General features: G+C 42.6%; 1 protein-coding gene and 2 pseudogenes across 6 annotated transcripts; 1 reads left to right on the forward strand and 2 right to left on the reverse strand.

Moving 5' to 3' along the window:
- Window positions 1-1,135: 1,135 nt before the first annotated feature.
- PIK3CB (phosphatidylinositol-4,5-bisphosphate 3-kinase catalytic subunit beta) lies at window positions 1,136-183,255 on the reverse strand. Of its 6 annotated transcripts, none has more exons than XM_003950204.5 (24): window positions 183,022-183,226; window positions 144,743-144,847; window positions 108,607-108,793; window positions 105,193-105,418; window positions 94,252-94,475; window positions 89,427-89,606; window positions 86,378-86,548; window positions 85,105-85,182; window positions 66,200-66,451; window positions 63,942-64,038; window positions 58,867-58,997; window positions 56,095-56,145; window positions 46,207-46,395; window positions 41,853-41,974; window positions 38,108-38,251; window positions 35,984-36,083; window positions 31,732-31,910; window positions 30,785-30,894; window positions 29,075-29,153; window positions 12,138-12,305; window positions 11,008-11,131; window positions 4,806-4,951; window positions 3,258-3,390; window positions 1,136-2,642 (listed from the first exon to the last, which is right to left on the reverse strand). In XM_003950204.5, exons 3-24 carry the CDS (start codon window positions 108,775-108,777, stop codon window positions 2,505-2,507), a joined length of 3,213 nt encoding a protein of 1,070 aa, XP_003950253.2. In that variant the 5' UTR covers window positions 108,778-108,793; window positions 144,743-144,847; window positions 183,022-183,226; the 3' UTR covers window positions 1,136-2,504. The 6 variants fall into 6 exon arrangements, with proteins under 6 accessions (XP_003950253.2, XP_054537066.1, XP_016797536.1 ...); XM_054681091.2 differs by having other exon boundaries at window positions 182,822-183,215; XM_016942047.3 differs by lacking the exon at window positions 144,743-144,847 and having other exon boundaries at window positions 183,022-183,255.
- LOC104005763 (elongation factor 1-alpha 1-like) lies at window positions 173,762-174,912 on the forward strand (annotated as a pseudogene).
- Window positions 183,256-234,905: 51,650 nt separating the features above from the next.
- Window positions 234,906-235,641, reverse strand: LOC745767 (ATP synthase F(0) complex subunit C1, mitochondrial-like; annotated as a pseudogene).
- Window positions 235,642-279,733: the final 44,092 nt, after the last annotated feature.

Here is a 279,733-nt window from a genome sequence, read left to right on the forward strand (position 1 = left end):
CAAAAATTAAAAATTAAGAATTTGCATTTTTAACCAGTTCTCTCTGGTGATGCTGATGCTCCTCATCAGGGGACCACACTTGGAGAATGATTGCTATAGATTAACAACAATGAAACTTACAATAAAATCACTTACCCAGGAATCTAACAAATGATGTATAATATGTAAACACAGAATACTATAAATCATTGGGGATATAAATGAAAGAGAATCTAAATAAATGGGTACTCCACTTACATATTTTGGAAAACTCAATATTCTGGAGATGTCAATTTGTCTCAACCTTGTCTATAACTTAATGCAATTTGATTCAAAATTTCCATAGGTTTCTATTTGTGGAACCCAATAAATCTGAAATGTATACTGAGGCATTGTGAGTAAAGAGCACAGATAATTAAAATAGGCTTCTTACTTTCTGGGTTTGAATACTGGCTCCATCAACTACTCTGTGACTATGGGCACGTTACTTAACCCTTCAAAGAAAACAGGAAAGATACAATTTGGTGCCCATATGGGAAAAACAATTGACTTGAACTTCACTGATTTGGCATGTATTTATCAAGGCCCTCCTTTCGGCTGAGGAGACCCCTCTGGAAAGAATGGTATCCATTTCTTCCTGGCAGTGTTCACCATTCTCCAAACCACTGACCTGAGGCCTGGTTCATGAAATGGTGGGTGGCTACTAGACAAAGATCTCTGAACAAACCTGTCCTTCCATAGTTCTATTCCTGGAAGTCTCAGTGAGTCTACACCAGCCCTGGAAATGAGGAATTCAGGGGCCAACTCCCATCCTCAGCTGAGTTATTTCCAAGGAACTGGACTGCTCCAGCATCTGCCCCATGAACAAGAGCTCCAAAGCAGCAGAGTCTGGCCTTGGCTCAGTGCCAAGTAACTACCCAGACCTCAGGACACCTCCCATATGCATGGCTCCTTACCTCAGGCTCCCACCAAAGTCCAGGGGGCCTCCTATACCATGCCTGATGAGGCTGGGAAACAAGGGGAGAAGTCAGGGAAGAGGCCATAATAAGCCTTAGCCTATTCCTGAGGTTGGTTTGTCTACTGACTTGGCCATTTCTTGGAGTTCCAGTGCCAAGTTCCAAAGGCCCAGTCTACCCATAAAGAAGAGGCTCACCCATTCCAAGAACAGCCGAAACCAGCTCACTCATTTATTTGACTGAGAACATTAAGGAGGACAACAAAATTAAACATTCTTTAATAAAATTCCTATAGAAAGCTCAGTCATAGGGCAAATACTCAGTTCTCTTTCCCATATCACCGAGGATTGAGAGCTCCCAATATTCTTTGGAGAATAAGCAGTAGTTTTGCTGGATGTTGCCAGGACTCAGAGAGATCACCCATTTACACATTCAAACCAGTAGTTCCTATTGCACATATTAACATTACTTGCCCCTAGCACCCTAAATATATGGTACCTCAACAAATAACTTAAAGATTTCCGTGTGGCATGAAACCATTTCAATTTGAACTAATATCCTTGAAAAAAATCACATTATTACAAGTTTTAATAAATACAGTAAGAAGAGTTGGCATTTTTCTAAAATACTGAATTTCAGATCTGGAGTTTATTCCATAAATAGGTTTCTTTTCATTTGCTTGCTTTCTTGGATACATTTGCTCAAGTATTATTCTCTATGAAGTGAACTCTTTCATAGATACCATATAAAAACTGTATTAATATGTGCCTCATTACAGAAGCAGCTGGAAGAACTGGATCACACAGTTACCTAACTGAAAAGTAACTTAGGAAAAAGCTCTGCTTTTTGTAAAACTTTAAATCACAGGCTGAAGAATACCAAAGAAACATTTATATAGAACTCCCACTAGAAATTTTATAAATATATATGTAGCATATTTATATATATTATATTTGCCTCACCAGTAGATTTTCAGCAAGTCTGGCTGGAATGATGCTATCATGGAAATAAATATTAACAAAAGAATTAATGAGTATCCACAGGTTTACAAGATTTCTTCTGGAAAATAATCATAAATTCAAATTATATTATAATTTGCAGTTTACACAATTTTAAAAGGGAAGAAAGATGCCTTTCTTTTTAGCTTCATTTGGACAGTAAGAACAGCCACCAACCCCCAGGTGTGGAAAAGTTATTGGCTGAGTGACAATACTTGGTCACAACATTGAAAAGAAGTATTTACACCATTCTGGGAAGTACCAAATATTAGAAAAAACAAACAAAAACGGAAACAATCCCTAGTAGCATTCCTTGGCGTGCAAAGTCAGCAGGAAATGATTATCCATTGACAGTTTTCATGATAAGTCTTGGAAGCATTCAAAAAGCAGAGGGAATCATTGGGGATTGTTCAGATTAGGTTCTGTGGGATGCCTTGTTCTTAATTTAACTCTGAGTTCCAGGATTTCATTCCCTTTATAACATCTCTAACAGGGTCATGTTCAATTTAGTGCAAGTGCAAAATGAAAATGAAATGAAACCAACAAATACATTAGGAGCGAAGGCTGATCGTTAAGATCTGTAGTCTTTCCGAACTGTGTGGGCCATCCAGTTCACTTTAGTAGTCCAGCTTTCCCTGAGCGCCTCATCAAATTTTTGCTTAAACTGTTTGAGTGCTTCTTCTTCACTCTTTCCTAATGCAAGAGAGTCCTAAAATGGAAGGGGGAAAATATGATTTTATATAACTTTAGTAGAGATGTGCAAATATCAAAGTCTGCAGGAGGCTGGATTGGTTGTGCCTCCCCAGCCACCATCAGGCAGCATGCTTCATGTTCTTATTTAAATATCATCTGCAGGAGGCAGAACCCCAAGATAGGGAGATAATATGACTTCTTCCAAAAGGTTTTTGAAGATGAAAATAATTTATAATTACTGCAGGACGCACAGCTGCTTGCCACTACCACCCAAATCCAGTAAGATGACTCAAGACCTACTAAGATCCTGGCAAGAAAAAGGCAGACTGTGGAAAATCAAGGTGCCAACCCGCTCCTGATCTGCGGTCTTTCAGTAATGTGAGTAAGAAGGCTACAGCCCAATACCAGTCTTCTTTACGCCCCTTCTACTGATGGGAAAATCTTCTGGGTTACAAGCTACTCTACAAAATTCCTCCTTTATGTACTTCCCAGATTCTTTCCCTCCTGGCTAAGAACCATCTTAGAGGAAATGACTTTGTTCTACTTCCTTCAGCCACTTGAATAAAACAGGCAGCTAAAACTGAGCTCAATGCCCACAAAGTCCAAGAGAGAAGGAAAAGTGGTTTTATACCTTAAGATACTGTATATCTTTGACTGATGTGAGTTCAGGAAGCCCTGCAGTCAACATCAGCGCAAAGAGAGTGATGAAGAGATTCCCATGCCGTCGTAAAATCAGATATGCATCCTCACAACACTGGCGGAACCTTTGGGTGATGCAGCAAACCACATGAGCACAGTGTTAGAGGGGAGAGAGCACATTTCATACAGGAAATTAAGAAAACACAGCTAGACTTTCTATTAGAATAAGAAAATTCCTACTGAACTAAAGGTTCATTTCTGATTTTTACTTCTGCGAAAATTGTCCCAGGACTAAAATCTACATAAAACAATCAATCTCTCTAACATCACAGATATATTTTTCAAAAACAAAACTAAATAGAAATTCTATGACGAAAGGCTATTACATTTTTAATAATAATCTAGACTTTTTAATTCTATGAGACACAAGAACTGATTATTAAATCAGTTATAATTATAATCCACAAGGATTTCTGAACATACTTCTGGGTTCTATATTTGTGGTCTGATTCCAGAAACTAATTTTTTAAAAGTCCCCTCAATCAGTGTCAGTGCTTTTGCTCCTTCCTGTCATCCTGCCTTCCCTCTCTCTCCTCTTCAAGATGGTCCCTCAAGAAGATCATCCAATGTTTTTTTTTTGAGATGGAACCTTGCTCTGTCTCCCAGGCTGGAGTGCAGTGGCGTGATCTTGGCTCACTGCAACTTCTGCCTCCCAGGTTCAAGCAATTCTGCCTCAGCCTCCTGAGTAGCTGAGATTACAGGCGTGCGCCACCACACCTGGCTACTTTTTGTATTTTTAGTAGAGACGGGGTTTCACCATGTTGGTCAGGCTGGTCTCAAACTCCGACCTCCAGTGATCTGTGTGCCTTGGCCTCCCAAAGTGCTGAGATTACAGGCGTGACCTACCGCGCCAGGCTGAGGACCATCCAATCGTATCCCCTTATTTTGCCAAAGAGAAAACTAGACCCACTGAGGTATATTCTGCAGAAACCCAAACAGAACTATAAAGGATAGTGACAATCATTTGTTAAGTATGTGTTGGTTACATGATATGTCTCTAACCATCATAGTAGCCCTTAATTTCATATTTTTGTCCCCATTTTAAGATGATACAAAGGCAAAAAGACAAGTATTATGCTTGGGAACATGTAGGTAGTCAGTAATAGATCAGAGATTAAAAAATTTGCCCTGAATTCTAGTTCCCTTACTGTACTCCATACACAATGACAGCAGATGTCTTTTCAGCATCTTCCTATCAACTGTCTTAATAGTTTCAGAGAATGTTCTGAAACAGGTAAAAGGTAGTATATTATTGGAAGAAAATATAATAACTATTTTAAATTTCTAGCATTCTGTTTCTCCTATCTGGGAATTTCTGAACCAGCACAATAATCTGACAGGCAAATTCCCCCAAAAGCTTCCTATAATCAGACTGAATATCTCCCAGATCCAAATATATCTCAGCTAAGAAATGCTGGTCCACCTGGTCAGATAAGAAAATGTTAGAAGTGTTCAGCCTTGGCACAAGGGCAGTACTCACCGGCCAAACTTTTCTGTATTTCCTGTTTTTCCTTGTTGAATGACATGGATGAAATCATAGGTAAGAATAAAAGGCACTCGCTCCCTTTTAATGCCAAACTTGGATTTGAAATTTCCAAGAATATGTCCAAAGTCAATGTGGAAGAGCTGGAAAACAAATGGGATTTAATTTCCTTCATTTTTCTGGTGGGTTCCAAATATAAAGGCAAAACCTCCATAGTCCTAGACCCCCAGGAACTATACCCATCCGCATCTGAGCCCTTCTCCCTCTGTTTATAGCCCACTGAGCCAGGTGAGAAGAGACCATATCTAACACTCTTAAGACTTTTACAATCAATAATAACCCTGATATTAAACTGTAGATATCTAGTGGAAAAGGAGACGCTTTAGAAAGAAAAATACATCCAAAGAATTAAAATGTCTGATTTTTAAAAAGTCAAATAGTTCTATAAAACATAACGAGAAAAGAGTACAGGTTGGTTGTGGTGACTCATGTCTGCAATCCCAGCACTTTGGGAAGCTGAGGCAGGAGGATCACTTGAGACCAGGAGTTCAAGGCCAGCCTAGGCAACATAGCGAGACCCCATCTCTACAAATGAAGGAAAAAATTAGTCAGGCATAGTGGCACACACCTGTGGTCCCAGCTACTCAGGAGGGTGAGGTGGGGGAATTGCTTGAGCCTAGGAGGTCGAGGCTGCAATGGGCCATGATGATGCCACTACACTCTTGCCTGGGTGACAGAGTAAGACCCTGTCTCAACAACAACAACAACAACAACAACAAAAAAGTACATCCTTGCCCTACTAGCTCCCCACATTGAGTGCTACTCTTTAGAGGTAACTTCTTACTCTTCTCACTAGGTGTTTTTCCTGGTGTCTGCCTCCATTTTTCTAAATAATATGTTTATATTTATTTTTGCTCCCTAATTGTATATTACTATTCTTATTATGGAAGATAAAGATTTAGTACTTTTATGCTAACATAATGCTACACACTGTGGCACATTATGTCATAATTTCTGGTTACATCAATATTCAGTGTTTTTATTTTTCACATGTTCACCTTTTTTCCTTTAGAAAACTGTATGCATGTATTCATTCATTCATTTAGCTTAGTGTTCTATGACCTTAGCATTAATTCTTCCCAAACTCTCCTTAAAAATCTACAAATCAAACAACAACAACAAATCTACAAATCATTTTCAAAACTGTTTTCCAGACAGTCAGATAATCTACTGGTTTCTAGCTGGGCTGGTTGTTCTCCGGTGTTGCTGCAGAGCCATCATCCTGGGCCTTCCCTTTCCTCTTCTCCCATTTGGAGCCCGTTTTGTGTCCCACATCACATTCTCTTTTGGTTGAGACCAGGGTTTCTCAATACTGGCACACACTGACATAGGCCATATAATTCTTTGATATGGGGTTCTGTCCTGTATGGGTGTTTAGCAGCATCCCTGGCCTCTATCCACTAGACTACCCCACCCCCCAGTTATGACAACTAAAACTGTTTTCATTTATTAACAAATGTCCCCTGAGGGAAAAATCACCCCACTTGATAATTATTGGTTTAGGCACTTGTTTTGGTAGATGTCCTTATTCTGGCAGCCTCTGAGAAAAGATGCAGAGGAGTGACAAGTTTTGTGACCCTGCAAGTTGGAAAAATGTCTTCATTCTACCCTTTATACTTGACTGGGCATGGTGGCGCATGCCTGTGGTCCCCCAGCTGCCTGGAGAGGCTGAGGCAGGAGAATCACTTGAACCCAGGAGGCGGAGGCTGCAGTGAGCCGGGATCACGCCACTGCACTCCAGCCTGGGCGACAGAGCAAGTCTCCGTCTCAGAAAAAAAAAAAAAGTTTGGTTATCGAATTTTAGGTTAGAAATCATTTTCCCTCAAAATTATGAAGGCTAATGTGCACTGTCTTATAATTGCCAATGTAGCTATTGAGGAGCCAAGTCATTTTGACTTCTAAACTCTGGTATGTGGCCTGCTGTGTCTCTGGGAAAGTTTTAAGACTTTCTCTTTACGTATGATGCACTGAAATTTCATAGTGCAGGTACTTAGTAAGGGTGTTTTTCTTCCGTTCTCAGAAAATTTTTGTGCTATTTTGACTGGATATTCATGAACATTGGCTCTGGGAAATGTCTTAGTATATTATTTGCTTAGTAAGTGCCCTTCTTTCCTCGTCTTTTTTTTTTTTTTTTTTTTGAGACGGAGTCTCGCTCTGTCGCCCAGGCTAGAGTGCAGTGGCGTGATTTCAGCTTACTGCAAGCTCCACCTCCCAGGTTCATGCCATTCTCCTTCTTTCTGGAATATCCATTAGGCTGAGAGTATACCTCCCTGGACTAAGTCTCTATTGTTTCTGGATCTTTTCTCTATTTATCATATTTTTTGGAGATATTAAGGCATGGTGGATTAAAAAAAAAGAATATGAGCCAAACTGCCAGGGTTAAAATCCTGATATGTCTACTCTCTGTTGCCTTAATATCCTCACTTGTAAAATGGGGCTATTGCCGCCACTCTATAAGGTTGTCATCAGGCCTGAAGGCATTAGATTATATATAAAGCACTTACAACTATGCCTGCCACAAAATATTTACACTATTTCTATTTTAACTTTTTGTTTGCTCCTATTTCTAATTTTCAAGACCTCTATGTGCTGATTGTAAAAAACAGAATCCTATTATTACTTTAAAGATACAATGTATTTTTTTGCTTTGATTTTTAAAATCACCCTCTGTTTACTGCAGTTACCCTGTTTTCCCAGAGTTCTTTTCTTTTCTTCCCTATTTTGCTTGTTTGGTTTCTATCTTTCATGGTAGAGGTAAATGTCTGCTAATCCAGTAGAGAGTAGAATGGTGGCTGCAGGTGCTGGGGAGATACTGGTCAAATAATACAAAATTTCACTTAGGAGGAATAAGTTCAACAGATCTGTCTTACAACATGGCAACTATAGTTAACAACAATATATTGTATTCCTGAAAACTGCTGAAAGACTAGGTTTTAAATGTTATCATCACAAAAAAAGATAAGTATGTGAGGTAACACACAGGTCAGCTCAATTTATCAAGTCCACAATGAAGACATACTTCAAAACAATATGTCGTACATGATAAACATATTCAATTTTTGTCATTTTTTAAAAGTATATTAATCCTTAGCTGACCATTCATATTTAACAATTAATCACTAAAAAGCTGAATGAAAATTCTATGTACATGGTAGGCTTGCTTGTTGATTGGTGGACTTCCTTGTGTAGAAACTAGGGAGAAATCTCAACTGTCAGATCTGCAGGACTTTTCAATGCAACCAATCAGATTTCTAGAATAGAATCACCTAGTCTTTTGATGAGGGTCAACTATACATCTGGCTGCCACTGTTCTTAGAATAAAGCAAGTGGAAGTGGCTGCAGATTGTACCATTTACTACGCCAACTTTCACTCCATCTCCATTTTTAATATGGGACCCTTTCTTGTAGTCTCTGTAGAAATAAGTGTGCTTGAGTCAGAACCAGTTTCTTCAGAGAATAAATCTGTCTCCTTCTTGGCATAGGGAAGGGGACTTAAGTGCCTAACTGTTCCATATATAAGCTGCCAACTAGTTCTGTTTCAGCCTCTTTCTGTATCCCTCCTTGAACAGTATACATGGTGCCTCTGATTCCAGAGCTTTTATGGGACTTGCCTACCACTTTACAAGTAATGACTTTCTATTTTCTCAGTTCTGCTAAGTCACTGCCACTTCTCTATCTCACTTTCTATCACCCCGAAGTCTGGTAATAGGTTTCACCCACTGTGGCCTATTTTCCTATCATCTTTGACTTCTTGAGTTTATATATTTCTTAATTCCTTATTATTGTTTTAGAGGTGTATAAGAAGAAAATGGAGATAAATCTAAGTGTTTAATGTGATTGGCCGGAAGTCCAAGGGACTCCTTTTAAGTATGGACACGAGATTCCTCAATCGTACATGGTGCATTCATGTATTATAGTGCATTACAAATTCATTCCACATCAACTCTCAAAGCCCAAGCCAGAACTAATCCAGATTTCCAAGGAGATACAAAACTGTGGGTCCCTCATAGAACCAAAGTTCACACAGTGACCCAGAGAGATTTTCATTCTAGTATGCCTCTAATGTGGGAATTCCTAGGGGGGCTAAACTGAAAAATTATCTAAGATATCTCATCTGTTTTTGCTTAACATAAAAAGTGTTTACAAATATGTCACTCTGAAAAATGAAATTTTCATTTGAAAACTTAAGTACTTTATAAACAACACGGTCTAGATTCCCTAGGTACCCCAGAATGCTATTACTCACACGACTGTTCTCCCTTCTCCCATATATAATTAGGTATGATGTTCTAAAAGAGAAAATAACTCAAGTGGGGTTCATCCCAACTTTTTTTTTTTTAGCATTGGTAATTTTTTTTTTTTTTTTTTAAGTTTTAGGGTACATGTGCACAATGTGCAGGTTAGTTACATATGTATACATGTGCCATGCTGGTGTGCTGCACCCATTAACTCGTCATTTAACATTAGGTATATCTCCTAATGCTATCCCTCCCCCCTCCCCCCACCCCACAACAGTCCCCAGAGTGTGATGTTCCCCTTCCTGTGTCCATGTGTTCTCATTGTTCAATTCCCATCTATGAGTGAGAACATGCAGTGTTTGGTTTTTTGTCCTTGTGATAGTTTACTGAGAATGATGATTTCCAATTTCATCCATGTCCCTACAAAGGACATGAACTCATCCTTTTTTATGGCTGCATAGTATTCCATGGTATATATGTGCCACATTTTCTTAATCCAGTCTATCATTGTTGGACATTTGGGTTGGTTCCAAGTCTTTGCTATTGTGAATAGTGCTGCAATAAACATACGTGTGCATGTGTCTTTATAGCAGCATGATTTATAGTCCTTTGGGTATATACCCAGTAATGGGATGGCTGGGTCAAATGGTATTTCTAGTTCTAGATCCCTGAGGAATCGCCACACTGACTTCCACAATGGTTGAACTAGTTTACAGTCCCACCAACAATGTAAAAGTGTTCCTATTTCTCCACATCCTCTCCAGCACCTGTTGTTTCCTGACTTTTTAATGATTGGCATTCTAACTGGTGTGAGATGGTATCCCACTGTGGTTTTGATTTGCATTTCTCTGACGGCCAGTGATGATGAGCATTTTTTCATGTGTCTGTTGGCTGCATAAATGTCTTCTTTTGGATTAAAGACTTAAACGTTAGACCTAAAACCATAAAAACCCTAGAAGAAAACTTAGGCATTACCATTCAGGACATAGGCATGGGCAAGGACTTCATGTCTAAAACACCAAAAGCAATGGCAACAAAAGCCAAAATTGACAAATGGGATCTAATTAAACTAAAGAGCTTCTGCACAGCAAAAGAAACTACCATCAGAGTGAACAGGCAACCTACAAAATGGGAGAAAATTTTCGCAACCTACTCATCTGACAAATGGCTAATGTCCAGAATCTACAATGAACTCAAACAAATTTACAAGAAAAAAACAAACAACCCCATCAAAAAGTGGGCAAAGGATATGAATAGCATTGGTAATCTTTAAATTTAATACATCCAGTACATCATCCGCTCCTTCTGTTAGGTACAAATGTATCCCAAATACTATTTCTTATGTTGAAGAACAGGCCACTTTAACTACAAAAATTTTTCAATAATTTTTTTTTGAGATGGAGTTTCACTCTTGTTGCCCAGGCTGGAGCACAGTGAGGCGATCTCGGCTCACTGCAACCTCCGTCTCCCAGGTTCAAGTGATTCTCCTGCCTCAGTCTCCCTAGTAGCTGGGATTACAGGCGCCTGCCACCATGCCTGGCTAATTTTTATATTTTTAGTAGAGACGGGGTTTCGCCATGTTGACCAGGCTGGTCTCAAACTCCTGACCTCAGGTAATCCGGCCGGCTCGGGATCCCAAAGTGCTGGGATTACAGGCGTGAGCCACCACGCCCAGCCTTTAGTAATTTTTTAAACAAATAAATGCTTACCATCAAGCAAGCAAACAAATGAATACATGTAGTAGACTATATATGAAACGAGAGGTAGTGAGAAATTGAAGTAAAGACAAAGATATGACACTAAGAATCACAAAAGAATCTGGCTGAGTTGCACAAGAGATTATGCTATACATAAGAAATAGCATTACTAAGGCCCTTGGCAGATCCTGAGGAGCAACTCACCTGGCCAGTTTTTTTGACCATGATGTTGTCACTATGTCTGTCACCAATCCCAAGGACATAAGAAGCTACACAGTAGCCAGCACAGGACAGTGTAAATTCCTCAATGGCTCGGTCCAGGTCATCCCTGAACAAGAGAAAAGAACAGAAGCAAAAAAGGTTTTCAGCCTTCAAGCGTGTAGAGTGAGACCCAAACCATACCTCTGTTTCCTTTTTAATTGTGAGGAGAACACAGAGCTGCCAAAACCGTATGAGAGAACATGTGGATCAGCCAAGGGGAGTGTGGGTGGTCTTCACAGGGGCTGGGCTGAGAGAGATGCCTTCAAAGACATTAAATAACTGGGCCTTAGACATTCAAACGTCCTGGGAGCTGTGTTTCGGTGGGGCTGTGAGTAGACTCATGTTCACAGTGCTTAGAAGAGACCATGGCTTTGCTAGATCATGCTAGGGGTTGGGAACATTTTAGTTAGTTTTGACCAAAGACTGACTACAATTTCATGTTTAAGAGTTAAGCACTGCAGTTTCAAACATTTAAGTCACTGATTTCAATTAGAAGTAAGTAATAGAGATTCCCTGGAGACAAGGCCTTAAGATCAAAATTTGGAAACTGATTTGCATATTACAAGTTCTCGATAAAATGTGTCTGACTCTGAAGTCTTTAGCCAAAAATACTTGCAGACCATTTCCCCCTCACACTGTGAAGTTCTTTTATTTCCTATATATTAGTGCTTTTCTAACACCATAGCCATAATTCCAAGCATTGCATTTTTTAGTTTGGAGAAATCACAATCTACCAACTCATTAAAAACTCACTTAAGTTCATATATTCACATAATTAGAGAAGCTGATGCACTTGAACAAAGGCTTCAATATGTTATCTTTAAATACGTAAATTCATAGATTGTAACTTTACTGCAGGGCTCCAAAATTTGATTTAGATAAAGTAGAATTCAACATTCACCATTTACAAGACTTTACGAAGGGCTATGTGTCATTTTGTTCTAACAAGAAATGAAGCAATAGATAAAAAACACTAATATTTCCTCTAACACACTGCTGACTTCTATTGGGAGCATATAGTATTTGTTTGGCTGTTTGTACAGAAAAATGATAATTAAACAGAATAAACTAACCCAGAATTGTATTCTTTAAGCCAGTTCAGAAGGGCATCTTTGTTGAAGGCTGCTGCAGCAGCCACATTGCTACTGTTCAGCTGAATGTCAGCAATTGTTTCAGAGGTGCTCACAACTTCAATGAGGCCAGAGCGATCTCCTGTTGCTAAACAGCCATAAGGCAACATCCTGGAAGGAAAAAAATGGGCATAGAGTCATATTTTCCTTAAAATGAAACATTGATTTGGTAAGATTTTCTCTTTACTTTTTAAAAAAAGTTTTATTATTATTGATATACTTGCCATTACTATATTATTGTCATATGGAAAAACACAAGTTCCACCAAAGGAGTAAATCTCTTGGCCAACAGAAGGAGTAATTTACAAGTATTCCAATGTGACAATTACATATAAAATTTTTTGTCTAATTATTCTGGTGAAACATTCTATTTGCTTGTGTAGGTGGACAGAAGTACATTGGATCAAAGTCTTTCACTCTTACTCTACATTTTGGGGAAATAAACTACTCTTTATGGAATACCCAGTAAGTGCCATGTGCCACACTAGCCACTATACATATTATCTTGGTTAAGGGAAACTCCGTCCTTCTGGTGGCACCATCTCAGTTCATTACAGCCTCTACTTGCCAGCCTCCAGCCATCCTCTCACCTCAGCCTCCTGAGTAGCTGGGACTACAGGCATGTGCCACCATGCCGGGCTAATTTTTAAAAACTTTTTTTGACACAGGGTTTGGCCATGTTACCCAGGCTGCTCTTGAACTCCTGGGTTCAAGTGATCCTCTCACCCCAGCCTCCCAAAGTGCTGGGATTACAGGCGTGAGCCACCACATCAGAGCAGCAAAAGCAATACGACATCAGTGGGTTTTCATGCTGACTTCTCATTTCTTGAGTTGAGATTTTACCTCCCCAATTAGATTGCAAACTCCTTGGAGACAGCAACTTTAACTGAAAAGAGGTGACTGGGTATTTACAAAGGACTAGTCATCTGTCAGAAAGATAAGAATTGATATTCTAACTAGACCAATACATTCTGAAAAATAGATTATCAATTAAATGTTTTGCTCAATTAATAGGTGGCAGTTTGCTTTGATTTGCACTTATTTGATGCCTAGTAAAGATAATTATTCTCAGATCTCTTTTGGCCATTTTTTTTTAAGAGTCAGTGTGTCTCTTTATTGCCCAGGCTGAGTGCAGTGACACGATCATAGCTCACCATAGCGTCAAATCCCTGGGCTCAAGGCAATCCTCCCTCCTTTGGCTCCAGAATAGCTGGGACTACAGGTGAGTGCCACTACGCCTGGCTAGTTTTTTTATTTTTTTGTTTTTTGTAGAGATGAGGTCTTGCTTTGTTGCTAAAGCTTGTAACTCCTGGCTTCAAGTGATCCTACTGCCTTGGCCTCCTAAAGTGTTGGGATTACAGGCATGAACCATTGCACCTGGATCTTTTAAGCATTCTAAGATTTCTTTTGTGACTTAGCTATTTACATTCTTTGCCTATTTATTAGGGCTTTAGACATTTTCTTCAGTAACTTATATGAGCTCTTTGTATATTAATATTACCTTTTTCTCATTTTGGTTGCAAATATTTTCTCTAATTTCTATTATAATAAGAACACCAAAATGGAATGAGATATCTTGAAAGGTTCAAATAAAGATCAGGTAGCTACAGAAAATACAATGGATGGAATTCATGCACTCAGTAAATACTCGGGTACAGCTAACCAAGCATTGTGTTAGATCCTGGTGATACAGAAATAAGCAACAAACAAACAAACAAACAAGAAAACCAGAGCAGCAGTCCCTACACTCACTAAGCAAATGTACAATGTGCATGTGTGATCTCTGTATAAGGAAGAAGTGCCAGGAGAACATGGCAGGAGTCAAAAAAGACTTCCTGGCCGGGTGCGGTGGCTCACACCTGTAATCCCAGCACTTTGGGAGACCAACGTGGGCGGATCACAAGGTCAGGAGATCACGACCAGGTCAGCAGATCTGGCCAACATGGTGAAACCCTGTCTCTACTAAAAATACAAAAATTAGCTGGACGTGGTGGTGTGCTCCTATAGTCCCAGCTACTTGGGGGGCTGAGGCAGGAGAATCGCTTGAACCCAGGAGGCGGAGGTTGCAGTAAGCCGAGATTGCGCCACTGCACTCCAGCCTGGCGACAGAGCGAGACTCTGTCTCAAAAAAAAAAAAAAAAAAAAAAGACTTCCGTGTGGAGGAATGACAGCAGGGCTGGAGGAGAGCACAAGGGGGAGCACAACAGAAAGATGAGGAAGACACAGTAAGTGGTGAAAAGACCATGCAGGTTCCTGTTGGCCATGTAAGGACTTCTGTCATACTCCTAAAAGCACTGAGAAAGCTTCCGAAGGACTTTATGAGTGACAAAGAGAGGCTGTGTGTGTGTTGTGGGGAGGAGGGAGTATATGAGTGTGTTAGCATGTATCACAATCAGATAGTTTCTAAAATTAAACAGTTTCTAAAACTCCTTCAAAAAATTGAATTATTTTATGCTTTTTTATTTATTTTTATTTATTTATTTATTTATTTATTTATTTATTTTTTGAGACAGAGTCTCGCTCTGTCGCCCAGGCTGGAGTGCAGTGGCGCAATCTCGGCTCACTGCGAGCTCCACCTCCCGGGTTCACGTCATTATCCTGCCTCAGCCTCCCGAGTAGCTGGGACTACAGGCGCCTGCCACCATGTCTGGCTAATTTTTTTTTTTGTATTTTTAGTAGAGACGGGGTATGCTTTTTTAAAAGCACTTTTCATCCGGGCACGGTGGCTCATGCCTGTAATCCCAGCACTTTGGGTGGCCGAGGCAGGTGGATCACCTGAGATCAGGGGTTCGAGACCAGCCTGGCCAACAAGCTGAAACCCTGTGTCTACTAAAAATACAAAAAATTAGCCAGGCATGGTGGCAGGCACCTGTAATCCCAGCTACTCAGGAGGCTGAGGCAGGAGAATTGCTTGAACCCAGGAGGCAGAGGTTACAGCGAGCTGAGATTGCACCATTGCACTCCAGCCTGGGCAACAAGAGCAAAACTCCATCTCAGAAAAAAATAATAATAAAAGCACTTTTCTAGTTCTAGCAAAATGAGGTTGGGGGCAGAACTGTCAAAATACAAAATAAGAGAATGAAGCATTCTCCTAATGCAGCATTAATGTTTTTAATGAGACCCCTTATTCTTATCATGACATAACACATGTAAAGCAAACACTGCCAGGTTAAAGTGCACTTTCTCACTTTCCTGCATCTCCTCTCACTCCAGTTGCAGCCAAGGTAGGCAGAAGTCCAATAACTTCCTTTTCAAAAGCAGGCAACGATGAAAGCTTTCAGTGCCTTGAGGGTAGAATGTTCACAATGAGAAGGAAAAAACATCCTTCTCAGAGAGTTTGACAGAAGTCAAGCTGGGGACAAACTCTTGGAGCCCTAATCATCTCACCTAGGTACCCTCTGCACTCAACTTCTACACTTCTTACAAAGGCCAAGACTACAATTTCAGTAATGTTTACCCTCCTTTCTCAGACTCTCTGACTGAAGTAGCAATCTGTTACCTTTCACACTAAATCAAACATTTAAAAATGAAATAAATTCTACAACACGGGGATGGCAGCTCCATATCCTTACTCTAAACAGGTATATAGCAAGTTATCTGGCTTTAAAAATTTGTTTTACAACTTGTATATATTCATGGGGTAGAAGTGCAATTTTGCTACATTGATATATTGCACTGTGGTGAAGTCAGGGCCTTCAGTGCATCCATCACTGTAGCAACACACATTGTACTCACCAAGCAACCTGCCATCAACCACCCATGCCATCCCTCTAAGTCCCCACTACCCATCAACCCACACCCCGCTTCTATGTGTATATATTATTTAGCTTCTACTTATGAGTGATATTATGTGGTATTTATCTTTCTTATCTCTGATTCTGACTCTGACACAATGACCAAAGTCTGAGTAGTACCTTAGCCATGGCTTCCAAAGGAGAAAAGTTTAAATCTTTTACCTAATGCTTGCATTATTTCCACCTTCTTCCTCCAACCCTCTGAGATGCTGACACCACTATCATTAAATAACTTTTGTATAGGTCTCTTAAAAGGGAAGTAGGCCAGGTGCGGTGGCTCACGCCTGTAATCCTAGCACTTTGGGAGGCCAAGGTGGGCGGACTGCTTGAGTCAAGGAGTTTAAGACCAGCCTGGGCAACATGGTGAAACTTTGTCTCTACAAAAAGTAAAAAAAATTAGCCAGGTGTGATGACAGGTGCCTGTGGCAGCTACTCAGGAGGCTGAGATGGAAGATCACCTGAGCCCAAGGAGTTGAGGTTGCCGTGAACCATGATTGTGCTACTGCACTCCAGCTGGGGTGATACAGTGAGACCCTGTCTCAAAAAAAAAAAAAAAAGGGGGGGGGATGTAAAATGTAAACTCCATTAGTGTAATTCAGATATGAAGTCTTAATGGAGGCAACTGTCAAAAAATTGATTTCACATGTATTTGTTGGGGTAGAGTGGGGGTGTGCAGAGGACTGGCAAATCTACCCACGGCCAGATAGGTTTACATGTAGCCAGCCTATAAGGTTTGCTTATTACTTCTTCACCAAAGGAGGTCAGGGAGTCCTAACACATCAATGTCTTACAAATGATCTAAGCTGACATGAAAGGTATCAAAAGAGTATTTTGGAACATCATAGAAAAATGAAAATGAGCAATATGTATTTTCATTCATGCAAACATGGCACTGTTACAAGTACTAAAACAGTAATGTACAGAAGGTACCTCAAGATTTGGGATTGACCTTAAAAGAGTGTGTGCTACGTGACCCACTTTAACCTAAACAGCTGGCCGAAAGAAAAAACAAACAAAATAGAAACATTGGAGCACATATATTTATAGAAACAGTAAAAAAGTTTTGGTGAGAAAAAGGTATCAGTTTGGAAATGAACTTAAAAAAAAATTAAAGTCCTTCATTTTTTAAAAACATGGGGTCAAAGTACAAAAAGTCAGCAAAGATCTCACTGGACAGACAAGTTCCTTTTTCTTCACACAATGCTTCCCATCAGCTAGACACTAGGTTTATTTCCAGCACTCCCACATGTGGGTGCCTCCCATTGTCTGAGGTCACAATGAACTTCATTTGATGCTAAATGTGCTTTACATTTAGATAAATAAAATCAAAACTAAGAGAGAATAACTTGGTTGGGGTTTTCAATTAGGCTGATGGAACTAAGAATGCCAGGAAACAGTCTTTAGCTTAGCTTTTCATAACTAAATGAAGCTCATGATATGGCCTGAATCTACTAATTAGCAAAGGAGACCACTGTGTAGCTTCTGTGCTAACCTTGGAAAGAACAAATGAGTTACTAAACTTCAGCTTAAAGTTTCCCTCCTTTTTTGTGGGATCAGTCAAGTAAAAACATATTCCTGGGGGCTTACTTTATATAGGAGGAGCTGGTAAACTCTTCCCAGAATGAGCCAGATAATAAATATTTTAGGCACTACAGACTAAACACTCAACTCTGCAGTTGCAGCACAAAAGCAGCCATACATAATATGTAACCAAGTGGCTGTGTGCCAATAAAATTTCATTTACAAAAACAGGTAGCCCAGGTCCAACTGGGTTTATGGTCCTCAAGCAGACAGTTTATTCTAATGATCTATTCCTCTTATCTATGCAGTATACCTTATGAGTGTTTGAAAAACTAGCTACCTATTCAAAGCTACTAATTCTATTTTTACACAGCTGCATCAGAAATTCCTCCTAATTTAAAAGAAAAAAATCTGTCACCTGTAGTAGCCACAGTGTCCTTTTTAGATGAATTATGATCTCTTTTCTTTATTCTAATCACAGCTACAATCCCAAATTGCTCTTTCTACCTTTACACTACTGGAAAGTGTAACTTGGAAAAACCTAAAAATAAAAAATTATTTCTTTTTTTAAAAAAAAGGAAATTTAGGTATTTTAGGCACCATTATACTCTGATAAACAAAGAGTAGTACTAGACATGTCTTACCTCATTATTTTCTCACTTAGCCAGACTGGTAAAATAATAAACAGACATTAATTTAGAGTCTGACAGTCCTGGATTTGAATTTAGCTCTGCCATTTAATATTTCTGTAACCTTTGTTTAAAATCTCTAGCATTTTAATTTTTAATGTGTTAAAAAGAAATAACATAGCCCCATAGAGTTGTAAGCCTATACGATATTACTTACGAGAAGAACTTAATACAATGCCTGGTTCAGTCAATAAACAGCAAGGGTTGCAAGTTTTAAAGATATATATACACATATGTTTCATAATCAACAGACTATAACTGAAACTTAAGAAATTCATCAGGAGATATTATAATCTTGCAGGAACAAAGTCGATCACAAGTCTAACCGTTTCCAGCAACCTTGTAGACTAAGGTTGTTGCAGATACTAAATCACATTAAAAAAATGATGAAGTCCAAAGGTTTTATAAATAGGTGTGGTTAAAAAAGAAAGAAAAAAAGACCTCTAGGTTCCAAAAATAGAGATTTCTCACAGCAGTGGCTCAGGAAGTTAGACTTGGCTGACATTTCAATGCCCACCAAAAACAGTCACAGACTTAGGCCCATGAGGTAGGATCTGGACCCGACAAAGAACTGTTAGGAATAACACTCAAAATCCTAAGGAAACTGAACACTTGAACAAAGGATTCTTAGCAAAGCAATTTTACTTCTGCGTAGAGGGGTGCCTCTTTGGCCAGTTGCCATGAGAGCACACCTGAACAAAGGGGCACGACAGCCTTTATTCCTGACGCAAGTCCTGCCTCTGCATTCTTTCCCCATTGGCTGGGGTTGGGTTGTACAATCTAAACTAATCCTGGTTGGCTAAACATCTGAATTTTTTTAGATAGGGTGGGCACATGAAGAAAAAGTGGAGAGAAAGGGGAAGGGGTGTCTGTAATGAGCTAGAAAGTTAGTCCTCTTTCTAAATAAGGAAAGGAATGTGAGCTGGTACTGATAACGCTTGGTACTGTGGTGTGCCTGGGGATCTAACAAAGGCAAAAAGGAAAAAAAAGGAGAAAAAGGAGAAAAAAAGTGGGGGGGTTCTATAAATTAACGAATAAAAGATTGATCAGATTATTTGAAGAGGAACCTCATCATATCCCACACTACACAAAGCTGAGGTCTGGGAGGACTGGAACTCGAAATATCTTTTCATTGATCAGATGATGTGGCATGAAAGTTTCCCATCTACCCCAGAAACTGGGTAGGCAAGAAAAAAAAAAGTTTCATGTAAGTGCAAAACTTCAAGCCTTCCCACACTCTCTTATGAGATCTAAATATAAACTATCTATGAGGTGTGATGGTCTGAAGGCAGGGAGTTAACATAAAAACTGGCTGATTGTGTGTACAGGCCTTTGGCAACAGCTCAAACAAAATACAAACTCATTTTTAGAGATCCACTCACAACCCAGGGACCAAAGGACCTTTACAGAAAACATAATTATCCATCAATAATGAATTCAAAACTGAGTATTATTAACTATATAAGGAAATGAATAAAGTCACGCCGATAAATGAAAAAGTAATATCCCAAGAACTAAAAAAGAACAATCTGAAAGAGACTTTAGGCTGGGCGTGGTGGCTCACGCCTGTAATCCCAGCACTTTGACCTGGGAGATGGAGCCAGGCGGATCACCTGAGGTCAACAGTTCAAGACCAGCCTGGCCAACATGGTGAAACCCTGCCTCTACTAAAAATACAAAAATTAGCCGGGCGTGGTGGCGGGTTCCTGTAATCCCAGCTACTGGGGAGGCTGAGGCAGGAGAATCGCTTGAACCTGGGAGGTGGAGATTGCAGTTAGCCAAGATCGTACCACTGCACTCCAGCCTGGGTGACAGAGTGAGACTCCGTTGGAAAAAAAAAAAAAAAAGAGAGAGAGAAAGAGATGAAAAAGAATAGAAAGTCTAAGCAGAAAAAAAATACAATACAGGAGAGTAAACATTGTTGCAGAGATAATTAATGAACTGGAAAAGAATAGGAAATTACTAAGAAAGTCACATAAAGATATGAAAAGACTCAGCCTGGTCTCAACGCCAGAGCACACAGAGACTTGAGTAAAACTGTTATAATGATAAGATATGAAAAGACAGAAAATATGGAAGGTTAAGAGACATAAAGGAGAGAACAGGAAAGTTTAATATAAATCTACTAGAGCTGCAGAAAAAGACAATGAGAGTGGGAGAACTGCAATACTGAAGGAAATGTTCAAAGTTTTTAGAAACTAAAAGATGTGACTTCTTTGAAAAGGCACAATGAAAATGGTGATAAAAAAAGAAATAAAAGAAATACACACGCAGATTGTACTGCAGACAAAGGCAAAGAGAAACTTTTTGATGCACTAAGGTGTAAAAAAGACATTACTTACAAAGAACCAATAACTAGACTGAGAACAGACTTTTTAAAAACCGAGACTAGAAGACAAATGAATAATATCCTCAAGGCTTCTGAGGAAAGCAGTCAATTTGGATTTCAAACTTCTATAGCCAAATGATATCAAACTCTGAATATCTACTTCTCCATAAAAGCAACAAGAATACTGACAAAAATTGTTGAAATCAACTATTTTAGAGTTCTGAAAATAAAACAAAGGCTTGCAGCAATCCAATAAGTATTTAAAACACACACACACACGTACACACACATGTACACACACACACCCCCCAACTTGAATCTGTTTTGTTTTACCATGGCCTAGTCCCAACCCCCTTCCCAGTTATGTGGTAGCCTTGACAACAAATAGCCCACAATCATGGTGAATGCATGTCTGACAGCCACTAGAGGAAAGAAAAATGAAGTTGGAGCTCCTTCAAAGCCTGATTCCCACAGAACTGTCATTCTTTGGCCTCTCTGGTAGTTTCCAGGAAGATCCCACTTACAATACTATGTTTATTTGACCTGACTCAGACCTCACCTAGCATGAACTGCCTTTTTCCTGGGGAGTTTCTCAAAAATACTCAGAGGCATCTGTTTAACATTGTAGCTGTCTTGGGGGTAAATAACAGTTGGGGGAACCAACAAGCTAACTGAAAGCTTAAAAGGAAAAGGTAGGTAATTACATGTCCATATGGTGCATTGAAAAGCTCCAAAATTACTGGTAGGAATCTAGAAGGCCGTGTGCATGGATACTATTGTGGATTCCCAGGTCTGTGTACATGCAAAGGAAAGAGCTTACAAAGCCCTGGCTCTCAACTATGGCTAACTTTGAGGCTTTGTGAAAGCAGAAAGTTAGGGCTAAGGCACAGTTCTGAACCACCAGGCTGACTGTTGAAGGCATGACCCAACATGTGCATAAAGTGCCTCAGCAGACTGGAAGAGGGGTGGATTCCAGGCATTTAAGAAAATCAGGTCAACCATTAGCTGACCAATAAACTAAGTAAAGACATCAGTGACCACACATGACAAAAAATATAAACTTTACATAATTAGTTCAAAAAAGTCACTAAAATAAACAAACAGCCACAACGACAAATCCTGAAGGGAGAAGGAATCTGAGTTTCAGAGTTGTAAAATTATTTAAAGTGAACAGTTTTTGGCAAAAAGTATGTGACATACAAAGAAACAAAAAAGCATGGCACACATACAGGAAAAATGCATTCAATGAAACAGTCCTTCAGGAAAATCAAATTTTCAACTTATTACACAAAGATTTAAAAATCCCTATTTTAAACATGTTCAAAGAACTAAAGGAAACCATGTTTAAAGAACTATAAGGTTGGGGGTGGTGGCTCACACCTGTAATCCCAGCACTTTGGGAGGCCGAGGCAGGTGGATCACCTGAGGTCAGGAGTTCAAGACCAGCCTGGCCAACGTGATGAAACCCTGTCTCTACTAAAAGTACAAAAATTAGCCGGGAGTTGTAGTGGCCGCTTGTCATTGTCCCAGCTACTTGGGAGGCTGAGGTGGAGAATCGTTTGAACCTGGGAGGTGGAGGTGTCAGTGAGCCGAGACCGCGCCACTGCACTCCAGCCTGGGTGACAGCGCAAGACCCTATCTCAAAACAAAACAAAACAAAACAACTGTGAGAATGATGTATCAACAAAGGAAGACTATCAATAGATAGATATTATTTAAATGAATCAAACAGAAATTCCAGAGTTGAAAAGGGTAATAACTGAAATTTTAAAATTCGCCAGGTAGACACAACAGCAGATATGAGCATAATAAAAAATTGGCAAACTTGAGGATAGGTCAATTATCCAATCAGAGAAACAAAAGAAAAAATAATGAAGAAAAAAGAACAGAGCCTTAGAGACCTGTAGAACACCACCAAGCAAAGCAATAAATGCATAATGGCGTTTAAGAAGGAGATGAGAGAGAGAGGCAGAAAAAATATATGAAAAAATTATGGCTGGAAACTCCCCAAATTTTATGAAAAACAATAATATATATGTCCAGGATGCTCAATTAATTCAAAGTAGAATAAACTCTAATAGAAGTAGGCATATTATAATCGAACTGTCAAGAGCCAAAAATAAAGAGAATCTTGAAAGGAACAAGAGAGATGTGACCCATCACTTACAAGGATCTTAAATAAGATTAACAGCCGATTTCTCATGAGAAACCAGGGAAGCCAGAAGAAAGTGGGATGACATATTAGACATGCTGAAAGAAAACCTATCAAGTAGCAAAATTCTTATTCAGAAACAAAGGAAAAATTAACACAATCCCAGATAAATGAAAAGAGAGAAAGAACAAAGGTTGGAGGATTCATTCTTCCTGGTTTCAAAACTTATTATTAATTTACAGTAATCAAAACTATACATAGGGACAGACATAGAGAATTGAACTTAGAGTTCAGGAAAAAACCTTCACATGTACAATCAACTGATTTTTGACATAGATGCCAAGATAATTCAATGAAGAAAGAATAATCTTTTCAACAAATGGTGCTGAGACAACTATACATCTAAATGGAAAAGAATAAAGTTGGATTCCTACCACACACACTATTTAAAAATTAAAGTGAACAAACAACCAGAAAAACATATTTGCAAATAATTTATCTAAGAAGGGTCTAGTATATAAAATATATAAAGAATTCTTATAACTTAACAATAAAAAGACAAATAACCCAATTTACAAATGAGCAGAGGATCTAAATGGACATTTCACCAAAAAAGGTATAGAAATAACCAACAAGCACATGAAAAGCTGCTCAACAACATTAGTCATTGGGAAAATGCAAATTAAATCCACAATGAGATAACACCTCAAACCTACTAGGGTGGCTATAATAAAAAAAGATGGACAATAACAAGTGTTGGTGAGAATGAAGAGAAATTGGAACCTTTGTACATTGCTGGTTGGAATGTAAAATGATGCAGCTGTGTGGGAAACAGTTTGATAGTTTCTCAAAAAGTTGAACATAAAGTTAACATCAGTTCCAGTAATTTTAATCCTAGGTATTTACCAAAAGAATTTAAAACACAGATTGACTCAAAAGTTGTACACAAATGTTTATAGCATTAACTGTGTACATTTATCTATGTATAGTTTTATAGCAGTTATTGTAATAGCAAAATAGTGAAACCAACCAAAATATTCATTAACTGATGTATGGATAAATAAAATGTGGCACATCCTTGCAAAAGAATATTGTTTGACAATGAAATGAAATACTGGTTACTGTTAAAACATGAATACACTTTGAAGCCATTACGCTTAGAGAAAGAAGCCAGCGACAAAGGCCCCATATTGTGTTTCCATTTATATAAAATGTCCAAAAAAGGTACATCTATAGACCATTAATTAGTGGTTGCCTAGAATTGGAGTGGTTTCAGGGAGGGGGTTGGGGGTAACAGCTAAGGAGTGCAGGGTTTTTGAAGGGTTGATAAAAATGTTGTAAAATTAATTGTGGTGATGGTTGCACAACTCAGAAAATGCATATAACCACTGAAATGTACACTCTAAACCAGTGAATTGTGATATGACAATTATACTGTATCCCAATAATAGTAAACAAAAACTCCATACCCAGCTAAACTATTATGCAAGATTTTTTTTTTTTTTTTTTTGAGATGGAGTTTCGCTCTTGTTGCCCAGGCTGGAGTGTGCAATGGTGCCATCTCTGCTCACTGCAACCTCCCCTTCCTGGGTTCAAGAGATTCTCCTGCCTCAGCCTCCCGAGTAGCTGGGATTACAGGGATGTGCCACCATGCCTCACTAATTTTGTATTTTTAGTAGAGACGGGGTATCACCATGTTTGTCAGGCTGGTCTTGAACTACTGATCTCAGGTGATCCACCCACCTTGGCCTCTCAAAGTGCTGGGTTACAGGCGTGAGCCACCGTGCCCAGCCTTACTCAAGATTGAGGGTAATATAAATTCATTTTCAGACAAAACCCGGAGTGAGGGAGTATGGTACAAAAAGCAATGGTGAATAAAGAAATATTTAAAATTGTATACAAGAAATTCTAGTAAAAATTCACTGTAACGAATAATATAAGGAGTTGTTAAATATTAGTTGAAATATAAGTGGTAGAATTTATCCTAAAGTACCTATAATGATCAAGAAGAGGGCTAAGTTATGGATTAATTTTGGAATTTGTTAAATCTGGCTGGGCGCGGTGACTCATGCCTGTAATCCCAATACTTTGGGAGGCCAAGGTGGGCAGATCACCTGAAGTCGGGAGTTCAAGACCAGCCTGACCAACATGGAGAAACCCCGTCTTACTAAAACTACAAAATTAGCCAGGCATGGTGGCACATTCCTATAATCCCAGCTACTCGGGAGGCTGAGGCAGGAGAATCACTTGAACCCGGGAGGCAGAGGTTGCAGTGAGCCGAGATCGTGCCATTGCACTCTGGCCTGGGCAACAAGAGGGAAACTCCCGTTTCAAAAAAAAAAAATTTGTTAAATCAAATATGCAGTTTAAAAACTTAAGAATATTCCCTAAAATAAATAATATAGTATATAAAGATTCTATATAAGAGCTGGGTATGGTGGCACATGTCTGTAATCCCAGATACTTGGAAGACTGAGGTGGGAGGATCGCTTGAGGCCAGGAGTTTGAGACCAGAGACAGCAACATAGTGAGACTCTGTCTCTCAAAAAAAATTTTGAATCCCAAAGTGCTTGGGATTACACGCATGGTGGCATGTGCCTGTAGTCCTAGCTACTCAAGAAGCTGAGGTGAGAGGATTGCTGGTACCCAGTAGTTTGTGACTGTAGTGAGCTATGATTCTGCTACCCAGGAGTTTGTGGCTGCAGTGAGCTAGGATTGTGTTACCAAGGAGTTTGTGGCAGCAGTGAGCTATGATCATGCCAGTGCACTCAAGCCTGGGTAACAGTGAGACTCCATCTCTAAAAAAAATTTTTTTAATAAGTAAGAATTTAAAAAGTATTTTATAGAAAGGGAAAATGAAAATTTAAAACCCCTATCAATCCAATAAAAGGAAATAAATGAGAAAAAGGACAAAAACAAGGATGTAAATATAAAACATACAATAAGATAGTAGAAATAAATAAGTATATAGTAATCACAATAAACAATTAAAATTTCCTAATAAAATACATTCATATTGGAGTAAATCCATCCTCACAAAAAAATTCAGCTATATGCTATTTACAGGAGACAAATATAATATAAAATGAAATAAAAGTTAAAAATAAAAGATACAAAGGTAAATACTAACCAAAATAAGCTGGTATACAAATGTCAATTTTGGACAAAACAGACTAAAACAAAATTACTAGGGATTAAGAGGCATATTTCTTAATGATAAAGGAGGGCACAGAAGCTAAAAGAAATCAAACCTTGTATAGATTTACAAATATAAGATCAACGCTTGAGGCCAGTAGTTCGAGACCAGCCTGGCCAACATGGTGAAACCTCGTCTCTACTAAAAATACAAAAATTAACCAAGCCTGGTGACCCGTGCCTGTAATCCCAGCTACTCGGGAGGCTGAGGTATGAGAATTGCTTGAACCCAGGAGGCAGAGATTGCAGTGAGCTGAGATCCTGCCACTACACTCCAGCCTGGGTGACAGAGTAAGACTCTGACTCAAAAAACAAACAAACAAAAAAAGAAAAAACAAATATAAGATCAAGATAAATGAAAACTGACAAGATTTCAGGCAGGCAATAACAAATGTCAATTATAATAGGAGGTTGTAACATACCTACGAAGTGACAAATCAAAACTGAAGTTTAATGAGAATACAGATCTGAACATATACTTGATACAATAACAACACAATAAAATTAGAAATCATAAAGAGAACAAAAAAGTATGCCTTTGGAAATTAAATTTTATTTATGTATTTATCTATTTATTTACTGAGATAGGGTCTTGCTCTGTTGCCCAGGATAGTCTTGAACTCCCGGGTTCAAGCGATCCTCTCACCTTGGCCTTCCAAAATATTAGGATTACAAGCAAGAGCCACTGTATCCAGCTGTAATTTTAAATAGTTCAGGAGTCAATAAGATAAAAATAGAAATTATGAAATATTTAGAATTTATATACTGTTTGATATATTATGAAAGTACATAAATATTTCCATTTTAAAAGTTAAGAGTTCTTTTTTTTCTTTTTTGAGATTAGGGTCTCACTTTGTCACACAAGCTGAAGTGCAGTAGCGTGATCTTGGCTCACTGCAGCCTTGACCTCCTGGGCTCAAGAAATCCTCCCTCCTCAGCTCCCAAGTAGCTGGGACTATAGGCACATGCCAACATGCCTGGCTAATTATTATTATTATTATTATTATTATTATTATTATTGTAGAGACAGGGTTTCACCATGTTGCCCAGGCTGGTCTCAAACTCCTGAGCGAAAGTGATCCACCTTGGCTTCCCAAAGTGCTGGGATTACAGGCGTAAGCCACTGCACCCAGCCAAGAGTTCATTTTAAAAAATGAGAACAGAATAAACACAAAAGTAAAAAAAAAAAAAAAAAAAAAAGTAATAACTGATAAAGTAGGAAACAAAAAAATCAACAAAATTAGAAGCCCAGCTGAAACCATACTAATAAGGAAGCAAATCTCTAATAATAACTGACAATAACTGCACATAAAAAGAAGAAAAGACCGGGGGCGGCGACTCACGCCTGTAATTCCAGCACTTTGGGAGCCCAAGGCAGGCAGATCACAAGGTCAGGAGTTTGAGACCAGCCTGACAAACATGGCGAAACCCCATCTCTACTAAAAATACAAAAATTAGCCGGGGGTGGTGGCGGGTGCCTGTAACCCCAGCTACTCGCGAGGCTGAGGCAGGAGAATCGCTTGAACTCAGGAGGCGGAGGCTGCAGTGAGCCGAGATCGCACCACTGCACTCCAGCCTGGGTGACAGAGCGAGACTGTCTCAAAAAAAAAAAAAAGAGGAAGAAGAAAAATATTAGACACAGCATAGCACAGATTTTAAAATTACAAGAGGATGTTATAAAAAAATGTGGTAATAAATTTGAAAACACTGATGAACTGGACTATATCTTTGTGTATAAATCTCTGTCTACAATTCCAATTTTAAGGTAAATTGTGGAAATACTGGATATAAAGAGTATAAATAAACTTCATACATTAAGGTTTATATTAATTTATAATAGTATATAAAAATACCTGTGTTTTTGTTGCTTCAATAGCACCCTAGACTGGATTATCATTTAAGAAAATCTTTGTTAGGATATCCAGTTGTTCTTTTTTTTTTAAATTTTTTGAGACAAAGTTTCGCTCTTGTTGCCCTGACTGGAATGCAGTGGCACGATCTTGCTCACCGCAACCTCCGCCTCTCAGGTTCAAGCAATTCTCCTGCCTCAGCCTCCCGAGTAGCTGGGATTACAGGCTCCTGCCACCACACCCTACTAATTTTTTGTATTTTTAGTAGAGCTGGATTTCACCATGTTGGCCAGGCTGGTCATGAACTCGGGACCTCAGGCAATCCACCTGCCTCAGCCTCCCAAAGGGCTAGGATTACAGGAGTGAGCCACCATGCACGGCCCAATTGTTCTTATAATCTGTACTTCTTAATTGGAACTGACAATTTTCATGTTAGTTTTTTTTTTTTGAGACAGAGTCTCACTTTGTCATCCAGGCTGGAGTGTAGTGGTGCAATCTCTGTTCCCTGCAACCTCCACTTCCCGGGTTTAAGCAATTCTCATGCCTCAGCCACCAGAGTAGCTGGGAGTACGGGCATGTGCTCCACGCCTGGCTAACTTTTGTATTTTTAGAAGAGACAGGGTTTCACCATGTGGGCCAGGCTGGTCTCAAACTCCTGACCTCAAGTGATCTGCCCGCTTTGGTCTCCCAAAGTGCTGGGATTACAGGTGTGTGCCAACATGCCTATTAGTTTGTTTTTGTACTTTTTATAAAATGCCTTTTCACATCTTTTCCTTATGTTCACTTCCATGGGCTCTTTAAATATTTACCCCTTGTTCTGTTCATTGTGAATACGATTCCCAGTCTGAGGCTTGATTTTATGTTTCCTTTTTTCTGTCACGACACCACAAACCTCTTCTGCTCACTATCTACCCCTATTGATGGTGGCAAGCTAAAAACCTGAGAATGCACCTAAACTTTTTCCTCTCTTTTCCCTTGGTAGGTAGAGAAATCAATGTCCCTGGACTAAGTATAAAAAGGCACAGGACTTTCTCTGGCCTTGTCATTGCCATGACCCACAGTACATCTTTCAACACCATAGGTTGGAATGTAATTCTGGCTGTCTGTCCAAGCCTTATTAAAGTTCAAACCTATTCCTTCTTTCTGGAATTTCAGTAACATGTGTAGTTTTAAACTGAAAAAGTTTAGGCAAGACAACATATTTGAAAGTACATTCTCAAGTGCTATATAAATATTATTATGAACGACAACTAAAAATAAGAACAAGAGGGAAGGAATTAACAAGAAATTCTAGATATTTTTGCTATGGGAAGACATTAGACTGAAAAAAAAAAAAAGACTAGATCTCACCGAAGATCCAAACCAGCTTCTTTCCAGAGTAAATCCATCAAGCGCAACATTTGGAGTGTCAACATATCCTGTCGTAAATCTAAGGGAAAACAAACTGCTTCATTACAAGTGCTTTTCCTTTTATGCCCTGTAACTCATTAATTCAAGACTAACTCAGAATTAACTAAAAACATTAACAAACTCTGTGCTAATATTTTCACTAATTTTATAACAAATATTACACTCTTTGGATAGCATGTCCCTGTGACATTATTTCAGACATTAAATTAAAAGATTTTTAAAATTGTTTGCCATGTGTAAGTTACATCCTATTGAATATAAGCATAGCCTCGGAGAACTTTTAAGATTTTCCTTCCTTAATTATATTCTACTTCCCAAGGCTGACAGCTGGCCCTACTACTCCCATAAGGCAGTGACTTTCTGCTTGCTATTCACAGGAGAGTCACTGCGCAAAGCACAGTCACTTACTAGAGGTCCGAGAGGATAACACATGGGTTCAGGGGTACTAATTGTATGCTGTAATACTGTTTGTATTACACTGTATGTGTATTACATTAATTACATGGGTAATTTTTTCCTTCTTGCTTGCTTTTACCACTATACGGAGAGTTCTTAAGAATCACGTAAGTAACTGCATCACAAGGTCACAAAACTGTAATGGTTCAATTTATTATCATGTCTAAGGGTATTTTCAGGGAAGAGAGCACATGAAACTAGTGACATCCACATAATGACATTTGTATGGTCAAGTGACATTAAATGTTTAGCAAAACCCTATGAGTTATTTTTAAGTTGTAAGCACATATTCTGATAAGCACATTTGCTTATGTTATCTCAATTCCTTTTAATAACCCTGACATACAGATGCTATAATTCTCAAGGATATGAAAAACCTGAAGCTCAATCAGTTTTCTGTGCCTTGTTTGTAGTCACATAACTAACAAGTCACCACTGCCTATTGGCTGGTATGATTACTTCAGAGGCATTTCCTTTACACATTTTGGGTCTGTTAGGTACTTCCATCAAAATACAAAACTATGGCAGCAAAATCAATATTGCTATCACTGAAACAAGATGTATGAATATATTACTGAAAATATCCTTGCCTGGGCACGGTGGCTCATGCTTGTAATCCCAGCACTTTGAAAGGCCGGGGTGGGTGAATCACTTGAGCTCAGGAGTTCAATACCAGCCTGGTCAACATGGTGAAACCCCATCTTTACAAAAAATACAAAAAGTGAACCAGGTGTGGTGGTGTGTGCCTGTAGTTCCAGCTACTCTGGGGGCTGAGGTAGGATGATCACTTGGGCCTGGGAGGTGGAGGTTTCAGTGAGCCAAGATCGTGCCATTGTACTCCAGGCTGGGTGACAGTGAGACCCTGTCTCAAAAAAAAAAAAAAAAAGTAAAAATAATATCTTGTATTTCATAAGCTTTTTAATCAAAGGAGTAGGCGCGTTTTGTATTTTGTAGGGGGAAATAAAAGAAGGTTCATTAGGACAGTATATTTAAGTGAATGGTATAAATCATTTTATAAGAGGGGGAAAAAAAAGGCATTTAGGACATGTTCAACTTGACTTTAGGACCATTAATAGCTACCTTCCTGGCTGCAAATTGTTACACACTTACACTACACATCACCTTTCAGATAAAGCAAAATGGCAACAAATGAAAAATTCTAAGAAATTTGATGTTAAAAATCTCAGTACTTACCATCACCATTTTTAAAAATCACTCCAACTGAATCCTCACCAAATACCTTGTTATTGTATACCAGCCACAAAGGCTTCATTTTGGAATCCATGTATTTGCACTTTTCAACACTGAAATCAAGTGGGGAAAATTAGTCAACTTAAGTGTAATGATACAGAAGATTATAATTTTACCACTATATACTAGGCTTGGGAAAACTCCTCACCTATTCCTGTCAGGTCTGCAGAAGAGTCAGACTTAGAAGAGTTCCACTTGGTAGAAAAGCAACCATGAGGACAGCCTTGGGTGGCATATACTAATGCCAGATAGGCTGGACTCAAAACCTAAGATTGGCCCTTCTCACCTTCTCCACTTAACATTCCTTCTCTCGTTTCCTTTTATTTGCTTAACTTTACATTATTACATTTAGTGAATAAAAAATTAGAACAAATCATTGGATTAAAATTAGAACTATTTTGAGACCATTCTTGATTTCTTAACAAGGGATTCATTTGAATACTGATAATATACTGAATATAGACTATTATTTTCCATTATTACTTTTGTAGGGAATGAGAAAGTGAGAAATAAGTTGCCAAATTCACTCAAGACAAGATCTCATTTTAAAATAGGAAAATCAATCAGTAAATAATTTACTACAGTTTGCAACATTTTGCTTATTAGGATTGTCAACTCTTAAAAATCAGTAATATAGAAAATAAATTTAATTACATATAATTGAAATATAAATTCATTTGTAATAACTTTCACTAAATCCACTGGTAAGTTTAGCTGATAAGCATACATCCTATTGAATATAAGCATAGCCTCGGAGAACTTTTAAGATTTTCCTTCCTTAATTATATTCTACCTCCTGAGGCTGACAGCTGGCCCTACTACTCCCATAAGGCAGTGACTTTCTGCTTGCTATTCATAGGAGATTCACTGCGCAAAGCACAGTCACTTACTAGAGTTCTGAGAGGATAACACATGGGTTCAGGGGTGACTGCAGGTCAGAGAGGGCTTCCCGGTAAGCACTCTGTTTTAAACAGGTATGCATGGCCTCCTTCCCTTTGGCTCTGTTTAACTTCACGGCATTCAGTTTGATTAAACTATTTAAAGTTTTTAACTTATTGAGTGCTTCAACCTGAAAAATAAGTTCCCCACACCAAAAATTCATTTGACTAAAAGTAATATATCATGTGATCATATCAATCAATAACACCTGCTCCCAACATATACACATAACCATATACACACATAACCAGCTGAAGTAAAAATAGTGTCTGACTTACGAAAAGCATTTTACATACAATAAACTTATTTTTAACAGTTGTTATAGCATCATTTTCAAACTTTCTTTAAACCTTTTCTTAAACAAAATCTTACAAATTCGAGAAAAGCAGACTTAGATTATGGGTACTTAAGATAAATGTGGGCCAGGTGCGCACTATGGGTACTTAAGAAGATAAATGTGGCCCAGCACTTTGGGAGGCTGAGGCAGCTGGATCACTTGAGGTCAGGAGTTTGAGACTAGCCTGGGCAACATGGCGAAACCCTATCTCTACAAAAAGAAATACAAAAATTTGCTGGGCATGGAGGCACTTGCCTGTAATCCCAGCTACTTGGGAGGCTGAGGCATAAGAATCGCTTTAACCTTGGAGGTGGAGGTTGCAGTGAGCCAAGATTAAGCCACTGCAGCACTCCAGCCTGGGTAAGAGAGTGAGAAACTGTCTCAAAAAAAAAAAAAAAAAAAAGAAAGAAAGAAAGAAAGAAAGAAGATAAATATGAAACTTAAACTACTCAAAATTCTGCAATTCATTGTATAGTAGAATTTGAGACATCACTAACCTAAACCAGTCCATTTGGCCAACTTCATAGTATTAGAGAAAAACCTATGTAGAAGTAACTCTGAGGTTCTTGCTATTCAACCTTAATATCTACTTCTTGTCATCACTCTTGTATGATATCTCAATATATTCTATTTCCATTAACAGCATAGCTAGAATGAATTATTTTATAATAAAGTGTGAATATAGACATGCTATTTGTTATTCAAATCTAAATTACTTGTTTTTATAATAACTATGGCTATCAAAACTTATGCAAGTAAAAAAAAAAAAACTTATGCAAGTAGTACAAGGTGTATCAACAATGGCCAACTAAATCAAAACCATTATGTTTAAAATTCAACTTTAGGCTGGGTGCGATGGCTCACGTCTGTAATCCCAGCACTTTGGGAAGCTGAGGCAAGTGGATGAGTTGAGGCCAGGAGTTCAAGACCAGCCTGGCCAACATGGAGAAACCCCCTATCTACTAAAAATACAAAAATTAGCCAGACACGGTGGTGTACACCTGTAATCCCAGCTACTCAGGAGGCTGAGGCAGGAGAATCACTGGAACCTGGGAGCTGGAGGCTGCAGTGAGCCAAGATCGTACCACTACACTCTCCGGCCTGGGCAACAGAGTGAGACTATGTCTCAAAAAATAAATAAATCAGGGTCAGGTGCAGTGGCTCATGCCTGTAATCCCAGTACTTTGGGAAGCTGAAGTGGGCGGATCACTTGAGGTCAGGAGTTCAAGACCAGCCTGGCCAATATGGTGAAACCTCCTCTCTACTAAAAATACAAAAATTAGCCAAGCGTGGTGGCGCACACCTGTAATCCCAGCTACTAGGGAGGCTGAGGCAGGAGAATCACTTGAATCTGGAAGGCAGAGGTTGTAGTGAGCCAAGATCATGCCACTGTACTCCAGCCTGGGTGACAGAGTGAGACTCCATCACAAAAAATAAAATAAATAAATAAATAATAACAATAAATAAAATTCAACTTTATTATTTAATAACTGAGGGTCTTTTATGTCACAGTACATAAAATTCATAACAACTTCAGCCACGCATAAAGAAGGAGCACCTTATTTTACGAGTATATCATTAAAACTGGAAAAAACAAATGTTAAAAATAGAATTAAAAAGTATACCATAACAAGCATATAAAATATGTCTATCACAAATATAAACAATGTGGCTTGAAATTCCATGAACAAGAGATTTAATTTATAACATGTTTTCATTTTTGAATTCTGCTTCTATGCAAGGAAACCACTAAGACTATGTAGGGAGATGAATTCAAGCATGCAGTTTCCACAGAGGCTGAGACCTTGCTTACAGGAAACTAGGAAGGACCTATGCAGCTTGATGATAAAATTGAGATGGCTGAAACTTACCAAGTTAGCCATCTGTTAAAACCACAGATCACTCTACTTCTCAACAGTTTCAGGAGCTGTACAAACACTGGTGACAAGGCAACCAGATAAAAACTGGGCTAAGCAAACAGGAACTTTTTACAAGTATGTGAAATTTGAAACTTCTTCCATGTCTGTACAGTTGAAAGTTTTCATGCTCCATCTCTAATTGTGTTGATATCCACACTTCCTGGAACAGTGTCCTGAATACCCCATGGACATAAGTCTAATACTTTAAGTGTTTCAACACCTTGTCCTTTTGTAAGTTTATAGTAATAACAAGAACAGCTATGTACAGGGTAAAGTCTTCCTCTCACAATTCATCAATCAAAAAAAAAAAAAAACCAGGAGTTAGAATAATTTGTTCATACATGTATCATCCTTTTATTGTCTTTAACATCAAGCTGAGGCTCCCAGAAAATATGCAGTGTGGAAAATGGTTATATGATGACAATAAGCAAGTTATGACTAAGTATGGCCTAACAGGCTTTGGCAGAAAATTTGAATTTTACTCATAGTGCAATGAAAAATTATTGAAGGGATTTTAAAAGGGAAATGATGTAATACAATCTACTTCTTTTTTTGAGACAGGGTCTTGCTCTGTTGCCCAGGCTAGGGTGTAGTGGTACAATCAAATCATAGCTCACTGCAACCTCAAATTCCTGGGCTCAAGCAATCCTCCCACCTCGGCCTCTCAAGTAGCTGGGACTACAGTTGCAAGCCACCTTCTAATTTTTTCTAGAGATGGGTCTCACTATGTTGTGCAGGTTAGTCTCAAACTTCTGGGCTCAAGTGATCCTCCCACCTTAGCCTTTCAAAGTGCTGGGTTTTCAGGTGTGAGCCACTGCATCTGGCCACAGTCTACATTTTTAAAATGTCACTTTATCTTCTGTGTATAGAATGTTGGGGGAGATGTAGGAAGGGAAACAAGGGGTACAATTTAGATAGTTAATGAAGAAGTCCAGTGAAAAAGAATAGTAGCTTGGACTAGGATGGTAGCCATGAACACAAGGGAAATAGGCAGAGATGTGAGATATATTTCAGGGTTCTATAAAATTCAGAGGATTAATAATATTGATTCCATGTTGTTGTTAAGAATAAATGACCCATAATAAGTGATGAATAAATATTAGCTATTATTACAATCATTAATGGGCTTTTCAAAAGGAAGGGATCAGAAAAAGTTTTTAACATCATGAAAAATCCTAAATATTAAAAACACCTAATGGAAGCCTATGAGAGTTCTTCTGGCAATGCAAATGAATTAGAAAAGAGTAGTTTAACTGGAAATTAGGAATCTGATATAAAAATAGGGTGGGGCAGCCAGGTACGGTGGCTCACACATGTAATCCCAGCACTTTGGGAGGCCGAGGCGGGCGGATCACGAGGTCAGGAGTTCAAGACCAGCTTGGCCAACACAGTGAAACCCTGTCTCTACTAAAAATACAAAATATTAGCTGGGCATGGTGGCGCATGCCTGTAGTCCCAGCTACTCGGGAGGCTGAGGCAGGAGAATCGCTTGAACCCGGGAGGCGGAGGTCGCGGTGAGCCAAGATAGTGCCATTGCACTCCAGCCTGGGCAACAGAGCGAGACTCTGTCACAAAAAAAAAAAAAAAAAAAAAAGGGTGGGGCTGGGTGTGGTGGTTCACATCTGCATTTCTTAGCACTTTGGGATTAATATAGAATATATTAGGAATGCCGAGTAATTATTTTTCAGGTAGCATTCAGTTAATATTTTTGTGCTAAGTTCATTGAAACTTCATTTTTTGACTTAAATTTTGACAAAAGAATGTATTCATCAGGTTGTCTGTTACTGAGACTTCTATGAAATAATGTGGTGGGAGAAATGGCATTTGATAAAACTGATCAAACACCAAGTACCAAATTGAACATGAAGATTAAAACAAGCTGATATTCATGCTTTAAACGTTGTCTGTCAAAAAAAGAAAAAATGAATAAATAAAACAAGCTGATACCTGCTTAGAAAGCACTTTCATGTGCCCCACACTTCCCCGGCAGTATGCTTCAAGGATGACACCAAATTGTACTGAGACAGCAGGAATGTGCACTTCTGACCTGCAGAAAGTTAATGATACCTGAACAGTTTGTTTATCAAACACTTCAGATCACCGAATAAATACTGACTTCTTTATTCTACAAAAAATAAACTTCTGATGGCAAGGTCATTGTGTGCATTATTATTATTATTTCCTTCCTCCCTTCCTTCCTTTTTTGAGAGTCTCACTCTGTTGCCCAGGCTGGTGTGCACTGGTGTGATCTCGGCTCACTGCAATCTCCACCCACCGGGTTCAAGCTTGCCTAAAATAAAAACGTGTAGCTAGATGTCGCTAGGTGACTAGGTTCTAGCCAACAGGATGCAAGATGAAGTGATATGCACAAAAAATGAGTCCTGCACTTACAAGGAAATGCTGGTCCCTCCCCTTCCCTCCCCTCCCCATTTCTGGCTCGAATGTGGATGGGGTGGCCAGCCCCTTCATACTTGCGATTCTCCTGCCTCAGCCTCCCGAGTAGCTGGGATTATAGGCATGCGCCACCATGCCTGGCTAATTTTGCATTTTTAGTAGAGACAGGGTTTTGCCATATGGCCAGGCTGGTCTAAACTCCTGGCCTCAAGTGATCCATCCACCTTGGCCTCCCAAAGTGCTGGGAACAGGCATGAGCCACCACGCCTGGCTACTTTGTGCATAATTATTAGTGACATGGGTCAACTTTCCAATTTGTTAAACTTCAAAGTTCAAAAGCTATGATATTCTATAATTAGTTAATACTTCAAAGTTCAAAAGCTATGATATTCTATAATTAGTTAATACTTCAAAGTTCAAAAGCTATGATATTCTATAGTTAGTTAATACTTCAAAGTTCAAAAGCTATGATATTCTATAATTAGTTAATTCTTTATTCCAAGAAGTCTAAAATGTGTACATCTTACCTGATTTGCTTTTGTAGGGGTAAGGCAATCTTACCAATTTAAAGACAATAGGCTGAAACAGGTATCTATGAAATCTGACTGGTATTAAACAATTGACTAATGCCCTGATTAGCATCTATTCCAATTTTTTTCTTACTTAAAAAGTGACGTACATATTTGAAAAAGGAAGGAATACTTATTTTGTTATTCCCTGAGAGGTTTAAAAACTAAGACTGAATGAATGAGAAAAGACAAGTTAAAAATAAGAAAAGGTTCTAGAACAACACAAGGAAGTAAAAAAAAGAGTGGAAAAAAATATATGAATCAGAAAACCATATTCAGAAATAAAACTAAAATTAAGAGCACAACATTATAGAGCTTATTGTCTTTGAGAAGCTCAGCAAAGAAAAGAAAAAAGAAGAAAAGAATAAAAAGAAAAGGAAGGAAAGAGAAAGAAAGAAAGAAAAAAGGTAGTTTTTTTTTCTGACAAGCATTAGTTTCAGTACTATGAAGTCCAGATTGGAGGGAAAAAAAATGTCTGAGTACAGAGTCAGAAATGAGAAATCTATTAATACAATTTCCTTAGAAAACAAAGGAATTACTTTAGTTCTCATTCCTGATTTTACTCTTATATGAACTTGGTGAAGTAAGGTTCGTGTATTTCTGGAAATTACCTACTTAATAAAGAAATTGAATAAAATTGCTGTCATTATAGTATACCTTTACCTTCACTCAATAACACTAGTAATGACAGTACCACCCACAACTTTCTAGAAGAAATAAATAGGTCTGCATTGAGCCCAAATATATTAAGACAATAAGTACACTTTACTGGAAAATAGCAATACATTATTAATTTCAGTTAAAAATCAAGCAGGTAGAAAACACACACACAAAAAAAAAAAAGAAAGGAAGGAAGAAATAAAGAAGATTTCAAGCAGGCATGGAGGGACACATAAGGGTCTTGGATAACTGAATTACTTTGTCAAATCTCAAATCATAAAAATCAAGAGTGCTGGTATCAAGAAACAGGAGAAGGCACCAAAACCATATAAATGTTATAAACGGTTCAGAAAAAAACTAAAGCAGCTATTTTTCTATTAAATATATTATGCTTGTTTATAGTTACTAAAGCACCTGGTGGGCTCAAAGTAAAATATAAAAGACTTACCTAAGATGCCAAAATAGAAACTGCCCTATCCTCCGATTACCAAGTGCTCTTTCTAATAGGAATCTAGAGAGGGCACAATCAAGAAAAGGCTCATATTTTAACACTTGCACCAGTTGTAAAAGATATTGAGAAAGTTCTTCATCACTGAAAGAAACAAAAGACACAGTGAGTAACCAAACAACCTGTGCCAGAAAAAGATCCCTTCGTATCAAACTATCAAATGTGAACTTGTTGAAACACAATGGTTCTTTTGGGCCAGGCTTGTTACATGCTTTCCTTCACTGTACCACTGTTACAATATCACAAAAAAAGCTGAAGATTTCAGATGGGGAAAGGGGAGTCAAGAGGGTCAAAGAACAGATACTAGAGATATTTTAATCAAATGAATTAGATTGTGATATGGTCTGGCTTTTGTCCCTACTCAAATCTCACCTCGAATTATAATCCCTATAATTCCCACGTCAAAGGAGCATCCTGGTGGGAAGTGACTGAATCTATGTGGCCCTCCATGCTAGTCTCATGACAGTGAGTGAGTTCTCATGAGATCTGATGGCTTCATAAGAGGTGGTTTCCCCTGCTCTTTCCCTTTTCCTGCCACCTTGTGAAGATGGTACTTGCTTCTCCTTCGCCTTCTACCATAATTTTAAGTTTTGTGAGGCCTCCCTAGCCATGTGGAACTGTGAGTCAATTAAACATCTTTCCTTTATAAATTACCCAGTCTCAGGTAATTCTTTATAATGGTGTGAAAATGGACTACTACAGATTGTTAAAATTCATGACTGTATTTTCAGTCAGCTAAGAGTTACCAAAAATATTAGGTACTTTAATACTGATTTCTGATCATGCTAAAAAATTTGTGCTTAGTAAAACAATCATTTTTAAAATAAAAATTCCATCAGTACTTTCACAATTTATTTTCCTTTGCTGTTATTAGGGTTAAGTTGTCCCAGATAACCAATGTACAATTAAAATCTTAACTTCAAATAGTTTGAAGGATGAGAAAGTGAATACATTTATAAGTGGGAATTGATCATTGAAATAATATAACAGATAACATTGTAATTAACTGAGCTCAATTAATTAAGGTTAGTGGTTCTCTATTTTGTGTCAATCTCCAAACCATTCTACCTGTAAACACACTCCTATCAGAGGCAACTCCAGCAGTATAAGGTATGAAGCCCAAGTGCCCCAAGTGCTCCACTTACTCTCCACAGTATTGGGTAATAAATGGTTAAGGAATTAGTAGTCTAAGGCAGATATCTGGGACTGAAACCCAGGGCACTATATACCCAAACCAAAAACTCATAACCAGAAATTTCACAATAGAAAAACCACCAGAATTAGCTACACGGAATACACGGATCACTGCAATCTCCTCAGAGGGATCAATGCGTTTAAGAAAAACACTTGGCTCAGCCCAAGGAGAACCAGGTGGCCCCTCCACAACAGGTCTCCAATGCAAACTTAAGCAGATGGTGAAGCAACTGGGAATTCATTTTTTAAAACTATCTATAACACAATTTTGATTAGGTTTATTGTAAAATTCATGCCCACTATATAACCTATAAATAGTGTAAAAAATAGAAAGTATAGGAATAGGAAGCTGTTTCCTCCTCTCTCACATTTCTAATTTCACCCCCCAGAAGTAAGCACTATTGGTGAGTCTGTGCAATTTCTTTTGGCTATTACACAGCTTAAAACATACACGATTTTAAAAAGAAAAAAGGATCATAGTATCCACACTATTTTGTGGGCTTTTATGTTTCAAAAACCATAAAGTACATAAGCCTCATTTTTGAACCTAGAAAGAAAATGGATAAACTTCATTGTCTGAGACAGTCATTTCTTCAGTGAATCTCATAGATTCTCACAAATGCACCATCCAAGGGAGACTGTACAAACATGTTCACTGAAGCATTATTTATAATAGGGAAATGTGGAGAAACTTAAATATTCCTTAATAGGGAATGAATTAAATAAGATATATCCCTATGACAGAATATTACACAGTAGTGAAAGGAATAAATGACATTTAAACATAATGGGAGAGACTAACCTCAAAAACCTGATGTTGAATTTTTATTTTTATTTAGTATTTGTATTTTATTTTTTGAGACAGGGTCTCACTCTGTCACCCAGGCTGGAGTGTAGTGGCACCATCTCAGCTCCTGCAACCTCCGCCTCCAGGGCTCAAGTGATCCTCCTACCTCAGCCGCCCAAGTAGCTGGGACCACAGGTGCGCACCTCCACGCCCAGCTAATGTCTCTGTATTTTTGGTAGAGACAGGGCTTAACCATGTTGCCAAGGCTGGTCTCAAACTCCTGGGCTCATCGATCTGCCTGCGTTTGTCTCCCAAAGTGATGGGATTATAGGTGTGAGCCACCACAGCTGGCTGAATTATTATTATTTTTTTTTGGAGATGGAGTCTCGCTCTGTCAACCAGGCTGGAGTGCAGTGGTACGATCTCTGCCCACTGCAACCTCTGCCTCCTGGGTTCAAGTGATTCTTCTGCCTCAGCCTCCTGAGTAGCTGAGATTACAGGCACCGGCCACCACGCCTGGCTAATTTTTTGTATTTTTAGTAGAGATGGGGTTTCACCATGTTGGCCAGGCTGGTCTCAAACTCCTGACCTCAAGTGATCTGCCTGCCTCAGCCTCCCAAAGTGCAGGGATTATAGGCATAAGCCACCACACCCAGCCATCTGGCCAAATTTTTAAAAAGCATGATATAAACTAATGCATATGGCAAGACACATTTGTGTAATAATAATTCCATGTCTATATTTTCATAGATATATATGAAACAGAAAAATGTGATATAGAAGCATACACACCAAATTCATGATAATGTTTGCCTCTGGGAAGGAAGAGAAGTAATCAAGACTGGATAAGGAAACTATGAGGACTTCAACTTTAACTGTAATGTATTTGCTTAAAAAATATATATATACATATTTTAAACCCATGACAAAAATTAACATTTCTTAATTCTGGAGGGTGGACAGACTGTGTGAAGAAAAGAGGTAACACAGCAGGCTTGGCTGCTATCCTCTAACAAGCCTGCTTATAGGATTGGCCCATGGCTAGCATCTGGGAATTAAGATTTCAGGATTCCCACCACCCTCCCTAATTGATAAGAGTGGCTCACTGCACCTAAACTATTTGTGCAAATAATGGTTTATGTTGTATATCCACTTTACTGCTGGGAGTATAGAAATCTGGTACATGCTAGGCAGAGGGTGCTTATGTGATAGCTGCCCGTAAAAACCGTGGCCACGAAGTCTCTAACAAGCTTCCCTTGCAGACTTGTATTATCACAACTCACTCCTGATAGAAATAAAAGTGTTTGGGGTGACTTCACTGGAAAAGAACTCTTACAAGCTTATGTATGCCTGTTTTCCTCATGACTTCACCCCATGAACCTTTTTCCCTCTTTAAATTTTGCTCTGTATCCTTTTGCTGCAATAAATTATATCTGTAAGTGACTATGTGCTGAGTTCTGAGTCCTCCCAGTGAATCATCAAACCTGAGGGTGATCTTGAGGACCTTCTCACCTAGCATGCTTTTGGTTTTTTTTTCTAGTATAAACATTGAGTTGGGGAGGCGGCAGGAGTACATGAGCAAATGCTTTGAACTGTGAATAATTCTGAGCCCTTTTCTTTCTTATGAGACATCAAGGAGACACCCTCATCCCAAACCCACCCAAGTAATTCCTTGCCCCAAAGAAAACCACCTGCAGAAGATACCTCATCTGTCGCAGGCAGCCTACAGCATATTCTCGAACGTACTGGTCTGGATAGTTGAAATCCAGAAGCTCTAGGGCCTCCCGGGGGGGCAGTTTAGGCCAAATCTGAAGCAGCGCCTGAAGCTGTTTAAAAAATGAAACTGGTTCAGAAATAATGGGGGACAAAAGTAATCTAATTTTCCTTGACACACAGGAGCACCAAGATAGGTCAAAAGAAGGCAAAGCTCACTTTTAATTATTGATGCCTCAAAAATCCATTCCTGTTAATAGAGACTAATAAAGATTGTCTTTGTTGTTGAAACATTCTATAGATTAAGTCTGAAAAGCTATGAAGTACTTACCCCCAAATAAATTTTATGGGTGAGAGAGAAAAAAATGTTGAATTTGTAGCCTTCCTAAAGCTCAACTCCATCTGATAAAATCTTATTCCTTAGTATTTAATTTCTCTCATTGGATTTTCCTGGGTATCACCTAAGTACCACTGACATCAACGTCATGGAAGGTATATGATATGTATGCAAGATCACTGCTGTAAAACTATGGCAAATAGATGGCAGTGGTTAGAGGATTTTCTTTCAATTGATTGCTCAAAGTCATACTGGGAGAGGTGGCCTGCAAGCTTGTTGGCTATCTTGTGGATGTTAAGTTTTATTCTCAGACCAATTAAGCTTTGAGAATTCAATAAAAACCGTTTATATTTTATTATTTAATTCTACAAGTTATTCAATCTATAATTATGGCAAGCCCTCCCCCAAAAGTCAACAATATCTAAATGAGTATCTACCAGCTAAGTTAAAAGGCATTTTCTCATATCAAGCAAAAGTAAATAAAAGTTAACTAATTTTTTAAAAATTAGCTTAATTTTTTCAGTTGTTTTACATTTGAAAAATATTTTTGGGAAAACAATACTTTTGAATGATTTTTTAAAATTTAATTACTCTATTATTAGCATATATTTATATAAATTGTTAACTTTTTTCTGAGACAGTTTCACTCTTGTTGCCCAGGATGGAGTACAATAGTGCAATCTTGGCTCACTACAACCTCTCCTTCCTGGATTCAAGCCTCCTCCCAGATTCTCCTGCCTCAGCTTCCCGAGTAGCTGGGATTACAGGCGCCTGCCACTACGCCCAGCTAATTTTTTTTTTTTTTTTTTTTTTGAGATGGGGTTTCACCATGTTGGCCAGGCTGGTCTCGAACTCCTGACCTCAGGTGATCCACCCACCTTGGCCCCAAAGTTCTGGGATTACAGGCATGAGCCACTGCACTCAGCATAAATTGTTAACTTATATATGTAATTTGACATATTAGAATTCACCTACGTGAATAAATTACATAGTTACTTAGCAAATACAGTGAAATGCCTAGTAATTTTTAAATTTTAACCTTTTTTTTTTTTTTTGGTAAGAGATAGGGTCTCATTCTGTTGTCCAGCCTGGAGTGCAGTGGCACCATCGTAGCTCACTGCAGCCTTGAACTCCTGGGTACAAGCAATCCTCCCAACTCAGCCTCCTGAGTAGCTAGGACTACAGGAACACGCCACCATGCCCAGCTAATTTTATTTCATTTATTTATTCTTGTAGAGATAGGGTCTCGCTATGTTGCTGGTCTCAAATTCCTAGACTCAAGTGATCCTCCTGCCTCTGCTTCCCAAAGTGCTGGGATTACAGGCTTGAGCCACCATACCCAGCCTAAATTTTAACTTTAAACTTAAGTTTTACTTAGCTATTCTTAACCCTATATTGAATAAAGCTAGCTCTTTTTTTATGTATAAAGCACAGATACACATACGTACATGAAAAGATGTACCATGTATCTACGGAATCAAAATCTCATGGGTTATTGGGGGGAAAAGGGTCTATAAAAGCTCCTAAAGGTATAGTGATGAAAACAGGTTGAGAAATACTGATATAAAGACATAAAGCACCAACCTCATCCCCACTTTTTCTCACTAATAGATCCCCCCTCCCTGCTTTGCCAAAGGCCCTAATGGACCAGCAGTCTTCTTTATGAGCAGAAGAGTTGGGAAGAGACCATTTCCTGGGTTTTGAAATAGCAGTAATAAAAAAAACTCCTCATATCTCCAGTTAATACTTGGAATACACTGCCCATAAATAACACTGAAAAGGAGAGAGGCCGAGGCGGGCGGATCACGAGGTCAGGAGATCGAGACCATCCTGGCTAACACGGTGAAACCCCGTCTCTACTAAAAATACAAAAAATTAGCCGGGCGTGGTAGCGGGCGCCTGTAGTCCCAGCTACTCGGGAGGCTGAGGCAGGAGAATGGCGTGAACCCGGGAGGCGGAGCTTGCAGTGAGCCGAGATCGCGCCACTGCACTCCAGCCTGGGCAACAGAGCGAGACTCCGTCTCAAAAAAAAAAAAAAAAAAAAGATTATGTAATACTAGAGGTTCAGCAATGTTGTGGTTAAAAACAACTCTACCATTGGAAAGTAATGACTTTGGTAAGATTATTTATAATTATTAAAAATTAAATCATGTAAGTGTAAAATTAAATAAATTGCCAAAACTCACCAAACCTCTCTATAAGACAGCTTTTAAGAGTACAGCAAGAAATTCTTTCCATTGTGATTCTAATGAAATAATATGATGCATTTCTTAGATATGCACTCAGCACTAGACACTATCCAAAAGAAACAGGCAAATGTGTCAACTAAAAAAATGCTTAGATCTTGTTTTCCATTACTGAAGGATCATGGAAAACGAATCCTGAATTTAGATAATACATCAGTGGCTAGAAGACAATAACTATTCTACAGCAATTAAAATAAAATAGTTCCTTTTCAGTCTAATTTGGTCTAAGGTGGAAACAAGTTTAATCGAGGTACACACAATAATATAATTATATAACATGTCTCCAAAGATTTATTTATTTATTTATTTGAGACAGGGTCTCCCTCTGTCACCCAGGCTAGAATACAATGGCACAATCTTGGCTCACTGCAACCTCAGCCTCCTGGGCTCGAATGATCCTCCTGTCCCAACCTCCAGAGTAGCTGGAACAGGCGTGCACCACCATGTCTGGTTAATTTTTGTATTTGTTGTACAGACAAGGTTTCGCCATGTTGCCCAGGCTGGTCTTAAATTGCTGAGCTGGTCTCAACCTCCTGATCTGCCCACCTCAGCCTCCCAAAGTGCTGGGATTACAGACATGAGCCACAGACCCCAGCCATTTTATTTTTTTGAGACAAGGTCTCACTCTATTGCCCAGGGTAGAGTGCAATGGCATTTGGTTCACTGCAGCCTCAACCTCCCAGATTCCAACAATTCTCCCATTTCAGCCACTCAAGTAGCTAGGACTACAGGCACATGCCAGCATGTCCAGCTAATGTTTGTATTTTTTGTAGAGATGGGGTTTCACCATGTTGCCCAGGCTGGTCTGGAACTCCTGAGCTCAAGCGATCCACCTGCCTTGGCCTCCCAAAGTGCTGGGATTAGAGGTGTGTGCTACCATGCCTGGCTCCAAAGATCTTTAGACACTAAAAGTAAACACAAAAGAAATCCTTTCTACTCTTAAATTGAGAAGTGAAACAATAAATCCAAAGATTTTTAAAATGCATATAATTAAGATAAATCTGTATTTCTTCACTAAATTTTTAGTCACTATAGATTTACTAAGACTACATACTAGAGAGATTCATTGAACTGAAATAAGTAACATGAAAAAATTTGGTTATTTTAGTAGACCAAATTTATTTGTTCTGATTAAAAAACCCATTTCAAAGGTCTTTCTATTGAGCACTGGTGGGTTGTTTGAATTGAATAAATGCCAGTGCTTTTTGGCAGGGTCTTGAAAATTAAATCAGGGAACTAAAATTTGGTGGTTTTCTGAAGCAAAATGGTCTTTTTTCTATTCTGTCAAAACGCATACATTCAGCAATACTGGACAACTGAAATGAATGTTAAAATTGACCTGAATGATATATTATCTAAAATATTATTCTCTGTAATAGATGTAATTTTCAAACAATGGACATTCATTCTAGAACAGTCATTGCAAAGAGTCTAAAAGATTTAAAACTCTGGAGTTCACTGATGAAGCTGGTAGAAGGTACCCACATCTTAGAAAGTGGTACTTTTGATAGATAATTGTCCCAAGATCAATGTTTCAATTGTATTTGGTGAAAGGTATGGCAATCCTACCCAAAATCTGAGATTTTTAAATTCTGGAAAGGTTCTGGTCCATTACTTGGAGTATAAGAGTTTAAAACCTCAAAATTTCTCCTGCTTAAATTATCCTATCTATGAAAATATACCTATGAGAAAAGGATACTTTATGTGAATCCAACCAAGTACCATACACCCAAAAAAAGTTACAGAAACGATCTTTTGTTACCTGAGCAACATCCTCAAGTTTATTCCACTTGATTGACAGCAGTAATTTTGGCAGTGATTGTGGGAAAATCTCTCGGCAGTCTTGTCGCAAAGTCCAAATAAGATCCATTTCATTTTCACACAGTTGAGACAAGGGATCCCTGTCCAAGATTTCTTTCAATACAGGAAGAAACTTTTTTCCACCTCGACTCTAAAAAAGTAAAATGCTCATTATAGAATTTAATTGTGCAAACACCACAGCAAACATTCAGTAAATTTATATATATTTACATATAACAAATGAACCTAAGTATGTGAGATACAAAAATATAATTCCATAAAAAAAAAAGGCAGATCCTTTAATAATTTCTAAGCTAAGGATGAAGAGATTCTTAAAACAGTTTCTAAAAATCTAAAAATGTAAACTGTGTAAACACTGGGTGGCAGTATTGCTTTTCGGATAAAAATCCAAGTCAGGCCAGGCAAGGTGGCTCACGCCTGTAATCCCAACACTTTGGGAGGCCAATGTGGGTGGACTGCCTGAGGTCAGGAGTTTGAGACTAGCCTGGGCAACGTGGTGAAAACCCGTCTTTACAAAAAATACAAAATACAAAAAAAAAAAAAATTAGCTGGGCATAGTGGTGCATGCCTGTAGTCGCAGGTACTCAGGAGGCTGAGGCAGGAGAATCACTTGAGCCTGGGAGGCAGAGGCTGCAGTGAGCCGGAGAGTGTACCACTGCATTCCAGCCTGGGTGACAGAGCAAGACCCTGTCTCAAAAACAAACAAACAAACGAACAAAAAAACAAAAACCCACAAGCAAGTCATTTACTATTTGAACTGAGTTTCTTTAACTTTCAAATTCTATAAACAAAAAACCAAAGATGATCTAAACATATGAGGTTAAAAAGAAAAGTAAGGTCTTCTTGGCTTGTGCCTTGACTCAAAAGTCTAAAATCTCCTTAGATTATGAATCAAATGTCGGCTAAAACTAAACATGGAAAAAATACAGTTCTCTCATTTTCCTTCCCAATCCCTACAAGAAAATATACTAAAAAAAGAATATAGCCCATGTTGTTTTGGATCCAGACTCTCTGAATTCCACTAACATTAAAAGAAAGAGGTGTGCTTCCCCATGCTTACATTAAAATTATACCACCTTAATCAAAACAGATTTTCCCTAAAAATCTCTTTCCAAAATTATCTGAGAAGATCCTGTAAGGATTTATACTCTAATATTATTTTATACCTGACAGTATTTTAACTGGGATTTCATATGAACTTGAAAATAAATGGAATTATTGTATTACTAGTTTCAAAAGTAATCCAATTCAAAATAGCATACAGCTAGAATAAAAAAGAATGGAAATATTAAGTATAATTTTATTAAGAGAAGTGACTTTTGGACATTGTCCTTGAGGGAGACACATTACTGAGAAGAAAACAGACCAAAGACAGATCATAACCAAAGTTGTTTAACTTTGTTAAATTAAGTTGAAAGTTTAAGCTTTCCTAAGTTGAAAGTTTAAGAGTTAAATATTTTGTTATAATACAAAGAAAGATTAAGTTAATACTTGTATTCTCTTCAGTTTGTCCAGTTGTTAGTGGAGATTTAAATATTTACTTACTTTCTTGTCATTACAATGGCAATAAACACATGCATGAAAATGCGTGAGAAACTGAAAACTCTATGAGTCTTTCTAGCGCATTTATCCCAGTGTGACCAAAGTGTAGGGTAGAATGGCTGGAAATTGTATCTAAGAAGTGGAAAAAGGATCGTTTGCCACTATCTTGTAGACCGGGTAGAGAGAAACTAAGCTGATGAACAAGTACCAATTGGCCAATAAACAGTTCTGATCTTCTGTCTACAGCCTTCCTGACATAACTGTAATGTTTTATATTTAAAACCTTTCCCTGGCTCTGCCATTGTCTATAGAATAAAATTCAAGATAGTCTCAAAGGATGTAAGGACCTCGAAAACATGGCCTCATACTTTTCCCGTTGCTCTAAATCTCACAAATTATACTCTAATATTAATAATTCCACACGATTTACTGTATCCTCTACTGCATACTGCAATGATACTCATTAGCATTTTTAAAAAATATATTGTTCATTCTACTTTTCATGCTCTCAAACGATAAACTCATCTCAAAATGGAAATGATATCTTCTTCCCATGTATATCCCTAGTACAGAGCAGACAATATATAAACTGAATATAAAAAATGAAAACAAGGCCAGGCGCGGTGGCTCACGCCTGTAATCCCAGCACTTTGGGAGGCCGAGGCGGGTGGATCACCTGATGTCAGGAGTTCGAAACCAGCCTGGCCAACGTGGTAAAACCCTGTCTCTACTAAAAATACAAAAATTAGCTGGGCGTGGTGGCAGGCGCCTGTAATCCCAGCTACTTGGGAGGCTGAGGCAGGAGAATCACTTGAACCCGGGAGCAGAGGTTGCAGTGAGCCAAGATCGTGCCATTGCACTCCAGCCTGGGGGACAAGAGCGAGACTTCCTCTCAAAAAAAAAAATAATAATAATTTAAAAATAATTTAAAAAATTAAAACAAATTTCTTATTAACATATTTACATTAAAATTCTGAATCAAGCTATATCCTATTACAATAAATAACTCAAATAGGCTTAAATAACTAAACAAAACAGACTAGAAGATAATTCACAAATTCTCTATAATAGATATCTTTGGGAAGCATGTAAAAGTTACATCTAGAATAAAGGTCCCTGAAAAACACAAATAAGCTAATCGTTAGGAGACCAGTTTTCTGATTAGCATATCACTCAGGTTAAGTAGACAGAAAAAGGCAGGCAGGCAGAGAGAAAGGCAGGCAGGCACATATACACATGTATTCTAGGTGTTTTGCCTAAATCTCTTATTTATTCTAGCTATTGAGGATGATCAATATATGACTTCTGTCCAGTATCTAAAAATATTAGCTACCTGGGAATAGTTGACATAAAAGTTACTAAGATAGGAAAATTACCAGACCCTGGAAAACTAAGTCAAAGGAAGTATGTACATGCCCTCATGGTCATTGAAACGAAATGGAGAGTCAAATACACTCCATTTCATTTTCTTTCAGTAGAAATTAACATGCTGTGTCAAACCCAAGGAATCTCTTGCATAGTATCCACCACTGACAAAGACACAAAGAAATATTATCTTCTCAAACTTTACAGGTTAGGGTTACGAGTCAAACACTCTTGTTTCCCTTAGGATTTCATTATAGATTCATCTTCCATTATGTTAGAAAAGGGTTTTGTTTGCTTGTATTTTGAGACAGGGTCTCTCTCTGTCACCCAGGCTGCAGTGCAGTCGCACAGTCTGGCTCACTGCAGCTTCAACCTCCTGGACTTAAGCGATCCTCCCACCTCAGCCTTTTGTGTAGCTGGGACCACAGACGAGCACCACCACACCCAGCTCATTTTTATATTTTTTGTAGAGATGGGGTTTCTCCATGCTGCCCAGGTTGGTCTCGAACTCCTGAGCTCAAGCAATCCACCGCCTGCCTCAGCCTTCCAAAGTGTTGGGATTACAGGCATGAGCCACTGTGTCCGGCCATAAAAAGTTTTATAAATTTTTTATAACTTTATTCCTATAAGATAATAATTTTTCCAAATGCTCTGTACTCCCTTTCAAATATCAACATTGAAAAAAATATAAAAAACACGAAAGCTTCTGTTCTATCAAGCTGAAGAATTCCAAGTTTTAATAAATTAAAGAGGATGCATTCTACCATATCTTCTTTAAGATAGCCAAAGACGAATCAAATAAGTAAACTCCAAATTCTTGGGATCTTTTAAGTAGGCAGATAAGGTTCACTGTACTAAATAAAATAAACACAAAAAGACTAATAAACACAAAAAGACCTAATTATAGTGGTTTTATATTTACAGATTCAACCTACAAAGGGTGCATAACTGGGTTTCACTAAAAAATGATGTCATTAGCCGGCATGTTGGCTCATGCCCGTAATCCCAGCACTTTGGGAGGATGAGGCAGGCAGATCATGAGGTCAAGAGATTGAGACTATCCTGGCCAACATGGTGAAACCCCATCTCTACCAAAAACACAAAAATTAGCTGGGCACGGTGGTGCACACCTCTAATCCCAACTACTTGGGAGGCTGAGGCAGGAGAATCGCTTGAACCTGGGAGGTGGAGGTTGCAGGGAGCCAAGATTGCGCCACTGTACTCCAGCAACAGAGCGAGACTGTCTCAGAAAAAAAAAAAAAAAAAAGATGTCATCAGAATTTGAAAATGAAACTCCTAGCCAAACCTGTTATTGCAAACAACACAGAATGTAAATTGTTCATGTCAGAGAAAGGCAGACAGCTGTTATGTTCAAAAAGCTAACAAAAAGCTAGCAGGCTGAGTATAATTTGGTGGATCCAAATTAGACCTCTACAGACTACTGTAAGTAAACACCCTGGAGACCTAGGAATAAGCTAAGTAGGGAGAGCAGTGGAGCTGCATAATTGTACTGTTTGTATTGTATTATTGAGGTATGAAAAGCACAACGTTGAATAATGCCAAGGTAAAAACTACCAAAAAGCCTTAAAAAACACAAAATATTAGATTATTTTATAAAACAACAAAAATATCAGTAATGAAAAATTATACCGTACAGTATAACTGAAGAACTTAAATACATGTTCAAATGCTTGTACCAAAATAAAAGTGGTAGAAAGCACTGAAAAATCACAACCCTATTTTCTACTGTTTTTTTAAAAATCACAAACACACATATTATAATAATGATTACTGACCAAAATAAAACAAACACCTTGCTATAAGCACAGGGGAAAACACAAACAAAAACAAAAACCTATGGTTCCTTTCCCTTTCCTATGGAAGGCCACAAACTCATCTGTCATCTTCACAAGGGCTGGAGATTCAGATGGCATGTTAACTAACAGTGTGCTTGCTGGGGACAGACAGTTGAGTTAATGAAGTGTTGCCCAGATATACAGACTTGACCAACAAAAAGCAGTCAAGGATAATGAGGTGGAGACTAAGAAGACAGTTATAAGACTAGAAGACTGATTACAAACAGGGGATTGAGCAAATAAGTAAATACACCAAAGTTAATAGAAATCCAGATTTCTCATCATTAGAAAAGGGAATTACAAATATGAAAAGACAAAGACTAGAAAATATACAGTGGGAATGGATCCATATTAGAGGTATTGATGAGAACTCATGGTCTTTAATAGATGGATAAATAAATATATCTCTGTGTATGTTTATTTTCCCAAACATATGGAGGTAAACAAATATATACTGTCTAGCTCTGTTTCACAAAAGGGCCTGGAAGCAACTGCACCCCTGCATTCTCCAAGGAGCACTTACTTACTTTATACCCAGGGGCAATGAGCATATCCAGGGCCTAGATCTTACACAGGTCAGGTATGGTGGCTCAGGCCTGTAATCCCAACACTTTGTGAGGCTAAGGCAGGAAGACTGCTTGAGCCCAGGAGTTCAAGAACAGCCTGGGCAACAAAGTGAGACCCCTAATTCTACTAAAAAAAATAGAAATTAAAAAAAAATTTTTAAATAGCCAGGTATAGTGGCATGTGCTTGCAGTTCTAGCTACTCAGGAGGCTGAGGTGGGAGGATCACTTGAGCTCAGGAGGTTGAGGCTGCAGTGAGCCATGATCGTGTCACTGCACTCCAGTCTGGGCAACAAAGCAAGACACTGTCAATCCATTCCATCCGTTTGTTTATCCGTCCGTCCATCCATCCATCCATCCATCCCTCCATACTTTTCACAAATAAAAGGAATAAACTGAATATAAAAAATGAAACTCTCCGGAGAAATGCCTGATTCCAAGGCTGGGGTAGGGAAAGTACTAGATGAGTGTGGAATACGCTGTTGTATCGGAAAGAAAGAAATGCTCAAAGAATGATAGGGACAAAGCAAAAAGAGACAAGAGACAGCTTAAATGGGCTCCCATGAGCCAGATCTGGGATAAATTAAACATTAAGATAAATGACAGTAACTAATTACAAATCATCGAATAAATGGAAATCACAAATCCATCTCCTATAAGTTAAAAAAAAGAAGAAAGAAAAAAGAGATGAATGGGGGAGAAGAGGAGTTCAAGGCTGCAGTGAGCTATGACTGTACCATTGCACTCCAGCCCGGGCAACAGAGCAAGAACCTGACTCTAAAAAGATAGATAGATAGATAGATAGATAGATAGATAGATAGATAGATAGATGAAGAAAAGCCTCTATCCTATGTTATAAGCCAACTAATAAATCCAAAAGGAAAAGCAAGATTTAAAATTGGCAACCCACTGCAGTAACACTGATTCAAGCAAGATGTATTAGTGAATGCAAAAAGAAGTGGGTGACAGCTTGATCTGAAATAGAATGTTTACTTAGTGTCAAAATACGCCCCCACAAAACCTTTATTTATTAACTTTATACTAGAAAAACCTAGCAGACACCGTACTAACCAAGGGATAACAGTTAACTTCCAGAGTAGTGGTAAAAGTCGATATTGCCTCCTGATAAAATGCAGTAAGAAAACTACACCTTTACTTCTTTGATATTCACACTAAAAATGCATAACTGGGATCCTAAACATGACAAAACATCAGGCAAATCCAAACTGAGGGATATTCTATAAAATAATTGGCCTATAGTCTTCAGAAATGTCAGTCATTAAAGATTAAAAACAAACAAACAAACAAACAAACAAAAAAACACTGAAGAACTGTTTCGGACTGAAGGAAGCTAAATATACCTGACAATGAAATGCAGCAAGTAACCAGAGATTGGATCCAAGACTTATAAAGCACATGACTGAGAAAACTGGCTAAATTTGAATAAAATCTGTAGATTATATAGAACTGAATCAGTATTATTTTCCTGACTTTCATGAATCTACTCAGGCTATGTATAAAAATGCCATTTTTTAAAGGAAATACTGAAGAATTAAGGGGTAAAAGGACATGATGTGGCCGGGCGTGGTGGCTCATGCCTGTAATCCCAGCACTTTGGGAGGCCGAGACGGGCAGATCACGAGGTCAAGAGATCGAGACCATCCTGGCCAACATGGTGAAACCCCATCTCTACTAAAATACAAAAAATTAGCTGGGCATGGTGGCGCATGCCTGTAGTCCCAGCTACTTGGGAGGCTGAGGCAGGGGAATCGCTTGAACCCGGGGGGCAGAGACTGCAGTGAGCTGAGATCATGCCACTGCACTCCAGCCTGACAACAGAGTGAGACTCTGTCTCAAAAAAAAAAAAAAAAAAAAAAAAGAAAAATCTAATAGATACTAGTAATTAATGCTATGGAATGTTAGAAAGGTATTTTTTAAAAAGTAGACCTATTCATACTCACATGACAATATCCACAAAGTATATTAAATGAAAAAAGTAGAAACTATATATATATAGTTTTATATATGTATATATAGATCTCATTTATTTTAAAGGGGGAGATATTTACATATAAAGTTAGGATTGATAGCTACAAATTAAACTGTTTACAATTAGCTCTGGAGAGGAAGGTAGGTGGGAGTCACAGAGAGAAACTTTCATTTTTGGTTTACAATTTTTTTTTTTTTTTTAAAGATACAGGGTCTTACTCTGTCATAACAGCCCTAACTTCCCAGGCTCAAGCTATCCTCCCACCTCAGCCTCCCAAGTATCTGGGACTACAGGTCCATGCCACCACGACCAGTTAATACTTTTTTTTTTTTTGTAGAGATGGGGTCTCACTGTATGGCCCAGGCTGCTCTCAAATTCCTGGGTTCAAGCAATCCTCCTACCTTGGCCTCTCAAAGTTCTGCGATTATAGGGGTGAGCCATCACACCCATCCTTACCATTTATTAATTGTACTTTGTGCCTAATAAAAAACAAATTGTAAAAGTATATCAGACCTGGGCAAGATTACTGCATGCTCAGTGTGTAGCAAACTCTCTGATTTAGGTCAGGTACAAGTTTATGGTGGAAATAGTAAAAACTAATTCATTTATCTGAGGTTCAAGGAGCAATATTGTCTTATAAAGGGTAATGAGACAGGCACTTGAACCAAGACCTGCCTGTGTAACTATATCTCCTAAGCTTAAACTGTAATTATCTGTTTCAGTAATTGCCTAATAAGCTGATAAATTAACACCTGTAAGAAATTTGTTTTGTATCATTAAAGGTAACTGCTCTTGCAGTTGTCTCTTTTTAAAGTTTTTCTTTTATTTTTTAAATTTATACACAAACACACATTTTTTTACACTAGTCTCTGAGATTGCTTCCACTTTTATTTTACTGTTTTACTTTTTCAATAAACTCTTACTTCTTAGAGATTCCAGGCCATTCTCAAGTCTACATCCTCAGCAAGAAAAAGCAGTCAAACACAATGATCCTATCACACCAGCCTCATCAATTGATCATGCAAATTTTTTTCAGGCCATATATATAATTTAAGCTATTAAAATTTGCACAATGTTTACAAATTAAATTATTATCTGAAACTGTCTCCAGAAACCTGAATAACACAAAACTTTGGGAAAAAAGACAGAGAGAGGAAGAATTTGGCTATTATGATCCCAAACTGGCCCAGAGCCTTTCGTAAACTGTAAAGACTAGGAGTCTGGCACTACTGCTCTCTTTCCTAAGGTCAAGCATTCAAATTCAAAAGACAAAATTTAAGCCAAAAACACTAATAAGAAAGCAGTAGCAGATGACTCACACTGAGAAACTAGGGAAAGATTCTGAGAGCGCTAATGGCAAAGGAGAAGACAGCCTAGGCCAGACATTTCACCAACTGGCCAAAATTAAATAGTGCTTTGATTCTGTGAGAATGGGAAAAACATACACATTGTCTCCAGTTTGCCTCCTAGTCTCTATAACACTGCCATGCTACAGGTAGAATGACTTTGCTAAATAGACTTAAAAGTTGTAAACTGATGACGAGAATATTGGATTACAGCTCAACAAAGTCAAACTAGAAAGAGCCAAAAAATTAAATAAAAAAGCACAGATGGTATACATATTTTTATATATATATGTAGATATAGATATATATATGTAGATATAGATATAGATATATAAATGTAGATATATAGATATATAGATGTAGATATAGATATAAATATAGCAACCCAAGTCAACAAAGTAACCTATTTGTAGTATCTGCATAGAAACAAATGGGAATAGTATATGTGGCAGAGACTACTATTTGACCCTCAGTATCCATTCTCCACTTCTTCCTTTAGTACTAGAATCTCTTACTCTTAGCCAAGCGCATGACTGACGGCGTGGCTAAAGACTGCACCTCTCAGATGCGCGTGTACTTAGGCATGGTCAGTAAGATCTGGCCAATGACATGTAAGCAGAAATGATACATACTAATGATATCCTGAATAAGAATGGGGTGTGACCACTACTATTGTTTTTCCTGTTCCTGCTGGCTGGAATACAGTAAAGTAGGAAGCTGAAGCAGTAATATTAAACCATGAAATAGAAAATACATGTTAAATATGGCAGAGCACTAAGATGGAAGAAATTTGGATCACTTGCATGATGATGTGTGTGCCTATTACTAAATCTGCTTTGTTACCTGAGAGAAATACAGCCTCCTCATTAAACTAAATAATATTCACTATGACAGCATTGTTAATCTATGAGGTGCCACAGAATCCCTTATAGATTACCTGCTAAACCTGTACTTGTATCAGAAAAGGGCTTGCCCACTGAACCCAGATCACCCACAAATTGGGCTGCCATTTAACAAAACACTATCATGTGCATACTTACCCACACTCACAGACTGTTCTTGCATATGAGTTACGGTCTTCTGTGAGTTCATTACTATGAGGCAAAGATACCTAATAATGTGCACAACTCCATAAGAAAGGGCCATTTAAAACTCTTGATACTTACTGACACATTAGCACTATCACTGCTTGCAATCTCAGCTGCCTTTTCAATAATCTGTTTAAAAAAATTAAAGAAAATGAATTTTGGCTCTCATATTTGTAGAATTTTAAGTGTAAATGACTACATTTGTACTTAGACTACATAAGATCTGGCATTGCTATGCTTTGTAACAGAAACATGAATTTTAAAAGCAAAATCATGCTTCTCAAGTGCTTTAAACTCTTGACAACAGGGAAATGATGGTATTGCTATAAGGGATTATGACTCCTAGGAAGCACTAAAATTGTCTGGAGATAAAACAAGTACCAGCTAGCATATATATGTCAAAAATTTTCTTTTAAGTATAAGTAAATGTATTCTAGTTAAGCAGACACAAAAACATGTAAGAGTTACTAAATTGTAGAATAAGCTTTTGTCATTATGTTTTTTCTTCAATTAACAGACACCAAAAGTAGAAGTAACGACAATATCTAACTTGTACAATTGAAGGAGATCAATAAGCATATACTTATTTACATATTTTTTGTTTGTTTTTGAGATGGGGTCTATGTTGCCCAAGCTCGCCTTGAACTCCTGGGCTCAGGCAATTATCCCACCTCAGCCTCAAGCAGATGGGACTAAAGGCTGCTGTCCCTGGCTTATATATATTCAAAGACTAAAATCTCTATCCCAAACTGATCTTCTTCAAGAAAGACTCTCCAAGAGATTAGAAAGGCAAAAAAAAAAAAAAAAGTTTAATGACCATTTGCAGATGACTGGAGCAATGGTGAAATAAAACTTCTCTTGAAATATTCTTTAAAAATACTTATATTTGCAAATATAGGAGGCTATATTTGTAAAAGTACTTCAAAAAGCATTTCATTTGAGCCAAAAGAGCCTATAACTGTTGAACACACATAACTGAACATGATAATAGTCACAGCTAAGACTATTAAATATATCACGAGTAGCTACGGCTTATGGATAAATTTCTATCAAAGGAATAACTAAAGACACTACATAAACGTATTGGATGAGTCAAAATGTAGCTTTTTCTACTCAGTGTATACTAACGTATATGATTCTTGCCATATTTGAAATTTATATTATAAGCACAAAATTTAATTTGGTTGTAAATTATTGTTCAGAAAAACATGTTTAAAAAACTTGAAATAAAAAATTACTCCTTAGATGGATAAAATCCAATTATAATGAAAATGAAGAAAGAGTGAATTACATAAATTTAATTTGCTAATACTTTAAATGTACAGGTAGATTATCTTAAGTATTTATAAAGTATAATATCAATCTTCAAAGGTAGTTTGTACTCAAGCGGATTGAGGAAATTAAATAAACTTTCAGCTTATTTTCTGAACATTTTTTTTTCTCCAGAGACAGGGTCTCTCTCTGTTGCCCAGGCTGGAGCACAGTGGCATGACTATAGGTCACTGCAGTCTCAAATTCCTGGGCTAAAGTAGTCCTCCTACCTCAGTCTCCAGAGTAGCTAGGACTATAGGCACATGCCACCACACCCAGCTAACTTTTAAATTTTTGTACAGACAAGGGTCCCTCTATGTTGTCCAGGCTATCTTGAACTCCTAGCCTCAAGTTATCCTCCTGGTTCAGACTCCCAAGTTGATGGGATCACAGGCTTGAGCCATGGTGCCTGGCTCCTAAATTCTGAGAATTTGTTCAAAGATTTCCTTATAAAAATCAACACTACCAGGTGCAGTGGCTCTCACTTGTAATCCCAGTACCAGGGATGCTGAGGCAGGACAGTTGCTTGAGGCAAGGAATTTGAGGCTCAATAATTGTGCCACTGCACTCCAGCCTGGATGACAGAGAAATACTCCATTTTTTAAAATCAAAAACACCATGCCAAACCTAAAGATAAAATATATGACAGCTCAGCTCTCTTAGCATGTAAATTACCATAGCCCTCTATTTAGCCCCCATTAGATAAACTCTTTATCCCCAAGACATGCAGTGTGTATATTAAAGAAATATATTTAGAAATGAAGTCCTTACTATAGATTCTATAAAATAACTACATTAGGAAGCGCCACTAACAGACATATTCAACAAAAATCAATTGTTCTTTGAGTATCAATTCTAATACAGCAGTGACTATACCTTTAATATTTGAAACAACATTTTATATATTCAGAGTTACATATCAATATATTTATAGCCCTTTAAGGGCGTGAGATATTAAAAAATAGAACAATTATGATTTCTTCATTTTATAAATAAGAAAAGTGAACTCCAGAGATGCCTTTTCTCTCTCTCTCTCTTTTTTTTTTTTTTTTTTTGAGACGGAGTTTCGCTTTTGTTGCCCAGGCTGGAGTGCAATGGCACGATCTTGGCTCACTGCAACCTCCGCCTCCCGGGTTCAAGCAATTCTCCTGCTCAGCCTCCCGAGTAGCTGGGATTACAGGCATGTGCCACCATGCCCAGCTAATTTTGTATTTTTAGTAGAGACAGGGCTTCTCCATGTCTGTCAGGCTGGTCTTGAACTCCCGACCTCAGGTGATCCGCCCACCTCGGCCTCCCAAAGTGCTGGGATTACAGGCGTGAACCACTGCGCCCGGCCTGGAGGTACCTTTTCTTACTTAGTCAGTGATAAAACCAAAACTAACAGAGTTAAGAAGGCTCTCTGATCCATGGTCTTCCCACTCAACAAAGCTGTCACTGTATGGGAAGTTTTGAAAGAGACAGATAGAGCTTAAACTATACATAGAGGAACTGATCATTCAATTATTTCATGCATAGAGGTCCTTTAAATAATTAGCTTACCTTATCGAAGGGAGGGTAATAATAAGGTTGTTTTTTATTCTCTGGAAATTTAACATGCAAAGCTGTTGCATTTTCAGTATATGGATTTGTTTGAACAGTTCCCATTGGATTCAACATTTCTTCGAGTTCATCTAAAACATGCAAATAATTTTGGTTCTTAAAAAATGTCTTTAAAACTAAGCTTTAAAAAAGCTGTAATGGATCTCCTCCCATGAAAATCACCTTAGAAGTATGTCAACTACAGAAGTGTGACAGACAATTCTATCAGTAATCCTCTAATTTTCTGTTAATGCTTGGAACAAAATTTCAGTGTGAGTTCGCATACATGTTTTAAAAATGAGTAAGTTAACAAAACTGAATGACTACTTTACCTCTTAATTCAAATTTAGTTCTCAATCTTGAAAAGACTTTAATTGGAACTGCTCTCCCTTCATCAAAATTAGGTGGCCCATAGAAACTATAATCTCATCACTATATATGGACTTCTTAATCACATGTAATCTGGTTTTCATGGTTGTCACAATAACCAAATTGGTATTTTAAGTCATCAATGACATTCTTCTTATCAAATCTAACGATAATGCTCTTTATTATCCTGCAACTGCTGACAGAAAATACCTTCTCTGGTAGCCTCTGGAATACTCCATTAAGTGGCACTCCTTTTACCTCACCAACTGCTTCTTTCTTCAAGGTACTCCTTCCTTTTCCTTTTCCACCACGCTAAATATGGTCAATTCACAGAACTGTGTGTGTGATTTTAGAATTTCAGTGTAGTTAGAAAACTCTGGAGTTCGCATTATATAATTTTTTTATTTCACAGATAAGAAACTCATGATGAGAAAATAGAGTTAGGTGTACAATCTAAGATCCTCCCTCTCCAAAGTAATTTTTCTTTTCTTATACTGACTGTAGTACAGTTGTTCTCTCTGTATCTCCTAAGGAAAAAAAATATCAGCTCTACTCTACTTAGATCTAATGTCCATAAAGTATGCACACTCAGAATTATTTCCTAAAGCTGGAAAATCTTTACAAGTTTTCGTTCCTTAATTCTTCGTTCATCTTTTTAAATATTTTCTCACCTCACGGACTCAATTTTCTTTTTCCTTTTTTTTTTTTTTTTTTGAGACAGGGTTTCTGTCACCCAGGTTGGGGTGCAGTGGCATGATCTTGGCTCACTGCAACCTCCACCTCCCAGGCTCAAGTGATCCTCCCACCTTAGCCTCCTGAGTAGCTGGGACCACAGGCGCATGCCACCATGCCCAGCTAATTTTTTAATTTTTGGTAGAGACAGGGTTTCACCATGTTACCCAGGCTGGTCTTGAACTCCTGAGCTCAAGAGATCCACCCAACTCAGCCTCCAAAAGTGCTGGAATTACAGGTGTGAGCAATCACACCCAGCCCAAACTCAATTTTCACCTGGATGGAGGCAACTCTTTTTTTTTTTTTTAATCTTCCTGTTTTTTAGAGACAGGGTCTTGCCACATTGCCCAGGCTGGATACAAACTCCTAGCCCCAAACGATCCTCCTGCCTCAAGCACCTGAGTAACTGGGACTACAAGCACACACACACCACTGCACCTGGCTCAATTCTAATAATTTATACAACTCTAGAGCTGATTTCTCAGCAATTTACAGTTTCATACTTCTGCTCTCTAGTACTGTTTCACTTTTGTCCTATCAAATGCAACCTAACTGAAATCAAATTTAGTATTTTAGTACGTATTAGCCCCATACATAGAGGTAATCCTTTAGCCTTGTTCAAAAGTGATCAGAAGAAAAGGCACTCTTTTTCTGTGTATATAGGGAGACAGAGTCTCACTATGTTGTCCAGGCTGGTCTCAATCTCCTGGACTCAAGTGATCCTCCTGCCTCAGTCTCCCAAAGCATTGGGATTATACATGTGAGCCACCATATGTGGCAAAAAAAAAGGCATTCATATATACTACACATGGAGAGCAAAAATTGATACACGCTATTGAGGAACAATTTGTAATTATAAGAATTATAAATTTATCTATTCTTTGAATCAATAAACCCACCTCTAAGGAATTTATCTCAGATATACACTGTACATAAGCATGGTTATTCATTATAGCAGCACTGTTTGAACTATCAGAACACAATTCTGCTTAAAAAAAAAAATCTAACAGTCCAGGCATGGGGGGAAAAACAGTTCTCTACATAGATATGTAGAGAAGATATGGTGATATGTAGATATGTAGATATGGTGAATAAAGCAAGAAGCAGAACATTACACAGAATGTGTCATTTTGTGTAAGTATAGGGGGAAAAACAGGAATTGACATTTGTATTTCCTAGTCCACATAAAAAAATTATGGAAAGTTAGGAAAAAAATAATAAACGTGATTGTATACCTTGTAATGATGACCTAGGGACTCTGGATGGTAGATTATTTGTAGTTTCTTTGCTTCTTGTTTGCCCCTACTGGGTTAAATGTAACAATTCTAGAGCTGACACATGCAGAACTAATGTGTTCATTTATTATTTTTTATCATACATTTTCTCAGAGAGGAAGTCAGGTTCATAGTATTATGCCAAGTTAACACCACCAAAAATTGTAATTTTTACTAAAAATACTAGTCAAGTTGGTTGGTGATTCTGGAGAACATGTGTGAGTCTAAATTAAGATTCTCAAGAAAGTACAGTATTTTGCTGCTATATTTTATTGTATTGTGAAAGTTTAGTTCCTCCTAAGAAATATGTCAAATAGGCTGGGAGCTATATGTGGCTCATGCCTATAATCCTAGCACTTTGGGGGGCTGAGGAGGTGAAAATCACTTGAGCTCAGGAGTTCGAGACCAGCTTGGGCAACATGGCGAAACCCTGTCTCTACAAAAAATACAAAAAAAAAAAAAAAAAAAAAAAGCCGGGTGTGGTGGCGTATGCCTATAGTACCAGCTACTTGGGGGGCTGAGGAGGGAGGCTGAGCCCGGGAGGGCAAGGCTACAGTGAGCTGTGTTCAAGTCACTACACTCCAGCCTGGGTGACAGGGTGAGGCCCTGAGTCAAACAAACAAACAAACAAAAAGAAATATGTCAAATATACACAGTTCTCCTACATTTGGGGAATAACATAATTAGTGAAAACTGTTAGAGGTACATGCTGGAGAGGATAGGAATAGAAGGACACACACACACACACACACACACTATTATATTGCAAAGAGTTTATAGATATGTCAGTAAATGATTATCCAAAAGTAATTTTTCAGGTGACAACTGCTAGTACATGAACATTTTGAAATGTCACTTACAAAGCCATGAATTAAAAAATTCAAATTCAAATTAATTTACAACTTCACTAGATATATCAACAAACTATAAAGACAGGAAAAAAGAAAAAGAAAACCACTATTATAATGCAAGATTTACACTAAAAATTCCAACATTTGGGAAAGCAGTATAGACCAATGGGAAGATTTGAATAGTCTTTCATTCAAATCCTAGGTTTGAAACAGCTATGTAAGACTAACTTATTTTCTCTGAGCTTCACTTATCTGTAAAAATGGAAATAAAACCATCTACCTCACTTGATGAGGGTATTTTGAGTAGTATTTCAGAAATAAAAGCGTGTGGAAGGTGCTCCATTTACCTCAAATTTCAGGCTAAAGCCAACTAAAGAAAAAGTGTTTTAGGCTGGGCGTGGTGGCTCACACCTGTAATCCCAGCACTTTGGGAGGCTGAGGTGGGTGGATCACGAGGTCAGGAGATCGAGACGATCCTGGCTAACACTGTGAAACCCCGTCTCTATTAAAAATACAAAAAATTAGCCAGGTGTGGTGGTGGACACCTGTAGTCCCAGCTACTGGGGAGGCTGAGGCAGGAGAATGGCATGAACCCAGGAGGTGGAGCTTAAAGTGAGTGCATATCGCACCACTGCACTCCAGCCGAGGTGACAGAGCGAGACTCCATCTCAAAAAAAAAAAAAAGTGTTTTTACTATTTCTCCCTAATTAGAGATGTTCCTTCTACTCATGAAGAAAGTTAGCACAATTAGGAGCAACAAAGGTTATTATAAAGAAGACACTGTTCCTTAGGAGAATTTCTCAAAAAAAAAAGAAAAAAGAAAAAAAACCTACAAAAAATGCTGAAAGCAACACACATTCATTAAAATAAGAAATATATTCAGAAATATGGCCAGGCGCGGTGGCTCACGCCTGTAATCTCAGCACTTTGGGATGGCCGAGGTGGGTGGATCACCTGAGGTCGGGAGTTCCAGACCAGCCTGACCAACATGGAGAAACCCCGTCTCTACTAAAAATACAAAATTAGCTGGACCTGGTGGCACATGCCTGTAATCCCAGCTAGTAGGGAGGCTGAGGCAGGAGAATCGCTTGAACCTGGGAGGCAGAGGTTGCGGTGAGCCAAGATCACACCATGGCACTCCAGCCTGGGCAACAAGAGCGAAACTCTGTCGCAAAAAAAAAAAAAAAAAAAAAAAAAAAAAAAAAAAAAAAAGTTTAGTCTATTTCATTCCTAAATATGGTATGGAGATGCATAAGATTTAAAGACAAAGCTACCCATCACAAAACTTAAAAGTTATGTCCCATAGCGAGACTAGACAATCTGTAATGAGCTAAATGAATAATTTGTTAATACTAGAGTTAACTTGTTACTAGCAAAATAATGGTACATTATTTGTTGGAAGTATGTTTAAAATACTAACTTGTTAAAATAACCGTTTAAAATACAGGTCAGTAACAGTGGCTCATGCCTGTAATCCTAGCACTTTGGGAGGATCACTTGAGGCCAGGAGTTTTGAGACCAGCCTTGGCAGTATAGCGAGACCTTGTCTCGACAAAATAAAAAATAATAATAATAAAATAAAATATAGGCCGATTTTAAACCAAAACAAAATTTGTAAAGAAATCTACTCAGAAACAAGTAATTTTATGATAATATTAAAATAATTTGTGTAAATCTATTTTAGAATAAATAATACAAAATGATAATTTTATTTATTAAATTGAAAGAACGGTGATTCATAAATATTACCTAGTCCACATGCCAAAAGTTAGTTATGGTTTAACACTAAGGATAAGAATGTAAATCTTACCAGGAAATGAAGACCAGCTGTGTAATATTATGTCTCCAGTTCTCAATTGTCCTTTAAAGTCAAAAACCATCGTATTTACCCACGCTACAGGATAATGCTGTTGAAAAAGATACCATTGCATAAATATGCTAAGAATAACTTTAAGGTGTAAACATGCACATGTCCTTTGTTTCAATAATGTTAGTTCTAGAAACTTCTGGATGATTTCCAAAATAATCTTCTAAAATGAGAACAAGATATACATAGAAAAATGCTCACTATCTTTATTACGTTTAAGAAGAACCTTAAAACTCAATTAACATTTCATAATAAATAGTATATGAATAAAATAGAATATGGACTAAAAAGCCTTGTGAAAATGATTTTTTTTTTTTTTTTGAGATGGAGTCCCACTCTGTCACCCAGGCTGGAGTGGTGGTGTGATCTCGGCTCACTGCAACCTCCACCTCCCAGGTTCAAGAGACTCTCCTGCCTCAGCCTCCTGAGTAGCTGGAATTACAGGCACCCGCCACCACACCCAGATAATTTTTGTCCTTTTAGTGGAGACGGGGTTTTGCCGTGTAGGACAGGCTGGTCTCAAACTCCTGACCTCAGGTGATCCACCTACCTAAGCCTCTTAAAGTGTTGGAATTACAGGTGTGAGCCATCACGCCCAGCCAAAATGAGAAATCTTTAATAATCCAAGAAAATACGTATAATATCAGAATACGTGTTTTAAGAGCTTTCAACCTACATAAATCTCAATATGGAAGGAGATAATGTCTCTAGGCATATAAATATATCTCTAAAAAGGAGGCATTGAGCTGATAGGACTTTTATACAAACATTTAAATAGATTAATTTTGCCATAGTGTATCAAAAATCTTATAATCAAACACTTTGAGGATAATTCTATATTAAGGAAGAAAAAAATACTAAGGAACTAATGCTTCTGTGACTTTTTAGTCATTAAAAGTTATTTTACTTTTAGGGTTTTTTTTTTTTTTGGAGACAGGATCTCACCATGTTGCCAAGATTGGTCTCCAACTCCTGTCCTCAAGCAATTCTCCCACCTCAGCCTCCCAAAGTGTTGGGATTACAGGCATGGGCCACTGCGCCTAGCCTAAAAATTATTTTTAGAAGACTATATGATGATAACCAGAGGAGATGCTTATATTCCCATGTTAAGAATAAAAGAACACGGCCAGGCACGGTGGCCACGCCTGTAATCCCAGCACTTTGGGAGGCCGAGGCGGGTGAATCACAAGGTCAGGGGTTCAAGACCAGCCTGGCCAACATGGTGAAATCCTGTTTCTACTAAAAATACAAAAAATTAGCTGAGTGTGGTAACGGGTGCCTGTAACCCCATTTACTCAGGAGGCTGAGGCAGGAGAATCGCTTGATCCCGGGAGGCGGAAGTTGCAGTGAGCCGAGATCGTGCCATTGCACTCCATCCCAGGTGACAGTGTGAGACTCTGTCTCAAAAGAAAAAAAGAATAAAATAACACAAATTAATATATAGATAAATATAGTAACTAGATTTTAAAAACATATAAAATTAATGTCCCTATCCCCACCAAAAAGCTTTCAAAAAGCAAGAAGAAAGTGAAACATTTGACTGAAAACATAACACGGAAGATGAAAGTATGACAACAGGTCCATCCTCTTATATTCATAATTTCAAAATCCGAGAAGCTCTAAAAACTGAAGGTTTGTTCATAGCTCATGTGACAGCAAAAAGTGGCCAGAGATAACAAAAAGCTAATGATAGTCACATTTAGTGTGAATACTCATATATTTCACTCCAAATATTAACATGTTTGATGACACATTTATGCCTCAGACCCCACAAGATATGTTGAGTCAGTTACGACCAATGATCTTTCTAAAATGCACAAAATTCTGAATTCTTAAACATATCTGTCACATGAAATTTCAGTTGAAAGACTGCAGAACTGTAAATTTTTCAAACATCATCATTCTTCATATCTTCTTAAAAGTATTACATATATAATAAAACACTTATAAAATAAACCTGCCAAAAGAAAATCCATGGTAGAAGGAGCAAGATTACAAAAAAAAAGCATGAACATAAACATAAATAAATGCATGAACATAAATCTAAAGATATAAACATGGAAATTTCTTATCTTCTTAAAATCAGTTTTTAAGGATCAAAGTTACCTAATATAATTTAACTTATATTACTCAATTATTTCAAACAGTCTTAAAATTATTCCGTTATATAAAACAATCCTCAGAAGTTGGTATATCATTACCACTTTTCCAGCTTTCCTGATGGTCTGATATTTAGAGGGATTAATAGTTTTCGTTGATTTCTTCGTTTTTACTTTATCCAAAACTGCATAAACAGCAAAACATAATCGAGCCATTCTTGGTAAGTCACAAATATTAATATCAAATTCCAGTGGTTCATTCCAAATATGATCATTTTTCCCTGATACCTCTGAGCTTACGATGGTTTTACACAGGAGCTCAGTACCATGAAAAAGACCAGCCCTGACATGAACCTGTAATGAAGCAGACAAAAACAAAAACAAAGTCATGAATACTGTACCACGAAAAACATCTCTTTTTGTTTGTTTGTTTGTTTCTACACTAAAAACATCTTTATTTTGGAGAAGGAAGGAACATACTGGAAGAAGAAACATGCCAAGTTTTAGAAAGCCTACTTGTCTGCAGAACCACTAGACTGTAATTAACCAGTATATCATTCAGTAAACTGTAGTTAGTCTAATCTGTTTTTCACTTGCTAAGTAAACCAGCTATAAAATCACATATTGGTCCAAATGCCAGGGTGCTCAATGGTTTAAACAGGTCTAAAGAAACCATGACAGTAAGTATAAGCATACTATCATATGCTTACTCACTGACTTCATTTACTTGAGGTCTTGTCTTACCCTTCTCTATGTGTAGGAAAGAATGAATGGATGAGATGGCTCCAAAGTTTCTTTCTACTTCTAAATAATTTATGAATTTGTCATACTAAGTCAAGAGCTAACAAAAGATATTCCATCCATATCTTGATTATCCTATATATCACGGTCCTTTGTTTTTCCCTAAAGGCCTGGGGCCAGAGTGATGCAGGGCATGCGTAAGATGTCCCAGACAATTTTACTCATTTGCAGTTTTTTAAAATATATGACCTAATTATCACCAATTTAAAACTCAGGGAGAAAGTAGAGCTAAAAACAGTAGTAAAACACAGAGATTGACCCAGTGATAGACTTTTAAGGTCAAAGTTTTTATACCAGTTTATTCAGATGTGATACTAGCACACAATATTACTCAATAAATATTTACTAAACAAATGAATACATATGTGGAATTGTTTAGGCTTATCTTTCATTTTTCAAAAGCTTATCAACAAAAGCTTTTCTAGCTAGTTAAGAGTTACCACGCCAATATTTGAAAAGGAAGATAAATACCCAAGAATATACGCATACTTCATCTATAGATATTAAAATATATTCAAACAGTAATATAAAATTTTAAATACTGATGTAATCAGCAATTTTAATTATATTTATAATATAATTATGAGTTTAAAACCTATTAAAATAGTTAAAACTATGTTATGCTGGCATAAATAAAACTGTAAGTTAGTAGGCCAGACATATCATAATATAGTAAAAAAGATGACTGACTTAATAAATAATATTCTTTTATCTAATTCCAGCAAAATGAACACAGATGGATTACAGAGTTAAATATTTTTAAATGATTAAAAGCTAAAGAAATATTATTAAAAAGCTATCAGAATAACTTTTGAATCTGGATGATGGGTTCATGGAGGTTCATTATACTATTCTACTTTTGTGTATATTTGAAACTTTTCTTTTGAAAAAAAATTAAGCTAAAAGAAAAAAATGGTTATTCTAAACACAGATGGATTATTATAACATGATAAATATTCAAGTAACAGGGGTTACAAAGGATACTAAAAGTAGTTGCAGTAAATCCTCAGGTCACTAGGAATTTACATCTGAACACATGACCTAATTCCCTTCAACTCCAGAAAAAGGCGTAATCCTTCAAGTCCCCTGGTCCCATATTGCTCCAGCTCCCCAAGTACTGAGATGTTACTCCTTTGCTCCTCTGCATTGGAAAAATCTTCCTCCAGCAGGCTATAAACCTGTGCAAGTCTCTCTCAGATCAAACTCAAACAAAAATCTACCTTAGAAGCTGACTAACCATAATCACACATGTTCTTTCTACCACAGTGACAGTGGTACCAGCAGCTACTCAGTCACCTCTGTCTCCTACTTTCAATTCATCATGAAGTCTATGCTGTATACAAAGAAAAAGTTGATTTATGATGTAACCTTAAATGAAAAACAGTATAACACAACATACCATCAAAATACTATACTATAGCAAAATATTATCAAAAGCACAGCCAGGTGCAGTGTCTCAGGCCTGTAATCCCAGCATTTTGGGAGGCTGAGGCGGGTGGATCACTTGAGGTCAAGAGTTCAAGACCAGCCTGGCCAACATGGTGGAACACCATCTCTACTAAAAATACAAAAATTAGCTGGGTGTGGTGGAGAGCACCTGTAATCCCAGCTACTCAGGAGGCTGAGGCAGGAGAATCACTTGAACCCAGGAGGCGGGTTGCAGTGAGCCAAGACTGAACCACTACACTCCAGCCTGGGCGACAGAGAAAGATTGTGTCTCAAAAAAAAAAAAAAAAAAAAAAAGCATGTTCACCTTGTAAACTGTGTGAAGAATACAAATAAAAGTAGTTTACAGGCTGGGCACGGTGGCTCATGCCTGTAATCCCAGCACTTTAGGAGGCCGAGGCAGGCGGATCATGAGGTCAAGAGATCGAGACCATCCTGGCCAACATGGTAAAACTCGGTCTCTACTAAAAATACAAAAATTAGCTGGGCACGGTGGCACACGCCTGCAGTCCCAGCTACTCAGGAGGCTGAGACAGGAGAATTGCTTGAACCCAGGAGGCAGAGGTTGCAGTGAGCCGAGATTGTGCCACTGCACTCCAGCCTGGGCAACAGAGTGAGACGCTGTCTCAAAAAAAAAAAAAAAAAAAAAAAAAAAAAGAAGTAGTTTATAGTGGATAGCTGGAATATTGGTGATTGTTGTCCCCTCTGATTAAAGGGGGACAAATATTAAAATCAATGATCTTTGATTTTATTTTATATGTTACCTTTAAATATTTTTAAATAGCCCAGAAAGTATTATAAAATGGCTGAATGTCCAAATGTAAGACCCTATATACAGACATAACAGCAAAATGACCACAGTCAATCCAAAACTCATTAAATGAAACCATGAATGAAAATAGAAATTTTTTGTGGTTTTTTTTTAAACTTTCATTTTAGGTTTGGGGGTACATGTGAAGGTTCGTTACATAGGTAAGCTGTTGTCACAGGGGTTTGTTGTATAGATTATTTCATCATCTAGGCATTAAGCCTAGTACCCAACAGTTACCTTTTCTGCTCTTCTCCCTCCTCCCCTCTTCACCCTCAAGTAGGCTCCAGTGTCTGTTGCTTCCTTCTTTGTGTTCATAAGTTCTCATCATTTAGCTTCCTTATAAGTGAGAACATGCGGCATTTGGTTTTTTATTTCTGCATAAGTTTGCTAAGGATAATAGCCTCCAGCTCCACCCATGTTCCCTAAAGACATGATCTCATTCTTTTTTATGGCTGCACAGTACTCCATGGTGATCATGTACCACATTTTCTTTATCCAATCTGTCACTGATGGGCATTTAGGTTAATTCCACATCTTTGCAATTGTGAATAGTGCTGCAATGAACATTCGCATGCATGTGTCTTTATGCTAGAATGATTTCTATTCCTCTGGGTATATACCCAGTAATAGGATTGATGGGTCAAATGGTAGTTCTGCTTTTAGTTTTTTAAGGAATCGCCATACTGCTTTTTACAATGGTTGAACTAATTTACACTCCCACCAGCAGTGTGTAAGTGTTCTCCAAAACCTCATCAGCATCTCTTATTTTTTGACTTTTTAACAATAGCCATTCTGACTGGTGTGAGATGGTATCTCATTGTGGTTTTGATTTGCATTTCTCTAATGATCAGTGACATTAAGCTTTTTTGCATATGCTTGTTGGCCGCATGTATGTCTTCTTTTGAAAAGTGTCTGTTCATGTCATTTGCCCACTTTTAATGTTTTTTTCTTATAAATTTGTTTAAATTCCTTATAGATACTGGCTAATAGATCTTTGTCTGATGCATAGTTTGCAAATATTTTCTCCCATTCTGTAGGCTGTTTACCCTGTTGATAGGTTCTTTGGCTCTGCAGAAGCTCTTACGTTTAGTTAAATCCCACTTGTCAATTTTTGCTTTTGTTGTGATTGCTTTTGGTGGCTTTGTCATAAAATTTTTGCCCATTCCTAAGTGCAGGATGGTATTGCCTAGGTTGTCTTCCAGGGTTTTTATAGTTTGAGGTTTTACATTTAAAGTAAATATAAGTGTACATTTACATTAAGTCTTTAATCCACCTTGAGTTGACTTTTGTTTATGGTGTAAGGAAGGAGTCCAGCTTCAATCATCTACATATGGCTTGCCAGTTATCCCAGCACCATTTATTGAATAGGGAGTCTTTTCCCCACTGCTTGTTTTTGTCAACTTTGTTGAAGATCAGATGGTCGTAGGTGTGCAGCCTTATTTCTGGGCTCTTTATTCTGTTCCATTGGTCTATATGCCTATTTTTGTATTAGATATGATTTTTTAAAACAACCATTTGGGTTTTTCTCCCTCTCTTTAAGCAGGCAGCTTCAGGATTAAGTAGTCACACCCTTAAGCAATCTTTCTTTAAGTCCATGTCTCTGAACTACTTTAAATGGTATTTCCCTGTGTTCCCAGAAATTAGTCAAAAAGCCTGGGCACTTTCATTTTTAGTTTCTAAAGACTATGAACTAAAGAAAATTATGAAGAAAGATTTACACAACAGCACTTTTAGAAAATCTTTATATCTACCTTATATGCTATACACAAAGCATCTAACTTATCAGAAACTTACATTAGCTCAGTATTTTTTTTTTTTTTTTTGAGATGAGGTCTCACTCTGTCACCCAGGCTGCAGTGCAGTGGCATGATCTCAACTAACTGCAACATCCATCTCCCGGGTTCAAGTGATCCTCCCACTTCAGCCTCCCAAGTAGCTGGGATTACAGGTGCGCACCACCATGCCTGGCTAATTTTTGTATTTTTAGTAAAGACAGGGTTTCGCCAAGTTGGCCAGGCTGGTCTCAAACTCCTGAGCTCAAGTGATCTGCCCACCTTGGCTCCCAAAGGTATGAGCCTTTAACACCGGTCTAGCGTGGTATTTTAAACAGCTAAAATAGAACACTAGAAAGAATAGGAATAAGTGAAGGCATATTAAGACACACTTCACTTCTCATATTCCCAATTACTTTGTTTCTCTAAATAAAAGTTTAGTTGCCTGTAAGAACCATACAACAATTATTTTCTCCTGAGCAATTAAGAAACAGCCCCATCATCAATGTCTGTATCAGCTCTGTATCATCTCCAGAGAAGTCTTTCAAGGCTGAAGAAATAATCAATTTCATAGCTTTAAACACATTACCAAAAATTCTGTATGATATTATATACTGAACATTTAACCTAAATTCCAGTCATTTAAACTAAATTCATATAAACTCCCAATCTGCTCTGCAAACACTGACAAAAAAAAGGGGGGTAGGGGAAGAAATGTGTATGTACAGTGTGAAAATAGAAAATGAGACCTGAAGAAATAGCTAGGCTAGAAAAAAAAGCTTGGGAATCAAGCAAAGGTGGTGTACTTTTTCAAGTTTCTGACAAGGAAGATACCAGTAATTGCTTTCCAAGATGTGAAGACGACTAAGTGAGAAGAAAATCACTAAGAGGTGTTGATGCAGGGTCCGCATGCCTGAGGCAAACAACCCATCTGACTTCTGACTTCCTTGACCTAAATATCTCCAACTAGGTACTTCTCTCCTTCCCTTCAGCCACACAATCTCACGATGCCACCCTGAATTTGACTTCACCACACCCTAGCACCTCCAAATCACTAATTATTACATCTCAGTTTCCAACCACTTCCCACCCTGATTCCAACTTACTGTTAATACATTCCCAAAGGAAAACTTTGTAGCCATCACTAAGACCTCTATTTCAATAACCAACACCTCTTTCTCCCCGCTTCTCTAATAGTTTTGTCTGCCTTCACTCTCACCAAAATTATCTGCAAGTGCCTCTCTCCCATCACACTCGTCTGGAAGTCTGTATCTTGGATAAACCTAATCACCTGCCTCCTCTCCATCCCAAATGTTTTCAGGCAGACCAGCACCATGACTGACTGTTTTCAAATGTAAAATTACTATTTCAGGCTGGGTGAGGTGGCTTACACCTGTAATCCCAGCACTTTGGGAAGCCAAGGCAGGCAGATCCCTTGAGCGCAGGAGTTCAAGACCAGCCTGGGCAACATGGCAAAAGCCCATCTCTACAAAAAAATACAAAAATTAGTCAGGTGTGGTGGCGTGCACCTGTAGTCACAGCTACTCAGGAGGCTGACGTGGGAGGATCGCCTGAGCCCTAGAGGCATAGGTTGCAGTGAGCAGAGATTGTGCCACTGCATGCCAGCCTGGGTGACAGAGCAAGACCCTGCCTCATTCAGAAAGAAAAAAGAAAAGAAAGGAAAGAAAGAAAATAAAGAAAAAACTATTTTGTTACTGTAAGATTTCTTACCTTTTACTGCTCAAAATTTCTATTACCATTTACTCTCCAGAGAGATAATAAGCCTGCAAACTACAAAAAAACTTTAAAGCCCTGTTTAAGCTACTTTTTGGGAAAATGAAAGTGATTTCATAGGCAACTAACACTCCACATATCTTCATGAAAAGTGAGTGGGGGAGAGGGCAGTGCCATCTATTCACACATGATTTCTGCTTAGAAACTTCATATCCTTAAGTTTTTTTTTTTTTTGAGACAGAGTTTTGCTCTCATTGCCCACGCTGGAGTGCAATGGCATGATCTCGGCTCACTGCAACATCCGCCTTCTGGGTTCAAGCAATTCTCCTGCCTCAGCCTCCCGAGTAGCTGGGATTATAAGCACCTGCCACCACACCCGGCTAATTTTTTTGTATTTTTAGTAGAGATGAGGTTTCACCATGTTGGTCATGCCGGTCTCTAACTCCTGACCTCAGGTGTTCCACTTGTCTGGGCCTCCCAAAGTGCTGGGATTACAGGCATGAGCCACTGGGCATGGCCAAGATGATTTAATGTTACTCTAGGCTCAGTTGATGATCCATGTGTGCATATATATGTATATACACTTTGATCTTATTTGACTTTAAATGAACACAACAAAGTCTCCACTGCCTAATCTTTCCCAAATCCAGTTTTGAAAATATGCATACAGAATTTCCTGAAAAACACACAACATTTGTTTAGGAAGTCCAAATATTATTCAATTAAAGATAAACCATCAAATGGCTGAATACAGTACTAAGACTGAATTAATTTGGTCTCTTCTAGAATGACTTTTTCCAGATTATACTGTCAATATTACATTTTATGTCTACCTAGTGAAAGACATTATAAGAGAGATGAGAAGCATTATTTTGCCTACTATAATATGATGTTGTCAGAGGTGTTGGTGCTCACTACATTACTCACTGTGTCTCATTCATAAGGATTCCCTAAGCATATCTCTCTCAATTTACAGTATTGAAATATGCTACAAACTCATAAATAACTAGTTTGTTTTACCTTATGAGATTCTGAATATTATAACTGATCATGTTTTCTCTTTGCCTTGTCCACTAGGTGTAGGGCAAGCAGACAGTCAAATATGTAGCCCACATCAAAAAATTAATCACACAGGATCTAATATTATACACATACCTACTAGGAATCTTGCTACTGGGTGTTTTTTTTTTTCTTATTTCCTGTCAATTAACTATCCTCTATTTTTTTTTAAAGTCAAAACTGTCTGTATTGTATGTGCTATGTAAGAGAGAGAGAGAGACACACACAGACACACACACACACACACACACACACACACACACACAGACTGTGTGTGTAGGCTCACCTCAAATAATCTGTAAAATGAGATTTGGTAAATCATAAATAAAACAAAACATACATAAAATATATTGTGCATCTGTTGTATGGGAGGTTATAAGATAGGAATATCAGGATAAAAGTGGTATTCAATTCTTACTCTCGATAATCTTACCTGAATTTGTCACCTTTTTAATATGGCATTTAAATATAGTTTATGCAGAAAATTATGAATTTTACAAATGATTATTTTTCAGTGTTCTGGTGATAAAGACATTGAGAAATAAAGACAAATAAGTCCCCACCATATAATAAAGGCTCAATAAATGTTCGCTAGTATTTAAAAACAAAACAAAACAGAATGCTAGTTATAACTGCATCCAAAAACTTCTGGCAAAACTCAGGTATAGGAAATGAAGTAGAATTAGGGATGAGCTGCTATAAAAGCTCAAAAAAAAAAAAAAAACCCAAAAAACCCTGAATTATAATGGGCTAAAAAAAAGTCCCGTACCACCTGTGTGAACAGCCACAACAAAAAATGTGATCTGGGAAAGAATAACAATAAAGAACTAATCTAACTTGAGCATGGTGACAATTTAAAAAAAAAAAAGACCCTGAACATTCTGAAAAAATTTGTTGAAAATAAGTATCATTATTTAACAGTCAAAGTATGATTTATTTCAGGCCAAGTCATTAAGATTAGTTCTGCTTGAGAAATCTCTGTGTAATTTACCATAATTATTAAAGTTGACAAATCGTTAAAAAGAAACAAGAGTAGGAAAAAAGACCCAACTTTATAATGATGCTAAAAATTTTGTTCTCTGAATTTAAAAATTTTGTTATCTGAATTTAGAATCTCCCATTAAAAAAAAAGAAGCATAAAAAAAGAAGTTTTTGTTTTCAGAAAAAGCAGTAACAAAATCCATCCTCTAAATTTGTATCACATGAAATTTTATAAAAATTGTCCCATTTCCTGAAGTTTGATCTGGGTTATCTTCAATCTTGAGAAGTAAAGCATTTTAAAGTATAATTAATCATGATTTAAAACCTGGCACAGTGGCTCACGCCTGTAATCGCAACACTTTGGGAGGTCGAGGTGGGCAGATCGCTTGAGTTCAGGAGTTCGAGACCAGCCTGGGCAACGTGGCGAACTCTCCTCTCTACTCAAAATACAAAAAATAGCCGGGCGTGGTGGTGTGGGCCTATGATCCCAGCTACTCAGGAGGCTGAGGTGGAAGGATCCCTTGAGCCTTGGGGCCAGAGCCTGTGGTGAGCCAAGACGTGTCACTGCACTCCAGCCTGGGTGACAGAGCGAGACCCCGTCTCAAAAATAAAAATAATAATCATGCTTTATATGGTTACATGTTTTATTATCCAACTTTAATAAATTTTCATGGAAACACTTCTTCACAAGCCCCAGAACATTAGGAGAGCAAAAGAAGTCAGGCTTTGACATGCAAAGGACTTGCCACTGTGCTATAGCAGGGAGGTGCCAAGCCAACACACAGACTGCATTCCTATACTCACCAATTAAAAATGTTCTGTGTTGAATAAGATATGAATTTTTTTCACATCAACATTTTAATTTCCTTCTTGTTCCACAATATGGCCAAAATCCACTACATTTTTGCCCTTAGATATTAGACACAAAAAAAGATCAGTAGCATGAATAGGTGGAAATTCCCATGTTTTGGGAATTTCCCAGCCTTGATCATTTGTAAAAAGTGAAAAACTGTCTCTTCTACCTTCATCACTTCAGACACCAAATGTTAGGGTTTTCCTACACCAACCAATTCTCCAACTCTCTGGACACCAATTGGGTATCCTACAATTCAATTTTGATGCTACCTGGACTTAGGGCAGATGCTACCAGGTTATGGCATTAGTTCCATAAGACTGACTTCCAATTCAGGTGACAATTGCAAATCCCAGGTTATTATTTGTACTTGTGATCAATCGAGGGTTCCCACAAATGCCCTCCTCAGGTTCAATTTGCTCTAATGGCTCACAAAACTCAGGGAAACACATTTATCCATTTATTATAAAGGATATTACAAAGGATAGAAATGAATAGCCAAATGAAAAGGTATATATATGTTCTTCAAGGTCCCGAAGGGTCCCAAGTGCAGAAGCTTGTCCCCATAGAATTTGGCTGCACTATCCTCTCAGCATGTGGATATATTCACTAACCCAGAAGTCCTGCAAATCCCATTATTTAGGGTTTTTATGGAGGAGGCTCCATTAAGTAGGTATGGTTATTAAGTCATTGGCCACTGTTAAGTCGGTCTCTGTCCTCCCTCCCCACTCCAGAAGTCCCGGTGTGGAGCTGAAAGTTCCAATCCTCTATCCACGTGGTTGGTTTCTCTGGCAACCGGCTCCATCCTGGAGCTATCTAGGGACTGTAAGTCTCCATTCATCTTGTCAGCATACAAAAAGACACTTCTATCATTACCCAGATTCCATGGGTCTTGAAAGCTCTTTTGTCAGGACACTGAGACTAGATCAAACCATTAGAATAATAGATGCTCCTATCACTCAGGAAATGACAAGGGACTTAAGGAGCTCTGTGCCAAAAGCCACGGCGGAGACCAAATGTATATTCTTTATTATGTCACAATTTGTAAAAAGGTAGCTTTGTTCTGACTTATGAGAAGAATACTATGTGACCTTCAACTAAGGATAAAATGTTAGAGACAGTTACGTTAAAATGTATTCATTCATTGCACAAATATTTATTCAGTGTTCCAGGCACTGAAAGAAGAAGATAAAAAGAGGAAAATACGGGGAAGGTGTGGGGGTAGGGGGTGTGGGTGTGATGTTTGAAAATTTACCTTTTGGGCAGTGTTCAGTATTTGGGTGATGAATACACTAAAAGCCCAGACTTCACTTCTATGCAATATATGCCCAGACTTCACTTCTATGCAACATATGCATGTAAGAAATATGCATTTATACTCCCTAAATATATATATTTTTAATGTTTAAGATTAAAGATACAAGTTCCTTGGGTTATATACTTTAATAGATAAGGAGTCCTGAGACCTATATAACTAGGCTATGGGGAATTATGATGTATGACTAATACGTGTGATACAGGATATGTCTGCACTTGTATTTCTCTTGGGCTTCTTGAATTTGTGTTTCTGTCTTTTGCTGACTTTGCCAATAATCTAGTTTCCTGTGATTATTTCCTTAAGTAGTCTTCCTGAACTGTACTCTTTCTCTTATTTTTCTCAAAGATTGCACAAATGTTAGACTTTCTAGTATTTTCTCACAGGTTCCTGGGGCTCTATCAAATTTTTCTCCCATTTTTCTCTCTGTTGTTCAAACTGGAAAATTTGTATTGATTAATCTTTAAGTTCACTGATCCTTTAGTTTTTCATCACCATTCTGCTATTGGGTCCATTCAGTGTATTTTTAAATTTCAGTTATTATATTTTTTAGTTCTGAATTTTCCATTTGATTCTTCCTTATATCTTCTATTTAATGGCTGAAACTTTCTCCCTCTCCAGTCCCTCCTGCTGATTTGCCCTTAGTTGTTATAGCATTTTCATAACTGCTTTAATGTCTTTGTGAGATAATTCCAACATCTGTGTCATCCCGTCACTGACGTCTATTGAACTATCATTGTCCACACAACTTCAGATTTTCCTCATTCTTTATGTGTCAACTAATTTTGAATTGTATTCCAGATATTTTGTCTATTATGTTATGAGACATTGGGTCTTGTTTATATCCTATGGAGAATGTTGATATTTTTGTTTTGGGGGACCATAGTTATTTAGGTTCAACAGTTGGAAGTTTCCATGAGCCTTCTGTGAGCTGCAGTTCCGATACCAGTTCAGCTTTCAAGTCTTCTTGCAGGGCTATTTGCATCTGTCCCATGTGTGCACTACACATTAACCAGTTTGAGACTTGGCTAATGGAATATGCCACTGTTCAGTTCTCAAAGTATGTAGACTGTTAAGAGCAGATCCTCATATGCACAGCTCAGGAATAAGCTTATAAACACAGATAACTTTAAGAGGTTGCTTTCCTGAGCTTATCTCACTCTGCAATGTTCCAAGTATTTTTTAGTAGGCTGGGGTTTCCCTTTACTTGTTATCCAACCAGAAAGCTGTGGCTTTATTCACTCACACTTCCTGCAACTATGCTAAACACTAGGGGGGTGAGGGAAGGGGAGACTTACTCCATTCTCTTGTATCTACAACTCCTATAATTGAAACGGACATTCAACTCTGAGTCTTAGGCTCTGCCTGTCCCCGCTTCTCCTGCCACTGCCACTGCTACTACCGTTGCTATTGCCACAATACCGTTCAGAGACCGGGGCAATGCAGAAGAGAAAAAAGAAACAAAAAGAGGAGAAAAAGAGGTACAATTCATACATTCTCTGAGAGTTAGAAGACCCCTTTCCCACTAGAGCTATAAACAGCTATAAATAATGTCTTCTTCTAGATTTTAGGCAACACTGAGTTCAGGCTTCTGCTGAATATTAATTAAGATGTATACATGAAAGAGGAAAACACTACAAGGCTAGCCAGGCTCGGTGGCTCATGCCTGAAATCCCAGCACTTTGGGAGGCTGAGGCAGAAGGATCACTTGAGCGGAGGAGTTCAAGGCCAACCTGGACAACACAGTGAAATCTCGTCTCTATAAAAAGTCAAAAAAAAAAAAAAATTAGCTGGGTGTGGTGATGCATGCCTGTAGTCCCAGATATACAGGAGTCTGAGGCAGGAGGGTATCTTGAACCCAGGAAGTCAAGGCTGCAGTGAGCCGTGTTTATCCACTCCACTCCAACCTGGGTGACGGAGCAAGACTGTCTTTAAAAAAACAAAAAGCCCTACAAGGCCATGGAAAGATTGATCAGGAAGCTATATGCTACAGAATTCCAAGCACTCCCACAGAGATGGAAGATGTTCAAGTGCCAGGGAGGCAGAGTGGTGAGTCAACACTGAACATTTGAGATTTCTGTTATAGACCTCATACAGCGTCATGTGTCCTATATGATCTCTCAGACTGCAAATACGATGGATTAGACGCCTGTGATTAGGTTATACTATATGATACTGTCAGCTTTAAGGAGGGCAGATAATCCTCAGTGAGACTGACTTATTTGTTGAACCCTTAAAAGACACTCAGCTCTTCCTAGCAAAAGAGTCAAAGAATGAGAAAATTTGATGCGTGAGAAATTTTCCAGACTTAAAAGTTAGACAGGGCCACAGGGCAAGGATCTGAGAGCTGTCTCTAGTTACAGAGAGAAGACCCCAGCCAACAGCCAGCAGGGAATTGGAGACTTCAGGCCTACAATCACATGGAACAGAACTGGGCCAACAACTTGAATCAGTTCAGAAGCAGACTCTTTCAGAGCTTTCAAAAAGGAGTGCAGCCAAAGTACACCTAGATTGCTGAGCTAGTAAGTAAATGTTGTTTTAAGTTTATGGTATTTTGTTATCCAGCAACAGAAAACTAACATAAGGGACTACTATGAACTTTGTGCCAATAAACAACAACAAAACAAATTCTCTGAAAGACAAAAATTACCAAAATTGACACAAAAGAAACAGAAAATCTGTCTACCATACCCATTAAATAAATTTTGAATTTCTTTCTTTTTTTGTTTTGTTTTGTTTTGTTTTTTTGAGATGGAGTTTCGCTCTTGCTGCCCAGGCTGGAGTGCAATGGTGTGACCTCAGCTCACTGCAACCTCCGCCTCCCAGGTTTCAGTGTTAGCCAGGATGGTCTCGATCTCCTGGCCTCGAGATCCGCCCGCCTCGGCCTGTTGGTTAGGCTGGTCTCGAACTCCTGACCTCAGGTGATCCACCCGCCTCGGCCTCCCAAAGTTCTGGGAATATAGGCATGAGCCACAACTCCTGGCTATAAATTAAGTTTCTAATTAAAAACCTTCCCATAAAGAAAACTTAAGGCTCAGCTGGCATGGAGTAAGTTCTATTAAATATTTAAGGAATAAATAATACCAGTCCAACTGGTATTTTCTGAACGTAAACTTGTTCAGAAAATAGAGAAGGCTTCTCACCTCATTATATGACCAACGTTATTCTAATACCAAAATCAAAGAAAGACATTACAAGTCAAGAACACACCAATATTCCTCAATTTTCTTTATGAGCATAGACCATAAAATCCATAACAAAATATTAATAAGACAAATTTAATAATGTATAAAAAGGCTAACACATCTTGACCGAGTGAACATTATTTCAGAAAAGTAAGGTTGGTTTCAACTTTTGAAAACCAATGGATGCCAGGCGCAGTGGCTCACGCCTGTAATCACAGCACTTTGGGAGGCCGAGGCGGGTGGATCATGAGGTCAGGAGATCGAGACCATCCTGGCTAACATGGTGAAACCCCGTCTCTACTAAAAAAAATACAAAACATTAGCCAGGCATGGTGGCGGGTGCCTATAGTCCCAGCTACTCAGGAGGCTGAGGCAGGAGAATGGCATGAACCTGGGAGGGGGAGCTTGCAGTGAGCCGAGATTGAGCCACTGCACTCCAGCCTGGGTGGCAGAGTGAGACTCCGTCTCAAAAAAAAAAAAAAAAAAGAAAACCAATGAATTAAAATATACAAATCATCTCAAAAAATGCAGAAAAAGTGATTAACTTTTTCTTAAAGGATAAAAATTTTCAGCAAACTAGGAAGAGAATTTCTTGAATAAGGGGCATCTATGAAAAAAACTACATTATATTTAAAGTTGAAAGACTGAATGAATGCTGTCCTTTAAGATAAAGAACAAAATCAAGATGGCAGGCTGGGCATAGTAGCTCACATCTGTAATCCCAGCATTTTGTAAGGCTGAGGTGGGTGGATCACCTGAGGTCAGGAGTTTGAGACCAGGCTGGCCAACATGGCGAAACCCTGTCTCTACTAAAAATACAAAAATTAGCTGGGTGTGGTGGCAGGCGCCTATAATTCCAGCTACACCGGACACTGAGGCATGAGAATCACTTGAACCCGGGAGGCGGAGGTTGCAGTGAGGTGAGATTGCGCCACTGCACTCCAGCCTGGGTGACAGAGTGAGACTCTGTCAGAGAAAAAAAAAAAAGGTCTACTATAATGGTTAATTTTATGTGTCAACTTGATTAGGTCACAGGGTACCCTGGTATTTGGTCAAACATTTTTCTGGGTGTTACTAATGAGATATTTGGTCAAACATTATTCTGGGTGATTTTGGATGTGATTAACATTGTGATCAATAGACTGGGTAAAGCAGATTGCCCTCCCTGATGTAGGATAGCCTCATCCAACTGGCTGAATACCTGAAGAGAACAAAGACTGACCCTCCCCAAGTAAGACAGAATTCTTCCTGCTTGACTGCCTTGTAACTGGGACATTGGCTTTTTTCCCTGCCTTGGGACTCTAACTGAAACATTGGCTCTTCCTGGGTTTGAGTCAAGTCTACCAGCCTTCAGATAGGAACTACACCCACTGGCATTCCTGGTTCTCAGGCTTTCAGATTCAGACTGGAACTCAACCACTGGCTCTCTTGGGTCTCCAGTTGCCCACCTCCATAATCATTTAAGTCAATTTCTTATAATAAATCTTCTATATTTTTTGCTTATTTATATGTGATAATATACATATAGCTATACATATTGTATCCTATTGGCTCTGTTTCTCTGGAGAACCCTGAGTAATCCATTTACCCTTATCACTTCTATTTAAAATTGTACTGGGATTCTTAGCCAGTGCATACAGGAAAGAAAAAAGTTTGGAAAGAAAGATGTAAAGCTGCCACCTTTTTTCAGATTTTGCTTTAACATTCTCCTGGAGCTCCTCACCTGTGTAGCAAGGTATATCTACAGGAAAATCATGTCATAATTACATTTAATGTACTCAAATTCAACTATATAATCCTGCTGGGGAGAAGAAAGAAAAAGAGAACTACAGTGCTAGGTACGGTGGGGTGAGGTACATACATTAAATACTACCTGTCATTAAGCCCATTAATCCTCTCCATGAACATAACAACGGCAAACAATAGAATCAATCAAGCTTGATACCTGATAGAAGTGGCAAAACATATGGACAAAAAATGTCAATGACTTTATTGGGTTTCTGACCACTGACAAAGGAATAACGCATAATGCTTGAGAAAAAATAAAACACGAATGAAGGCTTCTTGGATATTCTTTAGAAAGAAATTAAGTAAAGGGCTGCAGAGAAATACCAACCATAAACAAATCAAAGAACTGATAAATTATCTACAGAAGACAAATATGATAACCTGCAAATGGGAAGAACAAGCAGAAATTCCCATTTGTTACTACGTAGATTCTATATCTATACCTATAAATTACTAAACAAAACCATATATATATAATATTCCATATGACTTGTGGGTAGATTTGACTCCATGTGATTTTTGCCTTTAAAAATGAAATCTGGTCCGGCATGGTGGCTTGTGCCTGTAATCCCAGTGCTTTGAGAGGCCAAAGCAGGAGGACTGCTTGAGGCTAGGAGTTCAAGACCAGCACTAGCAACATAGCAAGACCCTATCTCTATAAAAATAGAAATAAAAATAAAAATTAGCTGGAAGTGATGGTGTATACCTGTAGTCCTAGCTACTTGGGAGGCTGAGGTAGGAGGATCGCTTGAGACCAGGAGTTCAAGGTTACAGTGAGCTATGATCATGCCACTCAACTAGTGAGGGTGACAAAGTAATACCCTGTCTCTAAATAAATAATTTTTTTAAAAAAAGAATAAAATCCTCAAGGAAGTCTACTATTTACTAATCCAGAGGACTGTCCAGCACATATTATAAAGTGAATAAATCAAGTTATAGAACAATGTACATAGTATCATCCCTTTATTAACAAACCATTTGACAAATCACAGAAATAAACACAACCAAAACCCCTTTAATTCCATATCATATGTTTATATATATTTTTATAAACCTGGAGGACATTCACAAAGCTTGTTAACTTTGAATCCCTTATGATAGTAAGGAGAGACCAGTACCTTTTTTCTTAATCATGTTTGCACTTTTTCTTTTCCTTTCTTTTTTTTGGGGGAGATTGGGACTCACTCTGTCACCGGGGTGGAAGGCAGTGGCACAATCTCAGCTCAGGGGCAGCCTCGACCTCCCAGGCTCCAGCGATCCTCCCACCTCAGCCTCCCTCATAGCTGGGACTACAGACATATGCCACCATACCCAGCTAAGCTTTGTATTTTTTGTAGAGATGGGATTTCACCATGTTGCCCAGGCTGGTCTTGAACTCCTGGACTCAAGTGATCTGCCCGCCTTGGCCTCCCAAAGTGCTAGGATTACAGGTGTGAGCTACCACGCCCAGCCTGTTTGCACTTTTTCATTTGTTGCAACAATTAGTCTTGTTATACTTTTGCAATTAAAAAATTTAAATTAAAAGATAAAAACAGGATTACCACTAAAATAGAAAACAGAGGTTAACCGGCCATAAACACGCTCATTAAAAAGAAAAATCTAGGCTGGGCGCAGTGGCTCACACTTGTAATCCCAGCACTTTGGGAGGCCACAGCGGGCGGATCACGAGGTCAGGAGTTCGAGACCAGCCTGGCCAATATGGTGAAACCCCGTCCCTACTAAAAATACAAAAATTAGCCAGGTGTGGTGGCGTGTGCCTGTAGTCCCAGTTACTGGGGAGGCTAAGGTAGAAGAATTGCTTGAACCCGGGAGGCAGAGGTTGCAGTGAGCCGAGTTCGTGCCACTGCGCTCTAGCCTGGGCAACAGAGTGAGACTCCATCTCAAAAAAAAAAAAGAAAAATCTAGCTGAGGATATAAAAGCAAAGCCTTTATTTTAATGATAGCTACTCAAAGAATCTTCTTCTAAAATTGCATATATTTAAGGTGTACAACATTGATGTTTTAATATAGAATGAAGTGTTTGCTACACAGTCAAGTAAATCAACATATCCATTATCACACACAGTTACTTTTCTTTTCTGAGGAGTGGTAAGAGTACCTAAAATCTACTTTCCTAGCAAATTTCCTGTATACAATATTATTAACTATAGTCTTCATGTTGTATATTAGATCTCCAGAATTATTCAACCAAGATAACTCTTTGTACCTTCAAATTATTTCTCTCAACTTTTTTCACAGCCTCACCCACTTGTCTAACACCAAAGGCGGTAACCACCCTTCTACTCTCCCCCAAAATCTTTAATACCCATGTACAAAAGCAAGACATTGGTAATTTTTGGCAAGGGGCTCCTGAATATATCTTCACGCAACAAACATTTCAAACAAACCAAATCTCTTTCTTGGATCACAAAAATTATTCACTTAATTTCCTACTCAGCAAATTAGGGAAAATAAATGCTTTATACTCTGAGACAAAATGCTTTGTTAAGTCTTTATTTAAATGTATGGGATTGAGCAATAAACCCCCATGTGTTAACAACTTGTGGTCCATAACATAGTAATCTATTTTCTTCCAGGAAATGGTATTACATGTTCTCTGTGCTCAGTTTAAAAGGAAAGAAAAGAAAAGAAAAAAAAAAAGACTGAAAGAGGGGTTCAGTGCAGTTCTAGGCAAGGCTGAGAGCGGAGAGTAAGCTTGCATAAAAACATGAGATCTATAGTTTTGGCTTAACTTTCACTTGCTGAAATTTAACATATTCATCATCACATATAGTTACCTTTGTTTTTTTTGAGTAAGGAGTGGTAAGAGTACCTAAAATCTACTCTCCTAGCAAATTCCTGTATAAAATATCATTAACTATAGTCTTCGGGTTGTACATTAGCTCTCTAGAATTATTCAACCAAGATAACTCTACTTTGCACCTTTGAATTATTTCTCTCAACTTTCTTCACAGTCTTACCCATCTATATTATATATTTCTTCTATATAATATACAGAAGAAATATGTAATATATACTGGAAAAATAATGTCAATCTTTCCAGTAGATCTCTAATGATTCAAAAGTCTTTGAATTTTAAAACGAAATTTTAAAATTTTAAAACAAAAATTCTCAATAGTCTTATAATAAATTACCATACTCTATATCATGTAATTGATCAATATGGGTAAAATTCAATCTCCAATGTGACATTATTGAGCATATCAGTGAGTTATTCAAATACTGGAGCGGATGGCAAATTCAAATCTTAGTGGGTACTCACTTTTACAGTTTCCTCTGTGTTAAGTTTATTTCCCTTAACCAAGACAATTTGGAAAGGGTTGTTATTTTCCCAAACATGCTGTAAAAGAATAAAATAAATACAAATTATTTTAATGAAAGAAATGAATATTCTATGCTAGCAATGCAATTGTCATCAGTTTTAATGTCTATTGGCAAAACTATGAAAATAGAGCTCTAAACTAACAACTGAAAGTCACATATACTAAATTAAGCATTGGCCGGGCGCGGTGGCTCACGCCTGTAATCCCAGCACTTTGGGAGGCTGAGGCAGGTGGATCATGAGGTCAGGAGATCGAGACCATCCTGGCTAACACGGTGAAACCCCGTCTCTACTAAAAATACAAAAAATTAGCTGGGCATGGTGGCGGGCGCCTGTAGTCCCAGTTACTTGGGAGGCTGAGGCAGGAGAATGACATGAACCCGGGAGGCGGAGCTCGCAGTGAGCCAAGATTGCGCCACTGCACTCCAGCCTGGGCGACAGAGCAAGACTCTGTCTCAAAAAAAAAATTAATTAATTAATTAAGCATTATAACCCCTAGCACTTGGCTTTCATGGCAAAACATAGGCAGCATTCCACTAATGCTAAGAGATATCACTAAATTAAAAAGCATTAACAAATAGTAATAAAAGCTTTGTATAAATTAAGAGTTGACCATTTATATTAATATAGAAATAACATCATCAAGGAGTAGTTCAATATACAATTTGTGACGACTGAGTAACTGACTAAAAAGTATTAACTGTTCAAATAAAGACAAAGTTAAAATTTGCTTTATACAAATATATTACATTCCGAAAAACAATAGTGCCCTTCATATATGTTTAGTACTAAAAGAATTCAGTATTAAGAAGGCAGGCAAATTATACCAAAAATACTACCATAGTTAAGCTGATAGAAATGAAATATACTGGTTAATTCAATTATTTCTGCACATCTAACTTTTCTACTAGAATGTCTCCAATTACTCATTGAAGTCCTATATTTAAATCAAAATCTCTAATTTGATGGCATTTTTCTTTGGCAGAAAAAGACATCAAAAATATAAACGGCATATTTACATTTAATTGTGGCTTGAGTAAAAATAATAGTATCTAGAAAGATAATTTTTAAATAAATGGTGATCGATTTTTGGCAAATATGCATTGGTTTTCACAGAAGGAGAAGTGAGCAAAGGAAATACGTGTAAAACTTATGTAAACTAACACAATCACATGGCTTTTGGGGTTACTAAAGGTTCAGAAATAAAACTTACAGAAATAATTCGTGTTTTCTTTGGTGGTAATGGAAGAGGAAGATTAGATGAATTTCGATTTATGGCAGCCTCTATGGCAATCATTTCCTGTTCATACATTTTCTTGATCTTGCAGCATTCCACAAGTATAAAATGGGGCAGGGCCCTGTTCATCACACAGTTCCGGATATACTATAGGGGCAAGAAAGGGGAAGGTATTGATTTTCATGCCAACACCTAAATCAATAGAATAAAATGAAGCTGAACAACACTATATCAAATGCACTGTGAAAGTATGTCTTAAACCACAGCAGAATATCAAGAATATTAAAAAAAAAATTTTTTTTTTTTTTGAGACAGGGTCTATGTTGCCCAGGCTGGAATGCAGTGACACGATCACAGCTCACTGCAGCCTCAATATCCTGGGCTAAAGCAATCCTCCCACCTCAGCCTCTGGAGTACGTGGGACTACAGGCACACACCACCATGCCCAGCTAATTTTTATATTTTTTGTAGAGACAGGGTTTTGCCATGTTACCCAGGCTGGTCTTGAACTCCTGAGCTGAAGTGATCTGCCTATCTTGGCCTCCCAAAGTGCTGGGATTACACGTGTGAGCCACCAAGCCCAGCCTAAGCATATGAGAATTTTAAATCACAATACAAAAAATAGCTATCATTAACTGAACACCTAAGTACCTAAAGAAATGAGTTAAGATGATTATTGGATGTTACAGCTAATCTCATTACACTCATTTAACATATTAAAGAAATGAAACTCAGAAGGGTTAAGTTGCACACCTAGTATCTGTAAAACCTAGATTTAAACCCACTTGTCTAACACTAAAGTCATACTTCAGCCATACTTTCAGTTTGGCTAGAAAAGCTGAATATGTGGTTCGCATGTGGCAGATTCACACTTTCTATGGATCCCTGAGATGGCCCCTTTCCATCACAGAGCTCTAGGCAAGTATTACCAGCCGTCTTCCCATCAAAAACCTACCGATCATCCCAGTTTGATGTTCTATTTCCACAAAACTAGAATGACTCTCTAGAGGCATATAAGAAAAGGGGTGATTATTCATATTACCAAAGATTCCTAACAAAGTGAATAGGAATCCAATGTATTCCTCAGAAGAATGAATTTCCTATACAGATCCAGAGTGTGATTCAATGTACCATAATTCAATTCAGAACCATTAAAAATACATTTTTGTCAGAGAAAAAAAACTTCCAGAATGTCTCTCAGAAGTTATATATGGTATTATGATAAATATATTCATCCAAAAACTTTTCACTATGAAAGATCCATTTCTCTCACATTCCTTTGCCTACACTGTATATTCTCTCTCTCTCTCTTTTGTACAGGGTCTCTCCTGTCTAACCCTGCACAAAAACACATACATGCTTCTGTTTTTCTTTAGAATAATAGAGGATAATGCTGGTAAAATATACATTCTCCTTTACACCTCTTAAGGTAAAAAGAAATGTTAAATTAAAGAAACAGAAATCTACTTGAATGATGGCATAACATGAAGAAAAGTCAGTACTTCTATGTTGCCCACCAAGCATTTTTCATCTTGTTTCTTCTTATGGACTAGAGTTCAACAGCTTACTATCAGAATACCACAACTCCCAAAGCTGTGCACATAAGTTATAACTGCTCCTGGACCTTATATGTACTAAACCACAAAAATTAAGGGCCACACCAGAAACCTGAGAAGAGGTGTAACATCATGTTATCTGCTAATAAATTGCAGCTCCATATTCTCAAACACATATTACTTTATAATTGGCATGCCTATATCCCTCTTGTTTAAACAACAACAACAATAATATCACAAAATAACAAGACTTTCCTAAAATTCTGTAACTACTAACCTCTAACTGGGCACTTATAATAATATTCCTTACATAATGACTATTTTTTAGTCTCCAAGATATTTCAACAAAAACATCTTCAAGTTACTTGAAGGCAAAGCCAAGGACCTAGTCTTTAAACAGTATACCTTATAGGGAGAGGGGTGCTGCACTGCACATAGCATATTTAAACTCCACTTTACTCCAAAAATAATCTGGGGCAATTCAGTGCCGTACAGAAGCATATTCTCAAAGAATTCTTAATTAAATGAAAATAAATAAATACCCGAATGATTAATAAAGGCTTTTGAGAATGGTCAAACCTAATGCCTGCAAAATTCTTGCCATTCATGGAAGTAACAAAAAAGGGGCAAGGGAAATTCCACGCATAAATATTTCAGACTGGAATTGAAAAGTTTTCCTTTAGTTAGCTAATGGATAATCACAAATAAGTTTTTATACAATTCAATGGATGACCATTTAATCGATTTTTAAATACTTTACCTCCCCCAGAATATTTCACGTTTATACTATATGATGAAATAGAAAGCAGCTATAACAGTGTTAAAAAAATTCATAATGATATAAGACAATAATTATAAGGCTAACTAAAACAATCAAAACAGCTGAATGAGCCGGGCACAGTGGCTTATGGCTGTAATCTCAGCACTTGGAAAGGCCAAGCAAGTTGGGCGGATCACTTGAGGCCAGGAATTTGAGACCAGCTTGGTCAAGATGGTGAAACCCCATCTCTACTAAAAATACAAAAAGAAGCTGGGCATGGTGGCGCACACCTGTAATCCCAGCTACTCGGGTGGCTGAGGCACAAGAATTGCTTGAACCTGGGAGATGAAGGTTGCAGTAAGCCAAGACTGCATGCCACTGCGCTCCAGCCTAGGTGACAGAGAAACACTCTGTCTCAAAAAAAAAAAGCAAAGCAGAATACAAACATATACATACACATATTTGTCTGTACAATCATTATGCTAAAATACAAACATAACTGCAAAGAAAAGTGACAAAAACATGCCAAAAGGGTAACAATGATTATCTCAGAGGTAAGTACTATTATGAATATTTACTATTTAATACTGTATAATTTTCTGTATATTCCAAATGTTCCAGTGTGGGAACACATTTTTAAAGTCAGAAATAAAATATATATATATATACTCATAGACTTTTCTGGTAAATTAATAGTTAATATACATACCTGGAACTGAATTAGTGGATGATCACCAAAAACATATTCTACTCTCCCGCTGACTTGCAACACATAATCATAGGGGCTAACTTCATCTTCCTTCCCATGAATAGTCAAACGTTTTTGGATTGCCAATTCATTTACTTTGATAGGATTCATATTAGGAGACACTTGAAAGCTAAACACGTCCTAAAGGGGGAGGGGGATGGGGAAAAAAAGCAGTAAATGTTATATTTATGCTGAAAAATCACATTACAATCATTATGTAATAATATGTACAAATGTACATAATATTTATATGGGTACATCCTTAACAAATTTTATATGGATGCATATTTAGAATGTAGACAAGTTTACTGAAAGATAAAGATTTCTGATAATTTGAAAGTCATCTTACTGTATTCATGGTGCACAGCTTCCACAGGTAAGATTAATATTTAACTAAAGGTTACCATTAGGCATTTTCCAATGAACATCTCATCTTTTTTTTTTGAGACAGAGTCCCACACTGTCCCCCAGGCTGGAGCGCAATGGCGCGATCTTGGCTCACTGCAACCTCCGTCTCCCAGGTTCAAGCAATTCTCCTGTCTCAGCCTCCTGAGAAGCTAGGATTACAGGCGTGCACCACCACGCCTGGCTAATTTTTTGTATCTTTAGTAAAGACAGGGTTTCACTATGTTGTCCAGGCTAGTCTCAAACTCCTGACCTCGTGATCCGCCTGCCTCAGCCTCCCAAAGTGCTGGGATTACAGGCGCAAGCCACCATGCCCGGCCACATACTGCAGCTATATTTTGTATATATATTTTTAAAAACTTACACATTTCTCACTGGTAAGAAGACAGCCATACTTTATACGAATTAAACCATAAATTAGCAATTACGTCCAATTTTAGAGACATGTAAATAGAAACATATAGAAATTCTAATCAATTAAAAATGAAGATATAGTTTGGAATCGATATAGCATTACCAAATCTGTTCATCATAAGACTGAATGATACAGTTAACACCTGAATCCTCTCATAATCTAGCAAGGTAATTTTTCATTATATGATCATATACTAAAGATATAAGAAGCTATCTCCCAAAGCAACCAACTGCTACTCTGAACAACTAACTTATTGCTATTCTCTATACTGACCTGACATCAATTCCATAATATTTTCCACTAATTTAATTTAAATAAATCACCCCCCTGAATTTAAGATGTCTTACATTCAAACTTTTAAAAACTAAACTTACTATTTCACATCTATTTTTTCCAGTATTTTACTTGTTCTTCTGTGTTTTCTATGAGTTGGTGCCTGCCATAGACTGAATGTTTGTGTCTCCCCTGGCGAATTCATATGTAGAAACCTAATCTCTAATGTGATGATATTTGGAAGTGAAAACTTTGGGATGTGATTAGGTCATGAGGGCAGAGTCCTCATGAATGGGATTAGTGTCCTTATAAAAGAGACCCCAGAGGCCGCGCACGCTGGCTTACATCTGTAACCCCAGCACTTTGGGAGGCCGAGGTGGGCAGATAATGAGGTCAGGAGATCATGACCAGCCTGGCCAACATGGTGAAACCCTGTCTCTACTAAAAATACAAAAATTAGCTGGGCATGGTGGTGCATGCCTGTAGTCCCAGCTACTTGGGAGGCTAGGCAGGAGAATCACTTGAACCAGGGAGTCGGAGGTTGTAGTGAGCTGAGATTGCGTCACTGCACTCCAGCCTGGCGACAGAGCGAGACTCCGACTCAAAAAAATAAATAAAATAAAATAAAATAAATAAAAAAGACCCCAGAGAGCTTCATCTCCTCTTCTGCCATGTAAGGACATAGCAAGAAGACAGGTACGTATGGACGAGGAAGCAATCCCTCATAATGAACTAGTGCCTTGATCTAGTACTTCCCAGCTTTCAGAATTCTGAGAAACAGGCCAGGTGCAGTGGATCACACCTATAATCCCAGCATCTTGGGAGGCCAAGGCGGGCGGATCAATTAAGCTCAGGAGCTCAAGACCAGCCTGGCAAACATGGTGAAACCCTGCCTCTACTAAAAATATAAAAAATTAGCCAGGCATGGTGGCCCCTGCCTGTAGTCCCAGCTACTCGGGAGGCTGAGGCAGGAGAATCCCTGAACCAGGGAGTTGGAAGTTGCAATGAGCCGAGATCGTGCCACTGCACTCCAGCCTGGTGTCAGAGTGAGACTCCATCTCAAAAAATAAAATAAAAAATAAATAAAAGAGACCCCAGAGAGCTTCCTCTCCTCTTCTGCTACGTAAGGACATAGCAAGAAGATAGTTATGTATGCACCAGGAAGCAATCCTCATAAGACACGGAATGAACTGGTGCCTTGATCTTGGACTTCCCAGCTTCCAGAATTGTGAGAAACAGGCCAGGTGCAGTGGCTCACACCTGTAATCCCAGCACCTTGGGAGGCCAAAGCGGGTGGATCACTTGAGCTCAGGAGTTCAAGACCAGCCTGGCAAACACAGTGAAACCCTGCCTCTACTAAAAATACAAAAAATTAGCATGGCGTGGTGGCGCCTGTCTATAGTCCCAGCTACTCAGGAAGCTGAGTCAGGGAATCCCTTGAACCTGAAACAGGGCAGTTGCAGTGAGCCTAGCTCATGCTACTGCACTGCAGCCTGGACGACAAAGTGAAACTCCGTCTCAAAACAAAACAGAACAAAACAAAACCCTACAATTGTGAGAAATAAATTTCTGTTGTTTATAAGCCACCCAGTCTATGGTATTCTGTTACAGCAGCCCAAACAGACTAAGACAGTGTCACACACATCAAAGAACACAGGCTAGCATGCTAGGAATCATTTTGAGAAGTCGCATGCCTCCTCTTTCCTCCTTGACCTCACCTCCCAGTAAGACACCAATGATCTTATATCCTAATAGTTTTCCCATATTTCAAGCAGTTGTTCAATATCACTTTCAATGACTTCATGAAATATTGTACCTTTTTTTTTTGAGACAAGGTATCCCTCTGTCGCCCAAGCTGAAGTGTGGTGGCGCAATCTGGGCTGGCTGCAAACTCCGCCTTCTGGGATCAAGCAATCCTCCCACCTCATCCTCCTGGGTAGCTGGGACTACAGATGTGCACCACCATGCCCAGGTAATTTTTGTACAGATGGGGTTTCACCATGTTGCCCAACCTGGTCTTGAACTCCTGGGTTCAAGAGATCCTCCCTGTTCAGCCTCCCAAAGTGGCTGTGCGCCACCTCACCTGGTAAAGCCAGTGTTCTCAAGTTGAACTCTCATCACCTTTCAACGGTAAATTCCCCTATTCTACCTCTCTTGACCATGGAGAATTCCTTAAACAGTATTGTAAATTTGACCTTGACATTTTAATGATACTCAAATATTGACTTAAATTGAACTTTAGACTCAACGTATCTCAGGACAGAATGACAAAACTTACTTGTTTAGAGAAAATGCCTGAAGGCAGAATCTTTTTTTCACAACTGTCCTAACAAATACTTATTAACATGTTGTCTAAAAGGAGGCAAAACTGGGTAAAACCAGAGACACCTGGATGAAATCCTGGCTCTACCACTGACCAGTTATGAGGACTGGCACAAAACACTAAACTTGTCTTCCTTTCAGTCTCTTCACTGTAAGATGGGGGAAAGACAACAACACTTGTAAGGTTGGTGTGGGAACTGGAGAATATATGAAAAATAAGCCATACCAGGAATTATGCAGAATAAGTGCTCAACACAGAACAACGACTGTTAAGTCATTGAGCACTTACCCTGCATAATTGGTTGTTGTCATTGCTATGGTTATTCACAGTAATTCAAGAACAAAACAAAACAAAACATCTGGCTGTGCGCAGTGGCTCATGCTTGTAATCCCAGCACTTTGGGAAGCTGAGGTGGGTGGATCATCTGAGGTCAGAAGTTTGAGACTAGCCTGGCCAACATGATGAAACCCCATCTCTACTAAAAATACAAAAATTAGCCAGGTGTGATGGCAGGCGCCTGTAATCCCAGCTACTCAGGAGGCTGCAGCAAGAGAATTGCTTGAGACTGGGGGGCTGAGGTTGCAGGGAGCCAAGATTGCGCCATTGCACTCCAGCCTGGGCAACAGAGCAAGACTCCGTCTAAAAAAAAAAAAAAAATCCTTGAGTTTCTACCTTAATCTAATGCCAGACCCTAGATGCTAGAACCACTATACTTGATACAACAGTAGTAGCATCATCTAGTTTGTATAATTGCTATGAACATTCAGAAATGGATGGGCTGTATATCAACTCTATTATAATGCCTACTTCTATATCATTAATTAATTCACATAGTCACAGAATGCAAATTTAAGAATATGGAAACAAAGAGACCATTTTGATTAGGCTTTCATTTCTACCGATGGGGGAGAAAAATCACATGAGAAAAAAATATTTCCAATAAGGAACACTATCTAGACCAGCAACTGGCAAACTTTCTCTGTAAAGGACCAGGTTTGGCAAACAACATACAACGCAGTGGTCTCTGTTGCATATTCTTTTCACTTCTTCTTCTTTTAAACATCCCTTTACAAATCTTTGAGGTTTTTTCTTTTTTTAACATCCCTTTAAAACTGTAAAAACCAATTAAACAGTCCAGTTTGCCAATCCCATTCTAAATCACCATTCCACTGTATCAAAACAGATACGTGTACAGAATATCACTTTAGACTATTATACATAATCCTAAATACATTTCTATCTGAAATATAAAATTGTTCTTTCTAATAGTGTTTGCTAGGCAAGCGACAGACACTTCTAAAACTGCAGTTGTATTTAGGTAAAAATGAGAAATTTATTACAAAATATTTCTTAAAAAAATATAATCCTACCTGGCAGTTTTCAAAATGAACAGCTACGATGAGCTTTCCCCCATAAAGTTTATCTTCTAAGTTTTCAGGGATGGATGGTTCATGCTCTGGTGGATATGTTTGTTTTAGCCAGTCCATCCAAGACAATCCCACAAGTGACAGGATTTTTTCCTCGCTGAATTTGCGCATTTTTCTTCGAAATTCATTTACTTCAGGATCCTTCAAGGAATCAAATTCATGTAGACCTAAACACATTTTTTAAAGGTGTCATTTTCAGTAGCTAACAATAATAAAAGAATATAGAAAGAATACAAAGTATATTCAACAAAAACTAACTTGGATGTTGGATGCTTGGCTTTTATCAAGCAGATGAAACTAGGGAGGAAAATACCATTAAAGATCAAAAAACCCAGATAAAACAATAAATCTCATGTACAGAAGACAAACATACAATTATATTTTTTAAAAAAATACAACTCAAAACCTCATAAAGAAATGTAGTTTGCCTACCAGTTTTACAAAGTAATTCACAATACATATTTTAAAGCCACACATAAAAGATTCATTGTTTTTATTTACAAACCAAGTATTAATAAATCACATTTAAAATATGTGAGAAAGACTAAGAATCTGAAAAACAGTTTCAATACTATATTAGAAGAAAACTAAGAATCAAGTTATTATTTCACCAAAACTTGGTATACTATGGGAATGGCTATGATACATAGGGGCAGAGGGAATACGGAAAATCTCTGTATCTTCCTCTCAATTTTGCTGTGAACCTAAAACTGTTCATAGTCTTTAAAAAAACAAAAACAAACCAAAGAAAACCTAGTACACTTGAATTTTATAGACTGAATTTTCAGTTCATTGTGATTTTTAAATGGTTATCATATAGTTTTAATTAGTTAAAATCCCATAAACATAAAATTGTTCTTTATTGTTTGGTTGATTCTCAAACAACATGGTGGATGGGGCACCAACCCCCTACAGAGGAGAAAATTCACATATAACATTCATTCATTCATTCATTCATTCATTCATTCACTGAGACAGAATCTTGCTCTGTTACCCAGGCTGGAGTGCAGTGGTGTGATCACGGCTCACTGTAGCCTTCATCTCCTGGGCTCAAGCGATCCTCCCACCTCAGCCTCCCAAGTAGCTGAAATTACAGTCACAAGCACATGCCACTATGTCTGGATAAATTTTTAGTAGACATGAGGTCTTGCTATATTGTCCAAGTTGTCTTGAACTCCTGGGCTCAAGCAATCCTCCCACCTCAGTCTGACAAAGTGCTGGGATTACAAGTGTGAGTCATCATGCCCGGCCTACATGTCCCTTTTGACTCCTGAACAACTTAACTACTAATAGCCTACTTATGACCAGAAGCCTTACCAACAACATAGTCAGTTAACACTTGTTTTGTATGTTATACATGTTATATACTGTATTCCTAAAGTAAGCTAAAGAAAATGTTAATTACTCCAGCACTCTTCTGATTAGAAAAAAAGAAAATGTTATTAAATAAATCACAAAGAAGTGAAAATATATTTACTATTTATTAAGAGGAAGTGGATTGGTCGGGCACAGTGGCTCACGCCTGTAATCCCAGCACTTTGGGAGGCTGAGGCGGGTGGATCACCTGAGGTCAGGAGTTCGAGACCAGCCTGACCAACATGGAGAAACCCCATCTCTACTAAAAATACAAAAAACATTAGCCAGGCGTGGTGGTGGGTGCCTGAAGTCCCAGCTACTCGGGAGGCTGAGGCAGGAGAATGGCGTGAACCCGGGAGGCAGAGCTGGCAGTCAGCCGAGATTGTGTCACTGCACTCCAGCCTGGGTGACAGAGCGAGACTCCACCAAAAAAAAAAAGGAAGTGGATCACCATAAATGTCTTCATAACTCATCATCTTCACACTGAGTAGGCTGAGGAGGAGGGGGAGAGGTGAGTCTTGCTGTCTCAGGGGTGGCAGACACAGAAGAGTGAAGGAGGTACAAGGGGAGGCAGCAGACACAGGCATACTGTATGTAACTTCACAGATATACATCATAATTTCTGACTTCTTTGCTTTTTCTTTTCTGTAAAAATGTTTATCTGTATAGTACCAATCCTACCACTGTTTGCTTTAGTTTCAGTGCTGGTATCATAGAAGGGGCCATATTATAAAAGAAGTCAAAAGCATCTTGAATAATCAGAAGCCTTCTGTCAGACTGTTGCATGTGAATTTGTTTTCGGGCACTGTTTCTTCTACATCTTCTTCCTCATCATCTGGCACTGCTTCAGAAGCACTCATCTCCATGAAGTTGTTTTCTGTTAATTCCTCTCGTGTGGTGTTTATTAGCTCTTGGATTTCTCCACGATCTGTATCTTGAAACCCTTCACCACCACTGCTGCCTTTTATGCCATACCACAATCTATTTCATAATTTCCTTGATTGGTTCTGTTGTCAATCCTGTGAAGTCATGTACAATATCGGGACAGAGATTTCTCCAACAGGAATTTACTGTTTTGGGTTTGATAGCTTTCACAACTTTTTCTATATGAACGATGGCATCTTCAGTGGTGAAATACTCCCAGACTTTCATGATGTTCTATCCAGGTTCTCTTCCATAGAGTACCATGAGTAATGAGCCTTAAAGGTCCTTATGACCTCCTGATAGGCTAAATTAGAGATGTTGTGTTTGGGGGTAAGTAGATCACTTTGAGGCTTTCAGTGTTGAACTCAGGGGGTTCTGGGTGGCCACGGGCATCATCCAATATCAAAAGAACCTTAAAAGGCAGTCCCTAGGCTGGGCACAGTGGCTCACACCTATAATTCTCCTGTCATCCTAGCACTTTGGGAGGCCAAGGTGGGGGGATCACTTGAGGTCAGGAGTTCAAGACCAGCCTGGCCAACATGGGGAAACCCCATCTCTATTAAAAACACAAAAATCAGCCAGACATGGTGGTGTGTGCCTGTAATCTCAGCTACTTGGGGGGCTGAGGCAGGAGAATCGCTTGAACCCAGGAGGCGGAGGTTGCAGTAAGCCAAGATCGCACCCCTGCACTGCAGCCTGGGCGATGAAGTGAGACCCCATCTCAAAAAAAAAAGGCAGCCCCTTACTGGCAAAGTAGTTCCTGACTTCAAAACAAAGCAGTGATGGAACCAATCCAGAAAAAGGGTTCTTATTGTCCAGGTCTTCTTGTTGTACAACCAAAAGACTGGCAGCTGGTGTTTCTTTTTCCCTTCGAGGCTTGGGGGTTAGCAGCTTTATAAATAAAGTGTATCACAAACTAGTCTGCATTTGCACAAAACAGTAGTTAGCCTTCCTGTCTTAAATCCTGGTGCTGACTTCTCTTCCTAATAAATGACCTTTGTGGCATTTTTTTTCTCCAGAATTGGGCACTTTGATCTGCATTAAAAACTTGTTCAGGGCCAGACAAGGCAGCTCACACCTATAATCCCAACATTTTGGGAGGCCGAGGTGGGAGGATTCCTTGAGGTCAGGGGTTCGAGACCAGCCTGGGCAACATAGTGAGACCTCATCTCTACAAAAAATTAAAAATTAGCTGGGCATGGTGGTGCATGCCTGTAGTCCCAGCTACTCAGGAGGCTGAGGTGGGAGGATCACTTGAGCCCAGGAGGGCAAGGATACAGCCTGGGCAACAGAGTGAGATCTTGTCTCAAAAACAAAACACCAAAAATCTGTTCAGGCAGGTATCTTTTCTCCTCAGTGATTTTTCTTAATGGCATCTGGGAACTCATCTGCTATTTCTAGGTCAGGAAAAATAACTTCTCCTGTTACCTTGATTTTTTTTATGCCAAACCTTTCTAAAATTGTCAAATCGGCCGGGCACGGTGGCTCACGCCTGTAATCCCAGCACTTTGGGAGGCCGAGGAGGGCGGATCACGAGGTCAGGAGATTGAGACCATCCTGGCTAACATGGTGAAACCCCATCTCTACTAAAAATACAAAAAAATTAGCCGAGAGTGGTGGCGGGGACCTGTAGTCCCAGCTGCTCGGGAGGCTGAGGCAGGAGAATGGCATGAACCTGGGAGGCGGAGCTTGCAGTGAGCCGAGATCACGCCACTGCACTCCAGCCTGGGCGACAGAGTGAGACTCCGTCTCAAAAATAAATTAATTAATTAATTAAAAATAAAAATAAATAAAAATAAAATTGTCAAACCATCCTTTGCTAGCATTAAAATTCTCCTGTACTAGATCCTTCAGTTTCTTATTGCTTTGTCACATAACTTTGCCTCTTCTTGAATCAGATTAGTCTATTGGTATGCCTTTCTTATAGCAATCCTGCACCCACATACAAGCTGCATTTTTACTCTGAGATAAAAAGGTGATTCACAAAAAGTGCAAGGTTTAGCACCTGCTGACATAGCTGCGGCGACAGTTTCATGAATTTGTTTTTTCACAATGGTACTTATACTGGATTGATTTATCTCGAAATGGCAGGCAACCACAGCTGCAGACCTCCATCTACAGTACATAGCAAGCTATTCAGCCTTTTTATATATATATATAAGGCATTTGCAGGCACAATCACAGCACACTAGTACCTAGAACTCCTGGGCTTAAGCAATCCTCTTGCCTCAGCCTGTGCACCCAGCTGCATTCAACTTTTTTCTTATAATATCATGACTTTTCTCTGTTCTTAGAAGTACTTTCAGGATCACAAGTAGCATTTTGTATGGGTCCCACAGTGTTATTCAAGGTTTGCAGTATTCCAGTAAACACAATTTAAAAAATATATGAGAACTCGGAGAGATCCCTTTTTACTGCAATATGCAATTTACTAGACAGAGAAACTGCTCAAGTGGAGATGATTAGAGTCACATGGCATTTCTGAGCATATGCTCACAACACTTAACCTCACCACAATAGCAACAGGAGGTGGCTGCAAAATTATTACAGTAGTATAATACAGTTAATTTTATGCAGTTATGATTTAATACTGTATCTTTACATTTGTTTGCACTTCTTTCAACTGCAAATGGCACCATGTATGGTTGTCTAAATGTCTGTGTATGTAAGTTTTGAAATTTTAACTTTTTATAATAGATTTATGTGTATTTTATGGTAGTAAATGATACATACATATCATGCATTAATGACATACTTAACTTTTTAATTTTTTCACTATTTCTAGGCTGTGATTCGTCTGCAAGTTTTTTCAAATTGTCACAAATCTCAAAAAAAGTTTCAATATACGTATTAAAAAATATCCACGTATAAGTGGCCCTGCACAGTTCAAACCTATTGCTGAAGGATGGGTTGTACTTAATTTTTAGTCACTTCTGCCATTAAGACAATTATATATGACAACTTTTTCAAAAACTTATGATTATTCCAGTAAATAATTTTAGAAATCTAAAAGAATGAATCAACATACATAAATGTTTATGTGTGCATTTATTTTTACCTATCAGGTTGGCACATATTTTAAAATTTGATAATACCCTGTGCTGGAAGGGGTAGAGAGAAAAAGGCATTCTAGTATAGTTTTGGTGAGAAACTACATTAATATGAAATTTTTGGAGGGCAATTTTGCAATATTTATTAGAAATCATACACATACACACACACACACACACACACACACACACACACACACACACACATCCTTAGACCTCACAATTTTATCAATCGTAATCTCAACCTGAGAGATTCAGGACCAACGAAGAAAGCCAAGTATACTAACCCAACACCAATCACATAAGATGCCTTGCTTCTAATTAGCCCACCTCCAGCCCTGCTGCCAATAATTTCCCATCAGGCATCTCTGAAACCTTCCCTTTTTTTCACTGTAAAGCTTTCCCACTCCCCTGCCTGCCTCTGAGTCTCTGCCAAGCTCAAGTTCTTTTACTATAGCAACCTCTGCATAAATAGTCTCTGTTCTCATCTGAGTGGTCTTTGTTTATTTCTACAAACCTATGGATATACTATCAATATATGAATATTTGCTGCAGTTTTGTGTATAATAATTAAAATGTAATCTAAAGGCCATCATTCAGGACTGGTTAAATAAAGATACATCCATATATCATTATACAGTGGTGCAGGAGATAAAAATACAATCAATCTTTGTGTTTTTAAGGGCACCAGATATTTTTTAAAAGTAGGTAGAGAATGGGTCAGGTAAAATCCCTTTTCTGCAAATTCAAAAGAAAGAATACAGAATATGCATAAGTTTTTGTTTTGGATACTTGAGATGACTCTATTGCTAGTGGTATTTTGTAGTATTAGGGAGGAATGCACAGTGAGGGAAGTTACTTTTTATTCCATAAAATTAATCTATACTATACTATTTGAACATATGCATGTCAGTAAGGGTTGCATTGTCTTTTTACTTTTATGCACTGAAAACAATAGTTGTTATTTCAAAAATATATCCTAGAATCAATTTTGTGGTATTAAATATAGAAAAATAAAACACAGCAAAGGTATAACACAGCAAAGGTAAAATGATTTCCTGGATAGTTTTAGATCTGGAATAAAATACATTACTCTAAATTAGCTATGAATGGACTGTAATTTGGGTGGGATGGCTGAAGCATTTTAGTGCACTGTTAATATTCATTCTATTCACAGGCAATAGGTATTACAGGTGACGAAAGGGAAATAAGTACCCAATAATATATACATCTAACAAAAATCAAATGCTTTATTTCCCTTAATCTGCTACAAATCAAGTTTAACCCACCTTCTAAATGTCTCTCAACTCTGTCCACTTCTCTCAATTCCTGTAAACATTAACCTAATCCTGGCCATCATCACCCTTCCTTTGGGTTACAACATTTTTTCACTAATTTCTCTATTCAAATTCTTAATCCCTCCAATCCACTCTTCATTCTACAACCTAAATAATCTTTCTAAAATGCAAATTTATCACGTTACTCCCCTACCTATATTTCTTCAATAGCTTCCCAAGTGTTCTTAGTAGTAAAGCTCTACTTTTTACATGGCCTGGATGGCACTGTATGCTCTGCAGATGGCTGCCTCTCTAGTCTTTCCTAGTTGTCCTATCTGTCCCCCTACACCACCCATAATCAATTTCTTTTCCTTGAATAGGCCATTCTTCACATGTGCCATTTCTTTTTGTTTTTTCCTTTCTCCACCTCTCTTTACCTGCCAAATTCCTAATCAGCATTGATGGCTCAGTGTAGGTATACATCTTCTAAGAGGTCATCCCTGATTCACCTAATTGATTTAAGGTGACTTTCCTTTTCAAAAGTTTTGTTTTTCATTAGTTGGCAAATAATAATTGCATGTATTTTTGAGGTACAATGTGATAGAGTTTTTTTGTTTGTTTGAGACAGGGTCTCACTCTGTCGCCCAGGCTGGAGTGCAGTGGCATGATCACAGCTCACTGGAGCCTCAACCTCTGGGCTCAAGCCAAGTGATCCTCCCACTTCAGCCTCTCAAGTAGCTGGGACTACAGGCACACACCACCATGCCTGGGTAATTTTTTGTACTTTTTGTAGAGATGGGGTTTTGCTATGTTGCCCAGACTGGTCTCCAAATCCTGGGCTCAAGTGATCCACCCACCTTATCCTCCCAAAGTACTGGGATTATAGGAATAAGCCCCCAAGCTTGGCCAATGTGATGTTTTGACACATGTATACATTGTGGAATGATCAAATCTGGCTAATTAGCATATCTATCACCTCAAATATTTATTATTTCTTTGTGAAGAGAACATTTAAAAATTCTCTCATAAATATTTTGAAACATACAATACATTATTATTAACTATAGTCACGGTGCTATGCAACAGAATGGGGGTGGGGGTGGTTTTGGGATGAAACTGTTCCACCTCAGATCATCAGGCATTAGATTCTTGCTCATTAGGATCACACAACCTAGATCCCTCACATGTGCAGTTCACAATAGGATTCTTCGCATTCAAGCTCCTATGAGAATCTAATGCTACCACTGATCTGACAGGAGGCGAAGTTCAGGTGGTAATGCTCACCCAACCTGCTGCTCACCTCCTGCTGTGCGGCCTGGTTCCTAACCAGCAACAGGGAGCAGAGGAGAACCCCCGCAATGGAACACCAGAACTTATTCCTGCTAACTGAAACTTTGTACCCAGTGACCAATGTCTCCCCTTTCCCAGCCCAATACACCCCTTTCTATGCCCCCAACTGGCTCTGCTAACTACCATTCTACTGTTTACTTTGAGTTCAACTTTTTCAGATTCCACATTTAAGTGAGATCACACAGTACTTGAAGGTGACCCTTTCTGACTTAGCATAGCAGTTAATACATTGCAATAAAACTGTGTTTACTGATCCTCACTTCCCACTGGATTGTGAGGTCTAAGCAAAGACCATATCACCCACGGTCACTGGTAAAATTTCAAGTATAAACACTCAGTACTACTGAACTGCAATCACTAATGTTTTGGTAATGTTTTTCAATATATTATGAATAAGGGACCCTGTTCATGTAACTGTTAGAATCACATAAAAAAATACAGCTTTCATTTATTCCAGACACACTGAATCCCAATCTCTGAGCATATTCATTTTAAGAAACTGATACAATCTAAATTTGGGAACCACCATAAAGATCTCTTAAATACAGAAATTTTAGGCCGGGCGCGGTAGCTCACGCCTGTAATCCTAGCACTTTGGGAGGCCGAGGCGGGTGGATCACGAGGTCAGGAGATTGAGACCATCCTGGCTAACACAGTGAAACCCCATCTCTACTAGAAATATAAAAAATTAGCCAGGCATGGTGGCAGGTGCCTGTAGTCCCAGCTACTCGGGAGGCTGAGGCAGGAGAATGGCGTGAACCCAGGAGGTGAAGCTTGCAGTGAGCCGAGATGGCGCCACTGGGCGATAGAGCGAGACTCCACCTCAGAAAAAAAAAAAAAAAAAAAAGAAATTTTATCAAAAATACGAACACTTTAAGCTAAGTAATTTAATTTTAAACCTAGTTAATACCCTACATACCTTCTCGTAAGAGAATCTAACAGCAAAGCTTAAATTTTCCTTAAGGCTACTGTAAAATTTACAGTCAAATATAATTTTTATATTTAAAAAGTACTGAGTGAACAATTTATTCATACTAAAGAGGGTGTTAAAATCCTACAGACTAGGTCGGGCATGGTGGCTCACACCTGTAATCCCAGCACTTTGGAAGGCTTAAGGCAGGCAGATCGCTTGAGGTCGGAAGTTCGAGACCAGCCTAGCCAATGTGGCAAAACCCCATCTCTACAAAAAATATAAAAATTAGCTGGGTGTAGTCGTGCAATCCTGTAATCCCAGCTACTTAGGAGGCTCAGGCACGAGAATCACTTGAACCCAGGAGGCAGAGGTTGCAGTGAGCCAAGATCGCGCCACTGCACTCCAGCCTGGGCAACAAAGTGAGACTCTATGTATAAAAAAAAAATAAAAAAAAAAATCCTACAGACTAGCTATTTCCCTCACTTAAGGTATACCACAGGTTTAGATAGGTCAGGAGAAATAAGGGAGTTTACAAATATGTTTTTCAGAATGCTAACAAAATCCTCTGATTACGATTCTTTTACTGAGTGTTTGGAGAAATTAATATAGGGGTGGCATACACCTTACTACAGAGAACAAACAGAACTCAAACAACAGCTCTGTAAATAATTATTTGGAATAAACACAGAAAAAAAAAAGATTAGCCACATCATCTTTCAGGAAAAGGTATTTTTAGCCTAGTCGGGGCAATTATGTCTCTAAAGGTTCTATTGTTTTCTTTGGAGAGAGGAGGTGGCAACCTTGTTCCTAAAGTTAAACTGAAATAATTGTATATTTTTTCCCAGGAGGCATGGCCTCATCAAGCCATGGTCATCACAGACAAATCAGCAACTGCAAAAATTGACTTGACTTCTCAAGTATTAAAAGTGAAAATTCATTCTTAAATACACAACTTACTCAATTTCTTAAATAAATGTTAACATTTAAATTTGTGTATATAATCAAAATGCCAAAGAATACAAAAATTAGGTGGGCGTGGTGGTGCATGCCTGTAGTCCCAGCTACTTGGGAAGCCAAGGTGGGAGAATTGCTTGAACCTGGGAGGAGGAGGTTGCAGTGAGCCAAAAAGGCGCCACTATGCTACAGAGTGGGTGACAGAGTGAGACCTCGTCTCAACAGAAAAAAAAAAAAAAAATTAAATTCATTAGTCTAATATAGATTATACCCCTATGCTATGGTAGGATAAAAGGTAAGGTTGCCAGGTTAAAAAAAAAACAGTATGCGCAATTCAATTTGAATTTTAGATAAACAATGAATATGTTTTTAGCATAAGCACAGCATATGTAATATTTCAATCTTCAATATTTTTATTTGCCACATTTGGCAGGCATAGGAAGAGGTAATGGTGGCCAACGAATCCATGTTTTGGTAAGTGTTGGGAAGGAGGTAAATTTCAGAGAGATACCAATGCCTTGAAGAAACTTGGCCCACATCCTGGGTAACACAGTAAGATTCCATCTCTACAAAAAAAAAGAAAAAATTAGCCAGACTTGGTGGCTTGCACTCAGCTACTCAGGAAGCTGAGGTGGGAGGATCACTTGACCCTGGGAGGCTGAGGCTGCAGTGACTGGTGGTTGCACCACTGCCTGTAATCCCAGCACTTTGGGGGGCCAAGGTAGGAGGATCACTTGAGCCCAGGAGTTTGAGACCAGCCTGGACAACACAGTGAGACCCTGTCTCTATTTTTAAAAATTAAATAAATAATAAATCATTAGACAACAAAAACATATACTAAACATAAGCCCTTGGATGCTATGGCAATATCATATTGCTAAAGGGGTTTCTAAACATTTATTCTCAATTTCTATACTTACCTTATCTCAAACTGGCAACAATTTACAGATCAGCAGTGGTCCATGGACCACACTTTGAAAAGCAATGTCTTAAATATACTTACTATATGTTTATATAAATAGATATATTAAGAATTTGTACTAAGAATTTTTAATATTACCTTTTCCTATAAGGACTCCAATTTTTGAGTCTAATTTTTCCCCTGGGTCACAACTTCTTGTCACTAATTTGAGAACTGGAAGAAAAGGTCTGACATCACAGAGTCTTCGTGTTTCATCTTCAAGCTCCTCATATACAGCAGTCTGATTCACACATGCAAACATATAGGAGTCAATATCCATAAGGAGGTTGAACATTGGGTAATTGTGAACTTGCTTCCATAACATCTATGAGAAAAAATAATAAGACATTTTCTGGAATGGAAACACTTGCTCAAGTGTACAAAGATATAAGGATGCTCACTGCAGCACTGTTTGTAAAAATAAAAAACTATGAACAAATCAAATGTTTAGCAATAAAAGATTGGTTAAATGAATTATAGAATATTACAGAACTGTGAAAATAATAGAAATATATTCAGAAAAATAGAAAAAAATATAAATTCATTCTGAAATGGAAAACCATACAAAATATTCAAGTTTTCTTACAACAGCAAATTATAGGAGAGTATATATGGTATTATCCCATGTTTGTAGGGTAATATAATGGCATAGTGCACAAAAAATGCATTATAAATGAAATTACTGAAAGCAAATTATCTATGACAAGTAAGACTCAATGAAAACTTTCATATTTCACTTTCCTGTAAGCAGAAACTACTGATCAGGAGTAATCAAAAAAAATTTTTAATTTAAAGTATGTATCACCACCTCCATACAATATTTAAATTATTTTTGTCCTGCACTCTTTTCTATTATCAGGGGTATCCTTACTAACACTGTCCTGTCAGAATGATCATAATCAATCTCTCAACATCTCTTTCCATGTCTCCTGGATGAGATAATATAAAAGAAGTTCACCACACAAAAACAAAAAGGGATTGCATATTTTGTTAACAGCCAGTACAAAAGCTAAGAGCTGAAAATAACAGACCTGAGTTAAAAATTGTGGCCAATCCTCAGCTCAGATTCAGTTACATAAAACATACAGGAGAAAGTACAAGCAACAACAATAATAATAATGATAGGTAAACTTTTCATTCTAAAGGCTCAAAATAGTAAAATTAAGAAAAAAAGGTAAACTGAACTTCACCAAAACTTAAAACTTCTGTACAGCAAAAGACATTATCAAGAGAATGAAAAGGCAACCAACAAAATGGGAGGTAATATTTGCAAATCATATATATCTGACAAGATATTAATATCCAGAATACATAAAGAACTCCTACAACTCAATAACAAAAAACAAAGTTTAAAAATCAGTACAGGTCTAGAAAAGATAATTCTCCAAAAAACATACAAATGACCAACAAGCACATAAAAAGATGCTCAACATCATTAGTCATGAGGGAAATGCACATAAAAACCACAATGAGGCTGGGTGCAGTGGCTCACACCTGTAATCCCAGCACTTTGGGAGGCCATGGTGGGCAGATCATGAGGTCAAGAAATCAAGACCATCCTGGCCAACATGGTGAAATCCCATCTCTACTAAAAATAGAAAAATTAGCTGGGCATGGTGGTGTGCACCTATAGTCCCAGCTACTCAGGATGCTGAAGCAGGAGAATCACTTGAACCCGGGAGGCGGAGGTTGCAGTAAGCCAAGATCATGACACTGCCCTCCAGTCTGGCGACAGAGCGAGACTCCGTCTCAAAAAAACAAAACAAAAAACAAAAAAAAACCCACAATGAGATACCACTTCACATCCATTAGGATGGATACTATTAAACTCACACATACACACACACACACACACACACACAGAAAATATGGCAAACAAGATCGTATCTCTTAGACAAACAAAAAAAGGAAAGAAATAATGTAAGAAAAGAGGAAGGAAGAAAGGAAGGAAGAAGGGAGGGAGGGAGAGAGGGGAGGGGAAGGGAGGAGAGGGAGAGGAAGGAGGGGGAGGTAGGAAAAGAGGGAAGGAGGGAGGAAGAGAGGGAGGGAGGGAGGAAGAGAGGGAGGGAGGGAAGAAGAGAGGGAGGGAGGAAGAGAGGGAGGGAGGGAGCGAGGAGAAAATAGCATGTGTTGGCCAGTATGTAGACAAACTGGAACCCTTGTACACTGCTGGTCCCAACATTATATGGTGAGCCACTGTGGAAAACAGTGTGGCAGTTCCTCAAAAGTTAAAACATGGAATTACCACTGTGAACCAACAATCACACTTCTAGGTATATACCCAAAAGAACTGAAAGCAGGAATTCAAACAGACATTTATACACCAATGCTCAGAGTAGCATAATATTCACAATAGCCAAAAGCTGGAAGCAACCCAAATGTTCATCAACAGATAAATATACAAAATGTGGCATATACATACAATGGAATATTATTCAGCCATAAAAGGGAATGAAACTAGGATATATGCTACAACATGGATGAACTTTAAAAACACTATGCTATGCAAGCCAACTACAAAAGGATAGCTATTTATTGTATGTTTCCACTTATATAAAGTACCAAGAATAGGCAAACTGGTAGAGATGGAAAACAGAATAGAAATAAAAAGGAATTGAGGGAAAGGGGCAGTTATGGGTATGAAGTTTCTGTTTGGGATGATGGTTAAGTGCTGGAAATGGATACTGGTGATGGTTGCACAGCACTGTGAATGCACACCTAAAAATGTCTAAATAGTAAATTTCAGGTTATGTATATTTTACAATTAAAAAGAGTATAGCCATAGGAATCCATACTTGTCACTGGTGACTATAAAAATAGGTGCACCATGCATAAGCGTATGAGATGCTTAAGTCAATTCTGTATTTTCTTTTTACTTTAAGGATCATGCCATTTTAGAATTCCAGTTCCTCTAATGAAGAAGCTTGGAAAGGAGTTAAGAGGCTTGTCCAAAGCCAAGAGTTTTCAGAGGTATATCATAAATATGTTTTCTTAAAAATACCATAACTCCTGATATTCACATTGGGTTCAGCTTTTTGAAAAACATTAGAAAGAAAGTTTAGAAAAACAAGTTCATGTATATGCTGGTTTTTACAAATCAACGGTGCTCATCAATTTACTTTAAAAACTAATGCAACAGAAAAGGCAAGCCTGCTGAGGGAAAAATATCTGGTGAACAGCAGAAAAGTCTTTCTTCCCCCAAGAGTCAAGGAAAGGGGGAAGAGAAGAAAAAGGAGAGAAGAGAAAATGAACCAAAAATCACATTTTTAAAAGTGTGACAAGCTCAAAGACAGTAATTTCAAAGACGAACTCAAAAGAAAATCTTCTTGACAGTTTTAATAACCCAAACAAACATTTCAAACTAGCTAACATAAGCTAATTTTTCTTAATTACCATCACTTCATTACTATCATTATCACATATAATTTACATTAACATTTTCTATTATAGAATGATATTTCCCCCAAGTGACACAGTATGCTAAACACATAGAAATTATACCTATTAACATACCTGCTTAATATAAGAAATGGTAGCTTCCCGAGGTACCTCCAACTGGATATAAATCCCAGTGGGCAAAAGGAAATCCACAGGTATGGAGCCATCAGATGCTATCTGTGAATCCACCGCCCAGATGTCAAGGATGTCTGCCATAGCAGGAGGCATTATGAAACTGAAGCACATTCATAACCACGGGGCCCTAGAAATCAGTAATTAAAACATAGCAAAACAACCATCAGCCAAATTTTATACCAAGATATGATAAAGACCACTAATCTACAATTAGTCCTTAGATTTCAATATAGCCAATAATGTAACAGGAGGCCAATTAAATAATGTGATATTTTAAAAACCAAGAGTAAGTCAGCAGAAATAAATTATTTAAATACACTTTTATCACTTCACAAATTATATATATGTACATTATCCAATCCATACCACCAACTAAAGGAAAAAAATTATTCTTATATACATATAAATAAAAATATATACACATACACATGTACACACACACACACCACATTGATTCAAATTCAACATAAATATTTGACATCTGAATAAACTGCATGCTTAAGGATTACAGGGTCCTAAGAAATTTAGTTAACCAGCACTTGACAGGTGATTTTTCTCCAAACTTTATTTAGAAAATATTAGCTTCCTAGGCTGAGTTTTTCTCTGCAAATTCCAATGAAAATGACAATCAAGAGGGCCCTCTCTCAACAAGAACAATCTGCAATCAAGAGGGCCCTTTCTCTACAAGGACAATTTTTTTTTTTTTTTTTTTTCAGATGGAGTCTCTCTCTGTCGCCTAGGCTGGAATGCAGTAGTGACATCTCAGCTCACTGCAAGCTCCGCCTCCCAGTTTTACGCCATTCTCCTGCCTCAGCCTCCCGAGTAGCTGAGACTACAGGCGCCTGCCACCATGCCCGGCTAAATTTTTTGTATTTTTAGTAGAGACGGGGTTTCAACCGTGTTAGCCAGGATGGTCTCGATCTCCTGACCTCGTGATCCGCCCGCCTTGGCCTCCCAAAGTGCTGGGATTACAGGCGTGACCCACCGTGCCCAGCCAACAAGGACAATTTTCTATCAACCTCATGGCCCATCCCCTAAGCATTAAAAACACCAAATCGCTCAATACAGATGGCAAGGCCCCTTGTGCTATTTCTCTGGCCTATTTTTCTTGCTCTCCCATCACTCTACAGCCCGAGACTGGTATCACAGTGCCTTCTGCCTTCCTGCTGCTAGACCTATGTTCACATGAGGAATAAACTCCTCATATCAAAACAAACGCACTATCCCAACAAATGCACCCTTTAATAGTGCCATTTAAGTCTTACCTATTCCTTAAGGGCTTCCTTCAAGAAGATACAACAATAATAATTGGAAGAACATGAGCGCTAAAGTTAAATGAACCAAGGTTCATTTAACAATTATGCCATTAATGAAAGTGTCATATCAAAAGAGACAGGAGGCCGGGCACAGTGGCCCATGCCTGTAATACCATTACTTGGGGAGGCTTAGATGGGTGGATTGCTTGAGTCCAGGAGTTTGAGACCAGCCTGGGCAACAAACAAGACCCTGTCTCTACAAAACATACAAAAAATTGGCCAGGCGTAGTGGTGCATACCTGTAGTCCCAGCTACTTGGGAGACTGAGGCATGAGGATTGCTTGAGTCCAAGAATCTAAGGCTGCATTGAGCTAAAATAGTACCACTGCACTCCAGCCTGGACAACAAAGTGAGACCCTGTCTTAAAAAAATAAAAATTAAAAAACAATTTTTAGAACTTCTTTTGCTAATAAATGGAAAAAGAATAATAAATTAGAAAATCACAATTCTGCAAGTGCTAATGAACTAACAGATCTAGGCAATGATCATTAATAGATGCTAAAGACATAAATAATAATAAGGTGAAAGGAGAAGAAACTTTACAATCTGTCCGTGTCTGTCTTGTTGACACTACAGGAATCCCCTGATCTTAGCATTACTAAAAGTGGGACTATCAGACATTATGTGTCTCCTCATGAAATGCAATAGTCAGTACTTACCATTCACACAAAACAAAACTGAACTTGAATCTAATCAAGGCTTTAGATCTGATCTATGTGCCAGTTTACAGGAAACAGAGAAAAAAGTTAAATACTTCAAGGAAGCAATCAGCCAAGTAGAGAATGTGGCATCTTCAATAAAACAAATTATATGGTTTCTCCAGCTAATCAATATCAAGAAGAGGAGGAAGAAGATGGTGGAAGGACTGTTAAAGAATTTAAAAAACACTTAGGAGACACAGCCAAATCCAATGTTAGCTGGAACAAATCAACTATAAAAAACTATCTTAGCCAGGCACTGTGGCCCACGCCTGTAATCTCAGCACTTTGGGAGGTCAAGGCAGGTGGATCACAAGGTCAGGAGTTCGAGGCCAGCCTGGCCAATATGGTGAAACCCCATGTCTACTAAAAATACAAAAATTAGCCAGGCATGGTGGCGGGTGCCTGTAATCCCAGCTACTCAGAAGGCTGAGGCATGAGAATTGCTTGAACCCGGGAGGCAGAGGTTGCAGTGAGCCTAGACAGCACCATTGCACTCCAGCCTGGGCAACACAGCGAGACTTCGTCTCAAAAAAATAAAAATACAAAAATTAGTCGGGGGTGGTGGCGTGTGCCAGTAGTCCCAGCTACTCGGGAAGCTGAGGCAGAAGAATCACTTGAACCAGGAAGGTGGAGGTTGCAGTTAGCTGAGATCACGCCACTGCACTCCAGCCTGGGCGACAGAGTGGGACTCCGTCTCAAAAAAAAAAAAAAAACTATCTTTGGGCCAGGCACGGTGGCTTATGCTGTAATCCCAGTACTTTGGGAGGCCGAGGTGGGTGAATCACCTGAGGTCAGGAGTTTGAGACAAGCCTGACTGACATGGCGAAACCCTGTCTCTACTAAAAATACAAAAAAATTAGCCAGGCATGGTGGTTCCAGCCTGTAATCCCAGCTACTCAGGAGGCTGAGGCAGGAGAATCGCCTGAACCCAAGAGGTGGAGGTTGCAGTGAGCAGAGATTGTGCCATTGCACTCCAGCCTGGGCAACAAGAGCAAAAATCCATCTCAAAAAAAACAAAAAACAAACAAACAAAAAAAACCTATCTTTGAAATAATCTGGGAAATTTAAATATGGATTCATTATAAGCTCCTTGAGGAGATATAATGTCTAGTGGTCTTACTTTTAGCCATGCTAAGATTGATCACAGAATTCAGGTATTGTCAACATGCTTTTTAAAGTACTGTTTCTCACCACAGTATATGGAAAGGTCTCTATACTCAGGAACTCTTAACCAATAAACTTCCATAAACACGAACAAAACTACATAGTCACTACACATGTTATTAAGGCACTAGTCCTAAAATTAAGCAAATCACTTCAGAGCAGCCTTTGAAGATCTGGTGTAGGAGCGTCTCAATCTTACAAGTAATAAGCATTCAATAAGTATTTGCTGAATGAAAACATGCTGTATTAACTTATAAAGACCATACATTGCAGGGCCAGGTAGGGTGGCTCAGCCTATAATCTCAGCACTTTGGGAAGCCGAAGCAAGTGGAGTGCTTGAGCCCAGGAGTTTGAGACCAGCCTGGGCAACATGGTGAAACCTTGTCTCTACTAAAAATAAAAAAAAATTAGCCAGGCATGGCGGCAGGCACCTGTAATCCCAGCTACCAGGGAGGCTGAGGCAGGAGAATTGCTTGACCCCAGAGGGTGGAGGTTGCAGTGGGCCAAGATTGCACCACTGCACTCCAGCCTGGGCAACAGAGTGAGAGTCTGCCTCAAAAAAAACAAAACAACAATAAAAAATATATATATATATATACTTTGCTTATATTCAAATACCACCATGCAAAGACAGAGGTGGAAGCCAGCTACTGAACAAGTAACTCAAGTACTATGTCTAACCAAGAGCTGCCAACAAAAGCTGGAGGAAAAATGAAAGTTAGTATGTATGTATGTATGTATGTATGTATTTGTTTAGAGATGGAGTCTCATTCTGTCGCCCAGGCTGGAGTGTAGTGGCATGATCTCAGCTCACTGCAACTTCTGCCTCCCAGGTTCAAGCAATTCTCCTGCTTCAGCCTCCTGAGTAGCTGGGATTACAGGCACACACCATCATGCCCGGCTAATTTTTGTATTTTTAGTAGAGATGGGGTTTCACCATGTTGGTCAGGCTAGTCTCAAACTCCTGACCTCATGATCCGCCCGCCTCGGCCTCCCAAAGTGCTGGGATTACAGGCATGAGCCACCGTGCCCGGCCCAAAAGTTAGCATTTAAAATTGAGGTGGGTTTATGAAACATCAGCCCTCTGTCACAGAATTAGAAACATAATAAACCTGTACACGTCCCTAGTTTCTTCAACACAGATTTTTGTCAAGACTCTCAGAACTGAAACCAAATCACCCAATTAATACAATACTAATAAAAGAGCATGAAACTAGAAAAATAAAACTCTGGGATCTCACCCTTACCAGACAGCTGGAAATGGTAAGGCATCTGAGACATAATGCCCAGAGCAGCAATCTTTTCAAAGAGACTGACTGCATCTCACCAGCACTCCCATCCTATAGCATCAACTGCCAAGATATAAAATTCTAAATTTCTAAGCCATTCGAGAAAATGCATTAAGGTAGATACAAAAATTTCTTGATGAAGGCCAGGCGTGCTGGCTCATGCCTGCAATCCCAGCACTTTGGGGGACCAAGGCGGGCAGATCACGGGGTCAGAAGTTCAAGACCAGCCTGACCAACATGGTGAAAACCCGTCTCTGTTAAAAATGCAAACATTAGCTGGACATGGAGGCACGCCCCTGTAATCCCAGCTACTTGGGAGGCTGGGGCAGGAGAATCGCTTGAACTCGGGAGGCGGAGGTTGCAGTGAGCCGAGATTGCGCCACTGCACTCCAGCCTGGGCGACAGGGCAAGACTCCGTCTCCAAAAAAAAAAAAAAAATTCTTGATGAAATTATTATATCTAAAATGAATTACAAGGCTAAGAGTGGTGGCTCATGTCTATAATCCCAGCACTTTGGGAGGCCAAGGCAGGAGGACTGCTTGAGCCCGGGAGCCCAGGACCAGCCTGGGCTACATAGTGAGACCTCATCTATCAAGAAAAAAAAAAAAAATAGCCAAGAGTTGTGGCATGCACCTGTGGTCCTAGCTACTAGGGAGGCTAAGGCAGGAGGATCACTTGAGCCCAGGAGGCTGAGGCTGCAGTGTGCTGTTAATTGCACCACTGCTCTCCAGCCTGGGCAAGAGTGAGACTGTCTCAAAAAGTAAAATAAAAAATAAAATGAATTATGAGACAGGGCATGGCAGCTCACACCTATAATCCTAGCACTTTGGGAGGCCAAGGTGGAAGAACTACTTGAGGTCAGGAGTTCGAGACCAGCACAGGCAACAAAGCAAGACTAATTTAAAATAAATTGAATTATGAGAATGAATTCATGATTGGGCCCCTACTTTCCTTCCTCTCTAAATGTGTCATTCAACACACAGGATCCTTAGTCCAGTCATGCTGAATCACAGGTACTTGCCAGCATATCTCACATTCTCTCCTGCCTCCTACTTTAAACAGATTATTCCCTCTTCCTAAGATGTCTTCAGCTCCATATTGCCTGACCAAATTTTATTATTCTAGATTCCTGGAAACCTTCCCTGATACTCCTCGGTGTGTCTCAAGCACCCAGGACATACCTGTGACAACACTGGAGCACACTGTATTAAAGCTCACTGTCTACTCATCTCTCCCTAGTCTCATATTATTTCTAGCTCTTTAGCTCCTGGCACATATTAGCCTCTCAATAAATAATCACTTATGGTTAAATGAAGAAATGAGTAACAAATCCCATAGAATTTGTAAGAAGGAGGCCGGGCACAGTGGCTCCCGCCTATAATCCCACTAGCACTTTGGGAGGTGAATCACTTGAGGTCAGGAGTTCGAGACCAGCCTGGCCAACATGGCGAAACCCTGTCTCTACTAAAAATACAAAAATTAGCTGGGCGTGATGGCTGCCTGTAATCCCAGCTACTCAGGAGGCTGAGGCAGGAGAATTGCTTGAAACTGAGAGACGGAAGTTGCAGTAAGCCAAGATGATGCCACTGCACTCCGGCCTGGATGACAGAGCAAGACTCCATTTCCAAAAAAAAAAAAAGAATCTGCTAGTAGGACAATTATATCGGATATTAAAAATTTGATTTAAATCATGCTTGACAGGAAAACTTGAACCTTGCAATCTTCAATATAGTCTTTCAGCACTTACTCTAAGAAATATCATAAACAGCCTCTGCAAGTGATACCTTTATATGAAATCAAAATATTTTACCAATACATAGATAAAATGCCATATATATCTACATATCCTACAACTCTTTAAATTAAGAAAACTAGGCAGGTATAGTGGCTCATGCCTATAGTCCCAGCACTTTGGGAGGCTGAGGTGGGGGGATCACTTGAGCACATGAGTTCAAGACCATCCTGGACAACATGGCAAAACCCCCTCTCTTCAAAAAAAAAAAAAAAAAAAAAAAATTAGCTGTGCATGGGACTACATGGCACACACCTGTAGTCCCATCTACCTGGAAGGCTAAGATGGGAGAATCACCTGGGCCCAGGAGGTTGAGGCTGCTATGAGCTGTGATCATGCCACTGCACTCCAGCCTGGGCAACAGAGTGAGACGGAAGGAAGAGTGAGACGAAGTGGGGCGAAAGAAAAAAAGTTGAAATTACTTAACTCAGACATTCAAGTCTATTTGCATGTGGTTTTACAAAATCTCAACCTACATTTCAGGTAGCCCATGTATCTTTCCTTAAAAGAATAAAGTAAAAAATATTAACAAACATATAAAATTCTTTTGCATAGATCAGGCTTTGCCTAATGCTGCCATGTCTCAAATACATAAACTCCTGTCATGTGAAGAAGAACATAAAATGGATCTCACCTATAACTTAAAGATGGCACCCTCACTGTGTTGCAATCCCAGTAATGTTATAGGTGTTTCTGAAAATGATGTATTTTTTTAACTAATGTTTGACTATAAAACTGCTATTTTCAGGATATGGCATCCTCTCCTAAATTTAAATAGGCTGAAGAACTCCCTTGATGTCAAAGGGATAACCATTATTTATTTCTCAAGCTCCAACAGACTGAAAATTGTTTCTAGTATAAAGAAAATAAAAAACTCATTTCAGAATAATTCACTAAGTTTTTATGTTTTATGTATTTTTCTATATCTGTGCTATATTTCACATTTTAAATGTCTTAAAATTTTTTTAATGGCAAAATACACTGCAAAGGCTAAGTATCTTTCTTGTGCCATCTTTAGGTGCATCATAAAGAAAAATTTTATCCTTTACTTTAACAGTTGCCCATGCTTAAAAATAGAAAAATCCTTCCTCGCTTACAAAGAAAGATTTTATCCTTTACTTTAACAGTTGCCCATGCTTAAAAATAGAAAAATCCTTCCTCACTTACAAAGAAACATCACACCAATCTCCAAAATCAATTCCCCTATCTACAATTTCAAGGACAAAACCCTCACATTCAAAGTATCAATTGATTCAGAAATATTCTAATGATTCAGCAACATACTGAAGATGCCTGTAAAGCAGAATTATTGTGTTTAAAGACCTAGAAATGTTTTTCCCAACTAGGAGTAAATCATCAGAGGGAATACTGCAAGGTTAAATATATCTACCTTGATATTGTCATTAGCAATTTACTAATAACTGAGTTAGACTGGCTGTCAAACTTTGTAAACACTCTAAGGAGATATATAGTATTAAGCTAAATATTCTCCAGAAGAATGGTTTTCAATTTTGTCATATTCAGTATTCCCCCTTTTTTTTTTGAGACCAAAAAAAAGTATCCGGGCATGGTGGCACATGCCTGCAATCCTAGCTACTTGGGGGGGCTGAGGCAGGAGAATCGCTTGAACCTGGGAGGCAGAAGTTGCAGTGAGCCAAGATCGCGCCACTGCACTCCAACCTGGGTGACAGAGACTCTGTATCAAAGAAAAAACGGAACCAAAAACAAAAACAAAAACAAAAACAAAAAACAAGCTTTTCAAATACATAGATATCTGTAGAAAATTCAAAAATCATGTTTATATAAGACTTTTTTTTGTTATACAAAACTGTCCAGTGTACTTCAGGATGTTTGATTATCCATTACCTAACAGTAGCACTTCCCTCAATCACTGTGCCAACAAGAACAAAATCATAACCCAACAAATTTCAAAACCATCTTTTGGGGGCTTCACACAGTCCACTTTCAGAATCACTGCCCTAAAATAATTCCTACTGTTACAGGATCCTTGGGGTGTTGTTTTTCTGCCCAGAAACATCTGTGGCCAGTGGCGCCTTTGCCTTAGTTTTGACAGGGCCCACTAGGCTCAGTCTGCCCACTTGGCCTAGCAGGCTGCACTCGATTCACACTATGGGACTGGATCCCATGACTGCCAAGGGAGACTGTGTGGAGCAGCAATGGGTGTGTGAGCAAGTGTGGGGTCCAGCCCCTGCACAGTCAGACTTGCCAGCTGCTGCAGCAGGGCAGGCAGCTCCAGGTGCCAGTACGGGCACCAGCTCTCCCTGAGGCTACGGCTGGACCAGGTGTACCACAAGCAGCTTCCACAGCTGGCACTGGGGGACATGGTGGCACCCAGAAGCTTGGAGATGTCAGGAACCCTGGGGCCCCAAAGAGGAAGTCACAGTCCTGGCTCGGGGAGTTCCCAGGTCTGGGCTCCCCAAAGGGCTACAGCTCTTCTCTCCTCTTCGCCTGCAATGCGATGAACAAAGGTCATGTTTCAGCCCTGTTTGTGTTACAGTTCTTTTAGCCTCAATTGGCAGGTCCCAAGAATGAAGTACGCAGCCAAGTGGAGGGTGAGCAAGACAAAGAGGAGCTTTACTGAGTGACAACAGCTAAGAGGAGGACCTGGAGTGGGTAGCTCTTCTCTGAAGGCAGGTCATCCTGTCATCTCTGCAGCTCTTCAGCAGACAGGAGGCCCTGAAATGGGTAGCTCTTCTCTGCAGCTGGCTGTCCTGACATCTGCTGCTCTCTGCAGAGAGGAGGCCCTGGAATGGGTAGCTCCTGTCTGCAGCCTGTTGTCCTGATGTCTGCTGCTCTCAACCAAGAGGAGGCCCTGGAATGGGTAGCTCTTCTTTACAGCTGGTCATCCTGATGTCTGCTCAGCTCAGGCTGAGCCTGGGGCTTTTATGGGCCTCAGGGAGAAGGAAGTGTGTGCCAACTGGTCCACAGGCAGCCATGGGCAGGCCCAGAAAAGGCACAAGTTCCCACTCTAGTCCATGGAACTGGCAGCCTGGTCCCTAGCCTTCAGACCCTCCCTGGCCTGAAGATGGAGGCTCATTGAGGACCCAACCTACTTCCACCCAGAAACCTGTCTGCCTCCTGCTGCTGATCATGGCACCCAAGCTGTAGGTACCGCCTACAGGTCAGTGCCAAGCTGCCCTCAGCCTCCCTTCAGCTTCCCTCCTATGTTCATTGGTGCCCAAAATCTGGAGGGGGCCAAGGTGGCAGGGGGCTGGTGTGTCAGCACTACCCTGAGCATGTGCACACCTGGCTGGGATGTGACAACACTTGGGCTTGGCCCTGACTCTGCTCCAAGGTCGGACAGGGTGCCGACAATAGGGAAAAGCCAGACAGTGGGAGCAGGCATTTCTGAGCCTGAGAGGGCAGAGTGGGCCTTCTTGGGCCCCTAAGGAGTGTGGGGATGCCTGGTTGGGCAGTTGCACTGGCATGGGAGAGAAGGGGCTGGGGGGCCAATGGCAAGGAGTGTGCTCCTGCCTGCTCCATGAAGCAGGAGGCCCGGGTCTGCACCCACAGTTTGGGTAGCTGCAGCTGCTCCTGGGAAGCTCCCACCCACTAACTTGGAAGGGATGTGGCCCCATTTGTTCCCCAGCTCCCGCCAGCTCCACAGAGCATGCAGCCCCGGCCACACCTCCTTGCTGCAGCTGGCATGATGGCAGCAGCTGTTCTAGACAGTCCACCGCTGCCATCACTACTATTTCTCAAAGTAGCAACAGAGTCTCCATAATTTATCCAGATATCATTGTAGCCTATATTTTTCAAAGTAATGAACATAACAGTATACATTTCTATCTGCCAATGAATGATGTTTCCTATATTTGGCTATGTTGTTTTTGGCTAATTCTTGAAGGGTAAAGAAGCTCTAAGTCAAGAAAACTAGACCCTTAACTAATCAGAGGAATGTAAACCCAGTATAACTAGCTCTTAGTTTTCAAGACCTTTAGTAACAAATTTACCGATGAGATATTCAGACTAAAACCACAAGATGACATGTAACTCTTCAGAGCTTCATGCACAGCCCTTTAAGAAAATTATTGAGGGAGAGGGCATACTCACAAAATGTGCTGTTCTGCAATTAAAATATGTGTTTTGTCAGACTTAAAACTGTAACATGCCACTTTAAAAAAATGAGGTAACAAACCAATTGGTTACCAATAAATCTTTTGTAGCTATATTTTGAAGGAAATTAAATTATTGCCACTAGGTTGAAAATAAAATATATTCTGCTATTTCCCTTAGTCACTCTTATTTTATAGGACCACACAAACAGTTCAGCCTGAGAGAAGTGACTCAGAGTTTCAACTTGGAGGTATCTTAGGAGTTACAGACCCTACCCATTTTAAAGATAAGAAAACTAAAGCTAAGAGAGTTTAAGTAAATTATCCAGGAATACACACAGACAGAGTCAGACCCAAAAGTCAGATTTTTTCCCCAAAGCAATTAGCATAATTTTCCCCTTTTTCTTTTTTCTTGTTGTATTTAAAGGAAATGTCTTTTCACAGGCCTACCTCGCCTGGCAAGATCCTCAGTCTTGTATCATTCTTCTGTTTGAGCATCAAAGCAAGAGATCAAAGGCTAAGGACAAGCAGAGTTTTTAAACTATGAAAACTTTTCAAGGAAGCTATCAGAGGGCACAGGAACTTCAGCAGTGACAATTAGTTCAATAAACCCTTTAACTGTAACTATAACCCATATCCTGTCGATTGTTCACTGGAGAAAGAGGAAAGAGTTTAAAAGTTCTCAGCTTCCCCACCAATGTGCCAGCAGAACCCACTGGACTTTACTCCTTTACATCTAATGATAAGCAGAAAACAACATAAATTTGTTCTATAGGTGAACAAATTCAACCAAAATCATAGGAGATATTTAAAAAGAGATTTTTTTTGGCCGGGCACGGTGGCTCATGCCTGTAATCCCAGCACTCTGGGGGGCCGAGGTGGGCGGATCACGAGGTCAGGAGATCGTGACCATCCTGGCTAACACAGTGAAACCCCATCTCTACTAAAAAATACAAAAAATTAGCCAGGCATGGTGGCAGGTGCCTGTAGTCCCAGCTACTCGGAAGGGTGAGGCAGGAGAATGGTGTGAACCCAGGAGGTGGAGCTTACAGTGAGTCGGAAAAAAAAAAAGAATTCTTTTTAAAATATAAAAGAAAAAACATTACTTCTTTTGTTTTTGTTTTTGTTTTGAGACTAAGTCTTGCTCTGTCATCCAGTCTAGAGTGCAGTGGTGCAATCTCGGCTCACTACAACCTCCGGCTCCCAGGTTCAAGCAGTTCTCCTGCCTCAGTCTCCCGAGAAGCTGGTATTACAGGCACCTGCCATCACGCCCGGCTAATTTTTGTATTTTTAGTAGAGACGGGGTTTCACCATGTTGGCCAGGCTAGTCTTGAACTCCTGATATCGTGATCCACCCGCCTTAGCCTCCCAAAGTTCTGGGATTACAGGTGTGAGCCACTGCACCTGGCCACATTACTTCTTTAAATACTACATTTGCTATCACAACTTGAGGTTTCATTCAGAGGCAACTTAAGGTATGGGATCTTGATTCATCTGGGCTTTGGTCCCTACCCCCGACGTTGCTCAAAGACAACAAATCAGCCCCAACTGTTGATGTGTTCATGGTGAAGTATGCATTATACTGGGTACTTAAAAACTGAACAGTATAGAACTTCATTTTGCCTTTTTTTTTTTTTTGAGACGGAGTCTCGCTCTGTCACCCAGGCTGGAGTGCAGTGGCGCGATCTTGGCTCACTGCAAGCTCTGCCTCCCGGGTTCATGCCATTCTCCTGCCTCAGCCTCCTGTGTAGCTGGGACCACAGTTGCCCGCCACCACAACCAGCTATTTTTTGTATTTAGTAGATACGGGATTTCACGTGTTAGCCAGGATGGTGTCAATCTCCTGACCTCGTGATCTGCCCACCTCGGCCTCCCAAAGTGCTGGGATTACAGGCGTAAGCCACCCGCGCCCGGCCCTAGAACTTCATTTTCTAAAGGTGATTATTTATTCCGAATTGCTATAATTATATGTAAGAGCTATTTCTAAAGTAATTCCACAAATTATTAAAGAATTGCTATAACATTATATATCATATCATTTATAATAAGATGACATTTAAACTTATCCTCTCAAATCAAAGATGGCACTCTAAACAGCTTTTACAAAATATCTGCACCAGCCTGGGCAACATAGTGAGACCCCATCTCTACAAAAATTTAAAAATTAGCTGGGTGTGGTGGCACATGCCTGTGGTCCCAGCTACTCGAGAGGCTGAGGGAGGAGGATCTCTTTCTCTTGAGCACAGAAGGTGGAGGCTACAGTGAACCCTGTTTGCAGAACTGCACTCCAGCACGGGCAACAGAGCAAGACTCAGTCTCAAAAAAAAAAAAAAAAAAAATTTGCAAATAGGCACTGAGCCTTGAAAAAGTTTATTCCTGCTAACTTGGTAATTCCAGGTCTGGAATGTACCTATTTACAAACCTGAATACAGAAAAAGTTTCATGTATAAAGCAAAATATATAAATATGAAAAATTAAAAAAAAAACAGACCCACCTGATGGCATCCACTTGGTGCACTCATTTAAAATCATGTTTATCAAGAATATGTGGCAATGTTTAGAAATAACATGAAAAAAATCCAAATATAAACTAATATACACATTAGAATTAGAACTGTGTTTAAAGTTAAAAGAAAAAACTGAAGTACAACCTAATGCGCGGCAATTAAGGGTGGAAGGAAAGACACTCATACAGTTCAAAAGTAACTATAAAATAAATGTTTCTTTTATTCAATGTGCCTTTAATGATGGCATACAGTTTATACACTCTTTTAAAGTTCTATTGTTCCAGACACTTTGAGTGGGTCCAAAGGAAGGACTTAGGTTAGAACTTAGCAATTTATTCTGTATTTTTAAAAATTATTTTATTTTATTTATTTATTTTTTTGAGACAGTGTCTTACTCTGTTGCCCAGGCTGGAATGCAGTGGCACGATCATGGTTCCCTGCAGCCTTGACCTCCCAGGCTCCAGCAATTCTCCCACCTCAGCCTCCTAAGTAGCTAGGACTGTAAGCACACACCACCACACCCACATCATTCTTTTGATTTTTTTTTTTTTTTTTTTTTTTACTAGAGACAAGGTTTCGCTACATATTCCCCAGGCTGAGCTTGAACTCCTGAGCTCAAGCAATCCTCCTACCTCGGTCTCTCAAAGTGTTGGGATTACAAGCATTAGCCAAAGCACCCGGCTATTTATACTCTCTCTTTTTTTTTTTTTTGAGATGGAGTCTTGCTCTGTTGCCCAGGCTAGAATGCGGTGGTGTGATCTTGGCTCACTGCAACTTCAGCCTCCCAGGTTCAAGTGATTCTCCTGCCTCAACCTCCCAAGTAGCTGGGACTACAGTTGCCTGCCACCGTGCCTGGCTACTTTTTTTGTATTTTTAGTAGAGATGAGTTTTTGCCATGTTGGTAAGGCTGGTCTCGAACTCCTAACGTCAAGAGATCCACCTGCCTTGGCCTCCCAAAGTGCTGGGATTACAGGCCCAGCTATTTATTCTTAATATGTATGTATTCATTAGTATTTCTAAACCACAGCCCAGGCATGGTGGCTCACGCCTGTAATCCCAGCACTTTGGGAGGCTGAGGTGGGCGAATCACTTGAGGTCAGGAGTTCAAGACCAGCCTGGCCAACATGGTGAAACCTTCTCTACTAAAAATACAAAAATTAGTTAGGCGTGTTGTCAGGCGCCCACCTACTTGGGAGGCTGAGGCAGGAGAATCACTTTAACCTGGGAGGCAGAGGTTGCAGTGAGTTGAGATCACGCCACTACACTCCAGCCTGGGCGATAGAGTGAGTGAGATACTGTCAAAGAAAAAAAAAAGTATAAAGATAAATTTAGACATATAATCCATAACACTGGTATTTCAGTGGAGAGGGAGGACATTATTGGTATTATTTCATCAAACTAAAAGGGCTGATGAAAAAAATTTAATAAAAGTCATATCACTCTATTATTCCAAAATATACAGCTAGCCTCTTTAAAATATGCCATTTTAAGTTACTTAATACAGTCCTTGAAATGGAAAAAAAATTTAAAAATTAAATGGTCTTCTTCCAAACACATAATTTTTTATTAAGCAATGCTAATAAAACTCTTCAGATTTCTAGTTTTTAGTCTACCTTCCTCTTTTCTAATCTAAATGTTCGACCGTGTTTACCCCTAACATCAACAAGATAAGTTATTCCAAATGGATATATATATTTCCATGAGAAATGTATTTCATCCCCACAGTCTTCTCTCTCACCCTCTCCACCCCTTGCTGAAACCCATTCAAGTGAACAGTATTTGGGACATGGGAACTATCACTAAGTGTTAAGCTATTCCAATCACTGTTTGACAATAACCACGCTTTAAGGTAAAAATGATTATTTCCCTAAATAGATAAAATTAATAGGACAAAGACTACCAAAGACCAATATCTACTACATTAACATAGAGACCTTCTCTAGCCTTTGAAGATATAACTAAGGGAATTCTCCTACATTACAGGAGAGCATTTTCTGTTTTTAAACACTTTTGCTAATAACGCATAAACAAAAATACCCAACATGTAATTGTACAGTTCAATGAATTTTTGGAAAGCAAATACCTATTGCAAAGCAAACCACTATCCAGGTTAAGAAAAAGAACACTGCCAGCATCTCAGGAGACTCCTTGTCTGTCTCTTTCAGATAGCAACCCTCTCCCAAACCTCCTACCACCATCTGACTTCTTTCGTAAGAGGTGGGGGTTGTTTTGTTTTTTAATCACTTTAGGTAACAGTATGGGAGTAAAGCAAATATCCAAATAATTGTGGCTCACTGGATACACTTTTGCACCTCTCATTCAAGTATATATTTTAGACAAAAGTTTCATTGTCTAGATGACTGCTTCTGTTTCTCACTCCAGTGAGTGGCAATGGGTCCAATAGACTAACTGAGGTGGGTGCTTTTGAATGTCAACAAATCTTCCTTCTAGAAATGGTATCCAATCAATTCTGGTTCTTGTTTACAAGTACCATCATGACAATCAGGAATGACTGTTTGTGTAGCAGAGTACCCACATGTAATTGCAATGAGAGTGAGTCATGAGCCAAATTGTACAAGTGTGTGGTGGTGCTGGTGAGTAACTAACCAACAGCTCTCACATCTAGGAACTGAACCAGTGCCAGAAAGCCATCTGGATAGCAAACAGTAACATGAGAAGAATTTTAAATAGCTTACAGCTGTAGAAAATGCACTATTCCAGGCTTTGAATTCTTTTAGTTATTTCTGTCTGCTGTCATTTTGAAAATAAGTCATAATATGTAAAAATTAAAAGAGCATCCAATAAAGGCTGGCATTTATCCCAAGTCATTTCAGGATTACTCCTTTGCATGATGGTTTAAGTTTGGTCTGGCAAGTACTTATCATTTGTTTGTCTGTTTTAAACCTTTTCCTTGGAGACCAATTTTCTTCCTAAGCTATCCACCCATGAATGACAAAATGCTTCTGTGTGTAGCTTTCATTTCTCCCTCATTACTGACTGTAAATTGAGGGGGAAAAGACTAAGAAAAACTGAAGAAGTATCTGTCCTTGATGCCAAGTCTTCTTTCACTGGTTATTCTCTCTAGAGGACACAGAGAGTCCAGAGAGGCAGGCTGATAATGTCATCTCAGTGCTAGGCCTTGATCAAAAAGAGGAAGAGAAGAAAACTGCAGAGGGACTAAGTGGGAAAACAACTGAATTTCAAGGAAATGAATATTTAATAAGTACTTATTCTGTTTAAGATACCATATCACACACTTGATTGGGAGATGAGGTAATTACAAAACAAAACGAAGCAATTTGCAATCCAGCCTGTACCAGAGCAGTTAGGTCTAGTGAGAGACTAGCGGAGGCATGTCTGTTCTCTGAATGATTGCAGTGTTTTTTACCTCGACCTCCCAGAGCCTCAACCAGAAGGGATGAGGATGGAATACTGGAAAAGCGAAATACAGAGTACCCGCCTGAACTTCTTAAGGTGTGGGACTGCAGTGTCTGGGGATCAGGCTATGTCATCTAAAAAGTTGAGGCAGCACCACAATGTTGCTGTCATGAAACCCCCTCATTGCCTCACTGCCCCTGCCTATGACCTGTGCATAATGGGATGAGTACTGGGAGTTACATGGTTTGGAATATAATAATTAATCACATGTTACTATGTCTAAGATCCCAAAAGATCTGAAATCTTTATCTGTTATGCATTAACAGGACAGCTTTTGGATACTGTCCTGTATTTAACTTATAACATTACCCTATAAGCTAATAAATTATATTTCGTTTCAAACCCTCAAATATAGCATTCTTTTAAATTAAAAAGCATACATTGGCCAGGCGCGGTGGCTCACACCTGTAATCCCAGCACTTTGGGAGGCCGAGGTGGGTGGATCACCTGAGGTCAGGAGTTCAAGACCAGCCTGGCCAACATGGTGAAACCCAGTCTCTACTAAAAATACAAAAATTAGCCGGGCGTGGTGGCGTGTGCCTGTAATCCCAGCGACTCGGGAGGCTGAGGCAGGAGGATCACCTGAACCCCGGAGGCAAAGGTTGCACTGAGTGGAGATTGCACCATTGCACTCCAGCCCGGGCAACAAGAGCGAAACTCCATCTCAAAAAAAAAAAAAGAAAGAAAAATGACATTAGTATCCATTTCATACCACTAGTATAACAGTTAATAATTTAAAATGTTTCCTGACTGAACGTAGCTACTAAAACCAACCCATACCTTTTTCTTCTGGAAACTATGGGAATACTCTCAAGGGATTAAAAATGTTTTGGATAAAACATTAGCAAGGAAAGAAAGCTTTAAGAATCTAAGGCCGGGAGTGGTGGCTTATGCCTGTAATTCGAGTACTGTGAGAGGGCGAGGCAGAGGATCCCTTGAGGCCAGAAGTTCGAAACCAGCCTGGACAACTTGACAAAACCCTGCCTCTACAAAAAAATACAAAAAAATACAAAAATTAGCTGGGCGTGGTAGCACACACCTGTAGTCCCAGCTACTCAGGAAGCTGAGGGACGATCGCCTGAGCCTGGGAGGCAGACATTGCCGTGAGCTGTGATTGTGGTACTGCATTCCAGCCTGGGCGACAGAGTGAGACCCTGTCTCAAAAAACAAACAAACAAACAAACAAACAAAACCCCAGCATGGGCAACATGGTAAAACCCTGTCTTTACCAAAAACACACCAGGCATGATGGCATGCACTTGTGGTCCCAGCTACTTGGGAGGCTGAGGTAGGAAGATCACTTGAGCCTGGGAAGTGGACATTGCAGTGAGCTGAGATCATGCTACTGCACTCCAACGTTGGTGACAGAGTGAGACTCCACCTCAAAAAAAAAAAAAAAAAAAAAAAAAAAAAAAAAAGAATCTAAATAATCTAACAAAGTATTGAAAACTAGCTTAAAAAAATTGTGATTACATGATCAACAGCACTGCTGTCACGACCTGGGATGATTTTAAAACATGGCCACAAAATTCTTTTACATCACTCCTGTACCTACTGGTGCTGCCTGCCAAGGCTGTGGGCAAAGTCATCTCCAAGCTGAGCAGGAAGCTCACTGGCATAGCCTTCTATGCCCCCACCGCCAATGTGTCCCTCATGGACCTGACCTGCCATCTGGAGAGACCTGCCAAACGTGATGAGAGGTCAGGTGCACGATCCCTCTCCTTGAATATGGCTTCAGTGATGGCTTGACCTCTAATAGAATACAGCAGGGGTAATGCTCTACTAATTCCCAGGTTTAAGAAGCTGCAGCTTCCATTTCCTCACTTAAGACACCTGCTTGTGAGATGCTCACTCTTAGAAGGTAGCCACCAAGCAGTGAACAGCTCAGGACAGACACATGGGAGAGGCCAAGGATAAGTGTTGACAAACTCCAGCTGACTGCTAGTACCAATAGCCAAACTTCTGAGTGAAGAAGCCTTCAATGACTCCATCCCTCAGACGTCATGTTTTTCCACCTGATGCCCAGACAACATGGGCCAAAGACAACCTGACTCTGGTGTGCCCCATCCAATTCCTGACTGCAGAACCAGAGCATAATAAAATGAATGTTTTACACCACTAAGTTTTGGGATGGTTTGTTACAGCAATATATCATTGCAGCATGACCTATTAGAATGAAACCACGCAATTACTACAGTCAATAATTCATTTTTTTCTTTAAAAAAAAATTTACACTTTCTGTTCCTCCCATTCAACAGCCACATCTTCTCATGTAACACCCGCCACATCCCTGAGACATCACAATGAAAGTGAAAGCCAGGTAAACTGATTTGGCCTTATTAGACACCTGGTCACCAAGGCTGCTTTTAACTCTGGCGAAGTGGATATTGTCTCATCAAGGACCCCCTCATTGCCCTCAACTACACGGTCTATATGTTCCATGATGATTCTACCCATGGCAAGTTCCGTGGCACAGTCAAGGCTGAGAATGGCAAGCTTGTCATCAATGAAAATACCATAACCATTTTCTAGGAGCAAATTCCCACCAAAATCAAATTGGGTGATGCCACCACAATTACATTGTGGAGACCACTGGCATCTTCACTACCTTGTAGAAGGCTGGGGCTCATTTAAAAGGAGAAACCGAAAGGGTCATCATCTCTGCCCCCTCTGCTGATGCCCCCATGTTTGTAATGGGCATGAACCATGAAAAGTACAAAACCACCTCGCAATTCCCAGCAAACCTTCTATACCACTAACTGCTTAGCACCACTGGCCAAGATCACCCATGACAACTTTGGCATCATGGGAGGAATCATGACCTCATCCATGCTACTATCACTGACATCCAGAAGACCACTGATGGCCCATCTGGGAAACTGTGGTGCAATGGCTTTCCAGAACATCACTCCTGTACCTACTGGTGCTGCCAAAACTGTGGGCAAAGTCATCTCCAAGCTGAGCAGGGAGCTCACTGGCATAGCCTTCTATGTCCCCACAGCCAATGTGTCCATCATGGACCTGACCTGCCATCTGGAGAGACCTGCCAAATACAATGACGTCATGAAGGAGGTGAAGCAGGCGTGGGAGGGCCCCCTCAAAGGCATCCTGGGCTACTCTGAGTACCAGGTTGTCTCTGCCAACTAACAGTGATAACAACTTTTCCACCTTCAATGTTGGAGCTGGTATTGTTCTCAATGACTACTTTGTCAAGCTCATTTCCTGGTATGACAATGAATTTGGCTACAGCAACAGGGTGGTAGACCTTATGGTGCACATGGCCTCCTGGACCACCAGCCCCAGTGAGACCATGTGAGTAAGAGAGAGGCCCTCAGCTGCTGTGCAGTCCTGCCCCACTCAGTCCCCCCATCACACTGAGAATCTCCCTTCCCAGACACGGTTTCCATGCCAGACCCCCTGAAAAATGGGATAGGCCTAGAAAGCTCCACTTTGTAGTGCACCATCAATAAAGCCCTCTGTATTCAGCACCCCTTTACTGCCAAAAAAAAAATAGCAACACACACATTTTCCAAATATATATCTTACTCTATGTCATTTCTTTTTTTTTTTTTTGAGACGGAGTCTCGCTCTGTCGCCCAGGCTGAAGTACAGTGGCATGATCTCGGCTTACTGCAAGCTCTGCCTCCTGGGTGCACGCCATTCTCCTGCCTCAGCTTCCCGGGTAGCTGAGACTACAGGTACCCACCACCATGCCCGGCTAATTTTTTTGTATTTTTAGTAGAGACAGGGTTTCACCGTGTTAGCCAGGATGGTCTTGATCTCCTGACCTCATGATCTGCCCACCTCGGCCTCCCAAAATGCTGGGATTACAGGTGTGAGCCACCACGCCCGGCCTTCTTTTTTTTTTTTTTTTTTTTGAGACAGGCTGTCACTCTGTCACCCAGGATGGAGTACAGTGCACGATCTTGGCTCACTGCAACATCTACCTCCTGGGCTCAAGCAATCCTCCCGCATCAAGCCTCCCGAGTAGTTGGGACCACAGGTGCATGCCACCATGCCTGGCTAATTTTTTGTATTTTTGGTAGATGCGGGGTTTTGCCATGTTGCCCAGGCTGGTCTCGAACTCCTGAACTCAAGTGATCCATCTGCCTCAGCCTCCCAAAGGGCTGGGATTACAAGCATGAAATCGCTGCACCTGGCCAAATTTTTTTTTTTTTAATAGAGACAGTGTCTTGCTTTGTTGCCCAGGCTGTCTTGAAACCCTAGCTCAAGCAATCCTCCTGCTTCGGCCTCCCAAAGTGCTAGGATTACAGGTGTGAGCCACCGTGCCTGGCCCAAGGGCATTTCTTATGAGAAATATTTTCTTCTAATATACAGATAACTTTAGTATATCAGCAAACAAGTTAATCTCTAAAATTAGAATTATGCAGGTCCAAGTTCTACTGAAATTTAAATGGCACTGAGAACTTTTTTTTTTTCTTTTGAGACAGAGTCTCGCTCTGTTGCCCAGGCTGGAGTGCAGTGGCGAGATCTCAGCTCACTGCAACTTCTACCTCCCAGGTTCAAACAATTCTCCTGCCTCAGCCTTCCAAGTAGCTGAGATTACAGGCACACATCACCACACCCGGCTAATTTTTGGTATTTTTAGTAGAGACAGAGTTTTGCTAATGTTGGCCAGACTGGTCTCGAACTCCTGATCTCAAGTGATCCACCCACCTTGGCTTCCAAAGTGTTAGGATTACATGTGTGAGCCCACCAGAAAACTAACTTTTGTTTTTTGTTTTTTTTTTTTTTTTGAGACGGCGTCTTGCTCTGTTGCCAGGCTGGAGTGCAGTGGTGCAATCTTGGCTCATTGCAACCTCCGCCTCCAGGGTTCAAGTGATTCTCCTGCCTCAGCCTCCCAAGTAGCTGGGATTACAGGTGCGTACCACGATGCCCAGCTAATTTTTGTATTTTTAGTACAGATGGGGTTTCACCATTTTGGCCACAATGGTTTCGATCTCGACCTCGTGATCTGCCCACCTCAGCCTCCCAAAGTGCTAGGATTACAGGTGTGAGCCACTGCGCCCAGCCCTTAAACTATAATTAACTTACTTTAGTTGTGAATGTTACTATCATTTCCAAAAAGAAAGCAGTGTGGGCTAAATAAGTTTTTTAAATTATGTCTTTTTTCTTTTTTTTTCTGAGACTTTTTTCTGAGTGTCTCTCACTGTCGTGCAGGCTGGAATACAGTGGCGCCATCTTAGCTCACTACAGCCTCTACCTCCTGGGATCAAGCCGTCCTCCTGTCTCAGCCTCCTAAGTAGCTGAGACTACAAGCATACACCACTTCACCTGACTAATTTTGTGGGGTTTTTTTGTTTTGTTTTTTTGTAGAGACAGGGTATCGCTATGTTGCCCAGCCTGATCTAAAACTCCTGGCCTCAAGCAATCCTCCCGCCTCAGCTTCCCAAAGGGCTGATGTTACAAGCATGACCCACAATGCTCCAGCTAAAAATTATGTCTTTACATAAAAATGAAACTTCTGGGCTCGTGCCTGTAATCCCAGCACTCTGGGAGGCCAAGGCAGGAGAATCGCTTCAGCCCAGGAGCTCAAGGCCAACCTAAGCAACACAGTGTGACCTCATCTCTACAAAAAAATAAACAAAATTAGACAGGCATGGTGGTGCTCACCTGCAGCCCCAGCTACTCAGGATGTTGAGGTGAGAGAATTGCTCGAGCCCAGTAGGTCGAGGCCATAGTAAGCCAAGATCTTGGCACTGCACTCTAGCCTGGGTGACAGACTGAGATCTTATCTCAAAAAAAAAAAAACAACAAAAAACGAAAATGAAACTTCTGGCTAGGCATGGTGGCTCATACCTGTAATCTTAGCACTTTAGGAGATGGAGGTAGGAGGGCGGCTTGAGCCCAGGAGTTTGAAGCCAGCCTGGACAACATAGCGAGACCCCCATCTCTACAGAAATTTTTTTTTTTTTTTGAGATGGAGTCCCACTCTGTCACCCAGGCTGGAGTGCAGTGGTGCAATCTCGGCTCACTGCAAACTCCGACTCCTGGGTTCAAGTGATTCTCTTGCCTCAGACTCCCGAGCAGCTGGGATTACAGGTGCCCACCACCACGCCTGGCTAATTTTTTTGTATTTTTTAGTAGAGACTGGGTTTCGCCATGTTGGCCAGGCTGGTCTCGAACTCCTGACCTCAGGTGATCTGCCCGCCTCGGCCTCGCAAAGTGCTGGGATTACAGGCGTGTGCCACCGCGCCCGGCCCAAAAAATTTTTTTAATTAGCCAGGTGAGGGGGTGCACACTTAGGGTCCCAGCTACTTGGGAGGCTGAAGTAAAAGAGGATCACTTGACGCCAGGCAGTCGAGGCTACAGAGGGCCACGTTAATGCCACTGTACTCTAGCCTGGGTGAAAGAGCGAGACACTGTCTCAAAAAAATTAAAGTTTTAAAAAACAATTCCTATTACCCAACTTTGGTTACAAAACTATCAAGACAATTTCCTTGCACTAAATTGCTAACACAGACCAAATTTATGAATCAATTGACTCAAGCTCTAGCCAACTTTGTTAGATGTTTTAAAATATATTTAAAATTCTTATTTTCCAGAGAAAATGTAGACTATTTAAACAAGTTATATTTCAAAAGCAACTAGTATCATACCAATACATTTGCCTACAACTAAAACTTCAGAATTATTTCATCTCGCATTATAAGCTTCCATTTGCTATAAGGCCATGATGCAGTTTGTACTCAGGCCTGGATAAAGCCACAGAGCTGTGAAGACCTTGGGTGTGATAAAAAGGAGAAGACAATGATTAATACTACCTTTAGCATCTCATAATCCTTCAAAATTGAATTGGAACAAGGCGAATGAAGAAACGATGGAAACACTTTGCTTGTGCCTTTTAAATTTAATCACTAAGGAAGAAGGGTGTGTGTGTGATAAATCTCCTGAGTATAGATTTTCTTATACCTTAGAAATTGAGACCTACAGAAATATGACAACTATACCAAGGTCACTATGGCAGAGACTAGTTTTTTTATTCCACAGTTACAGGATTGTGGCTGGGCACTTAGCGGATACACATTGCAACTTCCTGTGCAATTAGAAGTGGCCATGTACTAAGTTCTTTCCAGTGGAATGTTCAGTGGAAATGACCTGTGTCACTTCAGGTCAGGGCTTAATTTAAGAAAGTTGGTGTGACACTTACACCTTCTCTTTCCTCTTCCACTGGTCATAGTGGAATAGAGGATGACAGAGTCACAAGATGGAAGAAACCATTTGAAAGAGAACCACCTACCAAAGAGGGCCATCCAACTTAACTGTTCCATGAGTGAGAAATAAATGTCTATTAAGTTTGGACCATTATTCATTTTTGGTCTGTTGACAGCAATTTAGCCTTCACTAATTTAGTCAAACACATAATCTAAGTAGCTGCAAGGCCATGATTAAAACCCACATATCCTCCCTCAGTCAGTCCAATATCACTGTTTTCCTTATCACCCTTCATCCAAACAGAAAACAGAATTATGAAGAGCAGTGGGGGATATCATTAATGAGGCTACCATTATGACACCAGCAAATCATTCACTCCTGCTGAAGCTCAACAACTTTTATCCTTGTTCATTACTCTGCACAATGCATTTTAAAATCCCCTGGCAGAAATGAACATATCGACAGCTCTCCTCTTCCTCTGTAATCTTCTGATGAGAATTATTTTATTTTCATAAACAAATGTAGAGGTTAAAACATGTTAATTTGAGGCAGATAAAGAGGGTGATTTTTTTTTTTAAATTTTTTTTGGGACAGGGTCCCACTCTGCCACCCAGGCTGGAATGCAGTAGTGTAATCATAGTTCACTGCATCGTCAACCTCTGGAGCTCAAATGATCCTCCTATCTCAGCCTCCCAAGTAGCTGGGATTACAGGTGCATGGCACCCAGCTAATTTTTTCATTTTTTGTAGAGACAAGATCTCACTATGTTGCCCAGGCTGGTCTCAAACTCCTGAGTTCAAGTGATCCCCATCCCCTGGCCTTGGTCTCCCAAAGTGCTGGGAATAGAGGCATGAGCCACCGTGGCCCATGAGGGTGGTATTTTAACAGAGACAATGTAAGACAGGAAATTAGCTAGGCAGGCAAGGAAAGAAAGACTATATGCAAAGACCTGAGAAACCTTAAGCATTTATGGAATTCAACAAGCAGAGTACAGGGGCAGAATGGTACTGGGGAGGCTGGTAGGTCAAATTAAGGTGCTGTTCTTCATGCAAAAGAACAAGAGATCCAATGAAGAATGTCAAACAGATAAATAAAAAATGATCAAATAAACAACTTTTGAAAGTTACAGTGTGAAAATGAACATATAAAGAACATGAATCCAACAAAAAAAATGGGGATAATAATTAGTTTCCCAAAAGCCCAAATAACCCATAAACATATGGGGGAAAATGTTCAACCTCATTGGTCACCAAGAAAATGTAAATTAAAACCACACTGAGATGCCATTTCATAGATTGTTGCTTATGGGAGAATAAACTGATTTAACCTCTTCCAAAGGGAGTTTAGCATCAAAAATTGCATTACTAGGTATAATATTCTAGGAAAATGCTTATCCGGGCCAGGCACAGTGGCTCACGCCTGTAATCCCAACACTTTGGGAGGCAAGTGGATCACCTGAGGTCAGGAGTTTGAGACCAGCCTGACCAGCATGGTGAAACCCCGTCTCTACTAAAACTGCAAAAATTAGCTGGGTGCAGTGGCATGCGGCTGTAATTGCAGCTACTTGGGAAGCTGAGTGGAATCACTTGAACCCGGGAAGCGGAGGTTGCAATGAGCTAAGATCACGCCACTGCACTCCAGCCTGGGCAACAGACAGAGACTCTGTATCAAAAAACAAAAAAAGGCTCTCCCTCTCCCTCCCCCTCCCCCTCTCGTCTCCGTCTCCATCTCCCACTTTCTACGGTCTCCCTCTGATGCCGAACGGAGGCTGGACTGTACTATCACCATCTCGGCTCACTGCAACCTCCCTGCCTGATTCTCCTGCCTCAGCCTGACGAGTGCCTGGGATTGCAGGCGCGCGCCGCCACGCCTGACTGGTTTTTGTATTTTTTGGTGGAGACGGGGTTTCGCCCTGTTGGCCGGGCTGGTCTCCAGCTCCTGACCGCGAGTGATCTGCCCGCATGGGCCTCCCGAGGTGCCAGGATTGCAGACAGAGTCTGGCTCACTCAGTGCTCAATCTTGCCCAGGCTGGAGTGCAGTGGCGTGATCTCAGCTCGCTATAACCTCCACCTCCCAGCCGCCTGCCTTGGCCTCCCAAAGTGCTGAGATTGCAGCCTCTGCCCGGCCGCCACCCCGTCTGGGAAGTGAGGAGCGTCTCCCTGGCCACCCATGGTCTGGGATGTGAGGAGCCCCTCTGCCCAGCCGCCCAGTCTGGGAAGTGAGGAGCGCCTCTTCCCGGCCGCCATCCCGTCTAGGAAGTGAGGAGCATCTCTGCCCGGCCGCCCATCGTCTGAGATGTGGGGAGCGCCTCTGCCCCGCCGCCCTGTCTGGGATGTGAGGAGCGCCTCTGCCCGGCCGCCACCCCGTCTGGGAGGTGAGGAGCGTCTCTGCCCGGCCACCCCGTCTGAGAAGTGAGGAGCCCCTCCACCCAGCAGCCGCCCCGTCTGGGAAGTGAGGAGCCCCTCCGCCCCGCAGCCGCCCCGTCTGGGAAGTGAGGAGCCCCTCCGCCCCGCAGCTGCCCCGTCTGGGAAGTGAAGCGCATCTCCGCCTAGCAGCCGCCCCGTCCAGGAGGTGGGGGGCAGCCCCCGCTCGGCCAGCCGCCCCGTCCGGGAGGGAGATGGGGGGCAGCCCCCGCCCGGTCAGCCGCCCCGTCCGGGAGGGAGGTGGGGGGCAGCCCCCGCCTGGCCAGCCGCCCTGTCCCGGAGGGAGGTGGGGGGAAGCTCCCGCCCGGCAGCCACCCCCTCTGAGAGGTGGGGGGGCGCCTCCGCCGGGCCGCCGCCCCGTCTGGGAGGTGTACCCAACAGCTCATTGAGAATGGGCCATGATGACGATGGCAGTTTTGTCGAATAGAAAAGGGGGAAATGTGGGGAAAAGAAAGAGATCAGATTGTTACTGTGTCTCTGCAGAAAGAAGTAGACATAGGAGACTCCATTTTGTTCTGTACTAAGAAAAATTCTTCTGCCTTGGGATGCTGTTAATCTATAACCTTACCCCCAACCCCATGCTCTCTGAAACATGTGCTGTGTCCACTCAGGGTTAAATGGATTAAGGACGGTGCAAGATGTGCTTTGTTAAACAGATGCTTGAAGGCAGCATGCTCCTTAAGAGTCATCACCACTCCCTAATCTCAAGTACCCAGGGACACAAACGCTGCGGAAGGAAGCGGGCAGGGCCCTCTGCCTAGGAAAACCAGAGACCCTTGTTCACATGTTTATCTGCTGACCTTCCCTCCACTATTGTCCTATGACCCTGCCAAATCCCCCGCTCCGAGAAACACCCAAGAATGATCAATAAATACTTAAAAAAAAAAAAAAAAAGAAAATGCTTATCTGAGGATATGACATTCACATGAATGTTTAAGGTGAAAGTTTTCATAGTAACAAAAAACTAGGCATAATCCTAATGTACATTAATAGATCAATAAATAATAGTTTACGATAGGAAAAATGAATAAAATACAGCTACACACATCACCATTAATGAACCTTACCAACAATGTTAAAAGAAACAAAAGAATATATATAGCATGACCACATTTACTGGAGTATATGAAGCAAGACTCCATCTCAAATAAAATAAAATAAAAGTAAAATAAAATCAGGCTGGAGCTTCCTCATTTTCCCCAGGTCTCTTCACAGTGTTAAAGAAAACAGTCTCTCCTGGGTGCTCAGAAGCAGCAGAAAGAGAGCTCCAAAGGTTGCTTTAAAAATGTCTCCTCACAAAAATTACAGATTTGTAGTCATGAGCTATATATAATAATCTCCATTCACTAATAATCCTTAAAACTTTGAATAAAAAGTTTAGGTCCTTTTTGAAAATAATGTGATTTTCTATTTAAATTTTTTTTTTTTAAGATGGAGTCTTGTTCTTGTCACCCAGGCTGCAGTATAATGACGCGATCTTGGCTCGCTGCAATCTCTGCCTCCCAGGTTCAAGCCTCAGCCTCCTGAGTAGCTGGGATTACAGGCACGCACTACCATGCCCAGCTAATTTTTTGGATTTTTAGTAGAGATGGGGTTTCACCATGTTGGCCAGGCTGGTCTCGAACTCCTCACCTCAGGTCATCCACCCACCTCGGCCTCCCAAAGTGCTGGGATTACAGGCATGAGCCACCATGCCCGGCCTGTATTTAAATTTTAAATATTATAAGTTTTATAAAATTATACTTTAAATGTACTCTACTATGCATAAAACTGGTAATCCTCCACATAAAACTATTTAATAACATGTGACTATTTAACATGGTTTGAAAAACAGTATTGAGACCAACAAGGCAGCCATTTATATTACCCTTTATGTACTACTTCCTCTATCATGTGGCAGTCAAAAGGCTAAGTGAAATGCTTGCAGCAAAGAAAACAGTTTTCAAAGGTCATGCTATGCAGACAGCCAGAATTTCTTTCACAATATCCTTACTGTCTATGGCAAACTGCATGACAATCTGACCACAGTTATTTTCTGTGTAAAAGTAAAAAGCACACCACATTATCAAAGGACCAGAAACAGTAAGCACTCAACAATATCATCTTTATGAACATTTTTTCTAACTGCGTAAACATCCATACATATTAATGAAAAAGAACCCCGAGGCAAAGACAATGAATTGGAGAAAGAGGAACTTGGAAAAACTGGAAGGCAAGTTTAAACTATACCACTCTGTTTACTCATAGTGTTCACATAACATAAGAAGCTCCTATAGCCGGGCGTGGTGGCAGGTGCCTGTAATCCCAGCTACTCAGGAGGCTGAGGCAGGAGAATTGCTTGAACCTAGGAGGCAGATGCTCCAGTGAGCCGAGATCGCACCACCGCACTCCAGCCTGGGCGACAGAGCAAGACTCCGCTCAAAAAAAAAAAAAAAAAGAAGCTCCTAAAGGAAAACTTTTCAAATTAAGACACATCATTTACCAAGAAAAAAGCCTAATTATAACAATATTGAAGACATTAAGATCATCTTTCAAAATTTCCATTATCTTAATGACAATTGCAAACAAGGTGCAAAGCTTCAAAAACCTCTCTGTGGCAGCTGTAATCCCATCACATTTTTTCCCTTTCATAGCCCAGATCGTGCCATTGCACTCCAGACTGGGGGAAAAGAGAGAGACTTCGTCTCAAAAAAAAAAAAACAAAAAAAAAAAACACCACAGAGTTTTTTTTTTTATAAAACCAAACCCAGGCAAGGCTGTGGAGAAACTGGAAATCTTGTGTATTGCTGGTGCAAATATAAAATGGTATAGCCAGTATGGAAGACAGCAGGATTGTTCCTCAAAAAATCAAAGCATATGGCAGGGCGTGATGGCTCACGCCTGTAATCCCAGCATGATATTGTTGAGTGCCTACTGTTTCTGGTCCTTTGGAGGCCAAGGCAGGCAGACAGCTTGAGCCAGGTGTTCAAGACTAGCCTGGGCAACGTGGCGAAACACTGTCTCTAATAAAAGTACAAAAAATTAGCCAGGTGTGGTGGTGGGCACCTGTAGTCCCAGCTACTCAGGAGGCTGAGGTGGGAGGATCACTTGAGCACAGGAGGTGGAGGTTGCAGTGAGCCATGACTACACCACTGTACTCTAGCCTGGTTGACAGAGTGAGACCCTATCTCAAAAAAAATAAAAAGAAAAATTAAAGCATATGATCCACTATGATCTAATAATCCCACTTGTGGTGATGTATGCAAAAGAAATGAAAGCAGGGATTTACTCAGATTTGTACACCAGTGCTCACAGCAGCACTGGTCACAATAGCCAAAAGGTAGAAACAGCACCAGTGTCAACATCAACAGATACATAGACAAAAAAAATGTGGAAATGTGGTGTGTACATACAATGGAATATTATTCAGCCTTTTTTTTTTTTTTTTTTTTGGAGACGGAGTCTCTCTCTGTTGCCAGGCTGGAGTTTAGTGGTGTGATCTCGGCACAAGCTCCACCTCCTGGACTCAGGGGTGATTATCCTGACTCAGCCTCCCGAGTAGGCGGGACTGCAGATGCGGGCCACCACACCCAGCTAATTTTCATATTTTTAGTAGAGACGGGGTTTCACCATGTTGGCCAGGCTGGTCTCGAACTCCTGACCTCGTGATCTGCCCGTCCTGGCCTCCCAAAGTGCTAGGATTACAGGCGTGAGCCACCAGGCCCAGCCTATTCAGCCTTTAAAAGGAATGAAATTCTACTATATGCTACAAAATGAATGAACCTTAAAAATATAATGCCAAGTGTAATAAGTCAGAAACAAAAAGACAAATATTGTATGACTCCAATTATACAGGGCATCTGAAGCAGAGTAGTCAAATTCATAGAGACAGAAAATAGAACAGTGGTTTCTCAGGGACTAAAGAAGAGGGGGCAATGAGAAGTTATTATTTAATAGGTACGGAGTTTCGGTTAGGGATGATGAAAAAGTTCTGGAGATGGACAGTGATGATGTACTTTTGTGAATGTACTTAACGCCACTGAATTATACACTTAAAAGTGGTTAAATTTTCCCCAGATGCAGTGGCTCACACCTATAATCCTAGCATTTTGTGAGGCCAAGGTGGGCAGATCACTTCAGCTCAGGAGTTCGAGGCCAGCCTGAGAAACAGGGCAAAACCCTGCCCTCATTAAAAAAAAAAAAAAAAGCAAAATGATAAATTTTATATTGTGTGTATTTCACCAATTTTTTTTTTTAAACCCTGAGACCAGGCACGGTGGCTCATGCCTGGAAGCCCAGCATTTTGGGAGGCCGAAGCGGGCAGATCATGAGGTCAGGAGATTGAGATCATCCTGGCTAACACAGTGAAACCCCATCTCTACTAAAAATACAAAAAAAAAAAAAAAAAAAAATTAACTGGGCGTGGTGGCGGGTGCCTGTAGTCCCAGCTACTCGGGAGGCTGAGGCAGGAGAATGGCGTGAGCCCAGGAGGCAGAGCTTGCAGTGAGCCAAGATCGTGCCACTGTACTCCAGCCTAGGTGACGGAGTGAGACTCCGTCTCAAAAAAAAAAAAAAAAAGAAAAAACCCTGAGTCCCAGCTACTCAGGAGGCTGAGGCAGGAGAATCACTTGAACCTGGGAGGTGGAGGTTGCAGCAAGCCGAGATCACACCACTGCACTCCAGCCTGGGCAACAGAGTGAGACTCCACCTCAAAAACAAAACAAAACAAAAAACCTGAAGCCAAATAAACTTGTCCATTATGAACTTACAGGCCCTCTGTGCCTCCAACTCACCTTTTTCAACGCTTCCTACCTCCCTGTGGTGTTCAAAAATCGGTTTCATTGTACACCCTCTTCTCTCATCTTCACTTTCAGATACTTCAAACATCTGACCTCATGGTTGGTTTTTTTTGAGATGTCTTGCTGTGTCACCCAGGCTGGAGTGCAGTGGTGCAATCTCGGCTCACTGCAACCTCCACCTCTCAGGCTCAAGCAATCCTCTAGCCTCAGTCTCTTGAGTAGCTGGGACTACAGGCATGCGCCGCCACGCCCGACTGATTTTTACATTTTTTGTAGAGATGGGGTTTTACCATGTTGCCCAGACTGGTCTCTAACTCAAGGGATCTGCCCGTCTCAGCCTCCCCAACTGTTGGGATTACAGGCGTGAGCCACTGCACCTGGCGGCCTCACAATTCTTCAGCCTGAAGTTACACCTCTCAGCCACAGCTTGACCTTTCACTTCCCACCACAACCTCACTCCTGGATCTGCAGCTCCACCATCATACAGAAGAAAAGGCCTGACTCTGGTCTACAACTTGACTCAAGCCTCTACCACATTCACAATGATGATGTCAGCTCCTACTACCTCCACCCTCACTTACTTCAATGCAGCCACTCTGGCCCTCTTGCAGCTCATAGAACACATCAAGCACATCCAGCTTCAAACACTTTGTATTTAAGTTCCTTCAGTCTAAAATGCCCTCCCCACCCTATCCAAAATACCCAGAGGGCCTGCTCCCTCACTTCATTTGGAGCTGCCAACTCAAATGTCACCTAATCAGAGAGGTCTTCCCTAACTTTACCTTAGTAAACATATCCCTCCTTCATCAATGTCTACTTTTCCCTAATATATTTCCATACCTTAATGACAATGGCAAACAAGGTATAAATCTTCAAAATAACACTTATCACCACCCAACATATTATATAGTAGGCCCTCCATATCTGTGTGTTCTATATCGGTGGGTTCCACATCTGTGAATACAACCAACTATGAATCGAAAATATTGGATGCGGGGCCAGGCCTGGTGGTGCGTGCCTGTAATTCCAGCTACTCTGAAGGCTGAGGCAGGAGAATCGCTTGAACCAGGGAAGTGGAAGTTGCAGTGAGCTGAGATCGCGCCATTGCACTCCAGCCTGGGCAACAAAGTGACACTCCATTTCAAAAAATTAAAGAAAAAAAAGAAATATTGGATCGGGTAATGGTTCTGTTGTGCCTGTACTAAACATGTACAGACTTTTTTCTATTGTCATTATTCCCTAAATAATACAATAACACCTATTCACAAGGCATTTACATTGTATTAGGTATTATAATTTTTTTTCATTTTCCAGGTTACCATTGAGATAATTTTTGTTTTTTGAGACACAGTCTCGCTCTGTTGCCCGGCTGAAGTGCAGTGGTAGGATCTGGGCTCACTGCAGCCTCGACCTCCTGGGCTCAAGCAATCCTTCCACTTCAGCCTCCCAAGTAGGTGGAACTGCAGGCATTCGCCACCATGCCTGGCTAATTACAAGTGTGGGCCACTGTACTCAGCTTGCATACAGTTTAAATATTAAAAAGAGTAATTAAGTTTTTACTCAGAAGAGGTAAGAAGTTTGATTGAGATCAAAGACATAGGTAAAGGGTTTAGCTCTTAGAAGAGTAGCAATCTTTCTGCTTAGAAACTAGAGGACTGGAAGAGAGGATATATCAAGGAATTTTTAGGCAAAGAGGAAGAAGCTGTAGGATTTCTTTTCTCCTTCTCTTTCTCTCCCCCTCCCCTCCAACAGGGTCATACTCTGTTGCCCAGACTGGAGTGCAGTGGTCCAATTACAGCTCACTGCAACCTTGAATTCCTGGGCTCATGAAATCTTCCTGCCTCAGCTTCCTGAGTAGCCAATATTACACGTGTGTGCCACCACACCCAGCTAAGTGTAGGATTTCTTATCTTACTTTTTTTAATAATGTAGGGATTGAGGTTATCTATTCGGCATATAGTTAATTAGTGGTGAGGTTGGGATCCTGGGAGAAGAAAGCATTTAGGAAAAACATAGGGCAGCTACCAAATTCACCAAATATTTACTGACCACCTGCATTGTGCCAGGCACTCTTGTAGACAAGATTAGTGTTCTCGTGGAGCTAATCACTGGAGTGAACAAGAACAATATCAAATTGTAATGTGATATGAAAAGAATTAAAATATGGCAATTGATAGTGACTGGTTATCTTCTTCTGAGGAGGTGACATTAAGATCTGAAAGACAAGAATTTAACCAAACTAAAAGAAAATCAAGCTATGTAAGTTTAAACCTCGCTGGGCATGGTGGCTCACGCCTGTAATCCTAGCACTTTGGGAGGCCGAGGGGGGCGGATCCCGCGAGGTGAGGAGTTTGAGACCAGCCCCGTCAACATGGTGAAACCCCGTCTCTAATAAAAATACAAAAATCAGTCGAGCATGACGGCACATGCCTATAATCGCAGCTACTTGGGAAGCTGAGGCAGGAGAATCGCTTGAATCTGGGAGGCAGAGGTTGCAATGAGCCAAGATCACACCATTGCACTCCAGCCTGGGCGTTGCAGCGAGACTCTGGCTCAAAAAAAAAAAAAAAAAAAAAAAAAAGTTTAAACCTCAAGGTGGAAATGGGCTGATTGTGTTTGAGGAATGGAAAGAATTCCAGTGTTTCTACAATAAGGTGGATGAGGACCATAGTGTCATGAGATGAGATTAAAGAAGTTGACCAGGCACTGTGGCTCCCATCTGTAATCCCAGCACTTTGGGAGGCCAAGGCAGGAGGATCGCTTGAGGTTAGGAGTTTGAAAACAGCCTGAGCAACATAGTGAGGCACCATCTCTTAAAAAAATTTCAGATTGAAGAAGTAGGCAGAGCCAGGCCACGTAGTGTTCTGTGGCTGTGGTAAGGAGTTTAGACTCAAAGTCTTGTGAGTTCTTTTTGTTTGTTTTTTGTTTTGTTTTGTTTTGAGATGGAGTTTCGCTCTTGTTGCCCAGGCTGGAATGCAATGCCGCGATCTCAGCTTACTGCAACCTCCACCCTCCAGGTTCAAGAGATTCTTCTGCCTCAGCCTCTCAAGTAGCTGGGATTACAGGTGCCCGCCACCATGCCCAGCTAATTTTTTGTATTATTAGTAGAGATCAAGTTTCATCATGTTGGCCAGCTGGTCTCCAACTCCAGACCTCAGGTGATCCACCTGCCTTGGCCTCCCAAAGTGCTGGGGTTACAGGCGTGAGCCACAGCACCCAGCATCTTGTGAGTTTTTAAGCATAAAAGTGGTATGACATGATATATGCCTTAGAGTCCTCTGTTTTATTGAAGATGAATTACAGGTGCAGAGTGGAAGCACAAAAGTCAATTAAGAGGCTGTTGCAACTAACCAGACCAGAGACGATGGTGGAGAAATTTAATATGATTGCTGAGCAATAGTAAAGGCCTAGTTTGAGATAAGCTAGCATGACATGGCAGGCAGTATGAATTTAGCTAGCATAACCTTTTAGGTGAACATGAGAAATTTGACACTGGTAATTGAAATAACTGTCTATGAGATGCAGGATTGATAAAGGGGATGCATCAAGGCACTGGAGGCCATTATATACTGAATACATATTTACCGAGCATTTACTAATATACCAAGAACTCTGCTAGCTGCTAGGGTTACAACAGTGAACAAAAACAGAGGTCCATTTCTCATGGAGTTGATATGCTAATGAGGACAGAGAAGATAAACAATAAATATATAGTCATCTGTGGTATCTGGGGGGAATTGTTTCCAGAACCCTTGCAGACACCAAAATCCAGAAATGCTCAAGTTCCTGATATTAAATTGTATGGTCTTTGCATACAACCTATGCATATCTTCTTGTATACTTTAAATCACCTCTTGCTGGGTGAGCATGGTGGCTTACACCTGTAATCCCATCAAGAGGCTGAGGCAGGAGGATCACTTGAGCCCAGAAGTGATTGCATCACTGGACTCCAGCCTGAGTGACAGACTGAGACCCCACTTTCTTAAAAAAAAATTATCTCAGCCGGGCGCGGTGGCTCACGCCTGTAATCCCAGAATTTTGGGAGGCCGAGGCAGGCAGATCACCTGAGGTCAGGAGTTCGAGACTAGCCTGGCTAACATGGTAAAACCCCGTCTCTACTAAAAATACAAAAATTAGCCAACCATAGTGGTGGGTGCCTGTAATCCCAGCTACTTGGGAGACTGAGGCAGGAGAATCACTTGAAACCAGGAGGCAGAGGTTGCAGTGAGCCGAGATCACACCACAGCACTCCAGCCTGGGTGACAGAGCATGAGACTCTGTCTTTAAAAAAAAAAAAAAAAAAGGCCCAGCATGGTGACCCATGCCTGTAATCCCACCCAGCACTTTGGGAGGTTGAGGCGGGCAGATCACCTGAGGTCAGCAGTTCGAGACCAGCCTGGTCAACATGGTGAAACCCCATCTCTATTAAAAATACAAAAATTAGCTGGGCGAGGTGGCACATGCCTGTAGTCCCAGCTACTTGAGAGGCTGAGGCAGGGGAATAGCTTGAAAATGGGAGGCAGAGGTTGCAGTTAGCCAAGATGGTGCCACTGTACTCCAGCCTGTGACAGAGCAAGACTCCGTTTCAAAAAAACAAAAATAAAAATAATTGGGCATTAATTGATCTATAGGAGATTTGAACCAGGATATATGGTTACCCTAACTATAACTCCAGTGCTTAAGGAAGTGATGGATGCAGCTATATTACATATGGGTTTAATAAATGAAATAGCTGAAATATTTAGATTTTATCACCTCCTCTTTACTCTTCACTCCATTGCAAGCTGATTTTCAGCCATAAACAGCCTCCTAAAATGGCCCCTGCTGGGATCATCAATGAATTCCTAACTATCAAATCCAAAAAAGTTTCTTCAGTTTTCAACTAACCTGTCTAAAGAGCTTTCAACACTACTGACACTCCTCTCTGCTTCATGAAGTTCTGTTCTTAACTCTGTAGGAAACATAATCCTCAATAACAGACTATCTTCAAACAAGACCTAGCATCCCCCCTACTCCCACTCCCTCCCTACCTCACAGGTTAACTAAAAGATTCATAATCTGCTGGGAGCAGTGGCTCATGCCTGTAATCCCAGCACTTTGGGAGGCCAAGACGGGCAGATCACTTGAGGTCAGGAGTTCAACACCAGCCTGGCCAACATGGTGAAACCCCGTCTCTACTAAAAATACAAAAATATTAGCCGGGCATTGTGGCATGTGCCTGTAATCCCAGCTACTCAGGAGGCTGAGGCAGGAGAATTGCTTGAACCCAGGAGGCAGAGGTTGCAGTGAGCCGAGATTGCACCACTGCACTCCAGCCTGGGCAACACAGCAAGACTCCACCTCAAAAAAAAAAAAAAAAAAGATTTATACTCTAACCAATATATAAGTAATTAAAAATACAAAATTGGATACTTACCTAAGAATGGTCGCCCCCATTTCAGTCTTTTAGGAAAACAGATGGCATTACTTATTTTTTAAAAGTGACGTTTTCATGGAAGACTTTTTCCAGTTAAAACATACACTACAAAAAAGGTTGAAGACAAAAGTATTAATCTAAATGAGCTAAATTAAGTCACGTAAATTTTATTACTTATATATGTAATCACTTCTTAATGCTACACATTTTAAAATATGTAGGTTGAAGATCTAATGAGGCTGAAGATCTTTGCTCTCAGATTTTGGCCATTTTCTTATTGGATTGGCTTTTTCTAATTAATTAGTAGGCTTTATATATTCAGGACCAGGACAGACAACATAATTTGCAGAGCACAGTGCAAAATAAAAAGTGAGGCCTTTTCACCAAGATGGCACCAAAGAGAAAAAGGAAGCCCCTGCCTCTCCCAAAGCTGAAGCCAAACAAAGGCTTTAAAAGCCAAAAACACACTGCTGAAAGATATCTGCATGCTACCCACCTTCAGGCTGCCCCAAGACACTGCAGCCAAAATATACTAGGAAGAGCACTCCCAAGAAAAACAGGCTTAATCCTGACCAATGAGAAGACGGAAGACCACACCACACTTGCATTAGTTGTGTATGTCAAAGCCAACAAGCGCCAGATCAAACAAGCTGTGAAGAAGCTCTAGGACACTGACATGGCCAAGGTCAACACCCGGATTGAGTCTGCCAGAGAGAAGGCATATATTCAACAGATTCCTGACTATGATGCTTTGAATGTTGCCAACAAAACTGGAATAACCAAAACTGAGTTCAGCTGGCAAATTCCAAATATAAATTTTTCACCATAAAAACATTTTAAAATAAGTAAATAAAAATGTTGGGCTACTTTTTCAAAAATTAAGAATTTCAAGACGGTGACAGCTTACCAGTAAACTAAGCACGGGGACCATCTAAATGAGGGGTCCTGCGTGACTGCACAGATTGCACACCCATGAAGCCAGCCCTGGTCAGGACCCTAATTCCCTATTACATACATTACAATTATTTTTCCCAAAACATGTGGCATGTTTTCACTTTCTTTAAGGTGTCTTTTGATGAAGATCAATTTTTTAAATGAGAGGAACATTATAAAACAAATTTCAGAACAATTTCAAAGTACATAAAGCTGATTGTTTTTCCAAAAGTAAGAAAATTGGTGAACTCAAAAATAACAAATTTGTTTATTCAGGATGTTGATAGTGGGGGAGGCTATGCATGTGTGGGTACAGTTATGACTGTGTAGGGTAATGGGTGTATGTGAAAACTCTCTGTACTCCTGCTCAATTTTGCTGTGAACCTAAAACTACTCCTAAAAATAAAATCCAGGGCCAGGAGTGGAGACATGTGCCTGTGATCCAGTTACTCAGAGGCCAAGGTGGAAAGATCACTTGAATCCAGGAGGCTCAGGCTGCAGTGAACCAAGATCGCACCACTGCACTCCAGCCTGGGCAACAGAAATAGACCCTGTCTCAAAAAAAAAGAAAAAGGAAAAAAATCCTATATACTCTATGGAAAGACTTTTTGTGTAAATCTCTATTCTTAAGTGAAAAACACACTGTGCAAGGGGGAAGGTGGGAAGACCAATTTGCAAAATAACAGTTATAATATGCTACCTTTGAGATTGGTGGATTTTAGGGTAAAGATAGAAAGAAACAAGAATCTGCAGTTATTTATTTATTTATCTTTTTTTCTTTTTGTTTTTGAGACAGTCTTACTCTGTTGCCCAGGCTGGAGTGTGGTGGCACAATAGCAGCTCACTGCACCCTAGAACTCCCCGGCCTCAGGTGATCCTCCACCTCAGCCTCCCAGGTAGCTGGGACTAGAGACGTGCACCACCACGCCCGGCTAATTTTTGTATTTTTTGTAGAGACGGGTTTCCTCACGTTGCCCAGGCTGGTCTTGAACTCCTGGGATCAAGTGATCCGCCTGCCTCGGCTTCCCAAATTTCTGAGATTACATGCCCAAGCCACTGTACCTGGCCAGAATCTGTGCAATGGCACGATCTCGGCTCCTGCAACCTCTGCCTCCCGGGTTCAAGCAATTCTCCTGTCTCAGCCTCCCGAGTAGCTGGGATTACAGGCATGTGCCACCAGGCCCAGCTAATTTTTGTATTTTTAGTAGAGATCGGGTTTCACCATGTTGGTCAGGCTGGTCTCGAACTCCTGACCTCGTGATCCACCCACGTCGGCCTCCCAAAGTGCTGGGATTACAGGCGTGAGCCACTGTGCCTGGCCAGGAATCTGTATTTTTATTGTCTTTATTTATATAAAGAAACTCTAGAAGGTTACATGAGAAACTGAACAATAGTTTCCTGGGTGGGGTGGAGCGTTGGAGGAATGGTGTGAATAGAAACAAGGTAGCTGAGGGATATAGGTGGGAAAGACTTTCCACTTGTTTTTGTATTTAAAAGTATTTCTAACTCCAGGATAATCCATTACTACAATACATATAGATTAGTAAATGAATGAACCAAAATAGGGCCTAAATACTATCAACACAAACACACAATAACAGGACCTATTCTTTTACCATCTCTGGAACTAAGACCTTAGCACTGCCCACCTCACTGAAGTCATCAACCCAAGATCTCTAACACTAGTCCCCTTGGAAAAGGATATTTTCTCCATAATTCCATGTTGCTTCTCTCGGGGTCCGGGTCAACTTTTTCTCCCCTAGCTATACAAAGTCTCATGTCTCTTCTGAACAAAAGCCTCACCAAGCCAGGCACAGAGATGTAAGCCTGTAATCCAGTTACTTGGGAAGCCAGAGGATCACTTGAGCCCATAAGTTCAAGACCAGCCTGGGCAACACGGCGAAACCCAATCTCTACTAAAAATACAAAAATTAGCCGGGCGTGGTGGTATATGCCTATAATCCCAGCTACTCGGGAGGCTGAGGCTATGCTGTTCCAACACCCTCCAAATCTGTCTCTCTGCTTCAAATCTTACCTTTTTTTTTTTTTTTTTTTTGAGACCGAGTCTCACTCTGTCGCCCAGGCTTGAGTGCAGTGGCATGATCTTGACTCACTACAACCTCCACCTCCCGGGTTCAAGCAATTCTCCTGCCTAAGCCTCCCAAGAGGCTGGGATTACAGGTGCCTGCTACCACATCTGGCTAATTTTTTTTGTATATTGAGTAGAGATGGGGTTTCACCATATTGGCCAGGCTGGACTTGAACTCCTGACCTTGTGATCTGCTCGCCTCAGCTTCCCAAAGTCAAATCTTACCTCTCTACAATTAATCCGCACCATATCAACCAGAATGTACCTTGTACAGCATAAATCATATCACTGGAGTGATCTGCTTAAAACCTTTCAAAGGCTTCCTGCTGTTAACTCTACCTGCGTTACAACTATGAACTACTAAGACCCTACATGATATTAAAAATGACCTACCCTATATGATCTGGTATCTGTCTACAACTAACCTCATCTTTTTTCTTTTCTTGTTTTTTTGTTTGTCTGTTTTTGAGACAGGGTCTTGCTCTGTCACCCAGCCTGTTGTGCAGCAGCATGATCACGGTTCACTGCAGCCTCAACCTCCTAGGCTCTAGGGATCCTCCCACCTCAGCCTCCCTAGTAGCTGAGACTACAGGTGTGTGCCACCACGCCTGCCTAATTTTTGTTATTTTTTGCAGAGACAGGGTTTTGCCATGTTGCCCAGGCTGGTCTCGAACTCCTGTGCTCAAGAGATCCACCCACTTCGGCCTCTAAAAGTGCTGGGATTACAGGCATAAGCCACCATGCCAGGCTCTGACCTCATCTGCTTTCCTCTTCATTCAACTACTCTCTAGCCTTACTGGTATATTTTCTCTTCCTCACACTTTGTTCCTATTTAGGGCTCTTGTACATGCTGTTCTTTCAGCTTGCAATGTGCTGCCTCCAGGTCTTCTGCCACTTCATAACATTTACGTTTTAACTCCAAGTTACCTCTTCTAAGAGGCATTCTACACAGTCGCACAGTTAAGATAGCAACCTAGGTCATTATCTACCACATTACTTTATCATCTTTATAACATTTATTAATACTCACAATTCTCATTTATTAATATAAATGTTTCTTCTACTGGAGAATAGAAAAGTCTTGAGGATAACTTTTAACCCATGACACTTTTTTTTTTTTTTAAACAGAGTCTTTGTCACCCAAAGATTGCAGTGGTGCAATCATGGCTCACTGCAGCCTTGACCTCCTGGGCTAGGGATCCTCCCACTTCAGCCTCTTGAGTAGCTGGGACTACAGGCGTGTGCCACCACACCCGACTTTTTTTTTTTGGTAGGGATGGGGTCTACTATGTGGTCCAGGCTGGTCTCAAACTCCAGGGCTCAAGCAATCCTCCCACCTCAGGCTCTGAAAGTGCTGGCATTACAGGCTTGAGCCACTGCACCCAGCTACAACTCTATTATTATTATTATTTTTGAGACGGAGTCTCACTCTGTCACCCATGCTGGAGTGCAGTGGTGTGATCTTGGCTCACTGCAACCTCTATCTTCCAGGTTCAAGTGATTCTACTGCCTCAGTCTCCTGAGTACCTGGGATTACAGGTGTGCGCCACCACGCCCAGCTAATTTTTATAGTTTTAGTAGAGATGGGTTTTCGCCATGTTGGCCAGGCTGGTCTCGGACCTCCTGACCTCAGGTAATCTACCCACCTAGGCATCCCAAAGTACTGGGATTATAGGCGTGAGCCACCGTACCCGGCCTATTTTTTAACTTTTCTATTAATTCTGAATTATTTCAAAATCACATACATATAAATTTCACACTAAAAAAGAATAGATTCAGGAAACATTTTTAAAAAACCCCCATGTCCTCTTTCTTCTTACTCAATTCATTATGTAGGATGTAGCCTACTTATTACAGTAAGTTCGATAAAAGTTTACCTATTCTCAAACAGGTAATTAGGGGTAAGACTTCTAACAAAATTCTCTAGGCACAGTAAAAATGAGATGACAAGTCAGAAAAGCAAGTAGAACAGGTACCCATTATAATGAAATGAGGTGATATAGCAAGAGTATTATTTTTTAAATAACAATAATCTACACAGGAATGAGCAGTTGTACCATAGCAATTTGTATCAAATATCAGAGCCTCCCCATTTTATGTTCATTGTGTGCTTCTGGATCATGCCACCGCCATTATCAATGCATTAAATGGATAAAATTACCTATATTCAAAGTTGTAAGAATGACAGAATAGGTATGTTTATAGTTGAAAACAGTCACAGGGCAGGTGCAGTGGCAAATGCCTGTAATCCTAAAGCTTTGAGACACTAAGGAAGGAGGACTGCTTGAGCTCAGGAGTTGGAGGACAGCCTGGACAATGTAGCAGATCTCGTCTCTAAAAAAAAATAAAAATAAAAAATTAGCCAGGCGCGGTGGCTCACACCTGTAATCCCAGCACTTTGGGAGGCCGAGGCAGGTGGATCAGGAGGTCAAGAGATCATCCTGGCCAACATGGTGAAATCCTGTCTCTACTAAAAATACAAAAATTAGCTGGGCATGGTGGCACGTGCTTGTAGTCCTAGCTACCAGGGAGGCTGAGGCAGGAGAATTGCTTGAACCCGGGAGGCAGAGGTTGCGGTGAGCAGAGATTGGGCCACTGCACTCCAGCCTAGTGACAGAGCAAGACTCCGTCTCAAAAAAAAAAAAAAAAAAGATAAAGAAAAAAATTAGCTGGGTGTGTTGGTGCACACATGTAATCCTAGCCACTTGGGAGGCTGAGGCAGATGGGTCACCTGAGCATAGTTCAAGGCTGCAGTGAACTATGATGGTGCCATTGAACTCCAGCCTGGGCGAAGCAGCAAGATCCTGTTTCTAAAAACAAAAACAAAAAAGAAGAAAAAGAAAGAAGGAAAGAAAAGGGGAGCCAGGCACAGTGGCTCACACCTATAATCTCAGAACTTTGGGAGGTCGAGGCAGGTGGATCACTCGAGGTCAGGAGTTCAAGACCAGCCTGGCCAACACAGTGAAACCCCGTCTCTACTAAAAATACAAAAAAAAAAAATCCAGGCATGGTGGCGGGCGCCTATAATCCCAGTTACTCGGGAGGCTGAGGCAGAAGAACTGCTTGAACCCAGGAGGTGGAGGTTGCAGTGAGCCGAGATCGCGCCATTGCACTCCAGCCTGTGTGACAGAGACTCCATCTCAAAAAAAAAAAGAAAGAAAGAAAAGGGAAGGGGGAAAGTAGAAAGGGGAAAGGAAAGAGTGGCGGAGGAAAGGAGGGAAAGAGGGCAAGAGGGAGGGATTCTCATCTCTATTGAGATATTACAAGTTCCCTTGCCTGTGGAAAACTCCATTGTTAATTTGTGAGGGGAAAAAAAAAGAGAGAAAAAAGGGCAAATAATGTTAGTATTGTTACTTTAAAAAAAAGTTTTGACTTTCCAGAGCTCAGGGACCTCTCAGGGTCCCCATACTGTATTTTGAGTACCAATCCTGCTCTATTCTGTGGTCCACAATACCCTAGATAGGATCTCTATCTATCATTTGTATTTACCCCAACATATCAGAATTATCTGTTCATTTGCCAGTCTCTCTTGAGGTTTCTTAAAACTAAAACCATGAGCCATGAATCTTCTTCAACTTTGCACCCCCAGTGCCTCATACAGCACACAATACATATCCTCTCAAAAATGTTCCATGAATAAATGATGGATATAGGAAAATATTTACACACTCTAATACATTAATATAAAGGTGTATGTGAATAAAGCGGAGTTTCCCATGGCCAACTCTTTAGCTAAAAGAAATGTACAAAAGAAAAATCTTATGATAAATTGACAGCAATGCCAGAAGTAGAATAAAAGATATAGTCAAACCTGGTACGACCACATTAGATCAGAACTTTTCAGAAAGTTCAGACCTGAGGGAACAAGGAAAGCAGATCCTAAAGGGCATCTTAAACTGTAAACAAACACCCACTGCTCCAGTCTTCCACCAGAATAAAAAGTATCCACCTCTGCAAGCAGACAATTAAACCACTGTTTTTAAAAAGGTTGGGAAGGGAGGTGGTGTCAAGGCAGGGAGAGTTCCAGAGACTGGATGACTAAGAAAGAACATAAATAAGTATTCTCACCTTATGAAACTTATGTATATTTTAAATTTTGTCAAATTAGAATATGAGAAAACATATTTTCCTGTCTTTATTTGCATTAGTTTCTAAATCAATACCTCTTTCCATTTCTATGAATGACCCCTATCCTCCCAAACCAAGTAAACACTGAAACATCTGTGTTCAGATAGCATTACTGAACATAGGACACACATTTGCCTCTCTTGCTTATTATTACACGTGGCCAGTACCTTGATGCTTAACAAATATATCTAGATTGTTCATTAACTGGATATCTGCAGCAGCACGTGGGCCAAGGGAAAAGAATTCCTTTTGCAGAAAAGTCCTGGGATGAGGCTGGGGCAAGGTGTCACAAAAGCCAAGACATGAAAGAAGCTCTTGGAAGAGGCTCAGGTGTGGAGGGAAAATTCTATGCTGAGTTTTACCATGAAGGCACTAGGGAAGTCACTGGAGCTGATGGCCTCCTTCTCTGGGCCTCCATTTTCAAACACAACATGAAGCTCTAAAATGCTTAGGCTCTCTACCTTGATTTTCAGAAAGTCTCTGTGGCTTGTCTATCTAGGAAAGCTCCAGCCTCTCAGCAGAATGAATTTGACATTCCAAAGGTGTGAATTTTGACCAGAATCAATTCACTGGAGGCCCACATCAATACATAAAGCATTCAATTATTGTTAGATAATTTACAAACAGGTTAATACTGTTACCACATATTCTAGATAAGAAAATAGGTATAGAAGCAACCTGACTGACAGGCCAGGTGCAGTGGCTCACACTTATAATCCCAGCACTCTGGGAGGCTGAGGCAGAAGGATTGCTTGAGCCCAGGACAACATAGCAAGACTCCACCTCTACAAAAAATTTTTTAAAAAAAGAAGAAGTAACCTCACAAATCACTTGGCCTCTTATAGAGAAAAAATACACGAATATTTCAGAAAAAAACAGGCCAGGCATGGTAGTTCATATCTATAATCCTAGCACTTTGGGAGGCCAAGGCAAGAGGATGGCTTGAGCCCAGGAGTTCAAGACCAGCCTGGGCAACAGAGCAAGAGCCCCTCTCTCCGAAAAAATTACAAATCAGCCAGGCGAGGTGGTACAAGCCTGTAGTCCCAGCAACTCAGGAGGCTGAGGTGGAAGCATCGCTTGTGCCCAAGAAGGTCGAGGCTGCAGTGAGCCATGATCATGCCACTGCACTCAGCCTGAATAACAGAGACCTTGTCTCAAAAAAAACAAAAGAGCAAAAAGCTTGGAAACTATGGCTTTTAAATTAAGAGGACACAATGATGTTTTCATTCTGATTTGATATCCTTATCAACTCTTAAGAACAAAATCGCTGTAAAATAAGCTAAAATGTAAATCTGAATCACTAAATGCAAGACGCAATTGCTTAAGAATTCTTAATTTTACAATTTCTTTCCAAAGTATACTGTAAGCAGCCTTTAGAAAACTCAGTATGGCCGGGAACAGTGGCTCACACCTGTAATCTCAGCACTTTGGGAGGCCAAGGTGGGCGGATCACGAGGTCAGGAGATCAACACCATCCTGGCTAACATGGTGAAACCCCGTCTCTACTAAAAATACAAAAAAATTAGCTGGGCGTGGTGGTGGGTGCCTGTAGTCCCAGCTACTCGGAAGGCTGAGGCAGGAGAATGGCATGAACCCGGGAGGCGGAGCTTGCAGTGAGCTGAGATCGTGCCACTGCACTCCAGCCTGGGTGACACAGCAAGACTCCATCTCAAAAAAAGAAGAAAAAAACCTCAGTATTCGGCCAGGTGTGGTGGCTCACGCCTGTAAACCCAACACTTTGGGAGGCAGAGGCAGGCGGATCACCTGAGGTCAGGAGTTCGAGACCAGCCTGGCCAACGTGACAAAACCGTCTCTGCTTAAAATAAAAAAATTAGCCAGGCATGGTGGCGCATGCACGTAATCTCAGCTACTCGGGAGGCTGAGGCAGGAGAATTCCTTGAACCCGGGAGGCGGAGGTTGCAGAGAGCCGAGATCGTGACACTGCACTCCAGCCTGGGTGACAGAGCGAGACTCCATCTCAAAAACAAACAACAACAACAACAACAACAAAATCAGTATTTATTAAAAACAGAATTAGGGGTCGGGCACGGTGGCTCACGACTGTAATCCAAGCACTTTGGGAGGCCGAGGTTGGCAGATCACGAGGTCAGGAGATTGAGACCATCCTGGCTAACACGGTGAAACCCCCGTCTCCACTAAAAATACAAAAAAATTAGCCGGGCGTGGTGGCACGCGCCTGTAGTCCCAGCTACTCAGGAGGATGAGGCAGGAGAATGGCATGAACCCGGGAGGCAGAGCTTGCAGTGAGCCAAGATCGCGCCACAGCACTCCAGCCTGGGCCACAGAGCGAGACTCCGTCTCAAAAAACACAAAAACAAAAACAGATTTAGGATGTACATCTTCTCTTTTGTTGTTGTTGTTTTGTTTTGTTTTGTTTTTTGAGAGAGTCTCGCTCTGTCACCAGGCTGGAGTGCAGTGGCGCAATCTCGGCTCACTGAAACCTCCCCATCCCCGGTCCAAGCGATTCTCCTGCCTCAGCTTCCTGAGTAGCTGGGATTACAGGCATGCCCCACCATGCCGGGCTAATTTTTGTATTTTTAGTAGAGATGGGGTTTCACCACGTTGGTCAGGATGGTCTCAATCTCCTGACTTCCTGATCCTCCCACCTTGGCCTCCCAAAGTGCTGGGATTACAGGCATGAGCCACCGCGCCCGGCCCCATCTTCCCATTTTTAAAGGATTCTTCCCCTTACAAAAAGAATCAGAACTTCCTTAATTAGATCAGCAGAGCAATAGTTTCTACAAGATTGAGAAAGCTGTGCTAATATAATTATACACATATCAGTGGTTTATTTATTAAATCTTCAGTGATATTCTCAGACTCTAAGAGAAATCGGCCGGGTGAGGTAGCTCACACCTGTAACCCAGCACTTTGGGAGGCCAAGGGAGGCAGATCACTTGAGGTCAAAAGTTCGAGACCAGCCTGGCCAACATGGCAAAACCTCGTCTCAACTAAAAATACAAAAATTAGCCAGGTGTGGTGATGCACGCTTGTAGTCCCAGCTACTCTGTAGGCTGAGGCAGGAGAATTGCTTGAACCCAGGAGGCAGAGGTTGTAGTGAGCTGAGATCCCACCACCGCATTCCAGCCTGGGAGACACAGTGAGACTCCATCTCAAAAAAAAAAAGATCACTGTTATATTATTCACCCACATGATAACTAAACATGCTCAGCAGAACAGGGATTTCCAAGAGTGACATAGTTGTATGGACAATGCTAGAACTGAAGAGAGGAAGCTCTGAACCTCAAAGAAATTGAGGCCTGCTTATTCAGGACTGCTCTAGAAAAATTAGACTTGAAAAGAGACCAACAGAATGTAAACAGCTGGAATGGCCAGCAGCAAAATAAGCTTGTATTAGGAGGATAGTGAGAAAATAGAGATTTCTTGGATGGGAATCACCCCGGGAAATAAGTCAACTTGCCAATGGTGATACTGTACACAGCTGGACGTTGAAGAATACCACCCTTAAAATACAAGAAACTGGAATATTGCAGATTCTAGGCAGGGGATAAGAGGCTTACTCTCCATAATAAACTTGTATTTTTAAACTTTATAATATGCGCAAGCATTCCACAGCTCCTATAGCTTTTTGCAGTAGTGCCCTCAAATACATAAATTATATGCATACATATGGATGTGTTAACTACTGTTATAAATATGAGCCACTTATTACAGAAAATATGTCAATTTGCCTTCATTGTTTCTGGTCACAATCTGTATCTTGGGATAATACAGGATATGAACCAAATGTTTCAAAGTCAAATCTAAATCTTATTTATCCAGGCCAGGTGCAGTGGCTCATGCCTATAACCCTAGCACTTTGGGAGGCCCAGGCAGGAGAATTGCTTGAACTCAGGAGTTCGAGACCAGCCTGGGCAACGTGGTGAAACCCCGTCTCTACAAAATATAGAAAAATTAGCCAGGTGTGGTGGCACACACCTGTAATCCCAGATACTCAGGAGGCTGAGGCAGAAGAATCACTTGAACATGGGAGGTGGAGGTTGCAGTGAGCCAAGATTGCGCCACTGCACTCCAGCATGGGCAACAGAGTGAAACTGTCTCAAAAAAATAAAATAAATAATAATAAAATAAACCTTATTTATCCATTACAGCACTGCTTGTAATGCCAATACACTATAAACTTTCTTAAAGTTTGTCAACAGAGGACTGGTTAGATGCACTATGGTACGTCCACATAACGGAATGTTGTGCAGCTATAAAAAGAAAGAAAAGTCCAGGTGTGGTGGGAACAGTAGCTCAAACCTATAATCCCAGCATTTTGGAAGGCCAAGGTGGGAGGATCACTTGAGTCCAGTAGTTCAAGACCAACCTGGGCAACATGACAAGATCTCATCTACACTAAAAATTTTAAAAATTAACCAGACATGGTGGTGGCACTTATAGTCCCAGCTATTTGAGATGCTATGGTGGAAGGATCGCTTTTGAGCTCAGGAGGTTGAGGCTGCAGTGAGCTATGATCATGTCATCGCACTCCAGCCTGGGGAAGACAGCAAGATCCTGTCTCAAAAAAAAAAAAAAGGTCTGGCTTCCAAGATGCCTTCTCTTACTAGTCCAGCTCACACTGACCTTGATCTCCTCATAAACTCGAGGGTTTTTTTTAAAAACACAATTAAGCACTACACCACATGTTGCCTTTAGTGCTGATTATTTTTCTTATATATGTCATGTTCCCTCAATCAGATTGAGGGCTAGGAAAAGATACATTTATTTTCTCCCTATGACATATGGTATTTGAATTCCAAAATTAACAGAGCTTTTTATCCACTGCTCAGCAAGTTCCAAAATTTCATTTTACCATTTCTTTTTCTAACTATAAAACTTCTGACGGAACCCCATGTCCCATCCAAGAAATTAAAGGGGGGAAATATATTACTTATTGACAACAGTCAAAATCTCAGTTAAAAGAAGTGCAAAAAACAACCTCTCATGTAATATGTAAACCTATAAAACATTTAGAAGGCCGGGTGCAGTGGCATACACCTGTAACCTCAGCACTTTGGGAGGCCAAGGCAGGAAGATCATTTGAGCCCAGGAGTTCAAGACCAGCCTGGGCAACAAGGTGAGTTGTTCTACAACTCTACAAAGTTGTTGAACAACTTTGTAGTCTCTACAAAGTAGTGTGTCTCTACAAAGAAAAATACAGAGCCAGGTGTGGGAATGCACACCTGTAGTCCCAGCTACTCAAGAGGCTGAGGTGGGGTGGGGGTCGCTTGAGCCTGGGAGGCAGAGGTAACAGTAAGATGAGAACATGCCACTGCACTCTAGCATGGACAACAAGCAAGACTCTGTCTCAAAACAAAAAAAAATTAGGAGAAAATCTAGGCCCTCTCTCTCTCTCTCCTTTTCTCTCTCTCTCTCTATATATATACACACACACTATATATAATGTTTTATATATGAATATAAAATATAAGTTTTATATGTGAATATATTAGACTATATAACATATACTAATACATTTTATATATTTAAAACTATTTATTTCTGCTGTTTAAAGGGAAAATCTAGTTGATCTTCAGTTTGGCTATGAGTTTTTATACAACACCAAAAAGCAAGATCTATGAAAAAAAAAATGGGTAAGCTGGTCTTTACTAAAACCTACAACTTCTGGCCGGGCACGGTGGCTCATGCCTGTAATCTCAGCCGAGGCGGGTGGATCATCTGGAGTCAGGAGTTCAAGATCATCCTGGCCAACATGGTGAAACCCCATCTCTACTAAAAATGCAAAAAAAAATTAGCCGGGCATGGTGGCGCGCACCTGTAATCCCAGCTACTCAGGAAGCTGAGGCAGGAGAATCGTTTGAACCCGAGAGGCGGAGACTGCAGTGAACCGAGACTGCGCCACTGCACTCCAGCCTGGGAGACAGAGTGAGATTCTGTCTCAAAAAAAAACTTACAACTTCTGTGAAAGATACGATTAAGAAAATTAAGCCGGGCGCAGTGGCTCACGCCTGTAATCTCAGCACTTTGGGAGGCCGAGGCGGGCGGATCACCTGAGGTCAGGAGTTCAAGACCAGCCCGGCCAACATGGTGAAACCCCGTCTCTACTAAAAATACAAAAATTAGCTGGGCATGGTGGCAGGCGCCTGAAATCCCACCTACTCAGGAGGCTGAGGCAGGAGAATCACTTGAACCTGGGAGGCAGAGGTTGCAGTAAGCCAAGATTGCACCATTGCACTCCAGCCTGGGGGACAAGAGCGAGACTTTGCCTCAAAAAAAAGAAAATTAAAAGCCAGATTTTTCACTATTGGAGTAGGAGTTTACAGCAGTTAAACAAGAAGAGGAAGCGAGAATGGACTGGAGTTAGAAACATCAGTATAAACTAATGTTTAGCTTAACACAGACATAGTTAAGTATGGATAAATTTATAGACATATGTATATAGTATTAACATATATTTCCTTGTTCTATCAGCTGAGAGATCTTAGAAGCAGATACCCCAGTAATAAAGAGTGCACATTATGTTCAGCTCTTAGTTTCTAACACTGTTCTCCAATAAAAGGGACCAGTTCCCTTGGAGAAATGACTGATCCTAGGATGAGGTAAGAAATATACAAAGTAAGCCTTGAATATCTTGTAGTAATGTAACTAAAAAAGTGCTCAAACACACACATACACACACACGAACACACACACACACACAATGATAGGAAATCATGAAAGGGACCAGGGCAAACTGAAAGAGCTCCCAATGGCCAAAGCTAGAATATTTTGAGCAACAAAGTAATAAAGTATTGGATTATAAACCAAAGTACAAAATAAATATCTACAAGTCTACACTGATATAAGTAAATGATTAAACAAATAAATGGGAGGGCAGAATAAATCTCCCACACAGAATTCCAAATACTTTGTGTAGATACACCCCCATCAAGGAAAGGAACTATAACGCCCCACTCTTTAAGTGTGAGCTGCACATAGTGCCTTCCTTCCAAAAAGTATAATATGAAAAGGAGAGGGAAGGAGTAACTTTATAGCAGGGAAACCTAACAAACTACCTCAGCCAGCTGATCAAGGACAACATCAACAACGATAATTCATTTTTTAGTATATACTTTTGATATCATGTCAGAAAAATGGCACTTTATTTCCGTGGTCTTCCTCGCAAAAACCCGTAATTCCAGTCTAATCATTAAAAAAAAAAAAAATCAGAAAAACTCAATTGAAAGACATTATGCAAAACAACTGACCAGTATTCCTCAGAACTGTCATGGTCATCAAAAACAAGAAATGTTGGGCCAGGCATGGTGGCTCACGCCTGTAATCCCAGCACTTTGGGAGGCCAAGGTGGATGGATCACGAGGTCAGGAGATTGAGACCATCCTGGCTAACACCGTGAAACCCTAGCTCTACTAAAAACACACAAAAAATTAGCTGGGCATGATGGCAGGCGCCTGTAGTCCCAGCTACTCGGGAGGCTGAGGCAGGAGAATGGCATGAACCCGGGAAGCGGAGCTTGCAGTGAGCCGAGATCGTGCCACTGCACTCCAGCCTAGGCGACAGAGCGAGACTCCGTCTCAAAAAATAAATAAATAAATAAATGTCGGCCGGGCGCGGTGGCTCACGCCTATAATCCCAGTACTCTTGGGAGGCCGAGATGGGCAGATCACAAGGTCAGGCGTTTGACACCAGCCTGGTCAACGTAGCGAAATTCTGTTCCTACTAAAAATACAAAAAGAAGCTGGGCATGGTGGTGCGTGCCTGTAATCCCAGTTACTCAGGAGGCTGAGGCAGGAGACTCGCTTGAACCTGGGAGGCGAGGGTTGCAGTGAGCAGAGGTTGCAGTGAGCCGAGATTGCGCCACTACACTCCAGCCTGGGTGACAGAGCAAGACTCTGCCAAAAAAAAAAAAAAAAAAAAAAGTCTAAGACACTGTCATGGCACCACTAAGGACAACTAAAAAATATTATTGTGGGAAAAAAATACATAATTGGTAAAATTGGAATATAAACTATATATTAGGTAACAATACCAATGTTAAGTTTTCTAAATGTGGTAACTATACTATTGATATGCAAGAAAATTTCCTTTTTTTTTTTTTTGGCAGAGTCTCACTTTGATGCCTAAGCTGGAGTGCAATGGCGCAATCTCGGCTCACTGCAACCTCCGCCTCCCAGGTTCAAGCGATTCTCCTGCCTCAGCCTCCTGAGTAGCTGAGATTACAGGCGCCTGCGACCACACCTGGCTAATTTTTGTATTTTTAGTAGAGACGGGGTCTCACCGTGTTAGCCAGGATGGTCTTGATCTCCTGACCTCATGATCTGCCCGCCTCGGCCTCCCGAAGTGCTGGGATTACAGGTGTGAGCCACTGCACCCGGCCCTGATATGCAAGAAAATTTCTACAGATAAACATAACAATTTAGATGGATCTTCAGAGAATTATGCTGACTGAAAAAAAAAACAGGCTAGGCATGGTGGCTTATGCCTGTAATCCCAGCACTTTGGGAGACCAAGGCAGGAAGATCACTGGAGCCCAGGAGTTCAAGACCAGCCTGGGAACTGTGGCAAAACCTTGTCTCTACAAAAATTTTAAAAAATTAGCTGGGTGTAGTGGCACATGCCTGTAATTCTCAGCTACTTGGGAAGCTGAGGCCAGAGGATTGCTTGAGCTCAAGAGTTTGAGGCTGCAGTGAGTTATGATCGTACCACTACGCTAAAGCCTGGGCAACAGGGCAAGACCGTATCTCTAAAAAAAGAAAAAAGCCAAGCTCCTAGATGATTTCATTTATATAACATTCTCGAAACGACAAAATCATAAAAAACAGATTAGTAGTTGCCAGAGGTTAGAAAGGGTGGGAGGGAGGTGACTGGGGCTATAAAAAGGTAGAATTAGAGGTTTTTTTTTTTTTTTTGGGACAGAGTCTCGCTGTCACCCAGGCTGGAGTGCAAATGGTGCGATCTTGGCTCACTGCAACCTCCGCCTCCTGGGTTCAAGCGATTCTCCTGCCTCAGCCTCCCAAGTAGCTGGGACTATAGGCACGCACCACCACTCCTGGCTAATTTTTGTATTTTTAGTAGAGATGGGGTTTCACCACATTGGTCAAACTGGTCTTGAACTCCTGATCTCGTGATCCGCCCGCCTCAGCCTTCCAAAGTGTTGGGATTACAGGCATGAGCCACTGTGCCTGGCTTTTTTTTTTTTTTTTTTGAGACAAAGTCTCACTCTGTCACCCAGCCTGGAGTGCAATGGTATGACCTCAGCTGACTGCAACCCCTGACTCCCGGGTTCAAGCGATTCTCCTGCCTCAGCCTCCCAAGTAGCTGGGATTATAGTCATGTGCCACCACGCCCAGCTAATTTTTTGTATTTTTAGAAGAGATGGGGTTTCACCATGTTGGCCGGGCTGGTCTCGAACTCCTTACATCAGGTGATCCACCCACCTCAGCCTCCCAAAGTGCTGGGATTACAGGTGTAAGCCACCACACCCAGCCAGAATGAGAGACTCTTGTAATGGAACTATTGTGACTTTACGGTGGTGGTGGTCACTCAAATCTATATATATAATAAAACTGAATGACCTAAATACACACTGAAATAAGTGAATGTAAAACTGGTGAAATGTGAGTAAGATATATGAACTATAGCCAAGTCAGTTTCGTGGCTGTGGTATCTTTCCATAGTTATGCAAGATGTTACCACTGGAGTATTATGGGTAAAGGATAATGGATTCCTCTGTATTATTTTTTACAACTGCATGTGAATCTACAATTACCTCAAAATAAGAAAAAAAAATTTTTTTAATGGTGTCTAGAACTGAACATCATTCCTTTTTAGGAGGGGCTACAATTCTACCAATGCTATTTAGGACCACATCAGCTTTTCTGTCAAGAGAATCCCTCTGCTCTACCCCAGCATTTCGTACTCATAGACTATGGTTCACCCAGAGAGTTAAGACACACTTAAGTGATACAGTTCCCAAAGATCTAAAAAACCTCAGAGTCAAAGCTAAAAAAGTTAGCTTGTCCAAGCTAAATGTTTCTAAGGCCAAAGTCTTTCTTCAGTTTAATTCACACATGATTAAGGGCCTACTCTATTTTTTTTTTTTTTTTTTTGAGACAGAGTCTTGCTCTGTCGCCCAGGCTGAAGTGCAGTGGCACGATCTCTCCGCCTCCTGGGTTCACACCATTCTTCTGCCTCAGCCTCCCGAGTAGCTGGGACTACAGGCGCCCACCACCACACCCACCTAATTTTTTGTATTTTTAGTAGAGACGGGGTTTCACCATGTTAGCCAGGACAGTCTCGATCTCCTGACCTCGTGATCTGCCCGCCTCGGTCTCCCAAAATGCTGGGATTACAGGCGTGAGCCACCGCGCCCGGTCGATTAAGGGCCTACTCTATACCAGGCATTATGTCAAGTGTTTTAGTGGTGGTGATAGCAGAAATTAAATTATACAAGACATTACAAGAGATGATTCCTCATCCTCAGGTGGGGTAAACAATTAGATATGAGCATTCCAAAGAAATGGGGTAAAAGCTAACAAAGGTGTAAGATACACAAGTGGGGCCCTTACCACAACCTAAATGGTTTGGAGGAGGAATACACCTGGGCTGAAAAAGGCTGAATTAAGAGCCAAGTTGGGGACAGGGAAAGGAGCAGAAAGCTTTCTCAATGTGGATACTATACTAACAGCTCTACATGAATCAACACATGATGAGATGATGAGGTATAATCCCATTTCTCCCATTTTTAAGAGGACATGGAGGGACAGAAAGAAAAGACAACTTGCCCAAGATCACATGACTAATAACTATAAACTCAAACAGTCTGGTTCCAAGACAGTCATAGAAAGATTGAGTTGGGTGGGTGCAGTGGCTCATGTCTGTAATCCCAGAGCTTTGGGAGGCCCAGGCGGGAGGATCACTTGAAATCAGGAGTTTGAGACCACCTTGACCAAAATGGTGAAACCACGACTCTACTGAAAATACAAAAATTAGCCAGGTGTGGTGGTGGGCGCCTATAATCCCAGCTACTAGGGAGGTTGAGGAAGGAGAATCACTTGAAGCCAGGAGGTGGAGGTTGCAGTGAGCTGAGGTCACACCACTGCACTCCAGCCTAGGTGACAGAGTGAGACCATCTCAAAAAAAAAAAAAAAAAATTGAGTCTTGGGTTTCAGTATCAGCCTTGGGAAGACCAGGGCTATTTCACTCCTATTCTTTATTCCTCTCTCCTTAAATATCTCTTCCCTTTACTTTTTCTAGCTCTCTCTAGATTTCCCCAACCCTCCACCTTCCTTCCTCCACTCAACCGTTATCCTTTGTCTCTGTCTCCACATATATGTTCCAAAGGTTGATCTCAAATTTGGCCATAATAAACTAGTCAAAACCGCCTAGGCATGGCTCACACCTGTAATCCCAGCACTTTGGGAGGCCAAGGTGGGCAGATCACTTGAGCTCAGGAATTCTAGCCCAGCCTGGGCAACATGGCAAAACCCCATCTCTACAAAAAATACAAAAATTTGGCCAGGCGCGGTGGCTCACGCCTATAATCCCAGCACTTTGAGAGGCCAAGGCAGGCGGATCATGAGGTCAAGAGATCGAGACCATCCTGGCTAACACGGTGAAACCCCGTCTCTACTAAAAATACAAAAAGAAATTAGCCGGGCGTGGTGGCAGGCGCCTACAGTCCCAGCTACTCAGGAGGCTGAGGCAGGAGAATGGCATGAACCTAGGAGGCGGAGCTTGCAGTGAGCCGAGATCGCGCCACTGCACTCCAGCCTGGGCAACAGAGCGAGACTCCGTCTCAAAAAAAAAAAAAAAAAAAAAAAAAAAAAAAATATATATATATATATATATATATATATATATATATATACAAAAAAATACAAAAACTAGTCTGGTGTGGTGGTGTATTCCTGCAGTCCCAGCTACTCTGGAGGCTCAGGTGGGAGGATGCCTTGAGCTCAGGAGGCAGAGGTTGCAGTGAGCCAAGATTGTGCCACTGCACTCCAGCCTGGGTGACAGAACCACATCCTGTCTCAAAAAAAAAAAAAAAAAAAACTAGTCAAAACCATAACAAAAGATTACAAATTCTTAATGCCTGGTGTTACAAAAGAAAAAAAAAGAAGAAAAAGAATTAAAAAAAAGATTAGAAACAATTTAAACATCCATCCATATATAAATACAGAAAAAATATGTTACATTGACACAATACAAAGCAGTCCTGAAAAAAGAATAAAGCAGTTCTACAACTACAGATACATGGCATCAAATATATTAAGTGATAAGAGAAGACATAGAATAATGACCATGCTATGCTGCCATTTGTGAGAGTGGGGGTTTACATGTATATATTCATAAATTATTCATAAATGCACAGGTTATCTCTAGAACATACAGTAGTACACAGTATACAGGAGAATGTGTGCAGGTTACATGCAAATACTACACCATTTTATCTAAGAGACTTGAGCACCCATGGATTTTGACATCCACAGGGAATCCTGAAACCAATCCTTCACAGATACCAAGGGATAAATTGCATTCAAATAAATAATTATGCACTTAGCCTGGTGCCTGCACAAAAAAATCCTCAATACATGGCAGCAACTGCTCCTCTTTTTAGGTATTTTTCACTCACACACACACACTCAGTGATAATCTTTTTACATATTTGAATAAGGTAGTTAAAAACCACAAGGTGGGTTGGGTGCAATGGCTCATGCCTGTAATCCCAGCACTTTGGGAGACCGAGGCAGGTGGATCACTTGAGCTCAGTAGCTTGAGACCAGCCTGGGCAATGTGGCGAAACCTCTATCTCTACAAAAAATCCAAATATTAGCCAGGCATAGTGGCGCGTGCCTGTGGTACCAGCTACATGGGAGGCTGAGGTGGGAGGATAGTTTGAGACCAGGAGATTGAAGCCGTAGTGAGCCTGGGCAACAGAGTGAAACACTGTCTCTAAAAAGTAAATAAATTAAAATAAAATAAAAACCAGCCGGGCGTGGTGGCTCACGCTTATAATTCCAGCACTTTGGGAGACCAAGGCGGGTGGATCACTTGAGGTCAAGAGTTCGAGACCAGCCTGGCCAACATGGTGAAACCCCATCTCTACTAAAAATACAAAAATTAACCGGGCATGGTGGCAAGCACCTGTAATCCCAGCTACTCAGGAGGCTGAGGCAGGAGAATCACTTTAACTCAGGAGGCCAGAGGTTGCAGTGAGCCAAGATCATGCCATTGTACTCTAGCCTGGGGACAAGAGTGAGACTTTGTCTCAAAATAAATAAATAAATAAATATAAATTAAAAAAATAAAAAATAGAAACCACAAGGTGACAGTTTCACTGGAGATTGTCAGTTAATTGCTAGTAACAATGAGCCTACCCTCACTGTGAGTCACCAAATGGTATCAAGAATTCTGAGAGTTTATTCACCTCATTTGGGTGAGCAGATGATGTACCATAATAGGACCAATCCATGGCTAATATTACAGAGAATTAAATACACAAAAAATCATTCTGAAAAAGATCTAAACCTTAGAGGTCCTATGTATTTCCTTATTTTCAGCACAACTTAAAAGTATAGTAATTGGCCGGGCGCCGTGGCTCACGCCTGTAATCCCAGCACTTTGGGAGGCCAAGGCAGGTGGATCACTGGAGGTCGGGAATTCAAGACCAGCCTGACCAACATGGAGAAACCCCGTCTCTACTAAAAATACAAAAAAAAAGGCCGGGCGCGGTGGCTCACGCCTGTAATCCCAGCACTTTGGGAGGCCGAGGCGGGCGGATCACGAGGTCAGGAGATCGAGACCATCCTGGCTAACACAGTGAAACCCCCTCTCTACTAAAAATACAAAAAATTAGCCGGGCGAGGTGGCGGGCGCCTGTAGTCCCAGCTACTCAGGAGGCTGAGGCAGGAGAATGGCATGAACCCCGGGGGGCAGAGCCTGCAGTGAGCCGAGATCGCGCCACTGCACTCCAGCCTGGGCGACAGCGAGACTCCATCTCAAAAAAAAACAAAAACAAAAACAAAAACAAAAAAAAATTAGCCGGGCCTGGTGGCGCATGCCTGTAATCCCAGCTACTTGGGAGGCTGAGGCAGGAGAATCACTGCAACCAAGGAGACAGAGGTTGCGGTGAGCTGAGATCACGCCATTGCACTCTAGCCTGGGCAACAAGAGTGAAACTCCATCTCAAAAAAAAAGTAGAATAATTAAAATATGCTGGTAGAGAAGAGCATTAATTAATTAATCCTTGCAGGCACCCCTAAAACTACTGAGCCAAAATACACAACCAGGTAAAGAGTCAATGCAGCAACATAAAATGTAGATGCTAGTAGGCTGATGGCCCAATTCAAACCTTGATGCTACGGGAACTCACAAGTAAAACTCAATACTTTATATAAATAAAGCACTGGGCCAGAATGTATAGGAAGTAAAAGGTATACGTTCTAGAAGGGGAGACAGGTACACCAACACAAAAAACTATTAGCTAGGCACAGTGGCTTGTGCCTCCCGAGTCACCAGAGGCTGAAGTGGGAGGAGCAAGTACTTGAGCCCTGGAGTTTGAGGCTGCAGTGAGCTATGACTGCACCACTGCACTCCAGCCTTGGCAACAGAATGAGATCCCATCTCTAATAAGGAAAACAAAAGCTATTAAATAATTGAGCTTAAGTCAAGATGGGGCTGGGCGTGGTAGTACATGCTTGTAGTCCCAGCTACTCAGGAGGCTGAGGTGGGAGCTATCGATAGCTTGAGCCTGGGAGTTCAAGTCCAGCCTGGGTAACATAGTAAGACCCTGTCTCTATTTAAAATAATAGTCAAGATGGAAACTCATATTTAGTGATTCAGTTTGACCAGAGAATAAAATCATGGAGGTCCTGACTTCATGACTCCCTATTATTCACTGCCTCCAGCCTGCACACAGCCATGCAGCCATCTCCATCCTGGAATTCTCTTGCTCAAAACCCAATATGCTCCTAAATGTCTAAAATCTAACTCCTCTGCCTGGCAGTCAGGCAGAAACAAAGAACTGTGTCATCAAGTTCTGGCTCTAGCTCATTTATTCACTGTGTGACCTTGGGAAAGTTCCCTTAACTTCCTTTTTCTTATTTGTAAAACAAGATGGTTTAACTATATGCTCTTTAATGTCCATTTCAGCTATAAATTCCACTTGGTCAAGCAACTCTACAGCTCACAATGCCTCAGCTTTTGTTCCAGTCAAACAACTCTCCAAGATCCTTCCCACAGCCTACAAGGTGCTGCATGGACTCTACCTCTCTTTTTGGCTCATCTTACACCCTTATCCTACACACCTCTTGACCTCACTCTCTCCTCTCAGGCTAGAATGGCCTCCTTTTAGTTCCTCCAAAATGCCAGGCTCCCTCCTGCTAAAGAGCCTTCCCATGTGCTGGACTCAATGCTTCCTTTTTTAAAATAATAAATATTTCATAACATCCCTTTACCATTGGAAACAAAATGTATACATAATACAAACTAAACAAAACTTTAGTTACATATATGTATATGTTATATCGAGTCTTAACTGTAATATAAAGAGAAATAAAAGGAATATAACTTAGTACAAAATTATATATATGCTAATGGTAAATGCTCTGGTACGACTACATTATAAGTCATAAAAAGGTAGTCGAAGCTTAAACCTAAACTTAAAATTACTGAATATCACAGCTACAAAGGCAGACTGATGTGCACATATTGTCTTGGTGATTAAACATCACTACCGGGCCGGGCGCGGTGGCTCACGCCTGTAATCCCAGCACTTTGGGAGGCCAAGGTGGGTGGATCACAAGGTCTGGAGATCGAGACCATCCTGGCTAACATGGTAAAACCCCGTCTCTACTAAAAATACAAAAACTAGCCAGGCATGGTGGCACGTGCCTGTAGTCCCAGCTACTCAGGAGGATGAGGCAGAAGAATCACTTGAACCCTGGAGGCGGAGGTGGCAGTTAGCCGAGATTGCGCCATTGTCCTCCAGCCTGGGCGACAGAGTGAGACTCCGTCTCCAAAAAAAAAATCACTACCAACATATGCCACTGGTGACATAAATTTTAAATTTTAGAAAGATAACTCTTGGTAAAGTTCTGAACAAACTAAAGCATAATCTCCTCTAGATTTCCAAAGAAGGTGAATTCTGGGAAAACTGAATATTAAAACCATGCCATTTTTATATTTTGTTTATGTGTAAAATGAAGTTAGGATTTAGGCAATGGTTTCAACCTGGGCTATACATTAGAATAAGAAGGACATTTTTAAACAATACTGATGCCGAGGTATCATCTCAAAGATTTTTATATAATTTGTATGAGGTACAGCCTCATCATCTTTTAAAAACTTCCTAAGTAGGCCAGGCATGGTGTGGCTCACATCTGTAATCCCAACATTTTAGGAGGCCAAGGCGGGCAGATCATTTGAGGCCAGGAGTTTGAGACCAACCTGGAAAACATGGTGAAACCCCATTTTCACTAAAAATACAAAAATTAGCTGGGCATGGTCACAAGTGTCTGTAGTCTCGGGCTACTTGGGTGGCTGAGGCAGGAGAATCGCTTGAACCTGAGGCAGAAGCTGCAGTAAGCTGAGATTGTGCCACTGCACTCCAGCCTGAGCAACAGAGCGAGACTCTGTCTCAATCAATCAATCAATCAATCAATCAATAAAGCCTTCTCAAGTTATTTTGATGTGCAGCCAGAGTTGAGATCCACTGTTACGGACTAAAACAAATAGGTTTTCACCTATGTGAAGTGAAAATTGATGATCTTACAGGACACAAAACAAATCTTTGCTTTGCAAGACTGTTGCACACTTTATATTACTAAGGCTAACATGACTGGCCTTTGCACACTAAATGCTAATACATCCCCCAATAATTGTACAAGCTAAAATCGTCCCCTGCTCTCATTCCTGAAACAGCCCCTAAACATCAGTCCCAACCCCAGATGAGAAACACTGACCTACATAATTCACCTTTCACATCTCAATTCAAACATCACCTCAGATTTTCCTGTTACAATATTATTACATTACTCATTAATAGGAATAAATGTAATAACAATGATAGTATTCCCCACATATTGTAACCACACCTTTGTGGTTTTTTAACCTAACTCATTTATGTGGTAAAATGATTCCACATCAGTACATAAACACTTTCTTCATTCTGTTTGTTTGTTTGTTTTGAGATGGAGTCTTGCTCTATTGCCCAGGCTGGAGTGCAGTGGTGCAATTTCAGCTCACTGCAACCACTGCCTCCGGGGCTTAAGCAATTCTCCTGCCTCGGCCTCCCAAGTAGTTCAGATTACAAGTGCGCACCACCACACCTGGCTAATTTTTGTACTTTTATTAGAGACAGGGTTTCACCATGTTGGCCAGGCTAGTCTAGAACTACTGACTTCAGATGATCCACCCAGCTCGGCCTCTCAGAATGCTGGGATTATAGGCATGAGCCACCGTGCCTGGTCCACTTTCTTCATTCTGTTAAATGGCTACAGAGCATTCAATCATAGGAACGTCCTATTTTTTTTAAAGTAATTCCCCTAGTGAAAAACATTTAAGTTACTTCAGGAATTTTGCCATTATAAACAATAATGCAACAAATAGCCTTCACCATACATGATTTTCCACACATGTGAGTATACCAATAGGATAATGCCTACAAAAAGAATTAATGGGGGCTGGGCACGGTGGCTCACGCCTGTAATCCCAGCACTTTGGGAGGCTGAGGCGGGCAGATCACGAGGTCAGGAAATCGAGACCATCTTGGCCAACATGGTGAAACCCCGTCTGTACTAAAAATATAAAAATTAGCTGGGCGTGGTGGTGCGTGCCTGTAATCCCAGCTACTCAGGAGGCTGAGGCAGGAGATCCCTTGAACCCGGGAGTTGGAAGTTGCAGTGTGCCGAGATTGTGCCACTGCACTCCAGCTTGGCGACAGAACGAGACTCCGTCTCAAAAAAACAAAAACAAAAACAAAAACAAAAAAAAAATTAATGCTCAGGGCTGAGCAGGGTGGCTCATGCCTGTAATCCCAGCACTTTGGGAGGCTGCGGCGGGTGGCTCACCTGAGGTCAGGAGCCACTGGACCATCATGTACAAATTACAGAGATATTAGACAATACTTGTGAGCAAAATGAAGACCTAAAACCCAGAAGCTCCTCAGTTAGAAAAAATATTAATAGCCTGGGCATGGCGGCTCACGTCTGTAATCCCAGCACTCTGGGAGGCCGAGATGGGTGGATCACCTGAGGTCAGGAGGTCAAGACCAGCCAGACCAACATGGTGAAACCCCACCTCTACTAAAAACACAAAAATTAGCTGGGAGTGGTGGCAGGCACCTGTAATTCCAGCTACTTGGGAGGCTGACGCAGAAGAATCGCTTGAACCTGGGAGGGAGAGGTTGCAGTGAGCCGAGATGGTGTCACTGCACTCCAGGTTGGGCAACAGAGTAAGACTCCATTTCAAAAAATAAAAATAAAAATAAAAAAAGGAAAAATATTAATAATGGAATGGTGGGTGAATGTGCACATCAAGAGTTAAGACAGCTTGGCCGGGTGCTTTGGTTCACACCTGTAATCCCAGCACTTTGGGAGGCTGAGGCTGGCAGATCACTCAAGCCCAGAAGTTTGAGACTAGCCTGAGCAACATGGCAAAATCTTTCTCCATGAAAAATACAACAAGTAGCCAGATGTGGTAGCACACACTTATAATCCCAGATACTGGGGAGGCTCGCTTGAGCTCAGGAGGTCCACACTGCAGAGAGCCAAGATGGTTCCACTGCACTCCAGCCTGGGTGACAGAGCAAGACCCTGTCTCCAGAAAAAAAAAAAGAATTCCAGTTGGCTATCCCCAGGAACTCTCGCTCAAAATTTAAGGGGAATGATAACTAGCTCATAAATATGGAACTTGACTTTTGAAAATATATAACTAGGCCGGGTACGGTGGCTCACGCCTATAATCCCAGCACTTTGGGAGGCCGAGGCAGGCAGATCACAAGGTCAGGAATGGCAGATCAGGAGTTCGAGACCAGCCTGGCCAATACGGTGAAACCCTGTCTCTACTAAAAAATACAAAAATTAGCCGGGCATGGTGGCATGCACCTGTAGTTCCAGCTTCTCAGGAGGCTGAGGCAGGAGAACAGCTGGAACCCGGGAGGTTCAGCCAAGTTCACGCCACTGTACTCCAGCCTGGGCGACAGAGTGAGACCCCGTCTCAAAAATAAAAGAAAAAGAAAATATGTAACTGCAGCCAGGTACGGTGGCTCAACACCTTGGGAGGCTGAGGTGGGTGGATCACCTGAGGTCAGGAGTTCGAGACGAGCCTGGCCAACACGGTGAAACCCCATCTCTACTACAAATACAAAAATCAGCCAGGCGTGTGGCATGCGCCTATAATCCCAGCTACTTGGGAGGCTGAGGCAGGAGAATCGGCTTGAACCCAGGAGGCGGAGGCTGCAGTGAGCCGAGATCACGCCACTGCAAATATATATATATGAAATATATATACAAAATATATATACATGAAATATATATACGAAATATTTATACATGAAATATATATATGAAATATTTATACATGAAATATATATACGAAATATATATACATGAAATATATATATATATATTTGCAGTGGCGTGATCTCGGCTCACTGCAGCCTCCGCCTCCTGGGTTCAAGCCAATATTTATCACTGCAGAAAAACGTTTTAGTTAACAAACTACATTTTTTTTCAGATAACACAATGGCAACAATTTGTAATGGTTTATGAAGCTACAAGAAAACACTGACTTTAATAGAATCTAAATACAACACCTGCCCGTGGTCCCAGCTACTCTGGAGCCTGAGGTGGGGGGATCACTTGAGCCCAGGAGTTACAGGCCAGCTGGGCAACACAGCAAGTCCCCATCCCTAAAAAAATAAATAAATAAATACAAGGCCTATACTAAATCAAGAATAAACAATTTTAAGTGATCATATTTCAACTATTTAATGAAATATGAATAGTTATTGTATAACTATGAACACGTAACTTGTCAGATGTAGTAGTAGACTGGCTACAGAAAAAAAAAAAAAGCAACGGTCGGGCAAGGTGGCTCACGCCTGAAATCCCAGCACTTTGGGAGGTCGAGGTGGGCAGATCACGAGGTCAGGAGATCGAGACCATCCTGGGCAACATGGTGAAACCTCGTCTCTACTAAAAATACAAAAATTAGCTGGGCGTGGTGGCGCATGCCTGTAATGCCAGCTACTCGGGAGGCTGAGGCAGGAGAATCACTTGAACCAGGGAGTCAGAGGTTGCAGTGAGCCGAGATGGCGCCACTGCACTCCAGCCTGGCGACAGAGCGAGGCTCTGTCTCAAAAAATAATAATGAAAAAAATGTTTTAAAATAAAAAAACTATCAGTAGGCTAACTTATTAAACAGTAAAGGAAAACTTCAAATCGGGTTATAATTCTGATCATCTGAAATATTGATTACTTAAATCACAAGAGCTCATTCATTTAAGCAAGTAAAGTACAAATGTATCAAAATGGAGTTTGAGCTCTTGTTGACAGTTACCAATGACTCAGCAGGTAAGGAATTCATGGAATTCAGGTCTTCATGGTCTAGAAAGCACTGTAGCTAAACCACCCAGTTAATACCAAATCATCTGCTGGTTATCTAACTCCTTCTTCCATCTTTTCTCAACTTCACAACTGCCATTACTTCTAAGTGGCAGGAGAAGAAGATAAATTTGAAATCAGTAAATATTATAAATTAGTTATTAGAAATACAAGAAAAAACTGTGGTCAGGAATGTGGGTAGTTTAAAACAAAGCCTTTGGATTACCCATGGATTTAGTTTAATCCATATAATCCTCCCCCTGCAAGCATGGATAATCAGGATCGCATTTCCCTTGAGGGCAAATCAGCATTTGCCTGGTGGTCTCCTGAATGCCTGAAGCACCAGAAGACAAACTACAGGACCAGGGATGCTGTCCTTGGGTTTGCACTGGGGAGAATTCTGAGCTGCAGACCTATCTCTAGCAATACTATAATATAGGAGATGACTGTTGAGATTCACATTCTTGATTCCAGCAGTAAGCCAGCTACTCCCAGTTAAAGGGTCAACCTCAGGTGATCTGCTAAATATCTGAGGAGCTATTAAAAGAAAATAAGGAGATATGGCCGGGCGCCGTGGCTCATCCCTGTAATCCCAACACTTTGGGAGGCCCAGGCAGGTGGACCCACCTGACGTTGGAGTTTGAGACCAGGAGAATCACTTGAACCCGGGAGGCGGAGGTTGCAGTGAGCCAAGATCACGCCATTGCACTCCAGCCTGGGCAACAAGAGCAAAACTCCACTTCGGAAAAAAAAGAAAAGAAATGAAGGAGATATACACTCTCGGGGAGAAGGGGGGTCACAAAAAGAAAGATCCTAGGCTGGGTGCCATGACTCACACCTGTAATCTCAGCTCTTTGGGAGGCCAAGCAGGCAAATCACCTGAGCTCAGGAGTTTGAGACCAGCCTGGGCAACATGGTGAAACACTGCCTCTACAAAATACCAAAAAAAAAAAAAAAAGTTAGCTGGGCATAATGGTGCATGCCTGTACTCCCAGCTACTTGGGAGGCTGGAAGGATCACTTGAACCTGGGGAGGTCAAGGCTGCAGTGGGCCACGATTGCACCACTGCACTCCAATCTGGGTGACAGAGTGAGACCCTGTCAAAAAAAAAGATTTGAGAAGGCAGCTACAGAGATGGGAAAGGACTCCTTCAAGTATGCCTGGGTCTTGGATAAACTGAAAGCTGAGCATGAACATGATATCACCATTGGTATCTCCCTATGAAAATATGAGAACAGCAAGTATTACGTGACTATCACTGATGCTCAAGAAGACAGAGACTTTATCAATAACATGATTATAGGGACATCTCAGGCTGACTGTGCTGTTCTGATTGTTGCTGCTGGTGTCGGAGAATTTAAAGCTGGTATCTCCAAAAATGGGCAGACCTGTCAGCATGCCCTTCTGGCTTATACGCTGAAGTGTGAAGCAACTAATTGGTGTTAACAAAATGGATTCCACTGAGCCACCCTACAGCCAATACAGATATAGGAAATCATTAAGGAAGTCAGCACTTACATTAAGAAAATTGGCTACAACCCCGACACAGTAGCATTTGTGCCAACTTCTGGTGGGAACAGTGACAACATGCTGAAGCCAAGTGATAACATGCCTTGGTTCATGGGATAGAAAGTCACCCATAAAGATGGCAATGCCAGGGGAACCATGCTACTCGAAGCTCTGGACTGCATCCTACCACCAACTCATCCAACTGACAAACCCTTGCATCTGTCTCTCCAGGATGTCTACAAAACTGGTGATATTGGTACTGTGCCTATAGGCCAAGTGGAGACTGGTGTTCTCAAACCCGGAATGGTGGTCACCTTTGCTCCAGTCAATGTTACAACTGAAGCAGTCTGTTGAAATGCACCATGAAGCTTTGGGTGAAGCTCTTCCTGCAGACAATGTGGACTTCAATGTCAAGAATGTGTCTGTCAAAGATGTTCATCACGGCAACGTTGCTGGTGACAGCAAAAATGACCCACCAATGGAAGCAGCTGGCTTCACTGCTCAAGTGATTATCCTGAACCATTCAGGCCAAATCAGTGCTGGCTATGCCACTGTACTGGATTGTCACACAGCTTACATTGCTTGCAAGTTTGCTGACCTGAAGGAAAAAGACTGATCACCATTCTAGTAAGAAGCTGGAAGATGGCCCTAAATTCTTGAAGTCTGGTGGTGCTGCCATAGTTGATATGGTTCCTGACAAGCCGATGTATGTTGAGAGCTTCTAGGACTATCCTCCTCTGGGTCATTTTGCTGCTCGTGATATGAAACAGAGTTGCTGTGGGTGTCATCAAAGCAGTGGACAAGAAGGCTGCTGGAGCTGGCAAGGTCACCAAGTCTGCCCAGAAAGCTCAGAAGGCTAAATGAATATTATCCCTAATACCTGCCACCCGAGTCTTAATCAGTGGTGGAAGAATAGCCTCAGAAATGTTTGTTTCAATCAGCCATTTAGGTTTAATAGTAAATGACTGGTTAATGATAACAATGCACTGTAAACCCCTCAGAAGAAAAGGAGAATGTGTTATGGACCATTTGGTTTTTTTTTTTTTTTTTTTGGCATGTGGCAGTTTTAAATTATTAACTTTTAAAATCAGTAGTTTTTAATGGAAACAACTGGACCAAAAATCGGTCACAGAATTTTGAGACCCATCAAAACAAAGTTTAATGAGAAAAAAAAAAAAAGATATGGTAACTCTAAACCAAATAGTTCAGAGCATACATACACATACATTCTTACAACACATACACTCTCTCACACACGTGTGCAATGGGAGGGTCTCAGATTCAAAAACTAAGTTGTCTAATTAAACTAAAAATTCCTGGCCAGGCGCAGTGGCTTACGCCTGTAATCCCAGCACTTTGGGAGGCCAAGGCAGGCGGATCGCCTGAGGTCAGGAGTTCAAGACCAGCCTGACTAACATGGTAAAAACTCCGTCTCTACTAAAAATACAAAATTAGCTGGGCGTGGTTGTGGGCACCTGTAATCCCAGCCACTCGGGAGGCTGAGGCAGGAGAATCGCTTGAACCCAGCAGGCAGAGGTTGCAATGAACCGAGATTGCACCATTGCACTCCAGCCTGGGCAACAAGAGCAAAACTCGGTCAATAAATAAATAAATAAATAAATATTCCTGATCTCTAAAAATACTAAATACGATTGAATACAGGATCAAACTACCACATCCTAAAACCAGTCCCCTTCAGTCAAGACCAAAATTCAAGGCCTCAAAAGGACAAAACAAGGTGGTTTTGTTTGGTTCCTTATTTTCAAAAAGACTAATGATTCAGGACGCAGTGAACAAAATTCACACTCGTTTTTGTCATTAATTGCTTAATGTCTAAAGGCTTGGTCTTTTCAGGGGTAGAGCACCTTAACGAAGATTGAGAGAGTTAAGAACGCCTAATAGAAGGCTGGGTTCAGTGGCTCTAGCCTGTAATCAGAGCACTTTGGGAGGCCAAGGCAGGAGGACGGCTTGAGGCCAAGAGCATGAGACCCAGCCTGGGCAACATAGCAAGAGCCTGTGTCTTCTACCTAAGAAATTTTTTTTTTTTTAGTTAGCCAGGCAGGCATGATGGTATATGCCTATAGTACTATTAATAACCACTTAGGCCGGTGCAGGAGGATCACTTGAGCACAACAGTTCGAGGTAACGGTGAGCTACGATTGTGCCCCTGCACTCCAGCCTGGGTGACAGAACCAGACCTGGTCTCTTCAAAAACAAAACAAAAAGGCCGGGCCCGGGGGCTCACACCTGTAATCCCAGGACTTTGGGAGGCCGAGGCGGGCGGATCACAAGGTCAGGAAATCGAGACCATCCTGGCTAACACGGTGAAACCCCGTCTCTACTAAAAAAATACAAAAAAAAAAAAAAAAAAAAAAATTAGCCGGGCATGGTGGGGGCGCCTGTAATCCCAGCCACTCAGGAGGCTGAAGCAGGAAAATGGCGTGAACCTGGGAGGCGGAGCTTGAAGTAAACTGAGATCGCGCCACTGCACTCCAACGTGGGTGACAGAGCGAGACTCCGTCTCAAAAAAAACAAAACAAAAAAAGGTACCTGATAGAATAATAACTCTAGGGTCTCTGGTTACTGTCTAATTTGCCCAAATCTGGAACCAAAAAAAGGGGGAAGTGTGTTCAGGATATACATTGTACATTCAATCAAAAGATTTTAGAACTAATTTCATTCCTACATTTATTCATTCAACATTAACTAAATTTCCTTTTTTTTTTTTTTTTTTTTTTTTTGAGATGGAGTCTCGCTCTATCGCCCAGGCTGGAGTGCAATGGCGCGATCTCGGCTCACTGCAAGCTCCGCCTCCCGGGTTGACGCCAGGCGTAAGCCACAGCGCCCAGCCCCATTAATTAAATTTTTCAGGCATTGTTCTGGTTCCTGAAAATACTCCAGGGAAGACAAGGTCCCTGCCATCATGAAGCTTATATTATATTGGAGGAAAAAGACCATAAATAAATGAACAATAAAATAAGCAAGCTGGGAGAGGTGAAATGTGCCTAAAGCTACTGGGGAGGCTGAGGCAGGAGGATCACTTGAGACCAGGAGTTCAAGGCTGTAGTGCCCTATAATACTACCTGTGAATGCCCACTGGACTCCAGCTTAGGCAGCATAAGGAGACCCCGCCTCTAAAAAAATTTTATCTTTTATTTTTTATTTTTTTTCTGAGACGGAGTTTCACTCTTGTTGCCCAGGCTGGAGTGCAATGGTGCACCTTGGCTCACTGCAACCTCCGCCTCCCAGGTTCAACCGATTCTCCTGCTTCAGCCTCCAGAATAGCTGGGATTACAGGCGCATGCCACCACGCCAGGCTAATTTTTTTTTTTTTTGTATTTTTAGTAGAGATGGGGTTTTGCCATGTTGGCCAGGCTGGTCTCGAACTCCTGACCTCAGGTGATCCGCCCACCTCAGCCTCCCAAAGTTCTGGGATTACAAGCGTGAGCCTCCGTGTCCGGCCAAATTTTTTTATTTTATTTACTTTTTAGCACTCAAACAGATTATGACAGATAAAGGAAAATTTAATAAAAATAAATAAAGGCTGAGATGGGTGGATTGCTTCAGCCTAGGAATTCAAGACCCCTGAGCAACATAGCAAGATCCCATCTCTATTTTAAAAATAAAGTAAAATAAAAATAAACAATTCGCTGACATGCAGATAAAGTTTGGATTTACTTCTTAGTGTAATGAGAATCCACTGGAACAGGAGAATAAGTAAAAATCACTCTGACTGCTGTGTGAAAAATAGAGTAAGAACAGAGGCAAGGAGACCAGTTAGGAAGGTACTACCCAGGAAGAACTGGGGTAGTGGAAATGAAAATAAACATATGTGGGATATATTTTGGAGGTAAAATTTAGAGTGTGCTCAAGGATTGGCTGAGCGTACAGTGAGGGAGGATGAGACAAAGGGATAAATTAAACATAACCACTAGATTTTACACTCAAACAGGATGGTGAGTGGGGCAGCGGGGTGCTACGACATGAAAACTGCTAGGGTTAGCCGGGCGTGGTGGCGTGCGCCTATAATCCCAGCTACTTCGGAGGCTAAAACAGGAGAATCGCTTGAACCCAGGAGGCAGAGGTTGCAGTGAGCCGAGATTGCGCCACTGTACTCCAGCCTGGGCAACAAGAGCGAAACTCCATCTCAAAAAAGAAGAAAGAAAACTGCTAGGGAAGGAATAAGAATGGGAATTAAGAGATCCATGCGAACCCATTACATTGAAAGACGCCTAAAAACAGACGAAATGAAGGTGTCATGTAGGCAGGCAGAAGACTGAAGTTCAGGACTGGAGATAAAAATCTTGAGAGGCAACAGCAGTTGACAACAATTTACTTATTTTTAGTTTCTCTACTAAAAATAAATAAATAAACCACAGGACAGGACAACATGAGATCATTCAGAAAGAATACAGGTAGAGAAAGGAATAGGGACAGGCCGGAAGCCCTGGGGCATTAGAATGTTTTGAACTCAACAAGAGAAGGAAAAGTCAAAGAGAGTGAAGAGGAGGAAAGCCATAAAACTCGAGTATCCTAGAAGGTTCCTTTACATAATGTGATTTTCTAGTACACCACCACAACCACCCCCTGCCCACCACAGTCATCCAAATTCTATAAATAAAAAAACGGGGCCCAGGCGCGGTGGCTCACCTCTGTAATCCCAGCACTTTGGAAGGACGAGGTGGGCGGATCACCTGAGGTTAGGAGTTCTAGACCAGTCTGGCCAATATGGTGAAACCCTGTCTCTACTAAAAATACAAAAAAACTAGCCAGGCGTGGTGGCGCACGCCTTGTAATCCCAGCTACTCGGGAGGCTGAGGCAGGATAATTCCTTGAACCCGGGAGGCGGAGGTTGAAGTGAGCCAAGATGGCGCCACCGCACTCCAGCCTGAACGGCAGAGCACGACTCCGTCTCAAACAAAACAAAACAAAACAAAAAATCAAAAGGAACAAGTCCAAGAGAATACACAAATAATAAAGCAGGGGCCAGAGTGGATGACGCCTGTAATCCCAGCACTTTGGGAGGCCGAGATGGGCGGATCACGAGGTCAGGAGATCAAGACCATCCTGGTGAACACGGTGAAACCCTGTCTCTACTAAAAACACACAAAAAAATTAGCCGGGCGTGGTGGCTGGCGCCTGTAGTCCCAGCTACTCGGGAGGCTGAGGCAGGAGAATGGCGTGAACCCGGGAGGCGGAGCTTGCGGTAAGCCGAGATCGCACCACTGCACTCTAGCCTGGGCAACAGAGCGAAACTCCGTCTCAAAATAATAATAATAATAATAATAATAATAATAATAATAATAATAAAGCAGGAACTCACTTTCCTCAGTTAAGTATTTTATTTATTTATTGGGGGCGAGGCGCGGTGGCTCACGCCTGGAGTCCCAGCACTTTGGGAGGCCAAGGCGGGCGGATCACGAGGTCAGGAGATCAAGACCGCCCTGACTAACACGGTGAAACCCCGTCTCTACTAAAAAAAAAATACAAAAAATTAGCCAGGCGTGGTGGCGGGCACCTATGGTCCCAGCTACTGGGGAGGCTGAGACAGGAGAACGGCGTGAACCCAGGAGGCGTGAACTCCAGGCTGGGCGACAGAGTGAGACTCCGTCTCAAATAAATAAAATAAAATAAAATAAAATAAAATTAAATAAAATTAAATTAAAATTAAAAATAGTGCTAGGCGCAGTGGCTCACGCCTGTAATCCCAGCACTTTGGGAGGCCGAGGCGGCCGGATCACCTGAGGTCAGGAGTTCAAGACCAGCCTGGCCAACATGGAGAAACCCCTAAAAATACAAAAAATTAGCCAGGCGTGGTGGCGGGTGCCTGTAATCCCAGCTACTTGGGAGGCTGAGGCAGAAGAATTGTTTGAACCAGGGAGGCGGAGGTTGCAGTGAGCCAAGATTGCACATTGCACTCCAGCCTGGGCAACAAGGGCAAAACTCAGTCTCTAAATAAGTAAATAAATAAAAACAAAATAAAAATAAATAAATAATTTATTTATTGGGGCCAGGCACAGTGGCTGACGCCTGTAATCCCAGCACTTTGGGAGGCCAAGGCGGGAGGATCACGAGGTCAAAAGACTGAGACCATCCTGGCCAATATGGTGAAACCCCATGTTTACTAAAAATACAAAAATTAGCGGGGCATGGTGGTGTGCACCTGTAGTCCCAGCTAATTTGGAGGCTGAGGCAGGAGAATCGCTTGAACCCGGGAGGTCACAGTGAGCAGAGAGCGTGCCATTGCACTCCAGCCTGGCGACAGAGAGAGACTCCATCTCAAAACAAACAAACAAAACAGAGGCCCATAAGACTGGGTAACATCCCCATAGCCCCAGCTGTTTTTACCCAGGTTGAGGCCTAAAACCAAGAGGTGACTTCTGACTCCCAGCCTTTTCACAGTGGCTAGCAGTAGTTCTACTGTTGAGTTCAACAGTCTAAGCTAGACAACTGGGAAAACCTCAAGAAAGAACATAATTTAGCCTACAGTGTTCATTTTTCACTTTTTTCCATATAGTTGGCTGACATTCACAAAGCAAGTTGAAGCAAAAGCCTTTATGGATGAGTCTTTAAGAACACCAAGAAAGATAGGCAAGAGGTGCAAAATGACAAATCAAAACCCGACTTGATTTTCAACACTTCTAAAAAACACTCCGAAGGTGGTGGACTCAGGGTGTGAATCAGGGGTGTAAATTAGATTTTTGTTTCTTAAGTCATTTTGGCTTTAGTGAATACAATTCCAGTTTAAACCTTTAAGATTTTTACTTTCGGCCGGTCGCGGTGGTTCATGCCTGTAATCCCAGCATTTTGGGAGGCCCAGGCTGGCGGATCATTTGAGCCCAGGAAATCAAGACCAGCCTGACCAACATGGCAAAACCACCTCTCTACCAAAAATACAAAGATTGGGCCGGGCGCGGTGGATTCCCCCTGTAATCCCAGCAGTTTGGGAGGCCGAGGCGGGCGGATACCTGAGGTTGGGAGTCCGAGACCACCCTGACCAACATGGAGAAACCCCGTCTCTACCAAAAAAAAAATACAAAATTAGCCGCGTGTGGTGGCACATGCCTGTAATCCCAACTACTCGGGAGGCTATGGCAGGAGAATCGCTTGAACCCGGGAGGCGGAGGTTGCGGTGAGCTGGAGATCGCGTCATTGCACTCCAGCCTGGACAACAAAAGCGAAAACTCCATCTCAAAAAAAAAAAAAAAAAAATTGAAAGATTGGCCAGGCGTGGTGGCACGCCCCTGTAGTCTCAGCCACTAGGGAGCCTGAGGCAGGAGGATCGCTTGAACCCAGGAGGCGGAGGTTGCAGTGAGCCAAGATGGCGACATTGCACTCCAGCCTGGGCGACAGACCGAGACCCTGCCTCAAAAAACAACAATAATTTTTTTTTTAAAAAAGAAGCAAGATTCGGTCTCAAAAAGATTTTTTTTTGTTTTTCTTTTTGAGACAGGGTATCCCTCTGTTGCCCAGGCTGGGGTCCAGTGGTGCCATCTCGGCTCACTGCAACCTCCGCCTCCCGGGTTCAAGGGATTCTCCTGCCTCAGCCTCCCAAGTAGCTGGGATTACAAGCGCCCGCCACCACACCCTGCTAATTTTTGTGTTTTTGGTAGAGACGGGGTTTCACCATGTTGCTCGGGCTGGTGTCGAACTCCTGGAATCAATTGAACCGCCCGCCTCGGCCTCCCAAAGTGCTGGGATTACAGGCGTGAGCCAACGCACCTGGTCAGAAAAAAGACTTTACTTTCTTCCATACCTGCATTCTGAAACTGGGTTAAGATCCTTATCTGACCACCCTTTCCTGTGCTACATTATTATGACTTAAACAGTTCTGCTTTTACCATAAAATCTTACAATGTAGCATAAAAATCCCCAAATGATTAATGAACTGCTGAGACCTCTGACTCGTTGGAGATAATTTTATTACGAATCATATCTCCAAACTTCCATTCAGTGCTTCAAAATAAGTACTCATTTAATTATCATGACTTCACCAGACAGTCACACTGCCCACAATGATGTTTACAAAAGCACTTGTCACTCCCTTTGGATGTAGCAATGCAGAAAAAAGAGTCTGTTTCCATACTCTTCGTGTGTTTATAACTCTGTAACAAGTGGCAGAGTTCAAGTGTCACTTGAGATGAAACAGCAAGGCACTTCAAGTTTACGTCCCACCATCTTTCATCCTAAGCGAATCCCGAATTTGCTCGGTTTCATTTCAGCAGCAATTCCCACTCAGTACCTGACACAGGGTTCCAATTCAGCCCTGCGGGAAGAGACTGCAGGATTCTAGTAAGGGACTATAGGATTCTATTTTGGCCACTGCGAGGTTAACAGGCTCCAATATTAAGCAACTCCAGTATCGGTTACTGCAACACCAGAGCAGATCGGAAATAAATGTGCCCCCAAACGCACGCCAGCAGCCAGGAATTAGCAATAGCTAACACGAGATGCTGCAGCAGGGGTATCATTTACTTAGCACTTGTTCAGTTATGCCTAACCTCACAACAACCTTATGGTGTATGTATTATTATTTCCATTTAACACATCAGGATATTTTGGCCCAAGGCCCCAGGACTGGTCAGCAGCGGCGTTGGGATTCGAAAACATGTCCGTAACCTAATAACCCTGGGTCCACGCCTCTGAAATACACTTCTGCGCAAAAAGGCACCTGAGGGTCGGGAAGTTCCGGAGGTGTCCGCATAGACGCGGGACGCGAGTACGCCGTCTCTCCACAGAAACGCCCCTCAGGAACGGGACCCAAAGCGACAGTGGCCCGGGACGCCCGGCAGCGTCTCTGCCGCCCAGGGGCCGGGGGGCGCCACTCACCTTGGAGAGCCCAGGGCGGGCCGCAACCAAGCCAGACGCCCCCACCGGCCGGTAGGCGGTTATCCTCCAAGCTGGAAGGAAGCGCGGTGCAACCACAAGAGTCGCCAGCGCCGCAGGTAGCGGCAAGCTAGAACGCACCGCCAGCACGCCCGGGGGCACCGCAGCCGGCGCCGCATCCGGGTCCCGGCCGCCGCACTCACCTGCCTGGCGCTCCGCCGCCGCCGCCTGCTACTATTCCAAGTGCGCAGTCAGCAGCCCAGGCCGCCGCAACCGCTCCACTCCGGCGCCCCCATCCCTGCCTCTCTCGATCACCTCCCGCCTGCCCCGCGCAGCACTACACTCGCCCGCTCCCCACTGCCATGGCCCGCTCCGCCGCAGCGCCGCACAGGCCGACAGAGCACGCGCGCGCCGCCGCCGTACCCGCGCCCGTGTGCGCGCGCGCGAGCCTCTCAGGCCTGCATCCCAGCAGCCCCCGCCCCGCCCTGCGCCGCCCTCGGGCCAATCCCGGGCCCCGCGGTGGCGGCGGCGGCGGCAGCTGGGCTGGCAGGGTGTGGGGAGAGGCCTCACTGCCGATTCTTCTACCGTTGCCAGCCCGGCTGCGACGCTGCTGCACGGCCTTTCCTAACTCTCTTTGCGACTCCCAGAGGACTGCGGAATAGGGAATCCCCGGCAAGTCGCCTTCAGGAGAGACCCATCACCCGCTGCGGCCTCCATAACTTCCTCCCGAGAGATTCCGCTCTTCCTAGGTTCCTTGCTGGCCTTTTCTTCCCAGCCCTTCTCCCTGTTCTGCGACATGGACTGACTCCTAAATTCTTGGACGCAGCACTTATTTTTTTCCCGCTACCCGTCTCCGTCTTTCACTCCCTTTGTGAGGATAGGGCGCTAGCTCGGCTGCCTCACAGCTGGCCCTTCAGTCCCTACACTGTGAATGGTTGTTTCTAGGGAAAAGTCCAGCCTTTCAAGCCCAAGATTCTTGTTCTTTGTTCAATTTTGCAGTAACAACACCTAACATTTGTCTGCAGAGCCTTAAACTTTACCCCTTTTTGCCTACCTTGTTTCCTGTTACCTTTGACCCCAACCGCGAAATATCACAGCCCTCTTTCTAGTGGGACACTTAAATTTTACTTACTGAAAACCAACATTTTAACTCACTCCAAAGCTAGTATATTCTAACGTAATGCTCCTATATTACCCTGGACAAATAGTTGAGTAGTCAGGGATAAAATCTAGAAGTACAACATAATAAAAAGCAAACGTGACAAATCAATTAAGTGACAAACCAATAGTTTATTGGAGAAATGATCCTAGTTTTTTTTATTTTTTATTTATTTATTTATTTTGAATCAGAGTTTCGCTACTGTTGCACAGGCTGGAGTGCAATGGCGCGATCTTGGCTTACCGCAACTCTGCCTCCCCCGGTCAAGCGATTCTCCTGCCTCAGCCTTCCTGAGGATTACAGGCATGCGCCACCACGCCTAGCTAATTTTGTATTTTTAGTAGAGACGGGGTTTCTCCACGTTGGTCAGGCTGGTCTCGAACTCCCGACCTCAGGTGATCCGCCCGCCTCGGCCTCCCAAAGGGCTGGGATTACAGACATGAGCCACCGTGCCCGGCCAATGATCCTGGTTTTAATTGACTTTCGATTTAAAGCAAGAACATTGAAAAATAAATTCCAGAAGAGGCTGTAATACCAACACTTTGGGAGGCCGAGGTGGGCAGATCACTTGAGCCCAGGAGTTCACACCTAGCCTGGGCAATATAGCGAGACTGACAAAAATGACGTGAGTGTGGTGATGTGCATCTGTTGTCCCAGCTACTTGGGAGACTGAGGTGGGAGGATAATATGAACCCAGGAAGTCGAGGGAAGTCGAGGCTGGTGTGAGTCGAGATAGCACGGTAGCACCACTGCACTCCAGCCCGGGAAATAGAGCAAGACCCTGTCTAGGGAAAAAAAAAAAAAAATCCAGAAGAATTAAAAAATATAAAAATTTACAAAACAGAAACTTAAGAGGAAAAAAAATTTTTTTTTTGAGACAGTCTCATTCTGTTGCCCAGGCTGGAGTGCAGTGGCACCATCTCAGCTCATGGCAACCTCCACCTCCCAGGTTCAAGCAGTTCTCTTGCCTCAACCTCCAGAGTAGCTGGGATTACAGGCACCTGCCACCACACACGCCTAATTTTTTTTTTTCTTTTTTTGAGACGGAGTCTTGCTCTGTCGTCAGGCTGTAGTACAGTGGCACAATCTCGGCTCACTGCAACCTCCGCCTCCTGAATTCAAGGGATTCCCCTGCCTCAGCCTCCCAAGTAGCTGGGACTGCAGGCGCGCACCACCATGCCTGGCTAATTTTTTGTTTTTTAGTAGAGACGGGATTTCACTGTGTTGGCCGGGATGGTCTCCATCTCTTGACTTCGTGATCTGCCCGCCTCAGCCTCCCAAAAGTGATGTGATTACTGGCCAATGAGGCAGAAATTTTAAGCAAGACAGGAAGCCCAGAACCATTATAGAAAAAAGAAAAATATTTGCCTACATAAATATTTTGAAGGTTTTGCATGACCTCACAGTGATAAGTTTTGAAAAAGAAAAAACACAATAAGTTGGGCATGATGGCTCACACCTGTAATCCCAACACTTTGGGAGGCCGAGGCAGGTGGATCACCTGAGGCTGGGAGTTTGAGACCAAGCCTGGCCAATATGGTGAAACTTTGTCTCTACTAAAAATACAAAAATTAGCTGGGCGTGGTGGTGCGGGCCTGTGATCCCAGCTACTCTGGAGGCTGGGGCGGGAGAATCGCTTGAACCCAGGAGGCAGAGGTTGCAGTGAGCTGAGATTACGCCATTGTACTCCAGCCTGGACAACAGAGCAAGACTCTGTCTCAAAAATAAATAAATAAATAAATAATAGAAATGCATGGCCGGGTGCTGTGGCTCACTCCTGTAATCCCAGCACTTTGGGAGGCCAAAGCGGGCAGATCACCTGAGGTCAGGAGTTCGAGACCAGCCTGACCAACATGGTGAAACCCCATGTGTACTAAAAATACAAAAATTATCCGGCCATGGTGGCGGGCATTTGTAGTGCCAGCTACTCGGGAGGCTGAGACAGAATTGCTTGAACCTGGGAGACGAAGTTTGCAGTGAGCCGAGATAGTGCCACTGCACTCCAGCCTGGGTGACAGAGCTAGACTCCATCTCAAAAACAGAAAACATAAATTAATTAATTAATTAATTTAATTAAAATCCATTTATAGAACCTCTTTTATGTTAGAGATATAATGTGTTGGCCAGGTGTGGTGGCTCACATCTGCAATCCTAGCACTTTGGGGGCCAAGGTGGGTGGATCCCTTGAGCAATTTTTTAATTTTTATTTTTGAAAAAAGATATAATGTGTTTGCCATATTTTTCTGCAGTTCTATTCCATCTATTGTGTTTTTTCTTTTTCTTTTCTTTTTTTTTTTTTTTTTTTGAGTTGGAGTCTCACTCTGTCGCCAGGCTGGAGTGCCGTGGCATGATCTTGGCTCTCTGCAACCTCCGCCTGCGGAGTTCAAGCGATTCTCCTGCCTCAGCCTCCTGAGTAGCTGGGACTAAAGGGTTGCACCACCACGTCCAGCTACGTTCTTTTTTTTTTTTTTTTTTTTGTATTTTTAGTAGAGACAGGGTTTCACCATGTTGGCCAGGATGGTCTCAATCTCTTGACCTCGTGATCTGCCCACCTTGGCCTCCCAAAGTGCTGGGATTAGAGGCCATGAGCCACTGCACCCGGCCTTATGTTTCTTTTTCTTTTCTTTTTTCTCTTTTCTTTTCTTTTGAGATGGAGTCTCACTCTGTCAACCAGGCTGGAGTGCAGTGGCATGATCTCGGCTCACTGCAACCTCCACCTCCTGAGTTCAATTGATTCTCATGCCTCAGCCTCCAGAGTACCTGGGACTACAGGCCCACACCACCACACCCGGCTAATTTTGTTTTTATATTTTGTACAGATAGGGTCTCACTATGTTGGCCAGGCTGATCTTGAATGCCTGAGCTCAAGCGATCCACCCACCTCAGCTTCCCAAAGTGCTGGGATTATAGGCATGAGTCACCTTGGCCAGAAATAAGAATCTCTTTTTTTTTTTCCTTTTTTTTGAGACGGAGTCTTGCTCTGTCACCAGGCTGGAGTACAGTGGCGTGATCTCAGCTCACTGCAACCTCTGCCTCCTAGGTTCAAGTGATTATCCTGACTCAGCCTCCTGAGTAGCTGGGACTACAGGCGCGCGACACCACACCTAACTAATTATCGTATTTTTAGTAGAGACGGGGTTTCACCATATTGGCCAGGCTGGTCTGGAAGTCCTGACCTCATGATCACCCGCCTCAGCCTCCCAAAGTGCTGCGATTACAGGTGTGAGCCACCGCGCCCAGCTGCTTTTTTTTTTTCCTGAGGGAGTGTCTTGCTCTGTTGCCCAGGCTGGAGTGCAATGGTGCAATCTCTGCTGCTCACTGCAACCTCCACCTCCTGAGTTCAAGCGATTCTCCTGCCTCAGCCCCCCGAGTAGCTGAGATTACAGGCACCTGACACCATGCCCAGCTAATTTTTATATTTTTTTAGATTCGGGGTTTCACCATGTTGGCCAGGCTGGTCTTAAACTCCTGACCTCAGGTGATCTGCCTGCCTCTGCCTCCCAAAGTGGTGGGATTACGGGTGTGAGCCACCGCACCCAGTCAACAATAAGAAACTTGAGAGATGAGATCATCCTGGATGCAGGATGGGTCCAAACCCAATGACAAGTGTCCTTATAAGAGAAGGGGAAAGAGAGATATGACACAGAGAAACATAGAGAGGAGGGTAATGTGAAGAAGGAGGCAAAGGTTGGAATGATACATCTACAAGTGGAGAACACCAAAGATTGCTGCCTCTGTTTCTCCGCTTCCTCAACTGCCTTCAAAAATCAGCACAAGGGCCTGGAAGTTGTGGCTCATGCCTGTAATCTCAGCACTTTGGGAGGCCAAGGTGGGCAGATCACCTGAGGTCAGGAGTTCAAGACCAGCCTGGTCAACATGGGGAAACCCCATCTCTACAAGAATACAAAAATTAGCTGGGCATGATGGCAGGTGCCTGTAATCCCAGCTACTCAGGAGGCTGAGGTGGGAGAATCGCTTGACCCCGGGAGGTGGAGGTTGTAGTGAGCCGAGATCACGCCACTGCACTCCAGCTTGAGCAACAGAGCAAGACTCTTTTTCAAAAAAACCAAAAAAATTAGCACAAGGCCAGGCGCAGTGGCTCATGCGGGTAATCCCAGCACTTTGTGAGGCCGAGGCGGGCAGATCACCTGAGGTCAGAAGTTCAAGACCAGCCTGGTCAACATAGCGAAAACCCATCTCTACTAAAAATACAAAAATTAGGAGGGCATGGTGGCGCACACCTGTAATCCCAGCTACTCAGGAGGCTGAGGCAGGAGAATCGTTTGAACCCAGGAGGCAGTGGTTGAAGTGACCTGAGATCGTGCCGATGCACTCCAGCCTGGGTGACAGAGTGAGGCTCCATCTCTAAAAAAAAAAAAAAAAGATCCAGTCACATGTGCCAAGGCCATCAATCTTGGGAGGGAAAGGACAGAAAGTAAAAAGCAGATGGAGAACAGAGGGGAAGAGGGAAGGGTGAGCAGTAGCCACTTAAAAAACAAATTCTGCAACAGAAAATTAAACTTAAGGACCAGATGGGAGGGCAGTGACATTGGAGGGGGAGGGTGAAGCAAAAACCATTTTTGAATTTCTGTTTTCTTCAGGCAAAGTAATTTCACAAATGTGTGATTACTGATATCACTTATAAATATAGAATGTTTATGCGGCTTTAAAAGAGCTATCTGGGGACAGGGAACAATGGCTCACACCTGTAATCTCAACACTTTGGGAGCCACAGGCAGGAAGATCTTTTGAGGCCAGGATTTCAAGACTAGCCTGACCTTGAACTTGAAACAGAACTGGACCCTGTCTTTTTTTTTTTTTTTTTTTTTTTGGAGACAGAGTCTCTCACTGTGTCACCCAGGCTGGAGTGCAGTGTCATGATCTTGGCTCACTGCAACCTCTGCCTCCCAGGTTCAAGCCATTCTCCTGCCTCAGCCTCCTGAGTAGCTGGGAGTACAGACCATGTCCAGCTAATTTTTTTTGTATTTTTAGTAGGGGCGAGGTTTCACCATGTTGACCAGGCTGGTCTTGAACTCCTGACCTCAGGTGATCAACCTGCCTCGGCCTCCCAAAGTGCTGAAATTACAGACATCAGCTGCAAAGCCCAGCCTTTTTTTTTTTTGAGACGGAGTCTTGCTCTGTCACCCAGGCTGGGGCTGGAGTGCAGTGGTGCCATCTTGGCTCACTGCAACCTCCGCCTCCCAGGTTCAAGCAATTCTCCTGCCTCAGCCTCCTGAGTAGAGTAGCTGGGATTACAGGCACGTGCCACCACACCTGGCTAATTTTTGTATTTTTAGTAGAGCCAGGGTTTCACCATGTTGGCCAGGTTGGTCTCGAACTCCTGACTTCAAGCGGTCTGTCCACTTCGGCCTCCCAAAGTGCTGGGATTACAGGCATGAGCCACTATGCCTGGCTGACCTTCTGTTTATTAAAAAAAAAAAAAAAAAAAAGTTTTTAATTAGCTGAGTGTAGTGACATATGCCTGTAGTCCCAGCTACTAGGGATGGATAGCTTGAGCCCTGGAGTTTGAGGCTGCAGTGAGCTATGATCACGCTACTGCATTCTAGCCTGGACTACAGAGCAAGACCTGTTACAAACAAACAAACAACAACAACAAAAAAGGGCTGTCTGGGCCGGGCGCGGTGGCTCGTGCCTGTAATCCCAGAACTTTGCGAGGCCAAGGCAGGTGGATCACTTGAGACAAGGAGTTCGAGACCAGCCTGGCCAACATGGTGAAACCCCCTTTCTATCAAAAAAATACAAAAAATTAGCTGGGCGTGTTTGTGCGTATCTGTAGTCCCAGCTACTTGGGAGGCTGAGGCACAAGAATTGATTGAACCCAGGAACAGTGGTTGGAATGAGCCAAGATCCTGCCACTGCACGCCTGGGTGACAGATTGAGACTTTGTGTCAAAAAAAAGGGGGCTATCTGGAATCAAATATCCAGTCTCCTCATATTTGTCTTTTATCTACTGCCTCCCCAGGAATAAGATTAGTGCCTGACAAATAGTAGATGCTTAGTAAATATTCTTTTTTTTTTTTTTTTTTTTTGAGACGGAGTCTTGTTCTGTTGCCCAGGCTGGAGTGCAGTGGAGTGATCTCGGCTCACTGCAACCTCCACATCCCAGATTCTAGCTATTCTCCTGCCTCAGCCTCCTGAGCAGCTGAGATTACAGGCGTCCGCCACTATGCCGGCTAATTTTTTGTATTTTTAGTAGAGACGGGGTTTCACCATGTTGGCCAGGCTGGTCTTAAACTCCTGACATTGTGATTCACCTGCCTCAGCCTCCCAAAGTGCTGGGATTACAGGCGTGAGCCACCGCGCCCAGCTAATATTCTTTTTTTGAGATAGTGTTTCATTCTGTTGCCCAGGCAGGAATGCAGTGGAATGATCACAGCTCACTGCAGCCTCAACCTTTTGGGCTCAAGCCTTCCACCTCAGCCTCCAAAGTAGCTGGGACCACAGGCACACACCACCACACTTGGCAAATTTTTTAATTTTTTTTTTTTTGTAGAGACAAAGTCTCCCTACGTTGCCCAGGATGGTCTTGAACTCCTGGGCTCAAGTGAACCTCCCACCTTGGCCTCCCAAAGTGTCGGGATTACAGGCATGAGCTACCGTGCGTGGCAGCAAATATTCTTGAATGAATAAGTATTTTTAGATACAGTCTTGCTCTGATGCCCAGGCTGGAGTGCAGTGGCGTGATCATGGCTCACTGGAGCTTCAACTTCTGGGACTCAAGCAATCCTCCCACCTGAGCCTCTTGAGTAGCTGGGACCACAGGTACATGCCACAACGTCTGTCTAATTATGTTTATTTTTTGTAGAGACAGGGTCTCAGTATGTTGGCCAGGCTAGTCTCAAACTCCTGGGCTCAAGTGATCCTCCCACCTTGGCCTCCCAAAGGGCTGGAATTATAGGCACTATTCATCATACCTGGCCGAATGAATTTTTTTTTTTTTTTTTTTTTTTTTTTTTGAGATGGAGTCTTGCTCTGTCGCTCAGGCTGGAGTGCAGTGGCGCTATCTGGACTCACTGTAAGCACCGCCTCTTGGATTCACACCATTCTCCTGCCTCAGCCTCCCGAGTAGCTGGGACTACAGGCACCTGCCACCACGCCCAGCTAATTTTTTTCTATTTTTAGAAGAGACAGGGTTTCACCATGTTAGCCAGGATGGTCTCGATCTCCTGACCTTGTGATCCGCCTGCCTCGGCCTCCCAAAGTGCTAGGATTACAGGTGTGAGCCACCATGCCCCTGAATGAATTTTTTATAGCTGAGGAAAACTGAGGCCCAGAGAAGTTAACAGGCTCACTCAAGGTCACAGAGCCAGCTGGTACACAGATCTTTCAGGCTCCTAACTTTGCTGAAATGCCTGCCAGTTGCTCCTCATGGCTGGCCAAAATAGCCTTGCCATGTGCCTTGGGTTCCCAAGTACTGATTATATCAACATTCCCAAACAAGAGGAAAATTCTCTAGGAATACTGAGGAACCATTCCTGGGCTGCTGGGATGGATAGAATCTTGGTAGGTTTGTGAGAAGAATCAAAGAGCACTTTTATAGGAGCTGGAGGGAAGATTTATCCCGCCTGGTGACATCCTTCCTGACTTCCTCCCTCCGGAATATTGACTCTATGGCTGAAGGCCTGGGAGGATTTGGGCTCAGCTTGTGAAATCTCCCCTACCAGCCCTCCATGATCCAAGCCACATCTGCCTTATTATCTTAGCCAACTCTTCTTCAAGGCCTCAGCTTCAATTTCACTTCCTCCTGATTGCTGGCTTCCCCATGCTTCTTTAGGGACCAGTAATCCACTATGAGACTCTCACTTCACTGTTGAGAAATGACTGGTTTTCCTGCCTGTCTCTCAGTGGGTTCCAAGCAACTTGAGGGCTGGAATGCTCCCCTATATATGGCCAGGTCCAAGCACGAATGGTCTCACTTGCTATGTTGCCTGGCTGGATGGATTTGACCTCCTGGGCTCAAGCAAATCTCCTGTCCTAGCTTCCAAAGTAGTTGGAACTACAGGTGCATGCTAATGTGCCCAGTAAGGCTTTCTTTTGAAAAACAAATTACTCTCCTGTATGTACTTTTTTTTTGAGAGAGAGAGAGAGAGAAAGAGTCTTGCTCTGTCATCCAGGCTCACTGCAGCCTCAACCTCCCAGCCTCAACTGATCCTCCCAGCTCAGCCTCCTGAATAGCTAGGACCACAGTCACGTGCCAATACGCCTCCAGCTAATTTTTTCTTTCTTCCTTCCTTTTTTTTTTGAAACACATGAAACGGAGTCTTGCTTTTTCACCAGGTTGAAGTGCAGTGGCCCAATCTCGACTCAGTGCAAACTCCGCCTATTGGGTTCAAGCGATTCTCGTGTCTCAGCCTCACGAGTAGGTAGGATTACAGGCACCTGCCACCATGCCTGGCTAATTTTTGTATTTTCAGTAGAGACGAGGTTTCTCCATGTTGGTCAGGCTGGTCTCAAACTCCTGAGCTCAAGCACTCCACCCACCTCAGCCTCCCAAAGTGCTGGGATTACAGGTCTCTATGTGCATTTTTATCCATGATTTTTAGGAAAGAGTTCAGTGTTCAGCTACACCAGTGTACAATTTGCAGGGCTAGAAGCTGTAGGAAATAAGACAGACATTCTGAAAACGGGGAAGACCCCAGGTGTGGTGGCTTAAGCCTGTAATCCTAGCACTAAAGGAGGCCAAGGCAGGAGGATCACTTGAGCTCAGGAGTTCAATATCAGCCTAGGCAACATAGTAAGACCTTGTCTCTATAAAATATTTTAAAATATAAAAAAAAGAAAAGGAGGAAAAAGCCAGGCATTGGGACTCAGGGAGACTAGACATATTCTCCTGGAATGCAAACTAAGAGATATATAATGTTTTGAAGGAAAATTTGATAAAACACACATACACACACACACAAATACATATATATATGTATTACATTTATATACACCACACACACAAAGAGGAGAGAGATTATAGCTGAATTACGTGATATTATGCAACTTTAAAAAGAATAAGGCGGCTGGGCACGGTGGCTTACGCTTGTAATCCCAGTACTTTGGGTGGCTGAGGCGGGCAAATCACGAGGTCAGGAGTCCAAGACCAGCCTGACCAACATAGTGAAACCCCATCTCTACTAAAAATTCAAAAATTAGCTGGGCGTGGTGGCACGTGCCTGTAATCCTAACTACTTGAGAGGCTGGGGCAGGGGAATAGCTTGAACCCGGGAGGCGGAAGGTTGCGGTGAGCCAAGACCGCACCACCGCACTCCAGCCTGGGCAACAGGGCAAACTCCATCTCAAAAAAAAAAAAAAAAAAGAAGGCACTGATCTGAAACAATCTCTAAAATATTGTTTTGTGAAATCGGTAAGATGCAGAACAGTAAAGAAAGCTGCCATAGATTATCATCAGAAAAACACAAGAAACTAACAGTTGTCTGGAAGAAGAAAAACTAGAGGCTGGGAAAAAAAGGTGGAAGGGAGATTTAATTTTTATGGTTATTTTCTTTTATGCTATTTGAAATTTTATCATGTCCACTTATTATATATACAGTATGTATATGTACATATATATACACACAGTAAGGAAAACACATAAAAGGGCTGTAATTAGGGCGGGCACGGTGGCTCATGCCTGTAATCCCAGCACTTTGGGAAGCCGAGGTGGGCGGATCACGAGGTCAGGAGTTTGAGACCAGCGTGGACAACATAGTGAAACCCCATCTCTACTGAAAATACAAAAATTAGCCAGGTATGGTAGTGCACGCCTGTAGTCCCAGCTACTCGAGAGGCTGAGGCAGGAGGATTGCTTGAACCCGGGAGGTGGAGGTTGTGGTGAGCCGAGATCGAGCCACTGCATTCCAGCCTGGCAACAGAATGAGACTCCATCTCAAAAAAAAGGGCTGTAATTTAGCGAGCTATGATCATGATTGAAAAAGGAGAGGGAGGCTGGGCGCTGTGGCTCACGCTTGTAATCCCAGCACTTTGGGCGGCCGAGGCAGGCAAATCACAAGGTCAGGAGTTTGAGACCAGCCTGACCAATACATTGAAACCCCATCTCTACTAAAAATACAAAAATTAGCTGGGCATAGTGGCGCGTGCCTGTAATCCCAACTACTTGAGAGGCTGAAGAAGGAGAATAGCTTGAACCTGGGAGGCGGAGGTTGCAGTGAGCCGAGATCGTGCCATTGCACTCCAGCCTGGGCGGCAGAGCAAGACTCCGTATCAAAAAAAAAAAAAAAAATTCCCGCCTGGGCAACAGGCCTCCGTCTCAAAAAAAAAAAAAAAAAAAAAAGGAAAAAAAGAAAAAAGAAAAAGGAAAAGGCAAAGAGCAGGAGAGGAAGGGAGGAAGGGGTGGAGCCTGGTGAGGAGGGAGTCAGTATGGCAGTGAGGGCACTTGAAGGGCGGGAAGTAGGCTCAGGGACTAGCCTTACAAATCAAGAATGCCATCACATTGTATGTTTTTTTGTTCTGTTTTTGTTTTTTTGAGACAAAACAAAACTCTGTCACCCTGGTTGGAGTGCAGTGGCGTGATCACGGCTCACTGCAACCTCTACCTCCTGGGCTGAAGCAATCTTCCTGCCTCAGCCACTGAAGCAGCCGGGACTACAGGCGCAAGCCACCATGCCCGGCTAATTTTTGTTATTTTCTTTGTAGAGACAGAGGTTTCACCATGCTGCCAGGCTGGTCTGGAACTCCTGAGCTCAAGCGATCCACCAGTCTTGGCCTCCTGAAGTGCTAGGATTACAAGCATAAACCACCACGGCCAGCCTTGTTTATTTTTTATTTTTATTTTTTTTTTCTTTGAGACAGGGTCTCACTCTGTCACCCAGGCTGGAGTGCAGTGGCGCAATCTCGGCTAATTTTTGTATGTTTTTGTAGAAATGGAGTTTCATCATGTTGCCCAGAATGGTCTCAAACGCCTGAGCTCAAGTGATTGGCCAGCCTCGGCCTCCCAAAGCGCTGGGATTACAGGCATGAGCCACCCAGCCCAGCCTCCTTCATGCTGTATGTTAAGTGCAATTAGCCTTCAATCCTATTAACTTGTGGCTGTAGAATAGTGTCATTCACTAAAGAAATATAAGTTGGTGTTGAGAAACAATAAATCAGACACTTTAAAAACCAATTAGCATTGGTATGTGAAGTTAGTTAGATCAAAGAGCGTATCCCAGGTTCCCAAGGGGTTTGTGGAATGTGAGCTATTCATCAGCAAATGTGCTGCCCTGTTTGTTTTTGTGGACAAGCCACCCTAGGCTACAATTTAACCTGTTTTTACGTTTAAGGAAGATAATATAATTAAATTAACATTTACATAATCTGCTACCTTGAACACCTTGAATCAAGAATTTTCTGCCCCATTAAGGAGTCAAAGGCAGAAATAACTAAATTCGAATGCCAGTGGCCCATCTGCACTTTCACCCGAATTCATTCAAAACTGCATTTTTGGTGGAGAGCCTATGTACAGCGCCTTAGGGAGCTCACAAGGCCTTATACTGGCAAAACAAACCCTAAGTTCAAAGGGATTACTTTAGCTTTGAAAAAAGTGCTCTGTCCCAGCCTTTTTCCTTTAAGAAAACAGCAAACCAAAGAGCTGACTTACTTAAGGGAGTTTGGTGCTTTTTTTTGTACCAGGTTGTGATCGTTAAATCAAGCAGCACTCACAGGTCTACAGTAGTCTTGAAATACCTATGCAAATGAATGGGGGAGCTTGCACGTACAAGATGGGTCTCAAAAACAAAAACCTGGATTGTGCAATCTGTAAGGGTGGGGACATGAGCAAAATGTGAAATGACTTCCTTAGACTTCAGTCCCCTAGACTGATCAAGGGGCGGATAAATTTTGTTCCTCTTACGCAGTCAAGACTTACACGTTGGCCGGGTGAGATGGCCCACGCCTGTAATGCCAGCACTTTAGGGGGCCAAGGTGGGTGGATTGCTTGAGCCCAGGAGGTGAGCCTGGGCAACATGGTGAAACATCATCTCCTCAAAAAATACAAAAATAATTTGGGTGTGGTGGTGTGCACCTGTAGTCCCAGTTACTCTAGGAGCTGAGGTAGGAAGATCACTTGCTGCTTGGGAGGTGGAGGTGCAGTGAACTGAGATCCCACTAGAGTCAGAGGCATTTGAACCACAGCAACTCCATTTTGAATAGGGGCTGGGTAAAATAAGGCTGAGACCTACTGGGCTGCATTCCCAGACAATTAGGCATTCTAAGTCACAGACAGGATGAGATAGGAGGTCAGCACAAGATATAGGTCATAAAGACCTTGCTGATAAAACAGGTTACAGTAAAGAAGCCAGCCAAATCCTACCAAAACCAAGATGGCGATGAGAGTGACCTCTGGTAGTCCTCACTGCTACACTCCCACCAGTGCCATGACAGTTTACAAATGCCATGGCAACGTCAGGAAGTTACCCTATGGTAACCTGTATGGTCTAAAAAGGGGAGGTATAAATAATCCACCCTTTGTTCAGCATATAATCAAGCAATAACCATAAAAATGGGCAACCAGTAGCCCGTGGGGCTGTTCTGCCTATGGAGTAGGCATTCCTTTATTCCTTTCTCTGTTAGTGAACATAACCTTCACTTTACGGACTCGCCTAGAATTCTTTTTTTTTTTTTTTTCCCCCTAGTCGGAGTCTCGCTCTGTCGCCCAGGCTGGAGTGCAGTAGCGCGATCTCGGCTCACTGCAAGCTCCGCTTCCCGGGTCCACGCCATTCTCCTGCCTCAGCCTCCGGAGTAGCTGGGACTATAGGCGCCTGCCACCACGCCCGGCTAATTTTTCGCATTTTTAGTAGAGACAGGGTTTCACAGTGTTAGCCAGGATGGTCTCGATCTCCTGACCTCGAGATCCGCCCGCCTCAGCCTCCCAAAGTGTTGGGATTACAGGCGTGAGCCACCGCGCCCAGCGGCTTTTTTTTTTTTCTTTCTTTTTTTTTGAGTCGGAGTCTCGCTTTGTCGCCCAGGCTGGAGTGCAGTGGCGCGATCTGCGCTCACTGCAAGCTCTGCCTTCCGGGTTCGCGCCATTCTCCTGCCTCAGCCTCCAGAGTAGCTGGGACTACAGGCACCCGCCACCATGCCCAACTAATTTTTTTTTTTTTTTTTTTTTTTTTTTGTATTTTTAGTAGAGATGGGGTTTCACCGTGTTAGCCAGGATGGTCTTGAGACTGAGTTTCGCTCTGTCGCCCAGGCTGGAGTACAGTGGCGCCATCTCGGCTCACTGCAAGCTCCGCCTCCCGGTTTCACGCCATTCTCCTGGCTCCGTCTCCGGAGTAGCTGGGACTACGGGCACCCGCCACCATGCCCCGCTAATTTTTTTTTTTTTTTTTTTTTTTTTTTTTTGTATCTTTAGTAGAGACGGGGTTTCACCGTGTTAGCCAGGATGGTCTTGAGACTGAGTTTCGCTCTGTCGCCCAGGCTGGAGCGTAGTGGTGCGATCTCGGCTCACTGCAACCTCCGCCTCCCGGATTCTAGTGATTCGCCTGCCTCAGCCTCCTGAGTAGCTGGGATTACAGGTGCACACCACCACACCTGGCTAATTTTTGTATTTTTAGTGGAGATGGGGTTTCACCATGTTGGTCAGGCTGGTCTCGAAGTCCTGACCTCAAGTGATTTGCCCGTCTAGGCCTCCCAAAGTTCTGGGATTACAGGTGTGATCCACTGTGTCCGGCAAGACACTAACTCTTAAAAATTTTTTTTTTTCTTGACCATGGGCCACCTAGTGAAAAAAAATTTTTTTTTAATTAAAAAAAAAAATTACAGGCGTGAGCCACCGTGACCAGCCTTAATTTAAAAAATTGAAAAGGCTGGGCACGATGGCTCACAGCTATAATCCTAGCACTTTGAGAGGCCAAGGTGGGAGTATCACTTGAGCCCAGGAGTTTCAGACCAGCCCTGGCAAGATAGTGAGACACCCTTTCTACAAAAAAATTTAAAAATTTAGCTGAGTGTAGTGATGCGTGCCTGTAGTCTCAGCTACTTGGAGAGACTAAGGCAAGAGGATCTCTTGCGCCCAGGAGTTCCAGTCTGCAGTGAGCTATGATTTTGCCACTGCCTTCCAGGCTGGGTGACAGAGTGAGACTGCTTCTAAAAAAAAAAAAAAAAAAAAAAAAAAAAAAAAAAAAAACTGGGCTGAATGCAGTGGCTCATACCTGTAATCCCAGCACTTTGGGAGGCTGCGGCAGGCAGATCACTTGAGGTAAGGAGTTTGAGATCAGCCTGGCCAGCATGGCAAAACCCTGTCTCTACTAAAAAATAGAAAAATTATCTGGACGTGGTGGTGTATGTCCGGCTAATTTTTGTATTTTATAATTTTGTAATTCCAGCTACTTGGGAGGCTGAGGCATGAGAATCACTTGAGCCCAGGAAGCAGAGGTTGCAGTGAGCCAAGATCACATCACTGCACTCCAGCCTGGGTGATGGAGTGAGACTCTGTCTCAAAAAAACAAAAACAAAAACAAAACCAAAACCTATTACTGGGATAGGTGGTGGAGATATAGGGGTGAACAAAACAACATGTTGCTTGCAGCTGATGCTGCAGAGGAAGAAATAGTCATTAATGAAGTCATCACATGATGAACTGCAAATTACAGCTAAGTGCTATAAAGTGGGAGTGCCTGATGTTGTGACAGCAATAATAATAGGGGGAATTTTGGTGTGAGTTGGCTGAAGGTAATGTCAAGACAAGAAATGATTAAAATAATTTTTAAATGAAAAAATAAATAATATGAGAAATTGACATAGTCAGAGGCGAAAGCAAAGGTTTCCCTTAAGAAGGGACACTAGGCTCAGTCCGAGGGAAGAATAGACTTTAACCAAGCAAAGAGTGGAATGAAAAATGTTGCAATCAGAGAGAACAGCCTAGGCAATTGTCCTGTGGCAGTAAGGAATGTATCAGTTTGAAAGACCAAAAAAGGCCAGTGTGACTGGCATGTAGAAAGCATGGTATGGCATCCTGGGGTAGACATAATCACCATTAACTAGTATTTCCAGCTCATTTCCCCTCCAGAGGACTGCTGCCTTGAAGTTAGGTGGAATCCTTGAAGTTGGGTGAAGTCATGAGGCTTGCTTTGGCTAATGCAAATCACTTGCTTTGGTAAGCACAAGTGGCAGCTGCTACCTCTCGGTGGAAGCATTCAAGAGGTGCAGTGTGTTTCTCCAGGTCCTTTCTTTCCCCTATGCTGAAACAAAGGTGCCACAAGAAAGAGGGGTTCCAGGCCCCGGTGCAGTGGTTCATGCCTGTAATCCCAGCACTTTGGGAGGCCAAGGCAGGCGGATCACCTGAGGTCAGGAGTTTGAGACCAGCCTGGCCAACATGGCAAAACCCCATCTTTACTAAAAATACAAAAATTAGCCAGGCGTGGTGGCCCCTACCTGTAATACTAGCTACTTGGGAGGCTGGGGAGGAGAATCGCTTGAATCCGGGAGGCAGAGGTTGCAGTGAGCCAAGATCTTGCCACTGAAAGAGGGGGTCAGAATAACTGAGCCAACACAAGAAGTACGGCTACCTTGGAGAGCTGCCAGGAGGGTGGCTGACTGCATGAACTGGAAATAAACATTTGCCATCTTAAATTACTAAGATTCTGGAGCTGTTTGTAACTGCCACAAAGGTAGCCTACCCTACTTATATAGGCCTAAGTTTGAGTAAACACGTAAATTAAGGGGGGTAAAGCAAAAATACTTCAGAACTTAAATAGAAAGAATTTCTGTTTTTAATTTTTTTTTTTTTGAGATGGAGTTTTGCTCTTGTTGCCCAGGCTGGAGTGCAGAGGCACCATCTTGGCTCACTGCAACCTCCGCCTCCCGGGTTCAAGTGATTCTCCTGCCTCAGCCTCACGAGTAGCTGGGACTACAGGTGTGCACCACCATGCCCAGCTAAGGTTTGTATTTTTAGGAGAGATGGGGTTTCACCATGTTGCCCAGGCTGGTCTCGAACTCCTGACCTCAGGTGATTCACCCACCTCAGCCTCCCAGAGTGTTGGGATTACAGGCGTGAGCCACCGCGCCCAGCTAAATTTTTTTTAAGAGTCAGAGTCTCACTCTGTCACTCAGGCTGGAGTGCACTGGTGTGATCATGGCTCACCACAACCTCAACCTCCTGGGCTCAAGCAATCCTGCCTTAGCCTCCTGAATAGATGGGACTACAGGCTCACTCCACCATGCCTGGTTAATTATTTTATCTTTTTTTTTTCTTTTTTTTTTGGAGACGGAGACTCGCTCCATCGCCCAGGCTGGAGTGCAGTAGCATGATCTTGGCTCACTGCAAGCTCCGCCTCCCAGGTTCACGCCATTCTCCTGCCTCAGTCTCCCGAGTAGCTGGGACTACAGGTGTCTGCCACCACGCCCGGCTAATTTTTTGTGTTTTTAGTAGAGACGGGATTTCACCATGTTAGCCAGGATGGTCTCCATCTCCTGACCTCATGATCCGCCCGCCTCAGACTCCCAAAGTGCCGGGATTACAGGCATGAGCCACCGTGCCCAGACTATTTTATCTTTTGTAGGGATGGACTCTTGCTTTGTTGCCCAGGCTGATCTCGAACTTCTGGCTTCAAGTGATCCTCCAGCCTTGGCCTCCCAAAGTGCTGAGATTACAGGAGTGAGACGCCACATCTGGCCAGAATTTCTTTAATCTATATCTACAACTTAACTGCATTCACCAACATTTATTCATATAAATTTCAACATCTATTTTTTTAAAACTGCATCTAGTTTGCAGCATCTGATTTTTTTGAACTCCTGGCCTCAAGTGATCCTGCTGCCTCAGACTACAAGCATAAGCCACCACAGCATCTGATTTTCTATCCAAACATCTCAACACTGAAGAAAAAAATGTTTTTCATCTTATAAAATCGAATAGATATGGTGGGGGAAGGGATTTCTTTTTAAGTTAAATATAAAACATCCATTGAGTACTTCTTTTTTTTTTTTGAGACAGAGTCTCGCTCTGTCATCCAGGCTGGAGTGCAGTAGCGCGATCTCAGCTCACTACAACCTCCGCCTCCCAGGTGCAAGCTATTCTTCTGCCTCAGGCCTCCCCAGTAGCTGGAACTACAGGCACTTGCCACCACGCCCAACTGATTTTTGTATTTTTAGTAGAGACGGGATTTTGCCAAGTTGGCCAGGCTAGTCTTGAACTCCTGATCTCAGGTAATCTGCCTGACTTGGCTCCCAAAGTGCTGGGATTACAGGCGTGAGCCACTGTGCCCAGCCCATTGAGTGCTTCTCTACTATCTATTAGCACAAGGGTAATTACCTGAATTTATTTAATCCTCCTAATAACATTATTATTACATGTGTTTTCCAGATGGAGAAACTGAGGCTCAGAGTGGTTAACAACTTGCCCAAGGTCATACAGCTGGGAAGGAGTGTACCTGAAATTAAAATCAAATTGTCTGATTCCTTCATAAATGGGCTTATTTATTTATTTATTTATTTATTTATATTTGGGATGGAATTTCACTCTTGTTGCTCAGGCTGGAGTGCAATGGCACCATCTCGGCTCACTACAACCTCCGCCTCTCAGGTTCAAGTGATTCTCGGCCTGGCACGGTGGCTCACGCCTGTAATCCTAACTCTTTGGGAGGCCGAGGGAGGTGGATCACTTGAGATCAGGAGTTCAAAACCAGCCTGACCAACATGGTGAAACCCCGTCTCTACTAAAAATACGAAAAAATTAGCTGGGCATGGTGGCAGGCGCCTTTAATCCCAGCTACTCGGGAGGCTGAGGCAGGAGAATCGCTTGAACCCAGGAGGCAGAGGTTGCGCCACTGCACACCAGCCTGGACAACAGATCAAGATTCCATCTCAAAAAAAAAAAAAAAAAGATTCTCCTACCTCAGCTTCCTGAGTAGCTGGGATTACAGGTGGCTGCCACTATGCCCGGCTAATTTTTGTATAGTATTTTTTTTTTTTTTTTTGAGATGGAGTCTTGCTCTGTTGCCCAGGCTGGAGTGCAATGGCACGCTCTCGACTCACTGCAAGCTCCGCCTCCTGGGTTCAAGCGATTCTTCTGGCTCATCCTCTTGAGTAGCCAGGACTACAGGCGTGAGCCACCATGCCCAGCTAATTTTTGTAGCTTTAGTAGAGACGGGGTTTTGCATGTTGGCCAGACTGGTCTTGAACTCCTGACCTCAGGTGATCTGCCAGCCTCAGCCTCCCACAGTGCTGGGATTACAGGCGAGAGCCACCATGCCCGGCCTGGGCCTAATTCTTACCAGAACTCTGTTCATATCTCTGAGACTGAAAACTCCATCAGACTGAATGCCTTCAAGGCAAGAATGATATCTTATTTGTCTCTGCATGCCCAGCACTGGGTCAGCCACCTAGATAATCCTCAATGCATATTTTTGGAAGTAATGAATAGCTGATTAAAAAATATTTACATGAGTGGGGCACGGTGGCTCACGCCTGTAATCCTAGCACTTTGGGAGACCAAGGCGGGTGGATCACCTGAGGTCAGATGTTCACGACTAGCCTGGCCAACGTGGCGAAACCCCCTCTCTACTAAAAATACAAAAATTAGCCGGGCGTGGTGGTGGGCATCTGTAATCCCAGTTACTTGGTTGGCTGAGGCAGGAGAATCACTTGAACCTGGGAGGCAGAGGTTGCAGTGAGCCAAGATTGCGCCACTTCACTTCCGCCTGAGCGAAAGAGCAAGACTCTATCTCAAAAACAAAAGAATAAATGTGTGTATGTATGAATTTATGACTGATAAGCTACATTAGCCACTAGGGATTATATTTTGGCAATTTTTTTTTTTTTTGGAAATGGAGTCTCACTCTGTCACCCAGGCTAGAGTGCAGTGGCGCAATCTCGGTTCACTGCAATCTTCGCCTCCCGGGTTCAAGCAATTCTCCTGCCTCAGTCTCCCAAGTAGCTAGGACTACAGTTGCACGCCACCACCCCCGGCTAATTTTTTGTATTTTAGTAGAGACAGGGTCTCACTGTGTTGCCCAAGCTGGTCTCAAACTCCTGAGCTCAGGCAATCCACCTGCCTTGGCCTCCCAAAGTGCTAGGGTTACAGATGTAAGCCACTGCGCCTGGCCATATTTTGGCTATTTATTTATTTACTTATATCTCCTACCAGGTTGTAAACTTTGTCTACACTTTCAGGACAAGGTGTAGACAGAGTGTTTATTTTTATACCTCCCACAGTTGACACAGGGCCTTGCTCTAAGTAAGTCCTCAGCTAATGAATGTTAGGTCCCTTCACCTGAATTCACATAGCCACCAAATGCTGAAAGAGGGATTAGGACAATAGCCCCTGTTGCTTTCACATCATACTGCCTCCCACCCTCCCTCTAAGATTTTAGTTAATTTGGTGTTTTCTAGGAATATGCAATTCATGGCCTAATCGTACATGGCAGCAAAAAAAAAAAAAAAAGAGTAAAAAAATTTGTATTCAACTTTGGAAACATTAAGTCATCTGTTATTTGAAGGAAAAAATATATATAGAGAAAACACACCTGACTGTGCATATGATTAAATGGCCTTGAGGATGTAATATAAGCCAACCAAAGTACAGAAATCCAGAGTTCACCCTGCAACAGCATCCTGATATTGTGTCTGCACTTCCACCCTGGTTCTTTGAATGAGCTTCCCAGGTGTTATTTTCTAGTGATGACGTGACTCAATATCTGGATCTCTGGGGAGCTCTGAACTGGACAGATACAATCTTAGCATACTTTTGCCAGACAAAGCTTAATGCAAGCTTTCTTAAACTTTTTTTGATCCAATTCCCAGTAAGAATGCATTTTGCATTGCAACCCAATACATAGGGATGTGTGTCTGTATGTGTATTGATAATGTGTGCTGAAATAAAAATTTAATAAGACCTTTATTCTGTGTGATGCACTTTGATATCAGCTAGTCCATTTCTATATTCTTTCTTTTTTTATTTTTCCTCTGATGGCGAGATTTCTGTTTTGTTTTGTTTTTTTTTTTTTTTGAGACAGGGTCTCACTCAGTTGCCCAGGCTGGAGTGCAGTTGTGCTTACTGCAGCCTTGACCTCCTGGGTTCAAGTGATCCTCCCACTTCAGCCTCCCGAGTAGGTGAGACTACAGGCATGAGCCACCACACCTGGCCACCCCCGACTCTTTCTTACCTCTGTTTATGGACAGTGTTCTTTCCTCTGCCTAGAATTCTCTCCCTACTCCCTCACCTCTCAAATCTTATGTGACTAACTCCTATTTGGCCTTTAGATCTCAGCTTAAATGTTAGCTACTCCAGGATGCTTCCCCGACCCTGCATATTAAATTATACCTATCTGACTGACACTTGTATAGCAATTTTATAACATAAAAGATAAAACAGAAATGTCGGCCAGGTGCAGCGGCTCAAGCCTGTAATCCCAGCACCTTAGGAGGCTGTGGAGAGCAAATTGCTTGAGCGTAGGAGTTGGAGACCAGTTTCTGCAACATGGCAAAAACCCGTTAGCCATGGAAAGGAGCCAGGCGTGGTGGCATGCATCTGTAGTCCCAGCTACTGGGAAGGTTGAGATGGGAGGATCACTGGAGCTCAGGAGGTCAAGGCTGCAGTGAGCTGTGATCTCATCACTGCACCCCAGCCTGGGCAGCAGAGCGAGACCCTGTCTCAAAAAATAAAAATAAAAAATTGTTGGCCAAGCATGGTGGCTCACGCCTGTAATTTCAACACTTTCAGAGGCCAAGGCTGGAGGATCGCTTGAGCCAAGGAGTTGAAGACCAGCCTGGGTGACATAGTGAGATCCTGTATCTACCAAAAAAAACAAAAAAATAAATTAGACAGGTGTGATGGCAAGTGCCTGTGGTCCCAGCTACTAAGGAGGCTGAGGTGGGAGGATCTCTTGAGCCCAGGAGGTCAAAGCTGCAGTGAGCTATGATTGTGTCACTATACTCCAGCCTGGGTGACAGAGTGAGACCCTGTCTCAAAACAAAAACACAGGTCCTTTTGGACCTGGAGCCCAAAAGGTCAAGGTTGTGAGCCATGTTTGTGCCACTACACTCCAGCCTGGGTAACAGAGACCCTGTTTAAAAAAAAACACCAAAAAAGCCAAGTTAAATGCTCAAATCACATGCTTTATTAAGTGAAGCTAAAAACACACAGGAAAAAGCAAGAGGAAAGAGATGCAGTAGGTTAACACACTTGGGACAGGATGCATGCAGCAGGGTGGAAGTGTCACAGTATCTGAATCCTGGGGGTCACAATTGTTCATATGTTCAGTCTCTTGGCTGCATTAGTCTTCCCTGCTGACAGTGCAGCTATAAAGAACAGAATTGAGGTTTGAGGCCTGGTGCGGTGGCTCACGTCTGTAATCCCAGCACTTTGTGAGGCTGAGGCGGGTGGATCACTTTTGAGGTCAAGAGTATGAGACCAGCCTGGCCAACATCTTGAAACACCATCTCTACTAAAAATACAAAAATTAGCCTGGCATGGTGGCAGGCACCTGTAATCCCAGCTACTTGGGAGGCTGAGGCAGAAGAATCACTTGAACCCAGAAGGTAAAGGTTGCAGTGAGCCGGGATCATGCCACTGCACGCCAGCCTGGGCAAAATAGTGAGGATCTGTCTCAAAAAAAAAAAAAATGAATTGAGGTTTGAGCAAAGGCATGCCCACAGATGGACCCTTCCCTGGATCAGACACATTAATTCCAAAGATATGCACAGCTACGGTACACCTTGTCACCACTGTAGCTTTCCAATTAGCCAGCTGAGCAGTTACGGGTTTATTTGTATGTTTTGGACAGAAGATGGGGCCAGAATGGTTGTCATCCTCCACATTGAGACTTCATGAATGAATATTTAGGGTTTCTTGTATATTTAGATTGTTACAGAGTTCTAGTGCCTCATGTATATTTAGTACCTCAAGAATAGTAGGTATCTCTTGGTTCTTCTATCTTTTCTATGTTTGTCACACACATCTTGTACTTATTATCTTAACACATTTTAAAAGATTTTGCCTTTATCTTACAAACTGTAAATTTATTCATTTTCTAAAATAGAATTAAATATTCTAAAAAGCAATTGCATGTTACAGTAGGATTACCAAGTATCCATGTCAGAGACACTTTCTTTTTGAGACAGGTTCTGGCTCGGTCACTCTGTCACCCAGGCTGATGTGCTGGAGTGCAGTGGTGCAATCATGGCTTACTGCAGCCTCAGCCTCCTGGGCTCAAGCGATCCTCTCATCTCAGACTCCCGAGTAGCTGGACCACAGGTGTGCACCACCTTGCCTGGCTAGCTTTTAAATTAAAAAAAAAGTTTTTTAAAACCCTGTGAATAAAATAAGACAAGGTCTCTCTATTTTGCTGAGGCTGGTCTTGAATTCCTGGGCTCAAGCCATCCTCCTGCCTTGGGCTTCCCAAATGTTGGGATTACAGGTATGAGCCACCACTCCTGGCCAGAGAAACTTTTGGGATTGGTGAATGTCAACCAGGACAAGAGGACCTGAAGCCCTGGGTAGCACTCTTCAAAGAACAAAGAGGAAGGGAACTTTTCTCCCTCCCAGAGTGATAGAGCTGAACCCAGGAAGGTAAGAGGAACAGCTGGAGCCATGAAAGGGATACTTAGGGGCCATTGGCAGAAGCCAGTGCTAGGGAAGCCGCTAGGATAAGCAGATGCAGCCTAGCATCCAACATTGGTAGCAGCCAACAGGCAGGATTGCTGATGCCCAAACTTGGAGCTGGATGCTTTCCCCTAAAACCCCTAAGAAGGGAGAAGTCAGGGAAGAAGTGTAAGGAAGCCCAGCCCAGCCCCAGCCTTTGGATGCTGTGAATAAAAGGACCAGCTCTTACCAGGACTCTTCAGGTTTCTTGCAAATCTCTAACTTCCTTAAAGCTAGCTATTTTCATTACTCCTTATTTCCCTGCAGCTCAACTATTAAAAGGAATAGGAGCTGTACATGGTGGCTCACACCTGTAATCCCAGTTACTTCAGAGTCTGAGGTGGGAGGATCGCTTGAGCCCAGGAGTTCAAGGCTGCGATGAGCTATGATCACGCCACTGCACTCTGGCCTGGGAGCAGAGTGAGACTGTGTGTCTAAAATAATAATAATAAATAAATAAAATGAATAAGGTTTAAGCACAGAAAGAAGGAAGTGCAAAGGGGGTTGGTAATTTATTCAAAAGCTGGTCTGGGGAGGAGGAGCTGCCCTTGATGGTATAGGGGGTGTGTTGGCTGTGAGGCCTTTGGCAGCACCCTGGGGAGCCTGTGAGGAGAGAGAGGGTTCACAGGCTCCATCCCAGTTGAGAGGTGAAAGCTGGATGGTGCCACAGTGTGGGTGAGAGCTCTGACATGGACAGCTCAGAGTAGCACCTCAGGGAATACTTGGATTTTTTTTTTTTTTAACTGTTTTGCTTTGTAGTCAGAGAGGTATAGGACCAGATTGCTGTGGGAAGAGGGAACTGTAGGAAGTAGTTCTGCCCCTGCCCCCACCCCCAGGCTCCCACAGTTCTCTCTGCTACCTCTGCCATCACTGTACACTCATTGTCTGTTCTATCTTGGTATCCCCCACCAGACCGTGAGTGTCCCAGGAGCAGGCACTGTGTCTGATTCACCTCCTTCTGCCTCACAATGTGGCCCAGCATGGGGCTTGACACTTGGAAGTTTCTCAAAGAGTTACTTGTTGAATGAATGAACAAATGAATGCTTTCTCTGAACTGCCCTGAACTCTAGATGAGATTTACAAAGAAGGGAAGCCCTGCTTACAGTTCTCTGCTCCTTATACCCGCTTCCTAAAGGCATTCGTGTGCCTCTAGGACTCAATGAGGCTCCCGCCTCAGCCTCCCCAGCAGCTGGGACTACAGAGGCACCCCACTGTGCCTGACTTCATTTATATACATTTTCCTGGTGATTTTCTGGAGTCTATATCCTTCATCAGATTTTCCAAGGGGTGTCTGTCCCCTCAAAAGAATGATTGTCATTATTTGAAAGACTAGTTCCAGACAGATATTTTATACAAATTTTCCCAGCATTGACATCCCTGAATCAAACTGTTTTTCTTCCCAACATTACTGTTTTCTTCCTTTCTGTCGAGTTTGTTGTTTTGTAATATCAGAATCTCCAGCTCACCTGAGTAAATGGTAACAAGGTGCCACCACCTTTGAATTCTCCCAGAATCCACCCCACCCTCCGTCAGAGCCACTGCCAAGGCACTCTTACTGATTTCTCCCACACTGCTGGCTCATTGCAAGTGGGAAGACAGCATGTGGAGTGGGTGTGCGGCTTATTAAAGTGAGAACTCAGGGTCAGGACAGAACCAGGAAGAGAGCAGTGAGATATCCTGCTACCTAATCCAATTCTCCTTTTTGTGCATTTAGCACCCTCCCCTCCGTCTGCATAACAATGGAAGGAAAGAGGAAGTGGGAAAAAAGAAAGTCATGTAATTGAGTTAGAAGAGGTAATGACCAAGACCCTGGAGCAGAGGGAAAGCGGGTTACAAAAGGTGGGTTAAAGAAATCACAAAAGTATGAAGAGCTGGGAAATTACTAACAAATATTTGCTTGTGTGGGAAAGCAAAAAAGTAAAAACTTCAGTGCTGAATTGGGGCGCTGAGCCACCAGGGAAATTTGAGATTGGCATCAAGGACCATGTTGAAGTAGGGTGGGCGGAGAAGGAGGGAAAACTACCAGCCAGCTGAGATTTTGCAGCTAGGCTGTGGCCTGATACCGAGTATCGATGCCGCAAGGGAGGGATGAGTCAGTCCTAGCACGTCCAAGTTTAGAATAATAGACTGTTTGCCACTGGGAAGGCAAACACCTTTCCTGTGAGAGGGCTTGCTGACAGTTCCAATGTCCAAAGTCCAATGCCGACCCAGAAAACTGAGGAGGCCCTGGCCCCTGCAGGAAGGGCTCATTTACATGGAGACTGAGTAAAGTGCTGTCTTAAACCCTCCTTCCTTCCCCCACTGGGAGGTTTCAGCCAGATATGCCACCCTTTGTAGGATTTCATAGGGTTGTCTAAAGCCAGGGTTGGCACAGAGCAGAAGCCACAGGGCTAAGTACCAGATTATAATTGTCAATGTCACACCTTACTGCAGAAGCCAGGGAAGGGAGCTAGGAAACTGAAGAGCTTTCTTGGTTATGGGCGGGGCTGTAAATGCAGAGTGTGCCCTGGTGACTCATGGGAGAGAGTGAGAAACACTGTGGGGATCTGGTCAACCGGGTACTGATTCCTTTGAGGAAGGTATACACCACATGCCAACCTGATACTCATGGCTAGTGAAGAGATGGCAGGATTGGGTTGCATCAGCCAGCCTAACTCGACTTGGAAACACAGAAAATGACCCAGAGCAGGTCTCAAGCATTGTGAAACTTTATTAGTTCATAGTGGCTGAACAGCCATATTTAGGGTCTCTCAGAAGAAAGAGTTTCATCTTTGGGAAGAAATTTGTGTTGGGTGATTTTGTTCATATAATTTTGTGTTTTTTGTTTTGTTTTGGTGTTTGAGACAGGGCCTCACTCTGTCACACAGGCTGGAGTGCAGTGGCACCATCTTAGCTCACTGCAACCTCTACCTTCCTGCCTCAAGCGATCCTCCTACTTCAGCCTCCTGCACAGCTGGGACTACAGGCACATATCACTCAACTCAGCTAATTTTTTTTTTTTTCGAGATGCAGTCTTGCTCTGTCACCCAGGCTGGAGAGCAATGGCACTATCTTGGCTCACTGTAACCCCCGCCTCCCAGTCTCTGCCTCCTGAGTAGCTGGGATTACAGGCTCCTGCCACCACCCCCGGCTCAGCTAATTTTCTTTCTTTCTTTCTTTTTTCTGAGATGAAGTTTCACTCTTGTTGCCCAGGCTGGAGTGCAATGGCACGATCTCAGCTCACTGCAATGTCTGCTTCTGGGGTTCAAGCAATTCTCCTGCCTTGGCCTCTCTAGTAGCTGGGATTACAGGCATCCGCCACCATGCCCAGCTAATTTTTTGTATTTTTAGTAGAGATGGGGTTTCTCCATGTTGGTCAGGCTGATCTCCAACTCCCGACCTCAGGTGATCTGCCCACCTCGGCCTCCCAAAGTGCTGGGATTACAGGCGTGAGCCACTGCGCCCCGGCCTGGCTCGGCTAATTTGCATATTTTTTAGTAGAGATGGGTTTTCACCATGTTGGTCAGACTGGTCTTGAACTCCTGACCTCAAGTGATCCGCTCTCCTCGGCCTCCCAAAGTACTGGGATTACAAGCGAGAGCCACGGTGCCCCAGTCTGGCTAATTTTTAAAGGTTTTTGTAGAGATGGGATCTCCCTGTGTTCTCCAGGCTGGTCCCCAACTCCTGGGCTCAAGCAATCCTCCCACTTCAGGCTCCCAAAGTGCTGGAATTACAGGAATGAGCCACTGTGCCTAGCTTTATTTTCCTTACTGTTTAAACAACTTTTCTCTGCAATATATTTTTTCCTGTGCTGGTAGGTGGGACCATGGTAAGTCTTGCCTAGCCAAGAGGTCTCTTTGCCTGAATTTCATCACAGGTAAAGAGAAGGCTGTGAGTTCTCTTTTGTATAAACAGCAATGCTACTTTCCTTCTATATGTGCATACCTTTTTTTTTTTTTTTTTTTTTTTTGAGACGGAGTCTGGCTCTGTCACCCAGACTGCAGTACAGTGGTGCGATCTTGGCTCACCGCAACCTCCACCTCCTGGGTTCAAGCGATTCTGCTGCCTCAGCCTCCTGAGTAGCTGGGTTACAGGTGCCCACCACCATGCCTGGCTAATTTTTGTATTTTAGTAGAGACAGGGTTTCACCATGTTGGCCAGGCTGGTCTTGAACTCCTGACATCAGGTGATCCGCCTGCCTTGGCTTCCCAAAGTGCTGGGATTGTGCACACCTATTTTAACAAAATAGAAATAACATCAAACTAGCCCCAAATGTAGTGCTGTAAACTACAACTATTTAACTTGCCATTCTGTGTCGGCATCAATTTGGGCTGGGCTCAACTGGGCATTTCTTTTGCCATTATAAACTAAGGTCATTCTGCTGTCTTCTGGTGCTGGATATGGGGTGGGTGGTGTTCAGCATACTATCTGGGCAGCTGGGTACCAAAAACAGGAAGAGGGCTGGACACAGTGGCTTAGACCTGTAATCCAAGCACTTTGGGAGACTGAGGCAGGAGGATTGCTTGAGCCCAGGAGTTGGAGACCAGTCTAGGCAACATGGTGAAACCCCATTCCCACAAAAAAAAAAAAAAAAAAGAGAAAAGAAATGAAATGAAAATAATTAGCATGGTGGCATGTGCCTGTAGTCCCAGCTACTCAGGAAGCTGAGGCAGGAAGATTGCTTGAGGCCAGGAGTTTGAGGCTGCAGTGAGCTGTGATCCTGCCACTGCATTCCAGCCTGGGCAATAGAACAAGACCCTATCTCGAAAAATTTAAAAAATAGGCCAGGTACAGTAGCTTACACCTATAATCCCAGCACTTTGGGAGGCCGAGATGGGAGGTCACTTGAGGTCAGGAATTTGAGACTAACCTGGCCAACATGGTGAAACTTGTTGAAACATGTCTCTACTAAAAATACAAAATAATTACCTGGGCATGGTGATGCATGCCTATAATCCCAGCTACCTGGGAGGCTGAGGCACGAGTATTGCTTGAACCTTGGAGGCAGAGGTTGCAGTGAGCCTAGATCATGCCACTGCACTCCAGCCTGGGTGACAGAACAAGACTCTGTCTCAAAAAAACAACAACAACAAAAAAAAACAAAAAAAAAAAAGAAAAAGAAAAAGAAAAATTAAAAAATAAGATAAAGCGGGCTGGGCGTGGTGGCTCACGCCTGTAATCCCAGCACTTTAGGAGGCCGAGGTAGGCAGATCTCGAGACCATCCTGGCTAACACGGTGAAACCGCATCTCTACTAAAAATACAAAAACTAGCCGGGCGTCGTGGCAGGCGCCTGTAGTCCCAGCTACTCGGGAGGCTGAGGCAGGAGAATGGTGTGAACCCGGGAGGTGGAGCTTGCAGTGAGCTGAGATAGCGCCACTGCACTCCAGCCTGGGCAACAGAGCAAGACTCTGTCTAAAAATTAATAATAATAAAATAAAAATAAAATAAAATAAAGCGGCCGGGCACGGTGGCTCACGCCTGTAATTCCAACACTTTGGGAGGCCAAGGTGGGCAGATCACGAGGTCAGGAGTTTGAGACCAGCCTGGCCAACATAATGAAACTCCATCTCTACTAAAAATACAAAAAATTAGCCTGGCATGGTGGCGGGCGCCTGTAATTCTAGCTACTCAGGAGGCTGAGGCAGGAGAATCACTTGAACCCAGGAAGTGGAGGCTGCAGTGAGCCGAGATCGCGCCAGTACACATCAGCCCAGGTGACAGTGGGAGATTCTGTCTCAAAAAAATAATAATAAAAATAAAAAATAAAAATAAATAAATAAAGCAAACATCTCTTTGACCAGCTTAATCTCACAGGACCATTTTCGTTTCTTTTTGTTTTTTTTAGACAGGGGTCTCACTTTGTGTGCTAGAGTGCAGTGCCACCATCATAGCTCACTGTAGCTTGAACTCCTGAGCTCAAGCTATCCTCCCACCTCAGCCCCCAGAGTAGCTGTGACTATTGGTGTGTGCCACCATGCCCAGCTAATCTTTAAAATTTCTTTTTTTTTTTTTTTGAGAAGGAGTCTCGCTCTTGTCACCCAGGCTGGAGTGCAGTGGAGCAATCTGGGCTCATTGCAACCTCTGCCTCCCGGATTCAAGCAATTCTCCTGCCTCAGCCTCCTGAGTAGCTGGGATTACAGGTGCCCGCCACCACGTCTGGCTAATTTTTGTAGTTTTCGTAGAGATGGGGTTTCACCATGTTGGCCAGACTGGTCTCAAACTCCTGACCTCAAGTGATCCACCCGCCTCGGCCTCCCAAAGTGCTGGGATTACAGACGTGAGCCATCACGCCCAGGCTAAAATTTCTTTAATAGAGACAGAGTCTTGCTTTTTTGCCCAGGCTGGTCTCGAACTCCTGGCTTGAAGCAGTCCTCTTCCCTTGGCTTTCCAAAGTGCTGGTATTACAGGCATGAGCCATCGCACCCAACCCATAAGACCATTCTCTATTTCTGTAGTAGTAGCTGTTATTTTGGCAGAGGGATCAATGATAATTAATTAGAAAGCCAAGTGCATGACCAGGGAAAAATCAAGGCTGCAGACCTGTAGCCGTGTTGTTGGTGTGGTATAAATTGGGATCGTGGCAGTGTGCAGGCCAAACTTCTGGGTCTACTGATATTGAACAAAAAAACTCTTGTTTTACCAACCAAAGACAGAATGTGCTGACTGAGCCTTCTTTTTCACTTGAGACGGAGTCTCACTCTTGGTACCCAGGCTGGAGTACAGTGGTGTGATCTCAGCTCGCTGCAACCTCCACCTCCTGGGTTCAAGTGATTCTCCTGCCTCAGCCTCCCAAGTAGCTGGGATTACAGGCACCTGCCACCATGCCCAGCTGATTTTTGTATTTTTAGTAGAGACAGAGTTTCGCCATGTTGGCCAGGTTGGTCTTGAGCCCCTGACCTCAGGTAATCCACCCGCCTTAGTCTCCCAAAGTATTGGGATTACCAGTGTGAGCCACCACGCCCGGCCGACTGAGCCTTCTATACCGGGAAAACTGTATTACGTTTCTCTCTGATACAAAGGTTAGAATAACAATATGTGACCTTACAGCTCTGGGCACTAAGACTACACTATATTGGATATGAAAAAACAGATGTCCCTGCATTCAAGTGGCACATTTTATTTGTCAAATTTATGTATCTTTGTGTAAAAAGATGAAGGGGGTTTTTTTAAAAACCAAAATCCAGACTTCCTGTCCTTAAGGAATTTATAATCCAGTTGGAGAAATAATGCCAGTCCAGCTAGAGTTATGGATCTTAGAACTAAGGAATGTTTTATTTTGAAGGTTGCCTAGAGACCCACCTGGTCTGAAATTCCCTACCACAGTGGAACTCCCCCTACAAGGTACTCTGAAAATAGTCTTCTCAACTTTATACCAACGTTTCTTTGGGGAAGAAGCCACCATTAATTTAATTTTTCTTTTAATTTAGAAAAGTAATATATACTTAATGTGACACATTTAAACAATGTGGCAGAGTGAGTAAAAAAGTCAAACTTCACCTTGGAACTCTTGCTTCTGCTTCCCCACTATCTGTGAAGGACTATCACAGATTGATGAGGATGACTATTTTCTATACTGTGCAAACACATACATGAAGATTTACACCCCACACTTTATTTTTGTTATTTATTTATTTATGTTTTGAGACAGAGTCTCGCCTGTCACCCAAGCTGGAGTGAAGTGGCTCGATGGCTCATTGCAACCTCCGCTTCCCGACACCCCATACTTTAAATTTTAATTTTTTTTTTTTTTTTTTTTGAGACGGAGTCTCTCTCTGTTGCCTAGGCTGGAGTGCAATGGCGCGATCTCGGCTCACTACAAGCTCCGCCTCCCGGGTTCACGCCATTCTCCTGCCTCAGCCTCTTGAGTATCTGGGACTACAGGCGCCCGCCACCACACCCGGCTAATTTTTTGTATTTTTAGTAGAGACGGGGTTTCACCGTTGTTAACCAGGATGGTCTTGATCTCCTGACCTCGTGATCTGCCCGCCTCGGGCTCCCAAAGTGCTGGGATTACAGGCGTGAGCCACCGCGCCCGGCCCAATTTTAATCTATTTTTAAACTTAAATAACATGTGTGTAATATAAAAGTCAAATAGAATAAGAGAATATGGCCGAGACTGCCTCTCACAAAAAAATAAAAATAAAAAGTGAGAGCCCCCTCTCAAAATAAAAAAAAAAAATTAGAGAGAGAATACACAATGAAGAGAAAGTCTCTTTCGTCTCCTTCCTTTCCCTTCTGCGCCTTGGTTCTACTCCCCAACAGCAATCCCTGTTACTACTTCCATGTGTATCCTTCTGGAAATAGTCTATGCATTTACAATGCTTATAAGTTTATATATGCGTGTGTGTGTGTATATATATACGTATATAAAATATACGTATATATATAAAATATATGTATATATATAAAATATATGTATATATATAAAATATATGTATATATATAAAAAATATATGTATATATATATTTTTTGAGACAGAGTCTCACTCTGTCACTCTGTCACCCTGACTGCAGTGCAGTGGCACACTCTTGGCTCACTGCAACCTTCACCTCCTGGGTTCAAGCGATTCTCCTGCCTCAGGCTCCCTAGTAGCTGGGATTATAGGCCTCGTGCCACTAGGCCTGGCTAATTTTTGTATTTTTAGTAGAGATTGGGTTTCACCATGTTGGCCAGGCTGGTCTCCAACTTCTGACCTCAGGTGATCCACCCACCTTGGCCTCCCAAAGTGCTGGGATTACATGCGTGAGCCATCCCGCTGAGCCTATATATATATTGTTTTTTGTTTGTTTGTTTGTTTGTTTTAGACGGAGTCTCACTCTGTCACCAGGCTGGACTGCAGTGTCGATCTTGGCTCACTGCAACCTCTGACTCCCGGGTTCAAGCGATTCTCCTGCCTCAGCCTCCCCAGTAGCTGGGATTATAGGCGCGTGCCACCATGCCTGGCTAATTTTTGTATTTTTAGTAGAGACGGGGTTTCACTGTGTTGGCCAGGATGGTCTCAATCTCCTGACCTCGTGATCTGCCTGCCTTGGCCTCCCAAAGTGTTGGGATTACAGGCATGAGCCACCCCGCCCGGCCCACACCGAGCCTATTTTTTAAATGCAAGTATTAGCATACAATATATAATATTTTTCCCTTAATAATATATCTTAGGGCCTGGTGCAGTGGCCAACGCGTGTAATCCCAGCACTTTGGGAGGCCAAGGCAAGAAGATCAGTTGAGCCCAGGAATTCGAGACCAGCCTGGGCAACGTGGCGAATCCCCATCTCTACAAAACCGAAAATTAGCTGGGTGTGATGGCTGATGCCTGTAGTCCTAGTTACTCAGGAGGCTGAGGTGGGAGGATCACCTGAGCCCGTGAGGTTGAGACTTCGGTGAGCTGTGATCGGGCCACTGCACTCTAGCCTGGGTGGCAGAGTGAGATTCTGTCTCAAAAATAAACAAATAAAATAAAATAAGAAAAAAAAAGGCTGGGCGCAGTGGCTCACGCCTGTAATCCCAGCATTTTGGGAGGCTGAGGAAGGCGGATCACTTGAGGTCATGAGTTTGAGATCAGTCTGGCCAATATGGTAAAACTCCATCTCTACTAAAAATACAAAAACTAGTCAGGCCTGATGGCCTGAGCCTGTAGTCCCAGCTACCTGGGAGGCTGAGGCAGGAAAATTCCTTGAACCTGGGAGATGAAGTTTCAGTGAGCCGAGATTGTGCCACTGCACTCCAGCCTGGGTGACAGAGCAAGACTCTGTCTCAAAAAAAAAAAAAAAGGAAAGAAAAGAAAGAGAGAAAAAATATATCTTAGACATCAAACCATTACATACAGTTGTTTTATTCATTTTAATAAGTGTATAGCATTTCATTGTATAGATATATCATTTATTAAGTCAATATCCTGTATATGAATATTTTGATGTTTCCAATTTTTTGCTATTACAAACAAGGCTGCAATGAATAACTGACTATACATCTTTTGTTTTCCATGAGTGTATGCAAACTTGCAGGATAAATACCTAAAGGCAGAATTGCTGGATCAAGGGGCATATTCATTTGTTATTTTGATAGACATTGCCAATTGCACTCAATAGAGGTTGTACCAATTTAAACTCCTTCCCTCAATGATGAGATACTTTTCCCCTATTTCTATCAGATTATTAATTATATTTGTTTTTAGCCTTTGCCAGTTTGGTAGGGCAAAAATTGTTACACCTAGCTGTTTTAATCTGCACTTCTTTTATTTTGAATGAAGCTGAATATTCTTTCGTAGACATAAGGATTGCTCATGTTAATTTTTCTGTACATTATCTGTTTATATCCTTTACCTGTTTTTCTATTTGCTATTTTTCTTTTCAATATATTTGTTGTATTTCACTTAATTTAAATTTAAGGCCGGGCGCAGTGGCTCACACCTGTAATCCCAGCACTTTGGGAGGCTGAGGCTGCCGGATCATTTGAGGTCAGTCACGGCAGTCACTTGAGGCCAGCCTGGCCAACATGGTGAAACCCCGTCTCTACTAAAAATATAAAAATTAGCTGGATGTGGTGGTGGGTGCCTGTAATCCCAGCACTTTGGGAGGGCTAGGCAGTTAGATCACCTGAGATCAGGTGTTTGAGACCAGCCTGGCCAACATGGTGAAACCCTGTCTCTACTAAAAATAAAAAAATTAGTGAGGCATGCTGGCACATGCCTGTAATCCCAGCTACTTGGGAGGCTGAGGCAGGAGAATAGCTTGAACCCAGGATGGGAGACAGAGGTTGCAGTGAGCCAAGATCACGCCACTGCAACTCCAGCCTGGGTGACAGAGAGAGACTGTTTCTCAAATAAATAAATAAATAAATTTAAAAATTTTCACCCAGTTTGTTACTTTTCTTATGACTTTGTTCATAATATTTTTCTCCATGTGGGAATTAATATTTTTCTTTTATTTTTTGAGACAGAGTCTCGCTCTGTCGCCCAGGCTGGAGTGCAATGGCGCGATCTCAGTTCATTGCAACCTCCACCTCCCACGTTCAAGCAGTTCTCCTGCTTCAGCCTCTGTAGTAGCTGGGATTACAGGTACATGCCACCATTCCAGGCTAATTTTTTGTATTTTTAGTAGAGGCAGGGTTTTACCATGTTGGCCAGGCTGATCTCAAACTCCTGACCTCAGGTAATCCACCTGCCCCGGCCTCCCAAAGTGTCGGGATTACAGGCATGAGCCACCACGCCTGGCCCAAATATATATATATATATATATATATATATATATATATATATATATATATATATTTTTTTTTTTTTTTTTTTTTTTTTTTTTTGAGATGGAGTTTCACTCTTGTTGCCCAGGCTGGAGTGCAATGGCTCAATCTCGACTCACTGAAACCTCCACCTCCTGGGTTCAAGTGATTCTCCTGCCTCATCCTCCCAAGTAGCTGGGATTACAGGTGCCCGCCACCACGCCTGTCTAATTTTTTTTTTTTTTTTTTGAGACGGAGTTTCACTCTCATTGCCCAGGCTGGAGTGCAATGGCTCGATCTCGGCTCACCGCAACCTCTGCCTCCCGGGTTCAAGGGATTCTCCTGCCTCATCCTCCCAAGTAGCTGGGATTACAGGCCTGCGCCACCATACCCAGCTAATTTTGTATTTTTAGTAGAGATGGGGTTTCTCCACGTTGGTCAGGCTGGTCTTGAATTCCCGACCTCGGGTGATCCACCCTCCTCAGCCTCCCAAATTGTTGGGATTATGAGCGTGAGCCACCATGCCCGGCCTAATTTTTGTATTTTTAGTACAGAAGGGGTTTCACCATGCTGGTCTCGAACTCCTGACATCAGGTGATCCACTCCTGCTTTGCTAGGATTACAGGCATGAGCCACCACTTGAATCAATCTTCTTTCTTTCTTTCTCTTTCTTTTCTTTCTCTCGTTCTGTCTCTCTTCTTTCTTTTCTTTTCTTTCTCTCTTTATTTTCTTCTTTCTTTCTTTCTCTTTCTCTCTCTCTTTCTTTCTTTTCTCTCTCTCTCTCTCTTTTCTTTTCTTTCTTTTTTTTTTTTTTGACAGAATCTCGATCTGTTGCCCAGGCTGGAGTGCAGTGGCACCATCTCAGCTCACTGCAACCTCCACCTCCCAGGTACAAGCAATCTTGTGCCTCAGCCTCCCGAGTAGCTGCAACTACAGGAGTGCCACCAAGCCTGGCTAATTTTTTGTATTTTTTGTAGAGACAGGGTTTCACCATGTTGGTCAGGCTGGTCTCGAACTCCTGAACTCAGGCAATCTGCCTGCCTCAGGCCTCCCAAAGTGCTAGTATTACAGGTGTGAGGCACTGCGCCTGGCCTATTAACATTTTCTTTTACAGCTTCTTATTTTATTTATTTATTTGTGTGTTTGCTTTACCATCCCGAGGAAAGCTTGTCCATAGCAAGATTGTATATATATAAAAATTCTTGGCCGGGCATGGTGGCTCACACCTGTAATCCCAGCACTTTGGGAGGCCCAGGTGAGTGGCTCACCCACCTCGGTCAGGAGTTCAAGACCAGCCTGACCAACATGGAGAAACCTCGTCTCTACTAAAAATACAAAATTAGCCGGGTGTGATGGCACATGCCTGTAATCCCAGCTACTCTGGGAGGCTGAGGCAGGAGAATTGTTTGAACTCGGGAGGCAGAGGTTGCAGTGAGTCGAGATTGCGCCATTGAACTCCAGCGTGGGCAACAAGAGCAAAACTCTGTCTCAAAAAAAATAAAATAAAATTCTCCCATGTTCTCATCTAGTACTTTTGTGCTTTCACTTTTCATATTTCAATCTTTCCTCCATGTAGAAAGTAAAAAGTTCCTCTTTAAACTTTCCCTTCTTGTTAAGGAATAAATCATAAGTGTTAGAAATAACAGTGTTTTTTTTTTTAAAGACTAACTTCCTTTAAGCCTCCTTACGTTATGCTAATAACTTTTTGTTAGGCTCTATCCTATGTAGCTGTTAAACATGTTCACAGGCACGTAGTACATTCTATGTCCTTGTACCTTAAACAAAATATTTGTGCTGGACATGCTCACAGGCACGTTCCAGCTCGCAGCCTATGCCCCTTCCTTATTTGGCATAAGCAATTTCCTCTTTTCCTTTGTCTTTCCATTCCTTTCACCTATTTAGAAAAGTTTTAAACTGTTAGCCAATCAGGTTTTAGTTTAGATTGTGTGGTCTGGCTCCAGCCAATGGAGACAGGACACAGTAGCAGGGACAAACTGCGTAAGGAATAAAAATTGCTTCCCTCCTTTGTTCAGGTATGCTTTCGCCATTATTCCATCTGCAATGAGCACCCTTTCTGCAGAAAGTAAAGATTGCCTTGCTAAGAGGATTAAATTTATGTTGAAGTGCTATTTCTTTGTGGCACCAGGGAACAAGCATTTACATGTAACACTCCATAAGTAGTTTATTTTGATACAAAGCATGAAGTGTTGATCCAATTTATTTTTTTTCTAGATGGCTCTCCAGATTTCCCAACACCTTTGATTGAATAATCCATCTTTTTCTGCAGAAATAAAATATCACCTTCATAATGTATTACATTTATTTATTTATTTATTTATTTATTTATTTTTGAGTTGGAGTCTTGCTCTGTTGCCCAGGCTGGTGTGCAGTGGTGCAATCTCGGCTCACTGCAACCTCCGCTTCCTGGGTTCAAGCAATTCTCCTGCCTCAGCCTCCGGAGTAGCTGGGATTACAGGCGTGAGCGTAATCCCATGCTCAGCTATTTTTTATATTTTTAGTAGAGACTGGGTTTTGCCATGTTGGCCATGCTGGTCTTACTTGAACTGCTGACCTCAGGTGATCTGCCCCCCTTGGCCTCCCAAAGTGCTGGGATTATAGGCATAAGCCACTGTGCCCAGCCTATACCCTACTATTTTAATAGGCAGGATAATTGCTTGAGGCCAGTAGTTCTAGACAAGCCTGGGCAACACAGTGAGACCCTGTCTCTACAAAAAAATTTTATAAAGTTAGCTGGGCATGGTGGTGTGAGCCTGTAGTTTCAGCTACTTGGGAGGCTGAGGTAGGAGGGTCACTGGAGCCCAGGAATTTGAGGCCACAGAGAGCTATGATTGCACCACTGTACTGTACTCAGGGCATCTATAGGATAATGGCTTATAGGAGATTCCAGCCTGGTCTACAGCAAAACTTAAAATTTTTAAAAAAAATTTTAATATTGACTATATTAAATATATAAATTTCTTGTGAATTGACATCTTTATAATATTGAGTCTTCTCAGCCAATATGCATATTTTCCTCCTTCTACCAATTTTTTTTTTTTTAGTAGGGTTTTGCTCTGTTTTCCAGGCTGGAGTGCAGTGACACCATCACAACTCACTGCAGCCTCGACCTCCTGGGCTCAGGTGATTCTCCTGCCTCAGCCTCCTGTGTAGCTGGGACCACAGGCATGTGCCACCACACCCAGCTAATTTTTTAAATTTTTTGTTGAGGCGAGCTCTCACTTTGTTGCCCAGGTTGTTCTTGAACTCCCAGGTTCCAGTGATCCTCCCGCTTTGGCCTCCCAAAAAGTGCTGGGATTCCAGGAATGAGTCACTGCGCCCAGCCCACCTTGTTTTTTAAAAATTTATTTTTATTCTTAAACCCCCCTTTTTTTTTTTTTTTTTTTTTTTTTTTTTTTTGTGGAGACAAGTTCTCGCTATGTTGCCCAAGCTGGTCTCAAACTCCTGGGCTCAAATGATCTGCCCACATTGGCCTCCCAAAGTGTTGGGATCACAGGTGTGAGTCACTGTGCCCAGCCTGTTTCATTCTCTTCTTTTTTTTTTTTTCATTCTCTTCTATTCCCAGATCCTTTATACAGTTCCCTGCACATTACAGGTAGGCACTCAATAAATATTTGTTAAATGAATAAGTGAATGGGCTCCCTACTCTAGATCTTACAGGACATTTTTTTATGACCTCAGTTCTCGCGTTCCAAGATAACGTATCTTCACTTACGCATATCTCATAACCAGACTTCTTCTGAGTCCAATCAAAGGGATTCAGGAGCTGTTGTTTGGCCAGTTATGACTCCTGCTAACTGCCCTGTCTCCTACTTTTCCTCCTGGCCACAGAGACACCACGGGACCTTATCTACCCTCTTGCAGAATTTCAGATACACTGTGTCTCCAATATTCTCGGAAACCATCCAGTTTAGTAACCCTATCAAAAACGGAAATGAGTTTAGCTTGGCAGGAAATGAGGTCAGTTTGGCAACTGATAGTGAAACATTGAACAATGTAGGAGTTAGTGGTAGTTTGAGTTAATGCAAGTCATGTTGCAAGGAGGTGCAATAAGAAGATCAAATGGGCTGTGAGCTGTGCAGGGTAATTTGGGCTGAAAGAGGGAAGACCCCTGTAAACTGATGATTGTTTGCTTTGTGTGTACCTTGGGCAGGTGACTGCATAGTGGAGGACTTCTGAGTCCTCCCAACCTAGATACAGATCTCTCAGGGCATCTATAGGAGAATAGCTTTGACTAAAATCAATTAGCGCCATATATTGGGCCTTTCATGCCCTGTGCTAAACATTTGTTATCTCTAGTCCTCCCAGTACCCCTGCTAAATGGGTAATAGTATCCATTTCACAAAGAATGACACTGAAGTTTAAATTACTAAAGGATCTGCCCAAGGTCACAGAGCACAAATCTAGAGCTTTAATGAATTCCTTTCCAAGTAGACATTGGTTTGAATCTATCTACTGGGGTATACAATGTGTGATCAATTCTGAAATATTATATTTAAGTCTTTGGAATTATTCTTGTTAATGGACCACATAACAGAAATAGAAGGGAGTCGGGCGCAGTGGCTCATGCCTGTAATCCCAGCACTCTGGGAGGCCAAAGCAGGCAGATCACCTGAGGTCAGGAGTTTGAGACCAGCCTGACCAATATGGAGAAACCCTGTCTCTATTAAAAATACAAAATTAGTCGGGCATGGTGGCACATGCCTGTAATCCCAGCTACTCGGGAGGCCAAGGTTGTGGTGAGCCGAGATAGTGCCATTGCACTCCAGCCTGGGCAACAAGAGCGAGACTCCGTCTCAAAAAAAAAAAAAAAAAAAAACCAGAAGTAGAAGGGAAGAGTCAATGTAGAACTACAGAAAAAAATGTAGGATGGTTACCAAAGATGATCAGCATGTTCAAATTTTCATGTGTCATTTTCCATCAAAAGCTAATAAGCATAAAAGCTAATCAACAGAATATACCCATAAATGAAAATAATGATGCTGTTGATGTAGATGAGGGATACAGTTGTGCTCATTAACCTCCTGTTTTATCTACATCTTTCCTGAATTTATGGAAACAATGATGCATTTATAACCAGAAAGAACAGAAGCCAATTAGAATTATGATTCCACGTGGAAGACATTTAATATGTTAATTGCAGCCTCATATCTTCTCATTTCTTCTGAACATTTCCTCCTGTCCCTCCCTAGACCCGCAGTTCTGCACCAGGATGTTTGAATTGATACTAAAGGAAAGAGTGCAGTTCTTCTTGGGTGGGGTAGCTGGGAGATGTGGTCTGAAAACTGCCAACAGTTGTTCTTCCATTCACTTGTAGGAACTTGTCTGAGGGAGAGCAGAGTTGATATCTAGAGGCTCTTTCTGTGGTTTGTCTAAGCTAATTGAGTTGGATTTCTTTCACTTGCAGCCACTGGCCTTCTATGGTCTGTTTGTGGCTCACCCCCTTGATCTGTCTCCTCTGTGTGTGTTGATGTTGGTGTGTGAGTCTCTACTCATTCTTTCTTGGAGTCTCCCTCTTTGCCAGTTTCCTTCCCTATCAGCAATGTGTTCTTGGAAACTGTAAGTTTTAATACTTACTTGGCTGAAATAAGGTTAATTCTACATTTTAAATTGACCTCACTTTTTTTTTTTTTTGAGACAAGGTCTCACTCTGTTGCTCGGGCTGGAGTGTAGCAGAGTGATCGCTGCTCACTGCAGCCTCATCCTCCTAGCATCAAGTGATCCTCCCACTTCAGCCTCCCCAGTAGTTGGGACTACAGGAGCATGCCACTACACCTGGCTAATTTTTTCTTTTCTTTTCTTTTTTTTTTTTGAGATGGAGTCTCGCTCTGTTGCCCAGGCTGGAGTGCAGTGGCGTGATCTCGGCTCACTGCAAGCTCCGCCTCCTGGGTTCACGCCATTCTCCTGCCTCAGCCTCCTGAGTTGCTGGGACTACAGGCGCCCGCCACTAATTTTTTGTATTTTTAGTAGAGATGGGGTTTCACTGTGTTAGCCAGGATGGTCTCGATCTCCTGACCTTGTGATCCGCCCGTCTCGGCCTCCCAAAGTGCTGGGATTACAGGCATGAGCCACCGCACCTGGCCACCCTGGCTAATTTTTTAATTTCATTTTTTTGTGGAGATGGGGCTGTCATCATGTTGTCCAGGCTTGTCTCAAACTCCTGACCTCAAGTGATCCTCCCACCTCAGCCTCCCAAAGTGCTGGGATTAGAGTCGTGAGCCACTGTGCCCGGCCAGGGAGAGTGTGTTTCTGTTGGAAGGATCCTCCAAGGACATCTGCAGTTTTTTCAATGTGAGGACAGATACCTGTATTAATTAATTAATTCGTTCTCAGGAGCTATTTTTTTCACTAAAAGGTGGATATAAAGGTAATTTACCATAAAATTATCACACAATGCACTTCAAAATCAAATATATTAATGGAGTCATTATTTTAGATTATTTTTGCCTTTTCTCCACTTCCTTGGTGGGAATGATCAGATTTGACTACAGAAACTCAATACCTTTGCCACCAACCACAAACATTGGTGGCACTCCTTAGTATAGTAGGAGAACTGAGGGTGTAAAGAGGTGGCAGGTTTCTGGCCTCATAGAGACCTTGGCCATTCCAAAGATGAATCTTTTTTTATTTTTTGAGACTATGTCTTGCTCTGCCAGCAGGCTGGAGTGCAGTGGCATAATCTTGGCTCACTGCAATCTCCGTCTCCTGGGTTCAAGTGATTCTCCTGCCTCAGCCTCCCAAATATCTGGGATTACAGGCACAAGCCACCACACCCGGCTAATTTTTGTATTTTTAGTAGAAACAGGGTTTCACCATGTTGGCTAGGCTGGTCTCGAACTCCTCACCTCAAGTGATCCACCCGCCTTGGCCTCCCAAAGTGCTGGGATTACAGGCATGAGCCACCATGCCTGGCCTCAAAGATGAATCTTATTGCCATAGTTTTTTATTTATAAGTCAGCATCTGTTTGCTAAAGGAGCTTTCTGGGGCTCAAGCAATCCTCCCGCCTCAGCCCCTTGAGTAGCTGGGACTACAGGTACAGGCCACCATGCTTTATTATTATTTTTTTAAAATGTTTTTGTAGAGACAGGGTTTCCTTATATTGCCCAGGCTGGTCTCAAATTCCTGGGGTCAAGCAGTACATTCACCTTGATCTTCCAAAGTGCTAGGATTACAGGTGTGAGCCACCACACCCAGCCTCCTTCTTGACTCTTATATTCCAAATATTTTGTTTGTTTTATTTTGAGATGTGGTCTTGTTATGCTGCCCAGGCTAATCTCAAACTCCTGGTCTCAAGCAATCCTCCTCCCTTGGCCTCCCAAGTAGCTGGGATAGTTTACCCTCAATATTTATAATTTATCAATGGATTCTTTTTTATTTTTATTTTTTGTAGGAAGAGATGGAATCACACTAATTTGTGCAGGCTGGTCTCAAACTCCTGGCCCTAAGCTATCCTCCTGCCTTGTCTTCTCAAAGTGCTGAGATTACAGGTGTGAGCCACTGCACCTGGCCTATCAGTGGATTCTTATCCCATTCTATGCAGGATCCCGATTGGATTAAATTCAGATACTAATCCAACTGGTGGCCCTTGAGCCCTGTCACCTATGCATAGGGCTCTGCTCATCGGTTGTGCTGGTGCTGTTCTGTGCAGGTGTGGCCGGGACCTGGGAGGATGCTGCAAGCAGATTTCAGGTTGAGACCCATGCCCAAGTTTGACCTGCTCCTATTGCTCATTGTTTAAGTTTAAAGGAGCATTGTTTAAACTCCCTTCTAAACCAGCAGTGTGGATTTTGCCTTGATGTAGGCTCAAGATATTCCTGACTGGGTTTCAGTGACAGGAGAACTCCCTCTTTCCAGCTCTGACTGCCTTGCCACCCAGACAGAGGGATCAAAGTTCAGTCTGTGTGACTGAACTAATTCGTGATTGTGTTTTAAGTAGTTGTTTCGACAATCAAAGTCAGCCTTAGCCCCGCATTGAACTTCTCACATGCTAAAAAGCGTCTGACACTCACAGCACCAGGTGGTAGTGGCTCCTGCTGGGCCATTCCCCTGCCTTACAGGTTAGGATCTGGAGTCTCAAGCTAGCGCTCAGCAAAGGAGAGTCCCAGAGCAATGAGGCATTGACTTTTACCCAGAGGCATAGCCTGAAGGAAGACAGTGACTTCAGGCTGGGCGCGGTGGCTCTCGCCTGTAATCCCAGCACTCTGGGAGGCTGAGGCGGGTGGATCACAAGGTCAGGAGATCGAGACCATCCTGGCTAACACGGTGAAACCTCGTCTCTACTAAAAAATACAAAAAATTAGCCGGGCGTGGTGGCGGGCGCCTGTAGTCCCAGCTACTTGGGAGGCTGAGGCAGGAGAATGGCGTGAACCTGGGAGGCGGAGGTTGCAGTGAGCCAAGATCACGCCACTGCACTCTAGCCTGGGCGACAGAGCGAGACTCCATCTCAAAAAAAAAAAAAAAAAAAAAAAAGATAGTGACTTCAATGGAGGAGGGAGAATTCCAGACTAGATAACTTATTTGGGTAGAAAACCAAAGTGCGGAAAGAAGGATAAACACAATTTGAATACTATTCCATCTGTATCTCAGCTAAGTTAAAAAGTAGTTATACAAAGAAAAGGAGCTGAAAATATTTCATTTAAAAATCTTGACAGAGATTTTCTCCTAATGATGGGATTACAGCTGATTTGTCTTTATATTCTTTTGTATTATATTCTACTGTTTTGATTTGTCTTTATATTCTTTTGTATTATCCTACTACTTTCTATTACCTTTACCTATTTGAAATTGTTTTACAAATTACAAAAATATTATAATATAGGCTTATTGTAAAATTTTCAAATCACACAGAAAAATACATATGGAAAGTAAGGCTGGGTGCGGTGGCTGACACCTGTAATCCCAACACTTTGGGAGGCCAAGTTGGGTGGATCACTTGAGGTCAGGAGTTTGAGATCAGCCTGGCCAACATGGTGAAACCCTGTCTCTACTAAAAATACAAAAATTAGCCAGGCATGCTGGCACATGCCTGTAATCCCAGCTACTCGGGAGGCTGAGGCAGGTGAATCACTTAAACCTGGGAAGTGGAGGTTGCAGAGAGCCAAGATTGTGCCACTGCACTCCAGCCTGGGCCACAGAGTGAGATTCCATCTCAAAAAAAAAGAAAGAAAGAAAGAAAGAAAGAAAGAAAGAAAGAAAGAAAGTGAAAGTGTCACTTCACCCAAGAGTCAACACCATTCAATGCCAGTCAATACCAAGGTATAACCACTGATAAAAATTTATTGTGGCTGGGCGAGGTGGCACATGCCTGTAATCCCAGGATTTATAAGAGCTGATTCATGCAGATCACTTGAGCTCTCAGGAGTTGGAGACCAGCCTGGGCAACGTGGCAAAACCCAGTCTCTACAAAAATTAGCTGGGTGTGGTGGTGTGTGCCTGTAGTCCCAGCTACTTAGGAGGCTGAGGTGGGAGGGCAGCTTGAGCCCAGGAGGCAGAGATTGCAGTGAGCCGAGATTGTGCCACTGCTCTTTAGTCTGGGCAACAGAGCCAGATCCTGTCTCAAAAAAACAAAAAACTCATTGTGTGTATACATGCATGTGTACATTTAAATAAGGATAAGTATATTTAAACATCATTTTTTTTTCTCCTAGCATTATGTATTAAAGATCTATTAATGTCAGCTCTCCAGCCTGGGCAACAGAGCCAGATCCTGTCTCAAAAAAAACAAAAAATTCATTGTGTGTATACATGCATGTGTACATTTAAATAAGGTTAAGTATATTTAAACATTATCAATTTTTTTCTCCTAGCACTATGTATTGAAGATCTATCAATGTCAGCTCTATCTCATTCTTTTTAAAATTTATTTTATTATTATTATTATTATTATATTTTGAGACACAGTCTGGCTCTGTTGCCCAGGCTGGAGTGCAATGGTGGGATCTCGGTTCACCGCAACTTCTGCCTCCCAGGTTTAATCAATTCTCCTGCCTCAGCCTTCCAAGTAGCTGAGACTGCAGGCACGCGCCACCATACCCGGCTAATTTTTGTATTTGTATTTGTATCTTATTTTATTTTATTTTTGAGTTGGAGTCTTGCTCTGTCACCCAGGCTGGAGTGCAATGGCACGATCTTGGCTCACTGCAACCTCCGCCTCCCAGGTTCAAGAGATTCTTCTACTTCAGCCTCCCGAGTAGCTGGGACTATAGGCGCGCGCCACCACATCTGGCTAATTTTTTGTATTTTTAGTAGAAACGGGGTTTCACTGTGTTAGCCAGGATGGTCTCGATCTCCTGTCCTCGTGATCCGCCCGCCTTAGTCTCCCAAAGTGCTGGGATTACAGGTGTGAGCCACTGCACCCAGCCAGTTTTTGTATTTTCAGTAGAGACGGGGTTTCACCATGTTGGCCAGGATGGTCTTGATGTCTTGACCTTGTGATCCGCCTGCCTTGGCCTCCCAGAGTGCTGGGATTACAGGCGTGAGCCACTGCACCCAGCCTCATTATTTGGTTTTTTTGAGACAGAGTCACACTCTGTTACCCTTGCTGGAGTGCAGTGGTGTGATCTCGGCTCACTGCAACCTCCGCCTCCCGGACTCAAGTGATTCTCTCCCCTCAGCCTCCCAAGTAGCTGGGATTACAGGTTTGTGCCACCACATCTGGCCAATTTTGTTGTTGTTTTTGAGACAGAGTCTGGCTCTGTCGCCCAGGCTAGAGTGCAGTGGTGTGATCTCGGCTCACTGCAACCTCTGCCTCCTGGGTTCAAGCGATTCTCCCGGGTTCAACCCTCCCGGGTTCAAGCGATTCTCCTGCCTCAGCCTCCCAGGTAGCTGGGACCATGGAGGCGAGCGCCACCATGCCCAGCTAATTTTTGTATTTTTAATAGAGTTGGGGTTTCACCATATTGGCCAGGCTGGTCTCGAACTCCTGACCTTGTGATCCACCCACCTCGGCCTCCCAAAGTGCTGGGATTACAGGTGTGAGCCATTGCGCCTGGCCGTTACACCTGGCTAATTTTTGTATTTTTAATTAAGAAGGGGTTTCACCATGTTAGCCAGGCTTGTCTCGAACTCCTGGCCTCAAGCTATCTGCCCACTTTGGCCTCCCAACATGCAGGGATTACAAGTGTGAGCCACCGCACCTGGCCTCATTCTTTTTTTCACTATTTTCCTGACATTCAATAGCTCATTCTTTTACATTGCTGCTTAGTCTTTTATAGCATGAATGTATTATAATTTGATTAAATTGCTTATCAATGAATATAGAGGTCATTCCCAATCTTTTGTAATTACAGCCTATTCTGTATTCAAAATTATTGCACGTACTTCCCTGTATACATGTGTGTTTCTTCAGGATCAATTTAGAGAAGTGGAAGTTATGGGCCCAAGGTATATGCACTTAAATTCTGGACATAACTTGCCAAATTGCTCTTCCAAAGGCCCACCAATTTATTTTCTGCTCAACAATAAGAAAGAGTGATCATTCTTCCACAGCTTGCCAGTAATAAATATTACTATACTTAAAAATTCTTGATAATTCTACTTGCCCTGATGATATTATGTTGTTTTAATTAACACTTCTCTATTTTTTTTTTTTTTTTTTTTTTTTTTGAGATGGAGCCTTGCTCTGTGGCTAGGCTGGAGTGCAGTGGCGCAATCTTGGCTCACTGCAATCTCAGCCTCCTAGGTTCAAGTGATTGTCCTGCCTCAGCCTCCCAAGTAGCTGGGATTACAGGCGTGTGCCATCACACCCAGCTAATTTTTGTATTTCTTTTTTTGAGACGGAGTTTCGCTCTTGTTGCCCAGGCTGGAGTGCATTGGTGCAATCTCATCTCACTGCAGCCTCCGTCTCCCGGGTTCATGCGATTCTCCTGCCTCAGCCTCCTGAGTAGCTGGGATTACAGGCATGCACCACCACGCCTGGCTAATTTTGTATTTTTAGTAGAGACGGGGTTTCTCCATGTTGGTCAGGCTGGTCTCGAACTCCCAGCCTCAGGTGACCCGCCCACCTTGGCTTCCCAAAGTGCTGGGATTACAGGCGTGAGCCACTGCGCCTCGCTTAATTTTTGTATTTTTAGTAGAGACGGGGTTTCACCATGTTGGCCAGCCTAGTCTCAAACTCCCGACCTCAGGTGATCCGCCTGCCTCAGCCGCCCAAAGTGCTGGGATTACAGGTGTGAGCCGCTGCGCCCAGCCCACATTTCTCTATTACTAGTAAGAATGAGTAACTTTTTGTATCCTTATTAAATGTTTATATCTCTTCTATAAATTAAACCTTTATTGTCTTTTGTTTGTCACTGTCTTTCTTTTCTTTTCTTTTTCTTTCTTTTTTTTTTTTTTGAGACGGAGCCTTGCTCTGTCACCCAGGCTGGACTGCAGTGGCACGATCTTAGCTCATTGCAACCTCCGTCTCCTGGGTTCAATTGATTCTCCTGCCTCAGCCTCCTGAGTAGCTAGGATTACAGGCACTTGCCACCACGCTCAGCTAATTTTTGTATTTTTACTAAAGATGGGGTTTTACCATGTTGGCCAGGCTAGTCTCAAACTGCTGACCTCAGGTGATCCGCCCACCTCAGCCTCCCAAAGTGCTGAGATTACAGGCATGAGCCAGTGCGCTTGGCTTTAATTTTATTTCTAAATATTTGATTGCCCAGTACCATGCCGTGAACACTCATTCCATTTCACTGATTTGAGAATTCCATTTTTTAAATTTTTTTTTGAGATGGAGTTTTGCTCTCGTTGCCCAGGCTGGTGTTCAACTGCACGATCTCGGCTCACCACAACCTCCGCCTCCTGGGTTCAAGCGATTCTCCTGCCTCACCCTCCTGAGTAGCTGAGATTACAGGCATGTGCCACCACGCCTGGCTAATTTTGTATTTTGAGTAGAGACGGGGTTTCTCCATGTTGGTTATGCTGGTCTCGAACTCCTGACTTCAGGTGGTCTGCCCGCCTTGGCCTCTCAAAGTGCTGGGATTACAGGCGTAAGCCACTGCAGCCGGCCTTTGTTTTTCTTTTTCTTTTCTTTCTTGCTTTTTTTTTTTTTTTTGAGACGGAGCCTTGCTGTCTCCCAGGCTGGAGTGCAGTGGCATGATCTCGGTTCACTGCAAGCTCCGCCCCCCGGGTTCACACCATTCTCCTGCCTCAGCCTCCTGAGTAGCTGGGACTACAGGTGTCCGCCACCACGCCCGGCTTATTTTTTTTTTTTGTATTTTTAGTAGAGACGGGGTTTCACTGTGTTCACCAGAATGGTCTCGATCTCCTGACCTCGTGATCCACCTGCCTTGGCCTCTCAAAGTGCTGGGATTACAGGCGTGAGCCACCGCGCCCAGCCTGTTTTTCTTTTTCTTTCAGACAGGGTCTCACTCTGTTGCTCAGGCTGCAGTGTAGTGGTTTGATCATAGCTCACTGCAACCTCAACCTCCTTGGCTCAAGCAATTCTCCCACCTCAGTCTCCTGAGTGCTGAGACTACAGATGGCAGGTCACCATGTCTGGCTAATTTTTAATTTTTTTATAGAGACAGAGTTTCATTATATTGCCCAGGCTGGAAAAATTCCATCTTTATTATAGACAAAATATTTTCATATATAAAATAATATGTTTTTGGATTTTTTATTCATTTCCATTCATTTGTTTATTCATGCAATGATGTCATATTGCGTAGATTACTATTGCTTTTTACTATAATTTGCTATCTGATAAGGCAACTTGCTTCATTATTGATTATTTTCCAAAATGTTCTTTGCTGTGCTCGCATATTTTCAATTCAAATCTTGAGAATCAGATAAGCTTGAGGATGACCATATGATAATTACAAGAGATGTCAAAAAAGCATCTGATGAGCTGCGCGCAGTGGCTCACGCCTGTAATCCCAGCACTTTGGGAGGCTGAGGCGGGCGGATCACGAGGTCTGGAGTTCCAGACCATCTTGGCCAACATGGTGAAACCTCGTCTCTACTAAAAATACAAAAAACGAGCTGGGCATGGTGGCATGCGCCTGTAGTCCCAGCTACTCAGGAAGCTGAGGCAGGAGAATCGCTTGAACCCGGGAGGTGGAGGTTGCAGTTAGCCCAGATCATGCCACTGCACTCCAGCCTGGTGACAGAGCAAGACTCTGTCTCAAAAAAAAAAAAAAAAAAAGGAAAAAGGCATCTGATGAAATTGAACATCTGTAATATGAAATATTTTGCAATTGTTTTATTTTAAAAAGAAGAAGAAGAAAAAGAAACAAAAACACAGGTCTTGAAGGATACACATGTAACAGCTGATTTTTGTATCGGGAGAGGAATAGGAGTTTAGGGCTCTAGTAGCTACTGTGGTGTGTTCTCTAGATGCCCCTCTTTAGTACAAACCACTTATTCCAGTTGCCAGGAATGTTGCCTGCTGACAGCTTACTGTATAGTGCCTCGCCAGACTGCGATTTTAGTTGTGGGTAGCTGCTTTGCGAAGTTTAAGTTCCTGCCTAAGGACAGATTGCATCCAATGACTGAATATTATGGGATATAAATGCATCTCCCCTTTGCCTCAGTTTGGGACAATTCTGAATGGCCATCCTAGCTTCAGAGCTCCCTGAAGGACTGCTGAAGCCTCTGTTGCAACTGCATCACAGCCTAACTTCTCTCTGTGCCAGTTCTTGCTTTTCTCACTGCCTTACACATGTTTCTGAGAGCATTTGCCAATGAACCATCCGCACACAAGTTTGTTCCAGAGTCTATTTCCTGGGGTTCCTGGCCTACAACTGGCAATAATGATTGGTTGGTGAGGAGAGATGAGTTTTTCACATTTTGCTGTCTTAAGCAAACTTGAATAGTTTTTAAGTATCTATTATATCACTTTATTTAATTAATTAATTAATTAATTAATTTAATTTTTTGAGACAAAGTTTTGGTCTTGTTGCCCAGGCTGGAGTGCAATGGCGCAGTCTCGGCTCACTGCAACCTCTGCCTTCTGGATTCAAGTGATTCTCCTGCCTCAGCTTCCCAAATAGCTGGGATTACAGGGGCCTGCCACCACACATGCCTACTTTTTTTTGTTGTTGTTGTTAGACAGAGTCTTGCTGTGACACCCAGTCTGGAGTGCAATGGCGAGATCTCAGCTTACTGCAACCTCCGCCTTCCAGGTTCAAGTGATTCTCCTGGCTCAGCCTCCCGAGTAGCTGGGATTACAGGCACGCGCCATCATGCCTGGCTAATTTTTGTATTTTTAGTAGAGACGGGGGTTTCACCATGTTGGCCAGGGTAGTCTCAATCTCCTGACCTCGGGTGATCCACCTGCCTCAGCCTCCCAAAGTGCTGGGATTACAGGCATGAGCCACCATGCCTGGCCCCAATTTTTGTGTTTTTAGTAGAGATGGGGTTTCACCATGTTGGCCAGGCTGGTCTTGAATTCCTGACCTCAGGTGATATGCCTGTTTTGGCCTCCCAAAGGGCTGGGATTACAGGTGTGAGGCACTATGCCCAGCCTATTATATCTTTTATATCACTTTAAATTTGTGTTTATCTTTTTTTTTTTTTTGAGACATTGTCTTGCTGTGTTGCCCAGGCTGAAGTCCAATGGCACGATCACAGTCACTGCAGCCTCAACCTCCTGGGCTCATGCAATCCTCCCACCTCAGCCTACTGAGCAGCTGGTACTGCAGGTGCTGCCACCATGCCTGGCTAATTTTTGTTTTTTTGTTTTTTTTTGTACAGATGGGGTTTCGCTATGTTACCCAGCCTAGGCGCTTAAATATTACCAACAAGTAGAAAACATAACAACAAAGTTATAGTGACTTTTTAATTTTAATTTAATTTTGTTATTATTATTATTACTCTCTATCTCTCTCTCTCTCTATATATATATTTTTTGAGATGGAGTCTTGCTCTGTCCCCAGGGTGGAGTGCAGTGGCGTGATCTAGGCTCGCTGCAACCTCTGCCTCCCAGGTTCAAGTGATTCTCCTGCCTCACCCTCCTGAGTAGCTGGAACTCCAGGCACACGCCACCACGCCCAGCTAATTTTTGTATTTTTAGTAAAGACGGGGTGTACCATGTTGGCCAGGATGGTCTCGATCTCTCTTTTTTCTTTTTTGAGACACAGTCTCACCTATTGCTCAGGCTGGAGTGCAATGGCGCGATCTCAGCTCACTGCAACCTCCGTCTCCTGGGTTCAAATGATTCTCCTGACTCAGCCTCCTGAATAGCTGGGATTACAGGTGTGCACCACCATGCCCGGCTAATTTTTTGTATTTTTAGTAGAGACGGAGTTTCACCATGCTGGCCAGGCTGGTCTCGAACTCCTGACTTCGTGATCCACCTGCTTCAGCCTCCCAAAGTGCTGGGATTACCAGCGTGAGTGACCACACCCAGCCGGTCTTGATCTCTTGACCTCATGATCCACCTGCCTTGGCCTCCTAAAGTGTTGGGATTACAGGCATGAGCCACTGTATTATTTTTTTTTCTAAGAGACAGGGTCTCCCTGTGTTGTGCAGGCTGGTCTTGAACTCCTGGGCTCAAGGGATCCTCCTGCCTTGGCCTCCTACAGTGCTAGCATTACAGGCGTGAGACACCATGCACAATCTATGTTGTAGAAACTTTAAAAAAAGAAACCCTCATGTCCTGCCCACATTCCCACTCAGCAGTCTCACTACTGCAGTACAAGAGTCATTTTATTTCTACATACTTCCCTTCAGCAGGGATCATATACAGTCATATTTTTGCCTGGCTTGCTGTGGTGGAAGGTTTCACATGGTAATACAATCATTTATCATAAAGGTGAATTTTTCACTGCTCTATAAAGATAACTAAAGAAAGCAAGGTATAGCTGAACCAGAACGGGCATTCAGAAAACTCTGACAGCTGTTGTCCCAGCCTTGGGTCTAAAACAGGTTAACTTAGTTGTATCTTCTGTAAAAGAAAATTACTGGAGGAAGTTTGCTTAACATAACACAGCCTCTTAGCCAAAGCACCAGAACTGAAAACTAGGGTTCTAAGTTCTGGATTCCCAGTTCAGTATTTGTTCCACCAAGAAAGTCGCCCCCTTGCCCCGCTTTTTTTTTTTTTTAAAAAGAGAAACGTGTTTAATGGTAAAACTCAGCACATGCCAGCACCAGGAATGTTATGGAGTTGTAGCAGCAAGGGTGAGTAGGTGACCCCCATGGAGCTTCACATGGCAAAGAGGATGAGGAAGGTGACTGTCAAACAGAAGAGTCCCATGGCCTCAGATAGGGCAAAGTCCAGAATGGCATAGAAGAGCTGTTCCTTGAGAGATGGGCTGATGGCATAGTGAATGATCAAGTTGCCAGACACCATTCCTATGCCAGCCCCTGAGCCAGTTACAATCGTGGGTGTGGTGTGGTGGCTCACACCTGTATTCCTAGCACTTTGGGAGGCCCAGGCAGGCAGATTGCTCGAGCTCAGGAGTTCACGACCAGCTTGGATACATTGCAACACCCGGTCTCTACAAAATATTAAACAATTAGCTGGGCATGGTGGCATGCATCTGTAGTCCCAGCTACTCAGGTGGCTGAGGTGGGAGGATCGCTTGAGCCCGGGAGGTTGAGGCTGTAGTGAACTGTGATTGTGCCACTGCACTCCAGTCTGGATGACAAAGTGAGACCCTATCTCAAACCAACCAACCAATTGTGATTGCCCCAGCATCAATAAACTTGGCTGCTGTGTCAATGTCCCAGGAGACAACACTGGTCTGGAACTCCTATCTGGCCACGTGGAGTGGAGAGCTGCTGTAGGAAAGCTGTTTGGATAAATTATTTGGCCTATTCAGAAAGGAGGCAGACACAGACCTGAGTAAACCCCTAGTACTACAGCAGATCAGAGCCTGAGAAATGAGTAGTGCCCCAGGGGTCTGCATTTTTTCAGTCTGCACTCCCACTGCCCTACATCTCCAGCTTGGCCCACAGCATTCACCCTGCCCAAGATGACTTAGAAGTTGCAATTTTCTAAATGCTGATGTGTTCTCTGATCAGAATCTTCCTCTGAGTGGGCACAGCAGGCTTCTGTTCCCTGGGCAGGGCAGAGGAATTCTTGTCCTTGGATGTAAAGAAAATAGGGAAATCTGCCCAAAGAATTAGCTGTGGTTCTTACTGCTCAGGAGTCTTCCTGGTTCCCCTAACTTTCCTCCAGAGTTCTATTTTCTTTCTTTCTTTCTTTCCTTTCTTTCCTTGCCTTCCTTGCCTGCCTGCCTGCCTGCTTGCTTTCTTTCTTTCTTTCTTTCTCTTTCTTTCTTTCTTTCTTTCTCTTTCTTTCTTTCTTTCTTTCTTTCTTTTTCTTTCTCTTTCTCTTTCTTTCTTCCTTTCTTTCTCTTTCTCTCTCTCTCTCTCTTTCTTTCTTTCTTTCTTTCTTTTTTGAGACAGAGTCTTACTCTGTTGCCCAGGCTGGAGTGCAGTGGTGCGATCTTGACTCACTGCAATTTCTGCCTCCAGTTTCAAGACATTCTCCTGCCTCAGCCTCCTGAGTAGCTGGGATTACAGGCAGCCATCACGCCCGGCTAATTTTTGTATTTTTAGTAGAGACAGGTTTTCGCCATGTTGGCCAGGCTGGTCTCGAGCTCCAGACCTCAGGTGATCCACCCGCCTCGCCTCCCAAGGTGCTGGGATTAAAGGCGTGAACTGCCACGCCTGGCCTGGAGTTCTATCTTCAAGTTTCTCTGTTCTCTGATCTTCAGAAGCTGCTGGAGAACATGGTCCCACTAGTTATTCACACACATCCATAAAACTCCCCACTTAGGAGTCAGAATGTCAGGTTGGCCAATGACCAATGAACCACAAGTCGGTGGTTGGAAACTTTCTTCAAAAATGAGGAACTTAAAAGTTGAAGAGCCTGTGTTGGTTGTTCCAGGGCAATTGTCCTTTATTCTGACCCAAACAAACCTCATGCAGCTCTAAATTCAGAAAATAACACGTGTTGGTGAGAATGTGGAGAAATTGGAATCTTTATGCATTGTTGATGGGACTCTAAAATGGCACAGCCACTGTGGAAAATAGCATGGAAGTTCCTTTAAAAAATTAAAAACAGAACAACTCTATGACCCAGCAATCTGACTTCTGGATATATATCCAAAAGAATGGGAAGCAGGGCCTCAAAGAAATATTTGCACACCCTTGTTTATAGAAGCTTATTCACAATAGCCAAGAGGTGGAAGCAAACCAAGCGTCCATCAAAGGAAGAATGGATAAATAAAATGTAGTATATACATACAGTGAAATATGATTCAGCCTTAAAAAGGAAGGAAATCCTGTCACATGCTACAACATGAGTAAATCTTAAGTCATTTTGCTAAATGAGATAAGCCAGTCATGGCCGGGCATGGTGGCTCACGCCTGTAATCCCAGCATTTTGGGAGGCTGAGGCAGGTGGATCACGAGGTCAGGAGTTCGAGACCAGCCTGGCCAACATGGTGAAACCCTGTCTCTATTAAAAAAAAAAATAGCCAGGCTTGGTGGCGGGTGCCTATAATCCCAGCTACTCGGGAGGCTGAGTCAGGAGAATCGCTTAAACCAGGGAGGCAGAGGCTGCAGTGAGCCGAGATCACACCACTACACTCCACCCTGGGCAACAGGGCAAGTCTCTGTCTCAAAAAAAAAAAAAAAAAAGAAAAGAAAAGAAATATGCCAGTCACAAAAAGGCAAATATTGCATGATTTCACCATCTAAAATAAAATTTAGTTAAATTTTATTTATTTATTAAATTAATTAAATTTATAGAAACAGAAAGTTGAACAGTAGTTGCCATGGGGTGGAGGAAGGGGGAACTGAGGAGTTATTTAATGAGTATAGCATTTTAGTTTTGCAAGATGAAAAAGTTCTGGAGGCTGGGCATAGTGGCTCATGCCTGTAATCACAGCACTTTGGAAGGCTGAGGAGGGCAGATCCCTTGAGCCCGGAAACAAGACCAGCCTGGGCCACATGGTGAAACCCTGTCTCTACAAAAAATACAAAAATTACCTGGGTGTGGTAGTATGAGCCTGCAGTCCCAGCTACTCGGGAGGTTGAGGTAAGGGGATCACCTGAGCCCAGGGAGGTAACTGCAGTGAGCCATGATAGCATCACTGCACTCCAACCTGGGCGACAGAGTGAGACCCTGTCTCAAAAAAAAAAAAAGTTCTGGAGATCAGTTGCACAACAATGTGAATACACTTAACAGTCTTGAACTGTATGTACACTTAAAAATGGGTAAGATGATACATTTTATGTTATGTGTTTTTTACAATTAATCGGCTGGGCACGGTGGCTCACGCCTGTAATCCCAGCACTTTGGGAGGCCGAGGTGGGCAGATCACGAGGTCAGGAGATCGAGACCATCCTGGCTAACATGGTGAAACCCCATCTCTACTAAAAATACAAAAAATTAGCCGGGTGTGGTGGCAGGCACCTGTAGTCCCAGCTACTTGGGAGGCTGAGGCAGGAAAATGGTGTGAACCTGGGAGGCGGAGCTTGCAGTGAGCTGAGATAGCGCCACTGCTTTCCAGCCTGGGCGACAGAGCGAGACTCTGTCTCAAAAAAAAAAAAAAAAAAAAAAAAAAATTAAAAAACTCAGTGAAAAGGTTAACAAACAAATTAGATATAATTGAAGAAGAAATTAATAAACTAGAAGAACTACCAAAATTATTCAGAATATAACACAGAGAAACAAAGAGATATCAGGAAACATGCATGATAGAATGAGAAGATCTAACATTTGGCTAACTGGGGTTCCAGAAGAAAATAATAGAGAAAATGGACAGGTAACACTCAAAGGGAAAATGCCTGAGAAATTTTCCAGAATTGCTGAAAAATATATATCCTGTTTCTTTTTTTTCTTTTTCTTTTTCCAATAAGCCTTTTGCACTCCTAAAATCCTGTTTCAGAAATCACAATGAATCTCAAGAATGATAAAAATAACCCACACTTAGACTCCTCACAGAGAAACTGCAGATCAAAGACAGGAAGATTACATTAAAAGCATCCAGAAAGCAATCAAGATGTATTTCAAGCCTGGCACGGCAGCTCACGCCTGTAATCTGCTGAGGCGGGCAGATCACTTGAGGTCAGGAGTTCAAGACCAGCCTGGCCAATGTGGTGAAACCCTGTCTCTACTAAAAATACAAAGAATTAGCCAGGTGTGGTGGTGCACGTCTGTAATCCCAGCCTGTAATATGCTGAGGTGGGCAGATCACTTGAGGTCAGGAGTTCAAGACCAGCCTGCCCAACATGGTGAAACCCTTTCTCTACTAAATAATACAAAAAATTAGCCAGGCGTGGTGGTGCACGCCTGTAATCCCAGGTACTTGGTAGGCTGAGGCAGGAGAATTGCTTGAACCCGGGAGGCAGAGGTTGCAGTGAGCCAAGATGGTGCCATTGCACTCCAGCCTGGGCAACAAGAGCGAAACTCTGTCTCAAAAAAGAAAAGAAAAGAAAATGGAGGAGGCCTTGTATTTGCAGGAGCCAGGGGATAAATGGAAACTTTCTGCTCAACTTTGCTGTAAACCTAAAACTGCTCTAAAAAATTAAATCTGGCCGGCCGCAGTGGCTCACGCCTGTAATCCCAGCACTTTGGGAGGCCAAGGCAGGTGGATCACCTGAGGTCAGCAGTTCAAGACCAGCCTGGCCAACACGGTGAAACTCCGTCTCTACTAAAAATACAAAAATTACCTGGGTGTGGTGGCAGGTGCCTGTAATCCCAGCTACTAGGGAGGCTGAGGCAGCAAAATTGCTTGAACCTGGGAGGTGGGGGCTGCAGTGAGCAGAGATCGTGCCACTGCACTCCAGCATTGGGCAACAAGAGCGAAACTCCGTCTCAAAAAAAAAAAAAAAATTAATTTGAAAAAAAAAAAAACCTCAAGGCAAAAAAAGACATCTAGAGAGAAAAAAAGTAATGAACAAAAATAAGCAACAAAAATAATAATTACATAGACAGGAAACATCTTAATTGAAACAAAACAAGACATTTTTCAAAACAAAAAAAATACACTTAATAAGGAATTTGAAGTTAGCTATTGCTCGGTATGGTCCTGCCCTATTTCCTACTCTCTTTCTCCTACCCTCTGTCTTCATTAATTTATTTTTCTTTTTTGAGATGCAGTCTTGCTATGTCACCCAGGCTGGAGTGCAGTGGTGTGATCTCAGCTGACTGCAACCTCTGCCTCCCAGCTTCAAGCAATTCTTCTGCCTCAGCCTCCAGATTAGCTGGGATTACAGATGTACACCACCATGCCTGGCTACTTTTTGTAGAGATGAGATTTCACGTTGTTGGCCAGGCTGGTCTTGAACTCCTGACCTCAAGTGATCTGCCCAACTTGGCCTACCAAAATGCTGGGATTACAGGCGTGAGCCACCCCCCCCCCCCAAGCTGTTTGTCTTCATTAATATGAATGACAGCTTTTATTCTGTAACTAGGAGAAGAGAGAGAGACTGAGATGAAGAAAGAGAGGGGAAAGGAAGTTCGTTGAAGGAAGAAAGGGTATTTGGCTTTTAATACTGATATTGACCTGGAGAGGAAAGGGGTCTAGAAAGGCCACTGCTTCATTATCATCTGGGGTTGGGGTAGGGGTTGGGGGAGTATGGTAAAATTATTCCCACAGCAAACCTCTATGGGGCAGAAGACCACTAGAGACACTTTCAATGATGGTGCCCATCTGTGCAAGAGCTTAGAAGCTATAAAGTATACTTACATATGTCATCTCATTTAGTCTCTGAGAGAGAGGTCACTTGCCTAACCTGTCAGGCAATGCCAACAACAGCATTTCTAGATCTATTGGTTAGTCTTTTTTTTCTTCTTCTTTTAGAGACAGGGTCTCACCCTGTTGCCTAGGCTGGAGTGCAGTGGTGTGATCATATAGCTCACTGTAATCTAGAATTCCTGGGCTCAAATGATCCTCCTGTTTCAGCCTCCCCAATAACATGGACTAACAGGCGGTGCCACCACACCCAGCTAATTTTCTTTTTTTTTGAGACAGAGTCTCCCTCTGTAGCCCAGGCTGGAGTGCTAGTGGTGTCCTCTCAGCTCACTGCAACCTCCTAGGCTCAAGCAATCCTCCTGCCTCAGCCTCCCAAGTAGCAGGACTATAGGCCCATGCCACCAAGCTTGCCTTTTTCTTTTTCTTTTTCTTTTTTTTGAGACAGAGTCTTGCTATGTCTCCCAGGCTGGAGTTCACTGCAATCTCCGCCTCCTGGGTTCAAGCAATTATCCTGCCTCAGCCTCTCGAGTAGCCGGGACTACAGGTGCATACCACCATACCCTGCTAAGTTTTGTATTTTTAGTGGAGACGGGGTTTCGCCATGTTGGCCAGGCTGGTCTTGAACTCCTGATCTCAAGTGATCCACCCACCTCAGCCTCCCAAAATGTTGGGATTACAGGCATGAGCCACCATACCCAACCCCTGGATAATTTTTTGTATTTTCAGTAGAGAGAGGTGTTTTCCATGTTGCCCAGGCTGGTCTCCAACTCTTGAGCTAAAATGACCCGCCCATTCGGCCTCTCTAGGATTACAGGCATGAGCCACCATGCCTGGCCCCTAATTTTTGTTTTTTGATTTTTTTGTGGAGATGGGATCTTGCTCTGTTGCCTGGCTGGTCTTGCACTCCTGGCCACAAGTCAGGCGTCTGCCTTGGCCTCCCTAGCAGCTGGGATTACAGGCATGAACTACCACCCCCAGCCCTCTTGGTTAGCCTTATACTTCCTGATATTTGTTAGTTGCAATTTTGCAGGCTCCCTCTAATTTCAACATTTCTTGTTGCTTATGAGCAGAGAAAGGTAAGCTAAGATTTTGAAAATTTTTATCTCCAGCCTGGACCTTTCACAGGAAATCTGGACTGCTAATTGAAAGCAACACTGGAATATCTAAACAAGCACTTCAGGCCGGGTGCAGTGGGTCACGCCTGTAGTCCCAGCACTTTGGGAGGCTAAGGCAGGCGGATGACTTGAAGTCAGGAGTTTGAGCCCATCATGGGCAACATGGAGAAACCCCGTTTCTACTAAAAATACAAAACTTAGCCAGGCGTGGTGGCTGACACCTGTATTCCTAGCTACTGGGGAAGCTGAGGCAGGAGAATAGCTTGAAACTGGGGTGGCAGAGGCTGCAGTGAGCTGAGATCGAGCCACTGTACTCCAGCCTGGGTGACAGAGCGAGACCCTGTCTCAAAAATAAAATAAAATAAAATAAATAGGCCAGGCGCGGTGGCCCATGCCTGTAATCCCAGCACTTCGGGAGGCCGAGGCAGGCAGATCGCCTGAGGTCAGAAGTTCGAGATCAGCCTGACCAACATGGAGAAACTCCGTCTCTACTAAAAATACAAAATTAGCAAGATGTGGTGGTGCATGCCTGTAATTCCACCTACTTGGGAGGCTGAGGCAGAAGAATCGTTTGAATCTGGGAGGCAGAGGTTGCAGTGAGAAGAGACTGTGCCATTGCACTCCAGCCCGGGCAACAAGAGCAAAACTCCATCTCAAAAAAATAAATAAAAGGCCGGGCGTGGTGGCTCACGCCTGTAATCCCAGCACTTTGGAAGGCTGAGGTGGGCCGATCACTTGAGGTCAGGAGTTTGAGACCAGGCTGGCCAACATGGTGAAACCTCATACCTACAAAAAATACAAAAATTAGCTGGGCATGGTGGCAGATGCCTGTAATCCCAGCTACTCAGGAGGCTGAGGCAGGAGAGTCACTTTAACCTGGGAGGTGGAGGTTGCCAAGATCGCGCCACTGCACTCCAACTTGGGCAACAGAGTGAGACTCCGTCACACACACACACACACACACACACACACACACACACACACACAAATAAACAAGCACTTCAAATTTATGATGCCCAGTCAGTCTGCTGAATTAGTTCTTTCTAGTTGCTTGTCTTGCAGTCTTTCCTATCTCAGAAAATGGCAACACACTATCCTTCCAGATGCTTAGACGAACACCTTGGAAGCAGCCTTCTCTTCTTGCTTCTCTCATATCTCATGTCCAACCTATTAGAAAATCCTATTGGTTTTATGTTTCAAACTGTATTCAGAATCCAATCACTTCTCATCACCTCCTCTACTACCATACCAGTCTTAAGTCTCCATCACCTCTCATATGGATTACTGCAATAGCCTGCTTAACTATCACATGTGGTAGGAGCTCAATAAATAACTGAAGAATGAATAAATGAAATGCCACCCGGGTATGGGTTATCATTGGCTCCTTTGTGTCTCATGGTTAAACTAGAGACCCCTCACCATATTTTGGGAGAGAGTGGAAAGACATAATATTTGGGCAGGAAATACTGTGTGCCCACAGAGGAGGCAATGTGAAGGGAAGTTAACTCGATCATGAAACAGACAGGAGAGAGAAATCAGCGGAACTGTGGCTCTGAGGACTCTGAGTGGGACTCAGCAAAGGCACACCAGGCCACCAAGTGCCCTGTCCCTGCTGCTCTGACTGCCCATCCTTTGCTCCTGTAGAGCTTGACTGGATACCCTGTTTCCCTCTGCTGACCAATTCAACCCAGGGTCCTATATGGTGATCTTGAAGAAGCCAGCCAGAGCTGGCCGGGTGCGGTGGCTCATGCCTGTAATCCCAGCACTTTGGGAGGCCAAGATGGGTGGATCACCTGAGGTTGGGAGTTCGAGACCCGCCTGACCAACATGGTGAAACCCCATCTCTACTAAAAATACAAAAATTAGCCAGGTGTGGTGGTACGTGCCTGAAATCTCAGCTACTCAGGAGGCTGAGGCAGGAGAATCGCTTGAATCCAGGAGGCGGAGGTTGCAGTGAGCCGAGATCGCACCACTGTACTCCAGCCTGGTGACAGAGTGAGACTCTGTCTAAAAAAAAAAAAAAAAGAAGCCAGCACAGGTGAATGACCCTCCTTTAGGACCAAGTGAAGAGAGCAGTTTCCTTCTGAGCTTTGGAGCTGCGTCCTCTAGAGGGAGGGAATTCAGTGGAGCAGCGAAGTTCTTCAAACTGGGGTGAGAGAGGGAAACTAAGGAAGGGTTGTAGGTGTGGCCTGGCCTGGGATCCTTTCTACTCTTGGGCCACTCTAGGGTCCATCCTTCTCCCTCTCCCTATAGGGGAGATGCAGAAGCTGCTCTCTAGAGCCTAGGTCTTCTGCCTGCTTTGGGAGTCCTTCCAGGAGTTTGTAGTTTGTTCCCCTGTCTCTTATTAGCCATTTTTTCAGTAGGTACCTAAGGCCTGGTTCCTTCCTCTTGGTCACTCAGGAGCTCTTCTCCAGACTGGCTAAAGCAGTATGGTTTGGGAAAAGCACTTGGCTGGGTCTCCTACATGTTGAGTTCAATTTCCTCCTTTGGGTGTGTTTTAGCTTCCAGCTGGGATTTTTGCCATAGTAATTATAACAACCACACTCTGCATAGAGACTCTAAAAGCTATATAGGCAAACACATAAATAGAAAGGAATTCCTAAGGCAAGCCAAGTAGTTATCAGAATCTCCACCCCTACCAGAGTCGGAAGCTCTGTACTTGCCTCCCGGTAACTGCTTAGTGAGAATTATTTAGCCAGCTTGGATTTTTTCTACAACCACATTGAAATCAGATATCCTGAGGGAAGGGGAAGGTTTACCCCACCCCAACCCTGTTCCTCTCCAAGCCTTTCTCATCTAGCCAACAGCACTGTCATTCACATGTCTGCTTGAGACAAAAACCTAGAGGTTTGCTTTTATTCTTCCTTGTCCCTCACCTCTCATCTTATCAGCAAAGCTTATTGCCTCTACAAAATGTGCCTGGAGTCTATCTTCTTCTCCTCACTATTGGGTGTCAAATGTGTTCATCTTGGACAATTGCTAACTGATCTCCTTGCTTCCACTGTTGGTTCTTTCTTTCTTTCTTTCTTTCATCCTTTCTTCCTTCCCTCCCTCCCTCCTTCCTTCCTTCCTTCTTTTCTTTCTTCCTTTCTTTCCTTTTTTTTTTTTTTTCCTTTTGATTCAGTCTTGCTCTCTCACCCAGGCTGGAGTGCAGTGGCATGATCTCAGCTCACTGCAACTTCTGCCTCCCCAGTTTAAGTGATCCTCCCACCTCAGCCTCCTGAGGAGTTGGGACTACAGGTGCACACCACAATGCCCAGCTAATTTTTGTATTTTTTGTAGAGACAAGGTTTTGCCATGTTGCCCAGGCTGGTCTTGAATTCCTGGGCTCAAGCTCTTCACCCTCCTCGGCCTCCCAAAGTGCTGGGATTACACGCATGAGCCACCGTGCCCAGCATCTGCTTCCACTTTCATACTGCTACGTATCATTCTCCCCATAGCCTCTAGAGCCATCTTTTAAGACAATAAATCCCATCATTGCCTTGCTCGCAACCCTTGTTGGCTCTTGCGGCTATGAGGAGAATGAACTCCTACTGAACTTTTGATCATTTCAGACTTCTTCATGGCCCAAGAGGCTTTAATGTGGCTCAGCCTTCCTCTCCAACCACGCTTCTTAGGGCTCTCCCCCTCAGCTACCTGACCGTCTCTGTTCCTCAGTGTGCCAAGCTTGTTCCTGTCTTCAAGCCATGGGATTTGTTGTTGGCTATGCTTAAAATGCTCTATGAAGATTTCCTCATGGCTGACTCCTTGGTATTTAGGCCTGAGTTCAGTTACTATTGCTCCATAGTGAAACACTCCAAAACTCAGTGGCTTCAAAACAACAATCATTTATTTTGCCCATATATCTGTATTTTGGGCAGGGCTTCATGGGGAAGGCTCATTTTGCTCCATGCACCATCAGCTGGGGCAAATCAGCTAACTGAGAATTTGCCTCTGAGTTGGCTCACTCACATGGCAGTCCTCTATGAGTTAAGCAAGGGTTGAAGGCTGGGGCTTTAGCTATTCTCCACATAGCTAGGCTCCTGGGAATGTGTCCTAAAAGAGTTGGGTAGAGGCTGGGCACGGTGGCTCACGCCTGTAATCCCTACACTTTGGGAAGCTTCAGCTCAGGTGTTCGAGAGCAGCCTGGGCAACATGGTGAAACCCCGTCTCTACAAAAAAAAAATACAAAAATTAGCTGAGCATGGTGACGTGTGCCTGTAATCCCAACTGCTTGGGAGGCTGAGGCATGAGAATTGCTTCAGCCCAGGAAGCAGAGGTTGCAGTGAGCTGAGATCATGCCACTGCATGGCATGGCATGTCATCCAGCCTGGACAACAGAGTGAGACTCTGTCTCAAAAAAAACAAAACAAAAGTCAGGTGGAAGCTGTAATGTCTTTTCTGACCTAGCCTTGGGAGTTCTGTTGTATTTTATTAGTTGAGAAGACCAAAATACCCATGGGAATTCAACTGAAGGGAACACAGAGTCTGCCACTTGAGGGAGTGGCAGGGTTCTGAAACAGCGTGTGGAAATTGAAATATTGTTTTTCTGGATAATTTTTGGGAAATACTATCTGCCACAGCTACCGCCACAGTGCGGTCTTCACTGACTGCTCTCTATGTATTAACCACTCCTCTCCACCCCAAACAGCTATTCCCTACCATTTCAACATCTGCTTCCTCATAGCACCTGCCATTCTCTTGTTCCTTGATGTATTTGCTCACTTGCAGCCTTATAGAAGAATATAAGCTCCCTGAGAGCAGAAGCCTTGCATGAAGGGAGACCAGATGGAAGGCTGTTGCACAAAGCTCTGGCAGTTGCAGACAGAAAGGCATTGGCTATTTAGAGACATGTGTAAGGAGGGAGAGGTTGGTATTTAGTGATTGATTGACTATGGGGGATGACAGGATGAAGGTGGACACTGGGTTGCCAGTCCATCTCAGATCGAGGACTGGCATGGGACTGAGGGTATGCATAGTTTAGGATTGCCTGGCAAAGGCCACGCTCAGACCTGTCCTACTGGAGGGGTAAGTGGTGCTTACCATATGTGTGGAGAGACTGACTAGATGCTCACCAAAACCCTTTCCTCTCCTTCCTAAGCTTCTAGCTAGGTCACACTTCCTAGCTCTCTTGCAGCTAGATAGGAAATCTTATAAAGTTATGGCGAAAAAAATATAAGTAGGAGCTGACATATAGCACTCTGAAGCTTGGCCTATTAAAAACCATCCTGGAAAATTCTTTTTTTTTTGAGACTGAGTTTTGCTGTTGTTGCCCAGGCGGGAGTGTAATGGCTCGATCTTGGCTCACTGCCACCTCCACCTCCCAGGTTCAAGTAATTTTCCTGCCTCAGCCTCCTGAGTAGCTAGGATTACAGGCACACACCACCATGCCCGGCTCATTTTTTGTATTTTTACTAGAGATGGGGTTTCACCATGTTGGCCAGGGTGGTCTTGAACTCCTGACGCCCGGCTCATCCGGTAAGATTCTGCGTGGTGGCCGGGCGTGGTTGCTCTTGCCTGTAATCCCAGCACTTTGGGAGGCCAAGGTGGGCGGATCACCTGAGGTCAGGAGTTCCAGACCAGCCTGGCTATCATGGTGAAACCCCATTTCTACTAAAAATACAAAAAATTAGCCCGGCGTGGGCGCGCACCTGTAGTGCCTGTAATCCCAGCTACTTGGGAGGCTGAGTCAGGAGAATTGCTTGAACCCGGGAGGCGGAGGTTGCAGTGAGCCGAGAGCATGCCATTGCACTCCAGCTTGAGCAACAAGAGTGAAACTTCGTCTCAAAAAAAAAAAAAAAAAAAAGATTCTGCATGGTCCCTTCCTGTTCCTGGGTGGCCTTGTAGGAAGTGTGTTAACCATGACAGCATCACAGATGGGAGAAGTCTACGTTACTGAATTTGTGGAATAGAGAACTGCTCCCTAATCCCCCAGTCTTTTTTATTTCATGACAGAATTTTTGAAAAAACAAAGAAAGTCGTAGAATGTCCCCACATTTAGGATTTGTCTGATGGTTTATTCACATTGTTATTTAACTTCTTCCTCTACTTCTTGTATTTCCTGTAAAATAAAAGTCAACTCTGTAGCTTCAATTGGATTTGAGTTTGCTTTTATGGTAAGAAGTTTTTCAAAGGTCACATTGTAGGCTGGGCATGGTGGCTCACACCTGCAATCCCAGCACTTTGGGAGGCCAAGGCAGGTGAGTCACTTGAGACCAGCCTGGCCAACTTTGCGAAACCCCGTCTCTACTAAAAATACAAAAGTTAGCTGGGTGATGCATGCCTATAATGCCAGCTACTCAGGAGGCTGAGACACAAAAATTGCTTGAACCTGGGAAACGGAGGTTGCAGTGAGCCAGGATCATGCCACTGCACTCCAGCCTGGGTGACAGAGCAAGACTCTGTCTCAAAGGAAAAAAGTGACATTGTACTTTATATTGCATCATACCAGCAGGGACATCATGTCAGGTTGCCCCACCATTGGTGATGTTACATCTGAAGATTGTGTTCAGATAGTAATTGCCAAGTCCTTCCATTGTAAAGGCTCTTTCCTCCCTTTGCTATTAATATGCACAGTAATGGAGTAGTATGGGATAACCCTTGGTCATCATTCTAATATATATATATATATATATATATATATATATATATATATATTTTTTTTTTTTTTTTGAGATAGGGTCTCACTCTGTTGTCCTGGAGTGAGGGAGTGAGATCCTGGAGTGAGGCTGGAGTACACTGGCTCAATCTCAGCTCACTGCAGCCCCAACTTCCTGGGCTCAGGTGATCCTCCCACCTTGGCCTCCCAAGTAGCTGGGACTACAGGTGCATGCCACCACGCCCAGATAATTTTTGTATTTTTTTTGTAGAGACAGGATTTCACCAAATTGGCCAGGCTGGTCTCAAACTCCTGGGCTCAAGTGATCTGCCTGCCTCAACCTCCCAAAGTGCTAGGATTACAGGTGTGAGCCACTGTGCCTGGCCAATAAAAATGTTTACATGGCAAATATTATGTGTTAGTGGAATTATTCTTTCTGTATTTTCCTGAAGGGTCACCTGACCAGATTGGTTTTCTGGCCTCTTACAGGGTTGGTTCTGGCTTCTACATCTGCCTGTGGAGCTCAGTCAGGGGACCTGCCTTCTATAGGTATATCAGCTCTGGGCAAAAGGGACAGAACTAAGGGTTTGAATTTGTAGAAATGGATTCTAGATCTTAAGGCATGGTGAGCCCAATCAGATGCAGCCTTTCTGTGGGTCTTGTTCAGGAAACCTGAGGGCCTCCCTGAAGGACACCTCTATTACGAAGCTCTTTACCTGCAGCACACTGCAAACAATCATTCAGGGAATAATGACATAACCACATACCCTCATCTTCAACCAAGATCATCAAGTGAGGCATTCACATAGGAAACAGTTCTGCCACAAAGAACACAGAATTACAATGGAAAAAAAAAGTCCATTATGATGCCCACCAGCAATGATATGAAGATCAAATGGCAAATTGTCGTAGAGTAAGCACCATAATAAATTTGTTCTCTTAAAAAAAGTTAACTTTTATAGCATTTTGGAGGAATATTGACATCTTTGCAACACTGGTTTTTTTTTTTGTTAATCTTAAAAAATTTTGAAGCTGGGTGCGGTGGTTCATACCTGTAATCCTGGCACTTTGGGAGGCCGAGGCGGGTGGATTACCTGAGGTCAGGAGTTCAAGACCAGCCTGGCCAACATGGTGAAACCTCGTCTCTACTAAAAATACAAAAATTAGCCAGGCATGGTGGCACATGCCTGTAATCCCAGCTACTTCGGAGGATGAGGCAGGTGAATTGCTTGAGCCAGGGAGACGGAGGTTGCAGTGGCCAAGACTGTGCCACTGCACTCCAACCTGACCCACAGAGCAAGACTCTGTCTCAAAAAAAAAAAAAAAAAATTTGAAGCAGATTTTATTTTATGGAACTGTTTAGACTTATATAAAAATTGAAGATATAGGCCAGGCGTTGTGGCTCACACCTGTAATCCCAGTACTTTGGGAGGCTCAGGCGGGTGGATCACTTGAGTTCAGGAGTTCAAGACCAGCCTGGCCAACATGGTGAAACCCCATCTCTACTTAAAATACAAAAATTAGCTGGGTGTGGTGGCGTGCACCTGTAGTCCCAGCTACTTAGGAGGCTGAAGCAGAAGAATCACTTGAATCCAGAAGGCAGAGGTTGCAGTGAGCCGAGATCAAACCACTGAACTCCAGCCTGGGTGAACAGAGTGAAACTCCATCTCAAAAAAAAAAAAAAAAAAGAAAAAATTGAACATATAGTTACCCCTTCACTCCACTCTGTTTCTCCTATTATTCCTATTATTAATCTTATGTTAGTATGGTCCGTTTGTTCCAATTAATTAACCAATATTGACCAATGATTATAAATGAAGTCCACAGTTTATTCAGATTTATTTATTTATTTTAAAATTTAGGGACAGGACCTTCCTCTGTCAGCCAGGTTGGAGTGCAGTGACATGATCATGGCTCATTGTAAATTCAAACTCCTGGGCTCAAGTAATCCTCCTGCCTTGGCCTTCCAAAGTTCTGGGATTATAGGTGTGAGCCACTGCACCTGGCCCAGATTTTCTTAAGTATTTTTTTTTTTTTTGAGCTGGAGTCTTGCTCTGTCACCCAGGCTGGAGTGCAGTGGTGCGATGTTGGCTCACTGCAACCTCCACCTCCCAGTTTCAAGTGATTCTCCTGCCTCAGCCTCCTGAGTAGCCAGGATTACAGATCCATGCCACTATGCGTGGCTAATTTTTGTATTTTTAGTAGAAACGGGTTTCACCATGTTGGTCAGGCTGGTCTTGAACTCCTGACCTCGTGATCCGCCCGCCTTGGCCTCCCAAAGTGCTGGGATTACAGGCGTGAGCCACTGCGCCCAGCCGATTTCCTTAATTTTTACCTAATGTCCTTTATGTAATCCAGGATACCATTCAGTGTATCACACTGCATCTACTTATCATGTCTCCTTAGGCTCCTGTTGGCTTGGGGTGGTTTCTCGGATTTTCCTTGGTTTTGATAACCTTGACAGTTTTGATGAATATTGGTCTCGTATTTTGTAGAATGCTCTTCCATTGGAATCTGTCCAATGTTTTCAATGTTTTTCTCACATTTAGACTGGGGTTATGGATGTTTTTTTTTTGGAGATGGAGTTTCACGTTTCACTCTGTTGCCCAGGCTGGAGGGCAGTGGTGCAATCTTGGCTCACTGCAACCTCCGCCTCCTGGGTTCAAGTGATTCTCCTGCCTCAGCCTCCCAAGTAGCTGGGATTACAGGTGTCCCCCACCACACTTGGCTATTTTTTTTTTTTTTTGAGACAGAGTCTCGCTCTGTTACCCAGGCTGGAGTGCAGTGGCGGGATCTTGGCTCACTGCAACCTCCGTCTTCCGGGTTCAAGCAATTCTCCTACCTCAGCCTCCTGAGTAGCTGGGATTACAGGCTCCCGCCACCACACCCAGCTAATTTTTGCATTTTTAGTAGAGACAGGGTTTCACCACGTTGGCCGGGCTGGTCTCGAACTCCTGACCTCAGATGATCCACCTGCCTTGGCCTCCCAAAGTGCTGGGATTACAGGGCGTGATCCACCGTGCCTGGCTGGTGGTTATAGGTTTTTGGGAGGAAGACCACATATTCATCACATCATATCAAGGTACATACAATCAACATGAGTCATCACTGTTGATGTTGAGTTTGGTCACCTGGCTTCATCAGGTTTCGCTACTGTAAAGTTACTTTTTTTTCGCCCTTTCCACAGTGTTCTTTTTGGAAGGAAGTCACTATGCCCACTCCTTAAGTGTGGGAGTTATGTTCCACCTCCTTGAGGAGTATGTCAGCTTCCTAAGGCAATGGTGACAAAGTACACAAACTGGTGGCTTAAAAGAACAGAAATGTGTTCTCTCATGGTTCTAGAGCAGCAGTCCTCAACCTTTCTGGTACCAGGGACCAGTTTCATGGAAGACAGTTTTCCCACAGATGTGCGGACTGGGGGATGGTTTTGGGATGAAACTGTTCCACCTCAGATCATCAGGCATTAGTTAGATTCTCATGAGGTGTGTGCAACCTAGATCCCTTGCATGTGCAGTTCACAATAGGGTTCATGGTCCCAAAAGAATCAAATGCTGTCACTGATCCGACAGGATGCAGAGCTCAGGCAATGCTCATTCACCTGCTACTTACCTCCTGCTTTGCAGCTCGGTTCCTAACAAGGCATGGACTGGTATTGGTCCTCAGCCCAGGGGTTGGAACCCTTGTTCTAGAGGCTAGAAGTCTGAAATCAAAACGTCAGCAGGGCTATGCTCTCTCTGAAGGTCCTAGGGGAGAATTTGATCCATGTCTTCTGTCTTAGTTCATTTTATGTTGCTATAACAGAATACCTGAGACTGGGTAATCTACGAAGAACATAGACTTATTTGTTACAGTTCTGGAGGCTGGGAAGGCCACGTTCAAGGGCACTGCATCTGGTGAAGGCCTTCTTGCTGCTCATTCCATTGTGGAAGGCAGAAAGACAAGAGAATATGCTTGAGAGAGAGAAGGGAATGGGGGTCAAATTCATTATTTTATCTGGAACCCGCTTCCAAGATACCTAACCAACTCCCACAATATGGTATTAATTTATTGATGAGGGCAGAGCCCTCATGACCTAGCAATCTCTTAAAGATCTCATCTTTCAACACTGGTATACTAGGGATTAAGTTTCCAACACATGAACTTCGGGGACACATTGAAACCACAGTACCTTTCTCTTAATTTCTGGTGCCGCTGGCAACCCTTGGCCTTACAGACACATCATCACTCCACTCTCTGCCTCTGTGGGCACATGATGTTCTCCTTCTGTTCTCTTTGTCTTTGTCTGTGGCTCTCCTCTTCTTATAATGACATCAGTCGTACTGGGTTAGGGCTCACACTAAATATCTCATTTTAACTTGATTCTACCTGCGAAGACCCTATCCAAATAAGGTCACAGGTACCAGGGTTTAGGCTATAACATATCTTTTTGTAGAACACAGTTAAATCTATAACAATAGGGGAGTATCTATATACATTAATTTTTAATTTTTTTTTTTTTTTTGAGACAGAGTCTCACTCTGTCGCCCAGGCTAGAGTGCAGTGGCACGATCTCGGCTCACTGCAAGCTCTGCCTCCCTGGTTCACGCCATTCTCCTGCCTCAGCCTCCCGAGTAGCTGGGACTACAGGTGCCTGCCACCACGCCCGGCTAATTTTTTGTATTTTCTAGTAGAGACGGGGTTTCACCGTGTCAGCCAGGATGGTCTCGATCTCCTGACCTTGTGATCCGCCCACCTTGGCCTCCCAAAGTGCTGGGATTACAGGCATGAGCCACCGCGTCTGGCCTAATTTTTAAATTATTATTATTATTTTTTGGAGACAGGGTCTTTCTCTGTTGCCCAGACTGGAGTGCAGTAGCGTGATCTTGGCTCACTGCAGCCTCGACCTCCCAATCTCAAGCAGTCCTCCCACCTCAGCCTCCTGAGTTGCTGGGACTACAGGTGTGTGGCACCATGCTGGCTAATTTTGTTTATTTTTTGTAGAGACGAGGTCTCACTATGTTGCCCAGGCTGGTCTCAAACTCCTGTACTCCTCCTGCCTCAGCCTCCCAAAGTGCTGGGATTACAGACATGAGCCACTGTGCCTGGACTATATATATTATTTAGAATTCTTCTGCAAAGAAGATTTATCACTTCTCTCTCATTTAATTGTTTATTTATATCAGTGTGAACTACGACCTTGCTATATTTATTTATTAGTTCCTGAAGTTGTTTTGTCAATTATTTGGGATTTTCTGCATAGACAGTCATGTCATCTGTAGCTCCTTCGCAATCTGCATTTGGTTCCTCTTCTTGGCCTATCACAGTAGCCGGGACATCTAGTACAATGTTGAGTAAGAGTTGTAAGAGAGAAAATCCTTGCCTTGTTCCCAATTTTAGGGGGAAGGCATCCAATTTTTTACTACTAACTATAATGCTAGCTGTAGGTTATTTTGCCCATTCTGATAATCTCTGTCTTTTATTTTGTGTATTTAGGCTAGTCACATTTCAAAAATATTTTAAAAATAGACTTTGTTAGAGCAATTTTAGGTTTTCAGTAAAACTGAGCTAAAAGTACAGAATTCCAAATATTTCCTCCCAGTCTGTGGCTTGTCATCTCATTCTCTTGAGACCATTCACCTTTAAAGTGATTATTGATATAGGCCACCCCTGCTTCCACCCTTTGGTTCCCAGGCCCAGGAGGACTTCCCTACCCATTGCAGCTTAATATTCACCATGTTTGTAGCTGTTTTCTACTTGTTATATCCTCTTCCTTCTTTTTCTGCCTTTTCTGATTTTAATTGAGCATTTTATATGATTCCATTGTAAATTTGATCTTATTTATTTATTTGAGACAGGGTCTGGCTCTGTCACCAAGGCTGAAGTGCAGTGGCACTGTCTTGGCTCACTGGACCATTCACCTCCTCAGCTCAAGCAATCCTCCCACCTCAGCCTTCCAAGTAGCTGGGACTACAGACACACACCACCATGCCTGGCTAATTTTTTTTTTAGACAAAGTTTCTCTCCTGTTGCCCAGGCTGGAGTGCAATGGCGCTGTCTTGGCTCACCACAACCTCAGCCTCCCAGGTTCAAACGATTCTCCTGCCTCAGCCTCCCGAGTAGCTGGGATTACAGTCATGTGCCACCACGCCCGGCTAATGTTGTATTTTTAGTAGAGACAGGGTTTCACCATGTTGGTCAGGCTGGTCTCGAACTCCCGACCTCAGGTGATCCGCCTGCCTCAGCCTCCCAAAGTGCTGGGATTACAGGCGTGAGCCACTGTGCCCAGCCATTTTTTTGTATTTTTTTGTATAGACAGAGATTCACCATTTGCCCAGGCTGGTCTTGAACTCCTGGTCTCAAACAATCCTCTTGCCTTAGCTTCCCAAAGTGCTGGAATTACACGTGTGAGCCACTGGGCCCGGCCTCTTGATCTCTTTTTGAAGAAAGGTTTTACTGCTCTTCATTACGTGAGTAGTTCTTAACTGGTGGCGATTTTGTCCAGCAGTGGGTATTTTGCAATGTCTGAAGACATTTTTGGTTGTCACAACTGTGAAAGTCTTACCACAGTTATCTAGTGGGTAGAGGCCGGGGATGTTGCTAAAACATCCTACGTGCATAGTACAGTCCCTATAGCCAAGAATTATCTGATTCAAAATGTCTATAGCATTGCTATTGGCAAACACTGAATTAGATAATAGGAACCAATGTACATTAGTCAGGAAAGTCTGGGTTATGGTTACAAAAAGGATTTCTCCCACCTTTTTTTTTTTTTTTCTTCAGGCAGAGACTCTTCTGTCACCCAGGCTGGAGTGCAGTGGTGCAATCTTGGCTCACTGCAACCTCTGCCTCCCAGATTCAAATGATTATTGTGCCTCAGCCTCCTGAGTAGCTAGGATTACAGGCTTGTGCCACCATGCCCGGCTAATTTCTTTGTGTTTTTAGTAGAGACAGGGTTTTACCATGTTGGCCAGGCTGGTCTCGAACTCCTGGGCTCAAGAGATCAGCCTGCCTTGGCCTCCTAAAGTGCTGGGATTACAGGCGTGAGCCACCGTGCCTGGCCTCCCCAAATCTTACTAACTTAAAGCAACATATCTAGTCACATGGCCCTATCCAGTTCAAGGAATCAATCGTATCAAGGTGCCTGGAAGTGGGGGAACTAGAAGTGTTTGATGAAGAACACTAATGAATACTATACAGTAATATTTTTCCTTTGACTTCCGGGAAGCTTGGAACTCACTTTTATACACAATAGCAGTAGCTTTTGTGTTAGTGCCGGTCTTCCAAAAAGTAGATGCCAAGATTGGGTTAGACCTCAAGAGATTTACTGAGAAAAGGCCTGAAAGGGAAAATGGAAAGGAAGCTGGTGAAGCCTGGGAGAGCATCAGGCTGTGATGGAGAAGAGAGGGGAGGAAGGAAGGAAGGCAAGTTAGACGGGAAGAATCTTACAGTGCAGTACAATTCTAAGAAAGTTTTGGCATCACTTTTGAGGGGGAGTCTTTGAGCCAAAACTGCCTCTGAGAAGAGTCCTACATCTCCTGGGTACAGTGTCCCCACAATGCTCAGACATTGACTGGGAGCAGCCTGTGCTCTGACAGATTTCAGAGCACACACAGGACCACTGGTGAAATATGCTCCCTGCAGGTGAGATCTGAGAGGCACATTCTCATGGTTGCTTCAGTTCACCTCCTGGTATTGCACGAACATGCCTTTCCACACAGGTCCAGGGAGAAGTTCCTCTGTGGTTCCTCAAGGCCTCTTTTTCTAACTAGTTGGACAGCTACAGCCCCCATTGCTGCAGCTGATCTCATGGTTGTAACTGGTACTTATCTTCTCCCTCCTCCACTATCTACTCAATCCCCCTCACCCTCATGGATCACTTTTGCTGGTTGTAGGTTACGCGGTGGAGTGACCCTTGGTAATTATACCCTTCTTAGACTGGGGTTACTACACATGTCCATTCACAATTGCAATGCGGGGGAAAGGTGCAGTGGCTCACGCTTGTAATCTCAGCACTTTGGGAGCCCAAGTGGGGGCAGATCACTTGAGCCCAGGAGTTGGAGACCAGCCTGGGCAGCATAGCGAGAACCCCATCTTTACAAAAAATACAAAAATTAGCCGGACGTGGTGGTGTGCCCCTGTAGTCCCAGCTACTTGGGAGGCTGAGGCAGGAGAATCGCTTGAACCCAAGATGGAGTGGGTGGCGCGGTCAGGCGAGTCGGGGGCGGAGGCTGCAGTGATCTGAGATTGCCATCAATTACTCATGCTGTTATGGGGACTCCTTCTCTCATCAGCTAGACACTGGTGAGTAGCTATAGCTTGTAATTCAATGGGACCCTTGTTGTGTCCCCTGGCAAGAGTGCAGCGCCTTTGGGGACTAGGGTCTCTAACCTTGCAAAGCCTAGAGTCGCGGGGACAGGAAGCACAGAGTGGGTCATTGGGACTGATGGTAATGGGGCTACTCCTCTTCCCTGGCTTAGGTGAGCTATGGCCTTGTGGCAATCTCCCTCTACCCCACTTGGATTAGTTTTGCCTCCTCAGGTTGCCTCTAAGCTCCAGGTTCCTGGCTTTCCACTCTGGAAAGCCTCATTGTTTCCTCAGGTGTGCTTTGTTTGCTGTTTGTTTTGACTGGGCAATTATTCAGAAGATTCAAAATTCAAGAGGCACAAAACAGCATTTTAATGAAAAGTCTCCTTCCTACTTCTATTTTCCAGCTATCCAAGTTCCCCTCTACAACAAATGTTTTCAATTTTTTAGATACCATAACACACCTTTTTTACCCAGATGGTAACATACTATACACATTGTTCTGTACCTTGTGTGCATGTTTTTAAAAATTTGCATACAGATGAGATTAGATCTTAGAAAGCATTTCAAATCAGTATGTAAAGAGATTTCTTTTTTCTTTTTTGAGACAGAGTCTTGCTCTGTTGTCCAGGCTGGAGTGCAGTGGTGCCATCTTGGCTCACTGCAACCTCCACCTCCTGAGTTCAAGTAATTCTCGTGTCTCAGCCTCCCGAGTAGTTGGAATTACAGGCGTGCGCCACCATGCCAGGCTAATTTTTTGTATTTTTAGTAGAGACGGTGTTTCACCATATTGGCCAGGCTGGTCTCGAACTCTTGACCTCAGGTGATCTGCCTGCCTTGGCTTCCCAAAATGCTGGGATTATAGGCGTGAGCCACCGCACCTGGCCCCTAAAGAGATTTCTTATTTAATTTTTACGGATAATTTTTGTGTGTGTCTGTGTGTGAGAGAGAGAGAGAAAGAGAGAGAGAATGTACTATAATTTATTTAACCAGTCCACCAATTGATAGGTGTTTGGTTTTTTCTTATTCTCTGTGATTACAAACAATGTCATAATTAATAACTGTGTACATTCCAGGTATGTGAGTATATCTGTAGAATAAATTTCTAGCAGTGGAATAGCTAGGCCAAAGGGTATTTAGATTTGTCATTTAATAGTTAATTGCCAAAATCACCTTTCATAGGGATGGTACAAGTTTGTCTTCTGCCCTTAATGTGCCTGTTTCTCCAGAGTTTTGCTGATTCAAGATGTTAACAAACCTTTTTAATCTTTGCCAGTATGAAAGGATAAAAATAATATCTCAAAGTTGTTTTAATTCATTAAGATTAGCCATATAAAGCTGCCGTTTTTAAGGTAAAACTAATCGTTGAATACTAGCAATTTCATATTCTTTTATTTCTTTGTGAGATTGTAGATCTCAGTTTTTTTTTCGGATTTCTTCTGTTTTTAATTTAATTTTTTTATTTTTAAAATTTCATTAGCTTTCGGGGTCCAAGGGATTTTTGCTTGCATGGAGATGGACTGGGGGCCAAGACTTACAGGAACCAGATAAGACGCCTGAAAGAGTATGGTTAGATGGGGCAAAGCTAGGAAACTCTTGGGCTCAGCTAGGCCTGATAGGATCAGTATGTGTTGCGGCGGTCTCCTCTAGGCGCTTGTGTTTGTTCCAAATCTAGCAGAACAAGCTGCTTCAGCCCAGCCCAGAGCACTAGCAGGGATGAAATGATGGGAAACTTGGGCTCTGCACATCCAGAAGTCTTGTAGCTCTGCTGAGCTCAGACTTGGAGTTACTCCAAGGGGCTGCCCCATCACATTTTGTTTGTTGTGAGCCTCAGAGCCCCAAGAGCCTGTCCTATCTTCTTTCTCTCTCTGTGGCGCTCAATAAGTACTTGTCCTGTCCTGTCCTGTCCTGGGCACTGAGGGTGGAGAGAAGAAACAAAGCAGAATGAGGGGGTGTTCTACCTTCAGGACTCACCATTATCGGAGGCTATCTCCTTGGGGGTCCCCAGAGCAGCCCCCTGCCCTCTCAAAAGTTTTCATGACTCTTATTGTGAGTACCTAAGCTTTTCTTTGTCTTTTTCTTTTAAATTGAAGATGATTTTACATGTAATTTTTCTACATCCGCACATCTAGACCTGCTTTGATAACTTTAAAGGCTACATAAGCTTTCACTGGATGGATACATCATAATTTTTTAACAATTCCTGTGTTGATGGACATTTAGGTTGTTCTTGCCTTTGACAGCACTGCCACAAACCTTTTTTATGATTCTTTGTGCAAATGTGCAAGTGTAACTGTTGAATAAGCTCCTAAAAGTAGAACTGTTGGGTTAAAAGATGTGTGCATTTAAAAAAGTTGATTAGTATTGACTGACTGTTCAGATAACAGCTCAAATTGTCTCTCATTGGAGAAACAGAGGCCCCCAGAGGCCAAGTCCCCTCCAGTCCTCCCTATGTCACATATCCCAATGTTCCACAGGACTCACTGCTTTTTCACATTTGGTCTGACTTGCTGATATGGGTCTCAAATTGTCTCCCATTAGCACAATCTTCTTAAAATTACATTTTCTTCTATAGTGTGGATAGGCCATAATTGGATTCATTTCCCTATTGATGGAACTTTATTGAGGTTGCCTCAGTATGGCGCTAGGCAGATAATTTTGCAAAGAGCATTTGGGGCAGTCTCGGTGGCTCATGCCTATAATCCCAGCATTTTGGGAGGCTGAGGCGGGAGGATTACTTGAGGTCAGGAGTTTGAGACCAGCCTGGCCAACATGGGTGAAACTCCACCTCTACCAAAAAATACAAAAATTGGTTGGGTGTGATGGCAGGCGCCTGTAGTCCCAGCTACTGGGGAGGCAGAGGTGGGAGAATCTCTTGAACCTGGGAGATGGAGGTTGCAGTGAGCTGAGATGGCACCACCACACTCCAGCCTGGACGACAGAGTGAGACCCTGTCTCAAGAAAAAAAAAAAAAAAGACAAATTGCACTTCTGCCCAAACCCTTGCCTGAGCTAATAATAGTAGCTAACATGTATTGAACACTTGCTATGTGTCTGCCCTGCCCTTTGCAATGTATTAGCTCAAAACTCCGATTAATTAGATATTTTTATCAGCTTAATTTTACAGATGTGAAAGCTGAGGCAGACAGATAAATGGCATGTTCAGGGTTTTAGAGCTGATAAGAGACGGGGTTGGAGTTAAAATCCACGTTCTAGTTCCAGTCAGTGGGCCTGCCTGACCACTGTGCAATGCCTGGCTGCAAGTCCCAGCCTGGGGCTTTGGGTGCAAAGGGTGGCCATATTTAAAAGTGAGATGCTGTCCAATTACTCTCCCAAAGGGCTATGCCATTCTCTGGTACCACCAGAGTAAGAGTGAGGCCCTTTTTCTCTTCAAGGAGTATGTCTTTTTCTTTTTTCTTTTTTTTTTGAGACGGAGTCTTGATGTGTTGCCCACGCTGGAGTGCAGTGGCACGATCTCGGCTCACTGCAAGCTCCGCCTCCCTGGTTCACGCCATTCTCTTGCCTCAGCCTCCCGAGTAGCTGGGACTACAGGTGCCTGCCACCACGCCTGGCTAATTTTTTGTATTTTTAGTAGAGACGGGGTTTCACCGAGTTAGCCAGGATGGTCTCAATCTCCTGACCTCGTGATCCGCCCGCCTCAGCCTCCCAAAGTGCTAGGATTATAGGCGTGAGCCACCGCACCCAGCCAGGAGTGTCTTTTTCTTTTCTTTTTTTTGAGACGGAGTCTCACTCTGTTGCCCAGGCTGAAGTGCAGTGGCGCAATCTTGGCTCACTGCGATCTCTGCCTCCTGGGTTCAAGCGATTCTCCTGCTTCAGCCTCCCGAGTAGCTGGGATAACAGGCGTGCGCCACCACGCCTGGCTAATTTTTGTATTTTTAGTAGAGACGGGGTTTCTCCATGTTAGTCAGGCTGGTCTCCAACTCCTGACCTTGTGATCCGTCCGCCTTGGCCTCCTAAAGCGTTGTGATTACAGGCGTGAGCCACCGCACCTGGCAGGAGTGTGTCTTTTTCATTTCCATATCCCTGGGTGTAGGGGATATGGAAATGAAATATACCCCACATAAGGTCCAGCATGGAGCAGGTAGGTGCCTGTGGGATGGCTGGATGGATGAATGGATGGATGAAGGGGAGCAGACAGGTGTGGAGAGAGGGAGGACAGGTCACACCAGAGGGGCCATTGCTCAGTGTGGCATCTTGCCTCTAAAACTCATTCATTTAACACGTTTGAAGTGTTCCTTATTTTTCGGTTCCTAGCTGACTCGCCCCTTCCTGGAGGGATCTGCTGAAGCGTCCCTCTCCGATCAGAGCCTTCCCTGACCTTCCTGTCTCCACCGCACCATGCATTCCTCACCCTCCTTATCCCGCTTAGTTTTTCTCCACAGCATCTATCCTCACCGTACATGCATTTACACTTCTGTTTTGCTTATCGTTTTCCCCATCCCCGCAGGGGAGAATAGGAACCTCACTAGGGCAGAGGCTTTGTTTGTTCACTGATTCATCACCGGGACTTAGGACATTTCCTGCTGTTGTCGCTCAGTCAGTATTTGGTGAATATGGCCCCTGTTATTCACTGTTCCAGGAGCTGTGAGTGCAGCGGCGGGCGGGACAGAGACCCCGCCTTCAAGGCTCGACATTAATCCTGCCTGAAGGTGGGAGCCCCAAGAGGCTCTCCCAGCCCTGGGCTCCAGATCACTTTGTCCCTTCCTAAAGAAATCTAAGGCTGGCAGCGACGGCTCTCCCTTGGGCGCAACAGCCGCGCCCCCGGCGGCAGGCCCGCCCCACAGCGCCCCCTGGCGGCCCCGAGCGCGCCGCACTGGAGCCCCGCGCTCCGCAGGCGAGCTGGAAACCCCGGGAGCTCCGGGGCCATTTCCTCCCAACTTTCGGACACTTCTGCTTTCGCCCGGGGCGGGAAGAGGAGGAGGGCTGGGGGAGGGCGCAGCGCAGGGCGGGGCAGGAAGGCTGGGGCTCTGGCGCTTTCTGCCACGGCGTCATCTGGAAGACCCGCTTTTTCAAGGGCGAAGACCCCACATTCTTGGAGGGCCTAGCTTTCCTCCGGGCCCAGCTCTGCACTCACCTTACGCCTCTTCTCCCCGCGGGAAGTGAGGGGTTGCGGGGTCACAGGAGGAGGCGAGGGCCGGGCCAATGTCCGTCCTGCCGCCCTACGTCCCCTAGGTCCTGCACCAGGGTTTTGGGGCCAAAGCAAGCAGTGCCTCTGTGTTTGGGGTCGAGCTTCTTCACGGTCTGTGAACACTACGCGCAAGCCCTCGGGCGCGGTATGGGCGAGTGCCCTGCCCTGGCGGGGGTCCCAGGGATCCGCAGGGAGGGGAAGGCCTCCGAACAGAAGTCAGGGCGCCACCTGGCGGCCGCAGCCCACAGCCCGCAGCCCACAGCCCGCAGCCCGCAGCCCGCAGCCCTCAGAGCCCAGACGCGCCTTAGGGGCCGCTTGGCCAGCGGGATCTGCAGACCCTAACCCTCCTGCAGGATCCCGGGCCCATTTCCCGTAGTGGTTGCGGGCCTGGGTCACTGACATACGTAAGGTATGACAATCCTACGCTAAGGTAGGATTGGACTTTGAAGAGCTGAGCAATGGCTGGGCATGGTGGTTCACTCCTGTAATCCTAGCACTTTGGGAGGCTGAGGCAGGAGAATCGCTTGAGCCTAACAGTTCGAGACCCTGCCTCTACAATAAATAAATAAATAAGTAAATAAATAAATAAATAAATAAAAAAGGAGCCAGGTGGGCGTGGTGGTGCGCGCCTGTACTCTCAGCTACCCAAGAGGCTGAGGTGGGAGGATCTCTTGAGCCTGGCAGGTCCAGGCTGCAGTGAGCTGTGATTGCACCACTGCGCTCCAGATTGAGCGATAAAGTGAGACCCTGTCTCAAAAAAAAAAAAAAAAAAAAAAAAAAAAAAAAAAGCAAAACAATATATAAAACAGCTGAGCACCGACCAGTCCAAGCATGAGAATGGCTTCTGTTGCTGTTGGAACTGAAGTTTCCTGACTTCATGGATGCCCTGAGGGCTCAAAATGGCTTTACCTCCTCTCCATAGTTCTCTTTTTTTCTCCTCTGTCTATATTGTTCCTTTTATTCAGTCTTGATAAAGTGTGTGTGTGACAATAAAATGAATACATAGTCGCTATTTTTAAAAATGGAGAAAGTTCCTGTGGTTCCTGTTGGAAGTTTTCCCCTTCCTGAGAACATGGGTCTGTGCTCACTGGAAATGCAGGTTTGCTGGTTCTCCTTCCTTAATCCTGGCAGGACTCTTGGCCCGGAGTCAAGTCCACTCCCCTTCCTGGTGTGGGCAGGAATGGCCCATTTATCTCCAGGGCTGGAAGCACCTTGGAGGCAGCTCTGGAATTGGTGAGGCTTTGGGGGTGGGAGGTAGGGGTTGTCAGAAGGGAGGCATTGGGCATCCTCAGATGTTTCTCACTTTTTTCCTTTTGCATAACTTGATTAATTTTTTTGTTTTTGTGAAGTTCTTGCCCATTCAAAAACAGTTTTATTTTATTATTATTATTATTTTTGAGACAGGGTCTCACTCCGTCACCCAGACTGGAGTGCAGTGGCACAATCACGGCTCACTGCAGCCTCCACGTCCCTGGGCTCAGGTGATCCTTCCACCTCAGCTTCCTGAATAGCTGGGACTACAGGCGTGCATTGGCTAATTTTTTTTTTCTCTCTTTCTTTTTTTTTTTTTTTTTTGTAGAGATGGGGTTTCACCATGTTTACCAGGCTGGTCTTGAACTTCTGGGCTCAAGCTATCCACCCCGCTCTGCCTCCCAAAGTGCTGGGATTACAGGCATGAGCCACTGTGCCCGGCCAGTTTTATTTTATTGTAGTAGGTTTGCCTGTTGTTTCGTCTTATTTTTTTTCAGACACTGTCTCACTCTGTCGCCCAGGCTGGAGTGCAGTGGTGTAATCTCGGCTCACTGCAGCCTTCACCTCCTGAGTTCAGGTGATCCTCCCACCTCAGCCTCCCAAGTAGCTGGGACCACAGGTGGGTACCACCACACCCAGCTAATTTTGTTGTTGTTGTTTTGTAGAGATGAGGTTTCGCCATGTTCCTCAGGCTGATCTTGAACTCCTGGGCTCAAGTAATCCCTGCCTTGGCCTCCCAAAGTGCTGGGATTACAGGTGTGACCCACCGCGCCCGGCCAGTTTTATTTTCTTGTATTAGGTATACCTTGTTTTATTAGTAGCCACTCATACCACGGATGCCCCCTTCTCAGTTGATCTGATTTTCTTACAAAGGGTCACATCAGTGATGGGCCAGTATCCCAGATCTGGGGTGGCAGAAACCAAGGTTGGTGGTCCACTTTCCCGCTTTGGTCAGGGGTGTCCAGTCCAAGAAGTCCAGATTCCAGTAATAGGAAAGTTAGGCTGTCTTCTCCTTCTCTTTCTCCTCCTCCTTCTCCTTCTCCTTCTCCCTCTCCCTCTCCCTCTCCCTTTCCTTCTTCTTCTTCTTTCTTCTTCTTCGACAGTCTCCTCTGTAGCCCAGGCTGGAGTGCAGTGCCAAGATCTCAGCTCACTGCAACCTCCACCTCCTGGGTACAGCCTCCCAAGTAGCTGGGATTACAGATGTGTGCCACCACACCAGGCTAATTTTCATTTTTAGTGGAAACAGGGTTTCCCTGTGTTAGCCAGGCTGGTCTTGAATTCCTGACTTCAAGAGATCTGCCTGCCTCAGCCTCCCAAAGTGCTGGGATTACAGGCGGGAGCTACTGAGCCCAGCCCTGCTATCTTTATTTTCTACCTTACATAGTACAAAATCATATTTGTTCATTTTTTGTTACTTAAGAAATTTTTTTATTAGAACATTTCATTTCATAAAATAGAATGTATATCCTATTTGTTCCTAATAAACACCTGAAAATGCCCACTTCAACAATTCTGCTGATATTATGCTCCAACATATAGATGTCTTCTTTCAAAGAGCTGACAATCCCATCCTGGCTAACACAGTGAAACCCCGTCTCTACTAAGAATACAGAAAATTAGTCAGGTGTGGTGGCACGCACCTGTAGTCCCAGCTACTCGGGAGGCTGAGACAGGAGAATGGCGTGAACCCGGGAGGCGGAGCTTGCAGTGAGCCGAGATTGAGCCACTGCACACCGGCATGGGCGACAGAGTGAGACTCCATCTCAAAAAAAAAAAAAAAAAGAAAAGAGCTGATAATCTATGTCATGTGGTTTATTCAGGCAGCTCAGGGGTACACAGAGTGAGGACAGGTCTACGCTCATAAACCAGGATCACAGAGGTTCCTGCTCTTGTAAGGCCCCAGGCCATTGTCTACTGTGGTGCTTCCCAGGTTTTTGGAGTTCATGAGCCCATGGAGTATTGGGCAAACCACACAGACTTGTCAATTGTTGATTTGGCACATCAGGACATTATTAGCAAAGCCAAATTCTATTATCAATTCAGAAAAGAAGGGATATTTTAATACCAAGAGTTTCTAAATGTAAGCTTCTCTCATTTCACCAAGGACTGGTAGAATAGGTAAGGATCTGCTGGTAGACCTGGCTGGTTCCCTTCACAGTTGGGTTGCTGCCTCGAGTACTCAAGGCCTTGACAACAAAGGGAGGGATATTCATTGTGGTTGTGAGTCTCTCAAAATACAGGCTTCACAGTGTCAAACCCAGTGTTTCACCTGCCCAGCCTGTTGCTGGTCGCCATCTCTGGGCTCTGGCACCTTTGGGACAAGTTTCTGTCACTGCACTTCCCACATTGTTTCATGGGCTTTACTGCCCCCCTCAGTGGCTTGCTGGCTAAAGACAGGAACCACATTAGATCTGACTGCTGGCTGCCCAACACTCAGCAAGTGCTCACCAAATGCCTGTTGCCCACATGAATTAAACTCAGTTTCACTCTTTTGTATCTCCAAATAATGAAAGAAATACTCACTGTACACTGCTTGAAAAATGAGAGGGGAAATGGCCAATTTCATGCTGAGAAAGGAAATATATTTGCTAGTTTTTCCCACAGGCTATTTTATAGCTACTTGATTTCATTTAGGTTGTGGTTATTTTCTGCTGGGCAATCTTTACTCCAAAGAGATGAGGGACCCATGCTTTGCATTGTCCCACCTTCTATAACCGTGGTTCTCAGCCTTGCTGCACATTAGAAGCACCTGGGAGAGCTTAAAATACTGATGCTCAGGGGCCCACCTCTGACCAGCTCGATCAGACTCTCTGGGGGTAGGGTCTGAACATTGGTTTTTGTTTGTTGGTTTGCTTCATCTCTGAGAAAATCTCAGTGATGAGTTTTTCTCAGTGATTGTAATGTGCGTCAGTGGCTGAGAACCTGTGGCCTAGACACACTTTTTGGGCTCTTGCAACCGAGTGAGAGCCAGTGGTGAGATGGGGGAAGTCATGGACAAGGAAGGAGGGGAGACTGGGATTCCAGATATAGTCCGCAACTTCCCGTGGACTTGGACTTAAGCCCTTGGTTTTGTCTTCTGTAAGATGGGGATAATGACGGCTGTCTCAAAATGCTGTGAGATGATCTGAATGCCTGGCACAGAGGAAATGCTTGTGATGGTTTCATGTGTCAATTAGGATAAGCTATGGTATCCAGATTTTTGGTCAAACAACTAGCCTAAATGTTACTGTGAAGTTTTTTTTTTTTTTTTTTTGGAGATGGAGTTTCGCTCTTGTTGCCCAGGCTGGAGTGCAATGGCGCGATCTCAGCTCACTGCAACCTCTGCCTCCCAGGTTCAAGTGATTCTCCTGCCTCAGGCTCCCCAGTAGCTGGGATTACAGGCTCCCGCCACCATGCCCTGTTAATTTTCTTTTTTTTTTTTTGAGACGGAGTCTCGCTCAGGCCGGAGTGCAGTGGCACGATCTAGGCTCACTACAACCTCCGCCTCCCGGGTTTTCTTATGCCATTCTCCTGCCTCAGCCTCCCGAGTAGCTGGGACTATAGGCGCTCGCCACCACGCCTGGCTAATTTTTTGTATTTTCAGTAGAGGCGGGGTTTCACTGTGTTAGCCAGGATGGTCTCGATCTCCTGACCTTGTGATCCGCCCACCTCGGCCTCCCAAAGTGCTGGGATTACAGGCGTGAGCTACTGCACCTGGCTGGTATTTTTTAAAAGATATGATTAACACTTAAATCAGTAGATTTTATTTTTTATTTTAATTTTTTAATTTTATTTTTTATTTTTATTTTTCGGGACAGAATCTCACTCTGTTGCCCAGGCTGGAGTGCAGTGGTGCAATCTCGGCTCACCCACCAGCTTCCGGGTTCAAGCAATTCTCCTGCCTCACCCTCCCGAGTAGCTGGGATCACAGGCATGCACCACCACACCCAGCTAATTTTTTTTTTTTTTTTTGTATTTTCAGGAGAGATGGAGTTTCACCATGTTGCCCAGGCTGGTCTCGAACTCCTGACCTCAATTGATGCCCCTCCTCGGCTTCCCAAAGTGCTGGGATTACAGGGGTGAGCCACCGTGCCTGGCCTTAAATCAGTAGACTTTGAGTAAAGCAGATTACCCTCCTTAATAGAAAAGACTGATGTCCCTGAAGAGGTAGGAGTTTTGCTTCCAGACTGCCTTTGGACTCAAGATTGCAGTGTGGGCCCTTGCCGGAGTTTCCTGTTTGTTCGCATGCCTTATAGATTTTGGATTTTGGCCATCTTGTCAGAAGGAAAAAAAAAAAAGATTTTGGACTTGCCAGTCCCTGCAATCGCAGGAGTTAATTCCTTAAAATAAGCCCTTCTCCAACTCCTATTGGTTCTGTTTCTTTGGAGAATGCTGATGAATACAATGCTCAATAAATGATTGCTACTGTTGTTACCATCTAACTCAGTAGTGGCTAGGGCTGGTTTGGGGCAATAAGTAAGACTGAAGCTTTATGGGTCAGGGCAAGGAAATGACAGTGATGAGCTCTCACTATTGAATTGCAGAGTGTGAAGTCCAGGTGTGAAGATAAACGCAGGGTGCAGAAATCTTTTCCTTTTCCTCATCTGGAATGTGGAGATTTTCATCAGGAGAGAGGGCCTGCAGCACAGGGTACAGAGCTCCAGACTTGTGGTCAGGAGGCCTGGCTTTGGCTCCTGGCTGAGTCACCAGTTCACTATGCCACCTTGGGCAAGGCTCCAGCCTATTTTATTTTATTTTATTTTGTTTTTTGGCTCCCTGAGGGGGTTGAGCTGGATGATGCGTGAGGTGCTTTCCATCTCTCTGGGGTTTGGTTTCTGCTTCTTAAGTGGTTCCAAGTTGGGCCACTTGTATTTATGCTCAGGAGAGAGGTCACATGGCTGAATTGTGGCTGTCCTATCCAGGGCTTGAGAAAATGCCACAGACCTTACCCCATGTACTCTGAGATAGAGACTCCAGGACATGGAGAAGCTGGGCTCCTGCATGTCTCTGCTACTGGGATTCCCTTCCCAAGTCCCCTCAGACACACCAGGCCCTTTCCTGACAGCTTGCCCTGGAGAGGGCAGAGACCACATATAGAGCAGTGGTCCCCAACCTTTTTGACACCAGGGACCAGTTTCACGGAAGACAATTTTTCATGGGGGTGGGGGGTGGTTTTGGGATGATTCAAGTGCATTACATTTATTGTGCACTTTATTCCTATTATTATTACATTGCAATATATAATGAAATAATTATATGACTCACCGTGATGTAGAATCAGTGGGAGCCCTGAGGTTGTTTTGCTGTAACTAGACGGTCCCATCTAGTGGTGATGGGATACAGTGACAGATCATCAGGCATTGATTCTCATAATGAGCGGACAACTTAGATCCCTCACATGCACAGTTCACAATAGGGTTCGCACTCCTATGAGAATCTAATGCCGCCACTGATCTGACAGGAGGTGGAGCTCAGGTGGTAATTCAGAGCAGCTGTAAATACAGATGAATCTTCACTGGCTAACCTGCCACACTTACCTCCTGCTGTGCAGCCCGGTTCCTAACAGGCCATGGACTGGTACCAGTTGGTGACCCGGGGATTGGGGACCCCTGATATAGAGAATTTATTATTTACCCCTGATATAGAGAATTTACTATTGCTTTACAAACTCAAGTGTGAAACAAACAGCATTAGCTGTGGTCCCCTTTTTCATTTATTTATTTTTTAGAGACAGGCTCTTGCTCTGTTGCCCAGGCTGGAGTAGGGTGGCACAATCGTGGCTCACTGTAGCCTCGACCTCCTGGGCTCAAGTAATCCTTCTGCCTCAGCCTCCCAAATAGCTGGGACTACAGATGTGTGCCACCAAGCCCAGCTACATGGCCTTCTTTAAATGATCCAATTTCTGACTCTAAGCCCCCATCCTGCCTATTGTCAGGGGTCTTGGGACATCAGTCTTCGGATATTATTACCATGTTATTTGCTCCCAGGGCTGCATGTCCTTGGGGCCTGGCGTCTCTTCAATTTCATGCCATGCTGGTGTGCCTGGGTCACAGGTACAGCCTATGATCATCTCCTCTGAGCACCTGCCATCTTCCCAGGGCATCTTCAGGAAAAATTATTGAAACTAGGAACTATTGAGCTTCTCTTGTCTGTGGGTGCTAGGGGCCCCCAGCCCTAACCCAGGCATCAGCAGCTTCAGTTTCCATCTACAGAATGCAAGATCTCAGCTCACTGCAAAACTGCCCTTCCTCCGGGTGCTTCCAGGAGTCCACAGGGGATGTTTCATGAGTAACAAGCATTTCTCTCACCTACTTCCACTTTGGACCACACTGCCCCCTTGTGGAGGGTGGTGACTCTGCCATTGCTTTATACGCCTGTGATGGCTGTGAGTTACGTTCTTGCCCAGGGTGCATCTGACAGCCACTCAAAGCTGCAGTCCTCGAGGATCCAGAGGGTCCACACAGTTGTGTGGTCCCTCGCAGCCAGGCTGTCACCCCTGCACTCCTCCCCTGATCTGAGTTGCACCTTGTGACCTGGGCATGGAGGCAGTGCTGCCTGTGGTCCTGGGGCTCTTGGGATCCTTCTTGAGGAGGACACTTCTGCCTCAGCCTGTGGCTTTTTTCTCCGTAACACAGGCCCAGTGTATTAGTCAGGAGTCTTCCAATTGCAGATGATGGAAACTCAGCTTAAGTTGTTTACAATTCCAATAAATAAATAAATAAATAAAAAGAAAGAAAGAAAGTGTATTGGTTTGTCACTGAAAACTCATGGCAAGTCTTCAGGTATAACTGGATCCAGGAACTTGAACAGTGTGGTCAGAGCGCAGTCTTACTCCTGTCTGTTCTGCTTTCCTTTGTGCTGGCTTTACTCCCATGCAGGCTTTCTCCACTTGGGTGCTCTCTAAAGTTTTGGGCTTATTTCTTCCCCACAGCTATCAATCTTAGTGGAAAGAAGCTTCTCTTTGCCTTCAGTCCCTACAAAAGTTCTGCAATTGGGTCTCTTTGGCTCAGTTCACTTGCTTGCCATTGAAACAACCCCTATGAAAGACAGGGTGAAATATACAAATACACTTCCCCTCTGGCTGGGTGCGGTGGCTCACGCCTGTGATCCTAGCACTTTGGGAGGCCGAGGTGGGTGGATCACCTGAGGTCAGGAGTTTGAGACCACTGTAGCCAACATGGTGAAACCCCGTCTGTACTAAAAATACAAAAATTAGCTGGGCGTGGTGGCACACGCCTGTAGTCCCAGCTACTCCAGAGGCTGAGGCAGGAGAATCACTTGAACCCGGGAGGTGTTCAGCAGTAAGGTTTTCTGACAAGTGACCCTGTCCTCTTTCTTGGACCAGGGCTGGCCTGTGACCCCAGGGCCGCCATTCCAGGTACTGGGTAGGCCAGCAACCTCTGAGGTGACTTGTCTTGACAGGATGAGTAGCCTCAAGTAGTTTGTCCCTTGGAGATTGGAATTAAGAATTTCCAAGAGAGGTTTTCAATTTGTAGAAGGAGTAGGGGCTGGAGGGTCCTCAGTGGCCATATGTATAACAAATCCAGGAGGGAGTGGTCAATTCAGCAGAGAACAGGGGGACATGCAAAAGAAGCAGGGAGGTCTTGGGAAAGATCATGCAGTCCAGGAGAGAGAGACAGGGCTGCTGAGAGACAGAGAGACCTCTGATCCCATTGGCAGTCCAGTCTCAAGACCATACATTGAGTTCCTTTTTCTTTATCCTGCAAAACTTGGTAGTTTAAAACACAAACACCCAGTTAAATCTAGCTGATTTATTTACAACTATAGACTGACTTAAAGATAAGCAATAGGCTGGGTGCGGTGGCTCACACCTGTAATCCCAGCACTTTGGGAGGCTGAGGCGGGCAGATCACCTGAGGTCAGGAGTTCGAGACCAGCTGGCCAACATGGTGATACCCCATCTCTAGTAAAAATACAAAAATTAGCCAGGTATGGTGGTGGGCACCTGTAATCCCAGCTACTCAGGAGGCTGAGGCAGAAGAATCACTTGAACCCAGGAGGCAGAGGTTGCAGTGGGCCAAGCTAGCGCTCTTGCACTCCAGCCTGGGTGGCAGAGCGAGACTCCATTGCAAAAATAAATAAATAAATAAATAAAGATGAATAATAATATTCCAAGTGAGAGAAGGAAATATTCAGACTGCTTAACTTAACTTGTAGCTCACATATATTCATTATTTCTGTACCTTTTTTTTTTTTTTTAAATTTTGACAGGGTCTCTATCTCTCAGGCTGGAGTGCAATGGTGGTGAGGTCTCAGCTCACTTCAACTTTCGCCTCCCAGGTTCAGATGATCTTCCCACCTCAGCCTTCCAAATAGTTGGGACCACAGGCATGCACCACCACAGCCGGTTAATTTTTTTGTAGAGATGTGGTTTTGCCACGTTGCCCAGGCTGGTCTCTAACTCCTGGACTCAAGTGATCCTCCCACTTTGTCCTCCCAAAGTGATGGGATTACAGGCATGAGCCACTGTGCCCAGCTGGTACTTTTTTTTATTTTAAGATTACAGTATTATCTGTCTCCCTATCAGCCATTTCATCCTCTCTTCCTTGTCAGGGAACTCTGATTTTGTTCAAGGATATAAGTAACTCAAATATTACATAGGGCCATGTGCAGTGGCTCACATCTGTAGTCCTAGCACTTTGGGGGGCCAAGTCAGGAGGATCGCTTGAGCTCAGAAGTTCGAGGCTGCAGCGAGCTATGATTGTGCCACTGCATTCCAGCCTGGGCAACAGAGTGAGACCCTGTCTCAAAAAAGAAAAAAAATTACATAAGCAGAGTATGCGACAACAACAACAAAATCATAGAGACCTTGGCCTCTACTCTTAGGCAGATCCCAGTTATCTGAGTCAGCCATGGTGGTCTCATTCTTTTGCCAGCAGTTGGTTTAGGAACCAGCATGTAACAGACTCAGTCCTGGCCCATGAGATGAATAGGGAACTCTACTGAGGGATTCAGGGAGAGTGGATCAGACTTCTAAGAAAGAGTCTGGAAGAAATGACTCCTTTTCCCATCAGAATTTTTCTTTCTTTCTTTCTTTTTTAAAATTTTAAATGTGGGCCAGGTGCAATGGCTCACACTTGTAATCCCAGCACTTTGGGAGGCTGAGGCAGGTGGATCACTTGAAGTCAGGAGTTCGAGAGCAGCCCGGACAACATGGTGAAACCCCATTCCTGCCAAACGCACACACACACACACACATACACACACATACACACACACACACGAAAAATTAGCTGGGCATGGTGGCATATGCCTGTAATCCCCAAAATCCCAACTACTTGGGAGGCTGAGACATGAGAATGGCTTGAAATCAGGAGGCAGAGCTTGCAATGAGCCAATATTTGGCCAATGCACTCCAGCCTGGGTCTTACTCTAGGGAGACTCTGTCTCAAAAAAAAAAAAGAAAAATAAATTCTGAATGTGATGTCTGTTACAGTCCACAGAGGTAAAAGATACAAGTAGCAGGGCTTGTGCCCAAGTTTTAGAGTGACTGTACCTATAGCCTACAGCCAGTAATCTCTGTCTTCTTTATTGTGAGATAATAAAGCCCTCATTATTTACATTCCTTTTAAAATAAAATCCCACAGTATTGTATTGTAATTGATGCAGATATAGCAGGTTATTAAATCACAGCTAGATTAATATTGTCATGAATCACAGGAAATTTTAGAGGTCATCTGTCTAATACAGTTCTACTTTACATCCCTACAGTGGCAAGATCCCAGTTAAAATGTGGAGTTGGCCTCTGTCCCTGTGCTATTTACTGGCTGGAGGCCCTGCACAAGTTATTTAATCTTGCTCAGTCTCACTTTCCTTACATATTAAAAGGAAATAAATATAGTTTGTGGGAACTAAGTGAGATAATGTATCATGGCTGGCATAGAATAGGCACCAAATAAAAGCTAGCTATCATGGTTATTTCCAGATGAAAAAGGCATGGTTTTTGCCTTCAATAATATTACAATTAAGGAGTATGGAAAAGACAAACAGCCATGAAACGCAAAGTAAGACCTGATGAAAACAACTGAGTCAAATCATGGGGGTAAAGAGAACATGTGCTGTAAGAGTTCAGAGGTGAGAAAAGCTTTATTTATTTATTTATTTTTAGAGACAGGGTCTTGCTCTGTCACCCAGGCTGGAGTACAGTGGCACGATTATAGCTCACTGCAGCCTTGACCTCCTGGGCTCAAGGAATCCTCTTGAATAGCTAGGACTACAGGCATGTGCCACTATGCCCGACTAATTAATTTTTTTTTTTTTCTGTAGAGACAGGTCTTGCTATGTTGCCCAGGCTACTTGTGAATTCCTGGCCTCAAGCAATCCTTCCGCCTTGGCCTCCCAAAGCTCTGGGATTATAGGTATGAGCCACTGTGCCCAGCCCAGAGGTGAGAAAAGCTTAATGAGCAAAAGGGCATTTGGGATTATGGCTGATTTTTATGATCTGAATTTTTCAAATTCCCTGCAAAAAATATCTATTGCCTATTTAATCACATAAAAGTTATTGAAATAATGTGCATTCCTCAATAAATAAAGGAAAGAAACAAATCTCCAAACACCCATTGCAATGTTTCCCTTTGATAGTCGTGAACAACCTGGAAACATCCTAAATGTAGGAATTAAATAAATTGGGCCACATCCATGTGGCTGAATATGTTATACATATACATATGTATGACATACAATATGTCATACAGTTGTTAAACAGCTGGGAATTGTGTACCAATATGGAAAAATGAAAAGAATTGCTTTGTTAGTGGTTAGACGTTGGATGGTTATTGGCTTTCCATCTGAATTTCGAGTTTCCATGATTACTACAATATTGTTTGTGCAATAAAACATTTAATGAAATCAAAGAAAATAAGTGTGAAATTTGACCCGAACAATGGGGCCTTTTGTGTAACATTCTTTGCTCTGGTGGTTGCAGGGGTCTGCCTATTTCTCCACACCCTGGCAGGTCCACAGCACAGATCCTTTGTCACCCTTAAGAAGGTGTGTGTGGAAGGCATGCGGCCTTGGTTGGCCAGGGCTGAGGACACCATCCCCTTCCCCAGTGGGTGGTGGGGGCTGCTTTCAGTGCCTCCTTGTCTGGAAGGGATATTAAGGCAGGAGGCCTGGCTATGGCTTTTTGTTTTTGATATTCTCTTCATTAGATGTTCTATACTGTTTGTAAAATGGATGCTAAACCAGGAGAAAAACAGGTCTACCGTGTTTCCTTGATCATCTGTGAGGGGCTCCGGCACAGGTGCTAGGAAGACAGGTAAAACGCAGCCATTTTCCCCTCACCCTTTCAGGGAAACCCTGCCATGCTTTCCTCCTTAGGAGTTACTTTTGGCAGGCCCGGGTCCTAAAGTCTAAGGGCCTGTGTATTTACTTCCCCTGAAGAGACAAGGGCCTGTAGCCTTCTTTTGGGGTCAGCGTCTGACACTAAAGAGAGTCACTCATGGCTGTGACTTCCAGGCAGTGGACACGAGCTCTTCGGACTGCCAAGGCTGGCTCCAGCCACCCAGTTCCGCTTTTCTCTGGGGCCATCTGTAACAGTGCGGGGGGACGTGGGGTGGTCCCTGGGTGTCGCGGCGCAGAGCCCGGTCAGATGCGTGCCGTTAGTGGAGACAAGCTCTGCATGGAGCTGGTGGCCTAATGGGGACCACGCTCGCCCTAATGCGAAGCAGCTGCCGCACCGCGGCCGAGCCTCTTCCTACTGGGCATGAGAGCTGACGAGATAGAACGGAAGAGCCACGAAAGGCCCTTTGATTCCAATACGAAACAAATTATTACTCCCGGAATGGAACAAAATAAGCCAGAGAGGAATCTCAAGGCCACCATTCCTCCCTGCGAGGCTGCCGCCGGCGGCCCGGGGCCTGCCTATCCTGCGATCTTTGGCGGGGACACGGAGACACGGCACTGAGGGGCTCCGGGCGACTAGGGCGGGGAAGTCGGAGTTCCTGGCCAACGGCCCGCGGGGGCCTGGATCCTTTGTTTGTTGGGGCACCCCAAGGTCAGTGGTCCTCAAACTTGAGTGAGGGAGCCTCCGCATCTCGTGGAGGGCTTGTTACAGGGCGAATTCCTGGGCCCCACCTCCAGAGTTTTTGATTTTGCAGGTGGAGTGGAGGTTGAGAATTTGCATTTTTTCAGGGAATGCTGGTGCTATCGGTCCAGGGAAAACTCTCTGAGAACCAGCTAGTAAATATGGAGACGGAAGCAACTTGGCCTTGAGTCTCCCACCACCACTATCCTGGCATTCAGATGGCTAAGTCCCAGAGAGGTCTGCAGTGGGTAAACTATCTAATACAGCCCTCCCACCCCCCACCTACGAAGTCAACAAGTGATGCATGTGCCTAGCTTCTTTCATCCCTTTTGGAGCCTGTTTTTGATTGGTCACTCCTGTCCTATAGTGAACCAACCAAGTCCCACCCCAAAACTCAGGGACTGGAATTTCCCAGCACCCTGGGCAGGTAAATGGGCAGCTGCCAAAGGCCTGTGAGAAAAAACTGGTAACAGCTTCAGGACTCCAGGCAGCCTCTCTGGGGGATGCTTCTGCTCAAGTTGCCTAGCCTCTAGAGAAGGTTCCTGGCTCTCTGTCACTGGCCTGGGCCAGCAGTCATTCCTGGCAAGAGGAGTTTGGGGGTGAGGGGTAGGGAGTAGGGAGTAGGAAGGGGAGACTGGTGGCTGGGGGACAGTGGCAACAATTCTTGTTGGGGTAACATCAGAATTCCTGCCTGGCTTCTTGGAAACCATTCAGGGATCTAAAAGCCTGAAAGTGTTTCTTTTTTTGTTTGTTTGTTTTTTAGAGACAAGGTCTTGCTGCTGCCCAGGCTGGAGTGCAGCGGCACAATCATAGCTCTGCAGCCTCATACTACTGGGCTCCAGGGATCCTCCCAAGTAGTTGGGATTATAGGCATGAGCCACCGAGCCCGGCCAGTGCCTAATTTTTAAATTCTTTGCAGAGATGGTGGGGGGCGGGGAGGGGGTGGTCTCGTTATGTTGCCCAGGCTGGTCTCAAACTCCTGGCCTCAAGTTATCCTCCCGTTTCTGCCGCTCAAAGTGCTGGGATAACAGGCATGAGCCCCCGCACCCAGCCATGTGTTTTAGGTGCAGGATGTGTGGGATGAGGGCTTCCCTAGAGTAAACCATTTGTTTTCAAACTTGAGTTTGCATCCGGATCACCTGGAGGCCTTCGTAAGACAGACTGCTGGCTCCACCCTAGAGTTGCTGATTCAGTGGGGCTGAGGTGGGGTTGAGAGTTTGCATTTCTAACAAGGTCCTAGGTGCTGCTGATGATTTGGGTTCCACACTTTGAAAATCACAGCCCTAGACTTCATTTGGGATCTCCAAGCCCTCTCTATAGTTTCAAATGTCATGGTATCTGTCCCCAGCGCCACTCTCTGGACATCCTCCATCAGTCACTGGTCTTTGTGTTGATCACCTTTCTCCGCTTTTGAAAAGGCAGTTTGGTCTTGTCTTGTGCTGCCTGTGCTCTCTGGTTCTGGAAGCAGGAAACAGCTCTCAGGGTGATTCAGCCATGGGAAGAGCAGCATCCCTCATACCCCACCCTCATTCTTGCACCCAGCCAGGCAGGACAGCTCCCTTCTATTTGCTGCCATCCCTCACCCTCTATAATTGCTTGAGTCCTAGCCCTGAGTTAGGCTAAAAAGAATAGACAGCTGAGGAAGGATCCCTTTAATAGGCACCTTAGTATCCATGCAAGGCCAAGCCTAGAGGGGTTGCTGTTGCATTTCTCCCAGTGACAAGATCTCTGAAGTGATCCTTCTTTTTTTACCTTGTGCTTTGCACATCATAGCTATTTATGAAATATTTGTTGATTGACTAATTGCTTAGGGAAAACTATAAGGAAGGGAAACAAAGCAAAATAAAGATATTCTTCAAGGCTGCCATGCACTAGGACAAAGTTTTGTTTGTTTTTTTTGAGAAGGAGTCTTGCTCTGTCACCCAGGCTGGAGTGCAGTGGTGCCATCTCGGCTCACTGCAACCTCCACCTCTTAGGCTCAAGCCATTCTCCTGCTTCAGCCTCCCAAGTAGCTGGGACTACAGGCATGCACCACCATGCCTGGCCATTTTTTTTTTTTTTTTCATTTTTAGTAGAGACTAGGTTTCACCATGTTGACCAGGCTGGTATTGAACTCCTGACCTCAGATGATCTGTCTGCCTCAGTCTCCCAAAATGCTGGGATTATAGGCATGAGCCACTGCACCTGGACTAGGACAAAGTTTTCATCAGTGTTTGCCAGCTTGACTGAAGGGGTAGAGTTTATCCTCTTTGGCCTCCAGAAAATGTGTCAGAAGCTCCTGGGTGTGAACCCTGAAGCACAGGCCTGTGGGCAGGGGCAAGCAAGATCAGTGTAATTCGGGTTTTTTGGGGGGGGCTTTGAGACTACCCTGGCAAGCTGGAGACCCTGGAAAAGAAGGGGCTGGTGGTCTATAGGGGCCTGAGGGTCAGCTGAGGCCATGCGGAGCCATCCTATGTTCTGGTGCCTCAGGATTTCCAGAAAGGCACATTTTTTACAAAAGGAACTTAACATAACATTTATGTCAAGAAGTTTAGAAAATGTCAAATGTGAATAATCATGGCATTTGAAATTTGGACTAGGGTATGTCCAATTTAGATGAAAATAAGCCATGTGAAAACCATTAGATTTTAATAATTTTTCTCTTCATTGGTTATTTTGAAGCTATATCTTTAGCAAATGGCTAAATTGGCTGTAGGTTCCCTATTTAGTTATTGCCATGGTTCTTTTTTTGTGGGGGACAGAGTCTCACTCTGTTGCCCAGGCTGGAGTGCAGTGGTGTGATCTCGGCTCACTACAACCTCTGCCCCCCGAGTTCAAGCAATTCTCCTGTCTCAGCCTTCTGAGTATCTGGGACTACAGACATGTGCCACCATGCCCGGCTAATGTTTGTATATTTAGTAGAGACAGGGTTTCACCATGTTGGCTAGGCTGGTCTCAAACTCCTGACCTCAGGTGATCTGCCTGCCTCAGCCTCCCAAAGTGCTGTGATTACAGGCATGAGCCACTGCTCCTGGCTGTGGTTCTTAACCTTAGCTGTACATTGGAATCACCAGCATTGCTTAAAAAAATAATCTCAATACCCTGGCTACACCCAAGATATGGAGGTAAGACACAATAGTTTTTTTTTTTTTTTTTTTTTTTTCCAAGATGGAGTCTCACTCTGTTGCCTAGGCTGGAGTGCAGTGGCGCGATCTCGGCTCACTGCAAGCTCTGCCTCCCGGGTTCATGCCATTCTCCTGCCTCAGCCTCCCAAGTAGCTGGGACTACAGGCGCCCGCCACCACGCCCGGCTAATTTTTTGTATTTTTAGTAGAGATGGGGTTTCATGGTGTTAGCCAGGATGGTCTCGATCTCCTGACCTCGTGATCCACCCGCCTCGGCCTCCCAAAGTGCTGGGATTACAGGCGTGAGCCCGGCCAAGGCACAATAGGTTTTTAAAACCCCTGAGGCAATTTTGTAGTGCAGCTAGGATAAAAAATCCTTGAGCTATTGATTGAGTGGTTGGACAGGCTAGACTGAAACAAATAAGACTTTCTGGGGTGTCTGCTTAGCCTCTCATGAGTGCCATGACTGCCCTCTTCCCACAAGGAGGGACCATCAGAAGCTACCAGCAGACCCTCTTCCTCAGCTCCAGTTGACAGGACAGGGGTGTATCTCCAGGACAGTACCTGACCCAGGATACCAATCAGCTTTCTCACACAGGAAGATTGAATTGACACTCAGAAATTATAGCTGTCGCTGGAGCTCCTCTCTCAAATGGAGCAGAGGAGAGACCTGACCAGAGCAGCAGGAAAAGTTGGTTCTTGCCATCACCTCAGCTCCTGTTGCAGTATAGCCCTTCAGGGAGTCTGGCTACCACCCTGCCTGGGGCTCCAGGAGTCACTCATGAATCCTTATAAAAACACCCCCCACCCCAGCCACCTGTTTGGTTTAAAGCCAGCTCTAGTGGGTTTATGTTACTTGTGACCAAAGAGGCCTGCCGTGTGCACAGACAACAGCCCATCAAAAGCACACAAAAACAAATATGTATTCACTTCCCCCACCACAGTTACACCCAAGCTCTTTCTCATTCCATGTGGTCCCAATGGAAGACTGTTTGGAATCTGCATTTTCTGGAGTCCACCTGGAGAAACCTGTTTTCAATTCAATTGAGAACTGCAGTGATTCCCTAATGTGGCTCCACAGGCTTCTTCAGAATCACCTGGAGGAACTACAGATACACACAGATTGCCAAGCGCCATCTCCAGAGGCAGAAGCTGTTTAGTTTGAAGATGATCTTGAAATCTGTGTTTTAAAAACTTTTTTCCATGAAATTTTGATGTGCAGTTGATTCTACTGGGATCAGGCTGTTTGGGTTAATTTTTTAAAAAATTAAATTCCTCTTTAACTGCCTCCTAGATGGAGGTGGTGTTGCTATCAACCTATCATTTCTGGGAGATGGATTTTGGAGGCGTTTTGTCTGGGAGATGGATAAGGGCCTAGTCTGTGGATGAACTAAACAGAGCCCAGTGAGGTTCAGGCTCGTTGGAGTACATGTAAACATCAATCAGGCCAAAGGGACTTTTCCAGGTTGGCTGCTTGAGCTGGTCAAATGAACCAGATCATTTACTTTGCCTTCTGAGCTCTGTAGACACAACCAAAAGAATAAAAAAAGTGTGTGTGTGTGTGTGTGTGTGTAAGGCAGCAAATATACCTTTTACTCTAGAAACAAAAATATCATTTCTGACCCAACAATAGCCGGATCCCTGTGAATGAAGGGTTTGCATATTTTCCTGTTTTAACGGTTCTAGTATAAACAGCCCAAGCCCAGGCCTGATTGTCAGAAGGTCCTGAGCAGCCCAACCAGAATGCTGGAAATGACTCCTTCAGCCCTGAGGACCTGGATCCGGCTTAGTGCCAGGATTTGGGCTTGTGTTTAACA

This window comes from Pan troglodytes, chromosome 2, assembly GCF_028858775.2.
Source record: "Pan troglodytes isolate AG18354 chromosome 2, NHGRI_mPanTro3-v2.0_pri, whole genome shotgun sequence".
Classification (NCBI taxonomy): Eukaryota; Metazoa; Chordata; class Mammalia; order Primates; family Hominidae; genus Pan; species Pan troglodytes.

Excerpts from the sequence above, each read along its gene's own strand:
- PIK3CB (XM_016942047.3), bottom strand. The coding sequence starts at position 108,777 with ATGTGCTTCAGTTTCATAATGCCTCCTGCTATGGCAGACATCCTTGAC. Across the intron at positions 11,132-12,137 it reads CTTAAAGAATACAATTCTGG|GGATGACCTGGACCGAGCCA; the intron begins GTTAGTTTATTC and ends TCTCTTGTTCAG. Across the intron at positions 4,952-11,007 it reads TGGTCAAAAAAACTGGCCAG|CTCTTCCACATTGACTTTGG; the intron begins GTGAGTTGCTCC and ends TTTGTTTTCCAG.